At 42.3% G+C, this 225,705-nt stretch overlaps 1 protein-coding gene, 1 non-coding gene and 2 pseudogenes across 25 annotated transcripts; 1 reads left to right on the top strand and 3 right to left on the bottom strand.

Annotated features, from left to right (window-relative positions):
- Nucleotides 1-14,912: 14,912 nt before the first annotated feature.
- AAK1 (AP2 associated kinase 1) lies at nucleotides 14,913-208,566 on the bottom strand. 24 transcript variants are annotated; one of them, XM_054474745.2, is made up of 22 exons: nucleotides 205,808-208,566; nucleotides 204,946-205,339; nucleotides 119,101-119,219; nucleotides 103,699-103,807; nucleotides 101,787-101,929; nucleotides 91,359-91,480; nucleotides 89,942-90,023; nucleotides 89,186-89,318; nucleotides 86,385-86,488; nucleotides 84,198-84,277; nucleotides 80,024-80,178; nucleotides 78,154-78,443; nucleotides 73,667-73,945; nucleotides 68,453-68,685; nucleotides 66,666-66,823; nucleotides 64,733-64,837; nucleotides 55,116-55,211; nucleotides 39,283-39,384; nucleotides 37,422-37,523; nucleotides 35,613-35,723; nucleotides 33,538-33,648; nucleotides 14,913-23,207 (listed from the first exon to the last, which is right to left on the bottom strand). In XM_054474745.2, the coding sequence occupies exons 2-22, from the start codon at nucleotides 205,106-205,108 to the stop codon at nucleotides 22,081-22,083; spliced, it is 3,924 nt and encodes a 1,307-aa protein (XP_054330720.1). In that variant the 5' UTR covers nucleotides 205,109-205,339; nucleotides 205,808-208,566; the 3' UTR covers nucleotides 14,913-22,080. The 24 variants fall into 24 exon arrangements, with proteins under 24 accessions (XP_054330720.1, XP_063504694.1, XP_063504693.1 ...); XM_063648624.1 differs by having other exon boundaries at nucleotides 68,453-68,682; XM_063648623.1 differs by lacking the exon at nucleotides 205,808-208,566 and adding an exon at nucleotides 205,640-205,804.
- LOC129030970 (small nucleolar RNA SNORA36 family) lies at nucleotides 79,242-79,373 on the bottom strand. The gene has a single exon (XR_008500861.1). It is a non-coding gene; the product is annotated as a small nucleolar RNA SNORA36 family (small nucleolar RNA).
- LOC129029958 (large ribosomal subunit protein eL42-like) lies at nucleotides 156,708-157,109 on the bottom strand (annotated as a pseudogene).
- On the top strand, nucleotides 159,383-161,003 carry LOC129029957 (UDP-GalNAc:beta-1,3-N-acetylgalactosaminyltransferase 1-like; annotated as a pseudogene).
- Nucleotides 208,567-225,705: the final 17,139 nt, after the last annotated feature.

Below are 225,705 nucleotides of genomic sequence, written 5' to 3'. Positions count from 1 at the left end.
TAGGGGTCACAAGGTGCTCAGTGCGGGAGCTTTTGATCCAGGATGAGCCAGGAGAAGGAATTTCACAAGGTAATGTCATCAGTTAAGGCAGGAACAGGCCATTTTCACTTCTTTTGTGATTCTTCAGTTACTTCAGGCCATCTGGATATACATGTGCAGGTCACAGGGGATATGATGGCTTAGCTTGTGCTCAGAGGCCTGATATTCCTGTCTTCTTATATTAATAAGAAAAATAAAACAAAATAGTGGTAAAGTGTTGGGGTGGCAAAAATTTTTGGGGGTGGTATGGAGAGATAATGGGTGATGTTTCTCAGGGCTGCTCCAAGCAGGATTAGGGGCAGCATGGGAACCTAGAGTGGGAGAGATTAAGCTGAAGGAAGATTTTGTGGTAAGGGGTGATACTGTGGGGTTGTTAGAAGAAACATTTGTCGTATGGAAGTATTGGTGATGGCCTGGATATGGTTTTGCATGAATTGAAAAACTAAATGGAATAAGAGAAGGAGAAAAACAGGTATTAAAGGACTAAGAATTGGGAGGACCTAGGACATCCAATTAGAGAGTGCCCAAGGAGGTTCAGCATAGCCCTGCCAGCAAAGATTATTTATTTACTTTAACAGGGAGTTAAGAGTGGCGGTTTGGGGATAGCACCAGGAGATATCAGCTGTGATGGCTTGGAGAAACAGTGTAAACCGGCAGTGTAAACAAGAGCAGGGCATTTATGAGTAGTTGAGAATGGTGAATAGGAGTATGACTAGACAGAAGATAGTAGGGATGACAAGTTTTTTGGGGTGCAGTCCAAGTTGGTCTGGTGTCTGGAATGAGACTGGGGCCTAATAAAAAGGAGTGTCTATACAGGAGCTCAAAGGGGCTGTACCCTGTAGCATTTCAAGGACAGGCCCAAATTCTGAGAAAGGCAAGTGATAAAAGTATTGTCCAGTCCTTTTTAAATTGGTGGCTGAGCTTGGTGAGGTGTGTTTTTAAAAGACCATTAGTCCGTTCTACCCTTCCTGAAGATTGAGGACGGTAAGATATATAAAGGTTTCAATGAATACCAAGAGCCTGAAAAACTGCTTGGGTGATTTGACTAATAAAGGCCAGTCCATTATTGGACTACATAGAGGTGGGAAGGCCAAACCAAGGAATTATGTCTGACAGAAGGGAAGAAATGACTGCGGTGGCCTTCTCAGACCCTGTGGAAAAGGCCTCTACCCACCCAGTGAAAGTGTCTACCCAGACCAAGAGGTATTTTAGTTTCCTGACTGAGGCATGTGAGTAAAGTCAATTTGCCAGTCCTGGGCGGCCCCGAGCTTGATGTGTAGGGAAGGGAAGGGGCCTGAATAATCCCTGAAGAGTAGTAGAATAGCAGATGGAACACTGAGAAGTGATTTCCTTGAGGATAGATTTCCACGATGGAAAAGAAATGAGAGGTTCTAAGAGATGGGCTAGCGGCTTGTAACTTACATGGGAGAGGTTATGAAATGACGACAGAATAGAATGGGACTGTGAGGCTGGAAGGAGATCCATGGTCCAAGAACCATTTGCCTTGTGTGGGAAGAGATTGATAGGTGGAAGTTTCAGTGGGGGAGTAGGTGGGAGTGGCCAGATGAGAAGGAGAAAAACTGCCGTGAGGAATAGAAGTTGGAACGCTAGCTGCTTTTTTAGCTACCTTATCAGCATAAGCATTGTCCTGAGCAATGGGATCTGATGCCTTTTGATGGCTGCTTTTTTAGCTACCTTATCAACATAAGCATTGTCCTGAGCAATGGGATCTGATGCCTTTTGATGGCCCTTGCAGTGAATGACTGCAGCTTCATTTGGAAGTAAAGCAGCTTTGAGAAGAGTTTTTATTAAAGAGGCATTAATGATGGAGGACCCTTGCATAGTGAGGAAATCTCTTTCAGCCCATATAACAGCATGGTGGTGCAGGATATGGAAGGCATATTTAGAGTCAGTATAAATATTGACGCATAATTCCTTTGCAAGGGTGAGAACTTGAGTTAAGGCAATGAGTTCAGCTTGCTGAGAGGTAGTGGAGTGCGGCAGAAAGTATATGCATCAGGTGTGAGGAAGAAAATCGATTTTGGAAGTTATGAGAACCGTAGAGAGTGAGTTGAGCACAGTTTGTGATTTTGAGGGCCTCTAAAAGTATTAGGGCAGTGGCAGCTGCTGCACAGAGACATGATGGCCAGCCTAAAACAGAAAGGTCAAGTTGTTTGGACAAAAAGGCTATAGGGCGTGGTCCTGGTCCTTGTGTAAGAATTCCAACTGCACAGCCCTGCACTTTGGCTGTGTGTAATGAAAAAGGTTGGGATGAGTCAGGGAGCACTAACGTGGGGGCAGTCTCTAAAGCTGTCTTCAAGGAATGAAAAGAGGAGTGGGAAAAGGATTTAGGATCTATGGGGTCAGCTAGGTTTCCTTTTGTGAGTTTATATAGTGGTTTTGTTAGGATGGCAAAACCAGGTATCCAAAGGCGAAAGTATCCAATCATGCCTAGGAAGGAAAGGAGTTGTGGTTTTGTAGAAGGTGTTAGGGTTTGAGAGATCAGTCGGACACGATCGGCAGGGAGAGCATGTGTGTTTTTATGAAGAATTATGCCGAGGTAGGTAACGGATGGAGAAGAAATTTGAGCTTTGGAGAGGGATACCCGATATCCTTTGGAGAATAAATGTTGAAAGAGCAGGAGGATGTCTTGTTGAGAAGATTCAAAGGAGGGGCTACAAAGTAGAAGGTCATCAATATATTGAATAAGGTGAGAAGTGGAAGGATGGAAAGAAAGTAAATCATGAGAAAGAGCTTGGCTGAACTAATGAGGGCTGTCCCTGGAGCCTTGTGGCAGTACAGCCCAGGTAAGCTGCTGGGACTGATGGGTGTCAGGATCAGTCTAGGTAAAAGCAAAGAGAGGCTGGGACAAGGGGTGCAGGAGAATAGTGAAAAAATCATCTTTAAGATCAAGAACAGAATAGAGAGTTGTGGAGGAAGGTATTGAGGACAAAAGAGTGTAAGGGTTGGGCACTACAGGGTGGATAGGCAAAACAATTTGGTTGATAAGGTGCACATCCTGAACTAACCTGTAAGGCTTGTCCGGTTTTTGGACAGGTAAAATGGGGGAATTGTAAGGAGAGTTTATAGGCTTTAAAAGACCATGCTGTAACAGGCAAGTGATAACAGGCTTTAATCCTTTTAAAGCATGCTATGGGATGGGATATTGGGCATTGAGCGGGGTAAGGGTGATTAGGTTTTAATGGGATGGTAAGGGCATGTGATCGGTTGCCAGGGAGGGAGTAGAGGTATCCTATACTTGTGGGTTAAGGTGGGGAGATACGAAAGGAAGACATGAAGGAGGCTTTGAACTGGGGGAAAAGGTGGCAATGAGGTGTGGCTATAGCCTAGGAATAGTCAGGAGGCAGATAATTTAGTTAAAATGTCTCGGCCTAATAAGGGAACTGGGCAGGTGGGGGTAACTAAAAAAGACTGCATAAAAGAATGCTGTCCAAGTTGGCACCAGAATTGGGGAGTTTTAAGAGGTTTAGAAGCCTGGCTGTCAATACGCACAACAGTTATGGGGGCAAGGGAAATAGGCCCTTGAAAAGAAGGTAATGTGGAGTGGGTAGCCTCCATGTTGATTAAGAAGGGGACGGACTTACCCTCCACTGTGAGAGTTACCCGAAGCTCAGCATCCATGATGGTCTAGGGGGCTTCCAAGGTGATCGGGCAGCATCAGTCTTCAGCCACTAAGCCAAGAAGATCTGGGAAGGAGTCAGAGAGCCTTGGGCCAGAGTTCCAGGGGCTCTGGCAGTGCCTGCCAGGTGAGTTGAACAGTCCGATTTTCAGTGGGGTCCCACACAGATGGGACAGGGTTAAGGAGTAATAACGGGCTGCGGGCATTCCTTGGCCCAGTGGCCACATTTCCGGCACTTGTAGCAAGCCTCTGGGGGAGGAGGTCCTGGAGGAACACCTGGCTGCTGCGGTTCAGGCGTTTTGAAGTTTTTGTGTGCTGGAGATGTGGCTGGGGTTTCTCTCACCGTGGAGGCAAGGAATTGCAACTCAGAAATACATTGCTACTTGGCTGCCTCTACTCTATTATTGTACACCTTGAAGGTGAGGTTAATTAAGTCCTGTTGTGGGGTTTGAGGTCCGGAATTTAATTCTTGGAGCTTTATTTCTAATGACAGGAGCTAACTGGGTGATAAAATGCATATTTAGAATGAAATGGCCTTCTGACCCTTCAGTGTCTAGGGCTGTAAAGAGTCTAAGGGTTGCTGCCAAACGGGCCATGAACTGGGCTGGGTTTTTATATTTGATGAAAAAGAGCCTAAACACTAACTGATTTGGGAGAGATTGGATAAAGGAAAGGAGCATTAACCTTGACTATGCCTTTAGCTCCAGCCACCTTTCTAAGAGGAAATTTCTGGGCAGGCTGAGGAGGGCTAGTTGCAGAACGAAACTGTAAGCTGGACCGGGTGTGAGGAGAGGAGGTGATAAAAGGATTATAGGGTGGGGGAGTGGAGGCTGAGGAAGAATTGGGACCTAGCTCAGCCTGGCAAGGAGCAGCCTGGGGAGGAGAGGAGAGGTCAGATTGGTCTGTAGAAAAGGAAGATTGGAAAGACTCAGCGACGCTTGGGGTTAAGACTGAGGGGACAGGCAGGAGGGAAAGAAGCAAGATTTGGGATGAGTTGCATTGGGAACAGAGACTAGGGAGGGACTGATGTGTAAAAGAATGCCTGGATGTTAGGCACCTCAGACCGTTTGCCCATTTTATGACAAGAATTATTTAGATCTTTTAGGATGGAAAAATCGAAAGTGCTGTTTTCTGGTTATTTGGAACCACTGTCGAGTTTGTATTGGGGCCAAGTGGTGTTGCAGAAGAAAATAAGGCATTTAGGTTTTAGGTCAGGTGTGAGTTGAAGAGGTTTTAAGTTCTTGAGAACACAGGCTAAGGGAGAAGAAGGAGGAATGGAGTGTGGAAGGTTGCCTATAGTGAAGGAGGCAAGTCCAGAGAAAAGAGAGGATAGGGACATGGAGAGAAGGGGTGGGGGGTGCTTGCCCTTAGGAAAGCGGAAAAGAGGTGGGAGGTGCTTGCCCCCCAGGAAAGTGGAAAAAGGGTAGAGACATGGAGAGAAGGAGTTAGGGGGTGCTTGCCCCCAGAAAAGTGGAAAAGGGGTAGAGACACGGAGAGAAGGGGTAGGGGGTGCTTGCCCCCAGAAAAGCAGAAAAGGGGTAAAGACACGGAGAGAAGGGGTGGGGGGTGCTTGCCCCCCAGGAAAGTGGAAAAGGGATAGAGACCTGGAGAGAAGGGGTTGGGGGGTGCTTGACTCCCAGAAAAGCGGTGCTTGCCATTAAGGGTGAAGGACAAAGGCAGGCATCCCTGTGTGGTCAGACACCTCTGAAACGTGGGTGAATAATCAAGCAGGCGACCCTGCATGATTAAACACCAAGGGAAGACTGTCTTCCCAAGTCCATGACCGGCGCCAGAGTTTTGGGTTCATGGATAAAACACGTCTCCTGTCTACCAGAAAAGCAGAGGAACTGAAATTAAGAGAAGGGAGAGACCGAAGTGTGATTGAAGGAACTGAAGTTAAGAGAAGGGAAAGATTGAAGGAGAAAGAGGTTGAGGGATAGTGAGAGAGGTTGGAGAAGAGAGTAAAAAGAGGCCGCTTACCCAATTTAAAATTGGTGAGATGTTCCTTGGGCTGGTTGATCTGAGGACCCGAGGTCATAGGTGGATCCTTCTCACAGAGCAAAGAGCAGGAGGACATGGGATTTATCTCCCAAGGGAGGTCCCCTGATCCGAGTCACAGCACCAAATTTCACTAGCGTCCGTGTGAAGAGACCACCAAATAGGCTTTGTGTGAGCATCAAGGCTGTTTATTTCACCTGGGTGCAGGCGGGCTGAGTCTGAAAAGAGAGTCAGCAAAGGGAGATGGGGTGGGACCGTTTTATAGGATTTGGGAAGGTAAAGGAAAATTACAGTCAAAGGGGGTTGTTCTCTGGCTGGCAGGGGTGGGGGACACAAGGTGCTTAGTGGGAGAGCTTTTGAGCTAGGATGAGCCAGAAGGAATTTCACAAGGTAATGTCATCAGTTAAGGCAGGGACAGGCCATTTTCACTTCTTTTGTGATTCTTCAGTTACTTCAGGCCATCTGGATGTATACATGCAGGTCACAGGGGATATGATGGCTTAGCTTGGGCTCAGAGGCCTGACACCTGTGATTAGATTCTAGCCTTATTCATTGTTTTTGAGTTTTTATTATTTGCCTATAATTTGGACTGGATTCAGACTTATTTCCTGGCTACAAGTCTCCAAACTAACATTTTCAACTTTTTGTTCCATTTTCTTGATTTGGAATTGTTACCGGAAAGGGGTCCCGATCCAGACCCTAAGACAGAGTTCTTGGATCTTACATAAGAAAGAATCAGGGTGAGTCCGTAAAGTGAAAGCAAGTTTATTAAGAAAGTAGAGGAATAAGGGGGGGAGTATTATCATACTTTAAGTTTTAGGGTACATGTGCACAATGTGCAGGTTTGTTACATATGTATACATGTGCCATGTTGGTGTGCTGCACCCATTAACTCGTCATTTAGCATTAGGAGATATACCTATATCAAACCTGCACGTTGTGCACATGTACTCTAAAACTTAAAGTATGATAATAACAAAATAAAAAAATTAAAAAATTAAAAAAAAAGAGGAATAAAAGAATGGCTACTCCATAGACAGAGCAGCCCCAAGGGCTGCTGGTTGTCAATTTTATGGTTATTTATTGATGATATAATAAACAAGGGGTGGATTGTTCATGCCTCTCCTTTTTAGACTATATAGGGTAACTTCCTGACATTGCCATGGTATTTGTAAACTGTCATGGTGCTAGTGGAAATGTAGCAGAGAGGATGACCGGAGGTCTCTCTTGTCACCATCTCGGTTTTGGTGGGTTTTGGCTGGCTTCTTTACTGCAAGTTGTTTTATCAGCAAGGTCTTTATGACCTGTATCTTGTGCTGAGATCCTATCTCATCCTGTGACTTAGAATGCCTGAATGCCTGGGAATGCAGCTCAGTAGGTCTCAGCCTTATTTTACCCAGCCCCTACTCAGGATGGAGTTGCTCTGCTTCACATGCCTCTGATGAATCATGAGAGATTAAAACTATGCTTTTCTTAAAGCCCTACAAGCAGAAGCCAGAGAACTTAAACTTTAGGAGAAATAACAGCAATTTATATATAAACAATCTTTGTGCCTATTGAATATGAACTATGCAAAGGGTTCACTTAAACACCTGATTCAAGCCACAATCCAGGAAAATCTGTCAGATTGCCACTGCAATCTGAAGATGCTTCAGAGACTCTAGAAAAACTAGTCTATAGACTGCTTCAGACATTATAACGTGTCAATGTACAACTAAAAGAGTTAGGGAGATGATTGTCCAAAGAATTGCCTTAATTGAGGAGACAATTACGTAGCCTGAATCAGGTTCCAGGATTACTTTCCCTTTGTTGCTGTTATTTGGCATTGCTTCTTTAGTTTCTCCCCCATCTCCGTGGGACATGACCCCCTAGGAATGAGGCTTCCTAGCGACTTGGAATCAGATGAAACATACAACCCCAAACTCGTGTCTTTTACAGTGTTTTTTCTCTGAAAGATTTTGAAGAACAAGGACATGTAACAGAAAATTAAAAAAATTTCAGGACTTCCACTCCTTATTCCAAAGAGAAGGTTAACCCTGGAGGCTGAGTTATGCAACCCCCTCTTGCAAATGAATAGCTGTCACTAGCATTATGTGTTAGCCAGACCCCCATGGAAAGGTGAAAGGCCTCAGGCATCTCCGAATAACTTCCCCACAGATCATGCATAAGTAAATTCTTTGCCAGCCTCCCATAAACAAGGACACGCCAGTTGTAACTTTAGGTTTCCAGTGTATCTCGCTCCTAAAACTAAAGTCTGTTCCATTCCACACTGATAATGTTGATTACAAGCTTGTCTTCCCAGGTGTAGAACAGAGACAAATGAGATCAGTCATTCCTCCAGCTACCCAAAGATGTTTGCATAATTGATTCTTCCTTTAATCCCTTTTTTTCTTCAGACATTCATCTTATCTAAAAATGTAGACTTACTAGGCACTAACTAAAGTCTACTAAGAATGTAACCATTCACCTTTACACCTACCTGCCCCTCTTTCTACGTGCCTTCCTCCCTTTAAGGAAAAGTATACATACTAAACCTCCTGAAAACCTCTTTGGAAAAACAGCCACAGAAACATCTGTGGCTCACGTTTTTTTCCCTGACACTCCCTGAAGCTGGCTTAATAAACCTCAGTTGACTGAGATACTTGCCTCAGTCACTCATTCTGGTTATCATTCCCAACATGAATGTCAGCAGTGACATTAACTACTAGTTCTGCCCCTTACTCTATGGCATCACTTGACTGTAAGCACCATATAGGCCACCTTTATCTTTTTGATTTTATTCCTAGTGCCTGGCATTTAAGAGATACTCAAGATATGCTTGCTAAATTGAAACCTCTCTGAAGTTCTGTAGAACTAATCACCTTCTAATGAATATATTTTATTCCATTATTGTGCTAGTTATTTTTCCATCAGTTTTCCCTCTCTAGAATGTATGCCCCACAAAGGTAGAGATATTCGCTTATATTGATAACTGATGTATCTCATATACCTAGAACAGCACCTGTCATTCAGTAAGTGCTCCATAAATACTTCTTGAGGCCCAGCACGGTGGCTCACACCTGTAATCCCAGCACTTTGGGAGGCCGAGGAGGGTGGATCACGAGGTCAGGAGATTGAGACCATCCTGGCTAACATGGTGAAACCCCGTCTCTACTAAAAATACAAAAAATTAGCCAGGCGTGGTGGCACACACCTGTCATCCCAGCTACTCAGGAGGCTGAGGCAGGAGAATGCTTGAACCCGGGAGGCGGAGGTTGCAGTGAGCAGAGATCGCGTTACTGCACTCCAGCCTGGGCGACAGAACAAGACTCCATCTCACAAAAACAAACAAAAAAACTTGTTGAATGGATAAGCCTAACTTTCCTGATCTGTAAATGTAGGGAACAATACCTACTGAAAATGGTTAAGTGATTAGAGAAAATGCATTCAAAGCGCCTTGAACTGAGCTTGTCACATAGGTAGTTACAACGATGCTGTTGCTTTATTCTCCTATAACACTTTTAGACCCATTCCTGATATTCCACAAGGAGTGACATCTGAGGTCAGCCGACTAATCTGTGTTATTCCTAGAAATGAGATGGATTTGAGTATTTCTGCTGGGCTGATGTGGCAGATGAAACAAAGAAATATTTACCTGAGGTATGGTGAACACTTCTGGGAAAGAATTCATCCTGGGGAAGAATTCCTCTCTTGAGGAAAGAGTCAATTCATATGTTTGATCCAAGGTCAAGGAGCCCAGATACTCAGACTGTCTTCTGGACCAGCCCCCATGAACTCTGCCTCAGGCTCAGGGAGAGTGTTTGAAATAAAGGTGACACACAAAAGAAGGAAGTTGTTTCATTAAAACATCTAAGACTGTGTGAGCCCTGAGCCCAGGGTCCTGCTGCTTTCTAGCCAGTGAAAGGAGAGGGGCATGCTGTACCCCAGTGGGACCTGTGGAGCACAGTTAACTACTGATTGGATGTCAGGGTCTGAAGCAGGTTGCACCAGCCCACATCTGGACAGGCAAAGTAGGAAGACATTACACCATAGGTGCCTTGGCTTTGTTAAATAAAATTATGGGAGGTCATTGTTTTGGACTGAGCTCCTGCACTAGGCCCCAACAGACCAGACCAAACTAAAATGGAGTCACTCGTGCTAAATGCCATGTAATCAAACTGAAACTTGTAGGAGGCAGATAGACCTCAAAACAGACCTGTTTCTTTTTTTCTCCTGAAAACAGGAGATTCCAGCATGATAAGGAAGTCCCCCTATGCTGTAACTCTTACAAAAAAGTAAACTGATGTTACCCAATCAGGTTTCTTTCTATTGTTCTGTTTCTTTGTTCCCACCTTACAAAACCCACTGTTCTGCCAGGCGCAGTGGCTCACACCTGTAATCCCAACACTTTGGGAGGGTGAGGCGGGTGGATCACGAGATCAGGAGATCGAGACTATCCTGGTTAACACGGTGAAACCCCGTCTCTACTAAAAATACGAACAATTAGCCGGGCGTGGTGGCGGGCGCCTGTAGTCCCAGCTACTCAGGAGACTGAGGCAGGAGAATGGCATGAACCCCGGAGGCAGAGCTTGCAATGAGCCGAGATCTCGCCGCTGCACTCCATCCAGCCTGGGTGACAGAGCGAGACTCCATCTCAAAAAAACAAAACAAAACCCACTGTTCTACTATTTCTCAGTGAAATTTGAGACCAAATAACTCCATGTATGATGGTGACAGAATGATATCAATGCCTAAAGTTTCGGTTAATCTCTCAAATTGAGAGGTTGTTCAAAAGGAGGAAATTGTTATGTTTGGCCTAAAGCTGCCCCCTTGCATATTTTAAGTTAGGTTTCTCTAGACACAGTGAACTGTAACCCAACTTGATTTGTTAACAGACTCTTCTAACAAGCAGTCTCAGCCAGTCACAGGAGCCAAACTTCAGTCAACTACAGGCAGTCAAATGTTCAAACCGGGTCAAATAAGGTAAATCCCCAGCTGTCACCAATTGAGCTGTTTCTGTACCTCACTTTTATTTTCTATAGATTACTTTCCTTTTTCTGTCCATAAATCTTATCTAACCATGTGACAGTCCTGGAGTCACTCTGAACCTATTCTGGTTCTGGGGGCTGCCTGATTTGTGAATCATTCTTTGCTCAGTTAAGCTCTGTTAAATTTAATTTGTCTAAAATTGTTCTATTAGCCTTCTGGGGCTGATTTGGTTGCAGGCAGCAGAGCAGTTGAAGAAGCAAATTAGTAAATGGTAGCAGAACAGAATCTGTTCCAAGCACACATGATCCCAGGAATGGATGGAGAGAGATGTCAGTCATGGGACTTTCCACAGAGAAGGTGGGAGCAGAGACACAGCCACATTGTACTGTGAGGTTGGTGAAGGTCTCAAAAAAGGATTAAGCAAATGACAACAAAGATAATACCTTCCATTTACCACTCTAATTACATACAGCCCCTTCTGCATTGTCTTTGGTTTGTTGATTGAGAGGGAAAAATATCTTCTTTCTTAAATAATCCAGAATAAAATTGTTATTTATTTAAGACACAGTCTTGCTCTGTCTTCCAGGCTGGAGTGCAGTGGTGTGATCAAGGTATACTACAGCTTCAAACTCCTGGGCTAAAGTGATCCTTCTACCTCAGCCTCCTAAGTAGCTGGGACTAGAGGTGCATACCACAGTGCCCAGTTATTTTTTTTATCTTTATCTTTGTAGAGACGGGGGTCTCAATATGTTGTACAGGTGGCTCTTGGAACTCCTCAAGTGATCTTCCTGTATCAGCCTCCCAAAGTGCTGGGATTACAGGCCTGAGCCACTATGTCAGACGTGGAATAAACATTTTAAAAACAAAGTTCCTGCTTTTGTATTTCCCAAAATTTCTCTGCAAGCTTTGTAGCTTTTCTACCAGTTTTTGTTTGTTTGTTTGTTTGTTTGTTTTTAGGATGGAGTCTCGCTCTGTCGCCCAGGCTGGAGTGCAGTGGCATGATCTCGGCTCACCACAACCTCTGCCTCCCAGGTTCAAGCCATTCTCCTGCCTCAGCCTCCCGAGTAGCTGGGATTACAGGCATGTGCCACCACACCCGGCTAATTTTTGTATTTTGAGTAGAGATGGGGTTTCACCATGTTGGCTAGGCTGGTCTTGAACTCCTGACCTCATGATCCTCCCACCTTGGCCTCCCAAAGTGCTGGGATTACGGGCATGAGCCACCACGCCTGGCACTCTTCTACTATTTTTTACCTAATGATTACCCCAAAAACCAACAAAACCTTGATTTCTTTCATCAAACTGTACTTCTCCCCTTTTACCTCCAAAGCCAGGTATTCTTAGATTTGAGATCTAAGAGAATACCTGGGAACACCTGGTCACTCGGGTTTGTAGCTATGTATATGTATATGTAGCTGGAGGGCTACTTCTTCTGGCTATGAAGGGTGTGCCCTGTTTAACTCTAGAGGCCACAATAAAACAGGATGCAATGTAAATCATTCCCTGGAGTTACCCAACATGGTAGCCCTGTGGAACAGGATATGGAATGGACTTTCCTGCTGTCTTGGAGTTTTGGCTTAGGCCTCCAAGTCAAGGACATTGGGTGATATCAAAGGCCTCTAACATTTTAAAGTGGTTAGGCTTCCTGAAAGATGTTAAAAAAAAATGGTGACACCTCCACCCAACCCATCCAGGTTACATAAGACAAGCCAACTGAGAATCATCCTTAAAGGCCCTAGGGTGCCTATGATTAGAGGAGTGTGAAGCCTCACTCCCTGACTGCGGGCTTCCTGACCTGCAGAAACTTGCTTCAGTCTCCCCAATTACTGGGGTAAAATATGGTAAGATGGTCCTTGGAGTGTCCTCAGGAGTTTGGGGATGAATTCCAGAGATGAGAGGTGGGTCCAAGTAGCCCACAAGTGGCACAGCAAAGAGAGAAGGGACAGGAGACAGGCTTGCACCCTCATATTTGGGGGGACAAGGATGCCAAAACTTTCCATGGGCCAAGTGGGCACTGCAGAAGCAAGCCAGGGTGAGCCTTCCTGGAGGGATTCTGCTAATGAGGGGTGCTAGCAGGGAAGGGGACCCCAGCTTGCTGAGTAAAATGTACTTATCAGGGGAAGAAGGTAAGAGGAGCAGGTTTGCAAGAATTAGAGCGGGAGTCAAATCAGTTTTCTGTAAAGAGCCATAGGGTAAATATTTTTGTCTTTGCAGACCACATGGTCTCTGTTGCAACTACTCCACCCTGTCCTTGGATAGCAAAAGTAGCCATAGGCAATACATAAACGAAAGAGTGTGGCTGTGTTTCGGTACAGAAAGTCTTGAGTTCCACTTCCTGTGAGGAGGAATATAATCTAATAATAGATTAACTGAAATTCTGTGTGAGAGATTTGTTTTTTCTTTCCCATTTATCCTGTTTATTCAATCATTTTTTGTATGAGTATGGACTCATGGATGTTTATCCTATGTGTTGTAATCTAATAATGTCGTGTTTATTTTATTGCTCAGTTTGTTCTAGCTTTGACCATGGGAGTTCTTTCAGGTTGGCTCTTGTGTTCCTGTGACTTTTTTTTTGGTAGAGATGGGGTCTCACTGTGTTGCCCAGGCTGGTCTTGAATGCCTAGCCTCAAACGATTCTCCTGTCTTGGCCTCCTCTATGCTGGGATTACAGAAGTGAGCCACCATGCCTGGCCAATATATATATTGGCTGGAATGCAGTGGCACGATCTTGGCTCACTGCAACCTTCGCCTCCTGGGTTCAAGCGATTCTCCTGCCTCAGCCTCCCGAGAAGCTGGAATCACAGGTGCACACCACCACGCCTGGCTATTTTGTATTTTTAGTAGAGACAGGGTTTCACCATGTTGGCCAGGCTGGTCTCAAACTCCTGACCTCAAGAGATCCACCCACCTCAGCCTCCCAAAGTGCTGGGATTACAGGCATGAGCCACCACACCTGGCCCACATTTTTTTTAAAGCCCTTTTTAACCATCTGACACTACACTACAAGATGCTCCTGGTTCATCTTGTATATTTCCTGCCCCAGCCCTAGAATCAGCCATTTTTCCATGGAGCCCTGGCTTTTTTTGTTAGAGAATGGTATTTAAAAACTACGACTGAGTGCTAGGTGTGCTTGTTGTCCATTTACTTTTAACTCTCTTATTCCTTCATCTGTTCCTTCTCTACAGATTGTTTCTCCTCTGCTGCTGAGCTTAGCTGCTTGAGCATTCAAATATGCCCAAGTGCTTCTCCCATTAATTCTTTATCCATGTCCACACCTGGGCTGCATTCTGAAGGGAATATGTCTCTTTTTGGGCCCCTAGGCTAAGCTCATATAACAGCAGGTTGAGGGACTACTTGGTCTCCTTCCATGTAAACTGACATGCTAAGCTAAGCCCTCTAGATCTTACTACTCAAATATAAGAAAAGAGGAACTCAAGGAAAAATACATAAGAGGGGAGGGGGAAAGAACTTTGACTTAAATCTAGAGAAGCAGATCTAAACCATCTGCTCATGGCTTTCCCCTGGGGTCTCACCCTGGTTCCTCCTACTTGGGTGTTAAGGGGTGATATAAGGGCACCTCCTTGGTCTATTGCCAACCAGTCTCAGGGGCAAAAGTGAGACACAAAGAAGTGAATGCAGAGTCCACCTGTGGGAGCTTGTGCTTGCAACTCCTGTGTTCCCTACATGGAAGGCAGGGCACACCTTAGCAGAAGGCTCAGGGACAGTCTGAAAAGGGCTTCCCCCAGAGCAACTGCGGAGGCATAGATAAAAAAGACTGTGCTTTTGCTTAATGTTAACTTGAAATAGGAAAAACGTAAGAACTTCACATTGTAGAATCTGGTGGGGTGTATATTTAGGTCTTAAATTTTCAGAAGTAGGCAACTTTGGCTTCACTCATGCATATAACACCAGAACTCTTTGGATTCCTGGGTCTTCTTCAAATGTCACCTCTGCAAACTCAGCAGAGGTGTAACCAGTTCTCCCTGAATCATAACAAAGTCAAGCTCATTAAAATTCAGGCAAATAGCACTCTGTGTTATTTTCTGAAATTTGGAGAGGAAATAGGCAGGCAGATTCTCCTTCACAGTCTGGATTTTAAAAATAATTCCTAGGTATATTTTTTCTTAAGACTTCTCTCTTTATGTTAACGCTGGTCTCTCTTCAGGAATGTAAAAGTATACTACTAGGCTTCATACTAAGTGAAAGATACCTATGGATCCCTTCAATCCTAGAGAGATCTGATTTAAGAAATTGCACAAAGCATAAATCATTTAATTAGGTCCATTTTAATAAAGGGTATAGGAGTTTACAACTCAAAACAATTCATAAAACCTATCAGATACATATGATAAATCACACCGAGAGTGCAATAACATAAATCCAATGGTCTGCAAATAAGAGGTATTGCAAAAGTTGTTAAGATTGACTTTCATGTTTTCCCCCCTCCTTTCTCTTGTTCACAGCCCAAGATTATGTGTACAATGTTTTCTGAGGCCTGATGACCTCAATACTCCTTCTGGCTGGGGAGACCTCCTCATTCAGTCCATTCCAAATAGTCAGCAGAGGGAGTTCACCTCTTCTCCACGGAATGAGCGTGGTCCTTGTCCTTTATTATTTGGTTTCTATCTCCTAACAAATGACATTAAATGTTCCCTCATTCAAAACATCTTGTGGGCCTTGTGGTGTTCTGGTCACTGCTATCCTCTCAGTGCCACACATGAGCCCTCAGGGTGAGCCCTACAGAGTTTGATCGTTGTGGATAAGAGGAGGTGTACTTGGGAACAAGGCTAAAGCCATGGCCGATTTCCCCAACCTTTTATCGAGAACTCCAGTTGTAACTTTCAGAGTTTTTGGGAAAAGGAACCACATTTACTCATGCCAAATACCTATGCTCACTTCTCAGTACTCTTTGGAGACCTTTATTAGGAGAGCTTGAATTAACACCATGGAAGAAAGCATGAAGATGAATGAGCACACACACAGACACACAGACACACACACCCCATTCACACTCAAATAGGAATCTCTGGTAGACTCAAAGAATACAGCTGATTTTCCATTTCAGAGTGAAAAGGCTGCACTGTCTCACCCTGCCCCCAAAGTCTAACTATCCTATTTTAACTGGTATTGGTAAAAGCTATTTTTGCAATTCCTTGCCAAAAGGAATCAAATGGATCCCTTTAACATGTACATATAGTTCCATTATAATGCAATGCAGGTAACACTAACTTGATTTCAAGAACATTGTCAAAACTGGGGTACACAGCCTTCTATTAGAAATGGCTGGGAGACAGCTGAGAATAAATTTATGGAATTACAAATTATGGGAATACTGGACTAAGTCAAGAATGGTTAACATGTAGCCATTTTTACCAGCTATTCTAGAGTCCCTTCACACATAAACTTGACCCTGCATTCCGGGAAAGGTACCTCTGGGTTGCCACTACAGAGTAAGGCTGGGGTCCTGCCAACCTTCCTTCATCCTTTCTTCTAGTTCATAATAGGGAAGGTGAGCCATTTAATTCATTCATGTTTTGTTTGTTTGTTTTGTTTTGTTGAGACAGGGTCTGGCTCTATTGCCTGGGCTGGAGTGCAGTGACACGACCTTGGCTTAGTGCAACCTCTGCCTCCTGTGCTCAAGCCATCCTCCCACCTAAGCCTCCCAAGTAGCTGGGACTACAGGCGTGCACCACCATGCCTGGCTAATTTTTGTATTTTTTGTAGAGACAAGGTTTTGCCATGTTGCCCAGGCTAGTCTTGAACTCATGAGCTCAAGCGATGTGCCCACCTCAGCCTCCCAGAGTGCTGGGATTACAAGGTGTGAGCCACCACACCCCGCCCATTTCATTCTTATTTGGTGAGATTGTCACAGACTTGGCTGAAACTTAACAAGAAACTGTTGACAGCAACAAAGGAAGCAATTAAAGTTAACATGATCATTCAACTGTGCCATTCATCACACACTTACTGACATGCTCAAAACAGGGGAATGTTAAGTAAGGAAATGAAGTGGTAACAGGAACAAGGGAGCTAAGCCAGGAGGACTTCTAGGGACTTGAACAAAAGCAATTCCCAACCACATACTACTTTTTCTTTTCAAGCATTTTGAAACTCTTCTTTTCCTTTAGTGATGTTTTCAGTAACAAACTTGCAAGTGTTCCTGGTGGTTAAAAAACAAAACAAAACTACAAGTATCAGCTGAGAAAGACAAAGAAAAAAATAAGAATTTAAATTAGATAATTCCATTTAAAGTTTCCAATTCCTCCTTTAGGTGGAGTTGGAACATTAGAACTCAGGGGTGGTTTGGACATTAACAAGGTACTCCTGCCTCCTCAGAAGCTACAGTCTTTTCTGCAGCTCTCTTATGTACCTCTCATCAAAATAATTTCAGTCCCACATTTCTCGGATAAAACCACATCTGTGTTTTTATCCAGCAACCATTTCACAGTTGACTGGTACGTTTTCTCCAATTTCAGTTCCAAACACACAACACAGAATCACACTTTTCTTTATTAAAGGGACCCAAGTGATTTTTAAGCTGTATTCTTCCTGCTAGAGAATGAATTGGGTAGCATCCTTCTCTAATTTCCTACAATAAAATTTCCTATGTGATATACTGCATATATATTATATCTGATATAAGTTTTGATTATTTTTCTTTATGGAAGCAAATACAGAATTTCCTTGTCAGATCACTCTGATGATTGTAATCTGCTACCTTCATTATGCATCAGTGAAATGTCCACCAAGTAGCTGAAAACACTGATGTACATGTATTCTAAAACTTACTAAATAAATAATGGGCCAGTAAGATACCAGTATCTTTCTAGAATGTTTAGAAAGAGATCTTAGTTGCCAGAGAAAACTCGGATACAACATGGGCCTGTAAACACATACACTCTAGTCTACAAATGTGAGACTTTTCAACTCAATAATAAGTGGGCCGAAAACAATATAGGGTGTATGACCTAGACTCCCTGGGTGCTGCTCAGCAGCTGCTTCAGCATCAAATTGTGTTCATCCCATTTTCTAATCTAACCAAGCACTTGGAACTAAAGGGCTGTATGTGAGCCCAAAAAACTTATATTAAATATTTTTCACCACATATGACATCATTCATTCAATACTGCCTGTTAGTCAATTACTGTGGATTCTTTCAGGGTTCATCAATGCATGTGTGGCTCGATGGTTTATGAATAAATATATTCTGGCTCAATGCTTTCCATTGAAATGAAAGGTCACAAGTTCTATGTTCCCTATCAAATGTGTAAAGCAAAAACACAACAAACGAAAACAAGAAAGTAGAGTCGTTTGTTGATTATATACAGTCATGTGCTGCATAAAAACGATTCCATCAATGATGGACCACATATACCATGATGGTCCCATAAGATTATACCATATTTTTACCGTACCTTTTCTATGTCTAAAATGTTTGGATACAGAAATACTTACCATTGTGTTACAACTGCCTACAGTATTCAGTACAGTAACATGCTATACAGGTTTGTAGCCCAGGAGCAACAGGCTGGACCATATAGCCTAGGTAGGTAGTAGGCCGTGCCATCTAGGTTTGTGTTAAGTACACTCTGTGATGTTCACACAATGACAAAATCACCTAAGGATGCATTTCTCTGAATGTTTCCCTCATCATTAAGCGGGGCATGACTGTATTTTTTTTCTCTTTAAGGAAATAAGACCCTACCGTAATACAAGTCGGCAGAATCTAACTGTTACTAATAATTAATGTAATCCACAAGTCAAAGTTTTTTCATGCATCACCAAAAAAAAAAAAAAAAAGTAACTTGCATGTGTTTGCATCCGTTTCTGTATTCAAAGAAGGTATGTAGAGTCTCCACCCATCATGTCTCCAGTGACAATTTTTTTTTTTTTTTGAGACAGAGTTTTGCTCTTCTCACCCAGGCTGGAGTGCAATGACAATCTTGGCTCACTGCAAAGTCTGCCTCCCTGGGTCAAGCAATTCTGCCTCAGTCTCCCTAGTAACTGGGACTACAGGTGCGTGCCATCACGCCCAGCTACTTTTTGTATTTTTAGTAGAGACAGGGTTTCACCATATTGGCCAGGCTGGTCTCAAACTCCTAACCACAAGTGATCCACCCACCTTGGCCTCCCAAAGTGCTGGGATTACAAGCATGAGCCACCGCGCCTGGCCTCCAGTAAAAAATTTAAAAAGGATACAAGCTCATGCTTGACGAAGTATTCAACTATGTAGTACAATCACCATAATTTTATTCTGATTTGCACCTTGAGAATTAAAATAGTCACTTGATTAGAAGGGAATTATCAAATAACCAAAGGAAAACAATTTGCTGGGCTGTTACAGAGATAATCCTGAATATTTGGAAAGGGGAATTAGAATGATCTCTTACTTTTAAGAATTTCCGGGCCAGGTGCAGTGGCTCATGCCTGTAAACCCAGCACTTTGGGAAGCCAAGGTGGGTGGATCACAAGGTCAAGAGTTCAAGACCAACCTGGCCAACATGGTAAAACCCCATCTCTACTAAAAATACAAAAATTAGCCAGGCATGGTAGTGTGTGCCTGTAATCCCAGCTACTCGGGAGGCTGAGGCAGAATCGCTTGAACTCGGAAAGTGGAGGTTGCAGTGAGCCGAGATCGCGCCACTGCACTCCAGCCTGAGCGACAGAGCAAGATGCCATCTTGAAAAAAAAAAAAAAGAATTTCTGAGTTGGGGTGAGAAATCTCCCTGAATATTTCTAGCCTCTTAGCTCATGTTTTTGAGGGCTTTACTTGATAATGACCATGGGAAGAATTTGGGGTGCAAAGTTCCACGTGCATTAACCGAAATTATTCATTCAACTAGAAAGACAATTTTGCATCTACTAATACATAAAAATCAGAAATGAGAATTGGGAAAAAGCATATTCTTAGAATAACATTTAGCATCCACCAAAGTGAAGGACACAGGTTTCTGGCACAGTTGAGACCTTAGTTGGAAAACCAAACCTTGGCACAGTGCCAATTATTTATCTTTTGATCAGGACATTTGAAATAGGTGGAGACCAACCAAAAAAGGACAAAGTGTTGAAAAGTAGCTGCTCATATTTTACTGCCAATATTCCTGAACTTTAAAGAATATCCAGCCTAATCAACCACAATAGAATTGGGCATTCAGACTTGATTCTTAGATGAATTTCCAATAATTTTTAAATCATTGATCTGGCTTGGTAAATAGCTCTCCAAACTTCTACAGCTAATGGAAAAATCACTTAACCTTTACTAGAAGTGACAGAAAGCATTCAAGTTGAAACCTAATGCAGCAGTTCTTTCCATTGAGTTGAACTGCCTTAGCAGAAATCTTCTCATTGAGATACAGGCTTTATTTTTATTATTATATTTTTGGAGATAGGGTCTCACTCTGTCACCCCGGCTGGACTCACAACTCACTGCAGCCTCAAACTCCTGGGCTCAAGTGATCCTTCCAGCTCAGCCTCCTGAGTAGCTACAGGCATATGTCACCATACCCAGCTGATTTTTTTCATTATTTTATTTGATTTTATTTTTTAGAGTTGCTCTGTCGCCCAGACCAGAGTGCAGTGGCGCAATCTCGGCTCACTGCAACCTCTGCCTCCCGGGTTCAAGCGATTCTCCTGCCTCGGCCTCCTGAGTAGCTGGGACTACAGGTGTGCACCACCACGTCCAGCTAATTGTTTGTATTTTTAGTAGAGATGGGGTTTCACCATGTTGGCCAGGCTGGTCTCAAACTCCTGACCTTGTGATCTGCCCACCTTGGCCTCCCAAAGTGCTGGGATTACAGGCGTGAGCCACCATGCCCAGCCTTTTTTTTTTTTTTAATTTTTTGAAGGGACAGGGTCTCGCTGTGTTGCCAGAGTTGGTCTTGAACTTCCTGGGCTCAACTGATCCTCCCACCTCAGCCTTCCAAAATGCTGGTATTACAGGTGTGTGGCACTGCACCTAGCCAGCTTTATTTTAAGGCACTAATAATAAAGCGTATGAAAAAAGCTAGGAATAAGTCAGATCTTTCCAGAAATAGACAATTTTAAAAAACATCAGTTAACCTGTCTGGTCTATTTCAACATCTAAAGAGGATAGAGAATGTAAAAGTTTTCGTGCCTACCTGATTCAGATCTTTTCCATTCTCCCAAACACTTATTTCCATGTCTCAGATTTACATTTCCTCAAAGGGCAGTAGAGATTTGGAAACAACAACAACAACAACAACAACAACAAAACAACCCCAAAACAAGCAAGCCTAGTTTGTAGCCTAGTCTCATGATTAATGAATTCCCTAATGCTGGCATTTAGCCCACATACTCAGAGGCTGGAACTGTAACAAGGTGTTCTTTTCTAGTGTTGTAAGGGGAAAATATATAAGGAAAATTAGTTTTTCATAATCAGGTAAATATAATTTGTTAATAGCAAAACAGGAAATTCTGGAGAGAAAAAAAATTTACTCTGAAACATCAGTTCCAGCAGGATTTCCCTACACCTTCCAATGTATTCTATTTTGCCATGAGAAAAAAACTAAATAAATAAAATGGGGTTCAAGTCAGTTAGGTGAGCAAACACCAAAAAACGAGTGATTTGATTGTGGAGGTAGGCATTATGGGGCAGGATTTCCCTCAAGTGGAAATGCTTCCTGTGCACACACACGTATACATGCACACACAAACCTGTACACTCACACTAATTTCAAAAGCATGGATGTGGGGAAAGCCCTGCCAGCATGACTAGACATAAGGAGTTAGCCCATCTGCCTGTATCTCTACATAGGTTCTGACGTACATTCCACACCCACAGAGAGTCATGCACGAGGGCCAGCCTGGCTTTGCACACAGACTGAGAAACAGATCCAGAGACTCCTAGAGCTGCTGCTTCTACAGGAATGATTAGTAACTGCAGGATTAGACTTCCTGTTGATGTGCAGGGTTTTTATCTTGCTCTTCTTTCCAGACATCTCCCCTTTTCAAGAGTACTAAATCTTGATTTAGTGGAGGGACTAATCTTGATTCTTCGATGGGCATGACTTAGAATAGGAGCTACAGGAATTAAAACTAGCAACAATAGGGCCCCTTTGGGATTGGGGTGAAGAAGTATTTCAGGATTTAAACAGTTTCTGTGGGTGGGGCAGGGGGAAAGCAGAGTTCTTGGTGGAAGTGGATGACCTCCAGGAAGGAGATGAAAATGCTTCCAGGTCCAGAAATCAATATAAACAAACAAACCAACAAACAAAAACGAACATAACTTAAAGGGGCTTCAACTAAGTATCACTGCAACTGAGTTTGTTGACTCAAGAAATTCTGCTCTGACGCAGGGAACTGAAATATAAGAACTGATAATATTTCTTCTTCGGAAGGCTCAGCTGGGAGTGCCGTGGCAGGTATTGTATTGAGGGTGGGATAGAGACAAGAGGCTTGAGGCTCAGGTTTTGCTCCTAGGGTTTCTTGCCTGATTTTGAAGGGAAGGGTGCTAAAGCAAATGGATCAGCAGCTGGCAGCTCCGTAGTCCTGGAGGAAAGGGATGTGATAGAAACAGACCCAGCTATCGACTGCTTGTTGGTTTGTGAAACAATTTTGTAGGCAGCAATGGGCTGGGCTTCTGGACTTGGCTCGTCTTCTGGGCTATAGTGACGGGAATACTTGGATAAGGACTGGGGGCGGAATGGTTTGCCAGCCATGGGGCCTGAGACAGCTTCTTTCTGGAGCTGAGGTCCTTTGTTTCTGTCATTAGAATGACCCCCAGATTCCAGGCAGGATCCCCTGGGAGAGATGCTGTCCAGATGGTCTGCTGCTTGTACAGAATGGGAGAGGAGGTTAGACTGTTGCACAAAACCAGCTGTGGAATACTGAGCTTGGACAGAGGTGTACACAGCTCTCTCACGGCCCGCGGGCAGGGGGACGTCACCTGTCTGACTGAGGAGACCGGTCTGTGCAGGCAGCTCCTGGGAGGTGCTCTGGATAACTGTTAACTCCTCCATGCTTTTCTTCTTAGTGAAAGGAGCTCTCAAAAACACGTCTGACTCCTCTGGCTGGGAAGGAGCCATACTGCTCTTGGAGACAAATGGGGCTTTGGAGAAAATGTCCATGTCATCATTTGGAACCCTTGAGCTCCTGAAGGGAGCTATGGCAAAAACATCTGGCTCACTGAGCCCATCAGTGGCTGGCTGTGTGAGGGCTTGAAACTGGTTCTTTCTTCCACCTTGCACTGTCTTTGCTTGCTCAGGAGAGACTTCTGGTGGAGCAAATGGAACGGCTCCTCCCAGCTTCCCCTGGGGGGGTCTGCAGCTCTCATCTTCTTCTTCAGACTCCATAAGGAGAGGCCGAGACCCACTGCAGTCCAGCATGTCTCCTTCAAGGTCAGTCCCTTCCTCTTCGCTGCTGTGGAATGAGCTGTTGCTTGAAGGGCCATCTCTGGCCAAGTAGTCAGATTCTAAGTTGTTCTGAGTCTTTGTGCCAGGTACTCTGGAGGGGTCTGGATACAGAGGAAGGCCTTTAACGCCCAGTGATTCTTTAAAGTGCTCTACAGTTATTACAGGACAGGGATTGGACTCTCTCTGGAGACCTAGAAAAGCATAAAATGCAGAATTAATGTGTAGGTCAATTCAACTCTATTTGGAACATTTAATGGTCAACCCGCGGCGAAAACATTGTGGGACCAAATAATAGATGTTGAAAATGCAAAAGGAAAAACGTAAAAATAAGTCAGGCAAGGAAACTGCACACAAACTGGAACACAACCAACCACTGTCTCACGTTTTGGAACATGATAGGCACGACGTACGGGAAAGGAGATGAAGACGTTAGGCACACAAACATTCAGCGTAACTATGCAATGCTCCTACACACAGGGCCAGGCACGGACACCTGCTCTACCTGGCACTGGCTCATTATGGAATGAAAACAAACCCAGTCATTCATCTCCACATATACCATGACAGTTTTGGATTATGTAGAAACACTGTCTGGGGATGACTCAATTCAGAATCTGGCATGTGGTCATCTGTGCCACATGCAGAGGGACAAACTCTCTGAAAAGGAGCAGAATGTGGCTGCTTGATAAATGCAAGTTTACTTGATGACTTACATCATAAGCACTACTCAAAGAGCACACAAGTGCCCAAAATATAAATACTGAAGGTACCTTCTGAGGGGAGCATACAGCATCAAAAGCAGACCAAATAAATCACCTTCAGCTGGAGTTGCCCCAGAATTTTGTTTTCAGTCTTCTTAAGTTCATAAGAATCTTCTCTGCTTAAATGAATCTGTCATAAAGTTCTTTAAGCAGAAGAAGTAAAATGCATGGGCCATTACAGAAACATTAGCGAACTCCAATATACTAGTCTATTTCTATCTAGGTAGAGGTGCCTCAGGGTGCTCTGGCTTTTAAAATCAAATAGACAGTTATCAGAATGCAAGAGAGCTTACCTTCCAAGAAATATTAGCAGGTTAGAAGTATGTCATTGGGCACATGTTAGCAAGAGGGCAGGAAAAAGGCATATGTAACTAAGCAAGAAGAATCCAGAGAAAGGGTGGTTGGGGGTAAAGGTATCATTTCACCATGGGCTCAGTAAAGAGATACTACTGGAGTTTCCCAACCCACCAGGATAAGAATATTAGGTACAATGATTTGGAGCCATAGATGACCCAGAACCTCTGTAGAGATGGAACTCAATGATCCCCTTCCTATACTGACCCTCTCCCCTCCTATGCAAAGCATTAGCTAGCAGAAATTTCTGCCAAAAATTATCCCCTGCTAAAGTTTCTGCTTGAATTAAGCACACAGACCACAGCAGAAGAGGCATTAAAATCAGTTTATTGGGAAACCAGTCACTTAGAGACATTACATTGTAAAGAGAATGTAGAGAGAGGTCTGAACATTTTATAAGATACTGTACAAAAATACTGTTTCTCTGAATCCTATAACTTTTTAGCAGTGCTTCTTTTTAAACAGTTCCGACCTTAAATATTGTTTTCAGAAACAAAACAAAAATGTGTTTGTCCTCCATTTTTATTTTCCTTTCTAACAGTTTGAACGCATTCAGTGAATTCCAGATTGGAGCGTTAAGTTAAATTCTGTACTGGTGCCAAATGGCTTTCTGAATAGTATTTGAAGAATAAGATTTTGAAAAGAATAAATTTTTCCTTGTATTATAATTTTAATATGTGCAGCGACATGGTGATACGAAAGCATCAGTCAGCGGACAGGAAATAAACAGAATACCTTCTCCCTTGCAATTTATGTGGAAAGACATACTCCTAATTTCTCAGGCAAGTAAATTGATATTAGATTTGTCTCAGTGATACCAAGATGATAATTTCTGAGAGGAAATTCAAATAAAAGGGAGAAAAATAAGTTTTCCAAAATAAGGTTTGCAGAGCCTTAAAGAAGGACAAGAGGGCCCTAAAACTCCTTGAACCACCTTCCTCACATACTATCAGTTGGACAAAGTTTTCAGTTGCCAAAACAAAAGCACAATTTCTCATCTTCCAAAACTACCTTGAAAGTTGATGTTATTAAGCTTGTTCTGCAGGAGAGCAAAATATCTCTTAGGGAAAAAAAATGGAAAACTTAGTCAAGCCAATGACCAACTCTGGCATCATACAGGTCAATAATCCAATGAACACTAGTTTGAACAGAGTCAGTGTTTTTTGGAAATTTAAACTGAATTCAGTTAAAACAATTTGTGCACAGAGACTGGCAAAAAAGCAGCTATCTATTGAACCAGGGGCACTTTGGATGCCTGAAGTGCTAGATTACATTTTGAGAACTAGGAAGTACCAAGGGGTGTGTGTATGTGCCCATATCCACAGTTGGAGAGGATGGAAGAACATGTCTAACCCATCAAAATTATTTGTTAAAAAGTAGGTTTTTGGTCAAGAACCCATTCGGAAAACCTTCCAACTCAGAGCATATTCTATGACCTTCATGATGAGTAGTGGGAAAATCAGACTTAAAATTCCAACAACTTTGAATAATTTACAAAAACAGTCACAAAAACACCAGAATATCAAGTTTGAAGGGAAAATTAGTCTCCTGTCCTTCAAAACAAGGACGAGAGCTATTTCCTATCTTTCTTTCAGCATCAACAGGCTTTGTAGGAATGGAAAAGTACATTTAAAGGGTTCTCCTGAGAAGGCCAAGTCCCTTAACCTTTCTATTCCTGTTAGAGGAGGTACAGTGTGGCTGAGGCGGAGAGCAACCACACTTTGCAACTCTCCGGGCCTGGCACTCTGAAGGGCAAAGAAATGCCAGAGAATATGGGGGAAGCCCAGACCTCCACATTCCCTTAAGGAATTCTGATGGTGGTAGCACCAGAAACAAGGTAGTCAAGAGAAGGATAAATTCCAAATATACGAGAAACAGAAGGTAACCATTAAATCTTGTTGGCAGATAAAAGTCTTTCTTTGAGTATGTGAATGTGTTCTTATAGGGAAAATGTGTTTTCAGGGGAAAAGTTCCTTTATATGAAGGTAGAATTGTGTCAACAAGAAAACGTGTTTGAAGCAGTCTCTCTACTAGCATTGAAGGATTTATACTAACCTAACCACATGCCTTGGTCCAGTTCCTTTGGTAACCAATGGCACGTCATAGCAGATACCCTGTGGCCACAGAGCTCGGTAAACACTGCCTGTTGTACCTCAGGGGCTAAAGCCCAGGGCCTGGCTTCATAGTCTGCACAGGGTCTTACTTATCATGGAGCCTAAGGTAGGGTTTTGTTATAATTCCCTCAAACTGGGTCATGCCTCTTTTTATTTTGGTTTCACACATAAAATTAAGCAAGAAGTCAAAACACACTTCTTTTTCTTGCTCTGATGTAGGACTGTGTGCCAGGTTAGGCACGTTGCCACTTTCAATATGGGTAACTCCATATTAGTCTATTTTGAGGCTCCAAATTATGTAGATTTCAGCAAGAACTCACATGCCTCAGGGAAGAGAAGGAGTTCCTAAAATACCTGATAACTTGGCAACTATCCTCACCAGCTCCCTATTCACTTCCAAAGCAACCCAAAGTGCTGAATCATTTAGGATGGGTTTCCCCTGGAAACTCCATCTGATTGACATAGTGAGGGTCATCAGAATGCTCCCTACAGAATCAAAATCTGAAGACTTAAATATCAGGCTGGATATTCCTTAATGAAATACATCACACACAACTGGAAGTTTAGTTTTCCTCACACCAAAAACTGAAATAACAGTTACAGGGAGTATCAAAGATATAATTCTTGCCCAAAACAGAAAATTAAGACTTGGAGTATTGAGAAGACGCCTTCTCACATATAGTTAGTAAATAGAAAGCAAAATATCCCTTCACAAGAACTTGGAAATGCAGCAGCAATTGAAACGTAAAATCTTAGAACCAAACTGGGGAAATCAAGAGACGTACATCAAACTAATAATCACCATGACCTTCTAGATCACATAATAAAATTAAGCATTTGGTTCCACCATATATTAGGTAGCTGCATTAAAACCCACGACTGGGAAATGAGGGACCTGATGGAAGCCAAAAATGGCCAGCTGTGCATCTCAGGCCAATGAGGCAATTAAATGAGTGAGCTTTCTCACTGGGGATAAAATTCTTGCCAACACAAAATGTTTAATTAAGTTGGCCTGGGTATATTAGGGATTAAGTTAGAGGAGGGAAGCTGCAAACCTGCGCTCCATTTTACAACCCTGTGTCTGGTCATATCCAGTGTAGGCTGGCAGGCGTCTTATTCTCCTTGAGACTAAAACAGGGGTTTTACTCTCTCTCAGGTAGCCATGATTCATTAATATGTCCTCAGTGTGTAGCTATACTTTTCTTGTGCCCAGGTACTTATTGTCACTCAATACTGTGATTAAATCCTTTCTGCAAAAAAGTGGGGTTTCAGCTCAGGAAAAGAGCAACTGATTTTAAGTTATTTACATCTCTAAACATCATGCTCCCATTTGAACAGATAAAAGTCTTTATTCCCCTGTATGTTTACATAAGAAAGTTCTTTACAGACTTTTTTTTTATACAATACTTGTGCAGCAGTGTTCAAATTTCACATTTTTACTGCATAAGACATCTTCATGTACAACTGTATGCTTTGTCTTCTTGGGAAGGACGGGTTAAAGACCTATGATAAATACACATCCACATGACAAAGGAGAGTGCAATAGGGCAGACTAGAATACTCACAGGAAAAGAGTAAATTCAGGTCACTACATCAAAGTGTGAACCAAGAAAGTGTCTTTAATTCTAGCAACTACCACCATTTGGTAACTTCTTTGCATAGGTTAGCATTACCCAAGGAGCCTCCCTATCCCATATTAGTGAAAGGAAATCTGGGAGAAGCAAAAGAGTTTTCTTGTTATAGATTTTCTGGGACTCATTCTGATTTAAGAAATCTAAGCACATCCAACTTCAGAAACATTACTAATGTGGAAAAAGAAAAGGCTGACTTTGTGTTGATAAAATTATAGCCTTTAGAGAGGAATAAAGATAGCTCTGCAGTATCTGGAGTGTTTCAGGAAAGATTCCATTCTAAATATTCATGTGATAGTTTTTCTGTTCTGCCAGGCAGCCTCTAATTTGCTTAACCCAGCACACTGGGCAATCCTGTCATTTTCATCCCAAAGCTCAAAGTTAGTGGCTATGGGAGCCTGATAATCTTATAGACTGAGAAGGTTAAGGACTCTGGGAAATCACAGAAAAACCTTATCAAGAGAGACTTTATTTTGGCCCAAGGTATCTACAGCATGTATTTATTTAGTTGAGTGCAGATCCCTCCACATCATAGGCTGTCAGCCCCAAAGATCCCTTCATTCCCATAGCACTGCTGAAGGCAGAACTGTTCCTAACCCGGGGAAGGTTATATTGGTTGATCAATTAACTGTCAGGAGAGTAGGAAATAAGTAATCAAAACAAACAAAAGTATTAATAACAAAACAAATATTACATCTTGAGAAAAGTAGGTTCGTTTCTTGGGTTTGTTTTTCCACAAGTATTAGCAATCCAAGTTCTGTAATTCTAATTCAGGAAGAGCGAAGTCCAATATCAAATAACACTGAACAAAGTGACAACTTCTTTCAGAGGTGTTTTGATACCCATATCTTTCAATTTTTTAAACCATTCTAAAGACTAGGGAATCACAGAAGTTTCCTTATTCAGAAAATTAAAGAAATTAAGTCTTAATCATGTTCACTTTCTATTATAAGGTCTTCTCTGAGAATTTTTTGTGGATTATCCTTTTTACTGTCTTCAACAGTAACCACTCTTCATCTTACAGGGTTGAATTTGCTTTCTGGAAATGGCTAAATGTTACTCAGAACCAAGAGTAGTAGAAAAAGTAGATAAAGAAAGAATATACTTCCAGATGCTTTCTCAAAGTGATACTAATTAAATAATATAACTGATTTTCTTATACCTTATTACCTTCCTTGATATTATTTCTAAGGACAGGAGTTTCAAAAATAACTTTAAGGATGGCAGCATCATTAGAATAAGTATTAACTTCTTAAGTAAAACTAGATGACATTGAAGGGAACAACACTTAGTTAGATGTCAAAATTCTGATATGTCTGCTAAAGAAATCATTAATTATAATACTTATAATCATACTTAGAAGTGTCCACTTAAGCCTTATCTCCTCTGAGGTATGTATTTTTGAAAACACTGGGACTCATTTGAATGTTGTAAAGGGAAAAATCAATTTGTCATGTTTTCTGCTGTAGTTATTCCTCTTACATAGCTGGAATAAAAGCAAATCAGAAACATATGCTTATAGTATTTGCCCGTTTTAAACTGGTAGATCCCTGATTATACATTTAAAAAGAAATCTTCTGATACCATTTTATTAGAATAGGTATGTGTGTGTCCACGCATGTGTTTCTGTAATACTTAAAAAGGAAAATCTCTAAGATTAGGATTTAGGCTTCTATTCAGATAATCAAGAAAGAGCAAGTTAGTAAAAGCCCATTATAATTCTTTAAAATGTAAACACTGCTACCATAATAGCAGGAACTACAGAAGATAACTGAAGAACATCAGGATTATATAAATCCTTCATAGCCCTTCTAAACATAATAATATATACTGAGGACCCTATACTTCTATAATCTTAAAGACCATCTAGTCCAAACCCATTGTATAACTCTAAGGAACAGCAGCTCTGAGAGGTGAAGTGCCTGCTGAAGGTCACTCAGCCAGTGGCTGGCAAGGGCCAGGATGAGATCCCAGGTGGCCTGTCCTGCCCAGGCCTCTTCTCCCCCGACCCTGTTCAATCCAGCTCAGGTCCCACACCTGTAAAATGAAGAGGATGGTGGACTAGAGGATGGTCTCAGAGGTCCCTTTGTAGCTCAGGCTATGATTCCACAGGTACCAGGACACTATGCTCAACTCAAATAAACTCTTTTAGCTCAGGGATGATGTTCTAAGCCAAGGAAGGCTCTGTTTACCAAAGCACTCATATGTGTTCCTTAACAGAAAAATAGTTCTCCCCTTTGAGGAGGCCTTACTCTAAATAAGCCCAAGACAATTTCTTGTCATTATCTCCCTCAGGCTTCTACTACCGCCTCTGGCTTCTAGTCTGCTCATTTTCATTAACTGCCTCCGTTAAGCTTTACTGAGCCAAATGACTAGATAATATATCTCAGTGTAATTATGGGTAATGCATGAAAAGAACAATTTAGAGATACCTAATTTCTAAACTGTACTCTTCATAGTTTCAATTAAATTGAGAAACTAGATATTTCATTATATTTTTAACATGTATATATGAAAAAATCAAATATGAAAACATAGAACTCAAACATTATTCTTATTTAAAAATAAACATTTCCTTCATTAATTTATACATTCTTTCTATGTCCAGGAAAGAGAATACAATTCTGACCTGCAGCAATTTTCCTGTCCATAAAGGGGTAAACCAAGTCCTATTTTCACTGCTATCCAACCACAGAGAGCCCTTCGTGGATATCTTTTGCTTTTTAATCCTCGGCAGGAAGCTTGTTCCTCTCTCAGTTTTGGAATGGTCTGTTATTCAACTAGAGGCCTTTACCTAGCTCATCTTGTTTCAGCCAGCACGGGAAGTATTTAAAGACAGAAGGAAGGCTGGAAGATTCAGACTTTTCCTCCAATGCCTTTCAAAGGCTACTCGCACATTCCTAGGGTCAAACCTTGCCCTCCAGAATGCAGTGTTTTATAGGCTGTTGTTGCTGTTAAACTTTTTTCCCCCGTAAAGTGCAAATGTGAGGAAGAAGAAACAAAAGTACTAGATAGCAAAACAAGCATATGGACTTGGAATTTTATTTGCACAGATCTGATTAACTAAGAGTTTCCCTTTTGATGATGGACAATGGCACCAGAGGAAAATAACAAGAGTGGGGTTCTCTGTGCCCACTTCTTTTCAAAAGGTGATTTTATAAAAGTGCTTTCCACATAAGGAAATAAAATACACTTTAATGAGTAAGTACATATACAGAGGGTGACCATGAGGCATGTTGTCATGTTAGTGCAGGGGCCTTTATTTATTTTATGAACAATACCCTAAAATTAATAAAGAACTATGCTTTGTTTTATTATTTTTTTAAATCTAGGAAGCCAAGGAAAACCAACTGAACATATTCCATTGGCTGCAGCCTTCAATTTAAACATCAGAAAGAAAGGAAAGCTGGGCACACCCAGATTGTGTCCAGCTTGTCAGCACACTTATTTCTGATTATCTGAAAATAAACAACATGCTTATTCTAGAGACAGAGGACCTGCTGAAAGCTTATAGCAACACACAAGTCTATTCAAAATGATTCCATATGTTACACTGTAGGATTGTTGTGTAGTTATACAAGGGAAAGAGATCAAAACCCTGTACAGACACCTGATATCAGACTTGAAATGCCAAGTGGAAACAGAACTATTCAGCATCTTCATTTATACACAATTTACAATATTTGATTCAAAATAAAAATCACAAGAAAAATACATCTGTTTCTGCTACAATTCCTTCCCCTCCCCATCCTCCCCCCACCCCCGCCCCAGTGAAAAGTCTTCTAATAAAAGGTATCATATTACCACCACTGTCTTGTTTTGGTCTAATTCTGAGATCCCACTTGGAACAGTTAACATGAAAAGGAATGGCAATACTTGGGATTTATATAACGTACACATTTTATCCAAGGATCTCAAATACTTGCAGTCACGTCTCCAGATCTGAGAAATCACGGTTCAATGGAAGCCAGAAAGCTGGACGAATGCTGGGCAGGTTGCATGGGGTGTAAAATCCCTTGGCTAAGTCTATGATCAAACAAGGTCAAAGTTGGTTGGCTAGAGCTGGGCTCAATTTCTCTTCTCAAATATATACTACCAGTCAGTAAGTTTTACCCTTTCTTAAACCACACACCCATCTCCAGGCTACTGCCTAGAGTTAAGACCAACTGAAGTAGCCATGTCCTCATGATAATGCATCAGGATAAAAAGCAAAAACAGGGAAATACATTCATCAGCATCTGGCCAAAGGAGACAGGGGTTGGGAGAACTGATCTGGGAGGCCATTCCTAGCAAGAACGAGACAAAAGTGTCAATTCACTAGTTTCAGTTACAGTTAAGCTTTTGGTGGAGTTGATTCCAGCAGAGGTGAAGCTCATGGCATCTAGCGCTTGATTTAAGATAATGCTATTGAAGAAGGGTAATGAGAAAACACAGCAAACTAACAAGGAGGAACTGGCCAAGGAATATCTGGAGGGCCAAAGTGATTTTCTTTCCTTATCATTTCTACAGGAAAAGGCAAGGGGTAGGAGAAAAGGGCTGGAGGGCCCCTTATTTGCAGATTTTTTTTAAAAAATCATTTTTTTCATAACTCCGTAATGAAAATGTATTTTACGGTATGAAGGTTACAGAACTGCATCTGCTACTGGGTCACGGCTACAGGTCTATGAGCTGATCCACCAGCAGTAAAGACCTGGCTAGGTTGGGAAGACTGGACTCAGAGCTCCCACTGCTGTTTCTAGAGTGCCCACCTGGAAGTGGAGAGATAGGAATTCAGTACAAAACATAGAGGGTTAAGGTTTAGATGTGCAGAGCAAGCAAAGAAGAAAAACCAAACCAAAACCAAAACCAAAACAAAAGAAAACAAAAAAACCAAACCCTAGAGAAGCAATATTTTACATTTGCAAACCCTTACATGTTGATTTTGAAACATATAAGTTAGCTGTCCACCACCTCCCACCAAAAGCTCAGGCACTCTGTGCACACCACAGTATAGGCAGGACATCTTGCAAAGAGGGCACTATTTTCAAATCAATACTTTTTTTGGTTGAGAATTGCTGGCTATCCACCAACTTCCTGATAATATCAAGCCATCTCCCTCTGATAAAGTAAAAATCAATAATTTTTGCTTTGGGGAGAAACTAGTTATTAAGATACTGCAATAACAACATGCTTTAAAAAATAAATAGATAGTCCTATGGCAATTTAGTGTTTTATGGCATGTTCAAATGATTTTCACCCATCAAAGTTGAAAAAGGATGCTCCATTAATGTCAAAAAGATGTGAATGATACCAAAACACAGCTGTTAATCTCTTTGGGAAAAATATTTATTACGGATTATTCTAATCATGATAAAAATGTGATGTGCTTTTGATATATACCTTTAGGTTTCCACTGACTGAAAATCATTTTGCTTTTGGCTTTATGGTAAAACTAACTTTTGGCCAACTGTTAAATACTTCTCTCTAAATAAACACCATGGTCAAACTTTAAAGATACCTATTTGTATCTATCTCTATTGGTCCAGCCTACAATGATTCTCATTACCCCCAATGTCCTTCATTAAATGTTGATGCTTTTCTTCCCCCTTGCAGATTAGGTGCATGACTATTGTGAAGAGAACTGAGGCCAAGCTCTTCTCTTTTCCCCATCCTTTTTCTTACCTTGTGGGTTTTTGGTTATCAATACAGGAATAGGGTCAAACTCATCTTCAGCCACCTTGTCCGAGCCCTCAGGGACATCAAAACCTGAGATGAGATTACTATCTTCTGCAGCTTAATACAGAATGCAAGTACACAAGCAGAAACAACAGAGGCAGAGATTAGCAAATGAGAGAATGTGAAAGAGGCACAAAGATCTCAGCTGTACAGCCCTGTTATTTTCAAAGGTGAAAGGACTTATCTTTCCGAGTTGAAATAAAAATAGCAAAACTGGAAAATACAGAGATATAGAAAAAAACGCTTTAGAGTTGGCCATGTTAAGACTTTTATAAATGATTAGGGAAAAGCGTTCTTGGAAGAATTCTATTATTTATAAGACATTAATTATAATTATTGTGAGGTATCTCTTCAATGTCACTAATCCACAAAGGCATAGGAATAAGTCACTTGTCTTCACTGAGGGAACAGAGGCCGAACAATATCTGAAAAACTCAAAACCCGGGCGGGGGGGGCGGGGCAGGGGAGGAGGAAGAGAATTGGTGGCTCTTTAAGAAGTAACCACTGTATACAAGGCAAACAAAATACCGCTGGAAGGACTCACTGCACTGTGACTGGGAAAAAAAGACATTGAAACAACTCAGAAGCCTCAGGGAACGTTGAGGCACAAGATCACACGCACTGAGGCCTCAAGTAGAAGTTTGTTAGAATAGTCTTCTCCATTCTAATTAAAGCTACCCTAACAGCAAGCAAGTGCTGGCTGAGCACTTATTTCGCAAATGATGCTTCTCTGTAATTCTACGTTGCTGCTGACACACTCCTGCCAGACATCACTGTCTAAATAGGCAACTTCCCTCTACATAATCTATAAAAACATAATCATTTTAATGTCATCAGGGGTAAAAACAAAAACTCAGCTATTACCATTGCAAACCACACGGGTGATTATTTTTAGTCCTTCTGGGGAGTCTTCCTTCTTGAATTTTCTCCTGAAGGGACTTAAGCTCTTTCTTTTCTATGCATTTTCTCTTTCCAGAAGACTACTTTCACTACCCAATCACGGAAAGTTCAGTAACAAAGTAAGCCAAGCATTGAGCCTGACACTGTCACAAACTGCTCATTGAATAGAATCTGATTCAAGCTACCTCTGTCCAGCAGGATTTCAGACCACTATTAACCCAAGATTAAAAAATGAAAATAGTAGATTAGAAAGAGAAATCCAGTAACCAATCATGACTTGAAGGTGAACTCAAATTCAAAACTTCTACAAGTTCAAACTTGCAGGACTGACTTTTGAGGAAAGATGCTTATTTCTTTATTGCAGTCATCACTATGCAATAACTTTGAATCAGATATGATGAAACCATTTTACCTTCTAAGGCCAACAAGCATCATATGATCATTATAGGCAGACAGTAGATAGTCACTTCAACCATCTACTTGATTTGACTGCAAAGGTATCTAGCTCTTAAAGGTAACATGGAATATCTGCATTCTATGTTCTTGCCAGAAAGCAATACTTTCACCAATCTGTTGTCTGGGTGTTTTTTTAGATTTAATTTTATTTATTTTTAGTACCTGTCTGCTATTTTTTTTTTTTTAAGACAGAGTTTTGCTCTGCTGCCCAGGCTGTAGTGCAGTGGGGCGATCATGGCTCACTGCAGCTTTGCCCTCTGGGCCTCAAGCAATCATTTCACCTCAGTCTCCCGAGAAGCTGGTACCACCGGTGCATGCTGCCATGGCTGGCTAATTAAAAAATTTTTTTGTAGAGACTGAGACTCCGTATGTTGTCCAGGCTGGTCTCAAATTCCTAGGCTCAAGTGATCCTCCCGCCTCAGCCTCCCAAAGTGCTGGGATTGCAGGCCTGAGCTACCACAACTGGCCTGTCGTCTAAGTCTTAGTAAATATTCTCACTGAGAGGTATTATAACACAGTATCTAGGAGATACTCAAGTTTTCCATATAAGGAGGTAGTTTTAAAACTTCACTAGTAAAGACTTTTGATAAGAAAAACTTTCAAAAGTTGTTTAGTTCTTTCCCCTCTAAGGACACACGTGGGCCTGAGAAGAAGAAAGCATTTACCTTTATGGACTGGAGCAGAGATTGCTGTGGGGGCAAACTCTTCCAGAAGGTCAGTAGTAGGGTTAGAGAGCAGAGAGCAATCAAGCAGGGAATCTTCCCCGGTGAGAGAATCTGAGTCCAGATTAACAGCATCCCAGGTCAGTGATGGCATTAAGTGGCACACACAACAATATCATGAGATTAGATCTTAGCTTTTAAGTTACTGCATTTACATGTTACACATACAAGCTAAAGTGGGAGAATGAAAACCAAAAGAAATGTGTGGAGCCTTCTGGATTTTCATCTATAGAAACATGTCTTTCTAGATTCCTCTTAACATTAATATAGAAATAGAGGATAATTTTTTGCTCAGAGGTTGCTGGTTAGACAGGTCTGTGATTTGGATGCTGAGCTAACTTTAGCACCTTCATTCTTAGTGAATGCCATTTGGGAGAAAAAACTTTACAATTAGAGTTTCACTTAAACTTTCCCTAAACACTCATAGAATGAAGTTACTATAGGACAAAGTACCCAAACTGATTAGGAGAGGGTTGCCTCTGGCTTATTATTAGCAGAATGTGACAAGATTAAACAGTACCTTCTAGAACTCAACCAGGTTCCCACCCACAATGCCTCTAGCTAGTATTCTTTACATTGAAATTGGCCCTTTGAACATGATTTTGATTTCAGAAAACCAAGACAAAAACTCAGAGTTTAAGTTTCTTTTTGAGACGGAGTCTCGCTCCAGCTCCCAGGCTGGAGTGCAGTGGGGCAACCTTGGCTCACCACAACCTCGGCCTTCTGGGTTCAAGTGATTGTCCTGCCTCAGCCTCTCGAGTAGCTGGGATTACAGGCATGCACCACTAGACCCGGCTAATTTTGTATTTTCAGTGGAGACGGGGTTTCTCCATGTTGGTCAGGCTGGTCTCAAACTCCCGACCTCAGGTGATCCGCCCACTTCGGTCTCCCAAAGTGCTGGGATTACAGGTGTGAGCCACGGCGCCCTGCCTGAGTTTAAGCATTTTAACACAGGGATTGTTTTCTGAGAAAGTTTTCTAGGAGAAAACATTCAAATGAGGATAAGGAAAATAAATCATATTGTCTTTGGAGGTAATTTCTTTTCACCTGCATGAATTTATCCTCATATTTCCTAGGCTTCTAATTGTTTCTATCCAAGTTTGAAAACCAGATACTTTGATCAAGGGAATTATGGACAAAAATAAATAAATAAATAAATAAATAAATAAATAAAGAAGGTTACCAAATCTGTATTTGTGGGCAGTTAAGAAATTCTATTAAGACTGAATTTTGAAATTAGGGTACAAGCAATACTAGATCTAGGGAAGACTTCAACTTTGCCTACAATTTTACAGCAAATTACCCATACAAGATTAAAGCACTGTGCTGGGAACAGAACATCAATATATAGAAGATGAGCTCCATGGACATCACTGGCATTGGTAGACTGGAAAGATGCACAGCAATCTGGAGGGTTAAGGGTATCCTTACAGCTCGGCGGAGTTCTTTAATTAAGGACATAGAGGGATCCCACCACCAGTGAAAAGAATCTTGAATAAAGAAATACTGTAACCAGAGAAAGCCCAGAGATCACCCCACAGAGAACATGGCTCCAAAAAGTACTCAGTTCTTTAGCAAGGAAATATATCCCTCAACATCTAGAAGCTGGGGCTGTGACAATTCAGTGTCCATTTTAGGAGGAACTACCTGGGCTTCAAAGTAAGCCCAGGATCGACTGAGCCAGGTGAAAAGACTGGCTCAGAGGTTCACCACACCGACCAGTCCCTGCAGCTGCAAAGACACCTGACTGACCTGTGCGATTCGAGGTCACAGATTCCGTCTGAGATGGGAGGCGCTGGGGAACTGGGGGCTCCAGTCCTGGTATGAGACTCTCAACAGCAACATCAGCTTTTTCTTTCGTAACAGAGCATTAAGAAGAGGAAAGGGTAAAGGAAAGGGAGTCAGAAGTTTCTTTAGGAAATTCTGTGAAGCTTTCTTCTTTTTTTTAATTCTCATTTTTTGAGATGGTGTCTCGCTCCTGAGCTCAAGCCATCTATCCCACCTTGGCCTCCCAAAGTCCTGTGGTTTACAAGCGTGAGCCACTGCACCCAGCCATGTGAAGACTTTCTTTTAACAGGTCTCTAAAATGCCAGTCTCAGGCAAGGTGGAAAGAACAATAAGTTACTTTATTTCTACTGCTCTGAACGTCTAGGCTTCACTGAGCATGCGTGTGCAAGGTTAAATACTGTGGCCAGTTTCACTAATGATCAGTTCTCATAAACAAATTCGGAACATAAGCCACTCAGCAAACCTCTTCCATGTCACAACAGATGGGCTGAAAGGCAACTTAATTTTTTCTGGTAATTTCGCTTTTATTAAGGGATAAACCTGGAGGCAAACATCCTCTGCGCCATGCAAAGGCCATTAATCCATCTCAAACCCCATCCCAGGATGTAGCTGGGAGGCCTTTTGCACCACGTGATACCCCTCAGCTGCAGGCCTACCCCTATGCAAGGTCATGGCACTTCTGAGTTCTAGGACTTTCTGCCCAAAGGCATTATTAGGTGCCTCATGACTGGACCCTCCTGGAGTACAGGGGCCTTGGACATTTTGCAAATCTTGCCTGACTTGCTGTTGGAACACAGGAAAATGTGAGAGAGGAAGCAGACCAAGCCCATGCCCTGGATTCTATTTATGGGGCTTAACCAGTGGGCAAAATGTTTTCTCAGTTACTGATACTTGGTATATACATGGATACATGGACCTTTTTAAATTTTTTAATTTTGTTTAAGATGGGTCTCTGTCACCTAAGCTGGAGGGCAGTGGCATGATCAGGGCTCACTGCAGCCTCAAACCCCCTGGCTCAAAGCGATCTTCCGTCTCAACCTCCCAAAGAGCTGGTAGCACAGGTGTGCACCCCCACACCTGGCTAATTAACATTTTTTTTTTGTAGCGATAGGGGTCTTCCTATGTTTCCCAGGCTCGTCCCACTGTAGCTGGATGTACATGGGCCTTCTAAAGAAGAATCTGGGCTGGGCATGGTGGCTCACCCCTGTAATCCCAGCACTTTGGGAGGCCAAGGCAGGTGGATCACCTGAGGTCGGGAGTTCAAGACCAGCCTGACCAACATGGAGAAACCCTATCTCTACTAAAAATATAAAAATTAGCCAGGCATGGTGGTGCACGCCTGTAATCCCAGCTACTCGGGAGGCTGAGGCAGGAGAATCGCTTGAACCCGGGAGATGGAGGTTGCAGTGAGCCAAGATCTCGCTATGGCACTCCAGCCTGGGCAACAACAGCGAAACTCTGTCTCAAAAAAAAAAAAAAAGAAGAAGAATCTGCTAAATTTCATTAAGTTCAGTAAAGGTAAAGTCTAGTTAGAAACCAACTTTTTAAAGTTTTTCTAACTAAATGTGAAACTTTCCACATTCCTCCTCACTCATAAGAGATCCACTCTAGAAATCTCAAGATATCAAGAAAGGCAAAAAATAGATGTTGTACCCCCGAAAAGCAAGGAAAACACTTCATGTGGAGTGATACAAGTGAGATTAAATAGCCTTGGCTTCTGGGGTGGCAGGGCTGTTCCCCGGGGATTGGTTAACTAGGTACTTGTCATTCTTGAAACAGACACACATATCATGCATGACTGAAGAAACAGAGATGATGACTTTACCAATTACAGCATCGGAAGTGCTACCAAAAGGATCTGTCATAGGCAAGAGGTCAGGGAGCAGAAGAGAAGTGTCAGGAGATTTGAGTCCCTCAATTAGTTTTTCTACGTTGGGCAGAGAGACAAAAAGAAAGCAAAAATGTAGTGAGATATTAAAGCCAGCGGATCATTCACTATTCTTTATGCAAACACATTTTAGGGGTCAATATTTGGTACAGATTCACCATAAAAATGAATGCTATTAATATCTTGTTAACAACAGGCTTTCAAAATTGGAAGTTTAAAAATGATTACTTCCTCAAGTGAAGCAGTCACTTTGTAAGGCATTCAAGATGCTGCCCTGGGTCTGTCTGCTTGTTTTTATTTGAGGTGTAATTTGCATATAATAAAAGTCGCCCATTTTAAGTGTACAATGTGGTTAGTTTGGACAAATGTATACATTCATATCATTACCACTGAAATGATACAGAACATTTCCAAAACCTGAGAAAATTCCTTCATACACCTTTACAGTCAGTGCCTTCCTCTCACCACAGACCCTGGTAACAACAGATCTGCTTTCTGTCCCTACAGCTTTGCCTTTTCCAGAATTTCCTATAAGTGGAACCACAGAGTATGTAGTCTTTTGTGTGTGGTTTCCTTCCTTCGGCATAATGCCTTTGAGATGAAAGTCATCCGTGTGGTCCCAAGTATCAATAGTTTGCTCTGTTTTTCTGCTGAGTCCTGTTCCATTGTATGGCTGTACCACACTTTGTTGATCCATTCACCAACTGAACATTTGGTTGTTTCCAGTTTTTAAGCTCGTAAAAATAAAGCTGCCATGAACATCTGCATATAAATCTTTGTATGTTCATTTTCCTTCCTGGGCTTAGTTTTGAATCTCTCTCTTTTTTCGGGGGTTGGGGGGGACTTTATTTAGAAACAGTTTATAACTCACCAAGATAATCAATTCAACCACACCTAAGTTGACTTCAACGATCATTTATTGTCTGCCAACTATGCACCTGTGACATGCTGGCAGTCATATTATTCTATGGTCAAATATCACAAAATTCACTTAAGCCCGAAAATGGATTACTCTTGATGTCTTCTGGCCAAGAAATAAAAGGACGCCAGAGCCACCAGACTTGTCACACCTGGTAACTTAATGTTTGACAAGGTGTACACGTTAGGATTCCTTCCAAAACGATTCTTTTAGCCCGATCCATCAAGAACCCTCTATTTACCTTTAAGCTATTAAAGGTAAAGCATTAACTTGAAACAAAATAATGAATCATAGAATCTTATAGGAAGAAGGGAATTTAGAGCTCGTATTTCCTGTTAAGAGAGAGTTAGATCACATAAATTCTGTAACTTGCCCAATTAAAGACATGTCAACAACATTCTTTTAAAACATGGAAATGTCATTAAGATAACTAAAATTAAAATGTTTGCTTGAGAAAAAGAAGTGACTTAAAGTCCAAGAACGTGTATATAACGTTGTAATAAATCTCTATTCTTCTAGGCCATTTGGGAATTGAGATAAGCAAGAAATAAATTGATATTTGTGGAAAAACAGGAACCAAATTTTAGGTGATCTTCAATTTAGGTGATCTGTAACTACACAGGTCAAACAAAAGAATGGATTTCAGAGTCTTGGCAAGATAATTTGCTTTAGTATAATTAACACACTGCAGAAAAAGACTTATATGTAAAGCCAATTCACCATCTCTGGAGTCTATGGAATGTAGATAACTTTGAATTAAATGACAATAAGCTACATATCTCATTTATACCTCATTTATATTTAAAAAAGGAAGGACAGCTGGGTGCAGTGGCTCACGCCTGTAATCCCAGCACTTTGGGAAGCCGAGGTGGGTGGATCACCTGAGGACAAGAGTTTGAGACCAGCCTGGCCAACATGGGGAAATCCACATCTCTACTTAAAATACAAAAATTAGCCGGGTGTGGTAGTGCATGCCTATAGTCCCAGCCTGACCAACATGGCGAAACCCTGCCTCTACTAAAAACACAAAAATTAGCCAGGCGTGGTGGCGCGTGCCTGAAGTCCCAGCTACTCAGGAGGCTGAGGCAAGAGAATTGCTTGTACTCAGGAGGTGGAGGCTGCACTGAGCCAAGATCGTGCCATTGCGCTCCAGCCTGGGTGACAGAGTGAGTCTCAAAAAATAAAATAAAATAATAAATAAATAAAAACATAAAAATAGGAAGGAAGAAAAAAGGAAGCTTTTCAGTTGCAGGAAAAAACCCTCACAGGGCACTAACCAAGTATACAAGTGTAATTATATTAGCACTAACCTTACACTGTATATGACATTATAAGATGTTAAAAATATCTCTAATAATTTTCAGCATACTGGTAAAAATAAGATGGTTTTCCTAAAAAGTCTAACTTTGCATTGTTCCAAACACTAGTTTTTGCTTCATTCCTCTCTCCTCAAAAAACTGTCACTTAAAAAAATGAAATTACTTGCTTCTTTTAAGTTAGCACTCATATATTTGCAATCTTGAAAAGCAATGGATAAAAAGTAAAGACCCAAAATTACTTGCTTGTCTTTCATGCAGCAGTTTATCTTGGTGCAAAACTTCAGGCTAGCATTCTTTCAGATTCTGAATTCTAGCCTCTCTGTTGACATGTTGTGACTCTGGCACAGTTCCTTAACCTTCTGACATTATCTGCTCATCTGTAAAATGGAGATGCCTCCCCCTACTTTTTTGTACTTGTCACTCAATACCATCTCCTCTAAGCCTTTCCCCACCTTCCTGCCACGTCAGGAATCTTCTGGAGCATCCTGCACTCAATTCTCTTACAGCCCTTAAGCATGACTGAAGGTAGGGTCTTACGAACCTTTGTATCCCAGTTCTTGGTTTCCCCTCAGATGCCCTGCCACATCTATGCCTTTTAGCTTGACTGGGGAGGTGGAAAGAACAGGAATTGAAGAAAAATCTCTTTTTTTTTTCTGAGATGGCGTTTCACTCGTCGCCCAGGCTGGAGTGTAATGGCACAATTTCGGCTCACTGCAACCTCCCTCTCCCATGTTCAAGCAATTCTCCTGCCTCAGTCTCCAGTAACTGGGATTAAGAGTGTGCACCACCACACTCGGTTAATTTTTGTATTTTTAGTAGAGATGGGATTTCACTATGATGGCCAGGCTGGTCTTGAACTCCTGACCTCAGGTGATCCACCCACCTTGGCCTCCCAAAGTGCTGGGATTACAGGTGTGAGTCCCTGAGCCTGGCCTTTTTTTTTTTTTTTTTTTTTTTTTTTTAAAGAGACAGGATAGTGCTCTGCCACCCGGGCTGAAGTGCTGTGGAACGAACTCCTGGGCTCAACAGATCCTCCAGCTGCAGCCTTCTGAGAAGCTAGGGCTACAGGCATGTACCACCATGCTCAGCTAATACTTTTTATTTTTCATTTTAGTAGAGATGGGGTCTCGCTATGCTGCCCAGGACAATCTTGAGCTCCTGGCCTCAAGTAATCCTCCTGCCTCAGCCTCCTGAGTTGCTGATATTACAGGTATGAGCCACTGAACCTGGCTCAAGAATCTGATATTTTTATAAGTCATTAGCAAAAAGCACGTGGGAGGGTAAAGAAGTACATGAGTGTACACGTGTTGTGTGGTGAGACAGAATGGTGTAAACTGCCTAATTTAGGGGGGCTTATTTTCTGACCAAACCTCAAAGTAACAGGCTATTCACATAGATAACTTGTATGGCCACGGCTGCTTGGGAATACTCAAATACCAGAAATGTGGGAGGGAGGAGCTGCAGACAGAACAATACCAGGCACAAAGCTGGGAGTGAGAGCACAGGCCATGTCTATGTAAGGTGGACAGCTGTGCGAAAAGCTGCTTGGACTCCCAGGACTCTCACAGGGAAGGAAGGCTCCCAGTGACTCAGTGGGCCTCCAGGTGCCAACACAATGATGGACATCACTTACATTTGTAGAGCTTAATATCAAATATTTTCATTCATTATTCAAAAACCCCTGGGTTTGGGAATACTAATACAGTTTAAAAGAATGAAGATCAGAGACTATGAGAATGTGCAACTTGCCCAAAGTCACAGATTAGACATGGTAGAGCCTGGACTTGTCTCTGAAGTTCTCTCTGTATCTGTCTAGGGGTCTGCCTATCTCCATCAATATAGGAATATGAGTCTTCACATAGACATGGTCCCAGGGACAACGGTAATGTTATCAGACAGGTTAGCATTGGAAAGAACCTCGTATCTCATCTAATACAGCCTTCTCCTCTATGAATGAAGAAATCAGCTCCAGAAAGTTAAAGAAACTTGCCAAAGATCTCACAGCAAGCAAGCAAGAGAGCTAGCTGATACTAAGACTCAGATATTTGACCACACTGGAGTTTCATTATTCTGGTTTAACTAAAGTTTTGATTGCTTTAAAATGTAAGGACTCTTAGAAGAGGTCACATCTAAAGCTATTACTGGTCATTTTTGGTCATTGTAAATGAAGAACTTGAGAAAAGGATGTAATGGGAGGCACAAGAAAGGCTATAGGATGCTGACAGTCTGTAAATCATGGAGCCTGGAGGCCTTCCATCTGCAGCAAGGGCTGGCCCTGATATCCTTTGTTTTATAAATTCTGTCCTTTCCCTTACAGTTTAATAGAAACACACTGAAGCCAAGTATCATGATGGGGCATGGAGAAGAATAGCACAGAGAAGAGAGTGGTGAATGTAGGAAACTGTAGAAGTGTTCCTTAAGATCCAAAAACATCAATCAAGCTTCACATCAGCATATTGTGACTTAGTGATGTCTAATGAACAAAGATATTTTTTCCCCATGAGTTATGAGAAGTGGCTTCTTTGGATGCAAAGGCAAAAGCCATTCTTCTGGGACAGTTCATACCTGAAATGTAGAAAGACTGACACTGTTATTCTCAATTATTTAAGGGGATAGACCAATGAAACCCCCAAATTATTCATAAATTGTATTTTAGTAATGATTTAATCTTCCTTAGAAATGTTTGTGACAAGCAGTTGGACAATTCTGAAGAGAAGAAAACGGTCCAGTTTTGCATTAGTATTTTTTGTTTGTTTGCTTTTTTTTTTTTTTTTTTTTTTTGAGACAGAGTTTCACTCTTGTTGCCCAGGCTGGAGGGCAATGGTGCGATCTCGGCTCACTGCAACCTCCGCTTCCTGGGTTCAAGCAATTCTCCTGCCTCAGCCTCCCGAGTAGCTGGCATTACAGGCGCCTGCCACCACGCCCAGCTAATTTTTGTTATTTTTATTAGAGATGGGGTTTCGCCATGTTGGCCAGGCTGGTCTCAAACTCCTGACCTCAGGTGATCCAAAGTGCTGGAATTACAGGTGTGAGCCACCACACTTGGCCAAGTTTTGCATTAGTTTTTAGGCTTACTCTGATATTTCTAGAACTGACTCCAGACTCTAAACGTGTGTGTGTGCACGCGCGCGCGCGTGTCTGTGTGATTGAGGGAGGGGAACAAAAGTTGAATAACTATTGGGTACTATGTTCAGTACCTGAGTGATGGGATCAATTGTACCCCAAACCTCAGCATCATGCTATATACCCAGGTAACAAACATGAACACGTATCCCCTAAATCTAGAATATAAGTTGAAGTTATAAAAAAAAAGATAGAGAGTATCATTTTATTGATTTATTTTTACCTTTTATTGTGATACTATACATTTTTGGAATTTTAGCTGGGGTCTGCAAAATCCCAAAAAATAGAGTAAAAGAGCCTGAATTTAAGTTGCCTGATTTTTCTAAGCAATTTTCTCACCTGTAAACAGATTAAGAACTACTTTAAAGTGTTGTTGGGATTAAAAGGGTGTATTTATCAGAATTAATGTGTATAAATATACACATTATATACACATTTATAATGTGTACAAATAAAGTGTTTGGTACATAAAAGGGGATTAACGTCTCTTTTAAGTAAGAGGACTAAATGGGCTAGGGGGTCACCAAGCCACAGGTGCCTGTGATTACAGTAGTGGATATGGGTCAAGTTCCATATTTTACTCAAATGCCTTGGGTGAGAACAGAATAAGCAGAACTGTTAGAATAAAGTGAAAGGTGGGGAAGAGGCAGGATGGTCTAACAGAGAGGTAGACAAGGTACTAAGAAACAGGAGACCTGTTCTACACTAAGTTTGTGTAGTACTTTGGGCAAATCTCTTACTCTTTCTAGACTGAAGTTCTCTTATTGACAAAATGAAGATAAACTGGCCAGGTGCAGTGGCTCACACTTGTAATCCCAGCACTCCTACCTCAGCCTCCAAATAACTGGAACTACAGATGCATGCCACCATGCCTGGCTAACTTAAAACTTTTTTTTTTTTTTTTTTTTTAAATAGGGTCCTTGTATGTTACCCAGTCTCATCTCAAACCCCTGGCCTCAAGTGATCCACCCATCTCAGCCTCCCAAAGTGCTGGGATTGCAGGAGTGAGCCACCATGTCCAGCCCCTCTCCTAAAATATCAAAAGAGAAGCCGGCTATGGGGCTCAACCCTGTAATCCCAGCACTTTGGGAAGCTGAGGCAGGTGGATCACCTGAGGTCAGGAGTTCGAGACCAGCCTGGCCAGCATGGTGAAACACAATCTCTACGAAAAATACAAAAATCAGCCAGGTGTGGTGGCGCATGCCTGTAATCTGAGCTACTCGGGGGGCTGAGGCAGGAGAATCGCTTGAAGCCAGGAGGCAGAGGTTGCAGTGAGCTGAGATCGCGCCATTGCACTCCAGCCTGGGCAACAGAGCAAGACTCCGTCTCAAAAAAAAAAGAGGACAGGAATCTACTTATACAGGCTAATAAAAGCAAGGGCTTGCTCAAGGCCCATTCTGACTCTGGTTAGGAATATGAACAGGAGGAGCAGAACAGGCTGAATTGACAGACATGGAAGGGCCGAATACAAGCCCCACCAAAAAAGAGGACACGGCTGCTCCAGTCTTGTGGCTTTGGAAATCTATGTTCTGTCTGAGTTGGAGTGTAAGCCCTGAAGTCTGATGATGAGAGATGATGTTTTAAAACTCTAGTCACTCTAAAAAAGAAATAAAATAAAATGAAATCTAGTCACTCTAAAGAGTTCTTAGCATTGATAAACCATTTGTGACATCTCCAAGTTGGAAGCAAAAGTCAAACATCATGCCCCATTCCAAGTTCATTTTAGAGAATTAAATCTGCAGAAAGATAAGCTTTCCAGAGTAAAAACACATATTATGATCAACCTTGGACTTCTCAGTATCACGAGACGGCAGTTGGAAATGAGGAAGAGGCCAGGCCAAAAGTTATGAGAAGAATGCCCGTCTTGACTATAAACCTTTGAGAAAACACAGCTTCTCTTGCTTAACTTCTCAAGAGATGATGAAGTGCCATAAACCAAGAGGCACTTTTTTAAAAAAGTTTTTAATTCTAAGAAGCAGCACTGATGGGGCAACGAATGTCTTCTTGCTTAGTCTGTGGAACACCAAGATCAGTACTGCAGAGTTGTTATAAAAATCGTTTCCTCAAATCCTTGTGCATTGTTGGTGGGAATGTAAAATGATGCAGCCTCTATGGAAAACAGTGGTCCTCAAAAAGTTAAAAATAGAATTAGCATATGATCCAGCAATTCCATTTCTGGGTATATACCCAAGAGAATTGAAAGCAGGATCTGGAAGAGATATTTGAGCACTCAATGTTCACAACGGCATCTCTTACAAAAGACAAAAGATGGAAGCAACCCAAGTGTCCATTAACAGATGAAAGGAGAAAGAAGCCTCTCCCCTCTCCCCTCTCCGGTCTCCCTCTCCTTCTTTTTTCGGTCTCCCTCTCCTTCTTTTTTCGGTCTCCCTCTGTTGCCGAAGCTGGACTGTACTGCGGTGATCTCGGCTCGCTGCAACCTCCCTGCCTCGGGCTCCTGTGATTCTCTTGCCTCAGCCCGCCGAGTGCCTGGGATTGCAGGTGCGCACCGCCACGCCTGACTGGTTTTTGTGTTTTTGGTGGAGACGGGGTTTCGCCCTGTTGACCGGGTTGGTCTCCAGCTCCTGGCCTCGAGTGATCTGCCCGCCTGGGCCTCCCGAGGTGCTGGGATTGCAGACGGAGTCTCGCTCACTCAGTGCTCAATGTTGTTCAGGCTGGAGTGCAGTGGCGTGATCTCGGCTCGCTACAACCTCCACCTCCCAACCGCCTGCCTTGGCCTCCTGAAGTGCTAAGATTACAGCCTCTGCCCAGCTGCCATCCCGTATAGGAAGTGAGGAGCGTCTCTGCCCGGCCGCCCATCGTCTGGGATGTGAGGAGCGCCTCTGCCCGGCCGCCCCGTCTGGGAAGTGAGGAGCGCCTCTACCTGGCCACCCCGTCTGGAAAGTGAGGAGCGCCTCTGCCCGGCCGCCCCGTCTGGGAAGTGAGGAGTGCCTCTGCCTGGCCGCCCCGTCTGGGAGATGAGGAGCGCCTCTGCCCGGCCGCCCAACGTCTGGGAAGTGAGGAGCGCCTCTGCCCGGCCGCCACCCCGTCTGGGAGGAAGTGAGGAGCACCTCTGCCCGGCGGCCCCATCTGGGAAGTGGGGAGCGCCTCTGCCCAGCCGCCCCCTCTGGGAGATGAGGAGCACCTCTGCCCGGCCACCCCGTCTGGGAGGTGAGGAGCGCCTCTGCCCGGCCGCCACCCCGTCTGGGAGGAAGTGAGGAGCGCCTCTGCCCGGCCGCCCCGTCTGGGAGGTGAGGAGCGCCTCTGCCCGGCCACCCCGTCTGGGAGGGGAGGAGTGCCTCTGCCCGGCCGCCACCCTGTCTGGGAGAAAGTAAGGAGCGCCTCTGCCCGGCCGCCCCGTGTGGGAAGTGAGGAGTGCCTCTGCCCGGCCGCCCCGTCTGGGAAGTGAGGAGCGCCTCTGCCCGGCCGCCGCCCCATCTGGGAAGCGAGGCGCGCCTCTGCCCGGCTGCCACTTCTTCTGGGAGGAAGTGAGGAGCGCCTCTGCCCGGCCGCCCCCTCTGGGAAGTGAGGAGCGCCTCTGCCCGGCCACCCCGTCTGGGAAGCGAGGAGCGCCTCTGCCCGGCCGCCCATCGTCTGGGATGTGAGGAGCGCCTCTGCCCGGCCACCCCGTCTGGGAGGTGAGGAGGACCTCTGCCCGGCCGCCCCGTCTGGGATGTGAGGAGCGCCTCTGCCCGGCCGCCCCGTCTGGGAAGTGAGGAGCGCCTCTGCCCGGCCGCCCCGTCTGGGAGGGGAGGAGCGCCTCTGCCCGGCCGCCCCGTCTGGGAGGGGAGGAGCGCCTCTGCCCGGCCGCCCCGTCTGGGAGGGGAGGAGCGCCTCTGCCCGGCCGCCCCGTCTGGGAGGGGAGAAGCGCCTCTGCCCGGCCGCCCCGTCTGGGAGGGGAGGAGCGCCTCTGCCCGGCCGCCCCGTCTGGGAGGGGAGGAGCGCCTCTGCCCGGCCGCCGCCCCGTCTGGGAGGGGAGGAGCGCCTCTGCCCGGCCGCCGCCCCGTCTGGGAAGCGAGGAGCGCCTCTGCCTGGCTGCCACCCCGTCTGGGAGGAAGTGAGGAGCGCCTCTGCCCAGCCGCCCCATCTGGGAAGTGAGGAGCGCCTCTGCCCGGCCACCCTGTCTGGGAGGTGAGGAGCGCCTCTGCCCGGCCGCCCTGTCTGGGAGGAGTACCCAACAGCTCCGAAGAGACAGCGACCATCGGTAGTGGGCCATGAGGACGATGGCGGTTTTGTTGAAAAGAAGGGGGGGAAGTGTGGGAAAAAGAAAGGAGAGATCAGATTGTTGCTGTGTCTGTGTAGAAAGAGGTGGGCATAGGAGACTCCATTTTGTTCTGACTAGGAGAAATTCTTCTGCCTTGGGATGCTGTTGATCTATGGCCTTTCCCTCAGCCCGGTGCTCTCTGAAACATGTGCTGTGTCAACTCAGGGTTAAATGGATTAAGGGCGGTGCAAGATGTGCTTTGTTAAACAGATGCTTGAAGGCAGCATGCTCTTTAAGAGTCATCACCACTCCCTAATCTCAAGTACCCAGGGACACAAACACTGCAGAAGGTCGCAGGGTCCTCTGCCTAGGAAAACCAGAGACCTTTGTTCATGTGTTTATCTCCTGACCTTTTCTCCACTATTATCCTATGACCCTGCCATATCCCCCTCTCCGAGAAACACCCAAGAATGATCAATAAATACTTAATTAAAAAAAAAGAAAAGAAAAGAAAACTAGTAAAGAGGAAAAGGTCCAATATTTGGAAAAACAGCAGGTTTAGAGGAAGTACATAGAATCTAAGAACAAATGATGTTTATTTTGTTAGACTCGCATGTAATTATTTTGTACTTCCCTGATTTTGCTTTATCTTTGTTAATGCTATAATTAAAAACACATTTGAGTAAAAAAAAAAAAAGAAAAAAAGCTTTAGCAGGGGTGGCAAACCACAGCCCACAGGCCAAGCTAGCCTGCCACCTTTTATAAAGTTTAAAAAAAAAAAAAAAAAAAAAGAAAGGAGAAAGAAAATGTGGTATATACATACAATGGAATATTACTTAGCCTGAGAAAGGAAGAAAATTCTGACATATGCTACAACATGAATGAACCTTAAGGATATGATGCTAAATGAAATAAGCCAGTCACAAAAGGACAAATACTGTATGATTCCACTTATATTCGGTTCCTAGAGTAGTCAAATTCATAGAGACAGAAAATAGAGTGGTGGTTGCCAGGGGCTGGGGGAAGGGGAAATAGAGAGTTGTTGTTTAATGGGTACAGAGTTTCAGTTTTGCAAGATGAAAAAAGGTGGGTGGATGGATGGTAGTGACGGCTGCAAAACAATGAGAATATACTTAATGCCACTGAACTGTACACTTAGAAATGGTTAAAATGGTAAATCTCATTATGTACATTTTACTACAATTTAAAAGAATAATTTAAAAATATTGTCCCCAATTTTCAGAGAAATTTCCTCAATCTTTTTAATATATATCTATGTGTGTGTACACACACACACACACACACACACACACACACTTTTTAAGAGACAGGGTCTCACTCTGTCACACCCAGGCTGGAGTGCAGTGGTGTGATCATAGCTCATTGCAGCCTCAAACTCCTGGGCTCAAGGGATCCTCCTGCCTCAGCCTCCCAAGTAGCTAGGACTACAGGCATGCAGCACCATGCCTGGCTAATTAAAAAAAAAATTTTTTTTTTTAGATACAGGGTCTCACCATGTTGCCCAGGCTGGTCTCGAACTCCGGGGCTCAAGTGATCCTTTCGCCTTGGCCCTGCAAAGTGCTGAGAATATAGGCATCAGCCTGGCCCAGCCTCGTTTCTACTATATTTTAAAACGCTGGTACTACTTATAGCTTATCTGTTTCCTAATGCATACAGAAGGCAAATAAATGGACAAACAGCATTTGAGCATCAATGAAATATTCTGAGACTCACTAGCCATGCATCATTTGGCAGCTTTGTAAGCATACAAATGTTCATGGCTATGATTTTCATATTCCAGACCTTCTAAGAAAATTTGTTTTATAGTGCTTTGAAAAATAAAAATATTCCTTAAAACAAACCAGCGAACCAACGTACAATTATCCAGTGCCCTTTACCCATAGTTTGACAATCACTGTATCCAGGAAATCTATTTTAATGGTTCTCAGTTGTGCAAAAGTTAAAGGTCATAAGAGCAAGTTTAATTTCAACAAGAGAAAAATATCATTTTATGATAACTAGGACTGCCCCACTGGGAATAGGGATGTAGAACCAAAGTTGAAACAGCATTTCCCATCTTTATAGTAATTTAAAATTCACACAGAAATTTCAAATACATGATTTCATCTAACCTTGAGACCACCCCATAAGGTAGGTTTTAGTATTGCCAATTTTAAGGATAAGAACACACAATTTAAGTGATTTGACCACAATCACCTACACTAATGGCTAGAACTCAGGTCTAACAGTTTCAAATCTATTTTTATATTTCCCAAAGCCTTAAATTTAGCTCTCTGGTCAAAGGCTTTATTGATCTGAGAACTGTCCCAAAGATAAAAGAAATCTCCACTGTTTGGGGAGTGTGGGCAATGAGAAGAATGTGTGGCTGAGCACAGTCAGAACAACACTAAGGCCTCACTTCCTCACCCACACAATGAGGGCGTTACTTGACATTATCTATCACCTACCACTCCCCAGTATCTATAAGATCAAAGGTACTTGTATGTGAAATCATTTTAAAAGTATAAAACAAAAATGTTAAAAGTCATTGAAACACATGGTCTTCAGGAGACTGAGAGTCCATGGGTCTTTTTTTTTTTTTTTTTTTGAGACAGAGTCTTGCTCTGTCACCCAGGCTGGAGTGCAGTGGCGCAATCTCAGCTCACTGCAATCTCTGCCTCCCGGGTTCAAGCAATTCTTCTGCCTCAGCCTCCTGAGTGGCTGGGACTACAGGTGCCCACCACCATGCCCAGCGAATTTTTGTATTTTTAGTAGAGACAGGGTCCCACCATGTTGGCCAGGTTGGCCTCGAACTCCTGACCTCAGGTGATCCACCTGCCTCGGCCTCCCAGAGTGCTGGGATTACAGGCATGAGCCACCACGCCCGGCCAATTCTTTTTTTTTTTTTGGAGATAGAGTCTTGCTCTGTCGCCCAGGCTAGAGTGGAGGATTGTGATCTCAGCTCACCGGAAACTCCGCCTCCCAGGTTCAAGCAATTCTCCTGTCTCAGTCTCCCGAGGACCTGGAACTACAGGCGCATGCCACCATGCCTGGCTAATTTTTGTATTTTTATTAGAGACGGGGGTTTCATCATATTGGTCAGGCTGGTTTCGAACTCCTGACCTCAGGTGATCCACCCGCCTCAACCTCCCAAAGTGCTAGGATTACAAGTGTCAGCTACCACACCCGGCCTTTCCTGATTCTTATCATCAGTATGGCTGAGAGTAGATGAGCATGTATGCAAAACAAAGAAAGAAAACCAGGCAAAAAACCTGACTGGTGTCCAAAGTGGGCTGGAGGTGTCATAGACTACTTGCTTTTTGTGGGGTAAAACCAAATTTGCAGTTTGCCCAGGTTCTAGAGATACTGAACCCTGAGCCCTTTCCTCACTCAATATTTAAAAATGTTAAAAAAGGATGCAGTGGCCTTGATATAGAAGCTGTGTAACTGAATGTGCTAGAGGCTGAATGTTAAAATAAGCAGAATAGTCAAAGCTACCGTGGTAATATAACATACTTAGCACAATTCTGCAGGACACCATGAAAGGACGGGGTTAAACGACCTGCTGAGCCTAGCTACTATTCTCATCAGCCCAGGGCCTGGCAGCTGCCTGACACTGTGGGCTGTGCCTTCCTTTATTCACTCTCAAAGAGTGGGTGTGGGGGGAGTGGCTGGGAGTTGTCAGAGGTGCAGATGGAAGGCTATGGAGCCAGTCATCTGGTGCCTGGGAGCTGGGACAGAAATGGAGGGTAATGGGGCCACCTAAAGGCTTCCAGCCTCTGGTTTTATTTCATTCGTCGGATCTGTAAATACTCACTGAGTAAACACAGACAGTGTCATTGGCACAGCTGATACAGGTGATGAATAAGACAGATGAGGCCCCTCCCTCAGAGTGATAGGATGAGGAAAGACAGACTATGTCCTGATAAGGGCTGTGAAGAAAAAGTGCCAGGAGATGTGACTGGGAGTGCCCGTGGGACCACACTGGGCCTTTCTGAGCAGACGGCATTTAAGCTGAGACCCACAGGTTGAATGACACAAGGGAACAAAGCTGAAGGGAAGGCTTTCCAAGCTGAGCACCAGCAAGTGAAAAGTCCCTGGGGTGGGAACAAGCTTAGCTTGTTGGAGGAAAGACAAGATGGAGGGGAAGAGCGCTCTCAGCTGAGATTAGAGGGGTAGGCAAGGGCCACACCACTTAGGGCCTTGCAGGTCGCAGTAAGCAGTCTGGATTTTATGTCCCCTCAGTGACATGAGAATTCACCAAAGCACAGAAGAGTTAACTGTCTAACTTATGTTTTCAACAGATGAGTCTGGTCTGACAGATCAGAAAGTAAACAACACACTCCTGGAGTTCTCTATTAAAATGTCTCATTTTAGTTGATCTTTCCACTGAAACCCAAGAGAGGTCTTGGCTTAATTGGTATTAAAGTGTATACCAGTAACATTTCAGCAGGAATCCACCGGGATGAAAGCAGCATGGAGGACCAGGAGACAGGAAAGATGACAAGAAGGCAGGCAGGATGGCAGCCAGCTGGCTCTGGTGGCCCCAGACGCATTTCCACAAGCTGAATCCGATTTCCTGAGCCACCTGGGGCATGTGCCTGGCTCTTCAACCCTGATCCAGAGGACTCCTGTGACAGCTGCACAGGACAGTTACTTGCCTGAGGGCCCTCATCCTCTGCCCTGTGCAAAGAGGCCTTCCTCCTGGCTTCTGCAGCCCACCTAAGCAACAGCAAAGCAAGAACCTGAAGGGGTGTCAAAAGGAGAATGCCTCCATCACCTCTTTCCCTTGTCTGATCCCGTGATTACCAAAACAGGGAGGAAAAGACAGTGAGCCCCAGCTGGAGTTTACAGCCCACACTTTTCTAACCTTCTATTCAAAATGAACTTGTTCAAGTACTGCCAGGCATACCTGAAGAGTGCAAAGGAAAAAAGTGCCTCTATTTCATTCCTTTCTTCCCTTTTAACTACCCTGTATTGAATCATTCCTTAGTGGTTTTCGATATTTTTAAGCTACATCCAGGTCCAGTAAGCTATAAAGTTATACAGTACTACCTGATCAAGGCAAGTGTTTGCTTCTCCTTAGAGGGGTAAACAAATTTGTCTAAAAATAAAAAATAAAAACTGCCTTGGTACCCTAGCTGCAGTCTGTCTTAGTGATGGTGGGCAGACTTGGTAAAGGATATGAACATCGCAGTCACTTCCAATCTTGAAGCAAGCAATCAAATACCTTTAACATTTTGGGAGAGAAAAAAAACCAAGCCAGTCCTATCAGTTCAAGGTCAAGAGTTGGTAGGGGCAACAATGGGAAAAAAGGAAAAATGATCAGAAGCAAAACAACTGTCAACTGCTTCTAAGGAGCTGGAACAATTTGCTTTTGTGAAGAGACTGATAGATAAGAGAAAGGGCAGCTTCTCTTCCCCACACCACTCCTCCCTCCAAAAAGAGTACAGAAGGCCGGAAGGAAAAGCTTTGGCAACTTGAACTCCAACTGGGAAGCATCCAATCACTATTCCAAAAGCTCTTTCAGAACACATTAACCACTTTCTACTTTTTAGACTGCTACTTAAAATTGAGATATGGTGGACTACAAGAGATACTCAAACTCCTGCAGTCCAACGCACTTCACTGATGAAGAACCAAGCCCAGAAGGTTTTCAGGTAGAGGCAGAGCTTGGAAGGAAACCCAGGTCTCCTGACTCACATTCCCTATTAATTATTATCCCATTCCCTAATTATCATTATGTGTTTTTATATTATAAAATAAAAAGACATTATAGAAAAGTAAGAACTGAATAGAAGTCACCCACAATCCCATTATCACACTATCACCACTATTCAGTTTGTTCACTTTATCATGTGCTTACAGGCTCCCCACCATTGTTACAATCATATTGGACTAATGTTCTTTCCAATACAGAGGCCCCTCACGTCACCATTAACACAATCAAGGATGAAAAACTGAACACTGATATAATATGGAAATCAATTTGGTATAACCTGAACTGATTTTATCTTTGCTAAGGGCTGGTACCCTCCAAGACAAGTTTACTCCTCTCATTGAGACACAGTAAAAATATACAACAGCAGCCTATTATTAGGGCTTAGAATTCAGATCCTTTTCACGGGGTGTTTAAGGCAGAACTTTCTACAAGGGCTGGGACATGCAAATCAAGCTGCTTAACCTCAGAACAGTTCTATTCACCTACCTGGTGCATCAGGTACTTGAAGAGGAATGAAAGGATCAGACACGCTTAGAAGCGGGAGGCCAGAGTCCACAGTCTGCCCACCCTTCCTTTTTTCAGCTGGAATTAGATTGGAGGGGAAGGAGGAGTCAGGAGAGAAAAAAAGAGAAAAGCAATAACACCAAGTAAATCTAGGTAAGTTTACCCTCTATTAATGCAACAGTTCAAACTACAGAGTAAGTCTAAGCCTAGAATAAAAGTGGCTGTAGCTCAGTGAACAGCAAAGTATCTATGAGATATTCAATCTGGCCCTTTTTTTTTTTTTTTTGAGACGAAGTCTCACTCGTGTCCACCAGGCTGGAGTGCAATGGCACAATCTTGGCTCACTGCAACCTCCGCCTCCCCAGTTCAAGCGATTCTCCTGCCTCAGCCTCCTGAGTCGCCAGGCGCCTGCCACCACACATGGCGAATTTTTGTATTTTTAGTAGAGACAGGGTTTCACCATGTTGGCCAGGCTGGTCTTGAACTCCTGATCTCAGGTGATCCACCCACCTCAGCCTCCCAAAGTGCTGGGACTACAGGCGTGAGCCACCGCACCCAGCTCAACCTGGTCCTTATAACATATTATGAGATGCAATTAACAATAAAACCAGGGTATTCATATGTCTGAAATTCCACTCCTTTCTTGGATACACTGCAGTCTACAGTATCTCTTTCAGAATGTCTAGAGGAGGTATTGTCCATATCACACATTTTAGCACATAAACAAATATAACACTATCTGTTTTGTAATCTAGCATGTGCATAGGTACTTCCTATGTATCTATCAACCTCTTGAAGTCCTTTAAGGACTAAGTCCTACTGTATCACGATAATGTCTAATATAGTGATAGGCAGACACACAGAAAGAGGCAGAAATAGACTTCTTGCCTATTGCAAGGTTAGACAAGCCCTAATCTCTTACTATACTTAACATACTATTGGCATTCATTCTATATTTGGCAAAATATAGATTTACAGAACTCTATACACCTTATGGAATAACAGAGCTTGACGTGGTCTCAGAATCTTCTGGCACAATTTTCTTATTTCCCCATAAAAGAAAATGAAGCCTAAACGTTAAAGACTAGCCAGAGGTAGGATCAGAAGCCAGGTTTCTTGGTTTCCACTTTATCATTCTTTTTATTTTTTTTCTCTAAGAGACTGAGGTCTTGCTATGTTAACCAGGCTGGACTTAAGCTCCTGGGCTCAAGCAATCCTCCCACCTCAGCCTCCCTAGTAGCTGGGATTACAGGCATGCACTACCACATGCAGCTTTACATTATCATTCTTTTTTTTTTTTTGAGACGGAGTCTTGCTCTGTCACCCAGGCTGGAGTGCAGTGGTGCAATTTCGGCTCACTGCAAGCTCTGCCTCCCAGATTCAAGCAATTCTCTGCCTCAGCCTCCCGAGTAGCTGGGATTACAGACACCTGCCACCACACCTGGCTAATTTTTGTATCTTTAGTAGAGACGAGGTTTTACCATATTGGCCAGGCTGGTCTTGAACTCCTGACCTTGTGATCCAACTGCCTTGGCCTCCCGAAGTGCTGGGATTACAGGCGTGAACCACCGTGCCCGGCCATACATAATCATTCTTTACTTTGCATTTCAGTATTCAGTTTGTTCGTTAATTAAAATCTCATTTTGTTTGTCAGCTGTCTTTCTAGAAGAAAAAAGCCTCATTTTGTTTCTATAAAGTGGGTTTTTAAAAAACGTTTTATTCTGAAGTAATACAGAATCACAAGAAGTTCCTGCACATAGAGTCCTGTGAACCCTTCAACCAGCTTCCCCCAGTGGTGATGTCTTATATAAACTGTAGCCTGAGATCACCGACTCCGGCACAGTACCGCGGCCCTAGGCTCCTCGGTGCTCACCAGTTGTTACATGGCCCTATTTGTGCATGTGTCTACTGTTCTTTTCTTCTCCCCTCAGTGCCAATGTCACCCATACCTCTGGCTCTGGGACCCCACCTGCACCCTCTGCTCTGTTCTCCCTCCACCCCACCCCACCCCACCCCACCACACTCATATCTCTCTGCCTCTTTTCATCTCACTCCCTGGACATCCCTGTCTTTCTCAATGACCCCTGAATCCCTCCTTCTCAGCCTGAGTGGTGCTGGGTTGAATTTGGAAATCGTTGGGCTCAGCATCCCCTCTACTAATCCCCTTGGCCTGGGCCATCAAATGTGGGACATTTCTTTTCACCTCTCTTGGCCTCAGTGTTCTGTCTGTAAAATGGGCTTGTGGAGGAGTCAAAGTGCTGGGCATGTGTGGGCATCACTGGCAGCATCTCTGTGGGCAACTGGCTCTGATTTCCTTCTTTCCCTGTCTTGGACTTTACCTGTTTCTGAATCTTGGTCTCTCTCCAGTTCTGCCTCTGGCATGAGGAGGATGCTCTGGGTTCTACTGGGCAGCTGTGATGAGATGGGAGAGTTTCCACCCCACCCACCTCTATTCCACGTTTCTCATAGTCAGTGGCTGACCGGGCCTCTTTCTCCCTACCTCCCCTACCCCCGAGAGCCCAGTGCCCCAGTCCCTTGCCCTCACCTACTCAGTACCCAGCATCTCTTGAATAGACTCTGACACTGTCACAGCAGCCACCTCTGCCACCCTTAATGCTACCTCCTCAGGGCCAGCAAGATGTAGTCTGAGGTGCATGATAAAGTGGAAGGCAAAGGTGGGACTGCTGGATGGACCGGCGACCTTTCCAGTCCCCGGAATCTGGCCGCCTCCTTTGCATCCTGGCTTCAAAGACATATGGCGCCTGCTTTCACTCCAGAGGCCCTTGAAATGTGGGAACCCAGTGCCCCAGGCCCAGATATGGAGGAGGCGGCATGTGTGATGCCTACCATTCCTCAGCTGTGCAGGAACTTCCCAGCCCCAGCTCAACTAGATGGGTAACAGGCAAGGGCAACAGGGACAGACTGGGGTGTTAATGCCCAGATGTGGCAGAAGGGAATGGGGAGGTGCAGTGACATCCCCTCAGTGGGTAGCCTCCTCCATCACCTCCACAGCCATGTCCTACCCAGTGGCCGGTCAGCCCCAGTGTGCCAGCAGCTGCTATCAGACCCAGCTCAGTGGTTGGCACACTGAACACTCAGGACTGTGAGTATCTGCCCTCTTCATCTCCAGGCCTGCCCTGGGAAGTGGGGATGGGAGGGAAGGTCCCCTCCAACCCCACTGACACACTACTAACCCCACTTTTCTTCTTTGGACTCTGAATTCCCACTCTCTAACCCTCAGCCCTTCTTTCGACTTCCAACACTCCTTGGGATCCTAATCTCACACCTTCCAACACTCAACTTCTTGGACCTTCAACCTTCTTCTAGGACCCCCAACTCCTCATTTAGACCATATTTCTCAGCCTTTAAAGCACTCCCTCCTGGGGCCCCTAGTTCCCTCTGGGACCTTCACTTCCTCCAACCTGTGTGTATAGTTCTTTGTAACTTGATTCTCTGGATAGATTAGAATGAGCACCACTGCAATCATGATACAGAACTGTTCCATGAAACCAAAGACCTCCTCATTCTACTCCTTTGTAGTCACACCCACCACTTATTCCTGTTACTATTCTTTGGAAACCACTATTCTGTTCTCAGTCTCTATAATTTTGTTATTAAAGTATGTTTTAAACTAAGTTTCTTTAAAGGTAGAAGGAGGAAAAGAAGGATAAAATAACTGCTTTTAAGTCCCTGAAATATTTTAAAATGACACAATGAAACATATTTAAAAGAAAAAAAGCAAACTGCAAAACTGAATACATGGTGTAAGTCATATGTGAAAAAAATTTATGTGCAGAAATAAAATTTTAGATACAAATACTGTAAAATGTCAGCAAATGCTCTTCTCTCAAGGTGGGGTTATAAGATTTTATTTTCTTTGGGCCTTATTCATTTCTCCACATTTTTATAAATGAACATGTGTAAATTATACACAGGAAAACATATGAAAATAAAGAGGCACCATGTGAAGTTTTAAATGTTTGCCTGTTTTTCCTCCAATGTATAGACACAGTCTGTCATTTTTGCAGCTTTTACCATACAAATGTTTAATATAGCCCTGTGCCATCCTCCCGAACCCATTATGACATTTCCTGCTTAGTTTCTCCTTTGATCAGTCAGAAGGTTTAAAATCTGTAAACAGTCTGAGTTCAGTTAGAAAATTTATAGAAAATGATGTCATCCTGCCCTTTGTACAAACGAGAGCAAATGAGTTCCTGGGATCTAGACATAATTTTCTTTCATTTGTAAAGAATGAAGGTGTCACAGAAAAGAAACATTTACACTGCAAACAAGAGAGAGGGGAAAATATCAAATGTTGATAGAAAAAGACCAGATAAACTGAGGAAACTATGAAGACACTTTTTAATGTTTGTAAAAGCTTAGTGTTGCTGGTTTATAAGATTCCTGAGATGTGGTTATAACTACAGTTTTTGAGCTGGGCTACAGGTACAAATCTCTATTCTGTCATTCTCCAGTTGTGCCCTTGGGCAGGTGGTCTTTGTGAGGATCACCTGAGATAATGAGCAAGAAAAGCGCTTACCCAGTGGGTTTAACATGCCTCATGTGCTTGATATATGTTCAGTGTTATTACTGTCATAACTTTACTCAAATATGTGTTTGTGGCTGTGCCTTTAAGTCCCTTAAAAAAATGTATATATATACACACACACACACACACACACACACACACACACACGCGACCATTTGCAGCCTTCAGAGTAAATATAAAGTCGTGGAAAGGCAGAAACAAAAACAAAATAAACCTCATTAAAAAACAGCTAACAAACAATGAAACATAACCATGTGTAATAGATGAAAACTAGGCATTAAAACTGGGGTTGGTAGGGTGAGTAGATGGAAAATGATCAGGGACCTCGATTGTTAACGCTGCTGAATCCAAGGTCCTAAGCTTTGGCACAAAGCAACCCTTCTTATTCATTCAACACGTCTGTATGGAGCCAAACATTGTGCCAAATTCTGGGATTCGGCAGCAAAGACTCTCAGGGCTTAATCTGTGACCCTCTTTCTAGACAAACTATATCCTACCCAGGTCCATGGCTAATCAGCATTATGATGTTCTATTTCAAGGACAACAGTCAATGCTTTACACATTTGGTATGTTTAGTCAACTATGTGGCACATCAAACTTCAAGCAGCATGAACTGGTTTTGGAACATTTTCAAATTTCACCAAAATATCAATATACTTATAAAATTTACACAAACAAAGCTAAAAGTGAAACAAAAATTTTTAACTACTTAATGATGAAAAGCATAACTCCAAAATAATAATGAGAATATCATATGAAGATTTATGAGCTATGGTTAAGCTCCACACAACTCCATTTTTTTTTTTTTACTAGGGAAATACACACTCATTAGAAAGCATTCTCAATAAACAGTGTAATCTTCAAAGGTTGAAGCGAGGCAACTGGAGAAAGAGAAAAGAGGACATTGGAATATTTTCACATGACAAAGCCTCCCTGAAGATTATAATTAGCCTCCCTCCCCACTTTTGTGCTCGGTGAAAATGACTGTCAGATTGTGAAGAAAAACTCACGGCCCAAGTACTTCATTTTTTAAAAAAGAATTTTAAAATATGTTACTATGTGTTCCTCGTAATATCACCAAATATAAGAAAAACAAGAAAATGGCCAGGCGAGGTGGCTCGCGCCTGTAATCTCAGCATTTGGGGGGCCGAGGTGGGTGGATCACCTGAGGTCAGGAGTTTGAGACCAGCCTGGCCAATATGGTGAAACCCCGTCTCTACTAAAAATACAAAACATTAGCTGGGCATGGTGGCATGCACCTGTTGTCCCAGCTGCTTGGGAGGCTGAGACAGGAGAATTGCTTGAACCCAGGAGGCAGAGGTTGCAGTGAACAGAGATCCCACCACTGCACTCCAGCCTAGGCAACAGAGCGAGACACCATCTCAAACAAACAAACAAACAGGAGAATGTAATAAAGACAAAACCAAAAGTTAAAGAATAAAAAAGAAAACAGAAGATTTTATAAATCTAAATGTTGTCTCTGAAAATATAATAAAACATCCAACCTCTAGCTAGAGTCACCAAGAAAAAGAGGAACACAGATACATACAATTAAAATTAATGTACACAGATATTAAAAGATATATATATATTGTTGTACTTTAATGAAAAATTTTAAAACTGCAGATGATTTTCTAGGAAAAGGTAATATGTGACATATGAAGAATGCTTACAAAATGAATCTAAAAGGCAAAGGACACAAACAATACAATCTCAAAGAAATAAAAATGGGTCAGTAAATAAGGTTCTCTGGCTGGGTGCGGTGGCTCACGTCTGTAATCCCAGCACTTTGGGAGGCTGAGGTGGGTGGATCACCTGAGGTCGGGAGTTCGAGACCAGCCTGACCAACATGGAGAAACCCTGTCTCTACTGAAAGTACAAAATTAGCCTGGTGTGGTGGCGCATGCCTGTAATCCCAGCTACTTGGGAGGCTGAGGCAGGAGAATCGCTTGAACCCAGGAGGCAGAGGTTGCGGTGAGCCAAGATTGTGCCATTGCACTCCAGCCTGGGCAACAAGAGCAGAACTGTCTCAAAAAAAAAATAATAATAAATAAATAAATAAATAAATAAATAAATAAATAAATAAAATAAAATAAAATAAAAATAAGGTTCTCTGTCTACAGTCTTTGGCCTGGGCTGTGCTGGCTGGGTGGAGAAATGGCAGGGAAAATGACTCTCATTCACTATTAATCGAAACAAAATTTATATAGCTTTCTTGGAGTACAACTTGAAAATATGTATTAAAAACCTTAAAATATACATACTTTTGATTTAGCACATAGTCTCTTAGAAGTTATCTTAGAGAAACTGTAAAGGATATAAACACAAATTTAGCTTCAAGAATATTTATATGGTGAAAAATTGGTAACAATGTAAATATTCATAAAGGGGGATATTAAATAAATGTTACCATTCTTCCATGAACAATCATATTGTAGATTAATATTTATTGACATGGAAACTGCTAATTTCCAGAGCACATTTAAAAATGAATAACAAACTGGGCCACAGACAGCCCTTCAGTATAGTTTACAGCAAAGACTGCACAGGCCATATTGGTCATAGTGCAATGAAAACATAACCTGAGTAGCTTTTGGTTAAAGAAAAAATTGAAACTTCTATTTAAAAACATCCAGATAATAAGAATAAGAGAGTATTACATATCAAATATTATGAAATGACAACGTGCCATTCAGAAATAAATGTATGAGGTTAGAAAAACTACTAACATTCCTAAAGAAAGCAGGCAGAAAGAATATATGATAAGGTTAAAGGTAGATACTAATCAGTATAATTAAAAAGATCACTTTTAGAAGCATGCCAAATTCTATATCTTATAAAGAATACTTTCAAAAGCTCACATTCATTGATGAAGTACTTATAATAGTAAATACTGAAATAAAGTTAATGTTAAAAAAGATGCAATTGGTTAAATACACTAGGATATATCATACATCTGGTGTATCCTAGAAGTTTTGTTTTTGTTTTTTTTTTTTTGACACAGGATCTTACTCTGTTGCCCAGGCTAGAAAGTAGTGTTGTGACCTCAGCTCACTGCAACCTCTGCCTCCTGAGTAGCTGGGACTACAGGTGTGCACCACCACACCTGGTTAATTTTTGTATTTTTTGGTAGAGACGAGGTTTCACCATGTTGGCCAGGCTGGTCTCAAACTCTTGACCTCAAGCAATCCGCCCACCTCGGCCTCTCAAAGTGCTGGGATTACAGGCATGAGCCACCGCGCCTGTAATAATTTTTAAAAATTATACTTTAACAAAATTAGCTGGGCATGGTGGCACATGCCTGTGATCCCAGCTATTCGGGAGGCTGAGGCAGGAGAATCATTTGAACCTGGGAGGTGGAAGTTGCGGTAAGCCAAGATTGCACCATTGCCCCCGGCAACAAGAGCGAAACTCCGTCTTAAAAAAAAAAAAATTATATTTTAGGAGCTTCTTTAATGATGTAGGAGAAATGTGCCAGGTTCATTAAGTGAAAAAATTAGGCTTCAAAATATGACTATAAAGATGCATATCAGGTTGGGCGTGGTAGCTCATGCCTGTAATCCCAGCATTTTGGGAGGCCGAAGCAGGCAGATCACTTGAGGTCAGGAGTTCGAGACTAGCATGGCCAACATGGTGAAACTCCATCTCTACTAAAAATACAAAAATTAGCTGGCCATAGTGGCACACACCGGTAGTCCTAGCTACTTGGGAGGCTTGAGGCATGAGAATCGCTTGAACCTGGGAGGCAGAGTTTGCAGTGAGCCAAGATTGTGCCACTGCACTCCAGCCTGGGTGACAGAATAAGACTCCATCTCCAAAAAAAAAAAAAAAAAAAAAAAGAAGATGCATATCAGAGTCTCAGAGTCTCAAGCAGGGGGCCAAAGAGTCTACAAAATTGTGGTCATATGGCCGGGCACGGTGGCTCACGCCTGTAATCCCAGCACTTTCGGAGGCCGAGGCAGGCAGATCACCTGAGATCAGGAGTTCAAGGCCAGCCAGGCCAACATGGTGACATCCCGTCTCTACAAACATACAAAAATTAGCTGAGCATGATGGCAGGTGCCTGTAATCCCAGCTACTCTGGAGGCTGAGGCGGGAGAATCACTTGAACCCAGGAGGCAGAGGTTGCAGTGAGCCAAGATGGAGCCATTGCACTCCAGCCTGGGCAACAGAGCAAGACTCCATCTCAAAAAATAAAATTGTGGTCATGTGTATGCTGGTCAGGGAGACCTATAACTTTCATTAGATTCACAAAGATATCTGTGACTCTCAAAAGGTTAAATGCCTCTAACAGACATCAAGATAGTATCCCTAGACTATCTCTTGGTCATGAGGTCATGGAGAATTTTAACTTTCTTCTCTATAAATTACTAACTTTTATATAATCAAAATGTATAATTTTTTATTAATAGAAGGGAAAAGTTTGTCTCTTATGATTGCTTCTATACTTTTAACAAAGTCTCATTAAAAAACCTACCTCCTTTTTTAGAAGTCTCATTAAAAAATACCTCCTTCCTTTTCCCCAACAGCGTGTGCGTGTGCGCGCGCGCGCGCACACACACACACACACACACACACACACACACACACACACACACACACACACACACACACACACACACACACACACACACACAGTTTAGGGGAGTGTTAGATATAACAGAACATTTAATTTTTAAAATTCTTCAAGTCATCTCAGAAACCTAAGAAATTACAAGCAATGAACACTGGGTGTTTCTTAAATCTAGAAATATTTGTTTAAGACATGCCTGTGGACTAGAGAGAACAAGTCCTGCATATTACTGCCAGACTGTCCTGCCACTTTAATTCAAAGTGGTTCTAGATCTTTATCCCTTTTTGATCAGAAAGCTTTTGAATTAAAAAAAAGTAAGTTTTAAATTAAATAGACCATGAAAAACATATATATATATATATACACGTTACTGCCAGGATTTGGATTTCACTGGCATGCTAGAGTTATCTGTGGAGTGAAAAACAGTGTGAAGGTAACAACAGTGAACCTCATGTTCCAGGTATTTGCCATACTAACCAGTTCCAGCAGAAAATGAGGTCGTAGCAAAAGCATCACCTTGGGTTGATTGAAAGCCTGGGATCAAACTCTCAGCTGAGCCTCCAAGCTTCTCGGGATGTTTGCCTGGAGAGACAAAACACCACTCAGTTCATTCTAGCAGAATCTTGTGAGGCACACACACATGGCAGAGGTGAGGGACATTCTCTGAACTGACTTCTGGACTTGACTACTTTTACTGCATTATGGCGACACATTCAAAGGTCCTTGTCTAGTCATTGCAATAACTGAGAGGACGGCTGAGACAAAAAAGGAAATTGTTAAGAATCAAAAGAGAGCATGTCATCAGTTTTGCAAGATGAAAAGGGTTCTGGAGATTGGTTGGTTGTACAACAGTGTGAATGTACTTAACACTATGGAACTGCACATTTAATGCCTCCCGCCCTCACTTGTAATCTATTCACTTTATACAGCTCTAATGAGTTTGATAATCTGCTTTCCATGTTGGAAGCAGTTTAGAAGAGCAAATGAGAAGAGGGAGTGGTGGAGATGGCAATAATGAGACGTTATGAGGGACAAGCATAATGACAGTAGCTTAATGTGAAAGCTGACAGCTGAACAGTAAGAAAAGGGAGAGGAAATTATTAAAACTCAGGGGCTAGTTATTTGGGTACAAAAATACTACAATTTTCAGTAGTCTATAGAGGTATTTCTATTTACAGTCCAGAATAATAACTGGTACACATAACAATGAAACAAAGTTGCCAAAAAAGTTAAGTACTATGCCCTACCTTCTGTTTAAAAAAGCGAGAAAGTATTAGGAATTTTTTCAACAGACAGGGTCTCACTCTGTCACCCATGCTAGAATGCAGTGGTAAATTCATAGCCCACTGCAGCCTCGACCTCTTGGGCTCAAGTGTTCCTTCCACCTCAGCCTCCCAAGTAGTTGGGACTACACATGTGTGCCAGGATGCCCAGCGAATTTTTAAAATTTTTTGTAGAGATAGGATCTTGGCATGTTGCCCAGGCTGGTCTTGAACTCCTGGGCTCAAGCGATTCTCTTGCCTCAGCCTCCCAAAGTACTGAGTTACAGGCATGAGCCACCACACCTGGATTGGAGTTTTAAAAGATTTCTATAAAATGATAGTTAAAGCCAAAATGTTTGGCCAATAGTTCATACCACTTAATTGGTTCTCATCATTCCTTTATCCTGCGCCCTTATCTACATTGAGAGTACTATTTTTATTAGAGTACTCTCTAACATTATTAGAATTATTAGAATTATGCATATTAGAATTTGTTCCAAAGTGTGTGCATGTGCCTGTGTGTGTGTGTGTGTGTGTGTGTGTGTGTGTGTGTGTGTGTGTGTGTGTGTGTGTGTGTGTGTGTGTGTGTGTGTGTGTGTGTGTGTGTGTGTGTGTGTGTGTGTGTCCTGCCTTCCGAAGTAGACTGTTCTTCAGGCAGAAGTATATCTTCTATTTATTTAATCATCTTTCTGTGTAGTACAGTAATACAGAACTCTGACTATAGTGAAAGAAAGATTCAGTCTCCATGTGAAGGCACATTCATGGACAAGCAGTGGCAACTTTCTGGGACAATAAACCAACCTAGGATGAGGGAACCATCACACTCCTCCAAGGAGGGACCATACCTGATGCTGTTATCCTGGACTACGTCACAAACCTTTTCTACAAGTTTCTTCCCTAAGCATCACACTCTCCTTGCTACCACCCACAATAGATCAGGATTTCCTGAAGATGAGGACTTCAGGGCCCATGGTAAAAATAAAAACAGACTTGTATGCATACTTTGAAATCAAGCCTTATGCAAAGGCCCAAGCCTACGTTTCCATATGCATACCCTTCTAGAGTTACGATTCTTTCTTATTCCTGGTTATTTCTTAGCACAGAGAATCTATAATCAAGAAGCACAAAAAAAGACACAGCTTACTCACCTTCCCCCAGCTTGGCAAAGTCCTTGTTTAGCAGTTCTTCAGCTGTGAGTTTGGAGAAATTATCGTCATCGAAGGGATTCCACGTAGACCCTTCTGAAGGATTATAAACGTTTTGTTGAGAGGTCCGAGGAGAGCCTGAAGGAGTGGTGGTTGCAGACCTAGGTAGGTTCCCACCCCCACGAAACAAAAAGATATAAAAGTTGAACAAAACAAAAAGGGTCAACTTATTTTCTCTGTTTCAGGATCAAATTATTTTCTGGGTCAAACCATCATTTTCCACCAGAGTATTTTTTTTGAGTCAGAGTTTTGCTCTTTCACCCACGTTGGAGCACAATGGCATGATCTCGACTCACTGCAACCTCCGTCTCCCAGGTTCAAGCGATTCTCCTGCCTCAGCCTCCCGAGTAGCTGGGATTACAGGCGCATGCCACCACGCCTGGCTAATTTTTGTATTTTTAGTAGAGACAAGGTTTCAACATGTTGGCCAGGCTGGTCTCGAACTCCTGACCTCAGGTGATCCACCTGCCTTGGCCTCCCAAAGTGCTAGGATTACAGGCGTGAGCCACTGCATCCAGCCCACAGTGTTTTCCTAAAAGGGCTTTCCACAGCACCTGAAGAATTTCCGCAGATACCCATTCCACTCTGTGAAATGAATGTCTCCTTTCCTTCATGACTCACTACCTCCCACCACTTCCTTAATCTCTTGCTTAGGTTTTTAGTCTTATCTGCAAGTTGTTTCAGTTCAGGATCTAAAAGCAACCTGTTCTTAGACTTGTGTATCTTGTGGTGACCACCATAACATCCACAATAACTGACCTCTGGAAGGGCAGGAAAGAGGTCTATTTAGGCTGCCTCTCATCTCTCAGGATCCAGCATGCATAGAGTTAAGGGCCACCATCACAATTAAAAAGAAATAAAGACAGTTACCACTACTTTGTGCATCTAAGTATCATTATATAATTTTCTTATAAAGTCTCTCTTCACTTCGTTGAAAGATTTTAACTTTAGAGTGTATGGCTCCAAGACAGTTAAGGGTCTGAAACTGCATTTACTCAATACTGATCAAAATCTACTTGTCAGGCACAGAAGCAGTCACTGGATTTCCAAAGATTGACTAAGACATGGTCATTGTCTTGGAGAACTCACAAACCAGTTCGGTCAGACATACAAATAATTAACGACAATACAATGTCATATAAGCTCAAAAAAATGTTCAGATAAAAATTATACATCATATCAGAGGAAGGGTCAAGGAAAAGTCAACCTCTGACATGGATCTTGATGAATAAATGAACATTCCCTAGGTGGGCAAGGAGGAGCGCAGCAGTCCCAGGAGAGGGCATAGGAGGAACAAAGGGCTCGGGAAGGTGAAGAGTGGCAAGTCTGCCTGTGAAACACAACAGGCCCTGCTGTGTTAAGCAGTGTGCTCAGCTATCATGAGGAGCCAATGAAAGACTTTTCAGCATGGAGAGACTTGGTCAGATGGAGAGTTCTGAAAACACACTGTAGAGCATGGACCAGGTGAGAGAATGAGAACAGTGGGCCAAGTAGGAAAAGGTTTCTTAAGATTAGTATGGCACATGCACTAAAGACAAATTCACAGCTGCTCATAAAACACAAGTACATGCAAGATGAAACGAGCCAGAAAAAAAATAAACAAACACAAGTACACACCACTGTATTTGCATTACACACATCTACACACTTATGCAAAGAATCACACACTAACAGCCGCAGGCAGACCTTGCCCACAGAGGTAAGAACAACAAAGAGGAAGCACCACATACTTGGACTTATTGAGACTGGCCTCAGCTGCAGCTGCCTGGAGCAGCTGGGTTGATTTGCTGGCAGGGACCCCAAAGACTGCACTGTGGGTTACGTCACTGAGAATACGCCTGTGCCCAGCACGTTGGGTTTTGGGGGACGAGGGTGGAGTGAGAGATCCAACTTTCTGCCCCTGGACGGCAGGAGGTGGGGTTGTCTGAACCTTTGGCTGTTGTCTTACTGGGGCTTGAATCTGCTAGGAAGAGAGATGGAAAGTGTTTCATTAAATTAAAAAAAAAAAGTTAAAGGAAAAACAAACAGATAAGCATAACAACAAAAAAAATGCCACATAAGCACTAACATGAAACTTAAATGGCTAAGTTTATCAATAACGGCCAGAAAGAAAAATCTAGGCTTTGACAATCTGTGCTGCAACTTTGAGACTGATAACAACATGGTATTTGCCTGATACACATAAATTTCAATCTTCATCAGCGATAATATACAGGGTAACCATATGTTAACCATATTCAGCTCAAAGCATAAGAATGCAGAAGCTATTCCAGCTGTAAAGATCTAGAATTTATCATAAAGGACCACTTTCTATTTCTGGAGTCACATACAAACTCATTCAGAATGCTTCCAAAGGGCAGGCAATAGATCCTATCACTACAGGTAAGGGCCAATGAAGACATATCTCCAGCGAAACACATTTAAGCTGAATGATTTCTCCTAAGAGATCCCTCACTCTCTGCCATAGCGAGACCACAGGTTGGGAGTGAGTCAGAGAATTCTACTGTGATTAATAAATGTTACTGCTTGTTTGTTTTGAACTTTTATATTAGGTTTGGGGGTACATGTGCAGGTTTGTTATACAGGTAAACAGGCAAACTCGTGTCACGGGGGTTTCTTGTACAGATTATTTTGTCACCAAGGTACTAAGCCTAGTACATAAGAGTTATTTTTTCTGATCCTCTCCCTCCTCCCACCCTCCACCTTCAAGGAGGCCCCAGCGTCTGTTGTTTCCCTCTTTGCGTCCCAGAGTTCTCATCATGTAGCTCCCATTTGTAAGTGAGTGCACGTGCTATTTTGTTTTCTATTTCTCCAATAGTTTGCTAAGGATAATGGCCTCCAGCTCCAACCATGTTCTTGCAAAGCCTCCATCCTCCTTCTTTTTTATGGCTGCATAGTATTCCATGGTATATATGTACCACATTTTCTTTATCCAATCTCCCATTGATGGGCATTTAGGTTGATCCCATGTCTTTGCTATTATGAATAGTGCTGCAATGAACATACACATGCATGTGTCTTCATGGCAGAACAATTTATATTCCTTTGAGTATACACCCAGTAATGGGATTGCTGGGTTGAATAGTAGTTCTCTTTTTAGCTCTGTGAAGAATCGCCACACTGCTTTCCACAATGGTTGAACTAACTTATACTCCCATCAATAATGTATAAGCATTCCTCTTTTTGTTTTGTTGTTAAGGCTCTTTATTTCATTGATGGGATGGGTATATAAGATCCTATTTCTGTGGCAACTCCTAAGAAAATATATAGCATTAGTTTAGTGGGATTAACTTGTTTCAATCTTCAGTTTGGACATAATATTGAAGAACTGGCAGAGAATATAAGAAGAAGAAGAAAGAAAAAAAAGGTCCTGATGATGACTGAGCTAATAATACAAGGACTCTTGTGATGTGGGCCATTTTCAAAACAGGCCAAACTGCCATCACAGAAAAACATACAGGTGAGAATATCCTTGTGACCACATGAGTGGTCCTTAAGCATAAGTCACCTATATCAAGGAAAATGAACAAAAAATGTTAAGAAAGCCACGCAACCCCTTTCCTTTACACTATCAACCTAGAGATAAAATAACTTTGGATATAAAACGCCCCAGGTATTTCACCATCCCTTCCCTCCAGTCCCTCCTCTCAGATTAGAGTTGCTGCTCCATGCTGCAACTCAGTTCAGCTGCAGTCTCAGTGTCTACAAAGGCAGGCCCTGAGACAGTTTAAGGAAACTAGACTATCCAGCCACCTGGGTCAGGATGCTTCTAGCTTGGGATATTGACTGCCCTCATCTTGTCCTCAGGACTTGGAAAATTTATTAAGGCAGACTATCAGTATTCCATCCACTTAACCGACAGGCTGAATGTTACAATATAAGGTTCTAATATCAATCAGAGGTTAGAAGGGTAACAAAGCTGCCCTGCTGAAGGAGAGGCAGAGTGCTCTGTGAAGACAACCACAGCTCCAGCTCCACAACTTCCTCTGGGGGTCCAGAGTTGTGCCTGTAATAGCTGGCTGAATACTACCACACATAGGGGTCAGAGGGCTTTGAGGACACACTGAATGGGCTTATTTCATGAGACACTCATTAATCTGAAAAGAATACTAAACTGTTGGGTCCCTTTATTTTGAAGAGTCCGGTGACAACTCTATTCTGAGATGAAGGACTGGAGGGAAGTGATGGTGAAATCTCCAGGGCATTTTACAACCGAAGTTGTTTTGTCTCAAGGTTGATGGCATAAAGGAAAGGGGTTGGACGGTTTTCTTAACACTTGGAGAACATTTTTCTCTTCTGTTCTCCAGATGCAGCACACTGAAGATTAGATGCCTCCTTCAGGACACCTTGCCCTATAACAGCAATCTACAGACACTAAGTGGTTTGTACCTGTTCAGCTACGCCTCCCAGCAACCCTGGCAGACAGTTATACTTCTACTTAGAATCAAAGAATGTGAGAGTTTAAAGGGACCTTAGAAAATGCAGATTTCAACTCCTGTACTGAGGCCAAGTGCTCATTCAAGGTCACAGGGTTAACTGGAAGCAGAGCCCATGTCTCCTGACTGTGGCTCGGGACTCTTTTCTGCCCCCATGATGCCGTCCCATCCAAACAGGACTGGAAAGCGGGAGGAGGGACAGAGAGACCACAAGAGAAGGAATACAAAGACTCAGATGTCTATTTTGCTGAAGATTTTTAAAAAATGTAATTATAAAAGGAGTATAATCACATCAAGAAATATAAGAATACAGAAAAGAGACTTCTATTCCATCACTCTAATACAACTAGATACAATTCTTATCTTTTTGGTACCTTATACTTTAAGTCTCTTTTCAAGTATATAGTTTTTCCGTAATTTCACAATTCCTTTAACATTACCTCATGAGCATTTCTTTTCATACTGTTGTACAGACTTTATAACCATGCTTTTTAATGGCTGCACAGTTGGGTTTCTCAGCAATTTAGGTTGCTTCCAAATTCTTTGGGCTATTATTAAGACTGCAATAAACATCTAGGGCAAATGGCCATTTTCCCTTTGCTAATTATTGCTTTAAGATGGCTACAGGGTATGCTTTACCTTCACTCACTTGCTTCTCTAGATTAGCCCTGCCAAGAGTCAGCGGAGACAGGGATGGGTCAAAGCTGAGAAGCTCTATGGCTCCTGGCCAAAGCATGGTCTATTTCTGTTTCCTCTCTGTCCCCAAAACCAACTATCCCAGAGCAAAGTGTTCAAAGTATTTTTTCATCCAGAGAACATGGAGAAAGTTCATAATTAATTCCCAAGGAAGTAGACACTTTTGTCTAGGAAAAGCATAGGGGAACCTCATTAAGAAGTGTAGTCAGTAGTAGTTGATCATATCACCCTGGATGAGCATTTGTTATAATTAAACTTAAACACAGATCAGGATTCTTTGATTTTTGCCCCAGCTCCACTACCATCAGTTTGTATGTCTTGGGCAACCACTTTCTAGTCTATGCCTCAGTTTCCAATTCCGTAAAATGAGGAGGCTGAACTGGATAATTAAGGTCCCTTCTAGCTATATCATGTACTAATTTTTTTAAAAACTCTTTTTCCATGAACAAGAGGAACTTTACCTCTTGTTAAAAATACAGAGACTCACTGTCTACTCCACACCTGCAGGAAGTCTGAATTGTTTTAGAAACGAAGGTGTAAAGACACTAAACACACACTTAGCTAAGACTTAAAGAAGACAATCTATGGCACTGCTTCCTTTCGAAGCGATGTAGGTTTTCTGGTTTAAGATGGGAGACAAAACTCTATTAGAAATCAACCCTCAGAAAGACAGTTTCTTTTTTTTTTTGAGATGGAGTCTTGCTCTGTGGCCCAGGCTGGAGTGCAGTGGCACGATCTCCGCTCACTGCAAGCTCCACCTCCCGGGTTCATGCCATTCTCCTGCCTCAGCCTCCTGAGTAGCTGGGGCTACAGGTGCCTGCCACCACGCCTGGCTAATTTTTTTTTTGTATTTTTAGTAGAGACGTGGTTTCACCATGTTAGCCAGGATGGTCTCGATCTCCTGACCTCGTGATCTGCCCGCCTCAGCCTCCCAAAGTGCTGGGATTACAGGCGTGAGGCCCCTGCGCCCAGCAGAAAGATGGTTTCTTACTTTTCCTTTGTTCCTCTAGTAGTTAGACTTCCCTGGGAGTAACAGGGTAGCTGTGACACTCTATCACCTGGGTATGCAAAATGTCTTTTTCTAACACCATAGAATTTTCTATCACTATCACTCAGAAAAATATGAGTACAGAAAAAAATCCACTTATCAAAGGCCAAAGCATGATGTGCCTGTGTGTGTTGAAACTGTAGGACAATCAGACGAGGGGTTCTGATGCCATACTCAGCCAATATCTAAAAGTGGACATGCCCAATTTCTAAACTGACAAAATGGCTCAAATGACTGGATACTCAGATGCTCTGGTACCCAGGGGGATTACACCAGGGTGAATGGTCCCAGGTAAGCAGGCCCTTGATGGGAGCTGCATGGTAAACTTAAATAATGTGATTAGTAATGTCATCCAAGACAAAGAATAAACACAACATGGAGGACTCAGGGCCTGGAAAGGGCGCAATGGATCAAACTGCCCCTTGAAGAAAAGAAAGGGATTAGCTTTAATCCTGCCTAGGTCCTTGACTGTTCAAAGTGACACTGACAGAGATGATGAACAGATCTTCATGCTAGCCTAGTTTCAGAGTGATAAAAATTAAGAAGGCTCTTCATCAGTAGCCTAGAATCTTTTTTTTAAAAAACCTCTATCTTCTACAGAACATCCATACTATTCTTGGATATATCAAGGAAAGATCAAATATTTGAACCATCCAGGTCAACCTGGCCCCTCATCAGCTGCTGCCATCTTTCCCACCCTTCCCCTAGCTCTTGCTGCACATTCCTCTGCTGCTTTTGTGCTCTGAGCTCTGGTTGATTCTTACGGCTGGCTCCTGGGCAGGCGCTGGCTGTGGGGCCGCAGCTGGCTGTGGCTGGGGCTGCTGTCCTGCTGCCACAGTGGGCTTTTGCTGCAAGGCAGCCTGCTGAGTCATCAGCTGTTGTTGATGCAGGGCTGTGGCCAGCTGTTGCTGTTGCTGTTGTTGTTGTTGCTGCTGCTGCTGCTGGTAGAAATTCTGCATTAGCTGCTGTTGAGAGCCTCCTTGGGACACCACAGGGAACTGAGCAATTGCTGGTTGCTGGGTTGCTGGATGTACTGCCTGAAACTGAGCAAGAAATGAGGAGATGAATAAGGGCCTGTCCCAGAATAACAGTCACAAAAGACAAATGTCTCAATAACAATGAAGACCAGTGCTAAAGCCAAAGGCAAGGGCAAGTAGAAAAGTCTTGAGGCTAGGCCTAAAATCTCATGATAGAGACCTCAGGCCATTAAAATACAACACAGCAGCAGTCCCTTACACTGCTAGGCTCCATCCATTGCACCAGGCTGCCTCCTGCACTACAGACTGGCCTTCCAAGTGGCTTTCTGGGCCTTGCCTAAGGGAAGCTATCTGACTAAACATCATGTGACTCCATAAGCTAGAGTATAGCAGGAGCTAATAAACGATCTCCTAATCATAGAAGTAATCCTTCTTATAAAGGGATTTGAAGTAGCCAAGATTAAAATGCTTCCCTATCTGAACAGGAAGAAGCAATGATGACACTGAAAAGAATAACCTAAATGTTAACTCAACTATTAAGACTCATCTCAAGTCTTACTAAAAATTATTTCCCAAGAGCTCCATTTTTATTAAACTTCCTTAAACTTTCAAAATAGCCAGTATACTCTATGACGCTTCCTTTTGTTTGTTTGTTTGAGATAGTGTCTCACTGCATTGCCCAGGCTGGGATGTAGTGGTGCAAGCAATCTCGGCTCACTGCACCCTTGACCTCCTGGGCTCAGGTGATCATTCCACCTCAGCCTCCTAAGTAGCTGGTATCACAGGTGCACACCACCATGCCTGGCTAATTTTTTTTCTTATTTTTTGTAGAGACACAGTCTCACAATGTTGCCCAGGCTGTCTCGACCTCCTGGGCTCAAGCAATCCTCCCGCTTCGGACTCTAAAGGTGCTGAGATTACAAGCATGAGCCACTGTATCTGGCCCACACTTCTTATATGTCTCTCTAATCCCCACTGTTGGGGGCTATGTGCTACATACACAAACAGAGCTCAAAATAAGGGCCTGCTGAGGAACTAAGGTCAACACTGTATCTTTGAACATCCCATATACTTTATGTAGTTATTAGAGTCAATTGGGAGGATACTGTTTGTCTACTGGGGCAAAGTTAAAGGGTTAACAAATTAGAAGATGTCAAAAAAAAAAAAAATAGCTGCCTACTTATAACAGCAAAATACTGGAAACAACCCAAATGTCTATCAACAGGAGACTGGCTGATTAAATATACTATGATAGATATATCCTGAAGGAAATATCTAACAGAATACTCTCAAGTTGTAAATAAGAATGAGCAATACCACTATATATGGGTTGGTGGGGATGGACTTTTGCAGATTTAACTTTGAAACTATGTAAATGTTTCACATATCCACAAAACAGAATTAAATTAAAATTTAAAAAGCAATAACTAAAAATCAAAAGCAAAACAACGCAAATAAACCGGTGTATCAAATTGGTAGCTGAACGCTCCAGAAAATAATGTGCTAAACATTCTAAGGGTAAAATGGGCAAGGAAATCTTAAACTGTTTTCAGTAATCATATGGTTATTGCTATCTTAAAACGATAGAACAATTAATTATCTATGTTAATGCTGTTCAGAATCAAGATTTCCAGAAAAAAAAAACAACAAAATCCAAGAAGTTAAACAGAAATCCAGTAATTACAAATCCAAATTAGGAATATAAATCTGAATTCATAATGCCTATTCTCCAACAAAACAAAACAAAACAAAATATATTTTCTAATTGCCCACTGAGAAGGCCTAGAAACAACAACCAATCCATTAGGCAAATGGTATTTCTAGCATCAAAACTGTGGTTTCTAAACATTATTTGCACTAAAAAGAAACAGAGCTCCTAAGAAAAATGGATGATTTCAAGTCGAGGGCAGCATGATCTTAGAGGGCAGCATGATCCTAGATAGCAAGGAAATCATTAAAGACCACTGGAGTTACATTCAAAGGATTTAGGAGCCAATTTGAAGAGACTTCCACTGGCTAAAGTTGGGGCAATCTGAGCTTTAAAATAAACACATTTTTTAAAACTGCAATATGCCAGGCATGGTGGTGTGCACCTTAGTCCCAGCTACTCAGAAGGCTGAGGCGGCAGGATCGCTGGAGCCCAGGAGGTCAAGGGTTGTAGTATGCTATGCTAGTTGGGTGTCTGCACTAAGGTCAGCATCAGTATGAGGACCTCCTGGGAGCAGGGGACCAGTAGCCTAAGGAAGGTTGAACCAGCCCAGATTAGAAACGGAGCAGGTCAAAACTCCAGGGCTGATTAGTAGTGGGATCCTGCCTGTGAATAGCCACTGCATTCCAGCCTGGGCAACACAGCAAGGCCCCACCTCTAGTAAAAACAAAACAAAAAAAGGAATGTATTCAAAGATATCAAATATGTTAAAATCTAAGAATCCCTAATGATACTAATTAAACCAAACAAAACAAAAACCTCACTGTTCACCTTTGGATGACAAGAGGGAACAAATTTATTACTCTGAAAACCAGTAAACAAAAGGAAAGAATCAAGTGTTTTTCCTGCCTTTTCTGTACAAACAGTACCTCAGGGTAGCTAAAGAGTTGATGAAAAAATTTCTTCATGGAAAACGTCCAGCCCTCAAATGAAGAGGGAATGTTAGAATATCATTGTGCCATCCCTGATGAATTAAGGAACTTGGCAAATGATCAGTGATAGCTGCTAAGCTAATGGGGAACATTAAACAAATGGATCAGACAGACAACACCTCAATACACTGATTGATCTTTTTTTTTTCTTTTTTTAAAATATTTTTGGGAAACGCAGTCTTCAGGGAAATCTGAAAGTACACACTCCCTGATCTTAATATCAATGAAATAAGAGGCCAGAGAGACATTACAGACCTCCTGACATGACACAACAGGAAGAACAAAGAACTGTCAAACTGAATCAAATACTGAGTAAGCCTTGAGAAATTACCAGTGTACACGGAAGATGGTCAGACACATCAAATGACACCACAGCTTGCAATCAGCTAAACCCAGAATGCCAAAAATTCCAAGGGACAAATAATCCAGTTTCTCCAAAAAATTAAATGACAAAAAGCAAAAAAAAAAAAAAAAAAAAAGAGAGGGAACCTATGGATAAAAGGGGACTTAAAAGATATATCAGCCAGCAGCCGCATAGGCTATTGTGTGTAATTCCGATGCTTTGGGAGGCTGAGGTGGGAGGATGGCTTGAGGCCGGGAGTTTGAGACCAGCCTGGGCAAAATAATGAGACCCCCATCTCTACCAATAAAAATTAGCCAGGCATGGTGGCACATGCTTATAGTCCTAGCTACTTGAGAGACTCAGCTGGGACGATCACTTGAGCCCAGGAACTGGAGGTTGCAGTGAGCTATAACTGTACCACTTCACTCCAGCCTGGGAAACAGAGCAAGACCATACCTCCAAAAAAACAGATATACTCATCATTATAAAATGAATACATTCATAGTAAAAAATGTGAAAAAAATATATGGAAAGATAATGGAAAACAATATAGACCAACTAAATACAATCTGTTAGTATTGGATATTGATTCAAACAAGCCAACTTAATTATGAGATATCAGAAACAGTTAAACACTAATGGATATTTGATAATAAGAAACTACTGTTATTTTTTCCTCTCTTATGATAATGGTGTTAGTTATATTAGAAAAAAGAAGAAAAAAAAGCAAAAAAAGCAGTCCTTAAAAAAAATAGTTTTTTTTTTTTTTTTTTTTGAGACAGAGTCTCAGTCTTGTTGCCCAGGCTGGAGTGCAATGGCGCGATCTCGGCTCACCCAACCTCTGCCTCCTGGGTTCAAGCGATTCTTCTACCTCAGCTTCCCAAGTAGCTGGGACTACAGGCTTGCACCACCATGCCCAGCTAATTTTTGTATTTTTAGTAGAGACAGGGTTTCACCATGTTGGCCAGGATGGTCTCGATCTCTTGACCTCGTGATCCACCTGCCTTGGCCTCCCAAAGTGCTGGGATTACAGGCGCGAGCCACTGCACCCGGCCAAAAAATAGCTCTTGTACTGATGTTCCTCAATCAGATGACAGATTCCTCATGGCCTGAATAAAAGGGTGAAAGGGGTGTGAGTGATGGATCCGCTTCTCAATGCTTTAGTATCTACATCTATGAGAAACAGTGATGTAATGTTTAATGGCTCTCTGGAAAGACACCTTTACCTAGTGGGCCTTTTCACAGTCATGACTCAGATATGCAAGCAAGGGCCACACTCTGACCACCTTACCTGCTGAGTCTGGGCCTGCTGCTGCTGCTGGTAAAACGTGCCTGCCGGCTGCTGCTGTGGTGGCGGTGGCTGTTGCTGCTGCTGTTGCTGCTTGAGGAAGAGTTGCTGCTGGTGCTGGGGTGTGGCCTGGGCCTGAGCAGGCAGACCCTGGGCCTGAGTAGAAGGCGTCTGCTGTGGAGTGGGAGGAGCCTGTGGCTGCTTGGCCTGAGTTTGTGGCAGAGGCTGGCTGGGTGGGGCTTGGGGTTTTGGTTGGGGAACACTGGCTAAAAGGCCAGGCTGATTGCTGGATCCTGCAATGAGAATAAAGTCCATGTAAGGGTTCCAAATGCTTCCACACAAAAATGGCTTTCTGTTTTGCCAAAACAACTTATAGGGGGTGACAAGTGTGCAGAGTATCCCAAGATTCGTGTGCTCCTCACTGTCTTTCCACATGCTCTGTCCCACCTGGAATGTCTATCTTCTTGCTAAATTATGTGCTTCAAATTTTTCAAAACAAGGTTCAATATTGCGTCCTTAAGAAAGTCTTCCTTTATGAATCATCCCATTTAGTCAATTACAACTTTAGTTGGCACCCCAAATGTCTACATATTCAACTGGCCTTTGGTACGTATGCACAAGCTTTGCCCCTCTTGGCATGCAGCATGACAACATCATTCCCTGGTGTTTTACATGTAGCTTATCCCAGTCTGGATGCCTGGCTATAAGTAGATGGCTACCAAATTCACCAAAAGCAGCTTCCTGGTAGGGTTCAGTTACTCGATATTTTGGATCAATCCTTTTTATGAAACAAAGCTCACTCATTTCATTAGAAACAGAATGCCAAAACATGAAGGGGTGTTAGATACTTCAAGAGACAAAGCATTAAAGAAACAATATTATTCTGTGAATGTCAAAAGAGAGGAGTCTGGTTTCTATTTTTTTTTCAGGCATGTATGAAAATAATTCAGTTTCTTTGTATCTCAGCCCATCAGACCCCGAACTTGCTAAAATTGAAAGTAACTTGTCTGCTAGTCCAAGCTCTTCAGCCTCTTCAGTCCTGTCTCTTCCAAGCATCTTTAACTGTTGATGTATTAGACCCAAGCAGGCATTTTTGTAGGCTGGGAGGCAAATGAATAAAATAATGCTTTCTACCCAGTCATCTCCCCTAGCCCATTTCAACGTCCCAAAGTTTAATTAACAGAACAGGGAAGCTGCCCTGGACTGAACTCAACACTTTGGAAGAGTCTTATTTCTTTAAAGGCAAAGGGAAATATATGAAATAAAGAGGGAGGATAAGGTTCCAAACTGTAAAAATCAGGGCCAAGTCTAGAAAAAGTGACAATGGGCTTTAGTGGTTTTGGAGATCCATCTCAGCATTCAAGGAGGCCTCCTTTTGCCATACAATTTCTTTTCTTTCTTTTTTTTTTTTTTTGAAGCGGAGTTTCACTCTTGTTACCCAGGCTGGAGTGCAATGGCACGGTCTTGGCTCACTGCAACCTCTGCTTCCCAGGTTTAAGCGATTCTCCTGCCTCAGCTTCCCCAGTAGCTGGGATTACAGGCGCATACCGCAATGCCTGGCTAATTTTTTGTATTTTTTTTTGGAAAAATGGGGTTTCATCATGCTGGCCAGGCTGGTCTCGAAATCGAACTCCTGACCTCGGATGATTCACCCGCCTTGGCTTCCCAAAGTGTTGGGATGACAGGCGTGAGCCACCACGCCCTGCCATTGCCATACAATTTCAATGGCAGCTTCCTCTGTTCCTCAAGGAACACTGTTATCTCTATGTGCCTCTGGAGTCCAGTCCTAAAGCAAACCAGGCTTTCCAAGACTTCCCTGTTGTCCAGAATAACAAAGAGCTGTACTGAGTTTCAAACCAATCTAGATACAAACCTGCAGCCTGAGGTGGGGGCTGAACAGTGGCCCTCTTCCGGGGTGTCAGGGCTGGCTGGATGGGAAGGATTCCTGGGTTCGGCTGAGTCTGCCCAGCTTTAGGCCTCTGGCGGGGTGCAATTGAAGTCTCTGTGGTGGGAATGGGATCTGTCAGTCTAGAAAGGGAAAAGAGAAAGGTTCATATTAAAGTTTGGGAAAAATGGAAGGGGGTGGGCAGAGGACACAATGCTTCCGCTTCCACATAGACCCAAACCTTCCAGGTCTGTTTAATCAACGCTTCCCAAAGGATCTCCCACAGGATGCCATTGTTACTAGACCTTCTGAAAGTAGGCTTGGTGGGCAAATACCTTTTTAACACACTGATCAAAATATACTGAGTGGCTCTCCTTCTAGCAGAACTTTTCATGTGTGAATATGCAAGGAGAATCTCAAAAAGAATGCTATATAGAATGCATTCTCTTTGCATTCTCAAGCTTATTTCTTCTTGTGGCCCTTTTACCTAGTACCTCCTAGGATTTCCCAAAATACCCTTTGGGTAATAATGCAAAGAGGGATTTCAGGCACATGGTTTTCAGATGCAAAGAGAATTCAAACTTGGCTGCAACTAGCTGTCAAAGTGGTCTCTCTAAAATGAAAAGCATGCAGATGAGTGAATCCAACATGGGAACTGGAAGGAAAAAGTAAATAATTCAAGTCAAAGGGTTTAAAAATAAAAAGCAAGTGTCAAAGAAACTCCATTTCTTCCAATATACATACTATCTTTTTTTACACAGTAACAAAAGTTTTAGCTGGGCACAGGGTCACCCAGAGTAAAAATCACATTGCCCAGTCTCTTTTGAAAATAGGTGTGAACCTGTTTCTAAGTCCTGGCATTACATGAGATGTAAGAAGATTATCATGTGGCAGTTTCCAGAAACCATAACAAATAACTGGTTCTAGTCCTCTGTCTTCTTCTTTGACTATTCCTTGATCCTGCTGCTAGGAGCAGAGATGTTGCCATATTGATCCATGCAGTCATAGCTACACTGTAGGAATGGTGATGTGGTTAGCTGGAAGAAGTCTAGATCCCTGAGGGCTTCATGGAGCAGAACTGCCATGCTGGCCTTGGACTACTTACCTCCAGACTTTGTTTACTTGAGAGAAAAAAATAAACATCTATCTTCTATACGCAGCTGTCATTTTGGACTTTCTGTAATTCACAGCCAGACCGACACTTTCAAACTAATATAGGGAAGACTGCTTGCTCCCTGTGAGGGGTGCAGAAGCCCAGGTGCTGACTTCCACTCATTTACAGTAGTCCAGGCAGCTAGCTACTACCTAACTCAGATCAGAGTTGGCCGTTCTTTGAAACTCTACTTTACAGAGTATAACTGAGGTTAGGCCAAAATTAACAAGTTTCAAGAATATTTCCAAAGCATGTTTTATCAAAATATTTCCAAAACAGCCTCCATGAATGTAAAACAGGAAGCAAAGCAGCTGGCCTCATGTCCTTCCCATGACATACCTCCAAGGTCCATCCTGGGCCCAGAAACTTTGCACTGGCAACCTGTTAGAGGGATGTTCTTGTGCTGGTTGGGGAAGTGGTGATATAAAGGCTATCACATCTGGGGGGATATAACCTGGGCAAGGGATGTGGGAAGAAAAATGGGACACATGCTGGAGAAAAGAAGAAAGGTATAAGAAAGAAAAAGCCAGCTGTGGTGGCTCACACCTTTAATCCCAGCACTCTGGGAGGCTGAGGCGGGTGGATCACTTGAGGTCAGGAGTTTGAGACCAGCCTGGCCAACATGGCAAAACGCCATCTCTACTAAAAATACAAAAATTAGCCGGGTGTGGTGGCACGTGCCTGTAGTCCCAGCTACTCGGGAGGCTGAGGCTGAAGAATCGCTTGAACCCGGGAGGCAGAGGTTGCAGTGAGCCGAGATCATGCCACTGCACTCCACCCTGAGTGACAGAGCAAGACTCCATCTCAAAAAAAAAAGAGGAAAAAAAGAAAAAGCCAAGGGTGAGGGAGGTGAGCAGGCTTCTGTAGAAACCCAAACAGCAGAACCTCCATGTTGATCATCTCTTGAGGGGAATATATTAGAGCAATGGGATCTGGAGCTGAAGAAAACTATATTTGAGTTCTAGCTCCTCACTAAGTAACTGTGTGATAATGGGTATGTCACTTACCCTCTTTCAGCTTTGGGTCCTCTATGTGTCAAAGGGAAAAACATATGCCTACATCATAAGGCAGATGTGAACATCAAATGTATCAATAACTGTGAATCTGTTTTCTTAATTGTAGAATGTCCAAAATATTAGTTTGTATGGACTTCAATGAGTATGTTTTGTGGAGTGGAGTGGGGAAAGGGATCATTGCTTACCCTCTGCACATATCATGTTTGAGCCTAATACAAGACAGCCATGAGCACAAAAGACTAAGCTACTTAAATCAACCCCAAAACAACTTCCAAAGAGGTGAGCATGGCAGAATTAGTGAAAGAAATGGACAGACTACAAAGTAATGTTTTGTTTGTTAAGCAAGTTTGCTACGTTTATCAAAAATCAAAGTCTCACTATTTTAGAGGCACATCTAAAATAACTTCATGTACACAGCAGGCATTTAATAAATATTAAAGAACTTTTTAAGATACAGATGTTATTTGACTGTTCTATTACAATTCACATATTCCCATCCAGGGTACTTTGTTGATGCAGTTTGCTGCTAGCACTTACTCGCGATGGTGGTAGAAAAAAGAGGAGTATAAATATCTCCTGCGCTACCTCCAGAATCTGCCATTTGGAAGGTGTGGCAGCCATGAGAAAGTGCTTTGTAGACCTTCATCTACAGGGAGCATAAAACCCCAATGCTCAGCTGCTGCATTCCCAAAATGCAGCACTGAACGCAGCACTGCTGTGGTGTTTGCCCTGGCGCCATGCTTCCCATAGGTTGCTGCCAGCCCTAACCTCCAACCCACAGGAATTCCTAGGAGATGAGGGACTATCTGCTGGCTGACTGGCACAAGGACCCCAACACCTTTGGTGAGTCTTACTTAAGTTGTGTGACAGTCTAGGTCACTTCCACCCATACTTCTCCCTCTGTCTGGGTCAGACTTGCATTGCCTTCTGATGGCACTACCAGCCTTTCCTGGCTCCCTCCCTGTTTTCTCTCACATGGGCATTTCCCCAAATAACATCTTTGTTTAATCCTCTTTTGGCATCTGCTTTTTGCAAGAACCTAGGTTGAATAGACTGTGATTAGCTAAGACCCAGAGAGTCTTCTGCTGTTCACTGACCTGGTGCTTCGACCTGCATTTTCGTAATGTGGTTGGAGCCATAGAAAGTAAGAAGGAAAGGGAGGTTGAGTGTTAGGGTGGTGAATGCAGCTAACCAAAAGTCAGGACACATGTTTAGGATATTTTTTACATTTTTTTAAAAGAGATAGGGTCTCGCTGTATTGCCCAGGCTGATCCCAAACTCCTGACCTCAAGTAATTCTCCTGCCTCGGCCTCCAGAGCAGTTGGTACCGCAGGCACATGCTACCGTGCCTGCCTAATGTTTAGGATACTCTTGTACTGGCAACATTCTTTTTTTGTTTTGTTTTGTTTTGTTTGAGATGGAGTCTTGCTCTGTCGCCCAGGCTAGAGTGCAGTGGCATGATCTCAGCTCACTGCAACCTCCACTTTCCAGGTTCAAGTGATTCTCCTGCCTCAGCCTCCCAAGCAGCTGGGACTACAGGCGTGTGCCACCATACCCAGCTAATTTTTGTATTTTTAGTAGAGATGGGATTTTGTCATGTTGGCCAGGCTGGTCTTGAACTCCCGACCTCAGGTGATCCACCCTCCTTGGCTTCCCAAAGTGCTGGGATTATAGACGTGAGCCACCACGCCTGGCCGTACTAGCAATATTTAAAGTCTGCTGTTGCCTCATCTCTGAATGCCCCTGAGCCTATTCCCATGCAAAGAAAACAACTTCAGAGTTCTTGATTCTCTTTCAAATGTAGATCACAATATTTCATGATATTCCTTTTTGCATTCCCAAAGAACAGTTTCTGCCTAGGCAAGACAGAGCTTGCTTTCCTGACCTGTGCAGCCCCTGGTCACAGCATACATAAGAATCAAGAAACACAGGCATCCTTCCCTGCTGCTGTGGCAATCCAAGGAGGACATGTGTTCACGAAGGCATTTCTTACCTGGCCTTTGGCTGGGTCTTTTTTGCAGCTGCCTCACTGGCTTTCACTGGTTCAGGAAGCTTTGCAGGAATGGGAGAGTTCTATAGAATTGCAAACAAAACAGAACAAAACAAAAGGACATCACAGATTTCTTTGTTAAAGAATAAACAGCCTGATTGGGACTGAGAGCTGATGGAAACACATTTTGGGATCTTCTGGAGCAGCTTCCAGGCCCTGAGCTCTGTCTGGTAGAGGGAAGGAAAGTTAACCAAATGCATATCAGACTCAGCCACAGTCAGGGAAGCAATGTATCTGAGAAGAGGAGAGAGTAGCTTGTGTGCAGCACATATTCCTGGATTATTCTCTACCTTCTGTACCATGGTGAGTCACTGGGGCTTGATCTCAGTACCCTTCTCCTCCTATAGCACAGCTTAGAAGTGATGCTATGAAAGGAATGGGAAGGAAATGTCTGTAGCTGGTATTATTCTGGATCCCAGACAGATCTTCGTTCGAGCTTATCAATGTGTCAAACCAGGGTGCACTGAGTCTGCTAGTTAGAATGCTCAGAGAAAACCACAGCCACCTCTGTGTATGGCTGCTGAGCCAGTACCCCTTCCCAACATGTGAGGCACAACTCAGTCCACAAGTCAAGGAGAGTTCCTCTGGCTTGAAATCTGCACTATCCATCTAATAATGCTTCATGAGGGAGCACCAGCTAGCTGTCCCTAACCCTAAAACAAGTGCTTATCACTACTGAGTACCAAATGACATAAGACTTGTGAGGTGTACTTTTAAAAAACTAGCTACCAATCTGAATGCTTCCACTTAGATTTCACATTATTTAACTTTATGAATGGGAAAGCGGGACTACAAAAGAAGACAGTCATGTTTGGTTACTGCACAGTATCCCTCGTTTTAATCTGGGAAACCAACACACAATACTAGTTATAAAACTGGCCTTTTAGGAGGGTCCTCTCGCTTCCTTCCTGTTTCCAGGTGGGGGGAGATTTTCTGCTAGAAAACTTCTAGCACTTCCTCTTTTTCAAGCATTCTTCTCCCAAAGGAGAAGAGTTGGCTTCTGTGACTGTTAAGACTGTAGAAAAACTGAGCTGGTCTGGTTTGCTTTGCCCTCCTTCCTTTAAAGAAGAGCCGGTCCCCCAGGAATCAGGTGTTTACATCTCAGTCATGTGGGTCTAATGCTAGGAAGCCTGAGTGGTCAAGCTGCATCTTCTGACTCAAGCTTACTAGTAATAAAGCCAATATTCTGAGCTCCACCTGGATGAACCCCACAGCTGATTCCAAATGTGAGAGTGAAAGAGGAGCAGTGCCCTTAAGTCCCAGCAGTGAAATCAAAAGTTCATTATTGGAGGAACTAGCAAGAAAATTTCAGGTCAGAATCTATTTATTATAGCATCCGTTAATAAAATATTTAAGAAAAATAAATCACAATATGACATGAAAAATATGCAAGGATTTTTAGTAGAGATGGGGTTTTGCCATGTTGGCCAGGCTGGTCTTGAACTCCTGACCTCAGGTGATCCATCCTCCTTGGAATCCCAAAGTGCTGGGATTACAGACGTGAGCCACCACGCCCAGCCGTACTAGCAACATTTGAAATCTGTAAAAAGGACATTTGCAAGCATTTTGCTCTGAAAACTGTGAGTGCAGAGTTTAGGATTACTAAATGTAGAAAACATTCTTATGGCTTGATGTGCTGGAAGGACAGAGAAAGAGGAGTGTGAGTTATAAATGGCCAACAGCAGAAGCAAAATCAAGAAAGCTCTGCTGCAAGGAAGGAGAATGGGGACAAGCGGCGTAGGTTCTAACAGGCATGGGGGCATGTCCAAGGCATTGCCTCGGGAAAGTAGCCTGCCCGTAATCACCTCCAGGTGACTACAACAGGCATGTGGCTCTCAGAGAACCAGAAGAGTTGACAGACATGAAGTTGGTCAATCTTCATCCAAAGTGTCCAACTCAATCCCTAGGGCATTTTTTTGTTCAGTACAATTGCTTCAGTTTTATAATTAAATTCCATGGGAAAATTGGATTCCCTTTATGGCAACTGCTTCACAGTTAGCTTTGCTTGAATACCCCCAGTAGATAAAGCAAGGGACATCTAAATTCATTTAAACAGCTGATTAACACCCCAGGAGCTCAAAATGGCAATTTGATAATGTTTACTCCCTTTAAATAGCACCATTCACGTACCTGTACATTTGGAATTGGGCACTCTTTCTTGAGTAGCTTAAATGAGAAGTAGGACACCTGGTAAATATCCGGCCTTTTGTCAGGGTCTGGTTCCAACATATACCCTAAGGCAAACATACGTGAATTTATTTAATAATATTCCAACAGTTATTACACTAGCTAGGAAGCATCATTCCTCTCTCTACTCCCAATGTTTTGTTTTTAAACTTTTATTTTTCATAGAAGTCAGACAGTATAATTAGCCCCTTTTCTCTCCCTTAGAAAGAGAAGCTCTAATGTTCCTGAAATATTTAATATCCATAATAAAATAAAATATATAGATTGTAACAAAGATACTTAAAGTTCATATTCTATGCTTTGCACCAGAGGGACGCAAGCTCTCAATATGAAAGTTACCACCTTAATACTCCGATACCTAGGAGGTTACATGGTCTTACCATGGGCTTCCTTGGTTCATCTTATCTTACTAAATGAATGATTATTCTTAATAATTATAACCAAAACCCAAACTTCATGAATTTACTTATTATTCTTTTGTTGGAAATATTAGCTGGTTTCCAGATTAAAAGAAATTACAAAGTAACATATGCATATCTACTTTTCCTGTGACCTATAGATCACTTGTCTATTTCCAGGTCCTTTAAGCTTCTGCCTCCCTGAGGCTGGAAAAATCCTCAGGGGGAAAACAAAATATTTGAGAAGACCACAAACATACACATATACATGCAAACAACAACGCAAGGCAGCTGACTGCTTAAATAATAAAGTGAATGCTCCAGACACTAAGTTCCAAAAAGATCAGTGAGGCTGCAGCCTTGTGACTGCCTTGCAGAAGAGGCAGAGCTTGAGGTGGCCCTTGAAGGCAGGACAGAATTTAGTCAGTGGGGAAGCAGAGAAAAAGACATTCTAGTTAAGACAACAGTCTGAGCAAAGAAGGACTTGGAGAAAGACAAGAGAATGCCTTGCTGCAAGTAAATAGAGGAGCCAGAAGGACAGGGTTGAGAGAAGGCTGAGTGGGTGGAATGCAATCAGAATCAGAATCTTAAATGCCATGCTAAGAAGCTGAGCCCTACTGTGAGACCATTGGCAAGCCGCTAGAGTTTCCTAATCAGGGACATGAGAGGTGGTGTTTTATAAGAGGAATCTTTTGGTGAGGGTGTGCTGGATGGATTGAAAAGAGAGGAGAAAAGCTGGTGACCAGTCCAACAGTAGAGGCATGAGCTGACAGAGTCTGTATATACTATGGTGACAGTGATGTATGTATAAAGAATGTAACGAAAACAGTAGAAACTCCAAAAAAGGAATATGGCCGAGTACATGACTGAAACTTTCCTCTCTCTTGCTAGCTGGATCCAAAGAAATCTTAAATTTCATTCTTCTAGGCTTCAATGGTGATACCACTGAGAGAAACTGAAAAGAGGACAGGGGAACTGGGTATTGAGGGTAAAAAGAAGGAAGGAGGGCTAATGATGATAAACTTAATTTTAGATCTGTGCGTTTAGGGTGACAGTTGAGTTGCCAAATGGTTTGCAAGCAGTTTGGGAAAGATGTCCGTGGTATAGACATTTGTAAAGAGTTGTGTTTCCCAATATGAATTTACTGCATAAATGTTTTAAAAATTATCAAAAAATAATACTAGTCTAATATCAACGTTGGCCATTTTCCCATATTTCCTACCAATCTCACTTACATACCTGGAATTCTAACATGGACATAATGCTTTATCTCTTAAAACAATCCAACAATTATTAAATGTCATAATCCAGCCCTTTAAATATTCCTCCTTTTTTTGTTAATAAATGGAAGAGGCTGATTGACAAAACTGGCACAATGGAATGGGCAGCACCTTAAAAGCTGTATCTATGTTAAGTGGATAAGTTACCTACATTTTCTAAGTTTCAGTTTCCTCATTTGCATAAGGGGAATAATTACACTTAATATATAAAGGATTTTAAGATTTAAATGAGGTATAAGTAGGCCCTCAACAAATGTCAGATGCTCCACCCACATTTGCTGCTTCTATTTTTTCCAGTGTACCCCCATGCAGGACCCAAACTGGGTTACTCAGGATTTATAATCAATCCATAACAGTTAAAACTTAGACGTTAAGAGTCTTGACCAATGTGGAAAGATGATAAAAAATCTCTGCTTCTTTAGCATTTTAGTATAGGGGTTTTGTGCAAAGATTATTCTTTTTTTTTTCTTTAAAGATTACTTATTCTACCATCTGGTTAATGAATGTTAGTACATATGCTTGCTATGATGATACCAAATAGAGGGGAATCTTAAGACTATTTTTAAGAAAGCATTGAGTTTAGATGCACGTTATCAAAATCCAGTGATTAACCTAAATGAGAGGAAAAACCTGGTTCCATGGAGTTATATAGTCTTAATTATGTATTCACTCCAGTGAATGCACTGCAATCATTTTCATCTGAGTTGCTTCCAGTTTTGCAAAGATGAATTTCTTATCACTTGATATGAGTCAGCTGGACTCCTTTGGTACCGGAGCTTTCATAGAGACTGCAACAGAATATAGAAGCACTATACTGCTCCAGGCAGTTAGGATTTCTGCTTGGGTGGCTGGGCTCAGGTATGAAACAGAACTTCAGATTTCTAGCAAAAAGACCCACCACTCTAACTAGACACTGTTACACTGTCTTTGAGTTCCCAATCATTATCAACTAATTTCTTTACCTTTGCATCTAACTCATTACTCCTGGAATCTAATCTCTTTATCCCCCAATTAATTCCTTGTGATTAGAAATAAAAATATGAAACTAGAAACTTAAAATACTTACTAATTAGGCAGTGCATGTCTTGAGAATATCGAGAATTATCAGGAATTGTGAAGTTTCCATCACAAATTGCCACCTGACTTTCCCCAAATGGCAAAGTGAAGTAGCATAATTTATACAACAAACATCCAAGAGCCTAAAAAAATAAAGATAGCAGATTGCTACTAGTGGCTTATTTATCATGACTCTAAATGGATCTAATGAGAAACTGGCACCATCCACATTTACTAGCAGATATAAAAACTATAGACTATTAATGTATTAGAAACATGAGTTTCAGAACCCAACACCACTGTTAGCAGCTGAGTTACATTATTTCTACCATTATTACCAAATCGTGTTCCAGTAAATAATAAGTATTTACCTGTTTTGCTCTTAAGAACCAGTAACATATACATGAAAAAAAAATCTAAATAATTTTCAAAGAGTTTGGAAGTAATTTTCTTTATCATGCTTCAAGAAGCAGTGTATTCTCACATCTACATGAAATTTCATGACATATACATGAAATTTCATGTATATGTCATTCTAACATATACATGAAAAAAAAATCTAAATAATTTTCAAAGAGTTTGGAAGTAATTTTCTTTATCATGCTTCAAGAAGCAGGTATTCTCACATCAAGAATAACCTTGAGGGGTAAGTAGACAATGATATGGTACAGTAGCCATCATGCTATAGCGCTGTGTGCATTAACCTTGGGAATTTACAGTCAAGACTGCTGCTATCTGAGGTATGGATAGGTTACCTGACACCTACCCAAATGTCTGCCTTCGTAGTGATGATTTTGCCACTGTACAGGTTGACCATTTCTGGTGCTCGATAGGACAGCGTTGTGTATCTACAATCAAGAGATTCATTTTTTATTAAATATGTCAATACTATAATTAAAAACCAGGAGCAGCAGAAATACTTTTTTTTCTTTTTACATTAACAGAATCCCTGGGAGCAATCTGCAGAAGAGAGTATGAAATATTAGTAGAGATAAAATGAAAGGCTGTCCTTGGTACAATCATATCATCACACCATGGCCCTCTGGCAGCAGTCCTCCTAGTCTAAGAACATGTGGAGACTCAGACACTAATGCATCAAATAAAGTCTAAAAGCAACTTTTCTTGGGTCCTCAAATGACAAAATCTTCTCAAAATTCTTATTCTGATACTATATTTTGTCAATTTGTTGTTTTTAAAATGGCCTTTACATGTGGCTCAACACAGAGATGTAATACCGACTGTGGTACTCTGGAGAAGAGCAGAAAGTGGGCCCTGGCTGGGGTGAGGAGTGGAAGGAATCAAGAGCCCTTCATCTTTGCTCCTGGAATCAGGCTGAAATAACAGTTTTATCTCTTGCTCCAGAAAAAAGTAGCATAAGCACGTCCTCAAAGTGAGTGTCTTGGTGTTACCAAGCATGTGATTTATGCTGCTTTTGTCTCTAGATCCCAGATGGGACAGGTCTAGGCATCCCTCAGGGCCTTGGGTCGATCAGGTTCTTCTTGCCCCAGGCATGGTTGTCTGGGGTGACGCATGAAAGGACAGAGAAGATCAGGATGTAGATGTGCAGGCTAGACTGTTGACTTATTAGTAGTAATAGCGAGTGCTGTTGCCTGTAAAAAATCCAACACTGTGGACATGAGGAGAAAATGGGTCAGGCTCTTATTGGAGTCACAAATCTAAAGAAGCTTTTTCTCATGAAAGTCTGTAATTCAGTATCTGCAGAGACTTTAATAACCTACTCACCACTATTTCCACTTAGATCGCCTTATGAGCAGGAAGGAAGGAGCGATTTAGGGTTCAGTAAAAAGCACATCTGTCTGACTGATAATGTCATGGTTGTTGTGATCATACTTAAAAACATGTTAGTACTTTTATGGTGTGTGCAACTCTCAGCTTTTTATAGGCTCTGTGACATCATAAATCAAAACATCTATGTACAATGACCACAGGACCACTGATAAAGTGCTCTAAGAGTCCCTCCTTTTACTCTGATGTATGCTTGTAAACCCCCTCCTCATTCTTCACTTAAAGTCAAACAGCCCAACTGTGAACATGATGCTCTGAGATGAAGGACAACTGACTATCACCATTCTCTCCCCACCCTGACCTTCTCATCCATAAGCTGAAGGTAAAGTTGCTCATCTGATTGTGGACAAAACTCCATGAAAGGAGAAAAAGCTTACTTCTTAATCTCATCTTCTACTGCATTGACTCCCTCAGTTTGTGGATTCTGGAATTTGTTGGTGGCACTTCCAAAGTCACACAGGACATAGTGGCCTCGGTCATGCAAGAGGATGTTTTCAACCTGAAAAACATTCCCCAACCACCCATTCCAAGATATCATTTAGTAATGCACGTGAAAATTTGGTTTCACAGTCACATAAATAAACATTTTATTTCTGGCAGTCTTATTAATGTGCACAGGGAAGTTATTCCTCTCCAAGTATCTCAACAGGGGTCATCCCAAGTGGAACACAGGAGATGCAGAGTAAGAGGGAAAAGTGGGTGGAGAGGGCAAAAAGAGGAAACTCCACGGTGGGGGATGCAAGAGTGCCATTTTTGTAAATTTCAGCCACATTTCTCACCTCTGCAGAAACCATCCTCATACTTTCAAGCCTCTGACCTGTGCCTTTGCTCTTGCTCTTCTTTTAGGCCAGGATGCCCTCCACAATCCCCACCTCCTTAGCCAACTATCAAAATCTCGTTTCAAACCCCAGTTCAAATGCCATGTCCTTTTTGAAACTTTCAGGCTCCCACTCAGATAAAATGTCACTCTTTCCCTATTGTCCTTCAGTATTTCATTCTCTCATGATGTGAATTACTTCACTTGGACCTTATAAGTACTTATATAAATGTCTTTACTACACTAGGTTAGGATATTCAGAATTAATATTGTTTATGTTTCAGTTACTTCTCAATGTGATAAAATGGGGATAAATGGGCAGTTTTCCTATTAATGTATTGCCCTAATTTTTTAAATAAATGAATTCTTTGGCAGTGAGTTAGGAGTTCTACACAGCAGGGAGCTTATAAACCCCAAATCTAGAGAAATCCCTGGTATCAAAGGACTCTAACAATGAAATGACAACTCCAAAATAGTGGGCACTATGGTACTCAAGGTGTACTGATTTTGGGTCTAGGTGAACTGAGCTGACTGGTATGCTGGAGGACAAACCTGGCTATGTGTGGGCAGTAAAATGACAGCCAAAAAATCTTGTTAGGCCATTAAGACTGTAGTCTCCATTGTCTTTTGTCTTCAGCCTTCCAAAGACTGGCCACCTTTGGAAAAGAAAGGCAAGAGTAGACTATAAAATAGTCTACTCTTAAAGATAAACTCCTTAAAGATAAGCATCTTCTTGTAATCATATTCTTGGTCTTCTCTACCTAGTGCCTAACACAATGCTTGGTATAAAAAATGTATGTTGAATGGAATAAACCAAAAAACACTGTATATGTGTGTGCATGTGTGTGCAAACCTGGTGTGTAAGGCGCAAGATAGGAGCCACCAAATATCCAGGCCGTACTACTGTACTACTACTGACTCTTTTAAAAACAACTGGTCAATTATAATAGTCTCTAATTTCTATACTTGTTTCTATACTTTCTTTTAATTCTTCTAAGAATTACATTAAGTATATTTTATAGTTTGTATCTGCAAATTCCAATATTTGAAGTCTCTGCTGTCAACTGATTCTGCAGTTTATTGTTTCTCATTCCTACTAAACCTTGCTTATGGTGGTGTTGTGAGGAGTTTTTTGTTTTTGTTAACTTATGTTCCTTGGAACTTAATCTGTAAAAAGCTTGTGAGATCTGGGTTTAAAGTCTATTGTTCTTCCAGAGAGGATATACTGGTGTAGCTGGGGGCACTACTACCCTGGAATCACTTTAATCTGTAATTTTGACCTTGGAATTTCCAGCCACATAGATAGTTTGAACTACAGCCATCAACCTGCACAGGTATGTTCTATGATGAACAATTCTTAAGCATAGGGTTATGAAAGATTAGGAGAGATTCATTCCTTTGAGATAAGGCTGAGGCAAGCAAATAATTCCATCATCTATGTCTTTTTTATAAAGCTCACCAGTTTAATCTATTTACACAAAGTGACACAGTTAAGCTTCCTGAGCATATACACACTTTAGGAATTTAAAATAATTCCAACAAAACAACGCTAATGTTTTCAATCTAATTTAGAGGTTATAAAAATAACAGCCATCATTTTCTGAGCTTTATTATTGCCAGTACTACTGTACTCAGCATTTTACATGGATTATCCCACTACTTCCTCATAATCCCAATATGATTATTATCCTTCTCTCACAGATGGAGAAAATGAGGCTCAGAGTGATTAAGTCACTTGCTAAATGTCACACAGCTAATATTTGGTACAGCTGGGAAGTGAACCTAAACAACCTCACTCTAGAAAGGATAGGCAATTATATTCCTGCTACAGGAAGCAGGTTAGAAGCAGAGCAATTACTCAAGGCCCCCACCCTTACTTCCAACTATAGTAGGGGAGATGATACTTGTCTAATGCATTGGGTGCAAGCTTAAGGACAGGACTTTCTTGGTGCTTTATGTTCAGAAATGCCCCTACAATAGAAATCTAGTTAATAAGGAGCCAAGTGTCTAAACACTAGCCAGGCTGATTTGTTCCATGTCTCCTAAGCATTCCATACACAACCTAATTTGTCCTTTTATTCAATTGCTCCTTTTATTCAACTGCTCACTCTCCACTCCAGTTGTAACTCCTCAGAAAAACCTTTCACAACCAGTTCACAAAATCTACAGAATTTACTGTCAATAGGAGAGGCTGCCAAAGGCCTCCAGGCCAAATCAAACCATGCCCACTTGTTACTTATCCTAAAGTTTATGGCTGCTTTTGAGCTCTGACAGCAGAGTGAGCAGTTATGATAGACATAAAATATTTATTATCTGGCCCTTTGTAAATAAATTTTGCCAACCTTTGGTAGGTAATAATCACTGATAATCATTTACAATTTGGCAATGTTTCTTTCACTGTGGGTTGGTATTTAACTTCTTATGTATTTATGCTTGCCTTCCCAAGTAAGAATATAAAACTTGAGAGAAAAGGGCACTGTGTTATGCCTATGCATCTCCCATAACACCTTGTCCAGTGCTGTACACATGCCAGGGACCCTTAAATGTTGCCGATGAAATCACTTATTCAGCATCATTCAGCAACAATCTTCCTCCTCGGCCTCATGCACCTGGCAGGGCTCATATAAAACCATGCTTCTCCTATTGTATGTGTGCACTCCCTTTCTGAATCAGTTTCTACACTTCTAATGCTGGAATGTACATCTAGAAAAGCTGTTATACCATACATTTATCAAAGAAACATGTTTCACACAAAGGATAAATGCTTGAGGTGGTAGATACCCTACTCATCCTGATGTGATTATTACACATTGCATGCCAGTATCAAAATGTCTCATATAACTCCTATATACACCCATTATGTACCCACAAAAATTAAAAACTAAAAAACAAAAGAAACATGTTTCAACTCCTACTATATGCCAAGAACTTTTCTAGGCTCTAGGGATAAGGCTGTGAACACAACAAAGTCTATCCTCTCACAGAGCTTACAGTCCAGTTGGGGGATAAGAAGAAAATAATTACACTTGCCTGGTAGTGATAAATATTATGATAAGAATGCAGCAGGTGAATGTATGTAAGGTAACGAGGAATGCTATTTTAAATAGTATAGTCGGGGAAGGTCTCTCTGAGGGGAACAGAGACCTGGATGAAGAAGGAGCAGCCATGTGCCATCTGGGCGAAGAGCATTCCAAGCAGAAAACGGTAGCACAACGGCCCTGAGATGGGAATGTGCCTGAAGGGTCTGAGGCACAGAGGCAGACCACTGTGGCTGGAATAGTGCTGTGCACGGCACCGGTACTGCAAAGAAAGCTGAAAACATGGGAAAGGACCTATTATGAACCAGTGCTGTCAGGAAAGGGGAGACAAGATAATGTGGAGCCATGGAGGAAGTGAAGGGCTTAAAAAGTGAAACTAATAACAGGAACAAAGCATAGAAACCAGAGTGATAATAACAGTAGCAACTAACAGCACTTATTAAGGGCCAGACACTGCTCCACACACTTTTACCTAGAGTATTTCATATAATCCTTACAAAGCCTTACTGTCTCCTTTAATAGATTAGAAAAAAGAGCCCAGAGAAGTTACCTAACTTGTCTGAGGTCACAGGATAGTAGGGCAGGATTTAGGCTCAGGCCACGGGACTGCCAGGACCACACCCTCACCCACCGTGCTGATGTGCATTGTGCAATTAAGGGGGATGGACAGTTGAGATTGGCGAGGAAGGAGGAAGGAGAAAGGGAGAGGACCAGAGAAGCACACAGACAGCAGACTGAGGAAGGGCACTTGGGTGCCATTCAGCATTTTTCTCAGGTCAGCAGCACATGAAGACAGCCATTTTATGAAAATTAGCTTGGCAAAATTGAGGGAGAAGAAAAGAAGGAAGGCAACAAGGGCAGGTACAACAGTCTGGGTGTGAGATGACTAGGGCAGGGTATAGAGAAAAATCAACAGGGATGGAAAGGGGTAAGCGGGTGTGGACAGATTATGTGAGATTAAGAAGGTAGAAAACCAACTAGACAGTCATACATCACCTTCTGAAAGCTTCAGAGAATTTGCATAGGGACTTTGTTTTTGGCAAAGTCCCTAGGGTGAAGCTCAAGATTGGTTACCACTGCTTACAATCCCGAACCTTTCCATTCTTTGAGAGTGCGATGCTGCTGACCCCATTTCCCAGCCTCTCAGCTTAAGAGTGCAATTGAAGTTGTCACTGTCAAACTCCGCTTACAGCTTTAGCAAAAAGATCTAAGAGGCTACCTCCTACTGACCTCTTCATCTCAATATTATTCCAAACAGGTATGGCATTAGGCATTTCAGTCAGAGAATGTATTGCCACTGCAAAATTTGAAGGATTAGATGAATGCAGGTTTTCAAACCTGTGTTTCTAAAAATGGGACAAGAATCTTCATCCTATTATACTTCATGAGATCAAAATCTCTATTCTAACAAAAGAGGAGACATCTATGACTCTTTCGACATGAATGTGCGCGTTAAGCCTTAACCCTTTCTTCTCTTAAGTGCTTGGACAAATAGCACGGTATAATACAACAACATAAAACAGGAGTGAAAAACTGTGGTCTCCGTTCCAGTTTGATCACTCAACTACCTGTGCAGGTCACAGCCTTTCTGTGCGGAGGTTTCCTCACTGGTAAAGAAGAGGGCTGGCTTAGGTGACCTTCCCAGATCTACAACACCATGACCTGCAATACTGATCTTTATCTTTCTCAGAGAAATGAAAATTTAAAATGGGGAAAATGATTAAAGTGTTAATGTATTAGAGGAGAGATCTTCAATATAGAACAGTGCTTCTGCTATGGTTATTTTTAGAACATAAGCTGCTTAAGGACAGGGACCACTTTCAGTGTATTTCCTCTGTCACTGGAAAGACTGCATAGGCAGTAGGGAGGGCAAGGGGGCTTTCCTCAGTTCTGCATGTGAACCAGCACACCCATAGGCAGAGTGGCGCTGGCTCTACAAGGCCCAAGGTAGGCCTGGCCTGCACTCTTTCCCTCATCCTACTAACTTTTATTCACAGTGGCACCTTCTCACCAAATGGAAATCCTGCTCACAGAGAAGCAACTAGCATTTTCTCTGGAAAACAGGAAAATAGAGAACTCTTTGGCCCTGACTACTGCTAGGATTGTGGTGGCTGGTTCCCACAGTGACATGGAGCTCAGAGTGGCTGAGACTATGTGATGCAACGACACAGCCAGGGTGAACAGGAGCACCTGGGGAAGCTGCAGGTGCAGCAGGCAACTGTAACTGCCCACCACGGACATACTAGCAGACAGCAATAAAATCTAACGTGCTAATGAAAGCATCTAGATGGCATCTAGTGTAAGATCTGGGGAGTCAATGACTAAAAACAACAGCGACCAGGACTTCTCTGCAACAATCATAATCCAGGCCTCTTCCCATGGTCCCTATATCCAAGGTAGAGGAGAAAAAGTCTCCTGAACCACAGTGAACAAATTGGCAGCATGCCTGATGATCTTCAATATTGATGAAAACACAACCACAGAGTCCAATACAATCAGCTCTCCTTATCTGCAGGTTTCACATCTCCCTCCATGCAACCAACCATGCATCAAAACCCACAGATAATGGGGGACAACTGTGTGTATTCTTCATCCACAGATGGTTGAATCTGCAGATATAGAACATCAGATACAGAAGGCCAACTACTGTGTGTCCAGCATTGAGCTGCCTCCCTCTAAGGCGCACTGAGGTGCAAGGGGTAAAGCACTGAGGGCTGGCTGGGGAAAAGAGCCTGGTAACCTCACTCAGCCTTTCATTCCACTTTGCTCCGCATTCCCCTGCTGAAACATCTCGTGGGCTGTTCAGTGCAGTGAAGGAAGAGGCTAGGGCCTGCTGCCTTAGCCCTCCCACTGACCTACTCAGCATCCCAGGCAAGACAATGAGCTCTGTCTCTAGGGCCCCATCACTGGGTGATGCTGACCCAGCACCTCACTGTAGCACGGGGAATGTCACCAGGCAGTGCTATCCTGGTTAACTACGTAAGCTGGACAGGTGTTATTTACTGGTATGACATGACTATCATTCAGGCTTCACTTAATCCATTAAGTGTTTAAAAATTAATATAAAGAAGGCCAGGCATGGTGGCCCATGCCTGTAATCCCAGCACTTTGGGAGGCCAAGGCAGGCAGATCACTTGAGGTCAAGAGTTCGAGACCAGTCTTGCCAACATGGTGAAACCCCGTCTCTACTAAAAATATAAAAATTAGCCACGCGTGGTGGCAGGCACCAGTAATCCCAGCCACTCGGGAGGCTGAGGCATGAGAATCGTTTGAACCTGGGAGGTGACAGGTGTAGTGAGCCGAGAGTGTGCCACTGCACTACAGCCTGGGCAAGAGAGCAAGACTTCATCTCAAAAAAAAAAAACAAAAAACAAAGTTAATATAAAGGAAGACTCTGAGAACATGGGAATATTACTTTCTAAAAGGATCCTCTATGTCCCTCTGCCTCTTTCCCTTGTTCTCAACTCTGAGCCCATACAGGCATTTACCATGCCAGGGATGTGCCTAGAGATTGATAAGCACTCCCTCATTCAACCTCACCACCACCCTAACAGAGCAGGTGCTGTTAGCTCCACTTTACAGGTGACGAAACTCAGGCTCGGAGAGGCTAGTGATTTGAGAAGAAAGCCAAGGAGCCTGGGAAGGAGGAGCTGGAGAGAAGACACTGTCATAGAGGTCAAGGGAGAGGCAGTCACAAAGGAGCCGGAAGCCACAGGGGCAATAAGACAGGGACTGGAAAATGTCCTCTGCATTTGGCAATACGGAAGAAGCTGCCTATGCTCACCTCTCACAGCACTTGTAATTCCGTCAGTATCAGTCACACGGTGGTGCAGAGTCAGAGTCCGCAGGATGAACTCTAACCCCATTTGACATGGAAGGGGTGCAGAATGGGGCTACAGAGAGGCACAAGGTCACATGGATCATAAGAGCAGGGCCTACCAGCCACATTTCTCCCCTATTTCTATGCCTCTCACACTCTTCTCCAAGGCAGGCAGCAAGGCCAGGGGTCAGGTCCTTAAGTTTTGGTACCACTGCCTGTTCTGAAATACATGCTAACAGGATTTAAACAAAAATTTTACTCATTGTTAAAGGCAACTAGGAATAGTGTGAATACATACTCAGAGCAATGCCTGCGGTCACTCTAGCCTGGTCTGCAACTGGCCACACAATGGAGCCCCGACCCACCTTCTCATCCCCACACATCTTGCTGTTCCCTTTTGCAGGCAGCCCTCTGGCTCTGCTCTCTGCCCAGAATGTTCTTCATCCTCTTTGTGACCACTTATTTCCTGTCAGGCCTTCAAAATCCCGCTTTTCCAGAAAATTCCAATCACCAATGCCTGATCTCACTATCTGGCCATACATTAAACCCCTTGATTATCTTCTATTCATCATTTTCTTCTACAGAGTTTTGTATTTCATCTATTTCTATTTCAAGTCTAAATATTTCATTGATATCTTCTTACCAACAATACTTTGAATATCTTGAGGGTAGGAACAATGTTATATTTGTCCCATCCCCACAGAATTATGCACTTGTACTATGCTAAGGTTATAATAAATATTCAACAACATGCATTCCCCGCCCCCCTCGCCTTCTTTTTTTTGAGACAGTCTCGCTCTGTCACACAGGCTGGAGTGTGGTGGCACAATCTCGGCTCACTGCAACCTCCGCCTCCTGGGTTCAAGCAATTCTCCTGCCTCAGCCTCCTAAGTAGCTGGGATTACAGGTGCCAGCCACCACACCCAGCTAATTTTTTGTATTTAGTAGAGATGGGGCTTCACCATGTTGACCAGGCTGGTCTCGAACTCCTAACCACAGGTGATCCACCCGCCTCAGCCTCCCAAAGTGTTGGGATTACAGGCATGAGCCACCACGCCCGGCCACATTCCTCTATTTCTACTCAGAAAAAAAGGGCTGATTGTGGGCAGAGGTACACTAGAGAAAGCTATCTAAGCCTTTAGGAGGTATACACTCATTCTCCTGTAAGCTAACTGCCTTAATATAGAAATGCCAGGATGTCACTTCATACCCACTAGGATGGCTAAAACAAAAAAGGTCAATAACAAGTGTTGGCAATGATGTAGAGAAACTGGAACCTTCACGTATTGCCGATGGATGTAAAATAGTGTAGCTACTTTGGAAAACGGTTTGAAGGATCCTCAAAAAGTTAAACACAGAGCTACTATATGACCCAGCAATCTACCCCTAGGTATATACCTATAAGAATTCAAAACATATGTCCACACAAAGACTGGTACATGAATGTTCATAGCAGCGTTATTATTCATAATAGCCAAAAAGTGAAAACAACTCGAATGTTCATCAGTGAATGAATGGATAAACAAAATGTGGTACATCCATACAACAGAATATTATGAAACTATGAAAATGAAGTACTGATACATAATACAACATTGACGAACCTTGAAAACATTACGCTAAGTGAAAAAGTCAGACAGAAGGGGTCACATATTATGATTCCATTTATATGAAATATTCAGAACATGAAAATACAGAGACAGAAAGTAGATTAGGGGTTGCCAGGGGAGAGGGAAAGGGGAGAGAGAATAGGGACTGCTAATGGATACAGCGTTTCTTTTGGGGATGATGAAATGTTCTGGAATTAGATAGTAGTATATTAAAAACTGCTGAATTTTATACTTTTTTTTTTTTTTGAGGCAGAGTCTCGCTCTGTTGCCCAGGCTGGAGTGCAGTGGCGTGATCTCCGCTCACTGCAACCCCTGCCTCCCAGGTGCAAGTGATTCTCATGCCTCCGCCTCCTGAGTACCTGGGACTATAGGCATGCGCTACCACGCCCGGCTAATTTTTGTATTTTTTGTAGAGACGGGGTTTCGCCATGTTGGCCAGGCTGGTCTCGAACTCCTGATCTCCAGTGATCTGCCCGCCTTGGCCTCCCGAAGTGCTGGGATTATAGGCATGAGCCACCACGCCTGGCCTGAATTATATACTTTAAAGGAGTAAATTTTATAGTATGTGAATTATGTCTCAATTTTTTAAAGAAGTTAAGAAATAAAAGAAATGCAGGTATGCTGCTTTATCCCAAAACCTTTAGAGTATACAAAAACCACCCAGTGTTCTTATTAAGATATGGCTTCTTGGGCTTCCCTGATGTCACTACCAAAATTTTGGCCCAAGAGATTCAGTGTGGAACCTACCAGCCTGCATTTAACAAGCACGCTAGGGGATGCTGATTCAAGTTATTAGCTATGAAGCATGTTTCCTGAAACACAGGTAGAATGAAAAGAAATTGTAATTTAGAATCTGAAGGGCTGGATTCAAATTCTGGCACTGTCCTTCCTAGTTATATGACCTTAGGCAAGTCACATAACCTCCCTGCTCCTTAGTTTCCTCAACTATAAAATGTAACAAAGAACGTCTCCCCCTGAAGAGACACTGTACATAAAACGTAGGAGAGTACATGGCACGTAATTGGTGCCCAATACATGCTAAGATGAACCCTAACAAGGTGCCAATTCCATTCAACAAACATTGTCAAGTGACTACAATATGAAGGGCACGGTGCAAGGTGATGGCAATTAGGACAATTAAAAAAAATCAATTAGTTGATTTTGCAAAATATGAAATAAGACTTTAAAAATCAAGCATCACTGTTTACTAAGTATTTAAATTAAAAGTATTATTTTTCACAATCCTGAAAAAGTGGGGGGAGTATATCAGGAAAAACAAAAACAACACAGGCTCAGGCATGTGATAATTATAAAGAATTCTAGAGGCTGCTTAAGTAATAAAACTTACACCTGTACTGTACTTTTTCCTTTGTTATTTTCTCTCCTCAGGCAGAATATAAACATAAAAACAGGGACCATATCTTAAATTTCTCTCATATCCCCACAGTATCTACTCCATCCCTGGGGCAGACAGAAAATATTGAGTAAGAATGCCTGTAATGAAAGAGTGTGGTCTGTACCTTCAGGTCCCGGTGGATAATAGGAGTTTTGCACTGATGCAGGCGGGCAACAGCTTCACAGGTATCACAAAATATCTGGAGCACTTCATTCTCTGTAAAGCCTGTTTGCAGGCGCTGGTTCATCAGGTTTACCACCTGGCCACCTGAGGGGGTACGTACAGGGCAAAGGAGAGGTTATAAACATTCGGACTTGTCATTTAGTCTAAGAGAATGAACGGCTGTCCAAAGAGAAGCAGTCTGGACTAAGGTAACAGAGCTGATCACTGACTGAGTCAGGATTAAAACCTAGTTGTCTTGACTCCCAGCTTGGGATTTGTTTTCTTATAATTCAGTGTCTCCTCTAATGCATCAAAAACAGTTTCTTTATTTTATAAAGCACCCCAGATGTGAGCTGCCCTCATTATGTCTTCAAGGTTAGTAGAACTGACAATATGGTCCTGCTGTAGTTGCCTGGTTATATTGTGTTCGTTGTGTATGAGACATGGCCACAGCCTCAACTTGCCATATCTTTTAGTAAGAATCAGATGGCACAATAGGTCCAGGGAGCAGGAAGAAGATGGTTTTATAGTCTGAACTTCAAGAACAGCTTAGTCTCTCCGGCTTCACTGCTTACTGCTTGGCTTGCAAAAATGGTACCGCCAACAATTAATCTCCAGGACCAAAAGATTGATGACCTCACTTACAACATTATCCAGATGCCTGGATGTTCCTACTGCCTGATCTCTAAACATTTTAGTATCCAAAAAGGAATGAGCAGGAGGAAACAAACGGTCAAGTTCAAATTTGGTAGTACTTTAGGAAATCAGGTAAATAGTTAATACAGTAAGGGCTAAAATTACTGGTTAACATCACATTTTTGGGATTAGCAACATATTTAATTTACGGATAGTATCTTCTTTTTTTCGAGACAGAGTCTCACTCTGTTGCCAGGCTAGAGTGTAGTGGCGTGATCTCAGCTCACTGGAACCTCCACCTCCTGGGTTCAAGTGATTCTGCTGCCTCAGCCTCCCGAGTAGCTGGGACTACAGGTGCGCACCACCATGCCCAGCTAATTTTTGTAGTTTTAGTAGAAATAGGGTTTTACCATGTTAACCAGGATGGTCTCGATCTCTTGACCTCATGATCCACCCGCCTTGGCCTCCCAAAGTGCTGGGATTACAGGCATGAGCCACCGCGCCCGGCCTATGGATAGTATCTTAAGTGTAAAGAAAATGTTAATGGAACTAAGGGTGATTACAAAACACAGCACCAAACAGTAAGGCACTGACCTAAGCCAAACCTCCGAACAATGGTTACATAAAATGCAATTAACTCTGAAAAAATTCATGCTACAGTCTGAATTTCCCAAGATAAATGGTTTTTTGAAACTTGAAGCTTTCAATGACTTTACTCCATGGTTAACAGCTGCATCATTTGAATATAGCCTCACCTTACTAGGAATTACAGCCTTAGAGTAAGGACAGGAGGGCCACTTCCATTAGACAAAAAGGATGCTTTTACCCCGTAACACATGAATGATGGCATGAGTGGGAAAGAGAACACACAAGTGAGGGAGTTGGGGAAGCTGCACTGTTTCTTTCATCCATCTGGAGTTGAGTCTTTATTATGTGCCTTCATCATTTGTTATAAAGCATCACAAAGAACATATTCATTCTCATTCTTACACATCCTCATTTATATACAAACACCAAACCTTCCTAAACCTAACAAAAATGGAGTTTTATATTATCTACATTTGTACCATTATAAGAATAACTAAGAGTTGACAGCAGACTGTATCTTTTAGTTTTCTCATCTGTCAAACCAGAACATACCATAGAGTGCAGTGCACATTAAGTGAAATGACCCCCCTAACCATGACAATCAAAATGCTAGAGAAATGACAGCTTAAGGGAATGGTTCATATACATACCTCTACAAAAGTCCATCAGAATGAGCACTTCCCATACATCACCGCTACTCACGTTGTTGATACTAGAATCAATGTAACCCACAATATTCTTGTGCCCTGAAAGGTCCCTCTGTGAATAAGAGATGAGAAATATATTGTTAGTTTCAGATGCCAATAGGACACAAATAGCCAGTCAGTTCCATTAGCACAGATAATTTAAATACAGAGATGATACAGTGTTGACAGAGAAGACTAAGGAGCAAAGTCAAGAACAGGTTTCCAGTGGTCCCTGAGATTCACAGCTAGATCTTCAATAGCAATTCCATAACCCTACTAAACCAGAGCACACTCCAGAACCTAAATTCTAGAGTCAAATGCACAGAGTGCCTACTTGCTTACTGCATCAATGCTCCATGCAAACTAGAAGCAAAGACTACCCTCTCCAGAAACACTGCAGGGGGTAAAGAGTAGAGAGACCGTATGAACTACTTAAATATGTGAACTTCTAATTAAGAAAAATAAAATTGATGTTTTTCCTGGTTGTAGGGGCAAAAATGAATTCAACTTGACTTTTAAATAGTTCGTACTGTTTTTCCCTTTGGGAAATCTTCCAAAAAAAAGGTATTTACAAAGTCTTGAAGGGACTACAATAGCTCCAGACCTAAGCATTTTGTTCATAATTAGGCCTTTCAAGCCAACCAACTGGGATATAAGATGGGCATGTTTCCAGCTCTTCAGTTGGAACTGCATGTGATCTCTTAGGGCTGCTTGGATGAATTCATTCATCCAACTAACATTTGTTGAGCACCTCCTATGTGTCAGGACCCATCTAGGAACTGGAAGTGGCCTCACATTTTGGTATAGTCCTTTCAACATCTCCAGAGAGGCAGCTCTTTGTAATGATGATATTCAAAACCAAGGTAATTAAGAAGTAAGTTGAGGAAAGAAAAAGAAGGCAAGCTGGGTGATATGATTTTCGCACAAATGCAAGGTAAGGTTTTATTTTTTAAACTAGTTTTAATAAATTGTCCGACTTTTGTTTCAAAAAGGTCAGGGGGAAGGAAAACATGTGGTCCCCTGAGAGTCACCATACAAACTTAGCAGTTTGGACCATGAGAACAGAAACTACCACCACTCTAATTAGATTCAGCTGTTTACAGTGAAAAACAAATTTCATAACAAAACAAGAAAAAAACCCCACGGTATGAAGTGAATACACCTGAACCCTGGGCATCAAAGTTAAAACTCATTTGAGTCTTCCTCTGAGTGATGGATTGTGAATGACTATTGCCTCAGAAATGGTAGCTGCAACAAAAGTTCAGACAAAAGTAGAAAGGCTTTGGTATTGGCAGATGGAAGTCACTGGAGACTTATGTGAGAGTAGTTTCAGAGAACGGATGGGATGGTGGTGAGAATGAAACTGGACTTGCAATGAATGAGAGTTGAGCAAGTAGGGCCAGGGTCTACAGATTACTCTTGCAGAACATTTGTGCCTAAGGCAGCAGCACTGAGGGGAAAGGGTGTTTAGAATGGGAGAAAACTGAGCACCAGAAAGAGGAAGGAGCCAAGAGAAGAGAGCTTTAAGATACAGGACAGGATGATGATAATTGACGGAAAAAGTCCTATAAGCAGAAGGGTGGGATTAAGAGTACTGTTCAAGGGACCGGTCTTAGAATAACTTTTTTTTTTCCCCCTGGCAAGCAGGAAGGAGGCAAGGATGGCTGTACATGCTGGTTTAAGGCGGAAGAAAAAGAGAACTCAAATGAGTTTGGATCTGTTGTTTTATTTTTGGTAGAGAACAAGGTCATTTCCTAAATGTATAGGAATGACAAAGAAGTCTGATGAGACAAAAGGCTTACAGCATCTGCTTTGGATAATACATAAGGGAGATGATGAAGCTGACACACAGTCTCTATAATTCAAGTTTTTCCCAAACAGAAAATGATTTTGGGACTCACATTTTAGTGGCCTATCCTTCCCTCTGCTTTCCCATCTCATCATCAACCCATCTAGAACTCATTTCCATTTACACATTCCTGAACGTAGGAAGAACTGGAGAGAAGTTCTTTGAAACCAAAGTAAGGATCATATCCTCCAAATATTCAAGGATGAATGAAAGACTCATGTCCCTACATCTAACTATTTAAAAAGAATCAGCAATGTTGCCTCTGAGTTGGTCTCATCCTAAGAGGAATAATAAAAAGCATCTGGAAAAAAGCAAATAAAATATTGGTAGAACCATGCTATGGTTTGAAGGCTTGTGTCCCCTCCAAAATTCATGTTAAGACTTAAATCCCCAATGCAATAGTATTAAGAGGTGGGGCCTTTAGAAGGTGATTAAGTCATGAGGGCAGAGCCCTCATGAATGGGATAAGCAACTTTATAAAAGGGCTGGAGGGAACTAGCTAGGCTCATTTGTCCTTCTGCCTTCCACCATGTAAAGACAAAGCATCCCCTCCAGAGAAAGCAGCGCTCAAGGCGCCATCTTGAAAGCAGAGACCAGGCTCTTACCAGACACTGAACCTGTCAGCACCTTGATGATTTTGGACTTCTTACCCTCTAGTACAATAAGAAGATAAATTTCTCTTCTTTATAAACTACCCAAGTCTCAGGTACTTTGTTATAGTAATACAGATGGACTAACACAAGACAATAGGAGGTAAAGAGGCATTAAAGGACCAAAACTGGATAATCAACATCTGCAGATGGCACCTTGCAGTTTGCCAAGATGTTTGCTAAACAGTTCAAGTCCGAATTGCTGTTCATTTTCTCTTCTGCAGAGATCCTGAGATATGTCCAAGCAGAAAAGACCCCCTCTTTGGAGAGAGACAATGGCATTTGGCTTTAATGACCTGATGATACAGCAACATCTCAGATTTTAGAGTAAAACTTCACTAGTTTATAACTCTGATGGAGAAGATCTGTTTGAATGGCTGTGAAACGTAGAAAAGGTCAAGAGAAAATCTTAGCACGAGTTGAGACTGACTCACATTTAAGGTATACTGGCAGTAGCTCCTGCCCTGTTCTCAGCAGCAACAGGCCAGAGAGTGCCAAGCCTTCCTCTGATTTTGGTTAGAAGACCAGATCCAGGCTTACAGCACAGAAATGGATGTAGAGGTATAGAATGGAACCACATAGGGAATACCTCAGCTACAACCTGCTTACTCAGAAAAAGGCAGGATGAGGGAAAGATGCTTTGCTGCCCTTGCCTACAACTATTATTTGGAGTAACAGAATTATGATGAGTATTAGTCAAAATGTGATTTTCAGGGAAGTGGGGAATGTTCAGTTAAACCATAGATAAGATCACTACTACATGATTTAAGCAGTGATAAGTTTAAAGAGTTTATGTTATTTTAAGCTTTAATTTTAAACTATCATTAAACAACATTAATAAAGTATTGAAAAACTGTTAGAAGACCTGCTTTATTAAATAGATATTTTTAAATGGTTTGTAGTTACCTTATTCATTTTCATATTTAACTGCTTGAAGCAGTGAAAAACGTTTTTCATATATACATGCAAAAGCTACCAGTTTTGAAAACCAGGCCTTCAACCCAGGTCCTATAGATTATCCCGAATCCCAGGTTTATCTGGCACCTTAATTAATGGTGCTTGAAGCGCAGCATGGTATACTATCCCTAGCCTCAAAATTCCTGTGACAGAAGAATTCCTAGTAAAGAATCTTAATTAAGGCCTTATGGGAAAAAAAAGAGGACTCAATTTCTAAGTATATCTAAGAAAACCTTTATATTTATGTTCAAGAAAACAAATACAGCATTCTAAACTGCATATCAGTAACATGTCACTCACTTCAAAACAGTAAAAATGAACATTGTATATAACTATATGTCATTAGCTCAGGCTACCCTTCCTTGGAACTTCAGCATAATACATGCAAATCCATAATGATGGATTTGCTTACTGCTTGCATTTGCAGATAGTAAGTTTCCAAAGAAGCATCTTTACCTGCTTTGACCCTCCTTTCAAACATTCTACTTTTTCTGACTTTATGACTCAGCACTATTGCTGTCTACTTCTGGGATCACACTACGGTTCCACAGAACCTCTTAAGCAAATTTCAGCTCCTTCTTAAAGATGAAAGAAAGCAGTTCTAAGGTCTAGAATTAGTTTATTTCTCTCAAGATTGCTTTTTTTTTTTTTTTTTTTTGAGATGGAGTCTTGCTCTGTCACCCAGGCTAGAGTGCAGTGGTACAATCTCAGCTCACTGCAACCTCCGCCTCCCAGGTTTCAAGTGATTCTCCTGCCTCAGCACCCTGAGTAGCTGGGATTACAGGCGCATGTCACCACTCCTGGCTAATTTTTGCATTTTTAGTAGACACATGGTTTCGCCGTGTTGGCCAGGCTGGTCTCGAACTCTTGACCTCAGGTGATCCACTCACCTCAGCCTCCCAAAGTGCTGGGATTTCAGATGTGAGCCATCGTGCCCAGCCACCAAGATTGCATTATAAATGTCTTCTGCTTTACTATTCCCTCTCCCCTTTTCTCTCTATAATCCTAAATTTCCTTTATAATTCTTTCAAGAGGAGTTATTTACTGGCAAACAAAAACTATCAAGTCCAGTGCAATAGTAAAACAAAAAGCACTTTGAGATCTAGGCTGGCCTTGGAGTCTATTGGAGACCTTTTCGGACTTCTGCTATAAAAGAAGTTCCAGTTATTTTTCTCTTCCCTATAACCATATTTATTCTACTTTTCCCAAGTCTTTTTTTGTTGCTGTTGAGACAAAGTGTCACTCTGTCACCCAGGCTGGAGTGTGGTGGCGTGATCTCAGCTCACAGCAACCTCCACTTCCTGGGTACAAGCAATCAATTCTCATGCCTCAGACTCCCAAGTAGCTGGGATTACAGGTATGCATCACCACATTGGGCTAATTTTTATATTTTTAATAGAGACGGGGTTTTGCCATGTTAGCAAGGCTGGTCTCGAATTCCTGACCTCAAGTGATCTGCTCACCTCAGCCTCCCAAAGTGCTGGGATTACAGGTGTGAGCCACAGTGCCTGGCCACTAACACTGCATTATGTCTTCTGCTTTACTATTCCTTGGTGCTGAGCTTATAGGCATGAGCCATTGCACCTGGCCCCTTTCCTAAGTCTTATTAATTAATCTTGTACTTACTAAACAGACCCTTATTAAAGTCACCGAGAGTCTGATTCTAGAATAGTGCTGCTCAAACTTTAATATCTGTATGAATTACGTGGGGATCCTGTTAAAAAGCAGATTCTAATCCACTAGCCCTAGGATAGGCCTAAGATTCTAAGTTTCTAATAGGTGTGTAACTATCTTGCTGGTCAATAACCCTTAAAGAAGCAAGGATATAGAGCAGTGCTATTCAAAATGTGGTCCACAAACATCTGCTGGTTGATAAACTATTACCAGAAGGTAAGGAAATAAGGAGCTTGCTCCAGGACATAAATCAATCAAATCACTAAGCTCTTTTTTCTCCCCCCAGCAAGATCTTCCCTGTGAGGGAAGCAGTTCATTGATTTATATTATGGCACAAGATCTTTTGAGTGGCATCGGTACATTTATACTCAACTGATTTTTGACAAGGGTGCCAAGACAATTCAATGGGTGAAAAATGGTCTTTTTAAAAAGTAGTGCTGGGACAAGTGGGAATTATTTGGATTCCTACCTCACATCATATACAAACATTAACTCAAAATGGATCAAAGAACTAAAAATTCCTCAAAGAAAACATATGTGCAAATCTTTGTGACTTTAGATGAGGCAATGGGTTCTTAGATACGACACTTAAAGCTCAAGCAATCAAGCAAAAAGTGATAAATTGCACCTTACTGAAATTAAAAACTTGTGTTTCAAATGGCACTATTAAGAAAGTCTAAAAACAACATATAGAATGGAAGAAAATATTTACAAATCATACATCTGATAAGGATTTAGTGTCCAGAATACGCGAAGAACCCTTACAACTCAACAACAACAAAAAAGACAACCCAATGTAAAAATTAGCAAAGGATCTGAATAGATATTTTTCCAAAGAGCATATACAAATGGCCGAAAGTATATGAAAAGATGATCAACATCATCAATCATTAGGGAAATGTAAATAAAAAATCACAGTGAAATACCATTTCACACCCACTAAGATGGCTATAATAAAAATCAAATAATAAAAAATATTGGCAAGGAGGTGAAAATTGGAATCCTTGTATATTACTAGTAGAAATATAAAATGATGCAGCTACCAAAACAGTCTGACAGTTCCTCAAAAAGTCAAGTTATCATATGACCCAGCAATTTCACCCGAGATGTGAAAATATATGCACACAAAAATTTCTACACAAATGTTCATAGCAACATTATTCACAATAGCCAAAATGTGAAAATAACCCAAATTCCATCAACTGATAAATGAATAAATAAAATGTGGTACATTCATACAACAGAATATCACAAGCCACACAATGGAATGAAGTATTGATACATACTATGACATGTATCAAGGACATGTTTTTAAGGATGAACCTTAAAAACAATATGCTAAGTGAAAACAGAGACAAGAGGTCAAATATTGTATGAGTCAATTTATATGAAATATCTAGAATATGCAGTAAAAAGATGAGTGGTTATCAGGGGCTGTGGAGAGGGGGAATAAGGAAAGACTGCTAACAGGCTGGAAGTTTCCTTCAGGGGATAAGAAAAAAGTGTTCTAAAATTAGATAGTGGTGATGGTTGCACAACCTTGTGAATATACTAAAAACCACTGAACCGTATGCTTTAAAAGGGTAAATTTTATCTCAATTTGTATACACACAAAAGTAACATGACAGACTGGGAGGAAAATACATTTTTTGTAAGTCAACACACAGGAGGAGAAAAGCATAACGGAAAAAAAGATCCTTTGAGTAACACTGATCTAGAGCAACCAGGCAGCCCACTACAGCCTTTTGACAAGCCGTCTTTCTTTTCTTTCTTTCTTTCTTTCCTTCTTTTTCTTTTTTTCCTTTCTTTTTCTTTCTCTCTTCTTCCTTCCTCTCTTTCTCCTTCCTTCCTTCCTTCTTTCTCTCTCTCTCTCCTTCCTTCCTTCCTTTCTTTCTTTTCTTTTCTTTCTCTCTCTCTCTTTCTTTTTCTTCCCCTTCCTTCCTTCCTTCTTTTCTTTTGAGACAGTCTTGCTCTGTCACCAGGCTGGAGTGCAGTGGTGCAATCTTGGCTCACCACAACCTCCGCCTCCTGGGTTCAAGTGATTCTCCTGTCTCAGCCTCTCGAGTAGCTGGGACTACAGGCATGCACCACCACACCCAGCTAATTTTTGTATTTTTAGTAGAAACGGGTTTCACCATCTTGGCCAGGATGGTCTCGATCTCTTGACCTCGTGATCCACCTGCCTTGGCCTCCCAAAGTGCTGGTGGCTCACTACAAGTATGAGCCACCACGCCCGGCCGACAAGCTGTTTTCTTAGAATAATGCCACTTCCTTAGGCCTTCAGCCAATCTACAGACAGCCCTCACCTGTTAGACAGTTCTTCCTTACCTATCTGGAATCTTTCACCTCCTGATTTTCTAGATTGTCCTCTCCAGAGCAAAATTAGCAAGTCTAATCTATTTTTCCACTTTCTAAACAGGTGAGGCTGGGCTCGGTGGCTCACACCTGTAATCCCAGCACTTTGGGAAGCCAAGGTGTGTGGATTACCTGAGGTCAGGAGTTCGAGACCAGCCTGACCAACATGGTGAAACTATGTCTCTACTAAAAACACAAAAACTAGCCAGGCGTGGTGGCATGCGCCTGTAGTCCCAGCTACTCGGGAGGCCAAGACAGGAGAATTGCTTGAACCCAGGAGGCGGAGGTTGCAGTGAGCCGAGATTATGCCACTGCACTCCAGCCTGGGTGACAGAGTGAGACTCAGTCTCAAAAGTAAATAAATAAATAAAAAGTAAAATATAATAAACAGGTGAAATAGCATTATTTAGACTGAGTGTTCTTTTCTCCATGTGAAACATCCCCTCTTTCTCTGACATGGTTTTTAAGACCATTTTGGCTGCTCCTACTTTTATGTGCTTTGCTCTGCTACATTCTTCTTATAAGAATGGCCCCAGGAAATGAATGAAATACTCCAGGCTTGGTCTGACTCATGCAGAGTAGACCAGCACTATCACCTTCTATAATTCTATTAATGCAGCTAAAAATTACATTCTTTTTGTCTTTTGGCACCCACATCATACTATACATGCATTCTGAATTAACTGACCACTTAAATACCTAAGTCTTTTCCACTCATGCTGCTTTTAATCTCTGCCTCCCAAGAACTATGCTTGTAAAGTTGATTAGAATAAAATTTCAAGTGTATGATCTTACCTTATTATTTCATTTCATTAGAAGCAGTCCACTGCTCCAATTTGTAAGAACCATTTTGGAGCCTGATTCTATGACTCAATGCAGTTATTACATCTTCCAACTTTATAAAGGCACATAATTGATCAATGTATCTTCTATTTCTTTAAACAAGTTATTTGTTAAATGTAAAATAACATAAAATTAATGGTAAGCCACAACGCTTTCTTTTTAGAAAGTTTCCTCCAGATTAGTATCAAACCACTTATCAGAAACCTTTATAACCAGAAGCAATCCAGCCTAGACTCTTCATTTTGCTGACAGATGTCTGGTAAGTGTCTTTATCAAAACACCTGGCCGAAGTCCACAGATACTGAATCTACTGCACCCCACTGAGCTCTCTATCCAGACATCTTCCCAAACAAGAACAGGATGTTGTTATGACAAGGTTTGTTCTTATTGAACCTGAAGGCTCTTTGGATCTCTGCTTACTCATCCAAGTAACCATAAAACAGCTTAAAATGTCATTTTTTTTTTTTTTTTGAGATGGTATTTTGCTCTGTCACCAGGCTGGAGTGCAGTGGCGCAATCTCAGCTCACTGCACCCTCCGCCTCCCAGGCTCAAGCGATTCTCCTGCCTCAGCCTCCCAAGTAGCTGGGATTACAGGTGTGCACCACCACGCTCAGCTAATTTTTGTATTTTTAGTAGAGGTGGGGTTTCACCATGTTGGCCAGGATGGTCTCATCTCTTGACCTCATGATCCGACCGCCCAAAGTGCTGGGATTCTAGACGTGAGCCACTGCGTGCCCGGCCTCATTTTTTTTTTTATTTTAAAATTTTTAGTTATTTATTTAGACAGAATCTTGTTCTGTCGCCCAGTCTGGAATGCAGTGGCACAGTCTTGGCTCACTTCAACCCCCACCTCCCCAGCTCAAGTGATTCTCTTGCCTCAGCCTCCTGAGTAGCTGGGATTACATGTGTACACAATCACGCCCAGCTAATTTTCGTATTTTTAGTAGAGACAGGGTTTGGCCATGTTGGACAGGCTGGTCTCAAACTCCTGACCTCAAATGATCCACCCTCCTCGGCCTCCCAAAGTGCTGAGATTACAGGCGTGAGCCACCGTGCCCAACCATCATTCATTTTTAAAGTGTGTAATATATTAACATTCAAATAGTACATAATACTAGACAATTTTTTTCCTACTCCAATCCCCATCCCCTATAGTGAACCACATTTATTGTTTCTTTCTTTCATGCTTCCTGTGTTTTTTTTCAGGCAAATTCAAACAATTATGTATTATGTATACACACACACACCCCCCAACTTTCTTACACAATATAATCAAAGCATCTTTGAAAATAATCTGTGTTCTCACTTATAAGTGGGAGCTGAATGATGAGAACACATGGACACATAGTGGGGAATGACACACACTGGGGCCTGTGGGGGTGGTGGAGGGAAAGAGAGCATCAGGAAGAATAGCTAATGGATGCTGGGCTTAATACCTAGGTGATGGGTTGTTATGTGCAGCAAACCACCATGGCACACGTTTACCTATGTAACAAACCTGCACATCCTGTACACGTACCCTGGAACTTAAAATTGAAGAAAAAATAAAATAATCTGTTCCAGATTCTTGTCCCAGAACAATCCTGAGCTTCCTACTGTACAGGATCTATCTTCCACCCTTTGTAGAATAAGAAACCATTTGCCTGCTTTGAATCATCTGATCTCTTCTCTTCGAAGCAAATCCTCAAACATCACTGGTGGCAGCTGAGCGTCCTCATTATCAAGCTCAATGAGGATGTAATCCATCTGGGCCAGGAGATGTGAACACGGAATAGCCTTGACACATCTGGAGCTTTAGCTATTTCCTATCACTGTTCTTACCCCTTTAGGTCTGAAGATAATTAATCTTTTCCTGCTTTCAGGCAGAGGGATCAGAAGTCCAAAACCTACCCTCCAAATGTCCATCAGAAGTCAGATCCCTTTGACTCTATCAGAGCACACATCCCAGATGGATCAAAGAACTCAGACAAGACTCCAGTACATGGTGGACAGCATTTATCAAAATAAAACGTGAAACCACTCAGTGAAAGTGCTAACAGTTCTCTTTGGGTTTGGATGCAACGTGCCCGTTGTTCCTCCACTGGAAGTACAGAGAGGAATCTGCTTCTTTGAGTATGAACACCCAAACCTCAGCATATTACACAGCATGTTACATCTTCTGATTCCCTTCACAATTCTTAGAGTCACTGAGAGAGGTAGGGCTGGGGTTATGGCTTCTATCTGACAGAAGTCTGAGACTTAGTGGGCTTAAAAATGTTACATAGGACTTCGGATTTAAAACAGTAAGAAATTTTTTAAAAAGTGGGAAAATTCAGTCCATTTTAAAACTTATTTAGCTACAGTAATCAAGGCTGTGTGGTATTGGTAGAAGGATAGGTACATAGATTAATGGAAGGGAACAGAGAATAGAGAAAGGCCTGGAAATGGACCCTCACAATTAAGTTCAACTGATTTTTAACCAAGATATTAAATGACAGCCTTTTCAATAAATGGTACTAAGAGCAATTAGATATCCATAAGGAAAAAATGAACCACAACCTAAGACTCATTATGCAAAAATTAAGTCAAAATGGCTAGCTGCAGTGGCTCAAGCCTGTAATCCCAGCACTTTGGGAGGCCGAGGCAGGCAAATCACTTGGGTTAGGAGTTGAGGACCAGCCTGGCCAACATGGTGAAACCCCGTCTCCACTAAAAATACAAAAATAACTGGGCATGGTGGCGCGTACCTGTACTCCCAGCTACTCGGGAGGCTTAGACAGGAGAATCACTTGAACCTGGGAGGCAGAGGTTGCAGTGAGCCGGGATTGCACCACTGCACTCCAGCCCAGGCAACAGAGCAAGGAGACTCCATCTCAAAAAAAAAAAAAAAAAAAAAAAAAACAACTCAAACTCAAAATGGCTCATAGGTTTAAATGTAAGACTACAAAACTTAAAAGAAAATCTTCAGAATTGAGAGCTAGGCAAAGATTTCTTAGGTTTGACACCAAAAGCACAATCCATAAAAAGAACAATTGATAAACTGGACTCATCGAAATTAAAAATAAAACAAAAACAAAAAAGATCTTAGAGATTTAAAAGTCTGGTAAATAAATTTCAACAGGATGGTTGGAATATAGAGCTGAGGAAATCTGGAATGTGGAGCAAAATGACAAAGAAATATAAAAAGAAGGGAGAAAACAAGAAAATTAGAAAATCAATTCAGGAGAACCAATATCCAAATTATAGAAATTTCAGAAAAAGGGGGAAAAAATGAAACTAAAAAATCCCCCAGAATGCAGGGATATGAGTTTCTAGATTGAAAGGGACCATCAAACACCTAACATAATAAATAAATGCATACACAAAGGCGTATCACGAAATTTCATAACATTAGAAACAAAGAGAAAATTTGTAAATTTCCTGGTAGAATATATGGGTTGCTCCCAACGGACTAGGCATTAGAATGACTTAGGATTTCCCAAGAGCAACACTGAAAGCTAAAATATAGTAGAACAGTGCTTTAAAAAATCTAAATGAAATGATTTCCAGCTCAGAATTTTGTACTCAAACTACGATGTGCGAACATAAAATAAAGATACTATGATGTGCGAACATAAAATAAACACACTTCTAGACCTGAAAGTTTTTTTGTTTTTTTTTTTGAGACGAAGTCTAGCTCTGTCACAAGGCTGGAGTGCAGTGGCGTGATGTTGGCTCACTGCAACCTCTGCCTTCTGGGTTCAAGCGATTCTCCTGCCTCACCTTCCCGAGTAGCTGGGATTACAGGCATGCACTGCCATGCCCAGCTAATTTATGTATTTTTAGTAGATAAGGGTTTCCACCATGTTGGCCAGGATGGTCTCCATCTCCTGACCTCGTGATCTGCCCACCTTGGCCTCCCAAAGTGCTGGGATTAGAGGCGTGAGCCACCGCACCCGGCCTAGACCTGAAAGTTCAAAAAAATTTATCTACCATGTATCAAAAAGCTACTGAGGCTGGGCATAGTGGCTCATGCCTGTAATCCCAGCACTTTGGAAGGCTGAGATGGAAGGATCACTTGAGCTCAAGAGTGTGAGACCAGCCTGGGCAACATAGCAAGACCTTGTCTCTAAGGAAAAAAAAAAAAAATAGCTGGGTCTGGTGGCATGTGCCTATAGTCCCAGCTAGTGGGGAAGCTGAGGCAGGAGAATTGCTTGAGATCAGGAGATGGCGGCTGCAGTCAGCTATGATCGTGCCACTATGTTCCAGCTTGGGTAACTGAGACCCTGTCTCAAAAGAGAGAGAAAAAAAAAAGATACTGGAGGGTCGGCTCCAACAAAATGAAGAAGTTAGCCAAAAAAGGAATTACGTGTTCTAACAAAAAAGAGAGGCAAAGGAAATGTCCAGGAAATTCCAAGATTCGACTGTAAATTAGTCAGAGAACAACCAGCCGAGGTTCCTCAGTTAGAAGACTGAGGGAGAAATCTTGAAGATGATAAAACAGACACCATTAAATGCATCTAAAAAATTCAAAAAATGGTTTACACAACTTAAGGAAAATTGGGAATTAAACTGTTAAAAAGTACTAAGAAAACTCAGACCAAGAGAGGAAAAACAATACAATTAATAATTTTAGTGAAAGCAAAGTTACATAGGAAAGGCATAGGAATCATAGTCCACCAGGAATTCAGTTGAAATAGTTTTCTTACATAATAATGTAAAAACTAATATTCATATAAACAACATATTGCCAAAGTTTACTGGTGTTTTTGAAGAATGGAAGATGAGAATACTACAAGTATTTGGGGAGAGAGGCAAGCAGCAAGTAAGTGACAGTTACGTCTTTACTTCCCATAAGAGATAATGCCTAAAATGGAAGAAAAATCAAGAACTAGCAATATTAGCATGTTATTTAGAAAGACATGAAAAGAATCACCTAAAGTGGTTGCCTCTGGGACCCTGTAATGGCATAGGAGTTCCCCTTGGGGAATTGCTTGATGTTTTTTGTAACAAGCTTAGTTCACCTACTTGAATATTAAAGCTTTGAAAGAATATAAACTAAAAACAAAACTCTCACAGCTAATACGCGTCTGGGCCAAAACTTGAACCTGTGTGATTTAACTCTTAATCAGGCCCATTAATTTGTGAGCTCCTCACGGGCCTGTGCTTCTTAGTTCCTCCACTACAATGCCTGCCTAGCACAAGTAAGCTCTCAGTGTGTTTTTAAATAAGGAGGAGAAAGTGAAATCATGGGATTGCTTTTGTAACACAAGTAAATAAGCAAGAAGGGCATTCCAGATAGAGGAAACAGCAGAAGCAAAGACAGGAAACAAAGCGTGTGAGAGCTGAACGAGCATGGGCAAGGAGGGAGGAAGACAAATAATGAGAAGCAGCCAGAAAACCCACTGCGTGTGTGAAGGAAGATACAGCAAGAACAGGAATCTGGAGCTATGTGTAGGGGAGTGGAAGGCACTGGTGCCTTACAGACAGGCTCACGTGGTCTTGACTGTATGTATATGGCCCTTGGGAGTTGGCTGGTTTGTTGTGCAGTGCTGACAGTTCCTTCCCAAATAGTTTTGGCTTTCTAAAATCTAGAGTAGTGCCAGGCTCTCTAACGTTCTGAGTACTTTCAGTAGTCCAACTGCAGCCTAACTAGTTACTCTAAGCAGCCACTGAAAAGGCCACATAGGGTGAACAGGGGCAAGCGGAGCCTGATGGGATACCTACAATGCCACCCTCTCCATTGTTGGATCCCTTTCTGCTCTTTAAAAAGCATTAAAATCCAGGCCATAAAAGGAATCATCATCTCTAGATGAACATATGTATCTGCTATTACCATTATTCAAATACTAATTTCTTCCAAAGTTTATTAAGCATTTACTTCATGTCAAGCAGTGTGTTGGAGCATACAATTTCTGATTTTAAATAACTTACTTCCTGATAGCAGAACTGCTTACAACATAACAGGTTAAGCAATATAATTGGTATAAAACTGTAGAAGCACAAAGGAATAAAAGGCTATATATTCAAAGTTTCTTATGTATAATTTTGTATATTACATATTATTATTATATTATTAGGTATAATATTATGTATAATGTCAAACAGAGGTAAAAGAAAGATGCTACTCTAACAAATTCCCATATACTCATAATTCTGCTTTGATCACCGTCAACTCTTGACCAATCTTATTTATCTTCTAAACCCACTCATTGTTCTAAGGACATTATATTATTTCCTCCATATATATTTCAGCATGGACTCTTTCTTTAAACATATAAATCTGCATCTTAAAAAATGAGTAAGTTTTAAGAACTGAAGTCTAATTAACATAATAAAATGTGCAGATTTTAAGGTGTTCAATTGAGTTTTGACACATATATACCCTGTGTAACCACTATCTAAAATAACACACAGAACATTTCCACGGCCTAGAAAGTCCCCATATACCCATTTCTAGTCAACTTCCCACCCCTGAATAACCACGTTCTGATTTCTATCTCCATAGATAATGTTGCCTGTTATTGGACTTCTATAAATAGATTCATAGAGTATATATGAGGTTTCTAGGTTTTGGTCTAGGTTTCCAGGCCAAAAAAGGGGGAAAGCATTCCAGGTCGAAAAGAACTACATGTAAAAATATTAAGTTGTATAAGGATATGTTCACAGGCTTTTGAAGAGCTCAGGAGGGTTGAACTGAGACTGGGGATTGGTAACAGAGAGAGAGAGAGACAAGACCAGAAGAAGAGGCTCATTGGAAAGTTAGGCTTTCTGGATTAAATATCACAGTTAATTTCTGGGAACCATGTTGTTAAGTAAGCTTTTCCCAATGCCCAAAATGACTTTTCTGACCTAAAAACTGGTCAGTTCTCTCAATATGCTCCTTTCTCCTCTGTCCTCCAGCTGAGAGTGACCAAGGCAAGGGCGGTGTCCTATATCCCATGGCTGTTCAGTCCCATTTTGTCCAGAGGCCTCTGTACCACCTCAGGGAAGGGAACAAACCCTGCTTGGCTTTCTTATGAGAGGGTACAATCTCTGCCTCCATTTTAAACAGTCCCAAGTCCAAGGGGCAGCCTTACCATTATCTGGATTTCTCTCTTGCACACCTGGAGATCATGCTCATTGTTGACAAACATGCGTTTCAAGGCACATTTCATCCCATTGCTTGTCCTCACCAGAAATACAATAGCAAATCCACCTGTGAGAGAAACACACACAAGCTCTTTTGAGTCAACGTTCAAAAAGTCAGCCAGATGACTGTGGTGGCTGGAGGTTGCCGCTGTCACTGCTAATGGTACTGATGCCACTGCCAGCCAGCCTTTAGGGCTAGCCTGTTGTAGAACACATTCTTAGATTCTCAGAACTCGGAGATATTACTTGTGGGAGTGGGTGGCAAGAGTCAGAGAAATTGTTCCCAAACACCTATCTTAGGATAACAAAAGAATAGTTATTATTTTCCAAATAACCTACAAATAAACAGATAAATGGGTAGTACTACATTACAAGTACTATCCCATGTACTTTTCTTTTCTTTTTTTTTTTTTTTGAGACAGGGTTTCCCTCTGTGGCCCAGACTGGCATGAAGTGGCGCGATCACTGCTCACTGCAGCCTCGACCTCCTGGGTTCAATCGATCCTCCCACCTCAGCCTCCCGAGTAGCTGGGATTACAGGTGTACACCACCATTCCTGGCTAATTTTTATACTTTTTTGTAGAGAAGTGCTTTTGCTATGTTGCCCAGGCTGGTCTCAAATTCCTGGGCTCCCACCTTGGCCTCCCACAGTGCTGGGATTACAAGCATGAGCCACTGTACCGGCCTTGTCTTAGGTATTTTGATGCTCTTGTTTAATTCTTAACACAATTCTGTGAGATTGGGTGTTATTTTCCCCTTTAAACAATCACCAGCTGAAGAATACAGAGGCTCAAAGAGATCTGATTCAAACCAAAAACATTTTTAAAAACATAAGTGGAGCACACTTTCCCTCATACCAGAGAGGCTAGGAAATTATTTCACTAATTTCTACTATAAATAGTTGTCAATTAATTTCGAGAATCTCCTCTTCTTTTCTTCTCATCCTATCACTCAATTAGAATCTAGAAACAGACCTAAAGATTCTTCCGGCCCTCCCTACCTCCTGGGCTGTTGAGAAGATACATGATAAGGGTAAGAAAGTGCTATTCCACATAGCATACACAAGGCAAGTATGACAATTATTGGGGAGACTTTTTAATGTCCACACTGACCTTTCTCTGAAAGACAGTTCACAATTCATTAATAGAAATATATAAGCCAGGTGTGGTGGCTCATGCCTGTAATCCCAGAACTTTGGGAGGCCGAAGCAGGCAGATCGCTTGAGCTCAGGAGTTCAAGACCACCCTTGGCAACATGGCGAAGCCCTGTCTCTACAAAAAATACAAAAATTAGCCAGGCATGGTGGGTGCGCACCTATGGCCCAGCTACTTGGAAGGCTGAGGTGGGAAGGATGGCTTGAGCCGAGGAGGTGGAGGTTGCAGTGAGCCGTGACTGCGCCACTGAACTCCAGCCTGGGTGAAAGAGACCCTGTCTCAAAAAAAAAAAAAAAAAAAAAAATTGTATCTAACTCTACAGGAATTCTCAAGTGCTCTAAATTTGTTACACCACAGCATTCCCCAAATTCTTAGAACCCTAACCACAACCTCACTCCTAAAGCACTGTATGAGGTGTTCAATGCCATTGGTGACAGGAGTTAGATAAAGTGAGGCAAAGCTGTCAAAGTTGAAGGCTTTGGAGTAAGTAGCAGTTACACTGGACACTCAGTCTATCTGCCTGCCTTGTACATTGTCATCATTTAGCTTGAATATCCTGTCCACTGACCCTGTTCAGCAAAAAAATCAGTATGCTATTCTTGCACAGAGGTGGTCACTAATTGTATAGAGGTGAACACAGAGGTAAGTCTGCAGTATGGGAATTTGAGTTGGGCTTATGACATAGTACTGGGTTAGGAGCCACATGCAAAATTGATACAGATCAATAAACAACCATTATAGAGATCTTAGGCCTCTGAGAAATAAAGCCTCGGGTCCTGATTATGCCCTTCTAATTCCCCCGAGGCTCAGCGGCACTTTAGTACTTGTCTGTTGATGCCCATGGCATTTCCTGCTGTATCTTTACATAGTTATTCTTTTCAAGTTAGCTTGAGTAGGTTTTTGTTCCTTGCAACCATAAAGAGCCTTTATCATAAAGCACTGTTGCATGTTTTCATAAAATACACACCTAATTTTGTAAAAAGAAAATTTAATGGGCTTCAGTTCCAAATGTGGACTGTGATAATGATTTACCAGAGACTGCATGTTTGCATATTTCCTGTTACAATGTTCCTCAGTATTCAAATAAACACTAAAATTTACCCTACAATCTTTAACTGTCATCTCTCTAATCTCTGTGCCTCAATAACATTTTCCATTTTCAAAAGTAGCATTGACACTTAGAGGTCTCTCTCTCTCTCTCACTTACACACACACACACACACACACACATACACATGCACACGCACTCCTCAATTCTAAAATGCATGTTTTTTACATTTTGCTTTTTAGGGTATCAGAATGTCTTGTAATAAACATGTGCATTTAATGCAGTGGTGTTTATCTTTTCTTCCCCCCACCCCCTGCCAAAGTTATTAAATCCATGATGTTATCTTATAATTAATCAGAATTGAGGAAAATAGTAGTGTAAATTACAAAATTTCTATGTATGTTCATAATTGTTTTGTAAATAGTATAAGTAGGATTCATTTCATTGATATTTCGAATTTTTTAAAAAATCACAGAACTACAGACTTCACAAGAGTGGCACTCCTAGTGAGCATTAAGTCCAAGTGTTTTGCTTTATGCAGAGACAAACCAAGAGAGGCTTAGGAGTCCCATGGCTAGTTACGGGCAGAAGCTGGAGTGGTTCACTCTCCTATAAAAACCATGTGATACCCTTTAGGTAATAAGGAAACAGCTGACAGTGTTGTGAAACAAAAGGTGGGAATAGGTATTTCCTACAGTTCAGTGATGCCCGTCACTGCTGAAGGACAAGGCAATTCTTTCAGATGCTGCAATTTGAGATAACTACCACCAGATGGGAGCAGCGTAGTTTTCTTTGTAGGTAGCAAGATGACCTTTTCAGCCAGGACTGAAGAAATGGGTCAGTCGCCTACCACGCAATCCAGTAAGCACAATGGCTGACAAGAGCCAGCCCAGATTCTCAAAGCCTATGACCATGATAAATCTAAAAGCAAATCAGTGAATCACTTTACCTAACACACTTTACTTAACACAGATGAAGCCACATTGTCAAGCATCTATGCCTACAAAAGGGCTTATCTGCAGATGAGAAGCATTTAAATCATGAGATCAAAATCCATGCCTAACAGGATTTGTCAGTCTAAAGATGTTGGTCACTATCACTGTGTAGTTGGCCAAATGGAGATGTGAACTACTAGGTTAGAAGAGGGGAGATAGTGCCATTCAAGATACTTCTCGTGCACAGCCCCGTCTGTCACACGGATCAGGGTGATGAGATTCTCAGCCAGAGCTTAAGAGGGTTCAGGCTATTACAGAAGAAGGCTGTCAACAGAGAAGACTGTCAATAGAGATGTTTATTTCAGCCTGAGTTGCATCCCAAGATCTTGATTAAAAGGAAAAACCTAATGGTTTGGACAGAGGTAAGAAAATCTTAACATTCAGTAGCCTGTGTTAGTCTCTCTGCCTACTGGCATTTTTTGAAACACTCAGATAATCTCATCCATGACTCTATTGAATCATAAAGATAAAAAGGATATGATCTATTATGTGAAGCAAGCAGGTGAAGTAGGCAGGATAATTTTGACACAGACATGCTTTGCCTATTAAATATGTAGGATTTTTTTTTATGTCCAGAAGAAAACATGTTTTCTCCCATTTTCCCTAAAATATATAGCATTTTTGGTCTTTCTCCCCCTAATTGTTGATGGAGATGTGGATGGCTATTTATAGCTCACCATGAGTTTAGAGGTTTTGTCTGTTTGGTTTGCCTCTGGATTGTCATGCCATAAAACAGTGTTTAACACACAGTGAGCATTCAATAATGAACTAACTCTCCACTTAAGGTTTCTACAGAGGACAGAAAAGGCTACATACAGATAGTAGTAGAGAATATGGGAAACGAATGTGATGGCTCATGTAACGGGATGGCCACCATGCAACTCCAGATCATTGTTGCCATGTGGGAATATGGACCTGGTTTTGTCAGATCTGCTAATTTCTAAAGATGAGCTAGAAACCCAAAATTGTATGTGAAATCTCCATATTTAAACACTGGCAACAAGTCACCTTTTAAATTAATGCTGTTCAGGTCACCATAGCATAGAGGCTAAAGAAAATACATCTGAAAAGCTTTAGATAATCTCCGAGCCTCCAGTTTTCTACGTCTGATCTAGTCTAACACCTTCATTTTACCCAAGGCCAAGGAGGGGAAGTGACACAGCTCATGTTCCACAAAGTTAAAAGATGATTTGCAAATGAATTCCAACATATATATAAATATTAGCTCAGATATTCATTACCACAGTTCTTATCTTTCTTCCCTCAAGATGAGTTTATGGAATACTCCTCCCACCCAGCATGTGTATACGACTTATTTTAAAGGCATTTCAAACTAAATTATTTCATTTGTATTCACACAATGACTGAAGAAGGTAGGCGAGCAACCTATCATACTCATTTTCCCAACATGAAAGACATGCAGAAAGATTAAGTTCCTTTCACAAGAATGCACAGAGCTAGTTGGTGGCAGAGTTCAGATAAGATCTCTCATCTTTAAAAATTTTTATTTTTGTAACAACTTCACATATTATACAATCCACCCATTTTAAGTGTACAGTTTGATGGGTTTTCGCAACTGTATATACCCACACGAGTGGCTGTGGCGACAGCCAATCCATCACTGCAGATAGTTCTTCAGGTACCTTTGTAGACAATCTCCCCTCCCCTCCCTCACCACCCCATGTATTAAATAACTTTGGATCTGCTTTCCATCCCTATAGTTTTGCTTGCTCTAGAATAAATGGAATCCTACCGTATACACTGCTTTGGTCTGGCTTCTTTTAATGCAGCATAACATTTCTGAGATTCATCTTCATTGCTACACGTAGTTTTTGTTTTTTTAGTCAACGATTATTCCATTGTATACATATTCCACAATTAGTTTATTCATTCACCTGTTGAAGGACATGTGAATTGTTTCTACCTTTTGGGTATTATGAATTAAACATTCATACAGAAGTCTTTTTTATGGACATAGATAATTATTTCTCTTAGGTTATGTACCCAGGAATGGAATTGTTGGGTCATATGGCAAGTGACTATTTCCCTTTATGTATAAGAAACTGCCAAGCAGTACTCCACAGTGGTTGTGCTATTTTACACTCCCAACAGCCACATATGAGAGTTCTGGTTGTTCCACATCCTTACCAGCACTTGGTGCTGTATTTTTCATTTTAGCTATTCTAGTGGGTGTGTAGTGACATCTTGTTGTGGTTTTAATTTGCACTTCCCTATAGATCCTTCAACATTTAAACTCCTAGGATTAGCTGCTTCCCATCACTTTCCTGATAAAAGCTTTTAATAAGCATAGGATCATGGAGTCACCAATGAAATTACTGAGATAACTTGGACTTCTACCTGCTAAATAAGCAAAGATGACAGAAGTGCCTAGTTCTTTGCTGGGAGAAGACGTAAGTGAGTGAGAATTTGCAATACACAGAGGAGGGTATTGCATAAATTCTAAAATCTCTTTTAGTTCTGGTATCAACATGAGATCATGGTCTTCAGACTTTTAAAAAACAAAGACAGGCCAGACACGGTGGCTCATGCCTGTAATCCCAGGATTTTGGGAGGTCAAGGCGAGCAGATCACAAGGTCAGGAGATCAAGACCATCCTGGCTAACATGATGAAACCCTGTCTCTACTAAAAATACAAAAATTAGCCAGGCGTGGTGGCGTGCGCCTGTAGTCCCAGCTACTGGGAAGCCTGAGGCAGGAGAATTGCTTGAACCTGGGAGGCGGAGGTTGCAGTGAGCTGAGCTCGCGCCACTGCACTCCAGCCTGGGCGACAGAGCGAGACTCCATCTCAAAAACAAAACAAATAGACAAGTTAGCCAGGTACACTGGTGCATGCCTGTAGTCCTAGGTACTTGGGAGGCTGAAGCAGGAGGATTGCTTGGGCCCAGGAGGTTGAGGCTGCAGTAAACTATGATAGCACCACTGCACTCCAGCCTGAGCAACAGAGCAAGACCCTCCCTGTCTGTAGAAAAATAAATGAAGACAAAGATTTAAACGCCCTCTTTGGGGGCATCACCATGATATTCAATTCAGCAATGGGGCTTTGGAAGAAGAAGCAAGTAGTGTATCTTCTGGCTCTATATTCAAACACTGAATCATGGTAGAGGGTGCCAAGTCCCAGGGGCTGCTCTGAATGAATCAGGACACCAGTGACTTCCACTTTGCAAGGAAAAGTGAGGGAGGGGAAGGTAAGGTGAGTAGGAAGAGGAGAAAAACACCAAAGTGATTATCTGAGAAGTGACGGGAAACAGCTGGGCAGACAATGAGAATGATTAGACTAGGAATATGAGACAAAGAAGCCCATCATGGTGCTGAGACAGGGTTTCTGGGTTTGCTGCCAAAGAGGTTTGCTGGATATTTTAAAATCGGGCCTAGATTCTAGGCACTGAAATCGCCAACTGTTTATTTCTTGCAGGTAAAAGGAAACTGCCCTTCCTAACATAAGTCCTATATACACTTTCGGGAATGGAGTCCACTTGTCTGAGATGGAAAGATGACACAAGCCAAAAGAGCTGGAGGATACCAAATGAAGAAAAACCGCATCCAGGCTCATTTTCTGCTCTTCGTTTTCCAATTTTCTGCCCTATAAACTCTTTGTTTCTCTTTTAAAATAACGTGAAACTCAACAGATGCTGCTTACTTAAAGCAGAAAACAAGCATAAAATAATAGTCCTCTGAAGCTTTTCTAAGGAATCAGACAGATAACTCAGTTAAAGTGGGTTTCATCCAGGAGACGTAAATGAACACCGAACAAGTTGCTGGATCTCTCTGGCCTTCATTTCCTCATGGGCAGAAATTAAGACTAAATTAGGCCAGGCACGGTGGCTCACGCCTGTAATCCCAACACTTTGGGAGGCCAAGGCGGGTGGATCACGAGGTCAGGAGATTGAGACCATCCTAGCTAACATGGTGAAACCCCATCTCTACTAAAAATACAAAAATTAGCTGGGTGTGGTGGCGCATGCCTGTAATCCCAGCTACTCAGGAGGCTGAGGCAGGAGAATCGCTTGAATCAGGGGGTCGGAGGTTGCAGTAAGCCGAGATCACGCCACTGCACTCCAGCCTGAGTGACACAGTGAGACTCCATCTCAAAAAAAAAAAAAAAAAAAAAAAAAGAAAAGAAAAGAAATTAAGACTAAGTTAGTGCTATTTAAACTGGGTTCCTCCAAGTCCTAGGATTACAGAAGGTACTTCAGTGGCTGCACGAGGAAAAACTGACCTCCCTCCCTTACAAGGGCAGGGCTCTGTACACCGCTTCCTCCTCACCTTCAAAGTAGCTCTACTTTTAGCTGTGTAATTTTGGAAAAAGGCTAGAAAAAAAAAAAAGGAGCAATTCTGCTACAAAGGAGACAAAAATGTACCCCCCAAATATTCTACAGCTCTAGGTATAAGTATTTTATAAAGACAAAAAGACTATACCACTACAAGTCATGCAAACAGCCCTCACTTACACGCCTACCAAAGGTGTAGATGTGTACAGGCAGCTTTTAGGGAGGGCGCTATGCCCCGCTTTACCTTGAGACATGTAGTATTCCTTTAGAGCCCAACAGGTTAGGTTCGAATCCTGGCTCAGGCAAGCTACAATCTCCCTGAGGCTGTCCTCTCACCTGTCAAGGGCTTTCACTTCATGCTAAAGCCTTTCTTCTGACATGCAGGCTATCTGACCATGTGATTGTCATCAACCAGCCCCTAGGTCGTAGTCCTTCAATCAGGGCTGTGCACCAACTCACAACATCCTCCCCACCCCGACTCCTACCTCAAAGCTTTGGGGACGATCAAATGATAAGCAAAGCACCTAGCACACAGAAGGTGTTCCTGCCTTTCCCTTCCACCCCCACCTCCCTGCAAAAACCACTTTGTATTTGTATGATACATTACTTATCATAAAATTCTAAATCTGGAATATCTTCTCGAGATGAAGAGCACAAACCCAAATGCCTGAAGAGCCAGGGAGATCACATAAAGGAGTGAAACAGTCCAGCTTTAACAAAACGTATGGAGGGTGTGTGATGACACAGACTCACTGTCAGGAAGATCACAGGGAGAAGTGGGGCCAGTGGCCCTGAGAAAGTTCATGCCCCTGCTCATGGGGCAGCCACTCCTCAATGCCAGCCAATTGCTGTCACGAAGGAACGTGGGCTAAGAGTTGTCAAGTCTCTTGATTGCTAAAAACAGCTGGATCTTTAGGTGAGAGCTCCTGACTTAAAAATCAGGCAACAAACTTTTAAAAATCTCTTAAACCTTGTGCAGTTTAATGAAAACACATTTCTAAGCTAGGACTGAACCAGACAGCCCTGCTTCCATCTTTACAAGGGCCTGTGAAGTCAGCAGGTCATGTACTACAGCCTCCACTTGACCAACTGGGAAACTAAGACACAGAGAAAAGCCTAAGCATCCTCCTTAGTACTGCCACCTAGTGGCTGGACCAGGGCTAGACTGCAGGAGTGCCAACTGGTGTCCCCTCTCAAGCTGCCGTCCCCTCCCTGCAGCAGCAGATCATGCAGGAACACCTCCACTCCCAGGGAAGGGAGAGGAGAAATGGCACAGTGAAAGGCAAGAGGGACTGCCCACAGCTCTGCCTGTCTAGCTGATCAGGTGGGAGAGTGTCCTCTCCACGGTGAGAGCTTGGGTGTACTATTCAGGTGGCAGAGTACCCTCTCCACGGTAAGAACCTGGGTGCACTATTCAGGTGGGAGAGTGTCCTCTCCACAGTTAGAACCTGGGTGCACTATTCAGGTGGCAGAGTGTCCTCTCCACAGTGACAGCTTGGGTACACTATTCAGGTGGGAGTGTGTCCTCTCCACGGTGAGAGCTTGGGTGGACTATTCAGGTGGCAGAGTGTCCTCTCCACAGTGAGAACCTGGGTGCACTATTCAAGTGGGAGAGTGTCCTCTCCATGGTGAGAACTTGGGTGCTCTATCCACAGCATCTGTGAGCTCCCACAAGAAATGACCCCCAGAGGCTGATCAACACCCATCCACAACTTACATCGAAGACAACTTTGCCAAAAGCTTCGGAAGGAACAAAGTTTTCAAAACTCTACAACAGACTGCAAGGAGCACAGCAAAGCTTTTTCCAGGAGAAAAGGTCAATGCAAAGCATGTGTCAACACTGATTTCAGTGGGGGCTTGGGGTTTGTTTTTTTAATGTCAATCTCTCCTCACTTGCCTCAATTAAAAATCACCATGTGCCAGCTCCTTCTGGGGAACATGTCAAAGCAGTCCTTTCCCCAGGCAGACAGAACACCCAGATGGGGGATGACTTGAGGTTTTCAACTCCCTATCTCCCCACTCAAGCTGTGGGCACAAAATCAGAGACTGGCAAACGGTGGTGGTTGTGGAGGTGGTACAGAAACATCAACAGAACCCAAGCGAGGCCACAGCCCAGGCTGAACGTGGCACACTGGCCTGGCTATTGGTTCTTCCTCTCCAGGACTGCAATGATTGATTGGGGAGGATCTCCAGCTCAGGAGGTTCTTTTTAGGGGTTTGGCAAGAGTCTCCCTCCTCCTCTCAAAAATTAATTTTCCAGGAAAAAGACTTGCCTGGAACAAATGGGAAAAGTTTAAGAAATCAAGTTGGTTCACATATACCAGCGACTTGTTGATTACTGCACCTAGAACCACAGCACACTGGGTCTGGGCTATCAGCTAAGGCTGACCAAGAAAGGGCCTTTCCACAAGCTACCTGCCCCCACCTTTGCCGTACTGCTGCCACAGAGTTAGCTATCTGGCAAATGTAGAGAGATATGCTGAAAGACAACAGAAACTGAATATCATTTGAAACTTCGCAATGGCTTCTCACCCCTCTTAGAATAAAACTCCAAATATTGACAAAGGCCTGCAAGGCCCAGAGTGATGTAGTCTCTCTCCAATGTAGCTCATACACCTCCACCTTCCAGTGCTCACTCTGTTCCAGCCACAGGAGCCTTCTTTCTTCTTCAGCATTGCTTATGCTCCAATCTGCCTAAGGATCTTTGCACATGCTTCTCCCTTTGGCCCTTTCACCCCATTCTTGGCCTGAGCCACTCCTAGTAATCATCTTTCAGATTTCAGGCTAAACGTTACTTCCTTGCTAAGCCTTTCCTGATGGTCTCTGGCCCTCACTCCCACATGATTAAGTTCTTTGGTATACACAGCACCCTCTACTTTCCCTCCAGGACATACCATGAATATAATTAAATACTTATAGGGTAATTCCTGGTTGCATGCCTTCTTCCCCTGTACACTCTAAACTGCACAAGGGCAGGGACGATGACTCTGTCACCCAGCACAGTGGCTGCTCCATAGCAGGTTCTCAATGTGTTTGTGTTATACAATGTGTTTGCCGAGTACCATAAAGGATACCAATAAAAAATTTTTAAAAAACAACAAAACTACAATGACAGCAACAACAAAAACCCTTCCCAGACCTTCAGAAGGTTAGAGTCTAGTATGGACTAGAAGGGACATATATTAAGAGAACATCCTCTTGGTGAAAAGGTAGAAAAACCCTGCACTGCTCGGCCTGGCACAACTGAGCAGTGTGAGACAGGACTGAACCCTTCACCCCAGGGCAAGTGCTCAAGGTGGAACTTTACGGGGAGCTTCACAGAAATCTCTGTGCTGTCACAATAATAAATACTTGTCCTACACACTATCGCTTCTTTCAAAAATAATAATTGTTCTGGAAATCAAGACGCTCTTCAGTTGAGAGGGAAAAGAAATCAAACACCCCATGCTCGATGCTGAAGCATCCCTTGCCTAAAGGAATGGAGAGCCTCTTGGGCATAAATTGTGCTCATCCCTCTAATCCACCGGGGCCACAATCTCCTAGTAAGTGATGAGCAAACAGAGCAGCAGAGGTCAGCCGGAGGGAGCAGCATCAGTGCTCAGATGTGTCAGCCCCAACCCGTAACACAGACCTTCAAGCTGTGGCTCTGATCATTCCAACCAGGACACCATATGTTAGTGGACTACATTCTCCAAAAGGGAATGGGAGACTCAGCAAAGCTGAAGTTCCGGCTGACATTCTCTCAGCTCCCAAATGTTAATTCGAGAACGTTCCAGTTCAACTTCATGCTTCAAAGCTTACCTACTTTTCCACACTTACTGCTTTTATAGAAAGACCGGGTTAAGTAACTGCGAATCCTGAGCACTTTCTAGTGTAATGATGTGAGTTTAGTAGCCAGGTTATGGAATACGCACTGGCATCAAAGGTACATAAATGTTTTCAACTTTTTTTTTTTTTTTTTTTGAGACAGGGTCTCGCTCTGTTACCCAGACTGGAGTGCAGTGGTGCAATCATGGCTCACTGAAGCCTTGAACTCTCAGGCTCAAGTGATCCTCCCAGCTCAGCCTCCCAAGTGGCTGAGACTACAGGTACATGCCACCACACCCAACTAATTTTTAAATTTTTTGTAGAGACAGGATCTTGCTATGTTGCCCAGGCTTGTTTTCAACTCTTTAGGTTTCATTAGAATTGGTCTCCAGACACAACTACCTTTTCCAGGTCATCCTATTCTGCCCCGACCCTCCTATGTTCTGAAAGATGGGCTCTCGTGCTGGAAAGCAGGCTGACATTTTCTTAGCTCCCAACCATTAGTTACAGAGCATTCTGACTTAACTTCATGTTAAAGCCTTTCCTCTGACATTCAGGCTATCTGACCACACTACTGTCATCCATCAGCCCCTAGGTCATGGTCCTTCAATCAGGACTGGGCACCAGCTCACAATATCCTCCCCACCCCAACTCCCACCATCGCCAAGTTGATTTCACTGAGTCTTAAGAATTCTATCCCCAAACCCAGAATCCATCCCTTCTACTGCACCCCTGATGCCCCTTAGCTCAGGCCTTCCTCTCTTCTTACTGAAAAACTAAAATAGAGTCATAAGTTTCTGTGCCTCCAGTCTCTTTCTAAAATTTCTATGGAATAACTCCTCTTAAAAGCATTCATTAGTCCCTTCGAGCCAGAGGAAAGTCCAAATTCCTTAATGCAGCAGAATATAAGAGCCTTTATATATTTCCCCATTTTATTATGAAAAATTTCAAACATACAGTAAAGTTGAAAAGATCAAACTGCAAGCATCCATACATCCACCACTTGTAGAATCTACAAGTATTAACATTTTGCTATACTTCTTTTATCAGCTGTTTATCATCCATCTATCCAAACATCAACTCATCTCATTTTTGATGCATTTCCAAGTCAGTTGCAAACTTCAGTGCACTTCACCCTAAATACTTCAGCATACATATCTTTAGTGTTCAGGGTTCATTGTTCTTTTTGGGGATGAGGGTAAATAAAATTTATTTACAGTGAAACATACAAATCTTCAGTGTGCTATTGGATGAGTTTTGGTAAGTGAATACACTCATGTAACCCAAACCCCCATCAAAATATAAAACCTTTCCATATCACAGAAAGTCCCTCAGGCCCCTTTCCAGACAATCCCACCCAAATCCTCCCACAGGCAACCGCTGTTCTGATTGTTTTCATGTATTATTAGTTTAGCCTACTTTAGAACTTCAGAAAAACAGACTCAAATGGTATGTGCTTTTTTTGTGTAAAGATATTTTACTCATCATAATTGTTTATGTTGTTGAATGTATTAGTTTGTTAATTTTCATTGCTGACTTAGTATTTCATTATTTGAATGAATCTGTTTGTCCCCTCCCTTACGGATGGACACGTGGGTTATTTCAGATTGGGGCTGTTATAAAGAAAGCTCTAAGAGCACTGTTGTACAAGTCTTTTTGTGCCATGTTTTTATTTGTCTGGGGTAAATACCTAAGAGTAGAAGTGCTGGGCCACTGGATAGGTATATATTTAATTTTATAAGAAAGTGACAGACCTTTTCCCAATGTGATTGTACCATTGTATACTCCCACCAAAAATGTATGACAGTTCCAGTCCCTTTATAATTTGAATACTGCCCTCTCCTCACTCAGCCTCATCTCTCAATACTCCTTCTTCCCCACCTCTGCTCCTGTCAACCCAACAAACTTTCAGAACTTTAATCTTTTTGCTGCTTTATTCTCAGGAGGTTCACACATGCTGTTCCCTCTGCTTGGAATATCCTGTCTCAGTCTTCTGCTTGATAAAATGAGTTTACAATTGTTAAAATAATACCTCTTCTGCAAAGTCCTCCCTGTCCCTGCCAGTCACCCAAATTTTCAGATTACCATACATGTGGCCTGAAGCTTTGGATGTGTTAATCTCTCCACTAGACAGACAAGGCAAAGAGGGAACCACTCTTTTCTGCCTTAGAAATGATACTTGCTATTCCTACCAGTGTAAGGATTTTGAATACTGTGAACCCATAAAAACAACATCCTAGGCTCTTCTCTAGGTAGGGCACCTGAAAAATGAGTCACCAAAGAAAATAAAACTGGCAAGGAGAGCTTCTTATTTATCTTGGAATCCTCGGGGCTAATACAGTGCTTGGCATGTGGTAGATGATTAATAGATGTTTGGCAAATTAATAGCACATCCAATCATGTTGTTTCCCTACTTATAATTCTCCTCTAGCTCTTGATCATCTACAAGATTAAATCTCTTAATATGATGTACAAGGCCCATCATAATCTGGAACCCACAGTGAACTCCTGAGAGTGCCTGGCCACTGTTCTCTGATGCCTCTGTGCTTTTCTGTATGTACTCTGTATTGGAATGTCCATCCCCTCTTTAACTGGTAAACTCATAGCTCTAAGTCTAGGTGTAGATCAAACCAGGACTTCTCTGTGAACTTTCACCCAACAGAATGCCCACCCTGATTTTTTTACCCTGATTATATCCCACTTGTATGCATTCCAGTCTTTCTTGCTAGGACTATATTCTCTCACAGGGCAAGGATTTTATTTTTATTCATTGTAGGAAACACATTGGCCTAGTTTATCATACTTTTCACCCTATGCTAAAATAATGATTAGAGATGTATTATATCAAGTGATCCCTTTTCCCTCCCACAGCTAACTGGATCAGGAGAGGACACCGGGAGTGCATTCACCCTTGAGAATCCGAAGTGATGACCCAGGAACTGTAATCAAATGGTGCTACACAACCATGTAAACTAGGCTGATGGCTGCTACTGTCAGCCATGTGTGTTCCAGAGAGAGAGACAGAGAGGCAGAGAGAAGAGCTACCTAGTAACTTCCAACACCCACAAAATCTAGCTTCACTTCCTGTTGTTGGGTTCTGGTAGGTTCCCTTGTACTTATCCAATACATTCCTTTTTACTTAATCTAATTTGAATTAAATTTCTGTTCCTTGCACCCAATGACTCTAAGTCACCTTGCACCAATATGTCTGTACAACATATGAGCTCAATAATATGAGTTTCAATAATTTTAACAATTACAGGCTTTAATAAAACTACCTAGAACAGAGTGATAAAATACAATACTAAAAATTACACTTGATGAGTTAGAATTTTTAAGATAAGGACTAGATTTACATTAAAACACTACTTGCATTAGTGTACTAAGACCAAGGAAGAAAAATGGTCAAATACCTACTTGGGAAAGGACAGACACAGAGAAGTGGACAGGGGTACATGGCTTGCACTGTTACCTTTCTTGAGCTGACGGATCAGTGTTAGGGAGGACAGGAGCCAAGATCTCCGCCACTCAGAGCACTCATTACCTGGGAATGCTGTGAAGATGGTTTTCACCTGGGATTATCAGAAAGCAATCATAGAGAAGAGGATTAAGCCCTCAAATGGGAGGAAACACATAGGCTGGAGTCTTTCATATCAGATGAAATAAAAGCCCAGCCACAGACAAACCTGGCAAGGCCTGTGAAGAAGGTAAGTTTCCAAGAAGGACCAAGGAGCATGCCAGCACCAACTGATGAACTAAATTACATCAGGGGAAAACTTACTCCGCCTTTGGTGTGAAACCAGGGTCGGGACTAGGGTGAGGGGAGTGAGGCACTTGCCCTGAGCACAAAAGGACAGACTCAGAATTACTGATTTTTTCTTGGTCTTGGGCTGCAGGGTGGCTGGGCACAGCACTGTTACTGATCCTGTCTTTATTTTAAATTATAATATTTTGTTCACCATGGTTGTTTGCATTAATTTTTATTTTTAAAAAACTGAGGCCAGGCATGCTGGCTCACACCTGTAATCCCAGCCGAGGTGGGCAGATCACCTGAGGTCAGGAATTCGAGACCAGCCTGGCCAACATGGAGAAACCCCTGTCTCTACTAAAAATATAAAAATTAGCCAGGTGTGGCGGCACACAACTGTAATCCCAGGTACTCGGGAGGCTGAGGTAGGAGAATCCCTTGAACCCGGGAGGAAGAGGTTGCAGTGAGCCGAGATTGTACCACCGCACTCCAGCCTGGGCAACAAGAACGAAACTCTGTCTTAAAAAAAAAAAAAAGGCATACAAATACTCTTTATCTTGATTACCGAGTTTTGAGTGCCCCCTTAAATTCTGCACTTGAGGCGAGTGGCTCACCCCTGTCCTGGCTGTGTGAAAATGCTGTCTGCACAGGAGAGAAGTCTGCCCAGGCACTGGTCTCTCTGTCATCCTCTCACTGTGCTTCCAAAAGACCTAAGAGGTCAAGACATTCCTCCGGGTAAACAGAAACCTAGCGACTCCAAGGAAGTGAGAGCTGGGTAATAGGAAGAGAAACAAAACTGAGGAGTCAGTTTCTGGCTCTCAGTGGAAGCTCCAGCGATGCAGTAAGCTCCAGGGATGGCCGACTCAGCCCTGTTGGGCAAAGCTGAGATCAGACTTGACTCAGGCTCCAAATAAAACATAAAGAAACCCAGCTTCCCTGAAGCAGAGACCTAGCATTAACAACCTAAAAACCAAATGAGTATAAACTCATCAACTAGATTGATAATAAATGGGTACCAGGCAAAACAGAACAGAGACAGAATGTGAGCTGGGGAGGAAGGTGGGTCTTCCAATAACCAGAGTCTTGGGGGCCTCAACAATGGATTGAAGAGAGAGGGCACGAGGTCAGCGCAGAGCAGTCAGAAGCCTAAGGAAAAAATATCTGAAGCTTAATTAGGAAAGTGCTCATTCACTCAGAAGCCAGGACAGGGCACCAGGACAAACCAAGGTGTCACAGGGTTTAGACCAGATTTATGCTAAAACAAGGAGGAGAAGTAGCTCTGAAGAAGAACAGGGGATCCCACCTGACCTGGAAGGAAGACGAGGAGCATTCCACCCAAGTATCTAATGCTAGTGGTAAGGCTACATGTCAAAAAATGTTGAGAAGACGGAAAGGAATAGGAGCTGAGTAATCCATAAGCTGCATCGGCAAGTAGTCTCAGTGAGGCAGAAAGACCTCTGGTAGAATGTTGGCTGGCATGCGCCTGGAAAGCAATGTGGCAATATGCATAAAAACCCAAGAGATCTTTCAACCCCCAAATTCCACTTCTAGGAATCCATCTTAAGGAAATAACCTGAAATATCCACAAAGTATGTACAAAAATAGTTAAGACAGGCCGGGTATGGTGGCTCACACCTGTAATCCCAGCACTTTGGGAGGCCGAGGCAGGCGGATCACTTGAGGTCAGGAGTTCCAGACCAGCCTAGCCAACATAGTGAAACCTGTCTCTACTAAAAATACAAAAATTAGCTGGGCGTGGTTGCGGGTGCCTGTAATCTCAGCTGCTTGGGATGCTGAGGCAGGAGAATCACCTGAATTTGGAGGGTAGAGCAGTGAGCTGAGATCATGCCACTGCACTCCAGCCTGGGCGACAGAGCAAGACTCCATCTCAAAAAAAAATAAAAATAAAAAAAAAGTCAAGACAAAAAAACTATAAACATAAAAAATAGAAGTCACTTAAATGCCCAATGAAAAGAGATTAGAGCCAGGCATGGTAGCTCAGGCCTGTAATCCCAAGCACTTTGGGAGGCTGAGGTGGATCACTTGAGGTCAGGAGTAGGAGGTGGAGACAAGCCTGGCCAACAGTGAAACCCCATCTCTACTAAAAATACAAAAATTAGCTGGGTGTAGTGGTGCACACCTGTAATCCCAGCTACTCGGGAGGCTGGAGCAGGAGAATTGCTTGAATCTTGAATCTGGGAGGTGGAAGCTGCAGTGAGCCGAGATCACACCACTGCACTTCAGACTAGGTGACAGAGTAAGACTCCCTCTCAAAAAAAAAGAAGAGAAAGAGAGAGATTGGGGCTGGGCATGGTGGTGTATGCCTGTAGTCCCAGCTACTTGGGAGGCTGAGGCAGGAGGATCACTGGAGCCAGGGAGTTCAAGGCTGCAGTGCACAATGATCCCGCCTGTGAATAGCCACTGCACTCCAGCCTGGGCAACATAGCAAGAGTCCATCACCTTAAAAAAAAAAAAAAAGAGAGAGAGAGCTATTTGGTTTAAAAAAATAAAGTTTGTTTATACGAAAGAACATTCTATAGCTAGTAAAATATTGAACATTAAATGTACACGATGGGGATGGTGGCTCATGCCCATAATCCCAGTACTTCTGGAGGCTGAGGCAAGAGAATTTCCTGAGGCCAGGAGTTAAAGACCAGCTGGGCAACATAGCAAGACCTCATCTCTACAAAAACAAACAAACAGAATAGCTGGTGGTGCACACTCGTGGTCCTAGCTACTTGGGAGGCTGAAACAGGAGGATCACTTGAGCCCAGTGATCATACATTAAACTATGATACATACATAGTTCATACATTGAACTATCACTGTGCCACTGCACCCAGCCTGGGTGACAGGGCGAAATTCTGTCTTTACAAAAAAAAAATACGTATAGCAAAAAGACTAAAAAAAAAAAAACCACACACACAACAAAATGCTGTGACTAAAACAAAACAAACAACTTCTAAGACTGATTTACCTGTGGATGATGATCTATTTTCTATAATGACCATATATTATCTTTTTTTCTATAAAAATACATTTTTGGTTGTTTGTTTTTAGAAAAACCTGTCCTCCAAACTTGAGGCTTGTTAAGAAGGCGAGCCTCCAAGAAGGACCCAGAGCATACTAGCACCAACCAATGAACCAATTTATGTGAGGGGAAAACTTCCTTTGTCTCTGGTATAAAACCAAGGCCAGGACTAGGGTAAGGGGAATGAGGCACTTGCTAGGGGCACAAAATTTAGAAAGGTGCCAAAAAAACTCAGTAGTCCAGATAAATACTATTTTACTGCAATATTTTTTAAAAATTGAAATTAGGGCAAATAAAATCCAAGATAAACAAATTTCAATTTTTTTTTTGAGACATAGTTTCACTCTTGTTGCCCAGGCTGGAGTGCAATGGAGCAATCTCGGCTCACTGCAACCTCCGCCCACGGGTTCAGGTGATTCTCCTGCCTCAGCCTCCCAAGTAGCTGGGATTACAGGCACGCACCAACATGTCGGCTAATTTTTGTAGTTTTAGTAGAGACAGGGTTTGGCTACATTGGCCAGGCTGGTCTCAAACTCTTAACCTCAGGTGATCCACCCGCCTCGGCCACCCAAAGTGCTAGGATTACAGGCGTGAGACACTGCCCGGCCACAAATTTCAAATTTTTAAATAAAGACAGGATCAGTATTTCAATATTGATTTTTCTTTTTGCCTCAGGCTCCAATATGGCTGGGCTCAGCACAGTTACTGATCCTGTCTTTATTTTAAATTCTGATACTTTGTTCATGGAAGACTTTTTGCATTAATTTGTTTCTTGCTTACTGTAATCCCATCTTGGGCTAATTTCCTAGAAAATGTTTTAACCCTTCCATCATGGTCAGGGCGTGGGGCACACCAATGCCTGTCTGCTCTAATGCCAGCCCTAAACAGGAACAAAAGAAGAATGAAAGTACCCTGGAGCGGGGAATAGCCTGGTCTAGAGAAACCCACATACTCTCTCAGGCCCTGCCAGACCACAACTCCTACAAAACCCTCCTCACTCTCCACTAGCCCAAACTCTCTCCCCAATGACTTTCTGGGATTAAAACAGAAAAATCCATTAAGAAAATATACAATATACAATGATTGACAACCCCTCCCTAACCACAAGGGGAATGTTAGTCTTTAACAGAATACTATTTTAAGATACATATATGTTAACAATTATGCTTGAGGTTGTTTTTTTTTTCTAACTTTTATCTTAGGTTTGGGGGTACATGTGAAGGTTTATTAATTATGTAGGTAAACTCGTGTTACGGGGGTTTGTCGTACAGATCATTTCATCACCCAGGTATTAAGCCCAGTACCCAATAGTTATCTTTTCTGCTCCTCTCCCTCCTCCCACCCTCCACCCTCAAGTAGACCCCAGTGTCTGCTGTTTCCTTCTTTGTGTTCCTAAGTTCTCATCATTTAGCTCCCACTTACAAGTGAGAACATGCAGTATTTGATTTTCTGTTCCTGCATTAGTTTTATGCTTGAGTTTCAATGGAGGTATAAACATATAAGCATTCCAAAAACAAGTGAATCAGAGTGAATTAAAATGATTAGCTCAATTACCCATGCTTATGAGAAGTTTATCAAAGCCTAGGTCCACCTGGTGGCATTTCCATATATGCCTAGAAAAAAATGGCCTCTAGAGCCTCGTTTCTACAAGATCAAATAAATGATCATGGAACTGTCTCCACCTTAGACAGCGGTCTGAAAAACTGCTCTGGTAACAATACAAATATAATCCAAATATAAAGGGGAAGAAACATACATGCAGTATAATTCTCCATGGCATTAAGACCACATGGCCTAGTCCCTACCAGACCTTCACATCTTCCAGCTACTTAACAGCACATCTGTTTAGGACACATCCAAAAATAGCACTATTGAGATTCAGCTCTGCGCCAAGCACTTTCACATGCTTTACCTAATTGCATCCTCATGACAAGCCTGTGAGGCGAGTATTATTACACGAGTCTTGCCGACGGGGAACCAACTGCAGGTTCACTCTGAGCAGCAGAACCCCTGTCTTCTGCCCAAAATCTGGTTGTTTGCCCAGTGCTTTTGGCCTGTGCCTAGCAGGCTCATTTCTTAAAGCCCACCTACAAGAGGATCCTCCAGCATGTTCTACTGTGCTTTTCTCACCAAGTTACCCATCACTCATCAGAGACTCAAGGCCCAGTTTACCAATAAGGAAAATGAGACACCGCAAGGCAAGAAATTCACCTGACTTTCCACTGTCTGATCTCTGACCCCACGTACTTAAGAGGGGGCATGGTGCCATCCTGAGGAACTAGACTACTCTGTAGAATTTACTCCCCCACTGTGAGGGAGAAATGGTGCCCTAACACTCATTCCAGGTGAAACCTCCCCTCTACCCTCCATGACAGGCAGAGCTGAGTGGCAATATGGGAGAGCGCCAAGAACTACTGGTACACAGTGGAGATCATTTCCCAGACCAGGCTGTGGTAGGGATTTTGGCTTCAAAGATTGAGTTACATTCTTTCCTTCCTGGCCCTAACCCCTACTCTTGTCCTTTGTACTTGCCTCAACAGCTGGAAGCAGGGTGCAATCTACACTGTGCCAAAACAGGAGGCCAGGGCAAGACTTCTCTTAATCCCCACTCACCACAACTGTCTCCACAGGAGGCAGGAGAGACTCAGACCAAGAGCCAGCACATTCCCATGGGGGCTAGCACTGTAGATTGGGGAGGGAGCAGGGATGGTGGAGATGGTGGACTTATTCTTAAATTCTATTTATTTTCGCCATTCCTGGGTATTCCTTTCACCTTCATCTTCACTAAGGCACCCTAAGAAATTCAGTCTCCCAAGACAATGTGATCTGAGGTGGAAGGAAGGGCCAGAGTTGGAGAAGAGGAAGAATTCATTGCATTCTCCACCCCCTTCCCTCCCTCGGGCTGTTAAAGGGAACAGGGCCACCTCACCTCTCAGCTTTCAAGCAGTAATTAATTACTACAAGTCCAGGGCTTTAGATGAAGTGAAAAATGGTTAGCATTAGACAAAATCAGATCTTGCACACATCCCAATAGGGTTACATTAGTAAGAAGACGTGACGGCAGTGCGGAAAATGTTTTCAGTGAAATACAGAATAGAAAGATGCCTTTAGGCTTTTCTCTGAATGCTGAATAGTAAGAGATGCTGACTGTGGTCAGAGACTGCTTCATGGCAATTAGTGATTCAATCCTAAGGAAACCTGAGAGTCCAATGCTGAGCACATCAACAACCTGGCTCAGACTAGAGTTCAAATGCAATGAGATCCTGCTTGCAGGTGCACCACCTCCTCCCCAACTCCCACTGATCTATACAGCACAGCTACCCACTTTTTTATCTGAAGCTACTTTCAGGGTCAAAAATGCCATTTAAAAATCTCTGAACACTGAGAGGAGCCACCATTCCTCCCTTTCCACCACCCCAATCTACCAACACTCTCAAGTCCTAAAACGCCCCAAATCCCTCAACGTTTACATTCCCTGCTTCTAAGTCTCCTGTATCTGAAGCGCAGCCTGGCTTCCCCTCCTGTCTCTAGAGCCCATCACTCCCCGTTTAGGGACTTCACTCCCTGAAGAATTGTTCCCTCTCTACTGCCTTTCTCCCACCAGTGTTTAAACAAGCTCCAAGTCTCTCTGATCATAAAAAGAAACAAAAATCTCTTCACCTCTTTTTTTTTTTTTTTTTTTTTTTGAGACGGAGTCTCGCTCTGTCGCCCAGGCTGGAGTGCAGTGGCGCGGTCTCGGCTCACTGCAAGCTCCGCCTCCCGGGTTCACGCCATTCTCCTGCCTCAGCCTCCCGAGTAGCTGGGACTACAGGCGCCCGCCACCACGCCCGGCTAATTTTTGTGTGTTTTCAGTAGAGACGGGGCTTCACCATATTAGCCAGGATGGTCTCGATCTCCTGACCTCGTCTTTACCTCTTTCTTGATCCAACTAGCTACCACCCCTTTCCTCTCTTTCACAACTAGACATTTCAACCTGTCTATTCTCTCACTCTATCCACTTTCTACCTCCCAGTCATGCAGAAACCTCTTATGAAGTAGATTCTGCCCTCTCCAAGGCCCAGGACCTCTCTGTGGCTCAATCAAGCAGATGGTTTTCAGATGGTACCTTGCGTGACAGCTACTGAGCACTTTTTACTGGTGACATTCTTGAATCACTCTTTCCAGCCAGGCCTGGTGGCTCATGCCCAGTACTTTGGGAGGCCGAGGTGGGAGAATTGCTTGAGCCGAGGGGTTGAGACTAGCCTGGGCAACATGGAGAGACCCCACCTCTACAAAAAATACAAAAATTAGCTGGGTGTGGTGGTGCATGCTTATAGACCCAGCTACTCAGCAGACTGAGGTGGGAGGATTGCTTGAGCCCGGGAGGTGGAGGTTGAAGTGAGCTGAGAAGCTGAGACTGTGCCACTGCACTCCAGCCTGGATGACAGAGCCAGACCATGTCGAAAATAAAGAATTTTAAAAACCACTGTTTCCTTTAGGGCTTCCAAAGAAAAGGACATGACATGCTCAGTATTTCCCCTACATCTCTGTCCACTTCTTGATCTCCTTTAGAGTTGTTCATCTTCTTCCTGTTCCTTAATTGCCAGTGTTTCCTCAGCGTTCAGTCCTGAGTCATCTCTGTTCACCCTATAAATGCGCCCTGGCTGATTTCACCCATTAGTCATTTAAACATCCTTTAATTACATTCATAATATTGACAACTATCTCCAGAGGTCCAGACCCATATATTTGACTTTCTCAATTAAGCTGATAAACATTTCCACTTGTAATTTTCACAGGCACCCCAAACTCAACGTGTTTAAAACTGAAATCAAACCCCAGGTGTCCCCTCCACACATACCTCCCAACCCTCCCTTTCTGTGTTCTCTAGTGCTGTGACCACCATCTACCCCATTTCCTGTCTTCAGAAACTCCCTCTCCCCAATATCCAACTAACAACCAAATCTTTATGATTTGTCTCCATCTCTTTCAAGTCTGCTGACTTCTGCCCATACTCACAGCCACTGGCTTATTTCAGATCCTCCTCATTTTTCTCCTAGACTACTAGAATTTCTTAGTGTACTCTCAGAACAGAAACCTTTGGTGGGGGTCTGTGCAACTCAATGATCCACCTTTCTCTGGACATCCCCTCTCCTCCACCCATTATGTTTGTACTAAAGAATACCCTTTCCCCATCCTTGCCAGACTTCATGGGACCATCATGGACATCTGATCCACACCAGGCAACTCAGATTCTCTCCTGGAAAAGTGGAATTTGGTATAAGTATGTGCAGACAACTTAAACTACAGAAAGTGAAAAGTGGGAGCTGCATGGAAACCATATGGAGCCATAGGAATACTGAACAGAGAAAGTCTATCTGCAGAAAAAAAGAAGACCAAAGCAGGAGCAGAAAAAAAGCAGAGATGAGAGAGAGAGAAACACTCCTGGTGGCCTTTTTCTTCTTAATTTCAGACCCTTGGCAAGGGTCAGTAGCACTTTTGCTCCAGGTTCCATTGGAAACACCCACCAACTTGTCTTTTTCACATTTCCCTTTTTATTTCAGCTTGTTTAAGTAGATAACTGTTATGTGCCCACAGAGTGTCTTGGTTAATATATTTGAATCCACTCACTTCTTCTCACTTGATCTCAGCTCTCCTATGTATAAAACCAGAAGACTGAATTACATGAACTCTATGAAGGCTTTAATGCATTACATTCTTTAAGCAGAGTATGTGTGCTTTTTCTATATTCAGTCTAATGCACAAAATGATGGTCACCACCAGCCCAAGCACAGTCAAATGCATATTTAGGGTTGCATTTTGTTACAAGTTTTTAAACTATGCAAGTTTACAAGCAAATTAATAAAAATGATCTTTTTTTTTTTTTTACAGAAGTACATGTAAGTAACACATGCTTTATATATTAGATACTTAATAAGTAGCTTATGAATTTATCTAGAGACTGTTGAGAGGACAAAAGGTTTTGTTTTTTAATTTAATTTATTTATTTTTTGAGACAGAGTCTCACTCTGTCTCCCAGGCTGGAGTGCAGTGGCACAATCTCGGCTCACTGCAACCTCCGCCTCCCGGGTTCAAGCAATTCTCCTGCCTCAGTCTCCTGAGTAGCTGGGATTACAGGCACACGTCACCATACCCAGCTAATTTTTGTATTTTTAGTAGAGACGGGGTTTCACCACGTTGGCTCCTGACCTCATGATCCACCCACCTCAGCCTCCCAAAGTGCTGGAATTACAGGAGTGAGCCACCGCGCCCAGCTGGTTTTGTTTTTTTAAAAACAGTGCACTACAATCAGTGTGCCATTGTAGAGTGAATGTATTTTTTTCTGCAATAATATAAGGATGACTAGTGAAAAGTATTCTCTAAATACGTTTGAAAATGGCCCATTTGAAAATGGACTGGCCCACCTGCAGAGTGTCAAATGAGATTGCTAAATTGCAGAGCAATGTTTTAATTCAGGGTTTCAGAAAAGGGAGTAATTTTAAAATGTACATTTATGATAACAGGTTGAAAATTGACACAAAACACTTTCTTAAGGTTAAAAATAGAGTTTTTTGGGCTGGGCATGGTGGTTCATGCCTATAATCCCAGCACTTTGGGAGGCCGAAGTGGGAAGATCACTTGAGCCCAGGAATTTGAGACCAGCCTGGGCAACACAGCGAGACCCAGCCTCTACAAAATAATTTTTTAAAATCTTAGCCAGGAGCGGTGGTGCGCATCTGTGGTCCCAGCTACTCAGGAGGCTGTGGTGGGAGAATTGCTTAAGCCCAGGTGGTTGAAGCTGCAGTGAGCCATGATTGCACCACTGCATTCCAGCCTGGGTGACAGAGTGCCCTGTCTTTAACAAAAAAAAAGTGCATTTTTGAAGATAAATCAGTGTCGTGTGAAAAATATTTTTTTTAAAGATAAATTTTGGCTTTTGCATTTTGTAAAATTCATAAGCTACTTATTAAGTGTCTAATTTACAAAGTACGTATTACATCACTGATAAAGTACTTAGTAAATAAATAGCTAAATGCTGATAGAGTCTGATTCAGCAAGCCTGAGTGGGGCCCTGGATCTATTTTTTACAAAAGCCTCACAGACAACACAGATCATCTGCCAGTTTGGGGAACCACTGTCCCAGGATCAGGAAATATTTCAGATCTCTTAGAAATAAGAAGTAGAAACTGCAGTATACTGAGAACACTTAGAATAGAATCAGAATATCTCTATACATGAAAAACCTCTGTGTGTGCGTGTATGTGCACGTGTGTGTGTATGCGTGTGTGTGCGCGTGTGTGTGCTTGCACACACGCACAAGACTAAATTAAATAAACCCTACCAGTGGTTTGGGGGTGGGAGAGGTGGTGAGGAAGTTCGCCCATGCTGGCTCTTTTGGTCTGGGGAAGGAAGCTAATGACTTTGCAAATTCCTATTCCCCTAAAAAGACCTGCTACTGGGGGGTGAGGGCAGAACATCATAACCCACCCATTCTAAACCCCAGCCATTCTAAATGGCTATTCAAGATTCTACAGAGAAACCTCTTGCCAGCTGTCTGCTCAAGCTAAAAGTTTGAATGTTAAAAAAATCAACTGAAAGACACAAGGGTAGTCCACACTCCACAAACGGTGTCCAACAAGAAGTGGTAGTCAAAAGGAAGAGAAGAGACAGACTCAGATGTGGAAATAAAATTTTCTGTTCCAAAGTCATTGCAAACTTACAGAAAGAATGCTGATGTCTAGCATCTCAAAACTCTTCCCTGGAGCTCTGAGGACTCTGTTGCTGGAAGTTAAGACACTAGTGAGAGCCCCATATTACCCCTACAGGGTTATATCTGTTGACTGTGCAGTTACACCCACCGTGATCATATGTAACTGCCACAGCCACAGAACTCCTGGCAGCAATTCAAATAAAACTCCATGTGAGAGATACTAAAAGGCAACAGAAAGAACCATCAGGAGTCAGGAGGCCTAGTTGTGGTCCAAGTTCCACAAATAACAAGCTATGACCTTGAGCAAGTCAGCAAGTCACTACACTTCACTGGCCCTCAGTTTCCTTATATATAAAGTGAAAGTGAGGGACATAAACATCTCTCACCTTTGGAGCTGGACATTTGCACATTTTGGTGATTCTTCAGGGATATGAAATACACTAAACAACCTCCGAAATTCTATACAGGGATTTGAATGACTAATTCTTTAAAAGACAACATTGCTTTCACACTGGAGGGTGGTGGTGAGCAGAGGACGGAAGTAAATTAAAAGAAGCTCCCTGACAGGTGGGAAGTAGAGTCAGGAATTAGCGAAGCATTACTTCCTTGTGGATATTCACTCTTTATGCTCCAATCACTCTGATCTCCCTAATATAGGCACATTTTTGAAACCTGAAGGCAAACAGATTTTCTGTTAAAGATTCTCTGAAAGAGTGTTCAGGAAGTTTAATAATTTCCTTGAAAGTCACTCCTTGTATGTCTACTGTACAAGCAGTACAAGCAGTGTGTCCATATCCTCCCGGGTCTCGGCCTCATGGCTGACAGTCCAAAGAGTCCGTTCAGCATTAGAGCTATACCCTTAGTAGGTCCAAAGACTCACTCTCTTCACCTGCCACTTTCTTGATATGTGTACAATTTTTTCATCTGATTCTTGGCCCTGAGTCCCTTAAGAGGCAATTCATTAGGTGCCGTGAGCACTGTGGTTTGTGTTTCTATTCTAGGTTGACTTTGTTCCACTTTTTCAAGTTTCTGGATATTTTTTCAAGCTATGGATCTTCATCCACAGCACAAAATGTCCACTTAAAAAAATAAAGCGGATTTCTCACTCTTTCTCCTGAATGGAAAAAAAATGTCTTAGTTGTCTCTCCAGGTAAACCTGGGGTCTCAGCCATGTTCTGACAGCCAGCTTCACCTGATCACCCTTCCCTAATAAGGAACCTCTTCCACAGAATAATTAACCTTCTACACTGCTCTCCAAGCTAATGGGGAACATTTGCTTAGGAGCCCTCCACGGCTGCTTTATCTCCCTCCCCGCAAAACCCACCCACCTCCTTCAAGAAAGGCCCTAATGATTCTGGTACAGTTACCTTCTCTCCCTACCCCCTTTAACAATCTAGCACCTTCCTTAAAAAACACAATCAGGGAATCCTAACCAGGCAGGCGTGACTCCTAAGCAGATGGCAGGCCTCATAATTAGGTCATTACATAATACCTCTTCTCTAACTAGCTTCTCTCCACCTCATTCCTAGACTCTGGGTTGATGAGCTTTACGCTGTGGTTACTTTAATTATAATTCGCTCTTGGGAACTCGGTAATACCATGTTTTGATAAAAGAAAAGAAATCGGGTAAAAGTATAGGAAAGTCAGAGTCAGAAGGTTGCTTTCAGCTTCAGTTTTGAATAGTCCAGACTTGTATGGGTAACTTTTTCTCTTGGTGCCTTGGTTTCCCAACTTGTTTCAAGTTGGGAACTTGACTCAAGCCAATCCCCAGTTGCACTAATTCTAATACAGGACTCAAGCATAAACGTTACATCATATGACATGATTTCTAAGGGACACTACGTCACATTTAGGTGTCAGGTCAGGCTCTTATTGACACACCACTGAACTAGATTGCACAAGGTGGTGTCCTCATATACACAGGCAGCGGCTGGTCTCAGTAAGATCCCAGGTCAGCATCAAGTATTTGAACTCCCTCAACCTTCAACCCCAGGCACTCAGAGACCTCAATTATTCACCAAGAAATCTAAAGCCTTCCACCTCACTTCCAATGCAGCATCCCCACTCTGGTCTCCCTCCTTCTCCTGGAGCTATCCACACTCTAAAAATCACTGTTCCCTTTGCCCAACAACTACAATGCCTTTCTTACCAATCTGTTTTTAGGGATCCTGGGTCTCATACCTGTCTCATATCTGTACGAATAGTCTACAGTGAACAAAAGTCATCTACATACATGTTCCCATTTCCTCATCACAATAAACCCAAATTATCATTTTGTAGATTCAAAAACTGAGGTCCAGATAAGTGTTATCGAAAAAAACTACATAAAAATTCAAGCTTTAATTGAGGATTATAAGAGACTATTCTATGAAAAGGAAAGATCTATAATCTCCAATTGGCATAACATATAATGAGAGATATTCTTTTTTAAATTATTTTTTGTAGAGATGGGGTCTCACTTTGTTGCCCAGGCTGGTTTCAAATCCCTGGCTTCAAGTAATCTTCCTGGCCCGGCCTTCCAAAGTATTGGGACTACAGGTGTGAGCCACTGCGCCCAGCCAGGAGATATTCTTAAGCTAGAGGTCCATGTCCCCACACCACCCCTGACTCCCCAAGGACCTCTGGTTAACATTTATGCTTGGTCACTGAGTTTCCAAGTTCTGACACTGGACTGGGACAGTAGTTATGTTGGCCCCTGGTTCCAATGGGCTGGCCTAGGAGCTTGGTGCCTGCCATCACTGCAATTCTCAGACTCCAATACGTAACGCTACCCTTCTCTCTGAAGTCCTGTCCAAAGTCCTGTATCTCTCTTGCATCATTAAAAGCAGCCTTGAGTTCTAAAACCTACTGAAAAATACCAGAAACCAAATTTAAGAATCACTTACCCAAAAAGTATGTTTGGACTAGATCAAAAGTTTTACATATGATGTGGCATATGGTACTAGGTAAAGAGGATGACCTTTCAGTCAGTAGGTTCCAGGGTTTGATTTCTAGCAATGAAACTTGTTTACATAAACTTGAGAAAGTTACTTAACTTTTCTAAGTCTCAGTTATTATCCATATTTTACAGATGTGGAAACTTTCTCCCCCAAAGCTATTGAAAAGCACCAAAGAAAAAAATATACAAAAATGGGCCTAGCACAGTGCTGGGCAAACAACTCTTCCCTCCACCTTCCCTCTGGCACCACCCTCTGCCTGATTGGTGGGGAGTGCTCCCTGCCCTCTGCACGTCACTGCCCCAAGGGGTCTGGGAAAAACTCCGAAAAATATGCAGTCTACAAGAACACTGTGAGATGAACCGGAGGATTATGAACTCATTAAAAAGAATAGCAAAGAGATCAGGGTGACCACCAGCGTGGCAGGTTTTGTCTAAGCACTGCATTTCTAAAATAATCATTATGCAGCTTTTTCAGGCCTTTTCCAGGTGAGATGCTTAAAAATGAACTGAGAACAAAGCAGTCAACTGAAAAGCTGTGGGCCTATGAACCTAAGGCAAAGTGGGTGGTTGAATACCAGGCTGGTAATGAGGCAGAAAGGCAGGCAGGGGACTTTTGGCACAAGGGAACCATGGGCTTTGGAGGCAACTTACCACAGTGTTAAGAGGAACCATTTACAGAGCTTCAGGATCTCAAAGAGAGCCTGGCAATGACAATATTCAAAAGGCTTAAAAACACAAAAGATGTCAGGAAACCTGGGTTCCAGTTGTGGCTCTGCATTAACCAGCTATGTGATCTTAGGCTAAAAACTCTTCAAAGACAAGGAAAGTGTTTTTCTTTGCATTTTCTGAATCACCTAGAATAACAAAGTCAATGCTGGGTAACTACTGAATGAAGGAGTGTCTGGCTTCTGAGATCTCTGGGCCTTCGTTTTCTCTCCTATATCACAAAAGAATTGGAAAGATTATCTCTAGGGCCACTCCCGGGCTCACATTCATTCCATTGTTCTTTAGACACAGACAAGTTTCTCAATCCTAACAGCACATCAGAATCACCTTGGAAGTTTTTAAAAAGATAATTCTCCAGTTTCCCAGCTGGAACCTACCGAGATTCAAAATCCTTAGGGTGGTGGGGTTGGGGGAGGGGGTTAAAATCTGCACAGGTGAGCCTAATAGGCAGCTAGCTGTTAGAACCAATGCACCATGCTTTCATATGCAGTAATCTTCAAGGAACAAGGCACTTGAGGCTGGGTCCTTCTTCCGTATCTCCTGCCTTTCTGCCCAAATCATCAGCCTTCATTTTCTAAAGCAAACCTGCCTCATTTATTTTCTTTAAAAAAAGAAAATCTTTTTTTTTATTATTATTTTTTTTAAAGACAGGGTCTTGTTCTGTTGCCCAAGCTGGAGTACAGTGGCATGATGACAGCTCGCTGCAGCCTCGACCTCCTGGGCTCCAGCAATCCTTCTATCTCAGCCTCTCAAATAGCTGGGACTACAGGGGCTTGCTACCATGCTCGGCTAATATATACATATATATATATATACACACACACACATATATATATACACATATATACACACATATATATACGTATATACGTATATATACACATATACGTATATACGTATATACGTATATATTTACGTATATACGTATATATTTACGTATATACGTATATATTTACATATATACATATATACATATATATACATATATATACACATATATATATATAATTTTTTTTTTTTGAGATGTCGTTTCACTCTTGTTGCCCAGGCTGGGGTGTAGTGGCAGGATCTCGGCTCACTGCAACCTCCACCTCTTGGGTTCAAGTGATTCTCCTGTCTCAGCCTCCCAAGTAGCTGGGATTACAGGGGCACACCACCATGCCCAGCTAATTTTTGTATTTTTAGTAGAGACTGGGTTTTGCCATGTTGGCCAGACTGGTCTTGAACTCCTGACCTCAGGTGATCTGCCTGCCTCGGCCTCCCAAAGTACTGGGATTACAGGTGTGAGCCACTGCACCCAGTTGCCCAGCTAATATTTTTTAAATTTTTTGTAGAGACAGAGTTTTACTGTGTTGCTCAGGCTGGTCTTGAACTCCTGGGCTCAAGCGATCTTCCTGCCTTGGCCTCCCAAAATGTTGGAGTTACAAGCATGGGCCACCATGCCAGGCCTCATTTCTTCTTTCTTTTTTTTAAATTTTTTGTAGAGACAAGGTCTCACTATGTTGTCCAGGCTGGTCTTGAACCCCTGGCCTCAAGTGATCCTCCTACCTCAGCCTCCCCAAAGTGCTGGGATTACAGGCATGAGCTACCATGCCCAGCCAAACCTGCCTCATTTCTAAGGAGCAAGACTTTGGACTTAGATAAGGGTTCAAATCCCACAGCCAACACTCCACAGTAACGTGACCTGAGCTCACATATAAAATGAGCAACCATCCCCTGTTCCACAGAGGTTATTGTGAAGATTATGTGAGACAGTATCATAAAGCACCCGGCACACATCCAAACACAGAGGCTCTTAACAAATGTTCATCCCTGTCTCCTCCACCCCCTTCTTTCCTAAGTAAGGCCCATCAGGTGGGTACCTGACATCACCTGCACCTTCAGAAAAACTCTAGTTATGGGAACTTTTGCTGATATAGGACATGCTCCACTTTCAGTATTTGTCATGGACATCAGTTTCCCCATCCCTTATAGTAAGAAAGAAGAGTAAACCCATTCCCTTAACTAAGAACTCCCTCTCTGTTATGACGGTTTGTTTCAGCAATAGATGGCTGCAGGTGATGCAGGTATCCGGAAATCCTGCCCTCCAAATGATCAAAGCAGGCCTAGTCCTGGATGCCTGTGACATCTGAGTGTATCTGAAACCATCTGTGGGCGCTGAGCTAATTGCATCATTTTGTTACTCCTCAGTTCTTACATTTGTTTTATACTTGCTACCACAGCTACATGATTTTTTTTTTTTTTTTTTTGCTTTTTTTAATGGAAGTTTTTATGATGTCTCCTTTAAACAGGCTGGTCTTATTGAGTTCCTCTGCATTATTTATTTTTATCCAATGGCACATGTGATCTGTGGATCAAGGTTTACTATTGTTAGGACTATCCCAGTACATTAGGTAGAAGAATATTTTATAAAGAGCTCAATCTGGATCCTCTACAGAATAAATGAAAGAACTGCTACCAAAAAGGCAGCCTCCGATTTTCAAAAGAACTTCCGTTGCTTTTTAGATGCCTTTTAGAAAAGAAGGAATCCATCTTGAGAGACATATAAACAATATGCTCACATGGTTCACATGAAGTCAGTCTTCTTTCAGAGCCTGATCACAAGGCCATTACTAGTGTCAGCTGGGGTTAAAGATCAAAGTTCAGGTGAGAAACCAGACTTTTCACTGAATCCCTTGGTCAGAGATGTGGCCGACTGGAGAGGAGTTGCACAGTCCTTAGATCAGGAAACAAGGTGGCACTACGTGGAGATGGGTCAAAGTCAGGAAATAAACTGAACAGAGTTCCAGCCAAGCAGTGGAGCATATACAAGACAAAGTTGAAAATATAATTATTGGACTCTGAAGCTGGGTAGTGGTCAAGCAACGAGGCAGAGGGTCAAGACCTAGAAAGATCAGCAGGAAAAGGAGTCCTAGGGGCTGTGAACAGAATAGATGCAACATTGCAACTCAAAGAAAGTAAAGGAATATTGGGGCCAGGCGCAGTGGCTCATGCCTGTAATCCCAACACTTTGGGAGGCCGAGGCGGGCAGATCACCAGAGGTCAGGAGTTTGAGACCAGCATGACCAATATGATGAAACCCTGTCTCTATTGAAAATACAAAAATTAGCCGAGCGTGGTGGCGCATGCCTGTAATCCCAGCTACTTGGAAGGCTGAGACAGGAGAATCTCTTGAACTCGGGAGGTGGAGGTTGCAGTGAGCTGAGATCGCGCCATTGCACTCCAGCCTGGGCAACAAAGCGAAACTCCGTCTCAAAAAAAAAAAAAAAAAAGAAAGTAAAGGGGTATTGGGTCCGAAAAGCTGATGGAAGTGTCCTGAAAGCAGAGAGCAATCCCTAGGAATGATCTGCCTTGAGCGTTCAGGTACAGATAACAAAGCACCTGGAGTAGGAGTCAGGCACAGGGAAGTGAGCAGCTCCTACTTTAAGGTAGCTCCATTTTATCTCCACAGAAGAAAGCCAAGCAAGATAATAAAAAGAGAACATGGTCCAACTGGTTCTGATTAAAAAAAAAAATTCATAGAAGCTAGCTCTGCCAGGCCAGTGAATAAGTCAAAAAACCTCTGAATGGCTCTGCTCACTATGGCAATGGCAATGCTCACAATGGCAATGGAAGCCAGACAGGAAGATAAGCTGGGAGCTTCGCTACCACTGCATGAGCTCAGGTAAAAACAAGACTCCATCATCCTCTTCCTCCAGCAGAGCACATCATGTCATTCTCTACAGTCTCCACACACTAGACAAGGTGCATTAACTTCCTAGTCACTTCAGTACATATCAGAAATGTGAAAAAGAGGCCGACTGGAGCCTGCCCCTAAATCACCCACTTTTTGTTGGTATTATCACAAAGCCCTCTCCCTAACAGCAGAAATGCTAAGGATTAGAGAAGAGGACATTGGGGGCTCTGGTTAGCAAAGATGCCTGAGAACAGAGGAGAGCACACATTCCAAGAAAGCTATACAGAGAAACTGTTTTGATCCGTCGGTACACCCACCCCCAGACTGCCATTCCGCAGTGCCTGTCCTTCCTGGAGGACAGAGCCAGGGCAGGAGTGATTCAGCATAAGCCATCCCCACTAACCTTGTACACAGCTTACTTAATATAGCAGGCTTAGATGTCTCAATACTTTAACTGGCAACACTAAGATTCTGCATATTGCAGATATAGGAGCAAATCAAAAACCATTTTTAGATTTGCACAATTTCTCTAGTTAGGAATCCCAATATCAATACCTACTATCTTTGGCTTAACCATCTACTAACTGGAAAAGCCTCAACTTCTCTAAAGCTCCATTTTCACAGTTGTAAAATGGGAATGAGTATATCCTAACAATCTTAAAATTAGTAGGAAAATCAAATGAAATAAATCACGAGAGATTTAATATGGCAACAAAATGTACTGTCTCTTCCAATCTCCATTCCCACCTCCCCAAAACACAAACTTTATTGGAGCGATAAGACATGAGACATTGAGAAAAAATATAAGCCTACATTGAGCACCTACTATGGAAAGATGAATGTTAGCTGGATTGCTAGGGAAAGTTTTTTGAGAACAGATTTCAGATGAATTCTGAAAGACTGGTAAGATTGGAAAAGGCAAATCCATTTTCTATGTCCATATTGTATGGAGCATTTATTTAAACTGTAGTTAGAATATCTACAGTTAAGGAGTTAACATTATAAATATCACCACAGTCACTCTCTACGACTTTTAGAAACATGGAGATTTAGGCACAAAGTGGAGAAAGAACTCAACTCAAAAGGTCATAACAGCAAAGAAGAAAATGAAGCCCAGTTCAGCACCCAGGCTCAACAGGAGCATGAAATAACTGGTGATCAATCAAAACCAGTAAGGTCTACTGATCAACACCACTGTGACTGTACCCAAGAGATTTACCATATGCCACCAAGGTATGGAAGTATCATTCCTACAAGCCATGGTAAACCAGGGAAAGAGAAATAAGACTATGTTGCAGGATGAAGTCTTCATAAAAGACTCATAAATCACTTTATTCTGGAGCCAACAGGGTTAAAGTTGGTTCTATATTTTTCTTTTTTTTTTGTGACAGAGTCTTGGTCTGTCTCCCAGGCTGGAGTGCAATGGCACGATCTTGGCTCACTGTAACCTCTGCCTCCCAGGTTCAGGCGATTCTCCTGCCTCAGCCTCCTGAGCAGCTGGGATTACAGGCGCCCGCCACCACGCCTGGCTAATTTTTGTATTTTTAGTAGAGATGGGGTTTCACCATTTTGGTCAGGCTGGTCTCAAACTCCTGACCTCGTGATCCACCCGCCTCGGCCTCCCAAAGTGCTGGGATTACAGGCGTGAGCCACTGCGCCCGGCCTGTTCTATATTTCAAACCACAAAGACCACAGCCAGTTTAATGGAGCTTAAATTGGAAAGTTGGAACAAGATGTCACCAAGGCATCTGCTGACAATTTTCCTAACATTTTTATTAATAACTCCCAGTTACCCTCTCCTGGTTCTCCTAGTCCACAGAGAGGTCAATAAGAGCTAATGAGGAAGTGAAGAAGAACCAAGATCTTTCGTTGCAGTTTGGAATCCAAAACTGCAACAAAAGGAAGACCGCTCCAAATTCCCAGTTTCTCCAATCTCTAGACTAGAATACAATTTTCAAGAAATGGTCTACCTGAGTATTCCACTCAGCCAATGACAGGTCTCTTGTCCTGCCAGTGTTTCTTACTGGGTATTGCCTCAACTCACTTTAAGGTTTATCATACCACTGCTTCTCAAGAGAGGGTAGCTTTGGCCCAAAGAGGGCAACTGGCAATATCTGGAGACATTTTTGGTTGTCACAACTGGGGAGACAAGGGGTGCTGCTGGCATCAAGTGGGCAGAGGTCAAGGGATGCCAACATCCTAATAATGCACAGGACAGCTCCCCACAACAGCAGCCTATTCAATAACAATGTTTGCAACTTCTGATTTAAGTGTCAAAAATAAAACTGTAAAACTGCTAAAAGAAAATTACAACTGTACTATAAGTTTGGAGGTAGAGATGGTTTTCTATAAACATAACATGAAAAGAGTAACCAAAAATTTGATTCATTTCTTCCTCATTAAAATGTGAAACTTCTCTGTGGCAAATAAAACAAAACCCACAAAGTTAGTGGCAACTGAAAAAAAGTTTCAACATCAAAAATGTTACACAAAATTCAATAAAGTTCTACCCTGAGATTCACAGTTCTACCCTGAGATTCACAGATTTGGCTTATGATAATTGGACTCATTTAACATCTCTTCTTCAAATTATGAGGCATTTCTTCACATTCATGAAGACTTATATGAATTTTGTACACTCCATGAACAAGTGAGTGTCTTAAGGCTCATCATGCCTGTGTACTGAACAGTTACTGTGTTAAGTTCTTCTCTTACAGAACCAGTGGTTTGCTAGTTTATAAGCCTGAATAACTTTAGGCATCACATTCCCTAAAATGCATTTTCTCATTGACTTTAGTTTCTACTGCTGTTTGTATTTTTAGTATTAAAGACTAAATTACATAAACATTAATTTAAAAGAATTATAACATCAAATATTGGCAAGAATATAGTGAAACAGAAGTGTGCTTCAATCATATACATTGGAAGCATTCAGAAAGTAGACATCCATTGATCCAACAATTATTTTGGGACTCTGATGAAATGTAGAAGTATGTATATTTAAAGATGCTTTATGCAGTGTTAATAACCAAAGTTGGAAACCTAAATATTTAGCACTAGGAAACTGACTAACTAGATTATGGTATATCCATGCAGCCTTAAAATAAACATCTATACTCAGTGATATGGAAAAATGTTCACAACATATTATTGAGTTTAAAAAAACAGGCTTTACAAAATGGTTAAGAGGGTATACTTTTTATTGTGTATTTTTACCACAAGTAAATTTTTTTAAAAATAAAAAAGCAGGCTTCATGTTCTCACACATAAATTTGGTATATATATTATATAACATGTATTTTATATAATATGCAAATATATCTTATTATATACTATCTTTATACATAGAAAAGGGCTGAAGAGCTAAATACCATACTAATGTGCTACAACTAATTAAATCTATGGGTGATATGAGTTGTTTTATATATTTTTTCTTTCATGTTTCTAAATATTTATAATTAATGTGAATTAGTTGCAGTAAAAGTTGTCAAGATAAGCTACTATTTACATCTCAATGCTCCAAACTGTACACTGGATAAAATTCCACCTTTTCTAGTTAACTGGAGAAATCATCACAAACATTTATTACCTGTTTCTCACTCAATGCTGGGATGCCTCAGAGGCTACTAGAGTGTGCAATGCTACTTCCCTCACTCATTAGGTAGCTCCAGACTGTAATCCTTTTAACTCCTCTGCCAGCTTTCACATTGCTGTCTTTGACCTTAGCGGCTCTTGCCATTGTTCACTACTGTCAGGTTGGTGTCCTGCTCCATTTTAATGTATTGCTTTTAATTCAACAGTAAATCAAAAGTATAAGAACTCATTAATAAAAACGAGAAAGAATAAAAAGACTGAGGGAGGGGACAGGGTCTCTCCTAAGATACAAGTTGGAATCTGCTTTTGTGAGCAATTTCTACTGCCCCCAAATTTTTCTTTGGGAAGGGGAGGGGAGGTAGTGGTATATCTCTAAATTCAAAGCTAGGTTTTAGCACAATTGTTCAACTGTCTCCACCATAACACATACATCCAAAGACATTCAAAAATAAGACATATGCCCATGGACATCTGGTGCCCACATAAGGGCTCTAGTTCAAGTAGGAGGATCCTGTGGACCGTGTGTAGCCCCTTAGGGTAAGAGCTGTAACTCCACATCATTCTTTGCAACTCAAGAAAACTTATCGAAATTTGAAGGACAGTCATGTTATCGTGAGGATAACTTTGAACTTATTTATTTATATGAATGAATTTCAAAATAAATGATTTACAATTCAATGCTTTATACTTAACCACATGACAGAGATGTGTGGTAATACCATAACAGAGAGCCATGTTTTCATGGTTACTACTGCCAGGAATGTGGCTACTGAAGAAATAGAACACTACTATGTCTAATTACCACAGGCCGAAAGTGAGGCCTCTTGTACCAAACAGTTAGCCAGGTTGTGAATGCAAAGAAAATGTTCTTGAAGGAATTTTTTTTTTAAGTGAATATAAACTCAAGATTTTATTGTCTTCATAATAAAAGAAAAGGTAACACTTAGAACTGGATCACTTAGCCCTTTCTCTTCTTATCTCCTCCCAGTTCAGAATGCTTGCCTCTTTTAATAGCCAGCATTCTCTTAGACCTGCAGTTGGGCTCAACACACTCAAACCTTAGCACAATCTTCTTTGTAGTTTTAGCCTTTTTCCGGAAAATCGGCTTAGTTTGCCCACTACAGCCACTCTGCTTCCTGTCATAACGCCGCTTTCCCTGGGCATACAGAGAATCCTTGCCCTTCTTTACTGTGTCACTTTGTGGGGTTGGTGCTTGCCACACTTCTTACAAAAGTCCAGCAGGTTTTAGGAACGTTCACCATGTTTGCGTGAGCACTATCAGCATGGAAAAAGCTAGGATTTTGTTTCTTTTTTGTTTTGTTTTGTTTGTTTTTGAGATGGAGTTTCACTCTGTTGCCCAGGCTGGAGTGCAGCGGTGTGATCTTGGCTCACTGCAACCTCTGCTTCCCAGGTTCAAGTGATTCTCCTGCCTCAGCCTCCTGAGTAGCTGGGATTACAGGCACGCACCGCCACACCTGGCTAGTTGTTTTTGTATTTTTAGTAGAGATGGGGTTTCACCAAGTTGGCTAGGCTGGTCTCGAACTCCTGACCTCAAGTGATCCGTCCACCTTGGCCTCCCAAAGTGTTGGGATTACAGGCGTGAGCCACCGCACCCAGCCTCTTGAAGGAAATTTGAAGTGCTACATGAATGATATGGATAAAGTTTCAGTGTGCTGGATATAAGAACAAACCAGCCAAAACACTCCCTTAAGCCAAAGTCTAATCTAGAGCTAGGTACTACTAACTCTCCTCAATTCTATGAAGGCTGGGGAGGTAAGAAAGCTCCAGAAGAAGTTTGAAGCCAGCAGAGGTTGGTTCATGAGGTTTAAGACAAGAAGTCATCTCTATTACATAAAAGTGCAAGGTGAGGCAGCAAGTGCTGATGTAGTTGTAGCAAGTTATCCATAAGATCTAGAGAAGACCATTGATGAAGGTGGCTTCACTAAACAACAGATTCTCAATGGAGATGAAAAGCCTTATATTGGAAGAAGATGCCATCTAATACTTTCATAGATAGAGAGGAGAAGTCAGTGCCTGGCTTCAAACCTGCGAAGGTCAGGCTGACGCTCTTGTTAGGAACTAATGCACCTGGCGACTTTAGGTTAAAGCCAATGCTCATTGGCCAGACTGAAAATCCTAGGGCACTTAAGAGTTATGCTAAATCTATTCTGCCTGTGCTCTATAAATGGAACAAGAAGGCCTGGATGACAGCACATCTGTTTACAGAATGGTTAACTGAATAATTTAAGCCCACTGCAGACTTACTACTCAGGAAAAAAAAAAATCCTTGCAAAATATTACTGCTCCTTGACAATGCACCTAGTCATCCAAGAGCTCTGATGGAGATGCACAAGGAGATTAATGTTTTCATGCCTGCCAACACAACATACATTCTGTAGCTCATGGATCAAGGAGTAATTTTGACTGTCTTTTTTTTTTTTTTTTTCAAGACAGTCTCACTCTGTTGCCCAGGCTGGAGTGCAGTGGTGCGATCTTGGCTCACTGCGACCTTGGCCTCCTGGGTTCAAGCAATTCTCCCCACCTCAGCCTCCCCAGTAGCTGGGATTACAGGCACCTGCCACCACGCCCAGCTAGTTTTTGTATTTTTACTAGAGACAGGGTTTCGCCACATTGGCCAGGCTGGTCTCGAACTCCTGACCTTAGGTGATCCACCTGCCTTCGCCTCCCAAAGTGCTGGAATTACAGGTGTGGGCCACCATGCCCGGGGAATTTTGACTTTCAAGTATTATTATTTAAGAAATACATTTCATAAGGCAATAGCTGCCACAGATAGAGATTCCTCTGATGGACCTGGGCAAAGTACATTTAAAACCTTCTGGAAAGGACTCACCATCTTAGATATCACTAAGACCATTCATGCTTTTCTGGAGCATGGCAGGAGCTGAGCCACCAAACCTCAGGCAGTGGGCCTCTGTGACTAGCAGTTCCCTGCTCAGGTGAGTGCTGGAGAAGGACCCTGGTGGGGCTGTGGGCGATGCAGAAGAATGCTTGGGTATGTGGTGGTGAGCCCAGGCTGAAGCTGTATGTTGGCCACCTTGCCTTGTCCCAGGGTGCACTCTCTGCCTTCTGTCACCCCCAGGAGTGGCTGGGGGTTTTTGCCATGGTCGTGAGGGAGTAGAAGGTGAGGGTGCTACCAGTGCCTGTGTTTAGGAGGTGGCTGTTTTGTTAGGAAAAGCTACTATGAAGGGAAGTATTACCAAATTGTGTCTTTTTTTTTTCTGTTTTCATAGTGTTCACAGCAAATCTGAGTGTTTTACTTAAAGCATGGAACACAGAAAACAACAAAAAATTTTAGCTAGTGCTTTAATCTCATCTGAAATTCTACAGGTGTGTGTTTTATAAGGAGTTTATAGTAGAATTTTAAGCCAATCTGAGATTCTCTTTTTTTTGGTGGCATTATTTCTGAAAACTACACACTGCTAAATGTTCAACTAGTGAAACTGAAAGTATTTCATTGACAAGAAATTAATCAAGAGGAAGAACCTGCAGCTCGCATGCTTCTGAGCTGCTACGGATGGCTCCGGCTCTCTGGACAGCCCCAGCTCCCTGGACAGCCCTTCCGCATAGAATGTCACTAGGATCCCTCACATGGGTTCCCCTGTTGCTATCACTCCTGAGTTTCCTTGTGATGTGTTACCTCAGCCTTCCCCACTACAATGTGACAGAACATGTAAACTGGATGTGCTTCTGGAGTATGAGACAATTTACAGACAATACCTTCACTTTGCATTTTGAGAGCATTCAAATTGCTCTCATCAAAACCCATTTCTGGACCCAGTGCAATGGCTCATGCCTGTAAGCACAACACTTTGGGAGGCTAAGGCAGGAGGATCACTTGAGCTCAGGAGTTCGAGACCAGTCTGGGCAACAGAGGGAGACTCCATCTCTACCAAAAAAAAAAATTTCTTTTTTAAACAGTCAGGCATGGTGGCATGCGCTAGTCCCAGCTACTCGCTGGGAGGATCGCTTGAGCCCAGAAGGTCAAGGCTGCAGTGAGCCATGATCATGCCACACTGTACTCCAGCCTGGGCAACAGAGTGAGATCTGGTCTCAAAATCAACCAACTAACCAACCATTTCTCGTCATCCCAGTAACCTCCCATCCCTCAAATATGAAAGCCAGACAGGCCATTGGAGTTACTTGAGATGAAAAAAAAGTGTTGGTGGAGATAAGAGATTCTTACGTTATGTCTGAAAGGGAAGACAAAACATTAGCACTGTGCTTAGCGGGTGAACACCGTCTTTATGGTGACATAATGCAACCAGATGTTTTGGATACATATAATAACATGACCTTGAAAACCATTATGGCATTCAGGTGGGTAACTGAGTTTTGCCCCAATGCCAAGTACATCATGAATATAGACACTGATGTTTCCATTGATATTTGAAATTTAGTAAAGTATCTTTTAAACTGAAACCAGAGAAGTTTTTCACAGGTTATCCTCTAAGTAACAATTATTCCTACAGAGGATTTCACCAAAAACCCCATATTTTATACCAGAAGTATCCTTTCATGGTGTTCCCTCCATACTGCAGTGTGTTGGGTTATAAAATGTCCAGAGGTTTGGTGCCAAGGATCTATAAATGATGAGTCATGTAAAACCCATTAAGTTTGAAGACGTTTATGTTGGGATCTGTTTGAATTTCTTAAAAGTGGATATTTATACTCCAGAAGACACAAACCTTTTCTTTTTTTTTTTTTTTTTCTTTTTTTTGAAGACAGGTTCTCACTCTAGTGCCCAGGCTGGAGTGCAGTGGTGTAATTTCAGCTCACTGCAACGTTTGCCTCCTGGGTTCAAGTGATCCTCCCACCTCAGCCTCCCGAGCAGCTGGGACTACAGGTGCACACCCCCACACCCAGATAATTTTTGTATTTTTTGTAAAGACCGGGGTCCTGCTATGCTGCCCAGGCTGGTCTCAAACTCCTGAGCTCAAGCAATCCACTTGCCTCAGCCTCCCAAAGTGCTGGGATTATAGGTGTGAGCCGCTAATGTCCCACCCCTTTTCTTTTTATGTAGAGTTGATGTGGATGTCTGTCAACTCAGATGTGTGATTGCAGCCCATGACTTTTCTTTCAAGGAGATCATCACTTTTTGGTAGATTATGCTAAGGAACATCACATGCCATTATTAACTTCAGATTCTACCAAAAGCCTAGAGAAGGACATGACACTTTGTGGAAAGTGTTAAAGTTGTGGAAAATTCATGGAGAGGTCCGTGTGCTAGCTTACACTGACCTGAAACTCACAGACTAGAAACTGGAGGGTTAAGGTGTGATTTACTCTGACAAAATTCAAGTAAGGTCTTTAAAGATGATATTCAAAAGAATTAAATATAAAAGAAGTGGTGGTTTTTGCTAATGAAACTAATAAGACCAAACAATTTGAACATGTCTATAGACTAGAACTTCCTAAAAGTGACAGTGAATTATAAGCTAATTAGTCCATAATAAGAAAGCAGTGTAGAGTTTTACTGAACAATCTAGTCACTTAATTTTGTGTATAACTTATGTGGATTACTAATTTAAAAATATATATAGTTCTGTGTAAAAAAAAAAAAAACTTCACTGAAATTATACCAAACAAAATTTCATCTGTTTTTGGTCATTTAGAAGATCCTTCACGATATTGCAGTATTTCAGAGTTATCAATTATTATTCAATATTACCTCAAACTTTCTGGGTGTGTAAATGTTATGACAGTTTCAATACTATATAAATAGAATAGCAAATCACTCCTTACATTTGATGCTTTTCTAGTTATTTCACTGATTAGGTTAATACTGATAGCTCCATTAATGTAAAGTCTTAGGTTGTTATTGTGTATCAGTAATCTCTTGGACTTTGTTAAACATTTTACTGTGGTAATATAGAGAGAATTAAAGCAAGAAAAGCCTGAATTATTGCCTTGTTTTTAAAAATACAGTCTGCAATGTGTGTGTGTGTTTGTTGTTGTTTTGAAATGGCGTCTCACTCTGTCACTGAGGCTGGAGTGCAGTGGTATGATCACGGCTCACTGCAGCCTTGACCTCCCAGGTGTAATTGGTCCTCCCACCTCAGCCTCCTGAATAGTTGGAACTACAAGTGTATGCCACCATATCCAGCTAATTTTTTTTTTTTTTTTTTTTGTAGAGACAGAGTCTCACTGTGTTGTCCAGGCTGGTCCTGAACTCCTGGGCTCAAGGGATCCTCCTTCCTTGGCCTCCCAAAGTGCTAGAATTACAGGCATAAGCCACTGTGTCCAGCCTCTCCAATGTTTTTAGATGTCACTGTCTCATTTTTCCACCTGGAAATTAGGAATAATATAGAATGCTAGGCAGTATGTTTCCTTTTGGAAAGGACTTTGAAGACAAAAAGGAAAGGAGAGAACCCGATGGCTAGAATATTATGAATATTCCAGGATTGAGTTGGAAAGAGAAGACTGAAGATCCAAGTTGCATTCTTAATCTGTCTCAGTTTTTTTTTTTTTTTTTTTTTTTTTGGCACTAACAATCAGTTTGTGAATAAAGAGGAAAAAAGGAAAAAGGAAAAAAAATTCATGATTCATGAGAAGTCAAAATACCAACATTAATAGGAGTTTGGAAGAAGCTGATTCCAACTCTCATGGATGACTTTGGGGGTTCAAGACTTCAGCAGAGGAAGTAACAACAACTACAGATGTGGTGAAAATAGCAAGAGAACTAGAATTAGAAGTGGAGCCTGAAGATGTGACTGAATTGTCGCAATCTCATGATCAAATTTGAACGGATGGAAGTGGCTTCTTACGGATGGGCAAAAAAAGTGGTTTCTTGAGATGAATCTACTCCCAGTGAAGATGCTGTGAACATTGTTGAAATGACAACAAAGGATTTAGAATTACATCAACTTAGCTGATAAAGCAGCAGCAGAGTTTGGGAGGGATGACTCCAATTTTAAAGAAGCTACTGTGGGTAAAATGCTATCAAACAGCATCAAATACTCCAGACAACTCTTCCTCTTCTTCATGAAAGGAAGAGTTAATGGATATGGAAAACTTCATTGTTGTCTTATTTTAAGAAACTGTCACAGTCACCCCAACTTTCAGCAACCACTACCCTGGTCAGTCAGCAGTTATCAACATCAAGGCAAGACCCTCCACCAGCAAAAAGATTATGACTCACTGAAGGCTCAGATGATTGTTAGCCTATTTAGCAATAAAATATGTTTAAATTCAGGTATGTACATTTTTTAGACTTAACACTTAGTAGGCTTAAAACACTTAGTAGACTACAGTATAGTGTAAGCATAACTTTTATATGCACTGGGAAACCAAAAAATTGGTGTGACTCGCTTTACTGTGATATTTGCTTTATTGCAGTGGTCTGGAACAGAACCTGCAATAGCTACAGTGTGCCCAAGTATACCACTGGGTGTTTTTAATATTTCTTCATATGACACACAGTTCTGGGCTCTCTGACATACTAAAACCTACTTGTGTGACTCATACAACTGCAGCCTTAGCATAGATAGCATAGGCTGTGTAACTGGGCTCAGTAGAGAGTTGTCTGGTAAGATGAGTCTGTAGCCAGAAGCAATGCTTGTTTATAGGTGATTCAGCACAGAGGCAGTTTGTTGGGACTCCAACTGACAGCATCTTAGAGGCAAAGACAAAGGATCAAAGAGCCAAAGATAGAACAGAGCCATCGGCCAAAGCCCCAAGGGGCACTTATGACCAGAATAAACTGGGTGGACCCATCTTGAGCCCTGGGTGACCAAAATAGGAGCCCAAAGGTTACAAGCTACAGCCAATCACTATTCTCAAGAGTATGACTAGATTTCAATTAACCTTTGCAAAGACAAAACCCAAAGACAATAGGTAGTGAGTTAAAAAAAAAAAAAAAAAAATTTGGCTTATCTGCCTAAACAGACTGAATGGTTCACTTTCTCTTGGCTTCATTTTAGCTCCAAGGGGTAGAGTCTATTCACTTTGCACGTCTCAGTTTGTTGCTTCAGAAGGATGGACACTAACATTAGTAAATGAAAGTTTGATAAGGAAGAGGATTTATATACAAAGTATCACCCTACAAAATACTTACTAATTACAAAGTGAAAAATAGTAACTTAACAGTGGAGAAGCCTGGCAGATACCAGTTAACTAGATGATTTAGGTTGGTTATCAGTGATGGGACAAGTAGGCATCAGGACCTCTTGTTATGATGCACCTAGAAAGACACATCATTGCAGTATCCCAGTCAAAAACACATACCTTAAATCTAAGCACAGGGAACATCAAAATCACTCAAATTAAGGAACATCCTATAAAGTAGAACTGGCCTGTACACTAAAAATGTCAAGGTCATGAAAGACAACGTAAGATTAAGGAGCTGTTCCAGATTAAAAGAGATTTAAAAGACATGACAACTAAATACAATGTTTGATCCCAGATTAAATCCTGAACTGAAGGAAAACGTTTTTCTTTTGATACAACGGGCACGACTGGGACAATTAGTAAAATCTGAATAAACAGATTAGATAACAGTTTATATCAAACTTAATATCCTGATTGTGACATCTATACTTTGTTTTTTATTTGTTTAGTTTGTTTTTTTAAGGAAATATACACTAAAATGTTTATATTATATACTGTATATAATTGTAAAGGGATATTATATATTATGTGGCTGACTTTCAAATAACTCAGAAAAATATGTGAATAAAGATGGAATGATAAAACGAATGTAGCAAAATATTAACCATTGGTGAATCTGGGTGAAGAGTATATGTGAATCTTTTGTATCATTTTTCTACTGTTTATGTAACTGAAATTATTTCAAAATGAAATTTTTAATTAAGAAAAGATAAGGACAAGATGAGTGAAAAGTCCAGCCCCCTGAGGCACTCCTGACCACAGAGACTCAGGGTTCCAAGGCTGGCCTTCCTCTTTTGATACTGCAGTGACAAACAGGATGAGCAACGACTTCGGAAATGTGCAGATCTGGGTTCCAATCATTGTGCCTCACACAAACTAAGCTCACTAAAAAAACATGGTATTTATTATTTCAAATTTTTAAAAAGCAACAGAAAAATATGAAAGGCTTCCTCATTTATTTTATAGAGCAAGTTAAGTACAGCCCTAATACCAAAACTCTGGCATTCAGTACAGGTGAAAAGAAAACTATGTATTATCCCATTTACAAATTACTAGTAAATTGAATCAGGCAGTACATTAAAAGAATAAGACACCATGGCAAAATCAAGTTGGTTCAAAAAAGTAAGGATGAATGGATGGAGGGATGGACAAATATCAAGAAATTCATTAAAATAATTTATCAGTTATGGAAGTCAAAAAAGATAAAGACTTAGAAATTCAATAAAGAGGCATTTTCAACATTTGAACATCTTTTCCTGATTTTTAAATGTTTATTTTTCCAGTGGGACTGTTTGTAACTTTTCTGATTATAAAAGTAATCATGATTATTGTAAAAATTTCCAAGTAAGGCAAAAGTGGGTAGAATAGAGTTTCCTCACAGTCCATGACACTGTGGAGTCTTTCGAGCTTGTGAAAGCATCTTTACAAGTAGGTAGATCATGAGCCAGCAAGCAAGAAACAGAGGAGAGAGAGAACCCTATTCTGAGAACAAAAGGCAATTCCTCTGTCAGCTTGTGGGCTCTCACAAAGCTACCACTGAGAAAATGGAGTCCACACTATCGCCTCCCTTTCCATGATCTTCCCCCTCCTGCCTAACCAGCCATCACTCCAGAAGGTCGCAAATCCACATGTGAGTCACTTCAGAGCAGCTCTCCTCACATGTAGGTTCTCACCACTCAGATACTATCCATCCTCAGCTATGAAGGGCTCTGTGTAGAAAGATAAGAGGGTAAAAAATATAAGATTTTAAGAGAGAACATTCAGGTATACAATTTAAAAGATGGGGAAATTAGAGAATTAAGGAGATACTGTGCAGAATTAAAATCATCATCATCATCATCATCATCATCATCTGCTTTGCAGACTACACAGCGTAAGGAGCATATTATTTAGAGAACATTTGTGTTTAAATTCTCTGGTGTTTCAGGAGTTGGCAGCAGGTTTTCAGAACTCAGACATCATTTGAGTCATGGACAGAATTGGAAACCTGATGCACTGATGCTGTTTTCTATCTGTGGCTGAAAAATGAGGTATTTTCCGATAATAAGAGATATAGAATCCAAGAGGACGCATACCCACTTCCAGTTCCAAATAACTTTCCTTGCAAAAGGCAAAGATCCTTCTGAAACTAGGTTAGAGAGTCTGATCTCATCCCTTCAGAACAACCAGAGCTCAAGGTTGCAGTAACCTGACTCCCCAGTGTTATTTTGACCAACTTCATAGAAACAAAAGCTGCCTTTGATGCACCTCAATGCCTAGCCACCTCACCAGAGAATCAAATATTAAAAATTAATCAGGCTAGCCAGACACCATTCAATGTCAGGCAGCTTTACACAGGAGGCGGAGCTCTGGTGTGACATAGAGTGAATGCTTATCTTTTGAGTTGTCATGAACTTCTATGATTTAGCTCACTGCCTATTTCTTCTCCTGGCCATGTCTAATTCTGGGTGGGCAGCTCTGCAGAGGCTGAGCAGCCAAGCTTCCACGTGGCCTCATTGCTTTCATGTTTCTTCTCCTCTCCAACTGTTCCTCTCCTCCTCTAGGGCACGACACCTCCAAATGCTCATTGCTAACTCACCCTCTTATCTTCTTGCCCCACCACAGTATCAGTGGACAAAATCCACAAGCTCACAAGGTTCAAAGCCATCACCTCTATTCTGAAGTAGACACTGAAGGAACATGCGAGCTGATACAGGGGTGGGATTTCACAGGATGGAGAAGGAAGAGAGGGACACTCCAGGCTGAGGCAGAGACTTTAAAAACATGCTGAGGATGACTGGGGAAGTGGCAAGCGGTCCAGTGGGGCTGCACCTTAGGGTCCAATACATCTCTAGCTCTGGCACTGCTTCTCCCGGGTGCCACACCCCAACTGCACCCCAGCCTCTCTGCATGGAGTCCCTCAGATACCTCACACTAAACATACCCTAGCCAAAACCTTTCTCCTTCTAGACTCTAAATTTTGGCTAATGGAGCCACCATGCCTTCAGTCAAGCTGAAAACTTAAGTCACCTCAGACTCTTCCCTTTCTGTCTCAACACACAGTACTTCAACAATTTGCATCCATGCTTCTCCAAAATGCTCTTGAATCCATTCCCTCCTCTCAATTCCTCCTAGCACTAATTTCAGCCTTATGTCTCATCCGGGCTTTTACAGAGCCCCAGTATGTGCCACACAAACTCCCACTCTTCCCTGGAGTCAGCCCAGTCCTTGTGTCACTATGAAGCCCTCCCTACCCCAGCAGTTTGTCCCCTTTTTCTTTGCTCTCACATTGCTGTGTACCTACCTTTACTACTAACAGCCAGCACACAGAATGATCACTACTTAAAACATGTCTGTTTTCTCCATTCAACAACAAATTTCTCAAGGGTAGACACTATATTTTGTAACTTCTGAAAAAGATGCTTCCCAAGCATCTTACATGGTATCTGAACATAGCATTTCACAATGAAATCATGGTAAACTAGTGGAAACCCTAAGCATTCTCCTTGCTCTGCCTTTTCCTTCTTATGCATTTTTTCTAACTTTTTATTTTGAATTAAGTATAGATTCACAGGAGGTTGCGAAAATAGTGCAGAGGAGACCCATGTACCCTTCATCCAGTTTCCCCCAATGGTGACATCTGACATAACTATAGTACAACATCAAAACCAGGAAACTGACATTGGCACAATCCACAGACCTTATTCACTCCAGGCTGAGGCAGAGACTTAAAAAACATGCTGAGGATGTTTTACACTAGTTTTACATGCACTCATATGTATGTGTAGTTGTATATAAATTTATAACGTGTAGATTTGTGTAACCACAACCACAGTCAGGATACAGAACTGTTCCATCACCAAAAAGATCCCTTATGCTGCCTCTTTATAGTCATCCTCCGCCCCTACCTTCCCCCTGCCCCGACACTGCCCCTAATTCCTGGTAACCACTAATGTGTTTTCCATCTCTTCTACGGACACTTTTAACAGTGTCCCACTGCCTACACACGAAGGTTAACAGACCTCATCTGTGGCATTCAAGGCCTTCAGGATGTGATCTAGAGCTACTGTTCAGCCCATTCCTCCCCTCCACCCCCATAAACTCACTATTCCAGCTACACAGGACAATTCACTGTCCTAGCAACATGCTTTGCACTTTCCTGCCTTTGTATCTTTGCTCATGTTGTTGCTATGTCTAACCTTCTCTCCCTGCTTGTTCACTCAGAAGAACCATCTTTAAGGTTCAGCATAAATATCACATTTACAAAAAGCTGCTTCCTGATTTCTACCATCCCCAAGCAACTGTTTTTTCTCATCTCTGTAATCTCTCTCTTATAGCACTCAAGTCACAAGATTATTGCGTGTCCATGTCTTCCCCACTTGACCACGATCCAATTGAACACAGGGATGTGTATTATTCACTTTTGTCTTCACAAGACCTCAGCAGTTTGATCCCACAGACTTTCACAAATCCTTCTCTTGTACTACCTGGCACTTGCTGCACTTAGTGCTGGAGATACAAAGATAAATATCCCCTGATGAGACTTCCAGGCTAGTACCTCAATCTCTGATTCACTGAGGATACACACAGCTACTTCTTGAATGAATGAATGAATGATAAAAATCTGTAGGTCACTTGAAAACATTTTAAGACTCAGTGATCTAGAACAGATATACATGGTCCTGCTGCCGCTGAATGACACTAGAAGCCACCAATCATTGATCACTCAATAAATGCTTACAAAGTGACTACTGCATGACAAGCACCTCTCTAGGTATTGGAGATACAGCAGTAAACAAAACTGACACAAATATCTGCCCTCATGGAGCTTGCAATCAAGCAGGGAGGCAGGCCATAAAATAAATACATACATTAAAAAGTAGGTTAGAGGCTAGGTGTGGTAGCCCACGCCTATAATCCCAACACTTTGGGAGACCTAAGCGGGAGGACTGCTTGAGCTCACAAGTTCAAGACCAGCCTGGGCAACCAGGTAAAACCCCATCTCTACAAAAAATAAAGAAATTAGCTGGCCGTGGTGGTGCATGCCTGTAGTCCCAGCTACTTGGGAGGCTGAGGTGGGAGGATGGCTTGAGCCCAAGAGGCTGAGGTCACAGTGAGCTGAGATCACGCAATTGCACTCCAGTCTTGTCTCAAAAAAAAAAAAAAAAAAAGTGGGTTAGATTGTGATAAATGCTGTGGAGAAAAATAAAGCAAGAAGGTTTGACAGAGAGTGTTATGTGGGGGAAGAGGGTGAAGAATTTCAAATTAAGGGTCAGAGAAGGGTTCCACAAGAAGGTGACATATGAACAAAACTGTGAAGGAGGTGAGTGGGCATAGCATGGGGCTATTTGGAGGAAGAGAACCCCAGGGAGAGGGTAGGACGGGCAGGAGCACACCTGGCACACTCAAGGACTAAAAAGAAGGGTGGAGCAGGTGAATATCAGAAAATGAGCTCAGTAAGGCAGAGGTAAGAGGAGGGGTCATCGTATGGCCTTGTAAGAAACAGGAAAGACTTTGCCTTGATTTCTGATGATGCTTTAACACTTTATCTCTTCTACTTTTCTTTCCCATGAGTATTTGGTTACTCTCTCTGACTCCCACAAGCCCCCAAAATGGTACTCAGGAATAAAATAATTTATCAAACACAGATAATGACTACTGCTAGCTACCAGGATACAAAATCTATTAAACATGGCCATCGAGAGGTGGGACAGTATCATCAAAGCCTTCTAGATTACACTTATAATAAGCCAACCTATTTCTAACTCAGTAATTTTTTAAATTGATTTTTCCTTGAATCATAAGAGTAATGATACAAGAGAAACTCTCTCTTCTCCAACCCAATCAATTAGGCCAGTGGTTGGATCATCCAGGGTGTGGGCAGACTAGAGATTAGCCATGACCACTCAGCTTGCTGTGAACAGACATATGTGCTACAGCAGGGAAGGGGAAGAGCCTGATAATCTCATCAGGTGGAGTTGGTCAAACGAATTGTCTTATAGGACATCTGAGTACAGTGGCAACAGGGGAACACATGTCTCCTGTCCCCAGGTCCTTTTAAAATAAACTAAAGGCACACAAAAATAGAGAAAAACATGCATTTGAGTTGGAAACCAGGAAGGATGCCATCCAACTTGCCTAGAACTTTGAGGAATATCTGCTAGATTTAGTCAAGATGGAGCAGGACCAAAGAAGGCCCAGCTAGCTTTCTAAGAAGCAATGTGTCCTGGCAATAAACGCAGGCAGCAATAAATGCAGGCAGCACCTGCAGGACACAAAAGAAGGCTAGGTAGGGCAGCAGGCACAGAACTCCTACAACACAAGCCAAGACCCAACCAACAGCTTTCCTCAGAGCCTTGAGCAGACATTCACCCACCCAGCTCCTTGCCCAGGCCAACAGCTTGGCAGAGGGAGTGGCACTGAAGGGCTGGGTCTGGCACAGGCAGCCAGTGTAAATTCAGTCTACCTAAAATTTCCCCTTGCTCCTTCATTTGAATATGAAGAAGACAGAGACTGACAATTATCTCTCTAAGAATTCATCTCCCATGAGATTATGGTGATGGCTGTAAAACTATGTTCAGAATAAGATTTAAGGAGTCAGTGTAACTATGATACTTAAGTAAGTGGTTTTTAAAAAGGGATTTCTGAAATGGGAAAGACTGAATGGAAATTAAAACTTTGAATACTGGTTTAAATAGTAATGGAGGAAAGGAACAGCAAATTGAAGACTATACAATCAAATTGGAAAAGCAAAACAAATTCCCCAAGAACTCAGAGAAATGTCAGAAGACAAAAATGAGGTAGAGATTAATTTTAACACAGGACAGAGAAAGAACATGGCAAATTAAAAGCTTAAGCTTAATAAAAAAACTTCTTAGAAATAATAAATTCAGCAAAGTTGAAGGATACAAAATCAGTTACATTTCTATATACTAACAGTGAATAATATGAAAGGGAAATAAATCCATTTCATTTACAATAGCATCAAAGACAATAAAATAATCAAGAATAAACTTAACTAAGGAGATGAAAGACTTGTACGCTGAAAATGACAAAACAATGCTCAAAGAAATTAGAGAAGACACACATAAAAGGAGACATCTTGTGTATGTGGATTGGAAGACTTGTTGTTAGGATGTCAATACTATCCAAAGCAATCTACAGGTTCAATGCCATCCCAATAAAATAGGCTGGGCACAGTGGCTCATACATGTAATCCCAGCACTTTGGGAGGCCAAGGCAGGCGGATCACTTGAGGTCGGGAGTTCAAGACCAGCCTAGCCAACATAATGAAACCCCATCTCTACCAAAAAACACAAAAATTAGCTGGGCATGGTGGCGGGTGCCTGTAGTCCCACCTATTCGGGAGGCTGAGGTGGGAGAATAACCTAAACCCAGGAGGGGGAGGTTGCAGTGAGCCAAGATTGTGCCACTACACTCCATCCTGGGTGACAGAGGGAGACCCTATATCAAAACAAAAAGAAAATACCAATAAAATTAAAAATCCAGGCCGGGCACAGTGGCTTAGGCCTGTAATCCCAGCATTTTGGGAGGCCGAGGCAGGCGGATCACCTGAGGTCAGGAGTTTGAGACCAGCCTGGCCAACATGGCAAAACTCCATTTCTACTAAAAATACAAAAATTAGCCAGGCACGGTGGCGGGTGCCTGAGGCTGAGGCAGGAGAATCATTTGAACCCAGAAGGCAGAGGTTGCAGTGAGCCGAGATTGTGCCACTGCCCCCCAGTCTGGGTGACAGAGTGAGACTCCATCCAAAAAATAACAACAAAAATAAAAAATAAAAAAATCCAACCTAAAACCCCCCATGAAATCTCAATGGACTCTGAATAACCAAAACAAATTAGAAAAATAACAAAATTGGGTCAGGTGCAGTGGCTCACGCTTGTAATCCCAGCACTTTAGGAGGCCGAGGCGGATGGATCATGAGGTCAGGAGATGGAGACCATCCTGGCTAACATGGTGAAACCCCATCTCTACTAAAAAATACAAAAAATTAGCCGAGCGTGGTGGTGGACACCTGTAGTCCCAGCTACTCAGGAGGCTGAGGCAGGAGAATGGCGTGAACCTGGGAGACGGAGCTTGCAGTGAGCCGAGATCACACCACTGCACTCCAGCCTGGGCAACAGAGCGAGACTCCGTCTCAAAAAAAAAAAAAAAAAATTGGAGGTCACATACCTTCTGATTTAAAAACTTACTACAAAACTACAGTCATCAAAACAGTGTGTACTGGCATAAAGACAGATATAGAGACTAATAGAATAAAATAGAGATCCCAGAAATAAACCCTCACATATATGGTCAAATGATTTTTCAGCAAGCGTGCCAAGACCATTCAAGGGGGAAAGGATAACCTCTTCAACAAATGGAACTGGGAAAACTGGATACCCACATGCAAAAAAAGGAAGACCCCTTCTTACCTCATGACTACACAAAAATTAACTCAAATTGGATCAAACATCTAAAAAGCTAAAACTACAAATCCCTCAGAAGAAAACACATGGGAAAATCTTCATGACATTGAATTTAGCGATGACTTCTTGGATATGATACCAAAGGCACAGGCAACAAATGCAAAAATATGCAAACGGAACTATAGCAAAAATTAAACACTTTTGAGTATCAAAGGACAACTAGCAAAAGAGTAGAAAGGCAATCCATGGAATGGAAGAAAATACTGTATTTATAAATCATACATCTGATAAGGAGTTAACATCCAGAAAATATTAAAAATTCCTAAAATTCAATAACAACCCTATTAGAAAAATGAACAATGGACTATTAATAGACATTTCTCCAAAGAAGATATACAAATGAGATATACAAACAGCTAATAATAAGCACAGGAGAAGATGCTCAACATTATTAGTCATTAAGGAAATGTAAATCAAACAACAATGCGATTATCATTTCACACCCACTAGGATAGCTATTATTAAGAAAAAACAGCAGAAAATAACAAGTTTTGGTGAGGATGTGGAATAACTGGAACCCTTATGGATTGCTGATGGGAATGTAATGTGGTGCAGCTGCTGTGGAAAATGGTATACCAATTCCTAAAAAAAATGAGCACTGAACTACCTTATGATCCAGCAATTCCATTTCTGGGTATATACCTGTTACGGCTAATATTAGGTGTCAATTTGACTGGATTGAGGGATGCCTAGATGGCTGGTGAGGCAGTTTCTGGGTGTGTCTATGAGGGTGTTGCCAGAGGAGACTGACATTTGAGTTGGTGGACTACAAGGGGAAGACCCACCCTCAATGTGGGTAGGCACCATCCAATTGGCTGCCAAGGCGGCTATACCAAAGTAGGCAGAAGGGGGATAAATAGCCTGCAGAGTCTTCTCGCTCTCTCTCTCTTCCCATGCAGGACTCTTTGCTTCCTCTCCTCCTGCCCTTGGGCATCAGACTTCCAGATTCTTCTGCTTTTGGACTTTGGGACTCGTACCAGTGGCTTCCTGGGGGCTTTTGGGCCTTCGGCCTCAGACTGGGGGCTGCATTGTCTGACAACATTGAGACTTCCTTGGTAAAACTTATACAGCACATGGTTTAGAGTTGGTTTTGAGGCTTTCAGGCTTGGACTGAGCCACTATTGGCTTCTCTCTCCCCGAGCTTGTAGATGGCCTATCATGGGACTTTGTCTTGTAATTTTATGAGCCAATTCTCCCTAATAAACTCCCTTTATATATACATATACCTTATTGGTTCTGTCCCTCTGGAGAACCCAAATACAATATCCAAAAGAACAGAATGCAGGGTCTTGAAGAGAGATACATATACCCATGTTCACAGCAACATTTCTCACAACAGCCAGAAGGTAGAAGCAATCCAGCCATCCATCAACAGATGAATGGATAAGGAAACTGTGGTATAGACACGCAATGGAATATTATTCAGCCTTAAAAGGGAAGAACATTTTGACATATACTATAACATGGATGAACTCCGAAGACATTATACTAAGTGAAATAAGCCACTCACAAAAGGCAAAACACTCTATGATTCCATTTTAGATGAGGTATCTAGAGTAGGCAAATTCATAGGGACAGAAAGTAGAATGGTGGCTGCCAGGGGCTGGGGGGAGAAGGGGAATAGGGAGTTAGTGTTTAATGGGCATAGACTTTCAGTTGGGACAATGAAAAAGTTCTGGAGATGGATGGTGGTCATGAGCACACAACAATGTGAATGTACTGCACGTTGTGCACATGTACCCTAGAACTTAAAGTATAATAAAAAATGTTATTCAACTGGGGATTTATTAATATACGGATTAAAGTATTTCATCTGTTAGACAGAAAAAAAATAATGTGAATGTACTTAACGCCATAGAACTGTACACTAAAAAAAGGATTAAAATGGTAAATGTTATATTATGTATGTAATCACAACTTTTGAAAAAGGGCTTGGGTTTAGAGTCAACAGTCCTTCTACCTATTAGTAGACAACTTTGTGGCAAGTTGCTTAAACTTTCTCGGAAGTAAAATGAGGTAACAATAGGGCTGTGGAGATAAAGGAGATAATTCCAATAGGCAGTTGCTACATAGCACTAAAAGTCAGCTCTTATTATTATGAAGATGACTATGAGAACGGCACAGCTGGCTCTAGACGTTTCACCAGAAAGTTGTATTTCTGAGTCATTATCTAGGGAAGAATGTTTTCACATTGTTTGATATTTTATGATAAAGGTTCTTTCTCGTATCTTCTCTATGGTCCTTGCCCCCTTCACCATTCAACTCTAAACCATGTGCTGTATAAGTTTTACCAAGGAAGTCTCAATGTTGTCTAAGGAGGCAGGCCAATCCTTGGAAAATGAAAAACTGGTACATTCATACCAAGATGGAAGACATGAGCCAGTTTATAGAAAGCAAGTCAATGACAATCTCCCAGTTAGTCAAAGCCTTCAAAGGCTCTGTGTCCTCCACTCTACTATGATGTCAACTTTATGTTTTGGTCAAAGTTAAAGTATTATCTGGAGAAGTGCTGACTAGGCTTCTGGGCCTTTAGACATATCAGTGTCCTTAGGGGAAAGCAGCATTTTAACAAAGCAGTTTAGCCATGTGAAATGGCCTGAGCTCTAGATCTGGAGACCAGGAAAATTCAGTGGGTAATTCAAGGTCTCATGAGGCCCATCACCTCCCTCAGTCCAATGGCCCACTTTAAGACAGGCATCTTGTCAAGGAAGATGAGATGCAAGCATCTGAAGGCACAGACTTTGTGCAATCCCAACAGCTCCTAGAATCACACCCCAAATCATGGGGCCAATGATCAAGACCCCAGGAAGAGGGGAAATCACTTCCAAGCTACAGCACCATGATGCAATAAGAAATATATATTTGGTCTTTGCCCCTGATTCCTGACACAGAGCATCTAAAACCCTTATAGCAATTTCCTGAGTGGTAGGGATGATAGGAGCATCTTTTGTTAATATTTGGTCTTAGTCCCTGTTTCCTAACACAAAAGCTTCTAAAACCCTTGAAATCTCCAGAATGCAAAGAGTGTCTTTCTGTAAGTGAATGAAATGGCTAGTGGCTGGGCTTCCTAGGTAGCTTCTGGATGGGGGCTGGTTGGCAGGGAACTCAACCATGTGATTAGAAGGTTAGAACCTTAAGTCTTACCCCTAGCCTCTGAGGAGGGCAAGAGCTAGAGATAGAGCTAATCAACAAGGGCCAGTAATTTAATCAATCATACCTATGTAATAACGCCTCCATAAAAACCCTAAACAAAGGGGTTTAAAGAGCTTCTAGATAGCTCCGTATGTGGAGGTACCTGGAGGGTGGCATGCCCAGAGAGGGCAAGCAAGCTCCATGCCCCTTCCCCTATCCCTTGTCCTAGGTAGCTCTTACCTGGTTGTTCATTTGTATCCTTTACAATAAACTGATAAACATAAAGTATTTCCCTGAGTGGTGTCAGCCACTGTTGCAAATGATCAAACAGGAGGAAGGGGTAATGAGAACCCCTAATTTGTAGCTAATCTGGTACCAGAGGCTTGCAACTGGCATCTGAAATGGGGGCAGTCTTGAGCCTTTAATCTGTAAAATCTGAAGCTAACTCCAAATAGATACTGTCAGAATTAATTTGAATAGCAGGACACCCAGACGGTGTCTAGGAAGTCAAATAACTGATTGTTAGTGTGGAAAAAACTTAGATTTGGTATCAGAAACGTGAGTAGAGGAAATGGTTTTCCTTTTGAGCACCATTATCAGGTGAGTCAGCTCAGAAGACAAGCAACAAAGAATTCATTAATAAAGGTTAAAATTACTAAAATGCCTACTTCTGTTTCATTTACTGTCCATGATGAGGAGAGAGGAATACCAAAGAAACGCAAAATACTGGTAAGAAAACAGGCTGAAAACAAAGGCAAGGAAGGAGAAAGGGAAGAGGAAGGGCTCATTGAAGGAAGGCAGACATGGAGTCACACAGGGACAGGTGTAACAGCTGGAAGGAGGAGTCTAGTAAACTATCTCTCATGAAGCCAGACCTGGTCAGGCCATTCCAGTCCTGCCCCGTGGAGCTGGCATTTCAAGCTGAGAGCTTCCCGAGAGTGGCAGCAACAGTGCAGGGTCCCAGGTGAGGGATTTAGTCACGCCACTCTCCACAGCATTTTGTTTCCTTCTCTCCCAACCAGGAAAACAAAAACAAAAACAAAAACCTTTGCTCCCAACACCCTGTCTCCTTCACCACTCTGGTAGGTTGAATAATGGTTCCCCAAAAGAAAGGTCCATGTCCTAAGCCCAGAAACCTGTAAATGTGACCTTATATAGAAAAAGAGTCTTTGTAGGTGTAATTAATTGAAAGATCTCAAGATGGGGGTCATCCTGGATTATCCTGGCAGGCCCTATATCTAATGATAAGTGTCCTTAGAAGAGACACTCAGAGGAGAGACACACAGAAGAGGAGAAGGTCATGCAAAAACTGAGACAGGGACTGGAGTGATGGAGCCACAAACCAAGGAATGCCTGGAGCCACGAGAAGCCAGAATAGGCAAGAAATGATTCTCCCCTGGAGCTTTTGAGGGAGCACAGCTCTGTCAACACTTTGATTTCTCACTTCTGGCCTCCAGAACTGTGAGAAGGTTAATTAACTTCTACTGTTGTAAGTCACCCAGTCTGTGGTCATGTGTTACTGTGGCCCTAAGAAATTAATATGACCCCAACCACGAGGAAAAAAACAAAACATGTTGCTGTCCTCTTTCCTCATGGGCACCATCAAAAATCTTCTTCCTTCTAGGGTTTTCACTTACATAGTCTACCAAGGAAACTGCATGCCCATTGGTGCTGTCCTTTCCATGTGGACTTCGACCTCAGCTTAGCCACTTCTCAGGACTTCGCAGACAAGCCCCGCAGGCCAGAATAGTTCAGTCCTGCTGGGCACTCAGCTGACCTCATGTCACTTGGGCTCTGATCCTTATGAGAGACACAGAGGATGGGAGGCAGAGTATGTTATTTTGCTTTTTAACCCAATACCATTTAACCAAACGGAAATACCATTCCCATCTACATGACTCAAAAGATAAAGACAGACCACAGTGGAAGATGTTTTAAAAACTGGCCTGGGGAGTTTCTAGAAGAACCTGAAACACGGGATTTCCTGGGAGGACCTCCCCAATCCTCCCTCCTCCTCACTCCTGGGTCTTGCTTTCTCTCATTTATTTTCTTCATTTCTTCCTTCCCTGTTTCTTTTTAGCTATGAATTTGCTCTTATATGAAAGAAACTATACTCACACACAAAGAAAGTGGAAACCAAGAAACTGTGACAATCAACCCTACTGCACTGGCTTCAACTCCTATACTTTTACAGCTAAATTCACTTCCGGGACTTGAAAACTTACTGGTGGGAGTTCAATGTCTGCTTTCCCCACTAGACTGTAAGCTCTAGGAGAAAAACGCCTATAACTGTTTTGTTCATTATAATTTATGCAGTGCTTTCAACAGTGCCCTCATGACATGGGGCTTAAAATGTGTTTGTGGAATGACGAGTCTATATCAAAGGTTAAATACTAAAATGGTAAATTTTATGTTAAAGCTAAACATAGTAACTGGGCATGGTGGCTCATGCCTGTAATCCCAGCACTTTGGGAGGTCAAGGCAGACAAATCATGTGAGCTCAGGAGTTCGAGACCAGCCTGGGCAACATGGCAAAACCCTGTCTGTACTAAAAACTGATTAGTGGGTACCACTTTCCTTTTCGGGCAATGAAAATGTTTTGGAACTAGATAGAGGTAGTGGTTGCACAACATTATGTTTGGTTTTGGTTTCTGGTTTTGTTTTAGAGATGAAGTTTGCTGTTGTCCAGGCTGAGCTTCTGGGCTCAAGTGATCCTCTCGCCTCAGCCGCTTGAGTAGCAGGAATCACAGCCACCAGCCACCATGCCCAGCTGCACGACATTGTTAATGTACTAAATGTCACTGAACTGTTCACTTTAAAATGATTAATTATGTTATGTGAATTTTGCCTCCATTTTTAAAAAAGAACGAAAAGAAAAAGGTGAAATAAACCTGATTTTGCCATTTAACAATAGAGTTCAAAGTAAAGTATATATAAAAAACTATTTTTTTATGACTTAAGTAATCACCAGAGTACTGCTGGTGGGGCCCAGGGTGTAAATCAGGGATCTCAACCTGGACGCTCATGACTTTGAACTGCATAATTCCCTGTTATGGGGGCCATCCCCGTCCCATGCACTACAGGATATTCAGCAGCATCCCTCACCTCCATTCATTTGATGCCTATAGTAGCCCTTTCCTAGCTGTGACAATCAAAAATGTCTCTAGATATTGCCAAGTGTCTCCTGGGGGGCAAAACAGCCACAATTGAGACCTACTGGTCTAAATGGAAAAAGGGTTCCTAGCAATTACCAAAAATTTCTTCTTTTTCTGTCCCTTGTATACCTACCAGTGTGACTCACTGTTTCCTGCCAATCCTACCAGCCACAAATGACCTATCTGTGAACTTCTGGCACCTGGTTATAATGCCCTTTTTCTAACCCCAAGTTCCCCCAAGCCACCCACGAGGGACCTGGACATGCTGCTTTCTGCCTGTGCCACTTGCCATGCCACAGATTATCCAGGGGCCCTCATCCTATCCCCAGTGTATGGTAACACAGCTCCACTAGCACCCACAAGACAGAAGGATGTCCTTAAGGTATAGGTCAAGGAAAAAGCAAACCTACTGGTTTGACAAGTAGAACAGAGCCTCCCTGTGCCTAGGCCCTCATTCTCCAATCTCAGTCAAGAACAACAAAATTCCAAACCATCACACCACCCCCAAACAGGGTAACAGGTGAAATGAAAGGTTGAAAGCCCCTATCCCTAGAAGATATAAGTGAATTTTCAAGGAATTCAATTATCTCCAACTTTAAGGAACACAATCAATTCACATCGAGTTGCTTTGACATTAATCTTTCAGAAGACCCCACAAGCTTGAGAGGAGAAATGGATTCTAATCCCAATTGAACCTAGCTGTGTAGCTTTGGACAGGCCATTTAATCCTCTGGGCATAGTTTCTCCTTTGCAAGATCTGTGAGTTAGGCTGTTTGAATTCTAAGTTTAATGCATTAATTTAATACCTACTTCCTAAATACCTACTTATTAAAAGCATATAAAAAGATGAGTGAGAACCTAACCATACCCTCAAGGAGTTCCAGTTGGGTCAGGGATGAAGGGAGAACAGCTTAGAAGACAGATAAATAAATCATTATTGTAAGATGCAACAAATCCTAAAGAGGTATGTGCCACATGCTTGAGTGTATGAGAGTGCAAACATCAGGAACAACTAATCACATGTAAAAGAAGTGAACAGACACTCCCAGCAGCACGCTGTGCCTGAACCTGTGAAGGGATAAAGTGAAGAGCTGGAAGCATTAGGAGTATATAGGAGGCAACATTTAATGGAGATGCCTCTGCTATTTTGGTTTGTGAACACCTAGAAAGAATATACAAGGAATAAACCATTTCCAACTCAAAGATTAGGCTTTTTGGCTAACAGAGTCATACCTCCTCCTTTATCTCGAGGCTGCAGAGCAAAGATTCAGGGAAGTGGTCCTTCAACATTCAGCAACCTCTGAGGTGAAGGGCTTCACTAAAAATTAATCATTAGTCTAGTGATAAAAAAGAACCATGAGGCAACCAACCTGACCAGGAGGATATAAAAGTGAAAGGTGAGCAGGAGCTCCCAGCAATAAAATACAAAAAGCAAATTAAAAACCAGGTCCTGAAGATGCCTCTACAGCGACCATGCAAGGTCTTTTTTGTCACAAAGCCAAGACCCAAAGAAGAAAAAAGAATTCATGTACACATAAAATTAAATATAAGTAGAGATATAAATAAATATATAATATTCAATATATTAATATATAAGTAAAATACATGCAAAATAAAAATGGGTTCCTTTTAATAAGAGGAAGTTAAGCTGCCAAATAAATGCCATAAATTATAAATACCTAACAATAAAAACAACTTAGCTCCACAATCAAGCCAAAGGATAAATCATCCAACTTGCTCGATCCTGCTCCTGCACCAGCCAATATCACTTGCATCACTAGCCCTCTGATGCCATATTTTCCTACGCCTCAGTAGCTCAGGGCAGGAGGTCAGAGCTTTCCTTGCTCTCCTGAGTTGACTCCAAACCATCACTCCTCCAACCTCATGTAAAATTCCTGCTCTTTTGAGCTCATGCCACGTGGCTACACTGGCTTCCACCCTGCCTTGCCTTTGTACTTCCCCCTCTGGCTCAGTCTCTAACATTCACTGATGCCTGTAGCATCTTGGCTTCCCTCCACTGCAACTCTTACCATCTTTCTGGGTGGTCTCGAAATCCACTTATTCCTAAACTGCAGCCTCCAGGTTTCTTCACGACACTGACCTTTGGTCCTCTCAATGACCTACACATCCATGGCCACCCCCTAGACCTTGTCAACACAAATCTTAAACATCAATCTCCCCCATTCTGACACACCCTCCAAGCCTTCCATTCCCTTAGGCTTTCATTCTGGCCTGACCATCCAGTCCTCCATGCTCTGACTCTTCCATTTTCTTTCAATCAACCAATCAACCCCCTGCTTAGACAGGCTTGTCTCCCCATTCTGGCCCCATGGTTGACCATCTACACCACTCCTTTGATTTCTGTGCACCCGTAGCCTCCCCTCACATCTCCCCAACCTTGAATCAATATTAAATCCACCTGCTCTGTTCCTAACCTCAAATCACACAGCCTTGCAAGACTGCCTCATGGTGTCCATCCTGGCTTGGGTCCTTTCCTTGTCCTTGTTAGCTCCCTCTCTCATTCCCCTCGATGACTAACCCACTCTCAGGAGTATCCTCAGCCCCATATTTACCACTATCCTCGGCAGACAACCTTGCCTCCTTACTCCATAAAATTGAGGTATCTGTTATGATTGCCTTCAATTCCCACCCTACCCCCAAGTCTTCCCACTACAAATTTATCTATATCCATACAGATTCACTCATCTCCTCCTGTCTCAGAGTGTGAAATTTCCTTCTTCTTTTCCAAGGTTCAGCCTTGATCTTATTCATCCATCCACCCATTTAATCAACAAATATTTACTGTGTCCCTAATCTATGACAGCCATGGTTCTAGACCTATGAATAAAACAGACAAGCTCATAAAGCCTAAGTTCCAAAGAGGAGAGACAATACACAAACAAGCACGTTATATAGCAGAGCCAAGGCAGGGAAGAGGGAGGGAGCGCTGCCGGAAGGGAGGGGTTGCAAATTTTAATAGAATGGTCAGGGAAGGACTCTCTCAGAAGGTGACATCTAAGCAAAATAGGTGAGGGAGAGCAAGCTTTGGGGCTACCTAGAGGACACATTCCACAGGCAAGGGGAACAGCAAGTACAAGAGGCCTGAGCAGGGAGGTGCGAATCCGCCCTGCTTTAAGAAACCACAGGAAGGAAGCCAGTATGGATAGAGAGCAATAACCAAAGGAGAAGAATAAAATAAGAATGCAGAGAGGAAACAGTGGGGCAGAGCATAGCACTTTCTAGGCTACATCAGGATTTACAGTTTTACTCTAAGTGAGATGGGGAGTCACTGGACGGTTCTGAGCAGAGGCGTAATTAACATGAAATGATTTGCACTTTAAAGGCTCACTCTGGCTACTGTGCTGAGTAGACTGAGGAGGCTCAGGCAGCAGTGGAGAGACCAGTGAAGAAGCAGCTGCCATCATCCAGGCCAATGACAGGCTGGCCCAGAGAGACAGCAACGAAGGCAGTAAGAAGTGCTTGGACCTTGGCTGTATTGTGAATATAGAGCAAACAGGATTTTCTGATAAACTGAATGACAAGAGGTTTTTGGCCTGAGTAGCTAAAAGAATGGAATTGCAATTTTCATTTAAAAATGAAGACTACTCCATTCCCTCCTGTCTCCTCTGGGACCTTGCTCCATGAGGAACTGCCCGCGCTTCTGTTTTAACCTCAATCTCTCTCCTGACCTCCTCTCTCTATCCTGGTGCCTTCCCATCAGCCTACTGATATGCTCAAGCATCTCCCAAGCTACGATCTCTCCCTTTCCTTTCTTATGAAAATTTCTCAAAGAAATAGTCTAGACTTGGTGCTCCCACTCACCAACTCACTGTAATCTATAATTCCGTTTCCATCACTCTTCTGAATGCTCTTGCAGAGGTCAATGCCACTCCACTGGCCAATCCAGAGGACACTTTCCAGTCTTTATCCTACTTGACCTCTCTGGGATATTTGACCCTCTTTACTTCCAACTTTTTAACTTTGTTGGATCCTATGTCTGCGAGACACTGCAGTCTACTGATTCTCCTCCCACCTCGCCGGACACTCCTTCTCTGTCACCTTTAAGGGCTCTCCTTACTAAGCTACCCCTTAAATGTTGCTAAGCCTAAATTCCATCCTCAGCCCGCTACTCTTCTGACTCTTGACTAGTGATTTTCAAACTTGAATACGAGTATCCCTGCATGGACAGCTTCAAACAAATCAATGTCATGATACTTAACTTCCCTAGGTATCTTTCCTTAAAATGATTTGCCCAAGTTTCTCAAAGCCCTTAGCCAACTTTAATGAAATAAAATTTTTTAAAAGCATACCCTTTGCCCAACTCTCACTGTGGTGCGTCCACCAGGGTGTAAAAAACACCAGAGCCTTGTATATACACTCATAGTACTTCCTGTCTTTCACTGACATGTGTATTTCTTTTAAGGAGGAAGCACGGTGTTAGGTGATATACTGGTCCATGCTGGGATGTTCTGAATTCAAGTATACAGTAGAGTCGAGTGGCAGGAGTAAAGGCAATTTTGGTTGGGCGTGGTGGCTTGCGCCTGTAATCCCAGCACTTTGGGAAGCTAAGGCATCACCTGAGGTCGGGAGTTCGAGACCAGCCTGGCCAACATGGTGAAACTGTCTCTACCAAAAATACAAAAAAGATTAGCCAGGCACGGTGGCACGCACCTGTAGTCCCAGCTACTTGGGAGGCTGAGGCAGAAAAATTGCTTGAAAAAAAGCGACAGAGGTTGCAGTGAGCTGAGATTGTGCCACTGCACCACTCCAGCCTGGGCGACAGAGCAAAACTCCACCAAAAAAAAAAAAAAAGGAGTAAAGGCAATTTTGACAGACCTCAAATGAGATGAACAGAAGCCCTAGTAGAAGTCCAGCTGAGCCCTCAGTCAACCCACAGAATCATAAGCAATTATAAGCTGTTGTTGGTTTAGGCCACAAGGTTTTGGGGTGGCTTGTTATACAGCAATAGATGACTAAAACACAACCCAAGCACACTGCAAACTGATCATGGCCAACTATGAACACGCTGCCTCCCCTCGTTAAACCTGTATCTTCCCTCTTTCAACCTTCCCTCTCTGCTGTGTAACACAGCTCAGTGGGTGCCACTTCCATCTCACCCTTAGTTAGGCACTCAAACTGAAAGCCTGGAATCACTCTTGATTCCACACCTCCCCTCCAACTCTGAATCCAACCAGGCACCAAGGCCTGATGTTACTGAGAGGTGACAGCGTGCTGGCAGCCCTCGCTCGCTCTCGGCACCTCCTCGGCCTTGGCGCCCACTCTGGCCACGCTTGAGGAGCCCTTCAGCCTGCCGCTGCCCTGTGGGAGCCCCTTTCTGGGCTGGCCAAGGCCGGAGCTGGCTCCCTCAGCTTGCAGGGAGGTGTGGAGGGGGAGGTGTGGAGAGCGAGGCGCAGGCAGGAACCGGCGCTGCGCAAGGCGCCTGCGGGCCAGCACGAGTTCCAGGTGGGCGTGGGCTCGGCGGGTCCCACACTCAGAGCGGCCTGCTGGCTGGCCCCACACAGTGAGGGGCTTAGCACCTGGGCCAGCAGCTGCTGCGCTCGATTTCTTGCTGGGCCTTAGCTGCCTCCCTGCAGGGCAGGGCTCAGGACCTGCAGCCCGCCATGCCGGAGCCTCCCCCACCCCCGGCCCGCCATGGGCTCCTGCGCAGCCCAAGCCTCCCGGACGAGCGCGGCCCCCTGCTCCACGGCGCCCAGCTCCATCAACCACCCAAAGGCTGAGGAGTGCGGGTGCACGGCGAGGGACTGGCAGGCAGCTCCACCTGCGACCCTGGTGTGAGATCCACTGGGTGAAGCCAGCTGGGCTCCTGAGTCTAGTGGAGACTTAGAGAACCTTTATGTCTAGCTGAGGGATTGTAAATACACCAATCGACACTCTGTATCTAGCTCAAGGTTTGTAAACAAACCAATCAGCACCTTGTGTCTAGCTCAGGGTTTGTGAATGCACCAATTGGCACTCTGTATCTAGTTAACCTGGTGGAGACTTGGAGAACCTTTATGTCTAGCTGAGGGACTGTAAATACACCAATCGGCACTCTGTATCTAGCTCAAGGTTTGTAAACACACCAATCAGCACCCTGTGTCTAGCTCAGGGTTTGTAAATACACCAATTGACACTCTGTATCTAGCTAATCTAGTGGTGAGGTGGAGAACTTTTGTGTCTAGCTCAGGGATTGTAAACACACCAATCAGCACGCTGTCAAAATGGACCAATCAGCTCTCTGTAAAACAGACCAATAGGCTCCCTGTAAAATGGACCAATCAGCAGAACGTGGGTGGGCCCAGATAGGAGAATAAAAGCAGGCTGCCTGAGCCAGCAGTGGCAACCCGCTCAGGTCCCTTTCCACACTGTGGAAGCTTTGTTCCTTCACTCTTTGTTATAAATCTTGCTGCTGCTCACTCTTTGGGTCCACGCTGCCTTTATGAGCTGTAACACTCACTGCGAAGGTCTGCAGCTTCACTCCTGAAGCCAGCGAGACCACGAACCCACCAGAAGGAAGAAATTCCGAACACATCCGAACATCAGAAGGAACAAACTCCAGACACACTGCCTTTAAGAACTGTGACACTCACCGCGAGGGTCCACGGCTTCATTCTTGATGTCAGTAAGACCAAGAACCCACCAATTCTGGACACATTACGACTGCCAAAATATTCCTAGTCTGCACTTCTCTCTGTTCCTATCACCACTCTGCCACTCAGACCTGGCAGTCTTGAACCTGGATCATGTCAACAGCCTCGTAAACGCCCTGCCTCCAGACTCAGCTCCCTCTGGTCACCCTCCAGAAATCTAACTCAAGTGCTTTTCTGATCATGCCAGCCCCTCTGAAAAACTCTGAATGGAGAGCTGGGTGCTGTGGCTCATGACTGTAAGCACTTTGGGAGGCCCAGGTGGGACGACTGCTTGAGGTCAGGAGTTTTAAGACCAGCATAGGCAACATAGCAAAACCCTGTCCCTACAAGAAAAAAATGTATTTTTTAAACCCCACAACTCTGAATGGCTCCGATACTACTCAAAGATAAACTTCAGACTCAGGCTCTCTGTGATCAAGGACCTGCCTTTCTTCTCAGGCCTTTCCAAGGATGGCTGCCAACAAAAATCATAAAGGAAAAGACTAACATACTTGATAGCACAAAAATTTAAAATATCTTCAAAAAGCCCATCATTAACAAGGTAAATGACAAAATAGAAAAAAAAAAAAACCCCGCAATGTATATAACAAAGGATTAATGTCTTAAATATGTAAAGAACTCCTATTAAATCATTAAGAAACAAGTGCCCTCACTGGAATATAAGTAAAGGAACATAAACAAAAATTCACCATAAAATAAATATAAAAAACAGAGAGGGAGGGAAGGAAGAAGGCAGGGAGAAAAAGAAAGAAAAGAGAAGGAAGGGAGGGAGCTAGAGGAGAAAAGGAGAGAGGGAGGGAACACGTCCAACCACATACACAAGATGGAAGTATATACAGGTTTAATTTTTCTGGAGGCCAGTTTGTAATTTGCATCAAAATGTAAAATAAGCATATCTTCTGATCCAGCCATTTTGTGTCCAGAAATTAATTCTAAAGAATAGAACAAGTACTCAAAGGCTTAAAAAAAATTCGTTGCAGCTGTTTTGTAATATCTATAAAATAACATAAATGTCTAAAAATAGGAAATTGGTTAAGTACATTGCAACACCTCCAAACAATGGGCTAAAATTGATGATGCAGACCTTTAACACAGAAAGAGAGCTGCAATCTGTTGCTAAGTGAGAAAGCAGATTATAGGGGATGATGTGGAATATATTCTTATTTTTGTAAAGTCTTGAAGAAGAATATAATATCAAAATATTAACAATGACAATCTATGGGACTATGGGTAACACTTTCTATTTTTGTCTGGTTTTATCTTCTAATCATTCCACTATCATAATAGATTAATTTGCATGTCCAAAATAATTTTAAGACTTCTTGATTGCTTTCTTCCATATCAACCAAAGATTATACAGTATATGGAACCAGTACTCATTTCATTGCTTCAAGTTTTCTAGTCCCCAACACTAAACCTCATCTGAGAGTCTCCAGCAGAGCCCTACTGAGATATAAGTACATCCAGCACTGAACAGTGAATTACAATCCTGGAACCCTCTCTGTGGCTTCCATAAATACAAATGGAATAACTGAAACAATATTATAACAGTGCCTAGAACAACGCCTTACATTGAATGTGTGGGGCAGAGACTGAGGAGGGAGGGTTGGAAGAGTAAGAGAAGGGATTGCAAGCAAAAAAGAAAACAGAAATAAGTTAAGTCCCTGAGCATTGCTACTCAACTCTTCAGAAAAATGGTTATAAACACATTTCATTAACAGTAAGTGTCAAATGGTAAGCCGTTATCTCTTCCAAACTCAACCTTTCTAGAATGTGAGACATAAAAAAATGGTTTCTGTGCCAACAAGAGATATAAAACCCATGTATCTTGATCGCAGACAAGACCCTCGAACTCTCACTAAGAGCCTCTTTATTGTCACACGCAGTTCTAACAAGCTTAGTCATCCGGTGTCCAGTCCACAGCAGATTAAAAGCAGCAAATTAGAGGAGTATAGTGTTAATTCAGGAAGGCACATGGATAGCAGCAAGAAGGACAGCTAACAGTCTCATAAGGAAGCGGAAACCACCATAAAGCACAAACATGAAATTCAAAAAAGACAGCAATCCAGGGCCATTTCATTGAAGAGCAAGCTGTCTGTCTCATCCGTATCAAGCAAACACCCTAACAGATCTATAACAAAACAGTAACACTCTAATAAAATGCATTCGTAAAAATTAAAGAACCATAAGATGTTAGAGTTGGAAAGTAACTTCACCATCTAGTCCTCATTTTACACATAGGGAGCCTGGTGGATGGAACTGGGAAGCAATGTGTCAGAGTACAGTATGTGGTGAGGTCACTAAACAGGTTCAGTTCAGGAGTACTTTCCACTTGTCACGCTGCCTCTGTGGCATACACTCCAGAAGACAGGAAATATATGTATAACATATTTCAAAATAGTAAAACTTTAAAAATTGATACACCTTCATGGGCCAGGAAAATCTCTTTTCCAACAATGAGTTGTCTCAAATGGGCTCTTCATAAGACCAGGCCATTCTTCTACCTATCCTTTGTCATTTCTTCTCTCCACAAATCTAAGGAACTCCTCCGTATCCTTTCCCTACTCTTCTCAAATCCATCTCAACTCCATTCACAGCATTCAATAGAAAACAGAAGCAAGAACTCCCTCAACTTACCAAACCTCACCCAATTTCTCTTCCTCTGTATCTATTCCTTCTCTCCTTCCTTCCAGTTCAGTGAATGAAGTACCCTTTCTCCTGTGCAAGGTCATCTCTGTTACTTGAGTTCATGACCTCACCCATGACCTGCCATCCCTTCTTTAGGTTACTCCATCAATGATCCCCCAGTACTGTATTTTCAACCTCTTCCTCTCCTTGGTTGCTTCTCCTCTGCCTAATATACTCAAGACTTGTCCATCATTACAAAATTTATATTATTATTAAAAATAATACAATTATTATTAACAAATAATAATTAAATTCTGCCCTGATTCAGCATCCACCTCCCTTCCCAGTTAGTCACCATTTCACTGCCACCTGGACTTCAGTCACTGCTCCACAGAAACTGCTAACGAAGCTCACAAATTACCTCCATATTTCCAAATCCAATGAACACTTATCTTGACGTCTGTAATGAGTTAACACTCCGAAGTGTCCATTCCTTCAATTTTAAAATTAAATTAATTAATTTTTTTTTTTTTTTTTTTTTGGAGACAGGGTCTCACTCTGTCTCCCAGCCTGGAGTGAGGTGGCACAATCACGGCTCACTGTAGCTTCGACCTCCCAGGCTCAAGCGATCTTCCCACCTCAGCCTCCTAAGTAGGTGGGACTATAGGTGCATTCCACCATGGCTGGCTTTTTTTTTTTTTTTTTTTTTTTTTTTTTTTTTTTTTGTAGAGACAGGGTTTTGCCATGTTGCCCAGACTGGTCTTGAACTCCTGGGCTCAAGCAATCCCCCTGCCTTGGCCTCTCAAAGTGCTGGGATTATAGGCATGGGCCACCAGGGCACTCGGCTCCTTCTTCTTTTAATTTTACTTAGGATTTATTTTCGTCACTTCACATCCTCCTGATTCTACCGTCAATCATTCTTTCTGCCTCCTTCATGTGCCTACTCTTTCATTCAACTGGTTTCCACTGAGCTCTGCAGATGTGCCAGGCACTATTCTAGACACTAGGGATCCAGCCATGAACAAGTCAGATAAGATTCTCATGGAGGCCGGGCACGGTGGCTCACAATTGTAATCCCAGCACTTTGGGAGGCCGAGGTGGGTGGATCACCTGAGGTCAGGAGTTCGAGACCAGCCTGGCCAACATGGTGAAACCCCCATCTCTACTAAAAATACAAAAATTAGCTAGGCGTGGTGGCGGGCACCTGTAGTCCCAGCTACTAGGAAGGCTGAGGCAGGAGAATCGCTTGAATCCAGGAGACGGAGGTTGCAGTGAGCTGAGACCACACCATTGTACTCCAGCCTGGGTGACAGAGTGAGATGCTGTCTCAAAAAGAGGAAAAAAAAAAAAAAAAAAAAAAAAGATTCTCATGGAGCTGAAATTCTAGTGGAGGGAGTGGGAGTGATAAATAAATAATAAGCAGAAAATCTGCTGATACATGCTACACGGTGAAATAAAACAGGATTGGTTCCTTACACTGGGCGGTAAAGGACAGCCTCTATGAAGTGGGATTTAAGTGAGCTCTGAATGACAAGAAGCCAACCAAGGGAAGACAAGAAGGAAGAACATTCCAGGAAAAGGCACCAGCCAAGCCTTAGACACTAAAGAAGAAACTATGTTCTATGCTCACAAAAGATGAACAAGAATCACTGTGACTAAAAAGCAAGTGGTTGAGGGGAAGAGAGACACAAGCTATTGCAGGGGTTTGCAGGTCAGTGTGAGGAGTTTGGATTTTATTCCAGGTGGACTCCTCTTCCTCCACACAGTCTCCTTATGAGATCTTACTCCATTTCAGTTTTCATTCCCATCTTGTGGTTTTATGACAACTGCCACTCAAACTTTTCTGTACAATGCAGGCCAGTCCTATGCAACAGCATCCTGAACTACATCCATACTTGGATTTCCACTGATGCCTCGTTAAAAAGTCCCTAACTGAAGCCCGTGTCTTTTCCTCAAACACTATTCTTTCTTCTTTTTATTGACACCATTATCTACCCAGTCACTTAAGCCAGTAGCCCAAGATCCAATCTAGCTTTCTGTCATCTGCAACATCTAATTATTAACACTGATTTTTCTAAGTTTAAGGTAAAGATATAGGAAGAAGGAAAGCAGAAAAAAAGGAATGGAATCTTTCACCTCCAGTAAGAATGATACCTTCCTGTGAGGACCATACATAGGCCAAGGTTAACAATCCACCTCAAAACTATTGTCTTGGCTGGGCATGGTGGCTCATGCCTGTAATCCTAGCACTTTGGGAGGCCAAGGTAGGAGGACTGCTTAAACCCAGAAGTTTGAGACCAGCCTGGGCAACATAGCAAAACTCTGTTTCTTTTTTTTTTTTTTTTTTTAATGTTTTCTTATCCCAGCTACATAGGTCTAACACTTTAGTCTCATCAACCCAATCTCATTCTCCCTCCCAAATAGTGTCAACAAAAACCACAGAACTTAAAAACCATGTTTGCACTAGAAGAGACCTTCAAGATCACCCAGTGATCTCCTTATTCATATAAGACAAGCTCAGAGAGGGGAAGGGATATATCCAAGATCACTGAGGAGACCAGATAACCTACTTCCCTTATCTCATACAGTTGTTCATTTGTGTTCTGTGAGCTAACCCTAGAAGCAGGATTTGATGGTAGACTTGAACAACACTCTGTCATACCACCTTAAAAATCACCCCATAATTGCTGGGTGAGTAGAGAGCCACTTAAATAACCCATTTGATGTTATACTGATTCTAACACTATGATTTTAAAAGAGAAAGAAATACTTCATCTTCTGAGGAAGTCTCTATTATCTAAAATTAACTTTTTTCAAGGAAATTCTCATCACTGGTGAGCGAGCCACCTAGAGCTGACCTTTCAAAAATGCTGTGGAGCTCACAGCAAACCACCACGCAGAATTTGCTGTTGATCCCTCTTTTCACTCCTCCTCTCTGAAACTAGCAAGAACAGGAAGAAATACGTTTGTTCCCAGAGGTACATACAGTACTCAACTACAGGCACCACCTCTCTAGACTCATTTTATAACTCAGCTGCTTAGTGCCATGTTTATCAGTCTTTTAAAAACCATATCCTCTTTGATAAATATGAAAATCTCATGTCTTCTCCACACTCCAACCTCTTAAGCCTACAATGTGCTCTTTAGAGGGTATACAGCCAATCCCCACCTTCTTTGAGGTTCTCTCCTTTTCTGGCTGGACCTGGAGTCAATCTATGCATTTTCAAATTATATATTCCCCTCCTATTTGTGACCTGTCTCCATGCTCACTACCCCAAATACAAGTTAAAAATCACTGTCCTAATTTTCTGCAGGCCAATGCCAATCATAAACTAGAAAATGAATGTATGCTTTGCTTAAAGATGAATTTCAGTAATATCTGAGTTTTTGACACATGATCTAATCGTCTCCATCTTTACAGTATAGCATTTAAATGGTTTCGAGTTTCTTTATATAGCTAAGATACACCTTATATCTCTACTTTTGACATCAATGGTACCAGACGCCAATAATTTAATCCAATCAATAGAGATTCACATGGCTTTCTGAAAGATGTTCTACTTTGCTTTGGATTTTGTTATTTCTCAACTTTACTGAAACTCTATAAGATTCAATAGTTCTTATTGTAATAAGCTAGGTGAAGTCCTCAAACATAGATCTATTATACTATTGGAATAGGGATAAATAAGGGAGGTTTGTATATCTCAAATCTGTCTAGTCTCTCCCGCCTGCCCAGCAAGTTTTAATTAGTACTGATTTACTGTAATATTCATCCAGTTAATTCATTCTCCAGTACCCACTGTTGCCATGTTCAAATTTAACAGTACTCAATTGGATACAAAACAAGCCTAAGGCAATAACTAATTATCTAACACTAGAAAGTAGATACAAACGAAATAAATAGTAAAATAAAACTTTGAGGTTATGGGCCCAAAAAAGTTAAGATAGCCAGCAAAAAAAGACAGGCACCCAGAGGCAGCTGTGGTGAATACCTAGGCTAGGTAAAATAAATCTTAGGTAGGACTAAGGTAGGCACGTGGGGAAGGAGGAAATATCCCAGCTGCGGGGAACACCATGAGTAAAGAACTGGAAAGAACTAAATCCATGGTACAAAGATGATGAGGAGGGTGCAGGCCTGGCGGAAGCAGCAGACCTGTGACATTAGCACACAAGCATTTAAATTGGATAGGCAGCGGGCGCCAGGCATTCCTGGCAGGTAGAGAGGCCCATCATACTTATAACAACTTGATAGGTTAAGAAAAACTCCCTGACACACAGGTAGCTTTCAAGAGGTGAGAGTTTAAAAAAGAAAAATCAAACTACAATATTTCTCTTTCTCTTCTCCCTATTCCTCATCTGGGGGTTTGTGAATACTCTGAGTGGGGTGGGGGGTGGGGGGGAGGGGGAGAGGGAGAGGGAGAGGGAGAGAGAGAAAGACCTCCTGTGTGCATTTCCAAAACTCTAACTCCACCAGGTTATATACATAGCAATACAAATATGGCCTGATAAAAACAAAATTCATGCACCTCAATACTAAGAATTACCATTTACAAACTGCTAACTAACATACACCAGTCACTGTGTGAAGTGCTTTACATACATCATTTAATTCTTACAACAACCCATGCTTTTGCATTTTACAAATCTACATTTTATAGATGAGAAGACTAGATCTTAGTTAACTTTTCCTCATCACAGGGACATGTCCAGGATTCCAGCCAAGGGCTATTTACCTTCAATTCTCATGCTTTTAAACCATCACACACAGTACTAACCTTGAAAGTCTTCTCCTAAGGAGAACATCATAGCACTCCCTTTATTCCAGGGGGGAAGGGGAGGAAAGACAGTATTGGATATCAGGTTTTCCATAATCATTACTGAGTTACACCTGGTCAAGCCAAGATTTTTCTCTACAGCCAAAAAGCCCAATGAAATTATTTCTTCCAGTGCTGCCCCCTTCCCCTCCAATACCAAGATTCCAAGGCTTCTAAAAACAGCAGAGGACAAAGGCCTGTGGAACAGGGTTGGGCTATCCCAGGAGAGATTAAACAAGTCTAACAAACCTGTAAAATAACCAGGACTTCCTGAATCAATCAGATTCACTGACCAGAGAAAATGAACCAAGGTACTAGCAGGAGACCTGCCATCTCAGTAAATGCTGCTCAGGCCCCAGTCCTCCAGGAAGGACCCAACCTACGATGCCTTAGTTCCATTCCTTCTTCCTGTCCCCATAGGTAATAAAGTCATCATTTTGTTCTCAAATTCATGCTCAGTACCAAAAGGACAATAATTTTCCTCTTACCCTAAAGGTCCCAGTACAATAGCTGTAAGTGTCCTTGAAAACATGCAGCAAACAAATTATGTGGCATTATGTTGCTTTCTACAGGATTCAAGTCCTAGATGATAGGCATCATTATTTAAGATCATTATAACGACAAATGATAATCTAGCATCAATGCTATGCTTAGCCTTCTATAATAATAATAGAGAGATACCATGAGCTCTTTGGTCCAATAATCTCTCAGTTTTTCGACAAAAATAACAAAGCTTCAATTGGCACTGCCATTCCTTGTCTGCCAAGGTTAACACAGAGCCCAAGGAGAAAACTGACCAGCTCAAACTGATTCACCCACAGCAGACCTCAAATGAAACTTCAAATTTCAGGAACTTGTCCTCTGCCGAGGTGGAGGTCTCCTCCAAAAGGAATCCTCTTTCCTAACAATTACTTGTGAGTCAACAGAAGTGGGATTGTTTTAAGGGTGCGGTGGCTCACACCTGTAATTCCAGCACTTTGGGAGGCTGAGGCAGGTGGATTGCTTGGGCCCAGGGGTTCAAGACCAGCCTGGGCAACATGGCAAAACTCCGCCTCTACAAAAAATACAAAGATTACCCAGGTGTGGTGGTGCGCACCTGTGGTCCCAGCTATTCAGGAGGCTGAAGTGGGAGGATCACTTGAGCCCGGGAGGCGGAGGTTGCAGGGAGCTGAGATCACCCCACTGGGTGACAAAGTGAGACCCTGTCTCAAAAATAAATAAAGTATACATAATAGGCTACATAATAAACATAATAGATCAATAATAATAAAAACAATAAAGGAAGGAGAAAGGAGGTATAAAATGCTACAGCCAGTATCACCTTACAAGCTAATAGTTTATCATTCCTGAGTGATTAAATTCACAGCAAATAAAAGGCTTTTTTGCTTTGGGTATAAACACAGAACATCTGAATTATTTATGTAGGCCATTTTCTTCCTCAAAAAAGACCAAAAATATTGCAATACTTACTTCAACTTTACCAACAGAAGACCAGAACATATACAAACATGCTGAACTAGACATGTTCTCTAAAACAGGCAATTTTGCCCCACAGGTGACATTTAGCAATGTTGAGACATTTTTCATTGCCACAGTAGGCTGTGTATGTATTATATAATTCTGGCATCTAGTGGATAGAGGCCAAGGATACTGCTAAAGATCCCATAGTGCACAAGACAGCCCTCCACAACAAAGAGTTACCCAGACCAAAATGTTAGTAGTGCCAAGGTAGCACAAATGACTGTTGACCAATGTGGGAAGAGACAGTAGTTGGGAGTTGCTCAGAAGGGCCTAATTGGCGGTGTGACTTTAGGCAAATCACCTAATTTTCAAATTTGTTTTCTTAGAATCAATGAACTAGTGCCAGGCGCGATGGCTCACGCCTATAATCCCAACACTTTGGGAGACCGAGGCAGGCAGATCACGAGGTCAGGAGATCGAGACCATCCTGGCTAACACGGTGAAACCCCGTCTCTACTAAAAATACAAAAAAAAAAGGCCGGGCGCGGTGGCTCACGCCTGTAATCCCTGCACTTTGGGAGGCCGAGACGGGTGAATCACGAGGTTGGGAGATCGAGACCGTCCTGGCTATCACGGTGAAACTCCGTCTCTACTAAAAATGCAAAAAATTAGCCGGGCATGGTAGCGTGCACCTGTAGTCCCAGCTACTCGGGAGGCTGAGGCAGGAGAATGGCGTGAACCCGGGAGGCGGAGCTTGCAGTGAGCTAAGATCAGGCCACTGCACTACAGCCTGGGCGACAGAGCAAGACTCCGTCTCAATTTAAAAAAAAAAAAAAAAAAAAAAAATTAGCCAGGCGTGGTGGCAGGCACCTGTAGTCCCAGCTACTCAGCCAACAGGCAGGAGAATGGCATGAACCCGGGAGGTGGAGCTTGCAGTGAGCTGAGATCGCGCCACTGCACTCCAGCATGGGCAACAGAGTGAGACTCTGTTTCAAAAAAAAAAGAAAACAAAGACGCCCCAAGAAAAAAGAGAAAGAAAACAGGCAAAAAGAGGTCCCAGAACGCAGCAGTCCCTTCCACTGCTGACATCAAGAAGTCAGCAGTGCCGGGCGCGGTGGCTCACGCCTGTAATCCCAGCACTTTGGGAGGCCAAGGTGGGTGGATCATGAGGTCAGGAGATCGAGACCATCCTGGTCAACATGGTGAAATCCCATCTCTACTAAAAACACAAAAATTAGCTGGGCATGGTGGCACGCGCCTGTGGTACCAGCTACTCGGGAGACTGAGGAAGGAGAATCTCTTGAACCTGGGAGGCAGAGGTTGCAGTGAGCCAAGATCGCACCACTGTACTGAAGCCTGGCAACAGAACGAGACGCTGTCTCAAAAAAAAAAAAAAAAAAGAACTCAGTAGTCTGCAGCCCAGAAGAGGGCCCTGACTAGAACCTGACCATCCTGGTACTCTAATCTTGGACTTCATAGCCTCCAGAACTGTGGGAAATAAATTTCTATTGTTTATAGGCTACCTAGTTTCTGATATTTTGTTACAGCAGCCCAGAGGAACTAAGCCAGTAAGCAACCCTCAAATGCTACGGAAGCATTATCTGACTTGAAAAGCTCATAGGGAGATTCAGCGGGGAAGGGTTGGTTATTAAAGGTCAACAATGTTATGAGAGGGCCGGGCACAGTAGCTCACGCCTGTAATCCCACCACTTTGGGAGGCTGAGGCAGGTGGATCACTTGAGGTCAGGAGTTCAAGACCAGCCTGGCTAACATGGTGAAACCCTACCTCTACTAAAAATACAAAAATTAGCTGGGTGTGGTGGCACATGCCTGTAGTTCCAGCTACTCGAGAGGCTGAGGCAGGAGAATTGCTTAAACCTGAGAGGCAGAGGTTGCAGTGAGCCAAGATTGCGCCACTGCACTCTAGCCTGGGCGACAGTAAGACTCTGAAAAATATATATATATAAAGAATGTTATGAGAAAAGATACTGATGATCCTTTGTACAAGGAAGAATTTTAAGGAAGAATCCTATACTTGTAGCTAGGAGCCTCAGGTTCAAGTTCATTCACTGCTACTTCTTGCCAATATGACTTTGAAGAAGTCATTCAACCAATGTCAGCCACTGCTTCCTCATCTGTACAGCTGGAGTAATAACCATGCTTTCTACCTCTGCAGGGATGACGCAATCACAAAATGAGAGTATGTAGATATAAGGCTATTTCACATAACAGCAGCTTGTCCTGCCAGTGAAAGAGGCAGCAAGGTTTTACTAAGCATCTCATATGTTCTGTCTGAGATGCTATGGCAAACAGAGAAGTAATGGAAGACTCGGCTCCTGCCCTGCTAGTTGGCATGATATGACCAACACACAAGAAACAAGTGAACCCCACAAGGCAATTACATATCTCTTGCAGTGATGGGGTCTGTGGTGTAGTCTCTAAGCTATGGGTTTGAGGGAAGGAGATCAGAGAGGACTGCAATGGTTATGAAAGATTTCGTGAAGACAGACTATTCTTAACTGAGTCTTTTCTCTGTAACCTCACCTTCATGGAACCTTGCTGCATCTAGTTCATCTTTACCTGTGTTCTAGTTTTCTCTTAGTAAAGTTAAAGTAAGTATTGCAATATTTTTGGTCTTTTTTTGAGGAACAAAAAATGGTACAGAACCACTGCTCTAGACCACAATGGTCTCAAAACAGTAGTGTATGAGATGATAATGCATTGGGGTAGACAAAGAAAATAAAAGATCCTCTATTTTTATTTATTTTCATTTTAAAAAGTAAGATTTTCCAAATAAAAAGGCAACCCACAGAATGTGAGAAAATATCTGTAAATCATATATCTGATAAGGAATTGATGCCCAGAATATACAGAGAACTCCTAAAATAACAACCCAATTCAAAAATGGGCAAAGGACTTAAATAGACATTTTCCAAAGAAGATATACAAATAGCTAATAAACACATAACAAGATGCTTGACATCACAAATTACTAGGGAAATACAAATCAAAAGTATAAGAAGATCCCACCTCACATCCATTGGGATAGCCACTGTCACAAAACAGAAAACAAGTGTCAGTGAGAATGAGGAATAACTGGAACCCTTGTGCACTATTGATGGGAATGAAACATGGGTACAGCCGCTGTGGAAAACAATATGGCAATTCCTTAAAAAATTAAAAATAGGATTACCATATGACCTAGCAATTGCATTTCTGAGTATATACCCAAAAGAATTGAACGCAGAGTCTTGAAGAGATATTTGTACATCCATGTTCACAACTGTAGCAACATTATTCACAATAGCTAAAAGGTGGAAGCAACCCAGTGTCCACTGATGAATGATACATGTGGCATATATATACAATGGCATATTCCTGAACCTTAAACAGGAAGGAAATTCTGACACATGGTACAAAACAAATGAACCTTGAGGACATTATGCTAAGTGAAATAAGCCAGTGACAAAAGGCCAAATACAGTAATATTCCACTTATATGAGGTACTCAACGTAGTAAAAATCATACAGACAGTAAGTGGAGTGCTGGTTGCCAGAGGCTAGAGAGAGGTGGGAATGAGAATTGTCATTTAATAGGTACAATTTCAGTTTTAGAAGATGAAAAGAGTTATGGGAATGGATGGTGGTGATGGTTGCACATTATGAATATATTTAACACCTAGACGTACATTTAAAAAATGATTAAGATAATACATTTTAGGTTACGTGTATTTTACATTTAAAAATTTAGAAAAAATAAGATTTTGTCCTTGTTAATATATAACATATGGCCCAACACTAGCACTCCCATTCAGTCCATGTTCAGGCACATGTCCACTATTGAGGGCTGATGGGGTGACATCTTTACAGCACACTGAGATATACTATAGTTCATGTGTGCTTGGTTAAATGGATTCAGTGATTACATTGTTTTAAATTAATTAATCATCACAAAACAAACTAGAGGCTTAAAAAGATTTCTACTAAAAAAAAAAACCTTGGATTAAAGATAATGCAATCAAAAATGAACAAGAGAATGGCAGAGCTGTCATATCTATTCCTGGCATACTCTTCACGCATAGTCACACTGCAATGTAGACACAATCACAATTGAATAAGTTAACCAAAATCTTGTTGAGATTATTTAAAATATAGATTTGCATCCACTATCATTTATGATGAATTTCATCCTAAGTATATAATGTGACTTCAGATATTAGCTAATGATAGCAGGACATGAATATAACTTACAAATAAACAAGCATACATACATGAAGATATGGCATGTTTTTTAACTAGAGCACTATTCTATCCAAAAAGTTGAGAGACTACTGCTCTAGACCAACACTGCCAGAACTTGTGATGATGAAATATATCTCACCTGTGCTGTCCAAAACTGTAAGCACTAGCCACATGTGACTATTAAGCAATCGAAATGTGGCTAGTGCATCTGATGAACTGCTATTTTAGATAATTTATTTTTTCTTTTTTTTTTTTTTTTTTTGAGACGGAGACTCACTCTGTCACCCAGGCTGGAGTACAGTGGCAGGATCTTGGCTCATTGCAACCTCTGCCTCCCGGATTCAAGCGATTCTCCTGCCTTAGCCTCCTAAGTAGCTGGAATTACAGGTGCCCGCCACCATGCTCAGCTAATTTTTGTGTGTTAGTAGAGATGAGGTTTCACCATGTTGGCCAGGTTGGTCTCAAACTCCTGACCTCAGGTGATCCACCTGCCCCAGCCTCCCAAAGTGTTGGGATTACAGGCATGAGCCACTGCACCCGGCCTATTTTAGATAATTTAAATAGCCTTATGTGGCTAGTGGGCTACTTTATTGAACAGCACAGCCCTGGGCCACTAGTAGATTATCGCTATCTCAAAACATACAGCTCCCCAGTAAGCAGTTATTTTTCTGCTTTTGTGTCTTTGGCCATGTTATTCTCTCTGCCTAGAACGTTCTTCTACCTTGTCCATCTAGCAATAAATTCTCATTTTTGAAGACACACCTCAAATGTCACCTTTCTTTAGCTTTCCCTGACTACTCCCCAACCCACAAAATTGTTGCCTTGGGTCTGTTCCCCAGCTCTTTTACATGACTCCAGCGCCGCACCTGCAGCTATTTGTTCACATATCTGAAGTCCTATGACTGTGAGGTCCTCAAGGCACAGCCATGTCTCATTTATCTCTGCATGATGCCTGGCACATAGTGAATGCTCAGTAACATTTACTGAATACGGCAGTGAATGAACTGACAAACCTTGATCTCCCAATTCATAATGCAGTGTTCTTTCCACCACACCAAAATATGGCTCCATAAAATAGACCGGAGGCGAGTCTCTGCTAGCTCACAGTGCTAGATGCTACTTTAATAGACAATACGTTTCTATTATTATCATTTTTTTCTCTTTCAGATGCGGATGTCACAGTTACCTCGTAAGTAGGCTCAGAAGGCATGCATCCTTGAAAGGGTGCAAAATGAAGGTGGTACTAGTCCCCTTTCCGAAGCGTCAACATTCAAATATTGCAAGTGAAAATGACGGCTCTGATGCAGTAATATTTTTTGTGTGTTTTGTTAATATTTATCAAACCTTTCTTGTGTACTCTACATGGCGTTTTAGCTATCAGGGTGCAAGTGTATGTCTCCCCTCATACCCTCCCACTCAAAAGTCACGTGAAACTGCTGCTTTCTTCATCATTATTTCTTATTAAATGAGCTTTACTTTGTTAGAAAGACTGAAAGAAAGAGTTTGACCATGGCAATTGCTTATTCTGGACTTCATTTCTGAATTCTAGATTTGGCTATATTTAGCAAAGCTACAACCGTCATCATGCCCAAAGCCAGGAAGAAGACACCATTCACAAACCACCCCCTGAAAATCTGCAGTTGCCTCTAAAAAACCAGACTTCCCAGCAGGCAAAGACATCTGAAGTGGGAGGGATCAAATTGGTGTTTGCGTCAAGAGAAGGTCTCAGGTGCTTATAACTAAATCTCTCTGCCTGGCACTCAAGATTCTCCATAAAATTAGTCCTTCCTTTTCTCTCCAAGGTACCTTCTGCTCTGGTCAAACATCTTCAATATCCCCCCTGTTCATACCTTTCGGTAACACTGGTCATTTCCCTTCCCTGCCTGCTTTTGCTTAAGCTTCTAGCCTCTTATCAAACCTTCTGGGACCACTCTTTCCCCAGACACTCGCTGCTCCCTTTCCCTACAACTGGCACGGGGCTGAGGCACAGGAGGGGAGCCGTGCATTCTTGGTACCTATTCATCAGTCATTCAAAAGGCCCAGGGCCACTGCAGAAAGTGAGTAGCGAGCACCTCCAGGGAGCAACTTAAAGAATTTCATTCTACCACTCGGTGTCCTCTGTCCTTCTTCCCTTGATTCTGGGGAGGAAATGTGTACTGATGAAAATGCTAACACTAAACTAGTCAGGACTCTCAAAATTTATCATGCTGTTTCACCACTTTGCCTATGCTATTCTCTCAGCCTGAGAGGTCCTGGGTAACCCCATCTGGAACATCTGCTGGGCAATTTCTATTCCTGTTCAAACTTCATGTCACCTACGAACTCTCACCCCCAGGCTCTTTATCATAACATCTTTTACCATCTAAGGTATGTATGTCAAAGGCCACGCTTAAATGCTGGACACTTATCTCAGGTGTTGAGCTCTGTTAAGAGTCAGGCCTGTGTCCCATCCATCTTAGGATCTCTGGAACCTAATACAGTGCCTGCCACAAAGAGGCACGTACGTGTATCATATTGATACCACCAACATGTTAGAATTATGTGCCTTTAATGGAATTTTTGGTGATTTCACACACATTTTTAAGCCTTACTAGTTTGCTCTGTAGGTAGGAGAAATTATCAAAGTTTACTGATGTGGACATTTGGTACTTCTCATCAGCCTTGGACCAGGATTCCTTGAATATAAATTAGAAAGCTGCTCTGAGGAGCCATCTAGTCCACCTTACAGTTCTGGAATGTTGTCTTCAACACAGTAATAAATAAATAAACATTTATTGTTTAAAGCTTAGATATAAGTCCTCGTATAGCTAAGGAAGTATGACAAAAGCACAGCTTCTCAATCCTTCTTTGAACATTGCTCCAATTTTCCCATTGAGCTCATTCTGGAAGCTTAAACCAAATCTTCCCTTGATATCATATGCCCATTAACTTAGACATGATTTAGCTTCTCATCATGGCATCTTTGCTGAGAAAGCTAGAAAGAAAATATTCTCCCTGGCACCCAGCCTAGAAATAGCCATATTCCTCTAAACTCATAACTTAAAGCCTTCACTTCCCCCAAACAGCCCCTGCTGGACTAGTTAGTGAAACCAGGCCAGGAAGGCTGATGCTACCAGGGGAGGTATGGCAGTGCGACATCCTTTTGTCTTACCCAGCACCTGTTCCTTGGGGTTCTTGCAATTCCTCATGAAAAAGCACAGACCAATACCCACACTAGAGAAAAAGAGATCATCAGTGGAATGCGGTGGTAATCTGGTCTGTGTTTTGAAGCCTCTCACACCCCTCCTCCCTAAACTGCCTGGCCACTGCTCTGGGCATACAGGGTACAACTCCCATGGTCCTTAAACAACTCTGGCTGGAACTGTAGATAAGTCAGCACTTGGGGACTCACAGAGAAGAGAGCCCAGGGAAGGAGCATGGCTACCCAGAACGTCTGTTAAGCCTTTAAGGAGCTGATGAGGACTCTGCAAAGAACATCTGGCTCTGTCCCCTAACAATGGGGGAAAGGAATTGCTTCAGATTGCTGCAGCTCAACTAGCCTTCACATAGCTCCCACTCCCCTTTCACACACACACACACACACACACACACACACACACACACACTCTCCTCTCTCTCCCCCAACATATATACACATGATGTATAACATTGCTGGTAAGTAATGGCTACCATTTATTGAACACCTGAAAATGTTAATTATATATATTGCCTCATTTAATCTTCATGACCAGCCCATTAAGCAGTGGTTCTCAAACTTGACCTTGCATCAGAATCTCTCCAGGAACTTATTAAGCTCCACACCCACAGCCTATGTAGTGAGGCCTGAGAATCTCCATTTCCAACAAGCTCGCAGGTGATAAGTATGCCCCACTTTGAGAACCACTGCCACAGGGAAACAGAGATTCAAGAGTGGTTTGGAATGTCTTGCCTACAGTTCCACAGCTAGTAAAGAACAGATCCAGAATTTGAACCTAGATCTGTCTGACTCTACAGACAGTGCTGGTAACCATGCTACTGTATGTGTGAATGTATGCCTCATCTTCCCAAATTCATTGGCAGATCCTTAAAGGCAGATGTCAATCACACTTTAGACCTCCCTCATCCATCTCAGAACTTCATAGGGTCTTTGGACTTGGTAGGTGCTACATAAATACTTTGTATACTGGCTCCTACATATCTACATACTTCTAAGAGCCACAAATTCAAACTCAACTTAAGCCAAAGAACACAAAAAGGGCGCATAGCCAGACCCAGTTTTACGTGACATTCTCTCTTGCTACTCTGTCTTTGCCCATGGTGCCACCACACTAACTCCTACTCACTCTTCAGTCACTTCCTTCCGAAAATGATCCTGGGCTCCCTAAAATTGGGGGCCACTGCACCCTAAGTTTATCTCTATGATGGCATTTACCAATCCACTATAACTGGATATTTTCCATCTCTTAAAGCAGTTGGTAAAAGCCAGCATCTAGTTTAACAGCATACCCCCAGAGCCTAGCACAGCACCTGGCATTTCACAGCCAACTCCATAAACTGTTGAATGAATAAACGCAGAGCTGCAAGTCCTAAATTCTGTGTAAAAATATCACAATACATGATGTGCAATTCTCAAAGTTGAATCCCAGAGAAGAGGAAGGCAGCCTAGGTAACAAAGACCAATTTTGCCTTTTCTCTTCCCTATCACTCCTCTCACACTTGGAGAACATGCACCGCTTAGGGCAGCATCATCCGTGATGAGACAACATCCCAGCTGAACAAAATGCTCGTGGGCTATAAGGTCAGCAGAGGCCATTCAGAGGGGAGGAAAGTGTTCTGTGGCCCTTCATTTCTCTTGATTTCTCTCTGACACACTCTCCTTTTCACTGTTCCTCCACCCCACTGCAGTTAAGGGCTTTGGCACAGGGATGAAAGAGACAGATCAGACTCAAGGGTGCGGATCTGGCAGCGGGCACAGAAGCATCTCCCAGCCTGCACCAAAGTCCACAAGAAAGATCCAAGGGGACAGTGACTCAGGCCCCAGATAAAGCGCAGCTAGAACAGTACTGAGATTGGAAGAGCAATAATTTCACATGGACATTAAATGTCAGAGATCTTTTTAAAAAATCGTGTTTTTAAAGTACAGGCTTCAACTCTATTCCCAGAAAACTGGGCCCTGCTGAATCCAGTGCTTACACAAGCTGAGAGCCAAACACAGCTTCTTCCTCTTCCAAACCCACCCACCAGCCCGCAACACCCACCATGGTAAGCATTTCCCAGGCCCAGGTCAGGACCCTTGCTTCAACTTTAGCTTGCAAAAGGCCCCTTTTTAAAGAGGCCTCTTAGCTTTCTCTCTTCCCTCGCTAATAAAACTGTTCCCTACCACCACCATGTTGCAGTAAGAGAGACCTCTCCCTTCTTCCAACCCCTCTCAGTCTATAACACAACCTACAGCAGGTTGGCCCCATCCAATCAGTCTGAATTGCTTCATGCTAAGGAAATTGCTGCTTTTATTAAAAATAAAAGCACACTAGGCAGGCGATGGGCTGTGAAAAGTATGAGTCTGGCATAATTATGAAGGTCGAGGTTAAGGTTACCAAAAGAGACATGCAAAGATTTCCCGAAAGCCTGGGGGAATGAAGATGTATATCTACGTGAGTATAGACACACAGATGAAACACAGAGGGAATTTACGCAGCAGATCTAAATAACATCCTCTCTGATATCGAAAAAACAAAATCAGAGCCACTCTCAAGTAATTTTTCTTTTGATTAAAAAAACAAAAAACAAAACCTAAAGCGAGAAGGAAGAGGGGCCTACTAGACTGAGTTCAAAATAACCACATTTGTTTTATGTAATTTCTGTTATCTTTGCTATATCCTGGGGACCTGATTACAGTTGGGTCAGGAAACAAACCTACTAGTGAAATCCACCAAGAGCCTTGGCCCTTGGAAAAACACGTTCACGTTCTCCGAAATCCTCTCGTCCTTCCAATGCCTGCTCATGGAAGTGGGAAAGTTGGGTAGGAGAAAGAGAAACCCCTCTCTTCTTAAAAGTCCCCCCATCCCCACCCTTCAGCCTTCACATCAAGATTTTAAGTTTTAGGAGGATGACAAGCCCATTACCCTGCCTTTGGCATAAAGCTTAACACTTTCACACATACGTTTTCTTGTGTGATCCTCAAAATTTGGCTTCTCAATATTAAAAAAATAAAAATAAAAGGACACTAACGTAAACAATTTCGGCAACCTCCCCACATCCCCATAAGCCCAGTCACTTTCAAATCTCAATTTTAAATCTCTCAAGGACAATGACTCACAGGGCAAGTGAAGGGGGAAGGGAGGGTCAACTGGTCAAAGCCCATTCATACATGCAACAACTAGAAACCACAGTATTGCCGCATCAGCACAAGATTTTAATTTACGGCGCATTGAGCCCCACCGTACCTTCCGCCAACACCTCGTCCACTGTGACCTGCTGTCGCCCGATGCCAAAGACTCTTCCGATGTAGCCACTGCCCAGGCCCGAGGTGCTGCCCCCTCCTCCGCTGGAGCCGGAGCCCAGGCCAGAGCCGCCCTGCTCTCGCCGGGAGTCGAAAAACTTCTTCATCTTGCGAATAGGGAGCAGCAAAGCAAAATACCGATGGTTTCTAGAATTTTTTTTTTTTTTTTTGTAAAGAAAAGAGATCCAAGGATTTCTTCTCGGATTTCACCTCGGAGAGGAGCCACCCGAATCCGGCCGTGGGGGTGGGGGCTGAGGGAGGATGCCTATAGGAATATGCGTGTCAATCGCGCGGCGGGTCCCCTCCTCCTCCAGAAAGCGATTCGTGTAAGTTTAAACCTGTGATGACAGAGGAAGAAAGAGAGGATGAATCAGTAACACACTTAAAAATTCAACCGCTGAGTCCTAGGGGGAGCAAAAGCCATCATCCTGGGGAAACGCTTCATGTATTTTCCTGGCGAGAAAAACCCTGAGGCTGAAAACGCGACCCCGGCCCCAGAACCCCGGACCCCCGAGCCGGGAGCTCGGAGAAAGGAGGGATCCCAGCTGCCCCGGCAGCGCCGACCCTCCCGGGCACTGCCTCCCGCTCCTCCCGGGTCTCCCCGTCTCCCCTCGAGGCGGCATCCTGGCAGCACCCACTTGAGACGGCTCGGCGGCCGGCGCCCTGCTACCAGCCCCGCGACATTGTCACGGCCGCCGGGCCGGCCTGCGACGCAGAGAAGAGGCGGCGCTGCAGCGAGAGCCGGGGCCGCGCTCGGCTCCCGCCCGCCCGCCAGCTGATCCCGGGAGCGCCGGGCGGAGACTGACCTGCCGCCCCTCCCCCGCGCGCGCTCCCGCCCGGCTCCATCCACCCAACCAGGAAGTGAACCGCCGCCGGAAGTGCCCCTCGGGGTGGCGCGGCGAGGGACCGGGGCCTCTCCTGCAATCGCCGCTCTGTCGCTACGGATGGGAAGGAGTCGACCGCGAGAAGAGGACCGGGGGAAGAGGGTCTCAGTGCAGACAGAGTTCTGGAAAGGACTGTTGATATCACCCGAGCCGCAGGGCAAGCTGGGAAAGGTGGCTCGGCACAGTCCGGCTGCTGGACTACAAATCCCAGCATGCTCCTGGAGGAGCTGGCGAGGCGGCAGCCGTGGCCTCCACGGCCTCGAAGGAGATCTGTGGGGTGGCGCGTATGTGGGGACTCGGCAATTTAAACACATCCCGTGAAGAAACTGCCAACGACTAAGTTCCCCCCTGCTATATGTTCCACCCTTCTGGAGCCATCTTATTTGCGGCCTGGCCTCCTGGCACAAGGGATTCTGGAGGTTGTGGTTTCCGAACGGATCGAGACTGACACCTGAAGGACGCGGCTTAACCGCTTTGCCCCTAGCGGGTCCTTGTGGGTTTCCCGACGTCTCCTGGGCTGAAATGGAAGCGAGAAGTGATCGGGAACATTGTACTGGCAGTTGGATCCGGCTGCACCGAGCGCCAGCCTTAAAATAAGTAAAACCGATGCCCTTCCGCCCCTAACCCCAAAAGCTGCTTTTGCGTCTAGATGTTATTGAGAGCCGGCTCTGCGGTCAGCTCTGAGCTAGGCGCTGTGAGAACGCTCAGTAAGACAGTGCCTCGTCTGGAAATGTACAGGCGAGATTCAAACCGAAAAACTGCCAAAGGTTGTGTGCAGGGCAGATCCTAGGATACCAGAGACCCAGCCCGTTGGCTTGACCTCAAAACTCGGGGCCTTTTCAGCCCATGCTGTTCCTTAATTCTTCCTCCTTTGCTGACGCTGTGGGTGCGCATCAAAGCCTAAACTTCACTAGCTCCCTTGCACACAAGAACACTAACCCTAACCTGACCAGTTATTTATTTTTCACTTCAAGATTCTTCCATTGATAATTATGTTTCCCTGATACCGTCCAAGTGCTGAGGGCGGGGATGGACTGTGTGATTTGCATCTGCCAAATGCAGAAAATTTGGAAGGCCAATTGGTACACTTTTCCGACCCTAGATTTCCTGATGGATGATGCTGAAGAGTGGCAAGTTCCTGCCAAAAACAAACAAACAAAAAAACCTACCATGATTTATTAATATTATTTTTCTAACCCCTGAATATGGGTTATTGCTCATCTCTGCCCGCTTTCCCCACTCCCTAGTGCTTGTCTCAGATTTTTTTTTTCCAGCGGGTATTTTAGTAGAGAAGGGTGTCCCGGGGAAAAAAATGGTTCTTGCTTTCTCTAATCTGAATATTGAGCTGAGCTGTGACAGGGCTAACAGTAGCGTTTGTTGCTGCTGCTGCTGCTTGTTTCAAGTAGTGCCATTGTAATTAAACTCCGTGAAGAGATAGCATCTTTTCTTCCGGAGAGAGTCAGTGTTGTCACCTCAGTTCACAAATTCATGTAGCCACCTCCAGGGTGAAATGCAGCCCCTATTCCCTCAAACTAAGCCCACGAAGGCATGTTCTCTGTACTTTCCTTAAAAGGCCAGATTTTTGTCTGAGGAAGTTTGAAACAGATCTTAAAATAGATGAGAAAGCTCATTTGGAATTAGACTCATTGACCCCCATTTTTCTCAGCACTTATTTGTCTTGACTGACTTTTTTAAAGAAGCTGTGCTAGGTCCTAAAATCAATCTGATGCTATCTCAGTTTTTACCTTTCTAGACTTCTCTGGTACCAGACTAGTCCAGGCTTACACAAATCTCAAGTCTTACTTCAGTGATACAAAAACTCCCAATACGCTTAAGGTAGCTAACATGCATTTATTGAACACCCACGTGAATGCTCTGATCAGAAGCTGAGGCAAGAGGTTTAAAAAACAAAAAACATGACTAGATTTCTTGCCCTCCATTCCCTCACAGACTAATAGCATTTATAATGTCAAATCCACAGTTTTTCTTGCTTTACATATATTAAGTATAAAATGCTCACAACCACCCTATGAAGTACCATTATTATACTTATTTTATAGGTGGGTAAGTAAAGCAAAGAGATTAGTGACTTGCCCAAAGTCACACAGTAAATAGCAAAGCCAGGATTCAAACCCAAACATTTTAGTTTCAGAGCCCAGTTCTTACCTGGCTATACTAAACTGTCTACTTAGAGAGAGCAAACATTAACTGATTAAAAGACTTGTGAATAGTTAGAAACCTACGCACAAGCAGCATAGGACCAGGAGACAGGAAAACTCTTGCCACTTCATAGCTGGGACCCTAGACCACTTGTGTCACTGGGCTTATTATCTCAGCTATAAAACCAGAGCTCTTAAAACTCTTAGTAATTTTTTAGTTCCTGAGTACAAAATAATGAACAGATCAGCCACTATAATCTCAAAACTATCACACTTACTTTCTGTATAATTTGTCCCACGCTGCTTTGCATCCCTGTTCAACTTTTAATGTATATTGCTGTCTCAACCAAACACCTCAAAGCCAGAGAACCGTCTTCTACTTATCTCCTTGGGCATCCAGTATAATAGTTTACATAGAGTGTGTTCTTAGCAGTACTTAAAGTAAATAATTTACTTTAAATGTGACACAAAACAGAGCTATCTGATTAAGGTGGAAAGATTGATTTGAAGTATCCTAGATGAGTTTTGAACTAGGTGTGGAAGATGCTATGGGTAAATATTCAAAGGGAGTGGGAAAAGAAAGTGCCATTTACTATTGTTACAATAGTGATCATATGACTGATGGAACAGACTCTTTGAGGCAATAAGATGCCAAATTATAAACAAGACCTAAGGCTATGTCAGGCAAGGGTTAAGTCACGCATCCCTACACTTGAAGAGTAAACCATCTTCTAACTGCCACAAGGTTTTTCTTTTTCTCTGGTAGCTAAATAGACACTGGCCTGGAGATAAGCAATATTGAAACAATTGTAGCTCACTGACCACCAGATGCTGACTAACTGTATCCCCCCAACCCCTGTTCCACAAACCATAACTACCTCTTTGATTGGACAAGAGACTGATTTCAGTAACATCCTAGTAAGAGACTACCAACCACAGACTGGTTCTGGCTGGTTTTCAGAGGCTGTGCACTGAGTGTCTTCATGTCCTCTGCTTCACCTAATTGTAATGTATTTAAATGTTAAATCTCCACCCCAAAGAGAACATAGGACATATGTAACATGCATATTTACTCATTATGCATGCATGTGCTGCCCCCCACTTTGTGAATAATCAAAGCTTCTGTAACTTCTTAAGTGTGTATTCTTAGCCAACTCATTTGGCATAAATTTGTGTTCCACTCTTTCCTCCCTCTAAATACCTGCTTTCAGTCTCTGCCAGAGTCTAAACTCCTCAGCCTGTCAGGATCACCAGCCTGCAGGCTGCAACCCTTTATAAAAAGTAAAGCTCCCCTCTCCAAATTTATAAACCTTGGGATTCTTCAGTTAACACTATGTATCTTCTATATTTCAGTTACAGAATTTTAAAAATATATATATTATCTTGTTTTATTGTTTTATTTTTATTTTATTTATGTATTTATTTATTTTGAGACAGAGTCTCACTCTGTAGCTCAAGCTGTAGTGCAGTGGCGTGATCTCGGCTCACTGCAACCTCTGCCTCCCAGGCTCAAGCGATTCTTGTGCCTCAGCCTCCCGAGTAGCTGGGACTACAGGTGTGTGCCACCATGCCTGGCTAATTTTTTGTATTTTAGTAGAGACAGAGTTTCACCATATTGCCCAGGGTGGTCTCGAACTCCTGAGCTCAGGCGATCCACCCACCTTGGCCTCCCAAAATGCTGGGATTACAGGCGTGAGCCACCACTCCCGGCCTATTTTTTTTTTTAATAATTATATAAAAAATAGAGATGGAGTCTTGCTTTGTTGCCCAGGCTGACCTCAAACTCCTGGACTCAGGTGATCCTCCCACCTCAGCCTCCCAAAGTGCTGAGATTACAGATGTGAGCCACCGTGCCTGACTGATATTATTTTATTTAATCTTCATGGTTGCCTACAAAGTAGACAGTATTATCTATTTTATCAAAGAAAATACTGTTACACTATTATTCCCAATTTTATAGATGAACAATGAAGATTTTGTTAGTAGCAGATGAACATGTATGGTTTTTAGGTTTGAAGGAAATGATTTGACCTGTGGTACACCTAAATCAAGTTACCATAAACCCAGTGTGCTGTATCTTTGAGGAAATCAAAGGAAAGGAGACCACCATTAATTAAAATCCTTAACTAAGTCAAGCACTATGTTGGGTATTTAATCATATAATTTAACCCTCACAATACATCTGTGAGGTGTGCATTACTTTTATTGGTGTGGAAACAGAGGCTGAGCAGGATTAGAGTCTGTCAACTGTTTCTACAAAACATCTTGAAAAGGGCAGAGCCAGGACTGACCTCAAAACCCACATCATTTTCATTACACCATATGGGCTTTCTATGTTGCTGTCTTTTAGCGAAGTGGAACTTGTTAGAAATGCAAATTTTGGGGCCCCATCCAGAACTACTGAATAAGAGGGAGGGGCAGAGGCAGCAGTTTCTGTTCACAAACCTTTCAGGTAATTCTAATACACATTCAAGTTTGAGAACCACTGTTTAGAAGAAGCAAACTTGTAAGAACCATGTCCTTTTTTAAAAAATGACAGTTCTTGCCCAGGCGCGCTGGCTCATGCCCATAATCCCAACACTTTGGGAGGCCGAAGCAGGTGAATCACTTGAGGTCAGGACTTCAAGACCAGCCTGGCCAACGTGGTGAAACCCCATCTCTATTAAAAATACAAAAATTAGCCGGGCATGGTGGCATGCACCTGTAATACCAGCTCGGGAGGCTGAGGCATGAGAATCACTTTAACCCAGGAGGCGGAGCTTGCAGTGAGCCGAGATTGCACCACTGCACTCCATCTGGGGAGACAGAGTAAGACTCAGTCTCAAAAAAAAAAAAAAAAAAAAAAAAGAGACGTTTCTTGATTTTTTTTTTTTTTAAATTTTTAATTTTCTTTTTTGTTTTTTTTTGAGATGGAGTTTTGCTCTTGTCACCCAGGCTGGAGTGCAATGGCACGATCTTGGCTCACCGCAACCTCCGCCTCCTGGATTCAAGCGATTCTCCTGCCTCAGCCTTCCTGAGTAGCTGGGATTACAGGCATGTGCCACCACACCTGGCTAATTTTGTATTTTTAGTAGAGATGGGGTTTCTCCATGTTGGTCAGGCTGGTCTCGAGCTCTCAACCTCAGGTGATCTGCCCACCTCAGCCTCCCAAAGTGCTGGGATTACAGCTGTGAGCCACCGCGCCCAGCCTAATTTTCTCTTTTAAACTGAGCCTTGTCTTCTTATTTTCCACTTGATTTTGGTTTTGGATTTTGTTTAAGAAAGTAATTATGTGCTCATTGAAGAAAGTAGTTAGAAGAAAATAAAAATCAGCTATAATTCTACCACTCAGCGATAACTGCTATTGACATTTTGATCAATTTCCTTTTAGCATGTTTCCATATATAAGTGCATTTTTTACTATATTAGATCACATTATATATTTATATTTTTTTTTCATTTCATAGTTTCCTATTTCATTGTATATTCTCTAAAAATATTCTTTTAGTGGCTGCTTAGTAATCAGTGCTTTACTGTCAAATGTTTTATTTTTAAATGTTACTTTTTATACAGGATTAGAATGAATATTCTCTTGTATTCTCTTGTGTGCTTCTTTGATTATCTTTCTTCTTCTTTTTTTTTTTTTTTTTTCACGACAGGGTCTCGCCCTACCGCCCAGGCTGGAGTGCAGTGGAACAACCTCAGCTCACTGCAGCCTCGACCTCCTGGGCTCAAGCAATCCTCTCACCTTAGCCTTCTGAGTAGCTGGAACTACAGGCTCACACCACCATGTCTGGCTTTTTATTTTTTTAATTTTTGTAGAGACAGGGTTTCACCATGTTGCCCAGGCTGGTCTTGAATTCCTGAACTCAAGCAATCCACCCGCATCAGCTTCCCAAACTGCTGGGATTAAAGGTGTGAGCCGTTGTGCCTGGCCGGATTTTTTTTTTTTTTTTTTTTTTGAGATGGAGTCTCACTCTGTCTTCCATGCTGGAGTGTAATGGCACAATCTCGGCTCAATGCAGCCACTGCCTCCCGGGTTCAAGAGATTCTCCCACCTCAGCCTCTTGAATAGCTGGGATTACAAGCACCTGCCATCATGCCTGGCTAATTTTTATATTTTTTGTAGACACAGGGTTTCACCATGTTGGCCAGGCTGGTCTTGAACTCCTGACCTCAGGTGATCCACCCACCTCAGCCTCCCAAAGTGCTGGGATTACAGGCATGCGCCACCGCGTCTGGCCCCATGATTTTCTTTCTAAGGCTACGTTGTTATAAATGGAATAACTGGGTCAAAAGGTATGAATGTTTTTACAACTAGAGAGCCAAAGTACCCTCCAGGAGATTGATATTGATTTGTTCTCCACTCACTGATCCAGTAAACAAATATTTATTAAGCACCATGTGCTAGACTTTAGAAAGTTTATTACAATAAACAAAATAGTTACACTCCTTGCCTTAAAGGAGCTTTTGGTGGTTTTTGTATCCTTTTTTTTTTTCTTTGAGACAGGGTCTTGCTCTATCACCCAGGCTGGAGTGCAGTGGCATGATCATAACCTGAGGCTTTCAAGGGATCCACCCACCTCAGCTTCCTGTATAACTGGTGCACAGCACCACACCCAGCTAATTATTTCATAATTTTTTGTAGAGACAGGGTGTTGTTATGTTGCCTAGTCTGATCTTGAACTCCTGGCCTCAAGCAATCCTCCTCCCTCGGCCTCCCAAAGTGTTGGGATTACAGGCATAGCCACTGTGCCCAGCTAGAGCTTTTGATCTTAAAAGAAGGCATTAAATCCTAAGTATTTCCATACCCTTGCCAGCACTGAGTTTGTGCAGTTTAAAAATAAATCCATTTCATTTTGTTAGGTTGGAATGGTGTTTATTGTTGTCATTGTTTAAATTAGTGAGGTTGAACAATTTTTCTTGTTCATTTATTTATTCATCAGTTGTTTATTAAGAATCTATTATATACCAAAACAATGCTAGGCACTGGAAATATGATAAAGAAGATTGACATGTGTTTTCCTTCACAGAGTTTATAATGTAGTAATTATTGGATGTGTATATTTCTTCATTTCTGAATTGTATCCTTTTCCATTTTTCCATTGGAGCACTTATTTTTAAGAATTGATTTGAGTGTGCTCCTTTATTCAATCAGTATGTAATGAACTACCATGTACTAAAGGATATGGTGCAAAACAAGATAAACAAGGTTTTTCTTCCTAGAGAGTTTATGTTGGAGTCAGAGCAAAGAGAACACAATAAATAAGCCAACAAGTCAAGAAAAATGTCAGATAGTGATTAATGCTATGTAAATAATTATAGTAGAGTGATGTGATAGTGTCTGAATGACAGCTTGAGATTGGATGTTCAACTCTTTATTAATGACGTTAATTAAAACCTATTATCACATAAATGGAAAATCCTTTTTCTCCAGTTTGATGTTAACCTTTTTTTTCTTTTTTTTTTTTTTGACGAAGGCTTGTTTTTAAAACTTTTTTCCTTGTTATGATAATACATAATCATTTTGCAACATTTGGAAACATATAAAAGCAGAAAAAAAAATAAACCTCAGTTGCTTTCATTACTTATAAGTAAACCCTATCAACAGGTACTTGGATATCCTTTCTGCCTTTTTCATTGTGTATATGTGTGTGTGTGTGTGTGTGTGTGTATGTAATTTTAGTTGATACAGAATACAGTCTATTACAACTTGCTTTTTTCACTATGTGCAAAGAAGCTCTGTCAGTTGCTGGGAATAAAAAATGACAAAATTATAAACAAAAATAGGCATGAGACGTGCCTATTTTAAAAATCATAGATTTCTTTAACTGGCAAGGGGAAGGGTCATGGAGGCAGATGGGTAGTTAGGACATAAATATTAATCAAGTAATCACACAAATATATTTAAAATTAGAAGGTATAGATTTTATCTCATTAACCACTGTAACCCCAACACATAAAACAGTGTTGGGAATCAGTGGTTTACTTTCATTCATTCATATTTTGCATTCTCTCATAAGTGTAGAAATATTCTCTATATTTGTTATTATGTCCATTTCTTGTTCCTAATTTTATATATTTATGTTTTCTCCCATTTTATTTTGATTAGACCAACTGTTTGTTGCCTATATTTTCTTTCTTTCTTTCTTTTTTTTTTTTTTTTTTTTTTGAGACAATCTTGCTCTGTTATCCAGGCTGGAGTGCAATGGCAGAATCTCGGCTCCCTGAAACCTCCAGCCACCTCCCAGGCTCAAGCGATTCTCCTGCCTCAAGCCTCCTGAGTATCTTGGATTACAGGCATGTGCCACCACACCCGGCCAATTTTTTGTATATTTAATAGAGACGCAGTTTTGCCATATTGGCCAGGCTGGTCTCGAACTTCTGACCTCAGGTGATCTGCCTGCCTCAGCCTCCCAAAGTGCTGGGATTACAGGCATGAGCCAGTGTGCCTGCCTATGTTTGCCTATATTTTCAACAAAAAATGCTACTAGATATTTAAAACTCAACTGTAGAGGTTTTTTTTTATTTTCTTCTTTTGTGTGTCATTTTTCCTTTGGCTTTATTTTGCTGTGTCTCTAATTATTCAGATAAATGTTTTATTTGTTGTTTTCTTTCTTGTTTCAAAATAAAAGCTAAAGCTAAGAGTTTATGACTCTCAATAAATGTAGCTAAAGCTAAAGAGTTTGACCATCTAAAGCTAACAGTTTGACTCTCAATAAATATGGCTTTCACACATCACAGAAGTTTTAATTTTTCTGTGCTCATATTTAAGTTCTAAATACTCTAATTACATGTTACATTTTTAGTTCCTCTTTGCCCCATGAGTTATATAAAGTCATTTTTACTTTTTTGTCTTAATTTTACATGTTTACTTTGTAAGAGCTGAGAATAATACGAATAGTGGTTAAGAGTATAGGCCCTCATGCCTGTAATCCCAGCACTTTGGGAGGCTGAGGCGGGCGGATCACAAGGTCAGGATATCGAGACCATCCCGGCTAACACGGTGAAACCCCGTCTCTACTAAAAATACAAAAAAATTAGCTGGGCATGGTGGTGGGCGCCTGTAGGCCCAGCTACTCGGGAGGCAGAGGCAGGAGAATGGCGTGAACCCAGGAGGCAGAGCTTGCAGTAAGCCAAGATCGCACCACTGCACTCCAGCCTGGGCGACAGAGCCAGACTCTGTCTCAAGTAAATAAATAAATAAATAAATAAATAAATAAATAAATATTTAGTTACTTGTTAACTGGTTTATAGTTGAGCTGGTTATCAATCTAGTTACCAATGTTACAGTTGTGCAGTCACCTCTACATTATTTGAATAATACATATATGCACTACCCACCAATAAAGAAATAGTTTTCATAAGAAAACTACAATTGTGTGCATGTTTGTTTTTCACGTCCCTTTAAATTATCATTGAATGAGACTATTACCATTGAATGAGATGGATCAGTATGTGTTTTCAAATAAGGTTAAAATTTTTTTGTTAAATTCAGCCATCATTAGAATTACTTTTGCTATCCCAGAATATTACAAATTATGAATAAAACAAGTATACATAAAAAATAAATAAGTAAATAAATAAAAGAGAACATACATTGGCTAGGTAAAGAATTCCTGGACACAATTTTTCCCTTCACATTTTTATGTCTTCATTGTCCTCTAATGTTTATTGTTGAGTCTAAAAGCTTCCTTATCTTTGTTCCTTTGTAGTAAATTTTATTGTAGGATTCTTTATTCTAAAAATTTAAAACTTTCACAAGAATAGGTCTAGGCAATAGATTCTTTTAATTCTGTCCACAAATTGAGATGTTTCTTCTCAGGGAGAAGAAGCTGGACATGGTGGCATACTCCAGTAGTCCTAGATAGTCAGGAGGCTGAGGCAGAGAATCCAATCGCTTGAGCCCAGGAGTTTAAGGCTGCAGTGAGGATGATCGCACCAGTACAGTCGCATCTGAGCAACAAAGCAAGACCCTGTCTCTAAAAATACAAAACAAAAAAACCACCTATATCATAATTTTGGTTATATTTTTTTTAGGTTCGATTAATAATCAGTGCTTGCCTTACTGTTTTGGGTTTGAGACGGTTTTTTGTGGGTTTTTTGTTTTTTTTGTTTTGTTTGCCACTGGCTGTGTTGCCCAGGCTGGAGTGCAGTGGCGCAATCTTTGCTCACTACAGCCTCTGCCTCCCAGGCTCCAGCGTTTCTCCTGCCTCAGTCTCCCAAGTAGCTGGGGCTACAGGCGCACGCCACCAGGCCCAGCTAATTTTTGTGTTTTTAGTAGAGATGGGGTTTCACCACGTTGGCCAGGCTGATCTCGAATTCCTGATCTCAAGTGATTCCCCCTCCTCAGCCTCCCGAAGTGCTGGGATTACAGGTGTGAGCCACTGCACCCAGCATGACATCACTGTTAATAAGTAAACATTATTCACAGCTGAGCTATATAGTAAAGTCTATTTATTTTCTTTTCTCATATAACATTTTGGAGCTAATAACTCTCTTTTTCATTCCTTTCGTTTCCTATGCATTTTCACTAACTCAACTCCAAACTCTTCACCAGCTGTTAAGATGTTCATTCACGTTAGATATTCTATCAATATCATCTTTCTATAAGAATCTAGGGGACTTCTGACCTGCTTCAGTCTGATATGCCCTCCGGGCCTGATTTGCAGTTGACATCTTATGATTTCCCTTCACCATCATCTTGGGAATTCTCTTTGCTTTCTTCCTATGCTGGAGCCTCTGTTTTTGTGTCTTGTATCTTCCTGGTTTCTCCTCTTTTCATGAAGCACATCTTCAGTGCTGTCTTGAGAACAGTGTACAGAAGGTAAATGTTTTTAAATTACCATGTCTGAAATGTTTTTCTACTACTCTGACACTTAATTATTTGTCTAGTTTGCAATTCTAGAGTGGAATTTTTTTTTAGAACTGTAAAGAAATTTCTCTGTCATCTTCTAGGTTTCAGTGCTGTTCTTGAGCAGTGTAAAGCCAGTCTGACAACTGATTCTTTGTATGTGAATCAGTCTCTCTCTCTCTCTCTCTCTCTGTGATGCTCTGCTTGTAGGGTGTTCTATTTGTCCCCACCATTCTTCTAGAAATGCACATCCTTCAGTTCTGGACATTTTCTTGAATTACTTCATTCATTGTTGATTTTTACCCTGTGTTTTCTTCTGTTTTCTCTTCCTGAATTTTCTATTGTCCATCTATTAAAAATATTTTTGTTTTGTTGTTCTTCCTGAAATATTTCCTTGCCTTTATCTTCCAACTCTCCCATTGAATAATTGATATACTTATCATTTAAAAAATTTTAAGAGTGCTTTTTTTGTCCCTTAAACATTTCTTTTTAACGTTTTCTCCTTACATGGTTTCTGTTTCCTTCAGTGCTGCTTATTTGGTTGGTTTACTCTCTATATTTCATCTTCAAGTCTTTCCCTAACATTTGATAATCCTTGGTTATCCATATTTAAAACCGGGGATTTGAGGCCGGGCATGGAATTACAGGCTGGGATCACACCTGTAACCCCAGCACTTTAGGAGGCCAACGTGGACAGATTGCTTGAGCCCAGGAGTTCGAGACCAGCATGGACAACATGGCAAAACCCCATCTCTATGAAACACAAAAATTAGCCAGGTGTGGTGGTGCATGCCTGTAGTCTCAGCTACTTGGGAGGCTAAGGTGGGAAGATTGCTTGAACCTGGGAGGTGGAGGTTGCAGTGAGGTGTGATCCTGCCACTGCACTCCAGCCTGGGTGCAGAGCAAGACCCTGTCTCAAAACAAAAACAAAACAAATACAAAATGAAACTGAGGATTTGAAAAGCTGATTGGAAATAGTGTTTAGATATAACTTATTGACCAGAAGGGACACTAGAGGGTAAACCTCAAAAGTTGATTTCCTTAGACCTGGACTTGTCAGAATTCCCCAGAGAAGATGCTTTCACTGTTCTGCATGGGAGGCAAAAACTGATCACTTGTATTGGAGGACCCAGTTCAGGAGAGACCCAGGGGAGAAGCTAAATCATTTTTCACTCTTTTATTTGCTGTCCCTCTTCCAAAGGTTTAGTGCTATTGTCCCCTGTACTATTTTCTTGTCTTCATGGGTTTATGCCCTGAAGGTCTCATCCTCTGCATCAGTGCTGAACTCTGGCTCTCAGCCTTGCCCTGTGTTCCCTCAGAGGAGGAACCCTAAGGTACTTTTTGCAACCACTTCCTGAGCCTTTTGAAGACTCGGTGATATGGATCAGGTTTGTTCTCAACTCTCTCTGCTATTGGCTTTCAATGCTCCCTCCTCTAATCTGCTAAATGATTTTTCACTCTTTTATTTGCTGTCCCTCTTCCAAAAGTTTAGTGCTGTTGTCCCCTCTACTATTTTCTTGTTTTCATGGGTTTATGCCCTGAAGGTCTCATCTTTTTCTTTGGAACAACAGCCATGTACATGTCAAGTCTCCATTCTCTACCGTTTGTGTCTATGATCTCATCTGTTATCATTTTCTTTCTTTTTTTGAGACGGAGTCTCACTCTGTTGCCCAGGCTGGAGGCTAGATCTCGGCTCACTGCAACTTCCACCCTCCCAGTTTCAAGCAGTTCTCCTGCCTCAACCTCCTGAGTAGCAGGGATTACAGGCGATCGCCACCGCACCTGGCTAATTTTTGTATTTTTAGTAGAGAGGGAGTTTCACCATGTTGGCTAAGCTGGTCTTGAACTCCTGACCTTTCAGGTGATCCACCCACCTTGGCCTCCCAAAGTGCTGGGATTACAGGCATGAGCCACCATGCCGGTTTTTTTGTTTGTTTTGTTTTGTTTTGAGACGGAGTCTTGCTTTGTTGCCCAGGCTGGATTGCAGTGGCAGGATCTCGGCTCACTGCAAGCTCAGCTCACTGCAGCCTCTGCCCGCCCCCGCCGGGGTTCCTGCGATTCTCCTGCCTCAGCCTCCTGAGTAGCTGGAATTACAGGCGCGTGCCACCACGCCCGGCTGATTTTTTTTTTTTTTTTTGAGACAGTCTCACTCTGTCGCCCAGGTTGGAGTGCGGTGGCAGGATCTCCGCTCACTGCAAGCTCCACCTCCCGGGTTCACGCCATTCTCCTGCCTCAGCCTCCCGAATAGCTGGGACTACAGGCGCCGGCCAACACGCCCAGCTAATTTTTTGTCTTTTTTAGTAGAGACGGGGTTTCGCCGTGTTAGCCAGGATGGTCTCGATCTCCTGACTTCGAGATCCGCCCGCCTCGGCTTCCCAAAGTGCTGGGATTACAGGCATGAGCCACCACGCCCGGTCCAGAATTAAAACTACATTAGAAGCAGTGAAAAGCTGAGTGACCTGCACCGCAAACTTGAGAAGCTCTTTCAGAAAGTAGAGGAAAAGAACAAAGAGATGACGATGTTAGCCAGGCATGGTTCCATGTGCCTAGAGTCCTACCCACTTGGGAGAATGAGGCAAGAGGATTGCTTCAGCCCAGGAACTTGAGGTTGATCACACCACTGCACTCCACCCTAGGGGACAGAGCAAGACGTACTTTTGTTTTCTTAGAGATGTTCATTACCTTGTCTAGTTTCTTTTGATTCTTACTTGCCTTACTGCCAGCTCTCCCTTTTTGCCTCAATCTATATATTTCATATATTATCTCTTTTTTAGTATCCATTTGCCTTGTTGTTGTTGTTGTTTTTCAGACGGAATCTCGCTCTGTCGCCCAGGCTGGAGTGTAGTGGCGCAGTCTCGGCTCACTGCAAGCTCCGCCTCCGGGGTTCACGCCATTCTCCTGCCTCAGCCTCCGGAGTAGCTGGGACTACAGGCTCCCACCACCACGCCAGCTAACTTTTTGTATTTTTAGTAGAGACAGCGTTTCACCATGTTAGCCAGGATGGTCTCAATCTCCTGACGTCGTGATCCACCCGTCTCGGCCTCCCAAAGTGCTGGGATTACAGGCGTGAGCCACCGCGCCCGGCCTTTTTTTTTTTTTTTTTTTTTTTTTTGGGAGACAGAGTCTCACTCTGTTGCCCAGGCTGGAGTGCAGTGGCGTGATCTCAGCTCATTCCAGCCTCAACTTCCTGGGTTCAAGCAATCCTGCCTCAGCCTCCAAAAGTGCTGGGATTACAGGAGTAAACCCCTATATTCTCGGCCTTTTAATTGAATTTTTATTGCAAACATAAAGTAGTTTTGTTTTTTGTTTGTTTTTGTTTTTTAGATGGAGTCTCACTCTGTCACCTAGGCTAGAGGGCAGTGGCGCAATCTTAGCTCACTGCAACCTCTGCCTCCCAGGTTCAACAGATTCTCCTGCCTCAGCCTCCCAAGAAGCCGGGACTACAGGCCTATGCCCAGCTAATTTTCTGTATTTTTAGCAGAGACAGGATTTTGCCATGTTGGCAAGGCTGGCCTCGAACTCCTGACCTCAAATGATCCACCCGCCTCAGACTCTCAAAGAGCTGGGATTACAGGCGTGAGCTACCATGCCCAGCCTCTTCCTCATCTTGAGTGCTGTGTTTTCTTTTTATATGCTGTAGAATCTTCTCATAAACCTATGAGGTGGTTGTAACTTTTTTCTGTTTACTCATCCTTAGATGAGCAGTGTTGCTATGAGTCAATCTTTTTCTTTTAAAGACTTTTAATAGGTTGTTGGGAGAAGCTTAGGGATCTCTAGTCAGATGACTTCTTAAATTAGAACTTAACCTTTTCATTTTGAAAACCGGTTGTGCTGACTGGAATGGGCACATTAAAGAATTGAACTAAGGCTGAGTGCGGTGGCTCATACCTGTAATCCCAGCACTTTGGGAGGCTGAGGCAGGCAGATCACGTGAGGTCAGGCTTTCGAGACCAGCCTGGCCAACATAGCGAAAACCCGCCTCTACTAAAAATACAAAAATTAGTCAGGCATGGTGGCAGGTGCCTGTAATCCCAGCTACTCAGGAAGCTGAGGCAGGAGAATCAGTTGAACCCAGGATGCGGAGGTTATAGTGAACCCAGAGAGCACCACTGCACCCCAGCCTGGGCGACAGAGCAAGATTTCGTCCCCTGCAAAAAGGAAAGAATTGAACTAAAATGTCCTTGTTATACTTGACATAAAATATAGAGTGGGGTTCCTGAAATGGTCAGGGAGAGCGGTACGAATATTCCTGGCCTATCCTTAGTGAGACATGTATTCTTAAGATCTTTCTCCCTTAGTTCACAGCCTCTTAGTTGGATGCCCCTGTGTCACAGAACGCATTTTGGCTATGGGGTGTGATCTGTGTCTGAGGAACAACAAGAAGCTACACATCATCCACACAGGAGCCAAATCTGGAACTCTGGTCTCAGTTCTTCAGGACTATTTGAGTGAACAATCACTAAACACTAGAGTAAAGGATGTCCTACTAGAAGTCTTATTCTGACTCCTAAAACCACGCTACTCAAAGTGTTGATCCACAAACCAGTGCCAGTCCTTGAACTTTGTTACTGGTCCACAGTTAGATAAGTACAGAAATGGAGAATAAACGTGAAGTATGTGTAAATGATATATGATTTACAGTCCAATTGAGATGCTTTGGGAGTGAAAGTGGGGACAATGAAAATTATGCTAGGACAAAAATCATTAACTGGACTGTCCAGGTAAACTGGAACATATAGTCACCTCATCCTTAGATTTCACTAGCAGTAGAGTCCTGGGGACACAGAAACCAAAAGCCCTCCTGCATTTCTCCGTTCCTGAGAAATTCCCGAATCCCAGCCTCCACGCACTTCTTAGGATAGCCTAGCAATTACCCCTGGGCCCCTTGTGACACCATTTCCTAAACCAGCCCTGGAAACTCACTTATGATTGGACACTATGTCTTGCCCTCTTGCCTAAGCTGAGAACTCTAACAATGACTGTCTTTCCCCTAGAGGGTATTTTGGAGGGCCAGGCACCAGTCCTTAGCCATGCCTCCTTGTGAAGTCTTAAAATATGATGCTTGGTTCCATATGAAATTTAAAGTAGTTTTTTCTAATTCTGTGAAGAAAGTCAATGGAAGCTTGATAGGGATAACATTGAATCTATACATTACTTTGGGCAGTATGGCCATTTTCACAATATTGATTCTTTCTATCTATGAGCATGGAATGTTTTTCCATTTGTTCGTGTCCTCTCTTATTTCCTTGAGCAATGGTTTGTAGTTCTCTTTGAAGAGGTCCTTTACATCCCTTGTAAGTTGTATTCCCAGGTATTTTATTCTCTTAGTAGCAATTGTGAATGGGAGTTCACTCGTGATTTGGCTCTCTGTTTGTCTATTATTGGTGTATAGGAATGCTTGTGATTTTTGCACATTGATTTTGTATCCTGAAACTTTGCTGAAGTTGCTTATCAGCTTAAGGAGATTTTGGGCTGAGACAATGGGGTTTTCTAAATATACAATCATGTCATCGGCAAACAGAGACAATTTGACTTCCTCTCTTCCTATTCGAATACTCTTTATTTCTTTCTATTGCCTGATTGCCCTGGCCAGAACTTCCAATACTATGTTGAATAGGAGCGGTGAGAGAGGGCATCCTTGTCTTGTGCCAGTTTTCAAAGGGAAGGCTTCCAGCTTTTGCCCATTCAGTATGATATTGGGTGTGGGTTTGTCATAAATGGCTCTTATTGTTTTGAGATACGTTCCATCAATACCTAGTTTATTGAGAGTTTTTAGCATGAAGGGGTGTTGAATTTTATTGAAGGCCCTTTCTGCATGTATTGAGATAATCATGTAGTTTTTGTCATTGGTTCTGTTTATGTGATGGATTATGTTTATTGACTTGCATATGTTGAATCAGCCTTGCATCCCAGGGATGAAGCTGACTTGATCATGGCAGATAAGCTTTTTGATATGCTGCTGGATTCGGTTTGCCAGTATTTCATTGAGGAATTTTGGATAGCCAAGACAATCCTAAGCAAAAAGAACAAAGCTGGAGGCATCACACTACCTGGCTTCAAACTATACTACAAGGCTACAGTAACCAAAACAGCATAGTACTGGTACAAAAACAGATATATAGACAAATAGAACAGAACAGAGGCCTCAGAAATAACACCACACATCTACAACCATCTGATCTTTGACAAACCTGACAAAAACAAGCAATGGGGAAAGGAGTCCCTGTTTAACAAATGGTGATGGGAAAACTGGCTAGCCATATGCAGAAAACAGAAACTGGACCCATTCCTTACACCTTATACAAAAATTAACTCAAGATGGATTAAAGACTTAAATGTAAGACCTAAAACCATAAAAACCCTAGAAGAAAACCTAGGCAATACCATTCAGGACAAGAGGCCTGGGCAAAGACTGCATGACTATAACACCAAAAGCAATGGCAACAAAAGCCAAAATTGACAAATGGGATCTAATTAAATTAAAGAGTTTCTTCACAGCAAAAGAAACTGTCATCAGAGTGAACAGGCAACCTAGAGAATGGGAGAAAATTTTTGCAATCTATCCATCTGACCAAGGGGTAATATCCAGAATCTGCAAGGAACTTAAACAAATTTACAAGAAAAAAGCAGACAACCCCATCAAAAAGTGAGCAAAGGATATGAACAGTTACTTCTCAAAAGAAGACATTTATGCAGCCAAAAAATATATGAAAAAAAGGTCATCATCACTGGTCATTAGAGAGATGCAAATCAAACCCACAATGAGATACCATCTCATGCCAGTTAGAGTGGCGATCATTAAAAAGTCAGGAAACAACAGATGCTGGAGAGGATGTGGAGAAAGAGCAATGGTTTTACACTGTTGGTGGGAGTGTTAATTAGTTCTACCATTGTGGAAGACAGTGTGGCGATTCCAAAAGGATCTAGAACCAGAAATACCATTTGACCCAGCAATCCCATTACTGAGTATATACCCAAAGGATTATAAATCATTCCACTTTAAAGACACATGCACACATACGTTTATTGCGGCACTGTTCACAATAGCAAAGACTTGGAACCAACCCAAATGCCCATCAGTGATAGACTGGATAAAGAAAATGTGGCACATATACACCATGGAATACTATGCAGTCATAAAAAAAAGATGAGTTCATGTCCTTTGCAGGAACATGGCTGAAGCTGGAAAGCATCATTCTCAAAACTAACACAGGAACAGAAAACCAAACACCACATGTTCTCACTCGTAAGTGGGAGTTGAACAATGAGAACACATGGACACAGGGAGGGGAACATACACACTGGGGCCTGTCAGTGGGTAGGGAGCTAGGGGAGGGATAGCATTAGAAGAAATACCTAATGTAGATGATGAGTTGATGGGTCCAGCAAACCACCATGGCACGTGTATACCTATGTAACAAACCTGCACGTTCTGCATATGTATCCCAGCACTTAAAGTATAATTAAAAAAAAAATATATATATATATATATATATATGATGCTTGGTCATAACCGCTGAACTACTGAATACAGTATTGACCCCAGTTCATTAGAAACTTCAGAGTTTAGTGCTTCTCTGCACATATTTTCCAAATACAGTAGTTCTTTTTTTTTTTTTTTTTTTTTTTGAGATGGAGTCTCGCTCTATCCCCCAGGATGGAGTTTAGTGGCCTGATTTCCGCTCACTGCAACCTCCACCTCCTGGGTTCAAGCTGTTCTCCTCCCTAAGCCTCCTGAGTAACTGAGACTACAGGCATGTGCCACCACACCCAGCTAATTTTTGTATTTTTAATAGACATGGGGTTTCACCATGTTGGCCAAGCTGGTCTTGTACTCCTGACCTCAGGTGGTCTGCCTGCCTCAGCCTCCTAAAGTGCTGGGATTACAGGTGTGAGCCACTGGGCCTGCTCATTAGTTCTTGCTGGTGTAACAGGGGGGCAGAGATTGGGCCACAGTAGAAATCTACAGCCTTTCAGCTGGAAACAACTGTGAAATATCATACACTGTGAACTATTATAGTGGCTTTACAATGTTTTTACTGATACAATCCCTATCTTCTTTTTTTTTTTTTTTTTTTGAGGTGGAGTCTCTCTGTCACCCAGGCTGGAGTACAGTGGCGCAATCTCGGCACACTGCAACCTCCACCTCCTGGGTTCAAGTGATTCTCCTGCCTCAGCCTCCCGAGTAGCTGGCATTACAGGCACCCGCCACCATGCCCAGCTAATTTTTGTATTTTTAGTAGAAACAGAGTTTCACTGTTTTGGCCAGGCTGGTCTCGAACTCCTGAACTTGTGATCCGCCCACCTCAATCTCCCAAAGTGCTGGGATTTACAAGCATGAGCCACCATGCCTGGCACACTACATTAATTTTTAACACCTTGTACTCCCTCATATATTTTAAAGTTGACATATAGAAATTTTCATCACAACTATAAATAATTACAAGGGATATAATTTCTGGCATCTTATAAATACTGATATTATAAAATAAAACTTACATTACTATTTTTAATGTATGCAATGGAGACTAAATACCACATATTCGATGGACTATATTCACCATCATCCTACTTATTCTCCAACAGTTAGAAATTTCACATTATTGCTTTTTCTTCTAGAACATATATTTTTGCCTCCCCAAATATTTTATTCTAAAGTAATAATTTTATGCTGGGAATTCATTTATTGATTTTATATTATAATTCTCTACAACAAAATATGGATATACATGTAAATTTAAGCTTTTAACTTCCTGTGAGTATAAGTCTCTAAGTGTTAAAATTTTTCTTCTGGATTGATTTGTGCTACTTATTAACTTTATACAATT

The sequence above is a fragment of the Pongo pygmaeus genome, chromosome 12 (assembly GCF_028885625.2).
Source record: "Pongo pygmaeus isolate AG05252 chromosome 12, NHGRI_mPonPyg2-v2.0_pri, whole genome shotgun sequence".
NCBI lineage: Eukaryota > Metazoa > Chordata > Mammalia > Primates > Hominidae > Pongo > Pongo pygmaeus.
This window is presented reverse-complemented; position numbering and strand designations above follow the sequence as displayed.

Coding starts and splice junctions, on each gene's coding strand:
- AAK1 (XM_054474745.2), bottom strand. CDS start 205,108: ATGAAGAAGTTTTTCGACTCCCGGCGAGAGCAGGGCGGCTCTGGCCTG. Junction 101,930..103,698: donor TCTGATGGACTTTTGTAGAG/GTATGTATATGA, acceptor GTACCCCCTCAG/GTGGCCAGGTGGTAAACCTG. Junction 78,444..80,023: donor GCCCCCACCTCAGGCTGCAG/GTTTGTATCTAG, acceptor TTCTCATTGCAG/GATCCAGCAATCAGCCTGGC.